This window comes from Rousettus aegyptiacus, unplaced genomic scaffold (assembly GCF_014176215.1).
Source record: "Rousettus aegyptiacus isolate mRouAeg1 unplaced genomic scaffold, mRouAeg1.p scaffold_m13_p_8, whole genome shotgun sequence".
Taxonomy (NCBI): Eukaryota; Metazoa; Chordata; class Mammalia; order Chiroptera; family Pteropodidae; genus Rousettus; species Rousettus aegyptiacus.
This window is the reverse complement of record NW_023416311.1, coordinates 43,762,983-44,019,807: the sequence shown is the minus strand read 5'-3', so window position 1 is coordinate 44,019,807 and position 256,825 is coordinate 43,762,983. Positions and strand designations below refer to the sequence as shown.

At 36.1% G+C, this 256,825-nt stretch overlaps 1 protein-coding gene and 1 pseudogene across 2 annotated transcripts; one reads left to right on the top strand and one right to left on the bottom strand.

Moving 5' to 3' along the window:
- The first annotated feature begins 64,269 nt into the window (after positions 1–64,269).
- CAMK4 (calcium/calmodulin dependent protein kinase IV) lies at positions 64,270–256,587 on the top strand. Of its 2 annotated transcripts, XM_016137251.2 has the most exons (11): positions 64,270–64,586; positions 162,222–162,300; positions 182,699–182,761; positions 184,706–184,788; positions 199,518–199,590; positions 220,916–221,006; positions 223,126–223,200; positions 237,426–237,501; positions 241,580–241,706; positions 244,930–245,082; positions 246,148–256,587. In XM_016137251.2, exons 1-11 carry the CDS (start codon positions 64,426–64,428, stop codon positions 246,577–246,579), a joined length of 1,413 nt encoding a protein of 470 aa, XP_015992737.1. In that variant the 5' UTR covers positions 64,270–64,425; the 3' UTR covers positions 246,580–256,587. The 2 variants fall into 2 exon arrangements, with proteins under 2 accessions (XP_015992737.1, XP_036082076.1); XM_036226183.1 differs by lacking the exon at positions 162,222–162,300 and having other exon boundaries at positions 64,499–64,586.
- LOC118607626 lies at positions 73,260–73,376 on the bottom strand (annotated as a pseudogene).
- Positions 256,588–256,825: the final 238 nt, after the last annotated feature.

Sequence of the window (256,825 nt, the reverse complement as noted above, 5' to 3'; positions counted from 1 at the left end):
TAGAAAGAGATTGTCTTGAAAAAAAATTGTTTTTTAATCCTGAAATAGAATAGTGAGCCTATTTAAACTTTGAACAATAGTGAAGGGTGATTATATGGTGACATTTTTAGGCCGAGGGAGAGGCCTGTGACAGTTCACAAAGTTTTCCATGACTGGATATTTGGAGAACTCTGAAACTTTCCGCCAGCTTCCTGTAGTGAGCTAGGGAGAGAGCTGAGAGAATAATGCTAACAGGCTGGCTATAGAGCCTCTGTGGTGGAGGCAAGGGCAGGATCTGGCAACACAGAAGGCTTCCTCTACTCACATCATATCTTGGAAAGGAAAAGGGAATGGATTGAACCACTGAGAGGAAACACCCTTAGTAGAAATTTGAACATAAATTTCACTAAGTGTTTATTCAAAAGAGCCTACACCAATGTGAAAGAGACAGAGGAACTTTTTATTTGGTCATTTTGCGCTCCCCCCACCTTCTAACCAGTGGTATGAGGACTTGTGATCAGATTTGATCAGTTTTATTAAGAATTCTTTTGAGATTTTTTGTATACTGCTATATGTTGAGTTTCCAACTCCAATTATGCTAATTTCCAATTCAAGCTGAATTCTAGTAAATGTCTCCAGAGAAGTATAAAATATTCACTACTTAGCTTCATCTCCCTTCTTTTAAAAAGGGATCTACATCACAGACACGTAGATAATGATTTCATGTTCACTAAAAATGTAAGAATGGCCTAGACATGATTTTTAGCATTATCATTTATTATTATGGCCAGGAATGGATATTTAAAATCAGCATTATTTGCTACCATTTTAATATTTCCACTATTCTTGACTAAATTTCAGTCTTTACAACTTAGTTTTTTTGGCCCTTTCCTCTCATCTGAACTTCCCAAGTCTGGCTTCTGTGCATTAACTCTACCCCCGTTTCCTCACTCCTGGTCACACTCCCCGCTTTCTAGAGTAAATATTATGCAAGCCCAGTGGGCAAAAGAGTGGTGGGTGAGTGAGTTGCCCAACCCGGACTCATTTGTCCATGTGAGTGGAACAGTATAAAATGCCAAAAAGAGACAGCCTCCCCATTTGGCACAGTGTTGTGCTTCTTTGTCATTCATTCACTCACTTACTCATTCTGTCTCATCAAACACTAGGCGCCTCCTCTGTCTCAGATGCTGTTTCATGCTCTCGAAATACTTCAGGGAACAAAATATTCAAGGACTCTAGTCCTTGCGGAGTTTAATTTTAGCAATCATTGGCCTTTTTGCCTTTGCTCTTCCTTAGAGCAACGATGAAAGAGAAATTGTTTCTAAGCCTTCATGCTTTGAAGAAAGTGATTGCCAGGAGTGTCCTTGTTTCTAGAGAGTGGTGCACACGTGCACGCATGTGTCCTTGCGTGTGGACAGAAGGTCTTGGGTGCCTTCTAAGTGTACATATGTACCCGCATGGAAGAAAATACAATATGACGAAATGCCTGCATGCTATTTTGCTGGCATTTTTGTTTTAACAAAAATAGAAAGCATAGAAAAGCAATGCATAAAAAAAGATAAAATAATAGAAAACAAAACTTCCTGTTTTTTTCCAAAGACACTACTTCTCCCATCCTCTGGTCGAAATGAGTTGGTTCTGGGTGGCCAGATTTGGGGAAGCCAAGGCAAGGGATCAGCCTTGTCCAGCTGGTTAGACATGGCGTGGAGCTGAGGTCCACTCCCCACAGGGCTAGATTCCAATGTTCGCTGTTGACACACTGGACACAGTCTAACCCCATGGGAAGGTGAGGCAAGGGACAGAGTGAGTTGTCCATGTCTGTTGCTGTGGTGAAAAGGTATTAAGAGCACCTCACAAGTCGGGACTGTACTGGGCGAGGAAATATTGGGTGCATGTGGGAACCTGGGTGCTTCTCACAATCCACCCCATTTCCTTTCCTCAGTGCTTCATTCAGTAACGCTGTGTGGGGTTCAGCAAGTTGTTGGAGACACCTATGCAAATGAGACAAGGCGCCTGACCCCACCGCAAGGAGATGAACAGCATCTGCTCTGCGGAGCCAGGGAAGGCTGCATGGAGAAGAGGACAACTGACATGGATCTTAGAGGAGGGTGGCAGGGGAGCTAGTGGTATAGAGAAACAGAATTCAGGAACCAAGGGGAAGCGAAAGGGGCAATGAAAAGTCAGGAGTGGTTAAATGCGTGCTAGTTGTTACCTCTGGGGGTGTGTGGAGGCCAATGGTCCATGAACTAAGTATAAAGGAAACTTAATTTTTCTACATTATTTCATGGTAAATTTTTATTTAAAATGAGACAATAAGATAAAATGTTAACTGATGATTTGGGGCATTATATATATATACATTACAGTGCTTTTTACAGTTGTTTTTACTATATTTTATTTTTTACTCTTCATTTAATTTTTTAAATAAAATTTATATATATATTTCACCATCCACATGTATGTACATCTTATTCTGCACATATAGTCTCTGGCCAGAATTTCACTTTCTCTGGAAAGGTGACTCCTGGAAGCTACAGCTGTGTTTCTTCCTGAATCACTGAACCTTCTCAGAAATTTCCAGGTAACACTGATAACATACGGTTGGATATGAGTCACTAGCACTTGCTCTTTGAGAGAAGCGGATGGTCTCCGGGTCTTTTTGCCTCTCTGCACTAGCTAAACTAACCTGGGAAGTAGGAGACCCACAGAAGTGGCTGTGAGTCACCTGGCACTTGACAGAGCCTGGAGCTCCTCCAGGAAGTAATGGGAAGGGCAGCTCTTGGCAGAAGAGACCCTCGCTTAAACGGTGAGGTATTCACCTGAGGTTTCCCAGAAAGCATGAGGAACACTGGGGCGGAGAGTTTCACTCTCCTTTAACAATAAACAAATATTCCACTTGATTCCACATGAACTAAATGGCAAAGAGAGACATAGTCTCACATTATCTTATCTCTTTGCCCTTTACTAGAGCCTGTGAAGGAAATTACCTTTCATCTTACTACTGGGAAATGACAGTCACTTAACAAATATACCCACATAGTATCACTTTAAACCAATTTCATGTATAAAAGAAAAAAAAATTAATCCTTACAAAATTATTATTTTTTTAAACAAAAGTCTTTCTCTTATAGTTCTTCATAGCAAAACCTCTGAACAAGTAACATTGCCCAGAGACATTTAGGGTAAATTTAGATCTTACAAGTAGATGTCATTGTTTTTTCGAAACTTCAAAGGGCTCAGCCTGGTTGGTTTCCTCCTCTTCTGCCAACGTAGTAGTTTCATTCCCATGGCTCTGCCTCTCCTTCTGTTGTTGGCCTCAGCTGAACTTCCAAATTTACCATAGAGCCCATTTCAGTGTTGTGCACACAGCAAGTATTCAGTAAATACCTAATTCCATGGTTTTCGTAGAGCGAGCCAGTGTTCCCTGGGGCTCCCTGAAATCTCTTTAGAGAGTCTGCAAGGTGTTATGGAAACCATTTTCAGAATAAGACTAAACTTATTTGACCCTTTGACTGCAGTACTTCAAATGCAGGAAATATCAGTAGGTATCATCTAGCTTGGCAGGGTCCTTAGTCAATTGTAAGAGTGAAGGAGACCTGAGACAAAAAATGCTGAGAATTACTGCCCTAATTGATTGGTTAAAGAAACATAGAACCTCACCAAGAAGTGCCAGCATATACTATGCAATTCCAGTGCTCATCTCCAAAAATGCCTTAAAACTTGATGTTCCCAGATATGGAATATGAACCAATACAAATCTCAGATCCTCCATGGGCCAGTGGATCCAGGAAGGCTCTCAGATTTTGAGATCCCATCAGCCTCAGATTTAGTTGGGATCAGTGGTCTATTGAGTTCAGTTAGGACCTGATGGCAAACTTTAGGCTAAGACAATAAAGTAATAAATCAAGAATGTTTAAATTGTTGATATAATATAATATATTATATTATATCTGGGTGTTTGGAATTAGTTTCAGCTATTTTCAGCAGAAAATAAATTTATTAAAGAATATTAGGGATCTTTCCAAATCTTTCGTGACCTCTGTGGCTAAGAACCATGCCTAGATTATCCCAAGTCACTTGCAGGGCTGATACTAATCTTGGTGCCAGGTGTCCCTGATGCTTCTGAAGGCTGGGGGTCTTGACCATCACCTCACTGGAACAGACTCCGCCCAGCACCTCCTCCACAGTGAAGCCTCACAATCATACTGTCATGTGGGTGCATTCATTTGGAACACCTAAGACTCATGCTTGAACCGTGTCACAAGCAAGACCAAGAGATTAAAGTTCTGGGTTCTAAGATACTGAGACTTTGGGAAATTCTCCAAACATAGAGTGTTCACAAGGCATTTGGACTAAAAAAGTCAGACTGACATTCCCATAATCCTCCTCTTGGCTGTACAACACATACCCTTCTTTTATACTCAAAAGTTCCCAGTAGCAATAGCAGCAGCAACAATAATAAAATACTATCTTTTATACAAATAAAAACACACTCACCTTCTTCTTTCTTCCCTGATAGAGACAATTTTCTATCAGTTAAAAATTATTTCAGGATTAAGTAACAGAAAATCCCAACTAATTGTGATTTCAACAAATAGTCAGGACTTATTTTTCTTATACATCAAAGAGTCTAGAGGTAGGCACTTGTTCACATTGGTTCATTATTCGATAATGCTGTAAAAGTCACAGGGTTTTTTTTTTTTTAATCCCCTACTTTCCCTGCTTAGTTTTTATGATAGGGACAAAGTTTCTCATGTCTGTCATTTTGTGATCTTAAGATGGCTGACAATAACTGTAGACATCAGACCTCATCAAACCTTCTCAAGCGGGAAAGAAGGGAGAGAGGCAAAATTGTTTCTTCATTTGAGGCTCTGTTTTAATTGGAAAGAATGCCAACTACTCCCTCTCTCCGCAGCACCCCCACCCCAAACTTCTCCCTAAGTATCACTGGGCCGAACTTGCTCCCATGACTACCATTTGGCCAGTCACTGATAAAGAAAAATGATTAACTTAGACCGAACATTATTTATCCCCCCTGGCCGGGGAAAGAGAGTAATGAACATTATCTAAACATGAAATTAGGATTCTGTTAGAAGAGAAGAAATGGCATACATTGCTGTTACATTGACAATGGACACTGTCTTTTGGTTTAAAATAAATGAACAAAAACTCCTACATTGGTCATTGTCTCCTAGAGATCGCTTTTAATGAGTTATGGGTTGAATATGATTTAAATGAGAGAAATTTAGTGTATAATTTAACAATAGTAAAACATTTTAGTGTGAAATAAAAGTGTATGGATTTAAAGGAATGAAAAGTGGTCCAAATAGTGCAACTTTTCATGTCTTATGAGCCTGGTTCACCGCCTCTGAGTAGCTATGCATGATACACAACACTTCTATGAGTGATGAACATAACACTTTTAGAATTGATACCAATAAGACTCTTAGAAAAGGATCTAGAAGGTAAGATTTAAAGACTAAAGGGACATCTGTGACAAGGTCCGACCTTGCTCTTCTGCATAAATTTGCTTTTTAATAGCAGTATAAATTCCAGGCATCCTCCAAATTAAGGGCTGATACCAGGTGGTCTCATTGTTCTCACCTGCCCCAAGCCCCTCAGTACCTCACTCTGTTCATTAAGTCAGTATGAGCATAGTTGCTACTCAAATAAATTTTTTTAAAGAAAGCTTTATTGAAGTGATAATTGATTCGCCCAAAATTGCACACACTGTAATGTAAGTCTCTTGATGAGTTTGGACACGTGCACATCCTGTGACAGCGCTGCCGTGCCACGGCTGGCTCACAGTGCCCTCTGCTGATTCCTGGAGTCCAGTGCTCATTTAGCAGGAAGGAAAGGCAACCTCAGGTCTTGTCCAAGATGTGTAGGCAAAGCGCCGATGAGTCAGTCTTTTTAGCACCTCATCTGTCAGTAGCAACACCCTGTGAAAATTAAGGATTGAAAGGACATTTCCACCAAGTGAAAGCACACAGAAATGGGTCCGTGTCTTTCTTTCTCTCATCTAAAATGTTTAATGACAATATCAGAAGATTCTAGGGAAGTTTTCAGCATATTTTCTAGAGGTTTACGTTGATATAAAAGCCATCTCAATGTTGTCTGCATTCAAATATGTTACATTCAGAAAAAAAGAATGTTTACTTTTTAAAATAAAAACATATCTGTAAATTTTGCTTTTCATTAAAGAAGAAGTAACAGAAAGGGAAATGATATATTTTAAGGAGAGAAAGCATGTTACATCACTTTCCAGGAACAAGTAATGCTACGTTTTTAAATGAATTCTGAAGAAAACAAGTGTAAATAACATAGAACGTAGAGTACTCTGTGTTTTTCTCATTAAACTTATTATAGCAACTTAAAAATATATCTCTTCCTTCTCCTTCCTTTAAATATAGTAACCGCCAGACTGCCTCTTTAAAAATCCATACCACTCAGCACCTTTTTAGTGACCAGAAAGTTGTGGAAAACTAAACTGTGAATTTTAGTTAGTATCCGGTAAAGAATAGTTTGTGCTCCAAAATTTCTTCAAGTTTAAGGCTATAATCTGTTCCCAGGCCTAGGTCTTGCACTACACAGGAATGAGTGCAGGTGGCTTTAAATCATTTCATAGTTGATCTCCTTAACTATAACCTCCTTGACCATTTATTCAACAAGATACACTTAAAGTGACGAAGTGAAGGGATGGCAGGGAAGTAAGAGGAAAGATAGCTTTTTGAGAGGGTCCTCTTCCTCCATGCTTGGGCTTGAGTGTGTCTGTAACTCCTTGCCTCCTTCCGGTCCCCATTCCTGTCTCTGTGCTGCCAACGGATTAAGTATAAGCACCTCAGAATACCCAAGCCCAAAATACAGCACAGTACCTTGGCCTGTTCCTTTGTATTCCCCAATAGAATCATTCCTAGCCTATTCCTTGCTTGAATACACACTAATCTTTAGCTATTTATGCTGCTTACTTGAGATTCTCCAAATGTGCCCATAGCTTTCTTACTTCTATGCTTTTGCTTATCCTCTTTGCTCTACCTAGGATGCCCTCCCTGCCAATCTCCAAGTATAAAAGGAGACAGCATTGCTTCTGGAATGTGACTCACAGTCTGGCAGGTTTGATGGAAGTTCCGGAGTCCTTTCAGCTTTGAAATGACGGTTAAAAAAAAATGCACAGCTCTCCAGGGCTCATGGAGAATGCCACACCCACAAGAAAGTCTGTTCTCATCGTCTACATGTGATTGCATGTCTCTTAGACACTCCCTTGTGCTGTATGTCTGTATGGTGCACTGCTGAAATACCTTCAGGGATGAAGAGAGTAAATCTATGCCCTGGGGGTTATAGACGATAGTCTGAAATAATCTGGCCTACCTTTTTTTAGAAACTGCATTTTTTTTTTAACGTTTCATAATATGTTTTTGTTTTCTTGTAAACTAATGCCTAAAATTTCAATCAGTGTGTGCCAAGGCCGCTGGTGACTCAGCAAATGGCCTCCAGGTATGCATTGACACCTGGAACACTTCCAGGCTGGTTTCCTCCGGCTTTAAGCAGATCTGTGCAGTCTGTACAACATAGCAGTCATGGGGAATGTGTTTAAGACCCCCAGCGAATGCCTGGAATCACAGATAGTACAGAACCCTATCTAGAATATGTTCTTTCCTATATGTACATACTTATCATAAAGTTCAATTTATAAATTAGGCACAGTAGGAGATTAACAATAGCTAATAATAAAAAAGAATAATTTTAACAATATACTATAATAAAATGTATGTGAATGTGGTCTCTGTCTCTAAACATCGTAGAGTGTGCTCATCCTCCTTGTGATGATGTGGGATGACACAAGGCCTGCAGGATGAAACAAAGTGAGGCATTCCGAACAGCACACAATTTAAAACTTACGATTTTCTTCTTTCTGGAATTTTTTGTTTAATATTTTCAGACTGTGGTTGACCGCAGGTAACTGAAACCGTAGAAAGCAAAACTGCAGATGAGGGTGCTGCATGCACGTCGGCAATTTCTGTTTGCCAACATTTGACAACCACTGCATAATAAGCCCCCTGTACATGTCCTATTTCCTTCAGTCTTGCATGTGAGAAGCATGTCTCTGCCATGTCACTTGGAGACAAACAGATCTAGACTGTTACTTATCAATGAATCCCAGTAATGAATGGTAAGGTGTCTTGAGTACCTGCTCAATGAGTATCTGCTTCAGGTAATTGAGATAAATGAAGGAGTGAGTAAAGTAGATCAACTGAATCAGACCCCTCATTTCAAAGCTGAGAGAACCCTGGAGCTTCCACCAGGTCTGCCAGAGGACTAGGCTCCCTCCAGAAGCAATGCCTTCTCCTTCACCTCTCCGTCCTTCTTCCTCCCTATGGGCCTTTGTACTAAACCTTGGCATTAGTATCTATTTAAATGAATGTAAGCTAAGAAATTATGGAGGGAGAAAGGGAAAAAATACTATCCTGAGGAGCAGGGATTAGTAGATCTCTGAGGCAAGCATCGTGTCCAAATGCTTCTGTGCCTCATGGGTCTGGAATTCAGAACTCTGAGGACCTGAGGACAGTGGTGCTGCATGGCTGGTACTTGTGCCTTGGGAACTTGAAGGAGGTGCCACAGAGAGACAGGACCAGATTTCTAATTGGCCAACTGATGCTAGTGTCTCTGAGTGCATGTTATGAGACTGTGAGATTCTAGCAGTCTGGAAAAACTGCAAACTGGAATCAGCTGTTGCTTCTGGAATAAACTGCTTTTGTTCAGAGTTGTTGCTGGGGAGCTGCTGACTTAAAACAGAAGCAAACAAGAAAGTGAATGTATCTTTTTCTTCCTCGAGCCTTTCAGGCTCCCTTCAGCAACCTCTTATCAGTCAGTGGTGCCTAACAGGGAGCTGGAAAGAACCCCAGTCTTTCCTACTCCCAGGGAAGTAGCAGCAACACGTTTTCCCCCATGGTAATCAGGAGGAATCACCCAGTCAAAAGAGAGCATCTCCTTTCTAAACTTTTGCCTTTTTTTGTTCAGGGGCACAATGAGCCTAAAAGGTAAGTCAAATTTCAACTTCCAATTCAATAGAATCTTTGATTTGTTCCCTAGTGGAAGTATTCCTCCCTTAGGAGCTAAGACTTCCACACCAGAAGAGCTCAAAGTTGAGGGGAAGGGAAGCAAGAACTCAGAGAGAGGCTTATTAAATGTAATAGATCAGTTTCAAAATCAAACATTCTGGTTATGGGAGAAGCAGCACCATATATTGTCTGTTGAATCAAAACATTATACTACTTTCTGTATGGTAATATCCATCCTTTTAGGCTATTGTTTCTCAACTAGCATCATAATTGAGCTGTCAGAAATTCTACCAGTCCATCAGGCCACTTTCTTCTATAGTCTCAGCGTCATACTAAGACCAGTGAACTCCATAAGCAAGAGCCCACTGATGTATTTCTTTTGCCACAACACGAGCTTCTTGATCCAAAATCGTATTACGGGAATACCATGGTGATAAATAAGGTATTTCATAAGTTCATACATGGTGGTGCTGGCAGAAGTATTAAAGGCACGGAACACAAACGCATATCCAGAATACAAATCTAATTCTAGTGAGTACAAATTGTCCCCTCCATGATGGAGGAGACCCAGTGTAATTAACCTGCCACCTGGTGGCTGGCTGGTTCTCCCAGGAAGTACTGGTATATTGGAGGCTCGGCATTAGTCTCTGCTGTTCACAAGCAAAGCACTCAGCAGGAACAGCAGCCAGATCAGTCAATGTGTTTTCCTTAAGCCTATGCATTGCCTACATGCATGCCATCTTATACATGGAGACTTTAAACAAGTACCAGGATGGCTGGGAAAGAGGCCCACTGACATCCACATTTACTTGATTATTGAAAGCATCCTCTGCAGTGGATGCTCTTTGGTGATATTCACGTGGGACACAAATACCTTCACCTTCATTCTGAGGGTCATTGCTCTCAGTGTGCAACTAATCAAAATTCACATATGTTGTCTGGATAAAATGCCCAGCGTACTAATTAGTTGAATGGATTCAGCCCAAGGGAGTTATCTGGGTGTAGATGCAGCAGCCCTTGAGCATTACTTTAGCTATTTAACTTATCCAGGGTGATGCATACAAAATGTTCATGGCACTTATCGACTGACATCAGAGTGAAGGAAGCTGGAATCATCATATTCTGTCAGAAACCTCAAGCCCTCACATGTATAAAAGCCCTGAGAGGAGCTAGTAGATAATGCAGTCTAGGAATCTGTCATTTTAGACGTTATCTCAAATCTGCTAACATGTCCCACTTTCTCCTCTGACAGTCACTTAATGTGATGACGTATTTCTCTGCCCATGCTGTGGCACCAAGGACCCACTAGGTGAGCAATCCCTCCTTACTCTGACCCTGTCCTTTTTCCTCCCATGCTTCAGAAGGATCACATCCCAACACTGCCATTCAATCAAGAGTTAAAAACTTCTAAGTTAAAGAGGAGAAGAACCAAGTAGTAATTAAGAGTCATTCAGATGACTGGCTACCTTCTTCATCCCTAATGTTTACAAAGGCTTTGATATTTTCTATAGTAATTATGGTACAGAAGCAAGGAGCCTGATAGAACTGAGCCTCAGTTATGTTTCTGAGGAAGTGTTTTCCACAAAAGGAAATCAAAGTCATCTTCCATATATGTGTCGGGCATGAAGATGTCTCAGAAAAGTTGAGACAGGATCTCATCTCAGGATTTACATTTATAGATCTCGCTTGATCATTCAAAGTAAATCATCTTATTTAGTCTTCCCACCACCTCCAGGAAGAAAGTCGTCTGAAGTAGTTTGGCCAGGATCTCTCTCTGGTTACTAATAGACAGTCTTTCTGTCTCCAAAGCCTGTTTACTTAAGGAAACTGGTGTAATGTCATTCATATTGAACAAGAGTATTTTTGTATATTCATAAATTCTGGGGTGTCCTGGCTGGGATTAATTAGTACTGGTAAACCCCTCTGTAGAGATCTTAGGGCAAAGAGCTGTACTTGTGCAGATAAAAAAAAAAATGACCTAATAATTTTCTCTTCAAGAACCCTTTCACTGATCTGGTGCATTGCTCAGACTAGCTAAAACCATGCATACACAATTGCCTTCTAGATTTGTTTGTTTGAGAAGTACATCCTAAAAACAACCTGGCTAACAGAGGGCAGGTCTGATTACTTCCCAGCCTTAACCCCTTTCAAATCCCAGCACCATCAGGACTAAGGAATTATTTGGAAACTAACTTCCTGACTCACATATTCTTCTGGCAAACTTCACTAGTTCCAGAGGGAAAACATTGCAGTCAGCCAGAAACTGATTGTTTATCTACAATCTTCTCAGCTTTCAAAAAGGCAATTGAAACTTAAGGTTCTTTGATTTATGGAAAGTGCTGGCAAGGCTGTTGGCAATGTCTGTGACAGTCCTTTCTTTTCTAAGATATCTTCTTGGAACTGAATTTACATATACTTAAATGTATAGATACTTAGTGCTCACATCAATAAAACTTGACAATTGTGTACGTTAATGAAACTGTTAAACAAAATAAGATATAGAACATTTCCATCACCCCAGAACGTTGCCTCTTGCTTGACCCTTTCCAGTCAATGTTCTTCTTAACAAACATATCCCAGAAACAACTGCTCTTGATTTCTATAATCATAGATTAATGTTGCCTGTTCTTGGACTTCATATACATGGAATAATACAGAGTATATATTTTGTGGTTTTGTGTCCAGATTCTTTCGCTACACATAATGCCTTGGGATTTACCCATGTTTTTGTGTATATCGGTAGTTTTTTCCTTTTTGTTGCTACTTAGTATTCCTTTGTATGAATCTACTACAATGAATCTACTACAATTTATTTTTGCCATTTATAGATATTTTGGTTGTTTCTAGTTTAGGTTTGTTAAGTTTCCTTTTGAAAAGGCTTTAGATTAACTGGAGTAGACTTCATGTAAAATCGTGATAGGAGAGCATATGTTTTACAAAGAGGAGTTTTCTCTAACAAAGGTTCATTCCTTTTCTGAAGAAAAAATAGGATTGAGTTTGTTGTGGAGCAGAGAGAATTTCAAATGGACTTCCCCAAATTCTCAACTATAAGATTTGAGGAACATGGAATTTTTTTCCAAGGAAACACATGGCATCTTCTTTATTGAAGGACTTTTATGCTATTTATTCTGATTGATTTGGGATGATTTGGATGAAATTCAAAGGCAGAGGGAAAGACTAAATCAGCATATATTATTTTTGGTCTTAATCTAATGTAGCCACCATTCTTTCAAGAAACCACTTCATTAGTTGCCTTGGTACAGAGATATGCTGTACTGTCTGACTTGATCCTCCACTTTGCTAGTAGAAAAACTTCAGTTTTCCCTAATATGCTGAAATCGCATTCTATACCATCTAGTCATTGGTTTAACACATGCTTGGGTACCAACTCTGTGTTAGACGTTCAAGTTGAACAAAAATTACTTCTTTTGACATTATATGACTAGACTGAGGTCTCTTGTAAGGTCCCAATATAAAAGTATTCTGCGTTATTGCTAGATAAGTACTTAAAATGCTAAGCATATAGGTAGCAGTCATTACATTTATTATGGCAAAACCTGGCTTGTGCTTTTCTCCAGACTGTAAAGTCATACCATTTCCACGGGGGTTGGATAATCAGATCATGGTGGCAGCATGTACTAACATTTAATCTTCATTCCTGGTCTCTTTCTTCTTATTCATTAACTCCTCCCTAGGGAAGGAGCAATGACTTATCCAATTGATGGATTTGGGAGAGGGACTTGGGTGGCACAGTTCAATTCCTTTTCCCTTTCTCTGTCTTTTGCGAGTGTTATTGTCTACAGTCTGCCACCTGGTAAAAGCGGCCTGCCTCTGGAGAGTGGAGACAGTGAAAGGGCTGAAATCGTCCAGTTCTGCCAGGAACTGGGTGAGCAAATGAGTTAAATTCAAGAGTGAAATATTGGCAAGACCATTTGGGTCCAGCTCTAATGCCATGTGCTCCAGTCAAAATTTCCAGTAAAGAAAGTAGATATTTTGAGTATGTTATCTTTAAGTATATCATTTTCCTTAAGTTTTTATCTATTTCCTAATACAATTTTCACTAGGCTGGGGGAGGAGTATGATCAAATCTAATGTAAAAAAAAAAATGAAAATATAACTCATTCAAATGTATGATGAGCACACACAAAAGATGTATTTCAGAAATATCAAGAAAATCAAACTGGTTCAAAGAGGATACAACAGATTAAAAGGAAAGTAAAAAGATAGGCTGCTAAAATCAATTCTTCAGTTGCATATAAAGCTAGTTAAGTTTCTATGGAGCAATAAACTTCAAACTCTGAAATATCTTTTCTTCTCAACAGAAATCACTTACATCTATACTGGACAAAACAAATTTGCAACTTATCGATCTTCTCCAAGCATGCAAATAACTTTACAGAAATGGGGACTTCATCAAAAGGGAATAACAAGTCAATGTCATTTTCTGTTACATCATCGGATGACCCTTGTTAGACAATGGTGCTTCTTAGATGATGCTCTAGAATGGCTTTCGAAAGGTATGAAGCAATATCTTTGCTCTATGTGCAAGTCAGTATACTTTTTCTTAACAGTTCTTTATCAGAACACCACAAATTCTGAAAGACAAACACTTGTTCAATAAAGAATACAAGAAAACACCCTGGCCTGGAATATAGTCAGCTTAAGGCAGTTATCACTAACTAGGCACCTTATCCACTGCAAGCAGCATTTTTAAAACTAATCATTATTTATAGCATCTGTTAGGGACTGAATGTTTGTGTTCCCCCAAGACTCTTATGTTGAAATCCTATCTCCCCCCACCACACACACACAATGGGATAGTCCTTGGAAGTAGAGCCTTTGGGAGAAAACTGGGACATGAGAGTAGAACCCTCATGATGGGATCAGTACCATTATGAGAAGAAGCACAAAAAGCTTGCCTCCTCTCTCTCTCTCTCTCTCTCTCTCTCTCTCTCTCTCTCTCTCTCTGCTTTCTGCCATGTGAGGATACAAGGAAAAGATAGCACCCTTTCAAACAGGAAGAAGTCCTTTACCAGATACTGGATCTTCTGGCACCTTGATCTTGGACTTCCCAGCCTCCAGAACAGTAAGATAAACGTCTGTGGTTAAGCCATCAAGTCGACGGTATTCTTCTTGTACAGCAGCCAGAATTGATGAAAACAACATCTCTATAATGATTGATTTTGGACAGAAATCTTTACCTTTCAGGTAAGTAAGTTGCAAAACATGCCTTCAGATTGCAAAATTAATTGACCCGTTTAATGGAGTTATTTACTGCATTTTTTTATATGGGCGTTAACTTCTACTTTTATTGCCCATTGGATACTAAGAATATCTTATATAAACCATGATTTATTGTTAATCATTCATATTTAGCTCTTCCAACAACAATTGACCAGAAATTTTCCATTTCTTCTTGTAACCACACCTAGTTTCTACGCAATAAACATAGAACAGAACATTTGTCTACCTCTTAGTCATGGCTGGAAAACATGGAGCCAGTTCATCTAAAAATGTATCTAGTCATTTTTACTAAAGATAAGTGGAACTAGGACACAAAACTGCTTTATGCCATTTTGTAATGGAATTTGTTCTGTCAACTGCCTATTCCTAGTAACTCTGAGATTCACATTATTTTTAGGAAAAAGATTCTGAGGGAGCAATAATAGCCTGGTATCTATTTAAAGAGGAACTATCTTGGCTTTTTTATGGCATCAGGAATTGACATGACAGCAGGAATATAATCCGAAGTTGTATTATAATTCAAAACAGTGAAGGAAGTCTTTAAGTAATTCTTAATAATCTACCAAGTTGTAAAAGTTTGATAACATTATATTTTGTCCAATGTCTTATACTGTTGAGAGAATATTCAATGGAGAAAGTTGGACTATAGCCTATTGTATGTAAAATTGGTATAAAATTACAAAATACCTAAAGAAATTTAGTGTTGCCCTTTTGAAAATGGAATTATTGCATAGTGAAAGATGTTTGAGAAGCCAAATTAAGGTATTGATAGACACTGATATATATTCTATGTGCTAAGCTTTTGTTAAAATTGTTTTATATACATATTTTAGTGAAGTGCATTAAGCTTAATGCACAGAGAGGCATTTCCCTCTTCTTATGTGACACTGTGGAAAGGTACATTGCTAAACTGAAATGCCACATGTAATACAAGAGTTTTCTTCTTTGTTCAAGATATTAAATTTTGCCATAAAGAGTGAGATCAAATACGAATGAATGGAACAAAATTATCTTTGTTAAGCAGAGATAAGAAAGTTGGTAATCCAAGAGATATTTTAGACAAATAAAGGAGGTAGAGAAAATGTGTGTGAATATACAAAGTGATGGAAAGAACAAGTAGACACAGTAAAATAACTATAGATGACAATATTTGTGAGATCTTGTCAGCCACCCATCGGTGACACACATTCTGGCCCCACCTGTTCTTTGCCACATCAGAAACCATAGCAGCGCATCAGGCTAATGGCTAATGGCCACAGACACTCACCCCTAAAACAACTGGCCTGACAGCAACTCAAAGGCACCCAGGGGGTGAAGGTAATTTATTACACAACACCAGGAATTGAGAGAAAGTCGATTGCAAAAACTTGGAACTATAATCATATACCTCAGGCGACTACTATTATGTATATCCCTTTAGAGTTTTTCCCATCTTTTATCAGTCTTTCTCTGTAAGCCACATTGCTTAATTCTTTTTTTTCCCCCTTTTAATTCCACCCCTGATCCCACCCCTTGCTTCTGCCTCTGACTTGTTGCTGTTTCCCCTTAAGAACTGGCCCTCTGAAGGTGGGGCATCCCTTCCTACACGCTTGCTGGGTGCACCTGGAGCCTGGCGCACGGTGCGGGGTGGGGAGTGAGGGGTGGAGCTTGCCCATCCGGGCTATGGTCCTTGACTCCACCTGGGGCGCGAACCCAGGACCTTCTGTGTGTAAAGCGGACGTGCTAACCACTACATTATGGAGCCACCCCTGCTTAATTTTTATTTTTTATAATTAATCATTGATATTAAAAGCATTCATTGTCCCTTCATAGTTTTGGACCTGCAAGTTTTTCTTTCAGCTGGTTGTATGTTTTATGTCCCTTTCTCTTCCTTCCTTAGTCCCTTTATTCCTTTGTTCCTTCTTTCTTCTTTTCTTTCCTTCTTTCCTTTCTTCCTCTATACCCCATCTCTTCCTCCCTCCCTCTCTTCCTTCCATTTTCCACTCCTCCTGTCTTTGACTATTTCTTTTGGCTTTCGTGGCTGCTTCTTTTATATGGTTTATTTTAGGAATGTTTTAAGGTGGTTTAATGGGATAAATAAGTGCAGGAAATAGATTTATGAAAATTCGGTGAAAAAGAAAAATTAAAATATTCGATGGAGATAGAAAGTGATGCTAGAAATGAGGCTATTGGACCACCGCCCACCACAGAGCCTCCTTGTTAAAGATGAGCCTCACATCTGGCTCTAAGCCTCCTAGAAGTTAATGTGAAAAGGGGAAATGGATCAGTCACCGCATTCCAAATTCTTGGACACATTGCTGTTTTGAACAAAATTGAAGTTCTGTTAGTAAGAAAAATAAAGGCTGTTGGGTAGAAAAATTCCAGTTGCTACCCCCTCTACCTCCTTGGCTTTGTAACCTTCATGCACACACTTCCTTCTATGAATAGAATTCCTTCCCAGCCGCTTTCCAAGAACACCACAGTAGTTTCTTATCAGTTATTTCATTCAATTCAAAGACCAGGATTTCTGTGTGATGTGCTGTCCATTTCATCAGGTCTTGGAGCGTCCCCTCATAGTCTGGCGATGAGTCATCTTAAACAGAAGTTATAAGCCTTTTTGGAAAAAGGGAGAATGCAAAACCCAAGCACTAGTCCACATAGCACATATCGATTCTTGCTGAGCAGGAACAATGAGGACTCCGTACCCTAGCAGTGAACTAAATTCCTTGCTTAGCCAAATTCGGAGGATCCTCTTGTTTATTATTCTCCATGGCAACATCCAAGGAAGGCTTAGAGAGGACTTTCTTTTTGCACAGTTCCCACAACTCATTCTCTATGGATATAATTTTAGGGACACTTGGATTCCGCTGTAAGTCAATCAATCGTACAATATTTAATATTTCATTAGAAATATATTTTCCTCTAAAATTCAGGAGGCTCTCAGTCTCTTCCAGTCAATTCTACATGTGAACCACCACATCCACAGATCTTATGAAGTTATAATTTTAAAGCTGAGAAATATTGGTTCCTAGTGACAGATTTTCATATTCCATATATCCTCCTATCATTTTAACTTAGTTTCACATTGGCAATGTGAAATAGTAAATTTGAAGGGAAAGAAACACCTTTTATCTTTCTTTACCAGCAAAGAACATGAAGAAAGAACTGGGAACCCAATACCGGCCCCTGGTAAGGCTTCTGCTTCAGCTCTAGAAGGAAAGGCTTCCTTTTGGGATAGGAAAGCAGTATGCTTTTCTCTCAAAGACCTCCTCCCTTAGTTCCAGGCTGACCAGAATTGTCTGAGTTCATCTGTCTCAGGTAGGACTTTGAAAACATCAGCAATAAGTAACCCACACATTTTGAATTTTCTTTTCATTTCCTCCTAATACTATATAGTTGCACTAAGCTCAAACTCTGTGCATAAAATCAAATGTCTAATTACCACATAAAAAAAATCATCAAATTTCCAGCTTGAAATGGTGGGACCTAATTGCCTATCTCTCGACCTTTTTTACCTGGAAAATGCACATTTTTGGTTCTTTAACATGCAGTGTAACACTAGGTGCTGCATTTTACATCAGTGAAGAATGTATATGCAAGTGGCAAAAATCTTATTGCACTGGCTTAATCAGACAAGGGTTTGTGTTAGGCGGTTCAGGCTTCCATAACAAAAATATCACAGACTGGGTGGCTTTAACAACAGAAATTTATTTTTCATAGTTCTGGAGGCTAGAAGTCTAAGATCCAGGTGCTGATTGGTTCACTTTCTAGCCAGAGCTCTCCTAATGGCTTGCAGATGGCTGCCTTCTTCCTGTGTGCTCTCACAGAGAGGGAGGGAAAAACAGAGACAGAGACAGAAGAGGATAATATTTGATTTCATGCACAAGAGGGAAAGGTCTCTTCCTCTTCTTATAAAGTCACCAATCTTATCTGACTGGGGTCCCGCCCTCATTACTTCATTTAGTCTTAATTACTTCCTAAAGGCACCATCTCCAAATACAGTCACATTGGGGGTTAGGACATAAACACATGAATTTGGGAGGCACGATTCAGTCCATAGCTAGGTTTTTAAATTTTCATATAAAATTCGGGAAGAAGGGAGTCCAAGACTGGCGTAGCAGCTCCGTGGTATCACCACTGTCTCAGGCTCGGTTTCCCTTGCCTTGCTTTCTTTAGCATGTGGCTTCTGTGTCAGCGGTCACAGATGCCTCCTTTATATCTGCTCAACTTGTTGGCATGAAGGATGAAGAAGAAGGGTTATATGTAGTCAATTTTTCCCCTGGAGGTTCCTAGCAGATTGTTTCTTACATCCCACTGGTGGGAACTGTGTTATATGGTGACCCCTAACTGAGGAAGCAGAGTGGTAGGCATTGAGTTTCATAGCTTAGGATAATTTTACTTGGAGCAAAATCGGAATTCTGTTAGCGAAGAAGAAGGAGTGAATGGCTATGGAGAAGGCAGCTCTCTGTGTTTGTTATAGAGTCCCACGAATTAGGCTGATCATAATACCAAAGCATGACTCAATTTAAAAAACCAGGAGGAGCTCCTAATATAATATATTATGGATCTATAATTCTTTGATGTTTTGGTTTAATCCACGGAAAAATTTTAAAGTTTTCTCCATAACTGTTTTTTCTGTATTATTCTCCATAATCCCCCCCCCCCCCCCCCCCCCCCCCCCCCCCCCCCCAGTATTAAAGCACAGTTTGATCCACCACCAACTTTCATATTCAGGTCCAGCATCAGATTTTACTTGCTAGTACTAGGCTCTACTTAAAAGAAATCGGAAGGTGGATGAATCTGTGTATTAGGGCCAGGAAAGACACGTTTTCCCTCAAGTAAATCACAAGTCCCTTCTGGGAGGATGCATCCTTACTCTGCACTTCTTCTCTGTGTGAAGAGTGAGTGTCCTCCAGATGCAAGGCCGAGCCGTGTATGTGCAATATCACTTTTTGCCAGTAGGTGACAACAGCTTCTAATATGTGAAGATTCCTGAGGAGAAGTCTCTCAAGTTTGAGGCATTGAATAAGGAATCTGCCACCAATTTTGTTAGCTGTTCTCAAAGAATATTCTTTGTGTGAAAAGGACACAATTTAAGGGGAAGTCATGTCACTCCTCTGTTTGAAATCTTTCCATACCCTCTCAGTTAATTATGGGATTATAAAAGATACGCAGATAGAAGAAATAAATGTTGTCTACGCAGCAAGAGCTGCTCTTGCACCTAACCTGATTCCTCTCTTGCATCCAAACTTGGTTCTCCAGCTTCTTGTTCATTCCATAAGCTACTTGTCATCCCTTTAATATATCCCCTTTTTGCTTAAGTGAACAGAATTGTCTTCTGTTGTTTGTGAACCAGAAATTCTACCTGAGAAGCATTCCCTCATAAACATCCAGAGTCTTATTACGGTTTACCTTTTTTTGTTATTTGAATATTTGCATGGCCTATTGCTATTTTGTAAACTTCTGTTCACATACTTTTTCCCATGAAGTCTTCCTTGATATCTCCAGTTATACTTAATTCCTCCATTATTTGAACTCTATGACTGGTGGCACTAATCACTTATAGTCATTATAGATCATTATATATAGATCTATATAGAGAGTATATAGACCTCTCATTTTCCCTTCAAGATTCCAGGAGAATTGGATCAACTTTCTGAGTGAGATGATCACTGGCTGCCCAATAAACTAAACTAAATAAAGGGTCAAATGCAACATCCTCCTAGGAAAGGATGTTTTAACAAGTAAGAGATCTTGGGCCTCCCAGGATGGGGAGGTAGAGGATGTGGGGCAGAGGGTGTTAATGATATATTTTGGGGATATCTTCTTGGAATGCCAAAGAATAATCTAAAGCAGCCCACCCCACTACACACAGGCTCTGCATGAATAGCCATAGCTGTGTCAGAAGAGTGACCATAGAGTTGCTTCAGAAGTTTTTCCAGGAGAGAGGATATGTATTGTGTGTGTGTGTGTGTGTGTGTGTGTGTATTCATTTGGGGAGAAAGGGTATAGAAAGGACAGGTTAGAATTTTCAAAGCTTTTTACCCATTGCTCTGAAAACATTTGATTAAAATTGGTTATTTCATTGTTGGTAAAATAGGAAACATAGCTTTTTGGTTTTTGTAAACATAATTCATGTTCATTTGGCACCTACTGTAAGCCAGATGCTTACATACAGTCTCCTTATGAGTCTGGATTTATTATTACCATGCTATAGGTAAAGAATCACTGGCTCACTGAGCTTGATAACCTGGAACACTGTATTCTGAACTTATGCAGAGCTCTAAATTTTCTGCTCTCTCCACCTAACCTCATTAAAATGTTGGTGAGTGGTAAGATGCAGCAGAGTTTAAAGGGAATCGCCTTAGACATTGGCAAGTGAAGACTAGATTCTATTAACAGCCGTGCCACTGTCCAACTAAATTGGGTGACTTTGGGGAAGTCTGTCTTTTTATTTATATGAGCTTGGAGCCTATGAAGTTACTATTTTTGTATATATAAAAAGATTAGAGGAACAATGTATTAAAAAGAACAATTTAGGTAAAATGAGACTGTTGGATCATTTAGACCACATGGCACATTGCAATCTATTGTTTTTCATAATTATGCTTTGATAACCACTATGATTGCCTAGAAAAAGTTCCACTATGATGAATGGTGATAACTCTTCAAGATCAGAGAAGTCATTTGATCCCCTGGGAGCTGTGTTGCTTAGTATTTACACAGGGTGATTTCACCCAATCAGAAGCATGGTATGAGAATTTTCTATTGTTTCTGCGTGCTATATCAAGGCGTTTAAACTTATATACTAAAACGAAGGAAGCAATGACTCAGAATAGCACACTAAAATCTTACCTTATGTGGACATGTGACAAATTTGAAATAAGGGCAAACACTGCGAACCCAAGGGAATGGACCTGAATTTCATTTTCCTCTTGCCTTTTACCCCAACTACAGGACTATTTCCAGGAGTAGCTGTCTCATGGTAAGCCCACAAATCTCTATGTTGTAACCAGGACAGGGAACTTAATGCTTTAGAATTCTGTAATTATCTTTTCCATCAGTGTTTTCTCAGGGGATGGGCTGCAGTACTGAGAAAACTCTCTCAAGGAAATGAGGTTGACCTGATTTAAAATCATGGTTTCTAGTGAAACTCGTGTGGCCTTTGGCTGCAGAGGTTTAGGCAAATAACTGATGGGAAAGAGCGAGTAGGACTTCTAGCCTCCAGAATAGTGAGAAAATAAATGTTTGTTATTTAAGCCACCCAGTCTATGGTGCTTTGTTATGGCAGCCCAAGTGGACTAATATAGCAATGAACTCACAACAGGAAAGAGGAGTCGAGAACCCAGACCGAGGTGGTAGCTTTGAGTTTAAAGAAAGAGATATTAGTGGTGTACAAATAACAGAACTTAATGATCTGTTGAATCTGGGAAATAAGAGACGTCTAGGCCAACCCCAAGATTTCTAACATTGTTACTTGAGTATATGTTGATTTCATTAAAAGAGCTGGTGAACTTGTGAGTGTGTGTGTGCACATGCACTGTGTGTGTGTTTGTGTAAGTTAGCTTAAGGCTAAGAAGCTATAAAAAAAAAAGACACCCAATAATAATTCCATTACAAAATGACTTACAAAAGATAAACCTGTTTCTCTCTCATGTATCAGTCCAAGATCAACATTTTAAATTGGTGGGTAGCTCTTCCTAATGACCCAAGTTCCTAGAATGCTTCTCAATTTCTGTAAGCCTTCATCATCTGCATGGTTGAGGTGAGATAGCCACAAGTTCCAGCTGTTGCAGAGGGGAAAGAAAGTGAAATATGGAGGAAACAAATCTGGATGTCCTAAGTCTCAGACCTGAAAGTGGCACACATCACATTTGTCCATATTCCTTTCAAGAAAAGTTAGCAATGTAGTCACAACTAACTTCAAGCAAGAAATTTTGTATGTCTGGGAAGCTCCATGCCAAGCTAAAATCCTATAAGGAAGAAAGAGTAATAGATTTTTTTTGGACAGTGAATAACCTCTGTCACAGTAAACATGTGCATGTGGCTAAAAATGTATATTTAGGAGCCATTAAACTATGAGAATGAAAGAGATCTAAAGATAATGTGTGCAAACTAGAAAGACACACAGAAGGACACACCAACTTTTAGAAGAGGGCCTCTGAAGGAGATCGAGAAGAACTGGACACAAATATAGAAATAGACTTGTATATTTTTGAGTAGACATTTATCATTCTTGTAGCCTGCTCATCATTCTAAGTCCTCTTAGTATGTTTGAGGAATTTCTCACCTTGCGAATTTGGGTAGGAGGAGGACCATCTCTAAATATAGAGGTTGAAGATGCCAGGTGCTTCTTTCTCAGCCCTCCTTGTATCAAGAGTGTGAACAAGTGACCTACCTTAGCCAATCAGATGCGTCCAACCAACATGTAAATTGTAAGTTATGGAGGAGCCTCTGGCAGCAGTGGTGGTTCAGTAGGATGGAGAATCCAGGGCAGCCATGCAGCAGGGCTATCAGTGTCCAGTATCCAATGTTGGTGATGTTGACAGTACAAGCTGTAGTACATGGTGCTTGCGGCAATAATAATGGCATTGGTGTCCCAAGCAGGTTACTTCTGCTGGATCATTTGAAATATTCTTTCTATCTGCATAGCCTATGAGGTACCTTCAACACCTCCTTCTGAGATTCTTAGATCAATACAACATCATTACAATAATTCACCCTTTTTTATTAAAAAAAAAAAAAAGAATTTCTTTTGCTTACGATTAAGAGCTGTAGCCGTACATCTTTCTTAAAATGCAAATTTATGGTTTGTTCTTTCCTTTCTAAAATTCTGGTGAATATGTTTTAGAATATTATCTAAGAAGGAAAGTTTTTTTTTTTTTTTTTAGGAAATTTGGGGAACCTAAATTTCTCTAGAAAAATATGCATGTGCATAATGTAGGTCATGAGATGTAGGTTGTGGTTGGTTAGAAAAACCTTACCATATTCATGCAGACAAACCCAGAAATCATTATGATTTAGAAAAAGCCTAGCTTTTGTTTTCAGTAGTACAAGGCTGGCGTTTTTGTAAAATTGCATGAATAATGAGTCAGCTCACAAGAGAATCTGGGCATGTACTTTCAGCAGACTAAGTAATGGGAAGTAAAGAAGAAACACTAAGCTGCTAATAATGCAAATTACCTAATGACGTAAATTTTGAACATGATTTAAAATTTATTTTCTGGGTTACTTGATGGTTCTGCACATTAACCTAGTCCCATGGAAATAATAGATTTTATAACTTCAGATTTAGTATTTCTTGATCTATCTCTGAGCTTAGCTGCTAAGATAAACTCTTCCTCTGATAAGGACACAGATTTAAAGGGATAAAAGAGAGCTGATTATTCCCTCAAAACCATAAATCTATTGTGGCATTATGATTCTTTTTGTGTGTGTGTGTGCTCTCTACTCCTTATTTTTTTTTTCCATTAAATTTATTGGGGTATCATTGGTCGATAAAAGTACATAGGTTTCAAGTGTGCAATTCGATAATATGTCATATATATATTGCATTGTGTGTTCACCACCCAAGGTTAAATCTCCTTCTGTCACCATACATTTGATCCCCCCCCCTTTACCTTGATTTACCTTCTCTCTCCTCCCTTTTCCTCTGGTAACAACTAAACTGTTGTCTGTGTTTATGAGTTTTTGTTTGTTTGTCTTATTCATTTGTTGCTTTTAGTTTTATATTCCACATATAAGTGAAGTCATCTAGTTCTCAACTTTTTCTGTCTGACCTATTTCACTTAGCATGATAATCTCAAGATCCATCAATGTCACAAATGGCAGTGTTTCGTCTTTTATGGTGGAATAATATTCCACTGTATATATGTACCACAGCTTATTTATTCCTTCATCTATCGGAGGGCACTTTGGTTGTTTCCATGTCTGGCCACTGTGATAATGTTGTAATGAACATTGAGGTACATATATCCTTACAGATAAATGTTTTCAAATTTTGGGGGTAGATACCTAGAAGAAAGATTTCTGGATCAAATGTTAATTCTATCTTTAATTTTTTGAGGAACCTCCATACTGTTTTCTATAGTGGCTGTACCAATTTACATTCCTAACAGTGGTATATGAGGGTTCCTTTTTCCCTCAACCTCTCCAACACTTATTATTACTTGTTTTGTTGATAACAGCTATTCTAACAGGTATAAAGTGGAATTTCATTGTGGTTTTGATTTGCATTTCCCTAATAGCTAGTGAAGTTGAACATCTTTTCATATGTCTGTTGGTCGTCTGTGTGTTGCTTTGGGAGAGGTATTTGTTCAGGTCCTCTGCCCATTTTTTAATTGGATCATTTGTTTTTTGGTAGTTGAGTTGTATGAGGTTTTTATGTATATTTTAGATTAGCCCCTTATCAGAGGCATTGTTTGCAAACATCTTTCATTCAGTTGGTTGCCTCTTTGTTTTGCCAATGGTTTCTTTTGCTGTGCAGAAGATTTTGAGTTTGATGTAGTCCCTTTCACTTATTTTTGCTTTTATTTCCCTTGCCCTTTGAGGTCAAATTCATAAAATCTTCTCTAAATCAAAGGTCCATGAGTTTAGTACCTATATTTTCTTCGAAGCACTTAATTGTTTCAGGTCTTATATTTAGGTCTTTGCTCCATTTTGATCTATCAATGAGATATATCAAATAAACAAAATAAATGATAAAATCATAACACCAATAGATGTGGGAAAAGCATTTGACAACATACAGCACCTGTTTATGATTTAAAAAATTAATAAAATGGGTATAGAAGGAAAGTACCTCAACATGATAAAGGCCATATATGACAAACACTCACATATGGTGAAAAATATACTCAGTGGTGAAAAGCTTTTTCGAGGGAAAAAGCTTTCCCTCGAAGATCAGAACCAAGACATGGTTGCTCTCCCTCACCACTCCTATTCAACATGATACTGGAAATCCTAGCTAGAGCAATCAGTCAAGAGAAAGAAATAAAAGGCATCCAAATTGGGAATGAAGAAGTCAAATCATCATTTTTTGTAATGACATGATTCTCTATACAAAAAACTCTAAAGACTCCATCAAAAACTATTAGAAGCAACAAGCGAATACAGTAAAGTTGCAAGATACAAAATCAATGTACAAAATCCATTGCATTCTTATATACTAACAACAAAATTTCAGAAAAAAAAATGAAAAAACTTTTGCAATTGCAACAAAAAGAATAAAATACATAGGAATAATTTAACAACGCCTGTGAAAGACCTATGTACTGAAAACTATAAAACATTATTAAAAGAAATTGAAGAAGACACAAAGAAATGGAAAGATAATCAGTGTTCATGGATTCGAAGAATCAGCATAGTTAAAATGGCCATATTACTCAAAGCAATATATGGATTTAATGCGATCCCCATCAAAATCCCAATGTCATTTTTTAAAAGAAATAAAACAAAAAAATCATCAAATTTGTTTGGAATCACAAAAGACCCCAAATAACCAAAGCAATCCTGAGGGGGGGGGGGGGAAGAAGAACAAGGCCAGAAGTATCATACTGCCTGACTTCAAATTATACTACAAAACAACAATAATCAAAATAGTGTGATATTGGCAGAACAGACACACAGACCATTGGAAAAGAATTGAGAGCCCAGAAATAAATCCATCTGTATATGGGCAAATAATTTTTGACAAAGGAGCCAGGAATATAAAGTGGAGAAAAGAAATTCTCTTTAATAAATGGTGCTAGGAAAATTGGAAAGCTACATGCAAAAGAATGAAACTAGACTGCCATCTGTCACCATACATTCAAATTAACTCAAAATGGACAGACCTAAATATAAGTTATTTGCAACATGGATGGGCCTCGAGATAATCATGCTAAGTGAAATAAGCCAAACAGAAAAAGTTGAAAATCACATGGTATCACTTATATGTGGGATATAAACCTAAAAGCAACAAATAAACAGAACAAATAAACAGAGACTCATGATTATGGATAATAGACTAGTAGTTACCAGCGGGCGAGGGGCGGGAGGTAGATGGGGTAAAGGGGATCAAATATGTGGTGAAAGAAAGAAATCTAACTATGGGAAGTAAACACACAGTGTAAACATATATATGCCTTACCGTTAAAGTGTACAGCTGAAACTTATTGGATTTCGTCAAACAATGCTACCAAAATCAAATAAATAAATAAATAAATAAATAAATAAATAAATAAATAAATAACAAATAAATAAATAAATGAATAAAAGAAATAAAAATAAATCTCAGCACTGTCACTTAACCTTAGGCAACCTTAAGCCTTATTCCAATCTTAATCTTTGAATATTAAGAGAAAAATGATTGTACAACTAATTGTAGTTCAAAATCAATTGTCAAAGGAGTTAGAATGACCTACTCACCCCTGACCTACATTCAGTCAAATGAAGAGTGCTCTCACTGTTTCCACTTCCTCCTCCAATTCACTGTAACGCAGACATTCCACCACAACAGCTGCAAGGTAGCTGTGGTGTTCGCCAGCCATCCTTTATTCTGTTATTGTGAAAGAAAAAAGAAAAAACTCTTTTTCCTTTTCTTCTCTTTCATACCATCTGCCACAATCTGCTACTTCCCTTTTCTTGAAATATTCTATGGATTCCCGAAACACTGCTCTTTCTAGGTTTTTCTCTGACCTCTCTGGTCATTTCTTCTCTATTCATTGTAGTCTCTTCTATAAATTCTCCCCGCTTAATTTTCTGCTAGGAATTCTTATTATTCTATGTACTCTCCTTAGAAGATCTTGCTTGGGCTCAGGGCTCCAATAACTATGTCTCAGTCCAAGCCCTTCTCTTGAACCCTTTGTCCATTGAGCAACTGAACTTAGATACTTAACATCCTACAAACACAAATACGAAACAGCGCTCATCACTCCCTGTCTTAGTTAAGGCTGCTATAACTAATTACCATAGACCAGGAGGCTTAAACAACAAATATTTATTTTTCATAGCTTTGGAAAGTCAGAAGACCAAGATCAAGGTGCCAACAGATCCAGTGTCTGCTGAGAGCCCACTTTCTGGCTTGTAGATGGCTGTTTTGTTGTGTCCTTACATGGCAAGGAGCAGAGAGAAGCAAGTTGTCTTCGGATTCTTATAGGAGCACTAATCACATTGTGAGAGCTCTGCCCTTGTGACCTCATCTAATCCTAGTTACGTCCCAAGGCCCTACCTCCTAATAACACTACATCGGGGGTCTAGGGTTTCAACATATAAACTTTGGGGGGCCACAAACATTCACTCCATAACACTACCTATGAAAATGTGCTCCTCTCTTTTATTTTCTTTTCCAGTAAATTTTCACAGCCGCCAAACCAGAAACCTAAAATTCATCTGTGACTTCTTCATCTTCCTCATCTCCTCAGGTCTTATCAATTCTGCCCCTTTAAAATATGTTATGTGTTTACTCTCCCTTTTTATTGCTTTCACTTCTTGCCAAATTTATTTTATCAGCTTCCTAAATGACCCATTTGTCCCTAGCACTTTCATTTTCCTATACACCTCCCATTTGAAAGATTATTCTTACCTCAGAATGCTAATCTGTTCTGTTAATCCCTTTCTGAGCATACAGGGTCCTTCATGATGTGAGCACCTTGAGACCCAGCCAACCCCATTTCTCAGCAGCCTCCTCTCCTCCCACATTCCAAGCTCCAACCCTACTGATCCCAACCCTACTTGGGATCCCCCAATGAAGCATATTCATGAATGCCACTTAGCTTTAGTTTTCAGGTCATGTCCTCTGCCCATGACTTCCTGCCTCCTAACCTCGTGATTAACTCTGATTTATCTTTATAACAATGTAAAGAATAATTTTCTCTGAGACTTCCTGGAGCTCTACTCCAACTCTTTACTGAGCAATTGTGCTCCCAAAGAATACTGTGTCTGTCTCTTTTTCATGGACCTTTTCACAAACTATTTCTTATTGGAAAATTTTTAAATTTCATCAAGATTATACATGCATATGACTTAAACAGTTTTCCAAGTTTTATTATGAAAAATAATGTCCTACTGTCCAAATTCAACTACTTTCAACTCTGTTGGCAACTTCTTTTAGCTCTAACTCCCTATCTCCAAATGACGAGCTTTTATTGCTTATACTGTGGTTGCTTAATTTTTAGTCTTCTCTCTGTAGAAAATAAGAATCAAATGTTTTTTTTTACTCTCTCCACAACCCACCAAATAAATACACACACACACTCACACACACATGCACGCACACGCACGCACCTTCCACAATCCTTCTAATATAGATATAACACAATGCTACTATATGGTTCACAGCTGAGCAATATAAATATGTTGGGATTACATTTCTTTTCTTGGATGGCTTTTTGTGTTCCTTGAAGAGAATAAATGTCTTATTTTCTTATCTCCTTAGTTTTCTATGTAGCTATCACTAAATAATCTGCACACAATTTACCTTAAATAAAAATTTCTGTCAATAATTCAAAATAATAGATATTTCTATGAACTTAATTTCTTTTTATTCTCCTCTCCTGGAGCCCACTATGCTCTTGTCAAAATCTGAAACGATTTCTCTGTAAGCCAGTAGCTCAGCTGTCATTCTGGTTTCACTATCATTCTGTGGATTCCCTTTGTGTCTCATTGTATTAGATTCTCTGTGTTAGGTATCCTATGTTTTCTGCTTTTTAGTTTATTGTCTTTTAATAAAACATCTCCTTTGGAAGCTTCCTGAGGAAAGGTGAGTATGGAGATCTACATGTGAGACTTTGGAAGTCTGAAATACCTTTATTCCACTCTTGATGTTAGATGTTGTATTGTTTCTATTAGTTGATGTTGCTTGATAATTTTTCTCAAATAATGTATAACCTTATCGAAGTTTTCTTCTTGTTTTGTAAGTTAGTGAGAGGAGAGTGTTAACATCTCTAATACTATTGTGAATTTGTCTAGTTCCTTTTTCAGTTGTTTTTTGCTTCTTGTATTTAGAATTTCAGTTATTAGATACATACACTTTTAGGACAATTATGGCCTTTCGATAAATTGATGCATTTTAACTATTCTTTATTTCTTCAGTGTCTAATCTTTTATTAATTCTATCCAATGCAATTTTCATTTCAGGTATTTCATTTTTCACCTCTAGTTGTTCAGTTTGGGACTTTTAAAAACTATCTTCTACTTCTCATCATGTTTCTGTTTTAATATATCTTCTAAATATACATTATATGTAATAGCCATTTTAATGTACTTTTCTCCTAATTTTATACTTTTAACATTTCTGTGCCTATTTCTCTTTATAAAGCTCATTCCTTATTATGGGCCATATTTTCCTCTCCCTTTTCATGCCTGATGATTTTAAATTGATGGACAGACATTTTCAATTTTACATTGTTGGTTGATGGAATTTTTAAAAAGTTATTTCTTTAAATATTTTTTGAGTTTTGATCTAGAACACAGTTAAGTTGCTTAGAAAGAATTGGCTTATTTTGAGTCTCCCTTTAAAACTTTGTTAGCTTAGGCCCAGAGCAGGATTAGTCTAGAACTAATTTAATCCCACTACTAAAGCAATAAAATTCTGATGGCTCTACTTAATGACCCATGTATTAAGAAGTCTTTCCATTCTGCCTAGTGGGAACAAGCACTAAATCCAGTCCTTTTTTAGCTATGAAAATTGTTTTGCCTACTCTCTTGCAATGATTCTTTCCCCAGACATGGGTATTTTCCTCAAAAGCATGCATAGATCATATTCAGCCAAAGACTCAAGTGAACCCCTCTGTAGATCTGAGACATCTCTTTTTTATGAAGCTCCTTTCTCTATACTCCTCCCTCCATTTTAGCTGCATTTGAATTTCCAACCCTATCTCCACAACTCAGCAAAACTGCAGAGGTGTCGTTGGATTCTCCCTCTCTGCCTGGTACCCTGGAAATGGTCTCTAGCACGAGATTCCTAATTTCTTCATATTTCATTTCTCAGAATTCTCCAAAATACCACACAAAGTATGCACTGCTTGCTTATAATTCATGTGAAAAGGCTCCTGGCATACTTCCTTAAGGTTATTATAACTTATAAAACATTTTATATTTATTTTCACCCTAAATAAATAAATCATTAGTCTCCAAATTAGTAAAATATACTTTGTATTCCTTAATTCCCTGAATGTCTACTAGTCCATGTAAATAGGTATCAGCTCTCACAGTGGCTTAAGTGGTTGTTTTGTATGTAGCTCAATAAATGAGGGATAAATTCTGATTTTTCAGGTATACAGGTGCAGCAATCTTAGCTATCAAGAGTATACACTCTTCTCAGAAATGCCCATGTAACTTTTTTAGAAACTTAGTTCTATGGAGCATTTCATCCCCCATATTAATATGTTTCAGTGACAAATATGGCAGATCTCTCATTTAGGGAAGGTAACACTTAGCAGGAGCAAGATCATTTATGTAGCATACGTCCAATCAGTCTTGTGGAAATTAAGGGTAAGCATAGGTTCTGAAAATAAAATAGGTTCCTTTGAGAGTGTCATATCTTCATTCCTAAAACTAAAAGTTTTCTCAAAATCAAAGTGGCATTAGAATCTACAAAGGTCACAATGTTAGCATAGGCCAAGGTATAGAGAGCTACAAGTACTTATCTAGGAACACAGTGTCATTGTTGATGCAGAGCATCGGTCCAAGTATGTCAGTTGCTAAAAGAAGACAGATACATCCACATTGTCTTACTGATGCGAAAAGGAAAACTATCAATTACGTGAGGCTTATGTAGCAAGAGCCTTCAAGTTTTTTGAGAATTTTTTCAAATGTGAGGCTCTGGTATTGTAGAAGCTCTTAGGTCAGTGTTCTGAGATGTATGTCATTAGATCCAACTTTTGAAATGTAAGCATTTTGCATATTTTTGGCAGCCCAAAGAATGTATTGTTACATTATTATAGTCTGGAGCACCAATAGAAAGAGGTATAGTAGTAGCTCTAGGTAAGAGCTCGTAGCTTTCTATATTTTTTAAATATTAAATATTTTTTGAATATTCACCTGGCCCCCAAATAGAGCTATGATTGATTGATTGATTGATTGATTGAAGCTCCTTTAAACCCGTGTCGTGGTTATTTATTTATTTAGCTACAGACAACAGACAAGGAACAGTCAAACCTGAAATGTAGGAACTGTTTCTTCTCTGTTCCATTTTCTGTCCATTTATTCATGTCATGTGCAAATTCCAACCGGGCCCATCATTTTACCTAGCCAAAAGTCTCATGGGCATATTCATGAATATTTCATGAGGGAGACAATTTTATACTCACATGAGCCATGGATAGTATGTCTGGTTTCTACACAAATCATGTTGGGTTCATTTTTCACAATTCTATTTTGACCTTCTATTACCTATTGTTTCTGAGTGCTATTGGCAGATGAGGTGTTGTTGTATCTCTAGGGTTCATCTTTATGAACTGTTGAATCTTTTTAAACTGTATTCAATTAAAATATAATTTATAAACTATATGGCTTGATTCTGTTAATAGGCAAAGATATTACAAACCTAGGTATTAAGTCATGTAAATGACTCTTGCTGCCAATTAATATGCTAATCTTTGCACATAAATATGTACCTACCCATCCTGAAAAGGTATATACAATCATGAAAATATTTTAATGGAATCAATATTTCTCACTTGAAAAAAAGTTAAGCTAAATGTCAAAAAAAAAAGGTCTCTAATGGGGAATATAAATTGCCTATGTCTCGTCAGCTTTTCAACATTGCAGTCCTGACAGATTGAACAGAATGTTCTGACACTGTTGAACAACATGAGAACTTTGGAGTTGTTTTAAGTTTATGATATTTTGGGTTTACGAAGTTATTCATTACTCATCCATCTGTATTTCATCTTTACAAATTTTATAGCTATCATTTATTCTTCTGTTCTGTTTTTCCATGTAGGTTTGTACCTTTAAATTTTTAAATTAAATTTAATTTAAATTTTTATTGTCATTTTAGCAGTTTCAATTGAGAGTGAAGATAAATGCACATATTCTCACATCTTCTTCAACTAGATCTTTCCCATAATATTGTAATTATTATTTTACTCAACTTTTTGACTAATTTGAATATCCTCTAAGAGAATACCCATGACTTATTCATTTTTGTATAGTCAGAGCTCTAACCCATGGTAAATAATCACAAGTTCTCACAAGATCATTATTTTAATTAATATGTACATTGCAAAAAAATACAGGCGTAACTGAGAGAAGGAACCCTTTTAAGGCTGCATTGGTAGAGAATGTTCTGTCAGACTGTGTTGTGCTCTAATAGAATTGTTTGGATCTGACAAGAGGTGCGAGTTTTTCTATTCAGTTCTCATTTTCTATTTTAAACCATTTATTCTCAATATAAGCAACTTGCTGAGGTTTGAAATAAGGTTAAATCTTACATAGAAGAAAAACAGAACATGACAACAGAAAAAATTGCTGTCATTTTATGTCAAGGAAAAGAAATCTTATTTCATGATGATTGTGGCAAACTGTTTTATATACACACACATACACACACACATGATTTTATTTAATTTATTTTTTATTTTTCAATTATAGTTGATATTCAATATTATTTTGTATTAGTTTCAGGTGTACAGCATAGCGGTTAGACATTTATATAATTTATAAAGTGATCCCCTTGATAAGTCTATTACCCACCTGCCACTATACATCGTTATTACAATATTATTAACTATATTCCCTTGCTATACTTTACATCCCCTTGACTATTTTCTAACTATCAATTTGTACTTTTTAATTGCTTTACCTTTTTCATCCAGATCCCCAGACCCCCTTCCATCCGTTTGTTCTCTGTATCTATGAATCTGTTTCTGTTTTATTTTTGCACTTACTTTGTTCTTTAGATTCCACATATAAGTGAGATCATATAGTATTTGTCCCTCTGTGTCTGACTTATTTCACTTAGCATAATATTCTCTAGGTCCATTCATGTTGTTGCAAGTGGTAAGATTTTTTTTTTTTGATTGAGTAATATTCCATATACACACTACCTCTTCCTTGTCTAGTCATCTATTGATGGGCAGGTAGATTACTTCCATATCTTGGTTATTGTAAATAGCACTGCAGTGAAAATATGGATGCATGTATCTTTTTGAATTAGGGTTTTGGATTTCTTCAGATAAATACCCAGAAATGGAATTAATTCTGTTTTTAATTTTTCGAGGAACCTCCAAACTGTTTTCCATAGTGGCTGCACTGATTTGGAATCCCACCAACAGTGCATAAGCAGTCCCTTTTCTCCACATCTTTGCCAGCAGTTATTTTTTATTTATCTATGATAGCCATTCTGACAGATGTGATGTGATACTTCATTGTGGTTTTAATTTACATTTCTCTGATGGTTAGTGATATTGAGCATCTTTTCATGTATCTATTAGCAATCTGTATGTCCTATTTGTAGAAATATCTATTCAGGCCCCCCGCCCATTTTTTAATTGGATTCTTTGCTTTTTCTCATTGAGTCGTATCAGTTTTTTACGAATTTTGGATATTAACCCTTTATCAGATCTATCATTGGCGAGTATCTTCTCCCATTCAGTTGGCTGTCTTTCATTTTGTTCATAGTTTCCTTTGCTGTGCAATACCTTCTTAGTTTGATGTAATCCCATTTAGTTACTTTTTCTTTTGTTTCTTTTGCCCAAGAAGATATATCAGAAAAAAGTATTACTAAAAGCAGTGTCAAAAAGTTTAATGTTTATGTTTTCTTCTAGGAGTTATATAGTTTTGGGTCTTACATTTCAATCTTTATTCCATTTTCAGTTTATTCTTATATATGGTATAAGAAAATGGTCCAGTTTCTTTCTTTCTTTTTTTTTTTTTTGCATATATCTGTCCAGTTTTTTTTAATTTTATTTTATTAGTTTCAATGCTCAGTTTTCTTGATACCACTTATTGAATAGACTGTCTTTACCACATTGTATAGTCTTGCCTCCTTTGTAATAGATTATGTGACCACATAGGTGTTAGTTTATTTCTGGGCTCTCTATTCTGTTCCATTGATCTATGTGTCAGTTTTTATGCCAGTACTTTACTGTTTTGATTACTATAGCCTTGTAGTATAGTTGGTATCAGGTAGTATGATACCTCCAGCTTTGTTCTTCTTTCTCGAGATTGCCATGGCTATTTGGGGTCTTAGATTGCATTATATCTGTAGATTGAGTTAGGTAATATGAACATTTTAATAATGTTAATTGTTTCTATCCATGAGATAAAAAATTTTTTCATTTATTTGTATCTTCTTTAATATTTTTCTTCAATGACTTCTAATTTTCCAAGTATAAGTTAGGAATGGTTAAACCTATTCCTAGTTTTTTTAAATACAGTTGTAAATGGGATTTAAAAATTTTTTTCTGCCTAATTATTATTGGTGTATAAGAATGCAACTTATTTCTGAATATTAATTTTGTAGCCTGCTACTTTACTGAATTCATTTATCAGTTCTAAAAGCTTTTTGCTGGAATCCTTAGGGTTCTCTCTATGTGTCGTCTGCACATAATGACATTTCTACAACTTTCTTTTGAATTTGGATGTCTTTTTTTCTTTTTCTTGTCTGATAGCTGTAGCTAGGATGTCAAATACTATGTTAAATAAAAGTGGTGAAAGTGGACATCCTTGTTTTCTTCCTGATCTTAAAGAAAACAGTTTCAGCTTTTCTCTGTTCATTGTGATATTAGCTGTGGATTTATAATATATAACCTTTATTATGTTGAGATATGTTCCCTCTATTTCCACTTTGCTGAGAGTTTTTATTGTTAATTGGTGCTGAATTTTCTAAAATGCTTTTTCTGCATCTCTTGATATGATCAAATAATTTTTATCCTCATTTTGTTTATGTGGTGTATCATGTTAGTTGATTTGAATATATTAGACCAACCTAGTATTCCAGGAATAAATCTCACTCAATTATGGTGTATAATCACTTTACTATATTGCAGAATTTTGCTTGCTAAAATGTTATTGAAAATTTTTGCATCTATGTTTATCAGAATCTTCAGCCTATAGTTTTTTTGTTGTTGCTGTTTGTTTGTTTGTTTTGTAATATTTTTGTCTGGTTTTGGAATCAGGGTAATGGTGGGCTTATAAAATGAGATTGGGAGCCTTCCATCCTCAGGAATGTTTTGGAATAGTTTGAGAAGACTAGGTGTTAATTCTTTGAATGTCTGGTAAAATTTATGCGTGAACTATCTGGTCCAGGACTTTTGATTGTTGGAAGATTTTTGATTACTGATTCTATTTTGTTAGTAATAATTAGCCTTTTCAGAGTTTCTGTTTGTTCTTGACACAGTCTTGGAAGATTATGTGTTTCTAGGAATGTACCCATTTCTTCCAGAATGTCCAATTTGTTGGCATATAATTGCTTATAGTACTTTCTTATCATTTTTTTGTATTTCTGTGAAGTCAGTTGTGACTTCTCTTTTATTTCTGATTTTATTTATTTGAGTCCCTCTCTCTTTCTTTTCTCGGTGAATCTGGGTAAAGTTTTATCATTTTTGTTTATTTTTTCAAAGAACCAGCTCAGTTTCACTGGTCTTTTGTATTGTTTTTTAGACACTATTTTATTTATTTCTTCTCTGATTTTTATTGTTTCCTTTTTCTTTTTCTTTTAACTCACTTTGGACTTTGTTGCTTCTTTCCTAGTTCCTTCAAGTGTAAAGTTAGGTTTGAGATTTTTTCTTGTTTCTTGAGGTAGGCCTGTATTGCTGTGAATTTCCCTCTGAGGCTGCTTTCGCTGTGTCCCATAGGTTTTAAGTCATTGTTTTTTCATTTTCATTTGTCTCAAGGTATCTTGTGATTTCTTTCTTGATCTCATCATTAACCCATTCATTGTTTAGTAGCATGTTGTTTAGCCTCCATGTGTTTGTATATTTTTTCAGTTTTTTTCTTGTAATTGATTTCTAGTTTCATATCACTGTGGTGGAGAAGATGCCTGATATAATTTCAATCTTCTTTAGTTTATTGAGACTTGTTTCATGGCCTAACATGTAGTCTACCTTGGAAAATGTTTCCTGTGCACTAGAGAAGAATGTAAACTCTGCTGCTTTGGGGTGAAACATTCTAAAAATTAAATCCATCTGGTATAGTGTATCATTTAAGGCCACTGTTTTCTTGTTCATTATCTGTCTGGAAGATCTGTCCATTGGTGTCAAAAGAGTGTTGAGTTTCCCTGCTATGACTGTATCACTATCAATCATTCCCTTTATGTCGGTCAATATATATTTTGGTGCTTATACGTTGTTTACTAGGGTTGTATTCTTTTGTTGGATTGATCCCTCATCACTATGTAATGCTTTCCTTTGTCTCTTATTACGGCCTTTGTTTTAAAGTCTATTTTGTCTGATATAAGTATTGCTACCTTAGTTTTTTCTAAATTTCCATTTGCAAGAAGTATCTTTTTCCATCTCATTACTTTCAGTCTGTGTGTGTCTTTCAACCTGAAATGTGTCTCTTGTAGACATCATATGTATGGTCCTTGTTATTTTTTTATCCATTCAGCTTCCCTATGTCTTTTGATTAGAACATTTAATTTATTTACATTTAAAGTGATATTTGAAAAGTACATAGTTATTGTCATTTTATTATTTATATTGATGTTCTCTTTTTCTTCTTCTCCTTAAAGAAGTCTCTTCAACACTTCTTGAAATACTGTGTTGATGATGATGAATTCCTTTAGCCTTTTCCTGTTTCATAAGCTCTTTATCTCACCTATTACATTTAGCTTTCATATGGATATCCAATAGGCTGTTATTTATTGAAAAGACTACAGTGTAATCTTTTCCATAAGTTAATTATGCTCTTTAACTAGTACATTTCACTAGTCAATTTGCTTATCTTTGCGCCAATACTGTATTGTTTTAAATAATATACTCTTTAATACATATTGATGTCTCTTTTTATAATTTCTCTAGCTCCATTTTTCCTTAAAAGTACTTTAACTATTTCTAGCTCTTCATATTTCTACATGGATATTAAAATCAGCTTGCTATTTTTTTGCAAAAACAAACAAAAAATAAAGAAGACAACCAATTGAATTTTTGATTAAGATTAAAATGATTCTATATATTAATTTGAAGAGAATCAGTAACGACATTTTTTTACTATGGAGTTTCCCAATTCATATTCAAAGTTTATCACTCTTTTTAATGTATCTCTTCTTTAATTACTTTCAATAAGGTTTTGTAATTTTGAATGTAGAAATCTTACACACTATCTGTTAAATTTAGAAGTATTTAATGAGTTTTAATAATTTGTAAATTATGCTGTTTTATTTTTTATTTTTTTTATTGCTGATATGTAGGAATAAGAATTAATTTTGTACAGGGATCTTATATTCAGCAACCTTTCTATATTCACTTATTAGTTCTGTTGTGGCGAGGATTAAACGAGATAGTGCCTATAAACTATATAGCATGTGTCCAGGAAGAGCAGCTCTCAATAAATTTTAGTGTGTTATGAGAACAGATTTGTTAATTAGATAATAGTTATTAAGGTCTTTTCCTACTCTGAGATTCTTGTATTCTATCATTTATGGATTAGGCTATACTTGTGATACATAATCTACTTTTCCAGCAGTACACATCACAAACCACAACTAAGGACATAGTTATTATGTATGGAGAGAAAATGTGAGGATAGAAGATAACACTCTTCCTCAAAACAAGCATTTTGACTTTCTAGAGAAAAAAAATCAAGTTTGACTCTTACCAATGGGCTGTATAGGTAGCTAAATCAATTACAATATTACTGATGTTAATGGCACTATAACAAAGCTTATCGTTGACCATTAATTAACCTGTGTCTTAATGAAATTACAAATGTTTTTAGCCTCAGTTCCTTTAATTAAAAAATGATAACTTTTGTAATGAGGATTATTTATGTATTGAGCATGGCAGCATTTGGTGTAAAGTAAGTATTCCACAAATACTATTATTTTTTTTTATTGCAAAGTGTAAAAGCTTGACAAAAAACATATATATATATATTTTAGACCTGAAATTTGAAATAAAAAACAAATATTTCCATTTATAAAGACTGTTTCTTAACTGGTCCGAAATTATGTTATTGTGTGTTATGATTGTTGTAAGATTTTTTATAAATAATAATAATATTATTTATAATATTAGAAAAATCTTGGAGATTGATTGATATGTAGACAAGGCTGTAATTTAATCCAAGAATTCTAACAATATTATTCACTAAAAGTTTGAAATAGTTTAGGGTGTCATTGGCAACTTGAATAAAATTATGGCATAAATAATTTATTATTTATTACAAAGCAAGGAAAAAGACATCACTTTTTGAAATTTATTAATATGATATGAATGAAAAAGTTAATTGCAATTCTAACCTTTTGAAGGGGATTCCATTTGGTACAATATAAAAATAATGAAGAATTAAAACATTAAATGATTAAATTTTTGAAATATGCAAGTCCATTAAAATGTGAAAGTATAATTACTGATTCTTTCTGTTTATTAGCTTTTATCTCTTGGCTTCAAACCCATTCTTTTCTAGTCTTCTTTGTGATCCTGGAGCTGGAATTTTGCAAACCACATTTCTTCTTTGCCATCTGGCTCCCTACCAAAACGGTGCACAAGAGACAGAAGGCAAAACAAGAGGCAGGAAAAAGGACTTGCTCCTTCTCATTTTGCATCCTGCTCATGTCAGTGCCACTACAGCAATAGTTTCTCTCATCTTGACAGCAGCGGCAGTTTATTTCCTACATTTGCAGAACCCATCTCATTTGCCTCCTCAGAGATAACCAGGTTGCAGCTGCCCCCTCAGTGGCCCTTCTTGAGACTTCCGAGTCCCAACTTTTAATCTCCTAGGATACTGTCATGAGCGAATCAGTTTTAATAACCTCAACGTTTTCCCTTTGTTTCTCCAGCTCTAGAGGTAGGAGCTGCTTTCTGTAACTCCTATATCTGCATTTCATTTTACCTTTCAATTGTCTAATAACTCTTCGACCAATTTCCTAAATTAAATTTACTATGTTAAAATTACTGAATTACTGTGTGGTTTCTGTGTTCACAACTGGAACCCTGACTGATACTGTTATTATTTTTATAAGGCAGGGAAAAAGTGTGTAGATTTTATAAGTTTATTAGTAGAGATAGCAGTAAAATATCTAAATGGAAAAAAAAAAGGTATTGAATTGCAATCCTATTTTTCTGGGATTCAAATAGAAATTTACATTTTAAATAATGTATATATAACAAAAAATTAAAACATGAAATGACTTTTTGTAATGTAAGTTTTCATTAAGACAGAAAAACCTAGTTACTGAAACTTTCTGTTTTTCATTCTTTTTGGTGACCTATGCATGTTCTGTATTAAAAGTTTTGGGAAAATTCTCTTGATTGTTAGAACTGATTATGCTTTATTTTACAGAATCTGTGTTTGTCTACCTCGGAGTGGGTTTTGCAAGGCCCATGCTTTCACTGAAGTGGCTGTCCCTGAAGGATCCCTATTCACTGGCTCTCTGGTTTTACTCTCCCAAGCTGGTCCACTATAAACTTGTAAAATGTAACCTAAGGGTCTGATTTTAATTGCTTTGTCTCCTAATAAGTAATTTTAATTTTATGAGGCTCAGAAGTTCAAGACAAAGAAGAATTAAAAGTACACAAAATTATTGACATTCTGCAAAAAAAAATTGCTCTAATAAATGCCTCTGCCTTTGAGTACAATTTGTTAAAGCATTCTGCTAAAGAAAGAACTAAACTAGAAGTTTCCACCTACCCATTTATCCAAATAACGCCTTTCTTTATGAAGTATCCATTTTCTCTGTTAAACCATGTGATCGTTCCACAGTAATATTAATAAGACAATTCCTTTTTTTGTTATTGGAAACATTCCTCAGAAATTTGAGCTATAGTTAAGTCTCAGTAAAAATGTTATCAGAAGATCTAAATGTTTGTACATGAAACACTAACATTTTCCCTTCTCAATTTTATTTAAAATTTTTTACATTGAAGATTTTATATACATTGTGTTTGTCAAGTTCAGGCTCAATTAAATTTAAGACTAGATAGCTAATTGTAATATTGAAAATAAGAATTATTTAATGTTCCAGGAATTTATGTTCTTGGTGGATTACAGATTAATTATTCATTTGGTCAAGCAAAGCATGTAGTGGAAGAATAATAAAGCAAACATTCTGCCCTCAAGGAGCTTATGAGCTCCTATGACAAATTAAGTCATCTAAATAAATAGCCCTAATACAAAAGAGAAAGGTAACAAAGAGAAATATATGTGCTTTAAAATAGTTCTATGAAGTTTCAGAGTCTAAATATATTTCTTCTCAATGAAGATGATGAGGGAAGACCATCCGTTAGTATGGTGTTTGACTTAATCTTGGAAAACTATAGGGGAAGCACATTCTAGGCATGATGATAACACTTGAGAAAAGGCTGGGGATGAGATTGGAAATGAGGAACATTTTAGAAGGTACAAGGAAGAAAACATGTTGGCAAGGATGGTTATAAAAAGAAGATGGAGAAACTGAAATAAAAAGTAAATTCACAAACTTTTTTGCTCAAGTGATGTGGAGTATTATTTAGCTGCTCTTCTGGTTCAACTTAAATAACTCCAAGGTGGTCCATAACCATGGCCATAGCCATTAACTACAATCGTAATCACACCCACACCCATATCCACTAAATCTTTAGGACATCACATAGATTTCTGGCCCTCAGTTTTATCAATGTGGATACCCCATTTACAGTTCTTGAATTGAATTTAGAGATATTAAGACCTAAAAATATATACTTTTGAAAAATCAAAATAATGTCCTAACTATATTAAAAATGGAAAATAGTTAATAAAACAACATATATTTTTATTATGTAAATATTGAATAAGACTACAATAGAAAACATAATGAAAAAGCCAAATATTTGCACTTTATTATCATGAATACATTTGGACTTGTTTATTTGACATTTTCAGGACAAGATCACTGGAAAATCACAGAGGTAATGGGAACATAAAACTTAGAATTAGGATAAATAATAGTAGATGTGACTTATTTGTACACCGTGAAAGTGAACTGACCTCAGTTGATGTGGAGATCACACATCAGACATTAGCAGGCAATAATGTATAGTCTCTACACTGGGAAACCAGGGATAGAGGATGGGCTGGAACAGGCAGAAACACTAGGGACCTTAGAGAGGCTGTGTGGTAGACTCTGTACTAGAATTATAAATTACATAAGAAGTCATTAATTTGAAAATTTAAAAAATCTTATATATATTAATAAATTGAATAAGATTCCTACATGTCATATGTCTTTGCTAATTTAAAATATTTGGCTCTAAGTCTGTTAAAAGGAGTCTCTGTCTCTGTTACATATTTGCATGCGAGCTAAAAATAAGAATGCAGACCAATGGTGATGTATTATTGCATTGTCAGTTCAAACAGTATTCTCCATAAAGTGATTTCCTGAAATGGTCAACATTCTAAATGCCTTCTTGAAAAATATTAAAACCATGAAAAGACGCTTTGTGATCGTATTTTAAGGTTTTAAATGTGTTTATATGTCAAATACTTTAAACCCAACTAATTATAAATTGGTCTTTCAATTACATAAACATCTGGCGGGATATTGGAAAGTCGTGCTCACATGAAGCGGCCCTTCAATGAGTGTGACTGTTCCTTGCATTGCAGAACCTTGAAACATCTCTCACCCGGCTCACTAAATGCAGTTAGCACTCCCCAATTACTGTGATAAGCCAAAATGGCCCCACAGATTTACAGAATTCTCCCTAGATGTAGTTCAACCTGCATTGAAAATCACTGTTGTAATCTTAATTATCAGCTTGCCAGGGGCACTCAAAGAATGAAAACTTTTAAGCAATGATTTGAAAGATGACTAAATGATTTTTAATGCTCAACATTTACTGAGCTGCAAGAAATGAGGCAGCAAGGAGGGAATGAATACAAAATCTAAAATTCAGATATGAAATTATAGTCTTATGTAACAGAACATCATATTTTTAAAAGTTTGTACCTAATCACTGTACTCACAGGGTTTTTGTAAGCAATTTTATGTATGTATTTCATAAGCATTTTTTTATGTTGCCATTTTACCAAGTCACTATTTAAAAAAAAAAAGTCGATTATGTAATGCACAGGTGCGTTTTTGTAAAATTCAAGGTCTCAATATGCTCCAGTAATAGCTATATATTCGAGTCACAACTGAATATACTTTGGAATGGTAACAGCAAACATATCAAGAGTAAGTTCAGAAAAAAACTAAAGCGGTTAAAATTGGATGAGGAAAGGAGCATTAGGAGTATGTAGTACAAAAGTTGTCAACTTTTTTGAGAGGATAAAGGAGCAGTTTGTGACCTAAATGATGAAGTCACGATCTTGGAAGCCCCTCGGAACCTCTGTTAGTCAAACAGATCGTTACAGCAGTGAATGTAAGTTATTGATACTCTCATCCTAGAACAGTGATTGTTTGCAAGGACCCGTGAGCACCTGCTCTTGTACAATCATATATAAATGAGAAAATGATGACTAATTAAATGAGTGTTTTCTGAAATATATACTTCATTAAAAATATTTAATGAATGTTATCAATGATCTAAAAAGAAATCACATTTTCTTTTTTGAAAAAAAATTCTATTAACTAAAGTGCCCTATGTTAATCCAGGTGATTTTGATGATGTACTTGTTAAATTTTCACTTTTAAACCAGAAAAATTTTAGAAACAAAAAGAATTTACCTTAAAATTCCAAGAATACAATTACCTGCTCTAATCATAAACTCTTAAAAGGCAGAAACCATCATTGTTTAACCTACTTTGTGTGTGTGTAGCATCTACTAGAAAAGAAATTAGGTTAGGGACACCCTGCATTCACTTCTATCATAGCAATTATTTCCCTATGTTATAAATGTCTGTCTGCAATTATAGTTATCCCCAATAACTCTGCAAGAAAATAAGCTTCTTTACTACTAGATTGGCCTAATTCTTAGTGTTATATTAAAATCTTCCTTTATAATTTTTTCAACTTTATAGTTAAAACAGTTATATCACTATGTGTTTTTAGTCACTGTGTTGTTTGATGCATACAAGAATATGCCTATTACATCATATTAAAAAATTGTGTCTTTTCTTATTATATAATGGCCCTTTTGACTGAGTAATGATTGTATTTTAAAACTGTGTCTTGTTCAGTAAATGTATTTTACTCTGATCCTTTCTATTTACATTTGCCTAATAATAATTTCTCATCTTTTTACTGTCATTCTTTAAATCAATCACTTTGGATATATTTCTTGCAAATGACATATTGTTTTGTTTTCTTTGTTGTTTGTTGTTATGTTTTTAATGGAGATAGATTTGACATATAACATATTGGTTTCAGGTGTACAACACAATGGCTCAATATTTGTATATATTGCGAAATGATTACCAAATAAATCTAGTTAACACTCATCACCACATAGAGTTACATTTTTTTTCTTGTGATGAGAACTTTTAAGATCTACTCTCTTAGCAACCTTCAAATATGCAATACTGTGTTAGTAACTATAGTCAACATGGTGTTACATCATTAGGACTTATTTTTTTTATAACTGGAAATTGATACCTTTCTACCCCCTTCGCCCTTTTTTGCCCATCTCCCACACCCACCTCTGGCAGCCATCAATGTGTTCACTGTATCTGTGGGTTCCGTTGGGCACCGGGGAGAGAATCGTCGTTTGATTTCACACATAAGATCATATGGTATTTGCCTTTCTCTAACTTATTCCACTTAGCATAATGCCCTCAAGGTTGGAGTTTTGTTTTTTAAACAAAATTGGAACAATTTGACCTTTTCATATTTGAAATAAGAACCCTATGCATCCTGTTATATTGTTTACTATTTTATCATTGTTTCTTTCTTTACTTTTTTTTCCCCTCGATATGCTTAAACTACACTTTATTCTCTTACTTTTCTCATGTTAATTTGAAAGTTCAACTTTACGTTTCAATTGCTCTAGGGGTTTCCTTCCTGTTTCAAACACAAATTCTCACTTGCGATATAAAAGTAAAATATTAAATTCCATTGTGGACACTGTTAGTTACCTATGGGGTAACATCCGCCCCTTCTGTACTAACAAGTATGCAGATTTCTTTGAAGGAGAGAGGTGTTACAAACTTATTTCCCATGCTTCCTTTTGACTAGGAATGACCAGGAGAGACCACTCTCTAAGTAAGGATATATAAACAGAAATGTATTGGGTGGGTTTTAAGGAGAACAATAATATATATACTCTATGCCATATATTTCTGCCTTTCCTCTTCTTCCTGCCTAAAATGCAGATATCATGTCCAGGAGTGGAGCAGCCATCCTGTGGTCATGACAAAAACCACAAGAAAGAGGACCGAGTGGAAATGCAGGCACTTAGCTCTTGCCTCCAGTGTGTTGTGCTGGACTGTCTGCTCCTGACTTCTGTTATATGAGAAGCACAAGCCCCTGTTTAGTCAGATTTCTTGTTTCGTGCGGCTGAACGCAGTCCAAATGGAGACAGTCGCCCTGACCACACATTTAATCCGCAGTTTCTCCCCTAACCTTAGATAGATTATATGAATGCTCTAATTCCCTCTTCTCTCTAAAGTTATAGTTCTTGTACTTCTCCCCCTTTCTCCTCATTCTCAGAACAAATTTTTGGTGAAATTATTTTGTGTTTTAATTCTAAATGATTATTCTGTAATATTTTAGAGAATGCCATTTTATTTCAAAGCACTTAATTATTTTGAGTCACTTTCCTATATCCTGAAAAATTCATTTCTTGTCAGCCATTTTCTTCTCCACTTTTGTGTATTTTAAAATTTCTGTTCTGAATCACTCATTTGGCTAAAGTTCTTTTTTGAGTATTCTCCTCAGATAAAATGTGTGCTAATACCTTCTGTGATTTCTTGTTTATTTGTTCACACTTTTTTCTCTCACTAGCCTTTGAATGTTATTTAAATGTCATCTAGTTTCTAGGATCACAGACAAAAAAACATGATGTTAGTCTGTTCTTGTTTCCTTTATAACTTATTCTTTCTGTCTAGAATTGTATAATTTTGTTTTGTTTTGTTTTTTAATCTTTGATATTCAAGCAAAAATGCATAGATGCTGTCTTTTACAAGTCAATCTTTCTTAAATTCAGTAAGCACTTTTAACCTACAGAATCAAATCTTTTTTGAAGCCAAGGAATTTTTTCCTAGTATTTAGTTATTGCCTTCTTTCCCTTTTTCTTTCTCTCTTAGAGCATCTAGCATTTGTTTATTAGGACTCAGTGTTCTCCAAATCACTTCTCTCTTCTCTCAGTATTTCTCTCTCTTTTAATTATTGCTTCACTTTTAAAACAGTTCTCACTTTGATTTTTCTGTCACAATAATTCAATTCTCAGTACTGTTCATTCTGTTCATTTCATCTAATACATTGCATTTTTTAAAAATTAAAAACCATGACTTTATTTCCAGAAAGTATATTTCAATGCTGTGACTAAACATCCTTAAGTGCTCTTCTTATTTTTTGTTGTTGTTTATGATTTTAAATTTGTGGCCTGTCTCCATTAGGCAATCTTATTCCCAGGAGCTGCCTTTTTACTGGGAGCCACGGGCTTGCTTCCTTTTCCTCCATCTGGCAATGGGACCCTTTAGGAAATCACTTTTACTGTCTTTAGGGCTCAGGTACCTAGCTGGGTACTACAAACAGCAGTCTAACCAACAAAATGGTGGGAAACATGGCATTATATACTCCCGTTAGTTGATAGACAAGCTTGGCTCCTGCCTAAGGAAGCCTCCTTTCTCTCCATTCTCACCTACAGAGTTGGTATCAGGCCGAAGAAAGAGAAAGTCAACATTTTTTTGACCACATTATGTTTCAGGTTCTGTTCTAAGCAATTTATCAAAATTGAAGACTCCTATTATAATGACTCTTTGGCCTACATACTATTATTTCCATTTTATGAAAGAGGAGTTAAACTTGTCATGCTTTACTGCTAGGAAGCCAGGACGCAAACCCAGGTAGTCCTTTTCCATAGCAAGGGGATATGCTGTTCTGCTCACATCAACATTCCTCATGTGTGTATCCTTAATAGCTATTTCTGGACTAAGGACACCAGTAGCTGCTCCAGAGGGACGAGGCTCCCCCAGAGGCCAAAATCTCAACAAGAATCCCAGGCTCAGATCTCTGCTCGAGGCCTTTCCATAGCTAGTTTTCAGGCCTTAAGAGAAAAATATCCTGTACCCTATCACCCCTTCAGAACCCAGGTGGGGCAGGAGGCTTTGTGCGCGCGCGCGCGCACACACACACACACTCACTCACCTCTATAGGTTCTTCCTCCTCAACAGTCATCGTCCAGCTTAGGGAAAGATGTTGGAAGCTGTAGCAGAGTTTGAATAAGCTAGAGGCAGGAACATGTAACCATCCTCGAATGTAACCTGCTTGGGGGTGACAACTGTTTCCATCGACCAATGCATTCTCAATATCTAGTACATGATAGGGACCCTAATAGTAGCTCAATAAATATGTAGTGAGTGAAATTATAATAGGCTTTAGCTATCTGAAAGCCATCATGCTAAAGTGTAAGACCTAAGACTCCATTTGTAAATTCTAACTCCCAGACCAATGCTCTTCTCAGTTTTAGGAAAGCCATTTCTGAGGTGGCTGTCCCCTTAGAAGAAGCAAGAGGAATCCTCTCTTCATTCTTTTGGTTATGAGTGTGCAATAATTTAAAAAGATAAGACTTTAAGTTTTTATAGAGAAAATGAATGAATAAATACCATATACATGGAAGAGCTCTAGAAAACTGTGTGTGTGTATGCATGTTTGTGAGAGAGAGAGATTGGGTGGAAAGAGAAAGATCAAGCTGATGAAAAGTTAATATGGCAACGAAGCTTCATAGAGAAGAAGGAAATGTTGCTTAGCGACTAGAATTTTTAGGAAGGAAAATTCTAAATTCCAGTGGAGGAAAATGTGGAAGGTAGGTAAATAAGTGAAGGCTTTTGAGATGATTGTTTTGATGAATAGTTATTTTAAGAAATATACTGCTCCTTTTCTTCTATATTCACTGAAAATTTGGCCTTGTTCTAAAGTGTTACTAACAAGTGGTCAAAATGAATGGAGGGGCCAAAATGGGGGCCAGTTTGTCCATTACAAATAGGTGTGGCCAGGAACCAAAAAACATTCTTTGTTACTTCACTATTCTAATTGTTTTGTCTTTCCGATTACCCCACTAATGTGTGAATATTTTCTGATTGTAAAAGGTTTTTAAAGTATTAAGAAATGATCCCCACAGTATCCTCCTCTTACCATCCTTCCCAGTTGGTACCACTGTTGAGCTGGATAAACATCCTTCTGTTCCTTCCCGTTCACTTATATATGTCTCCCCTGCTCTCTTCTCTCTCTCTCTCTCCGTCTTTCTCTCTTTCTTTCTACACACACACATACACGTACACACATGCATGCATATATATTTGCTTTCCAATTTTTAACACAAACAGTATCATATTCTACTACTTGAACTGTAAAAATAATATGTTTGGAAACTTTTTCGTGATGTAAACATATTTGTTTCTTTTTACATGTCGTACATTGTATTCCATTCACCACTTCCCTCTTGAAAGGCATTTCAGTGTTTCCCATTTTACACTAAAACAGACAATAAAGTTATGAATAGGCTGAAATATATCATTGGACACTTGAGCAACTATTTCTTGAAAATGTATTGCTAGAAGCAGAATTGCTAGCTGAAAGGAATTTAAGATTTAAAATATATACTTCCTAATTGTCTTCCCAAAAGACTTCTGTCTACTGCATATGAATGTTACAGTTTCCCCTTATCTTTCTCAAATTTGACAATTTATGCCATCTGATAAGTAAGAAAACACACACACACACAATTGCCTGCGAGAATGACTATCTTTTATATTTACTGGCCATTTTGCTTCTCTTTTTGAGAACTACCATCTGGCATCCTTTATTCATTTTAGTGTGAGTTGTTTGCCTTTTCCTAAATTATTTATAGTAGTCTTTATATATTCTGGTTATTAATACCTTAACTGCTAAATGTTTTGCAGTAATTTTTCTCTGCCACGTGTATTTTATCCTTTTTATGATCCTCCCCCGCCCCCCTCATTATACAAAAGTTTTAAAGTTTGGTAGGAGAAATCTGTCATGTGTACTTGATGGTTTCTGGATTGAGGGCCCCAGTTGGTTGTGCCTTTGCTACCCCAAGGCTTTAAAAGCATTCTATATTTTCATCTAACACATTTATATTTTTGCTTAATGCTTGGTGCTTTAAACCATCTGGAATTTGTTTTAGTAAATAATATGAGGCATAGATAGTATCTTGCTTTACTTTTTTCATTTGACAGCTGCTTTCCTACAATTAAATAAATACACAATCTTTTCCCACTGATTAACAGGCCAAGTTAATCATAAAGTCCAACATACACACAAGTCTGCTTATGTACCCTATCCAGTTTTATTGACTTATTTCTCTATTCCTAAGCTCTTCGGATTTAATTAGTAGATGCCTCATAACATGGATTCATATATATTTAGAAGTCTTGCTCATGGAGAGTCTTTTCCAAATGTGTTTGGCTTTTCGGGGGCATCATTTCTTTCGAATGAAAGAGTAAATTAGATAGATAATAGATAGATAGATAGATAGATAGATAGATAGATAGATAGATAGATAGACAGACAGAAATAGGGAGAAATAGTCTTTTGGATTTATTTTCTAGATATTTTATATTTTTAATGAGATATATTGTAACACTTGATATTGTTTATAAAAAGAAACGTGCTAGCTTTGTTTGTTTCTCATAATGATGTCTCATTTCTTTCTCTTATACCTTTATTACACCAAGTATTGCTATCGTTTTCTTGTATCTTTAGTCAGAATGCTTCTCATATTTTGCTATGAACTATATGGTATTTTCCTTAGAGTTCATATAAGCACCCTTTTTTAGATTGAGAATATTTTCCTGTAGTTTCTGCTTGCTAATTTTTTGAATCAATGAAGAACATTGAATATAATCAAATAGTTATTTCCGCTTAGTCTGCTAATAATGATATATACATTTATTTTCTAATATTTAAATAGGTGTTCTGGGAAACCTTTGGGTAAACTCTTCTTTATAAGTGTACATTTCGAGATGTTTTCTCTTTCCTACCAAAGAACAGAGAGGAACTTGACCATTCAACCAGTGTGAATAAAGCAATGGAGTAATGATAGGTTAGGATCACTGCCAACCACAGCTGCATTGTGAGAGGTCAGACAGAGATCTGTCTAAGCCACATAAAGTGATGAGGAAAGTTGTCAATATTAGTTTAGAGTCATGAAAAAAAGAAACAATCTCATAAATGACAGGTTGAAACCAGCGCAACAATATCTGAGTTGTGTGTAACATAGTACTGGCTATAGAATAAGTGGCCAATGGAATAATATTCCATTTTCTAAATCTCTAACAGTACTGAAATTTCTGCCTCTTTATTTATCATTTACATATATCTAGAAATGCAAATTTTCTTTGATTTCTACAAATATTAAGACAGAGATAACTTTTACTTGATTATGATGCATTTTTTAATTTTCTACTGGGTTTAAAATGTTAATGTTTACTTTAAGATTATGATATTCATGCTCATGAAAAGAGATTGAATTATATTTCTCTTTTTTTGTACACTTTTTGTCCTTTATTGATAGTAGAATTTTGATATCCTCATAGAATCATTTATCAAACTTTCTATATCATTTTTGTGTTCTGGAACAGTTTATATATAATGTGGAAAATATCTGCTATTTGAAGTTGATTGAATTCTTTTATGAAATTCCATGGACCTAAAGTCTTTTAAAAAATAAGTTTTAGTTGCCTTGTTAATTTCTTTACAAATAATACATACTTTTTTTATAAAGTGATATACCATCTAGTTTTCTAAATTTATGACATAAACATAACCATTATATTTTTTATAATTCTTTTCCTGTTTAATACAATTTTATATTCTGTTCCCACTTATAATGTTGTTTACCTATGTCTTTTCAAATTTTTATTTTCATATAATTGTCAGATGTTCAATTTAATGGGATTTTTCAAGAACAAACTTTTGATTTTACTAATTGTGCTTCATGTTTTTTATTTTACTTAATCATTTCCTGCTTTTATATTTATTAATTCTTTTCTTTAACTCATTTCGGTATATTTTGTCAATCTTTCCAGGTTTCTTAAGTTACGTGAGTGACAGGATAAGTAAATCAGATAGTGTGGTCTCAGTTTGGTCTGAAACCCAAAGGCCAAAAGCAAAATAATAGGTGACAAGGACCCACACATTTCAAAATGAAGGGCTAGTTTACCTATGCACAAATGGCAAGAGAGGAAGCTGAACAGCAGTTTTGTGGCCCTCGGCCTCACATTCAAGTTGAGGGCATAAAAGGATTGAAGCTGGAAAGCCAGGAAAGAGAAGGTACTTTGAGGAATTGTTGTCACTAGGTGAAAATTTTCATCCACAGTTTCCCTCCACACTAAATGTATGGGGTGGATAGGTTCATGGAGAGATTTATTACCCCCGACCTCTTGGCAAATTAGAGGGACTTGAAGAGGCCCTCTTGTAGAATTTCACATCCCAGCCTTCTGCCTTTGTTCCCAATGTTTGATGGGGCAAAGGGACAGTTTTTGGTCTTTATTTTAGAAAACAAAAGGCAGAAAGTAAATGGCTAGAGCCATCTGCCTGTGGAAGAGCAAAGAGAGGTACCTACTTGCACTGACGGCTGAGCAAAGCCATGTGTTTCCTCAGACCATGTGAATGTCATAAAAAGAGGAGCCATCTGGCTTGAATAGACCAAAAAGATGCTGGAGGTAACCATTAAATCCTGAATATGAGGGCAAAACTTGAAGTGGTCAGGTCAGAGACAGAACTCTGCCCATACAAGGGACCTACATTTGGATGTTCCTAGTGAAGAAATCTCTACAAAACCCACAACAAATATCTCATGAGTTCAGCAACGAAAATTAAACAAGCCCAGAAGCACTATCACCACATCATGACCTTCCACTCCATCTAGTTAGAGCTTTTTTACCCCACATCCCCTTATCCCAGCTCTGACTCTGCACAACTGAGACCCTGGAGGACCCTAATGTCACAGCTAAATGTGTGGGTGTGGGTGAGGAGAAACTGATTAAGCAAGGGCAAAAGTCTTCACAAACACCCTCCCCGATCCCTGCTGAATCCCAGCCTGAGATGTACTTGAGCAGTGGAGGGGAGAAGTGAACCATTCGACAAAATCCCGATGTAGGCTGTTTCACTAAAATGGACATTTTCATTATCTAAAAAGACCCTAATTGTTATTAGAAGTGACTGGAGGATTACTTACTTACTCACTCACTCACTCACTCATTTATTTGGTTGTTTGTTTGTTTGTTTGTTTTACTGTTTAGGAGTGACTAAAAAAGCTATGACTTTTTCTCAATGATTTAAACAAGAAGATGGGAAGAATGGGACTGTAGAATGGATTTTAAAAGTTAACGAAAGATAAATAAATTTGCTTTATGTTTGCATCCTACCAACTTTTGCTAGTTCAGCATACTAGTTACATAATCTTAACTCATTTATTTGCAATCTTTGTTGTTTACTAATGCATGCATTAAAATTATGAATATTTCTCTGAGTACTATTTTGATTACATTTTACAAATTATTGTAATTAGTGCTTTCATTTTCATCCATTATAAAAGATATAAATTATAATTTGTAATTTTAATTTTAATTTCATCTGAAGAGTGTTTAAAATTTTCCAAGTCATGACTTCTTTTGCTATTTTTTGTTAGTTTCTAATTTTAGAGCAATTTGGTAAGAAAACTTGTCCCGTATGATTTCTACTTTCGGTTAATGGAGATTTTTTTTTGTGGCTCAACACACAGAGTTATATCCAAGGGCTTAAATCCAGTATTAAGGAGCAGTTCCCATGCCCATAAAATCTCTCTTATGCAATTTTATGTCCTGACTTCCTTGATTCAGAAACCTCAGGATCCAAATTCATCTTAGTACATGTTGGGTAGAAGAGCCTGCAGCAGCTTTGGAGCATAGTCCCTTTCCTCAGCCAGCAGGCCCAGCCCTTCCTGATGTGTTATGCTGTGTTGAAACTTGAGTCTAGTTATGGGCCTGGGGACCAGGAGGCATGGGGTAGGGAAGTAGATGCTCAGTGGGATATGACAGAGGCCTTTATATCACCTGCAAGCGAGGGATGTAACCATCTTTAAAAGAGAGAGGTGGGACACTTCAGGGAAGCCTGGTGTTTCAGGATTCTCCAGTGCATCAACCAAGATGGTTTCACCCCAGGACTCAGGGTCCCACTCCCTTCAATAAAGACCCCAACCTTAGTATAGCAGACTTGCCAGAAATGAGGATTCGGCTTTTTCTGCAACTAGCTAGCTGTCTTTATAATTAAGTCTTGTACCTGATTCACAACTCTTTTTGCTGTCCTGCAGCAGGAGGTGAGTCTCTTCAAAAGCTGCCAAGGAGGTCTTCTAGCTTCCTCACTTTGCCTTAAATTGGCAATTAATTATCCTTGGCCTTTTATTTTCTCTTTCCAATGCCCTGTTGCACTCAACACAACCTATCTGATTTCACTGGCTTATAATTATGACTTTCAAACATTTGAGACATGGCATCCATCAATGTTTTTCTTTATACTATAATCCCATCTCAGTTTACCACTAGTGAAATTTTAATAATTATACTGTTTGGTTACTAATCTCCTAAGATGGCTCCAATTTCCCAATTTCCTACATGTATATGTCACACATACTATTTCCTCTCCCCTTTTATCTGGCCTATACTTGTGATTGCTTTGATCAATATAATACTATGGTGCAAGTGATGCTCTTTGCCTACCCCTTAATTGACTTGGCACTTTCTACATCCTCTCCTTTGGAACACTTGTTTTTGGGATGTCTTCTCTTGGAACCCAGCTGCCATGCTGTAAAAAGGCCACTTATAGGCACTTGGTTGCCAGTCCCAGGTGATTTCACAGTTGAAGCCAGCATCAGCATCCAACCATGTCAATGAGCCCAATTAAGCTCCTAGATGACTGTAACCTCGGCCTAACTGAAGCTGGAGAACTGCCCAACTTAGCCTCCAGAATCATGAGAAATAATGAAATAGTTATTTTAAGCCACTGGGCTTTGAAACTATTTGTTAGGCAACAATATGTAATCAGAGTATGTTGCCACAGTATGCCATGAGCTACCATATCCCGTTCACAAACAATAATGGAATCTCCCTTGTTAAGCAGCTGGCAAGTGATTCATTTCCAAAAATTCCATCTTTAAAACCTGCTTCTTTGGACCCTTTGGCACCAATGGTCTGAAATCAGGTCCTCTTAGAAATAGTTGTTGAGATAGAGAAGACAGAGGTATGCTTGCACAAAGTTTATTGGGGAGCAATTGGGAACAATGCCTGTAAGGGAGTAAGGGAAGGATTGGCAGGAGAGATTCATCTGTGATACATTTGTCCCAGAGATCTCAGCCAGTCCCACAGGGAGCTCTGGAGATGGGACAGACCTTTAAAATCGTCCTGAACTGAGGCAAGGAGTCTGGGATGAGTGAGTGGGTTCAAGTTGTCCCCAGGGAGGGGGCTAGCGTTGAATGAGGTATCCTTGACAGCATACCACAGCATCCACTCTACTACCTTTTTATATATTTCATAATGCTATTTTCTCTTTTAGTCCTCTGCCTTTTGTCTGTCAAACTTTCTTTGTCCTATTTCTTCCCCCAACCTTGTTTGAAAGTGATAAACACTTTCTATTCCTCTCATTTTTACCCTTACATTTTTTAACGTATATTTAATCTTATAACTTTTATCAATGTTCATATTTAATCAGAATATCTCTTCTTTTCTGGAAGGGATGGGATTCGTAGTGTACTTTATGTGTTTTCTGCTCCTAACCTCTCTCTTCTGCGGCCTCTCACACTTTTAGACTGGTATGTTATATAACTTCACATTATTATATTGGGCACTAGCAATTTTTGAACTTTAGTTTTTTCTTCATTTGGCATTCTTTCTTGTGTTCTATGTCACATAGTTTCTTGCACATATTAAAGATTTTGTGGCAGTTAGTCCTATAGTGATTATTTTTGAGAAGATGAATTGCTGGTAATTTTTCTGAGTCACTGAATATTTGAAAAGGTTTGTTATTTTGCTTCACTTAAAATGCTAGTTAGCTTGAGCATAGGTTCAAAATCAGTTTTTACTTTGAACTTTGAAGTGGTTGTTTCATTGTCTTCCAGAATCCAGTGTTACTGATGAGAAGTGTGATGAAATTCTGACTATCGTTTCTTTGTAAATAACCCGGTTATTATTTTCAGAAACTTGAGTGTTCTTAAGTAGCACCAAAATATAGCTCCATGTAAGTCATTTTACCTTCATTTTTCCCCCCAAATTTCAAATAAATGAACTCATATAACACATACTCTTTTTAGCTCTGACTTCTTTTATTCAGCTACTGCTTTTGAGATTCACTTGTGTTTCTGTGTGTATTAGTTTATTTTTTTAATGCTGAGTAGTAAAGTTTAAAAAATGTTTTCTAGTTGTTTGTTGCTAATTATAGAAATGTAATTTTACATTGAATTTTTTATACTGACTTTGTATTCAATGACTATATACTCATTAATCGTAAAAATTCATTTATAGGTTCTTTTGGATTTCAGCATAAGCAATTCTATCATTCCTAGAGTAAACTACCTGGGTTACGATATAGTATAATTTTTATATATTGCTTAATTTTTTGAAATTTGGTTTATGAGTAATACTAACCTGAAAAATTTTTTTCTCTTAATGTTTTTGTTAAAAACCAAGTTAAAAATTGTCTCTTTTTTTTTACTTTCTAGATTAATTTGTGTAAGATTGATGTTCTTTATTTCCTGAAATGTAGAATTTACCAGTGAAGCCATCTGGGTCTAGAGAGTAAGAGAGAGAGAGAGAGAGAGCGAGAGAGAGTGTGTGTGTGTTTGTGTGTGTCTGTGTGTGTGTGTGTGTCTGTGTTAGAGATTCAGTTTCTTTAATAATATAGTATTATCCAGGTTTTCTGTTTATTTTTGTATCTATTTGGTAAGTGGTGTTTTTCTAGGATATTATCCATTTTATTCAAATTCTCATATCCTGTCATGACTTTTTAAACATGTGTCAAATTTGTGGTAATTTCCCCAGCTTTAATCCTAATACTGGTTACTTATGCCTCTTTCCGGGACTTCATCAATTTCATTGCTCCTTTTAAAGAACTAACTTTGGCCTTTCTGAATATTTCTATGGCATATTTGTTTTCTATTTTATTAATTTTCCTTGATATTTTATTTCCTTTTTGCATATAATTTTTTTCTATTTTCTTGAGATGGATGCTAATATTACTGCATTTCAAAGCCAGAAATGTTATAACAAAATGAACAAAGCAAGAGAAGCCAGATTATCTAGCCAAAAAAAAGGCTCTGCAATTATTTGGAAATCTAGAAATTTATATAATAATTTAGCAAATGCAGGGCCCAGGCTGTCCTCAATGAATTAGAAATTAAAAATAGAAATAAGGCAGGGTACTAAGCTTTGCAACACTATATAATTTTTAAAAACACATGTATATTAGTTTCTTTTTAAAAATTAAGCTGAATAAAAAGGAGTACATATTGTAATTTCATTTATATAGGACTCTAGAAAATGCAAACTTATTTGCAGTGTCAGAAAGCAGATCAATGGTCGCTTGAGATGGGATGTCAGAAGAGGCAAAAGGGAGAAACTATAATGGGGAACAAGGATTGGAGGTAATGGACATGTTCACCATTTTGATTGTGGCAATGGTTTAGCAGGCATATACATATGCTACAGCTTATAGAAGTATACATTTTAAACATTTGCAGTTTGTCAATTATACTTCAATAAAATGATTTAGAAAATATACCATTATAAAAATAACAAAATAAAAATGTCTGCATATTCGTCTTTCTTGTCTGACAAGAAGTTTACTGTAGTTCTTATGATTTGTTCCTCTGTCATATGTCTTTTTCTCAGATGACCTTCAAATTTTTTATCTTTCATTTTAAGCAGATTGAATATGATATGCATAAGTGATATATTAGTATCTATATACACGCATATTCATAATACATATACATATATGTATGTATTGTATGATATTTATCCTTGCTATTATCTGAGTCTTGGATCAGTGGTTAGATGACTGTCACTAATTTTGGAAAATGTATAGTTATTATTTCTTCAAAATCTATTAATATGTGTGTTGAAGACATTATTTATGTTATTGTGGGGTTTTTTTGTTTGTTTCTTGCTTTCTTGAAATTCCATCTGGTGCTTTTTCCTAGTTCTCTACTGAAATTTCCTACTGATCCTATATATTTTAACCTTTTCCATTTGGGTTTTTAACATAGTAGTCATAGTTTAACATAGTAATCATATCTCTGTCAGATAATTCTAACATCCCCATAATACCTGAGTTTGGTTCAGATTATAGCTTTTTTTTTGTTTGTTTGTTTTTAGCAATAAGTTATTTCTAGCCACTTTGCCCATAATTTTGTGTTGAAAGGTGTACATCTTATGTTAGACAGTGGAAACTGAGGTAAATATATTTTATGCCTATAAGTAGGCATGTCTTCCACTCTGCTAGGCATTTTGTGTGGGAGTATGAGTTAATCTAGTGAAGAGTTCGGTTGGATTTGTTGTTTATTGATGTTGTGCTAATCCTCATTGCACAAAGTCCTCTATATTTCTCCACCAATATCTTTTGTTTAGGGTAGAGACTGGTTTTTCTGAACATTTTGCTTTGTCTCTCTACCCTCAGCTTTAAGTGTTCCATTTGCTCCATGCCACAAAAAAGGTCTGTCTCTATGATCTTGCAACTCTCCTATAATATTCCACTGTTATTGATGCTTGTCAGTTTGGTGATGGGAGGCAGAGGGGACATTCATTCTCTTTTGCTCTGATTCAACTTTAGTCTTAGGTAGGCCCTGGGTCTTGGGGATATGACCTTCTTGGAGTTTTGCCTTTCTATCATTTGTAGTTCTGTATTCAGGACATATTCCTGCCTCTCCTTTTAGGGCAGAGGGATTTTTTCTGTTTCCTTCCCCCAGCTGTTGTGGGTTTGTGCCATTGCCTAAAGGTGACAGTGTTTGTTGCCTCCCATATGAGAGATAAGGGAGAAGGTCTTGCTGGTTTTCTGTCTCCCTCACAAAAGCTGCAGCTCTCTTCCTCCAGGTCCGTGCTATGAAGCATGCTTTTTCACGATTCTCGCCCATCTTTTTTTCTACGCCCATAGAGTTTGTGGAGAAAAGCCTGCCAGAAGATGTAAACTCCCTCTATATATGTGGCTTCCAGGGGTTTCACATTCTCTTGTGAGCACACATTCAACATCCCCCAATTTGTTAACTCTTCATATCAAATTCTTACTGATGTGTGGCTGTGTTTGCAACAGATAAGCAACTGCCATCTTTCCTGTGGACACCTGTCTCTCCTTTATTTTAGGCTATTTAGTTGTCCTTTGCCCTCACTTCTCTGAAGGGTTCAAGAAAATCCTGACCTTAAATTTTGGCTATTTTTTGTTGTTGTGTTATTAGCAAGCGTTGGAGCCATGCACTTTGCAAATCTACATCTTAAGCAGAAACCAAACAGCTTTTCATTTTCTTCTCTTATTATTATTGATTTCTAAGAATTCTTTATATATTCTAGATACATATTTTTGGTCAGATATTTGCATTAAGAATGTTTATTTCCAGTTTGTGGCTTATATTAATACTTGTTTGTGTCTCTTGCTGTACAGAAGCTTTAATATTTGATAAATTCCAATGACAATTTTTATTCTTATGTTTAGAGTTGTGTCCTAAGATTTTTATTTGTAAGTTCCTGAAGATATTCTTCAATATCTTCTTTTAGAAGTGCTACTATAAGTTTTAGGTTTTAGCTTTTATGCATAGTTTATGACCCATCTTAAATTAATTTTTCCGTAGGGTACAAGGAAATGATTGAGGTTCATTTCCCCTATATATTTATTCAGTTGTTCAAGTACCACTTATTAAAAAGACTTTCCTTTGCACATTAAATTGATTTGATACCTTTTTCAAAAATTAATTGACCGCATTATGGTTCTATTTCTGAACTCTATTCTGTTCCATTGACCTATTCTTTCTGTCCTCAGACCAATACCATGCTGTCTTTGTTTCTGTAAGTTTATTAGAAATTTTGAAAACAGAGTAAGACCTTCAACTTTGTTCTTTTTCAGGATTGTTTTTGTATTCCAGGCATTTTGAATTTCTTTACAAATTTTAGAATTAACTTTTCACTTTCTACAAACAAAGCCTTACTAGAATTAGCCTGCATATTAATTAGGGGAGAAATAACGTGTTAACAATATTGAGTCTTCCTATCAATGGACATAATATATCTTTTCACTTCTTTGGATTTTATTTAATTTCTCTTAGAAATATTTGGTAGTCTCCCCTGTAGAAAGTATGAACATCTTCTGTTGAATTGATTCTCAAGTATTTTATCTTTTTAAATTTCTATTGTAAATAGAATATATTTATTACATTTTAATTTTCCATTTGTCAGAATATAGAAATACAATTGATTATTTTATTTTGACCTTATACCTCGTGACTTTTCCAAATTCACTTATTCATTTTGGGAATTTAAGTCAAACCCTAGGATTTTCTATGTAAAAATCAAGTCTTATAAATGACAACAATTTAACTCCTTCTTTCTCAATATTTATGGACTTTTAATTTTATGTAGGTTGTTGAATTACTATGTTGCTATTATAATTTTTAATTGGATTTATTGAGATAAAACCTGCATATAATAAATTCATCAGTTTTAAAAGTATAATTAAAGAGTTTTGACAGATGTACGAAATCATGTAATCATCGTAATTATGATATAAAACTTTCCATAACCATCCCCCCAAATCCTCTCAAACTCATTTTCAATAAATTTTTTACCCTACCTTGGCCTCTGAGAACTGCTAATCTGCATTCTGTCACTTCATTTTGCCTTTTCCTGAATATTGTATAGAAGGAATTATACATAGTTTTTTGCATCATATTTTATGTCTACAAAGAGTATAAACCATAAAATTCAATTTTCTAATTGTTGCTTGAAACCTTGAGTTGTCTTTTAAATAAAGAAGAATAAGAAATATAGCCTGTTCTATTTACACATATATCCTATTTCTACTATCTTTATTTCTTTTTGTATATCTGAGTTTCCATCTTGTTTATTTACCTTCAGTCTAAAAAAAATTCCCTTCTGGAATTCTGGATATACAGGTTTTATTCTTTCACTAGTTAAATATTTTTCAAGTTAAATAGCATTAGAGATATTATTCCATTGTTTTTGGCCTACATTATTTTCATGAGGAGTTATCTGTCATTTGTATAGTTACTTCCTTATAATATATCATAGGCTCTACCACTACCCCTTTCTCAATTTATTGTTTTCAAGCATATGATGGAGCTAGGTATAGTTTCATATCTATTTTTTCTATTTAGGTTTCTGAAATTCTTGAATCTATAAATTGATATTTAACTAGATTTGGGAAAATTTCAGCCATTTTTTAAAAAATAATTTTCTGCCCCAGTCTTTTCTCCTTGCCTCCTGGGACTCCAGTTCCATGTTAGATATCTAGAGACTGTCTGACAATTCACTGAGATGTGTTCATTTTTTTTTTCAATAGTCTTGTAGTCCAGATTAGATAATTTTTATAGCTATGTTTTTATTAGTTCTCTATTGCTACATAACAAATTACTTCGAAATTTAGTTATAAGAATGGTAATTATATCTCCCTCACAGTTTCTGTGAATTCAGAATTCTGAATCATCTGAAATTCTGAATTGTTGGGTGATTTCAGTTCAGATCTCTCAGGAGGTTGTAGTCAGATGTAGGCTGGGTTGTAGTCATTTGAAAGTTTGATTGGGGCTGGGGGATCTACTTCCATGGTGGCTCATTCACATGGCTAACAAGTTGGTTCCTCTTCACATCAGCATCTTTACGAGTCTGTTTGATTATCCTCATGTCATGGAAATTGGCTTCCCTCAGAGTTAGCAATCCAAAAGGTCTTGGAGGCTGGATACCATATCATATCTTTAGGTTCACCCAACCTTTTTTCTTCAGTCTGCACTCTTTCATAAGCTCCTTGAGTGATTATTTTTTCAAATTTCAAATAATTAGTTTGTTCAATTCTTAAATTTCCAATTGTTTCATTTAAATAGTTTTCATTTTTCTGAAAAGATTACCTATCTATACACCCATTATGATTTTTTAAAAATTATTTGGACATATTTATAATAGCTGTTTTAAATCTTTTGTCTGTGAATACCAACCTGTGAATCATCTTGGGATTAGTTTTTATTGACTAATTTTTATTTGATTTTTTTACTATAGTTAACATTTGTTTTACCACTTCACATACCAAGTGTTTTTCTATTATTGTTGTCACTGCCTCTTGTTTGTTTATTTATTTATTTATATGCTGGATTATAAATGATTCCTTGTTGAGATTCTGAAATCTGTTATCTTTATCTTGAAGAGTTTCCCCCCTGCCCCTTACACACAATTAAATTGGCAGGGCTTATATACCAAACCATGTCTACTTATATGAGGAACAGCTAAAATTTCTTCTCAGCTTTTCAACCTTCTAGTTATTGTTCTGTACTTTCAGTTCAGAAGTTATCCTAGAATTTGAGCTCAGTTTATATGTAGACTTTTTGGATTTTTACACTGCGGTACCTTATTTCTGGAATGTCCTTCTCAGTTTTTTAGCCTGCCAGCTTCAGATTCTGGTTTCTGACACCTCAAGCTACTAAGATGATGCTGCCTGCAGAGCCCTCAGAGGAAAAGCCAAATACATGTGCATCTTTTTCAGAAGAGCACCTTTCTTTCATGAGTTATATCATTTCCAATATTCTGATTTTGGTGGTTCTTCTGCACATTTAAATAACTGTTTTTATACGTAGAGATTATAATTGTTATATGCAGGAGGGTTAGTCATACCAGCTATTCTGCCATACCGGAATGGAACCTTGTCATTCATTTTTGAGTGAGACACAAAATAGCCCATTAAAAGCATTGGGTCTCTGAGTCTACTCAATGATAGGCTTCATTGTAAGGTGTTGACATAAATCAGAATGTTTTGTTGAGGGAATGGTATTCTAATGCTCAGTATTCCTAGGTCCACTTCCTTTTGGGTTGTTTGGTTTTCTCAACAATTTCCCCTCCAACTTCCTGTATGGTCAGAGATGTGATAGATATAAGCCTACTTTTCAGCATTTGGGGGGTCCTAATGGACCTGGAAGTCTCATTGTTTATTACATGGAGTTTCATGAATCCTTCTGTTTTCAATATGGTCTTAGCTGTGCCTTGTAATCTAAGACATACTTCATTTTTTGTTTGGTATTTCCAAAGATTAAATTTACTGTCTTTTCGAAGAGTTTGGGAAGTGTATTTTTGCTGTGATGATGGTAGAAGAAATGTAAGGGCCTTAAAGAGCTTCTTACAAAAATATTCAACCAATGTCTGATTCTCTGTTCCACATTTAGAAGGATCTGGTGTTCTAATTCCTGAGCATTTCTGGAATTCTGTAGTAAGAATTAGATTTCTTATTGTCTTCTCCCATTGCAAACCTGGGTTTCAGGTCAACTACCCAATCTTCTAAGTCATTTACCATTTGTCCATCCATCCCTAGATTCTAAGATTGAGTTGATATTATCTCTCCCTTTCTTTTTGTGGATATATGCCTTTGTTTCTTTTCTGGTCACTTTAGATGATATTTTGTAAAGAGTGAAGATAAATTCTATAAACTTAATTCCTGTTCCGCCTGTTTTAAAATAAAATTTATTTTGGTCTTATATTTTTAAGTAAAAACAAACTGCATTTATTAAGCCAAATACCCTCTTTTCAAACTTCAGTTAATAGCTCTTCTGCAAAAGTCAGTTATGAAAGCATGGGTGTCAAATGACTAAACTAATGTTGAAAGTAAATATCAACTCTACAGTCACCCTCGTACCATGAAATGGTGTTTTTCTAGCTATTATTGTTCCTTAAAATAGCAGGAGGAAATAGGCTTACCATATCTTTCAGTGTAATATGCCTGCTTGGGTTTATGTTGTAAAAGATTTGCTCACAACAGACAAGTATCTACATGCAGTGCTGCTACTTCAACACTAGCCTTAAAGAGGTGTGAATAAAAATGGCCCAGCAACACTTTATGCCCATCCCTCCACTGGTCAGTGTGAGCCAAGGGAAACTTGTTAAGTGAGAACTGAGTTTATGTAGGGTGCTTTATTAGCTTGCTTTGCTTATGAATTTGATTTTCTAATGTAAAGTGAAGATAAGTGAATTCATTCTCTGAAGAGTAACAAGTCATGTAAGCATTTTTAGTCTTTTGGCAAATAATTCAGTATTCAACTTAATTTGTATGAATTTATATATACTTGTGTTTTGGGGGGGGGAAGCTAGGGGGCATTTGTAAATTGAGCATGTGCTCATCTTCATAAAATTACCTGTAAGGAATCATTTTTGTATTTATTGTTCATATCTAATCAACTAAGGATCACATATCTAGATTATTTTTGTTGGTAGTTTACCAACATAGAACAAAAGCTCTTAAGTGTAAGAAATAAATCAATAAATGGGAGAAAAGTATTGGACCTTGTTGATTGGTGTTATCAGAAATGGGGATACACTGAAACGAATTTAGTGCATGTTGGAGCAAAGGCAGAAACAAAAGACTAAAAGTGAAACCTGTGAATTAAGATTAAATAAAGGGCCTAGAGTTATTTTAGCCAGAAATGAGATGTGATGTAATAGCTGTCTTTATATATAAAGATTTATTGCAGAATGTAATGACTAATTGCTGTTCATCTCCACTGATATCTGAAATGAAAAAGTTCAAGGGTAGAAATATAAACGACATACATTTAACCAATACTTATAAGAATAGCCTGATGTTGATGGACAGACATTAGAATGCCTGTGATGGGACAAAGGAATAAGACAGCTTTAAATGTAGCAACCTTCTCTGACATGAGTGATGACAGGTCCTGCCTTAAGATAGATAGCTGGACCCGTTGGCTTCCACAGGGCCTTTCCAGGCCTGTAATTCTGTGGGTCCCTTCTGTTGCTAGCCTTCAGAAGCTGGAAGTGAATGAGACACAGCAAGTTTCTGCCTTTTCAGGAGCTCCAATAGTGTCAAAAGAGGCAGTGACTGCAGCAGCACAACAGCATCTTTTCCAACAGAAGACTTCACTCAAAGGTGAGTCAGGTCGACGTGGACACGGGTGCTGTCTTTTCCTCCAGATTTCACGGGGTCTGAGCACAGGAACCTTGGGGGATAAGCGACCACAGGACACCCTCCCCAGCCACCAATATAAGCTTTGTTAGAGGGACGAACAAGGGATGGCTGGTTAGCCGGTGGGAGGGACTCGCCACCAGGGCGCTCAAGAAGGGACGAGTTGTGCCAACAGCCAAGTCCCTTTCTCACCTGCCGGGTTGTCAGGATCCATGTGCTCCTAGAGCGCGCAGGGCGCACGCCACTCCCGGAGCTAGCATCCCGCTGCGCTGGGTCTCTTCCAGGCTCCCGGCTCCCGCGGGAGGGCGCGTGGGATGATGCTCTGGTCCTAGTGCCTTCCCCAAGCTCCTGCATCCGGAGCCGCCCTAAGCCGGCACCGCCGCAGCCACTGCCAGAGAGGGAGAGAGGGAAAAACGGAGGGGGGCTGGAAAGGCTCGGCGAAGGGAGGAGGGGAAGTGGGGAGAGAGGGAGCGGAGGGGGAGGGAACCTCTCTCCTTCGCAGTGCCTCCGCCTCTTCTCTCTCCCGCTGGCGGCGACTCGGGTCTCCCTCCACACCCTCTCCGAGTTCCTCGCCCCTTCTCCGCCCACCCTCCCTCGCGAGCGTGCGGAAAGGGAGCCGCAGCTGGAGCGCGGCCGAGGGCGCCGTGGGAGGCGGTGGCGGTGGGCGTGTGCGTGTATGTGAAGGACGCCACCTCCCGCTCCGGCGTTCGCAGGCGGCGGCGGGCGGCGGAGCTTCTTGCTCCGGCAGCGGCAGCGACAGCGACAGCGGCGGCGGCTTCCGGAGTCCCGCCGCGAAGATGCTCAAAGTCACGGTGCCCTCGTGCTCGGCCTCGTCCTGTTCTTCGGTCACCGCCAGTGTGGCCCCAGGGGCCGGGACCCTCGTCCCGGATTACTGGATCGACGGCTCCAACAGGGATGCTTTGAGCGATTTCTTCGAGGTGGAGTCGGAACTGGGACGGTAAGGCGCGGGGCGGCGGGTTGGGTGCGGGGGGGGCGGCGGGCTGTGTGCGCCGGGGACGTCCTGGACCTGGTGGAGCCCGGCGCCCTGTACGCGGGCTGAGGCTTCTGGGGAAGTCCGCGACGCACCCAGGGCTGTCCCTTTCTCAGGGATGTCCCTTTCCCGAGGATGTGGGAGCCGGCCTCCCTGCCCTTTGATTTCTCCCCGCCTAGTGTCAGGGAGAGAACTAAGCACCATTCAAACGCGAGTCGGGTGTTCCCCGGAGCGCCCAGGCCCGTGCAGCTGTGACTTTCTGGCAGCAACCTGACTCTCCTCCAATCTCCCTCCTCCTCGCCGGCTGCCACTTCCCTTGGGTGACAGCTCCCACCGCACGTGGGCCCAGCTTTTCCAACTGGTGTCTTTGCTAGGAATTACAGCTTGCCAGAGGGTCCTGTTTGTCTAGTTATTTTTTGGGGTGGGGGCGGAAGGTGCCCCTCCAAATCTTGACAAAATTATCAAATTAGATCCTTCCTCTTTCCTCTCTGTAATCTCCCTAAAGTAAGCGGCACTAGAAATTAAACTCAAACACTAGCTTCCCTGCAGAGTCTGCTAGGAGTGAAGGGGGAATGAATCATTTAAGAGAGTTGATGGCAGAATAATGAACTGTGTGGCTCTAAAGAAAAAGAAGCACATGGGTCCAAGCAGTGGTAATTAGAAGAGTTCTGCTGCTTCTCTTTCATGTGCTGGAGTGACTTATTTCAATTATGTATGCAAAAAGCCATCTCCCTGGGGCTTGCAGAAATGTCCCCCATCCCTCCTCTAAAGATTGAAATCGGTAGGAGTTTTATCATGTGAATGGTGCCATATGTTCTCATACTTCTATCCATTGAAAATTATTATTTTTTCTTTTCCTTCTTTCCTTTTCCCTTCTTTCCTTTCTGTTATTCGTAGGTAAGGAGAGTTCTTCTCAACACTCATTTTATGATAGGGAATCTGAAGATGTAATTTCAACTGCTGACAAGTTGAAGCTTAATACTACTTTGCAATTTTATTTTCTATTTTCTTTTTGCTGGAGTTTAGCTAACTGCCAATTTCCCTTCCTTCCTTCCTTCCTTCCTTCCTTCCTTCCTTCCTTCCTTCCTTCCTTCCTTCCTTCCTTCCTTTCTTCCATGTCATTAGAGACCACAGTGCAGGATTCTGGATGTTGGTACTTAGTGAAAAGGTGTATGTATCACCTCCCTCCAATTTGTCACTACTATTAATGGCTCATGGAGTACACAAAGTGTGTAAGAAAGGCATAAATTCTGAATGAAAATTTAGTAGTTTGTCACTGTTTAAAAAATGTTCCAACATATTTGAGCATTGGATAATGTATACATAATTATGCTGATTTGATCAAGTTTTTCAATGTTCATATGAAGATCTGATGTTCTAGGCATCTACTAGTAAGTTGAAAATGAAATGTCTCCTTTTTTAAGGCTTGAGACCTACTGTAATTTATGGAGAGCTACATTGGAGCAGTATAAGCTTCTGATTAAAGAGTTAATCTACTTAAAATTGTTTACTTGGTGTTTTAGAAACTATCACCTAGTAGAGGAAGTAGTACCTAATGGTGTTACAGGGACTGTCCCACCACCAAGTCTAACTGCTTTCTGAATAACATTTACCCCAGATGCCTCAATTTGGCTCTGACTTATTAGCACATGTTATCTTTATGAATAAGCTTCATCATCAGGAAACTCAAGAAATTTACTTAATATAAAGAATGGGAAAGTGGTTAGAAAAAAATAAACTGCCAGTTATACACATATATGGGATGGTAGACTCCATAGAGAAAACCTAAGGAATTTGAAGATTTTTTTTTTAAGTGTGGTATTATATTTTGCAGTACATTTTGGAGAACAAACTAAATCGATTACATTTTGCTAAGACTCTCACTCTGATACCTAGTTGTTTGATTAGCTTGAAAATCACAGAATTAAAATATTTTGAGAAAACTTGAAATTCTTTTGCTGTTTTTCAGTAGTTATGTGTGTTAAATTTTCTGTAGATGGCAGTGTTGGTGAGGTGCATGCTTACTCCATTTGGTTGAGAATTTGAGAAATATTATCACTTCAAGATCAAAGGTTTTTTTAAAACCTAAAACATAAAACAACTGGCGTTACAGATATAATTACTATGAATCCGTAAAGCTAGAGAATGCAACAGAATTATAGGTACTGCCTGAGTGCCACAAGTTCTCTTCTTTCCTTCACTAGTGATAAAGTTGAAACAAGAGGTTTCAAGTCTTTACTCTGTCTTGGGCTAACTCTGCCGGAGTCTAAAGCTGAAACATTTAACTTATTAAATAACAAGTTGCTATTAGAATGCTAAGAGAACAATGAATGACCCAGATGTTTTGTGGTATGGCTGTTGTTAGTTCCAGGATGTAGACAATCCCTACTAGATTAAGAAAATGTTTGAGTAGTCATTCCTTTATTCTAATTATCTTTTTTAAGCTGGTGACTCCTAAATTTAAGAACATTGGACATGTAACTGTTAGGGCAACACACCCTGTGGCTGTGTTTGGGAATTTCAAGGAGCTAAAGTCCCAAGGCTATACCACTAGAACCCCTGGATGATGCTGGCAGCAATGATCTACATGTAACCATTTAAACCAGGGCAGAGGTGATAGCTTTTTTTTTTTTTTTTTTTTTGGTGATGTGGGTGAGGGGTGGGAATGGGAGTGAGGAGGGTTATTTAAGAGTATCAGGCAAACTAATTTTAATATGTTCTAAATTTACATTTGAAAATAGTGCTTCCTTTATAGAGTTTGTCAAAAAGTTTATAAAAATCATGATACACCAACAAATTCAACTTTTCTTAAAAATATGAATTGGGCATGATTCTATTCAGGGCTCCATATCCTAGAGAGTGATTGATCCTTTGGTCCAGACTCTGTCCAGTGGTTTGGCACAAGGACAGGATTTGGCCTGGTCTGCTTTGTGATGGAGATTTAGCCTCCTGCATCCAAACCCATGTCCTATTTTCAGTTACTTCTCACTTTTTGTTTCTGTCTGCTGCATGAGATTAAAAGAATGTTTGCAATAGAACTAGATGTAGTCCTATATACAAAAATTCAGGAAAACCTAGTGAAAGATAATTAGGACAAAAGAAGAAGAGTATGTTAAATTATTTTGCAATCAATTTTTTAAACTTTCCATTCCACTTAACTGTAGCTTCTTTCAATCTGACAACCTGATCCACAATTTAAAAAAAAAATGCATTTATATGACAATCTTATTGAAGCATATTATATAGGATCCCTTGCTATATGCATTATTCCTCAGGAACCAAACAGATTTAGATAGTGAGATGTATGTGTGCGTAAAATGGAGAGAAAGAGAGAGAGAGAGAGAGAGAGAGAGAGAGTGTTTAAATTAGAAACATGTTTCATAATAGAATGTTTATTCTTATTACCACAATGTACTTTACTATTTCCTATTTTATGCTGTTTGATTTTATTCTATTTAATTAAAAAATATTGGCTGAATCACGTGATTTCACATCCCATTAATGACGTGACTCAGTTCGAAAAGTGATGTTTTAGGTCATAAGTCAGAGTATGCCAGATAAAAGTATGAGGCAGAGTCCTTTTGAAAAAATGCCCTGCAAACCAATTGGTAACACTGAATGGTCTCCATTGGAGCAGCTCTGTAGAGAAAAGTACGCCTCGTTTGCCTTCAAGTCATTATTGGGTTTCCCCTTTTAAACATTTTAGTAAAGCTCTCGTGTCTCCCCAAGATCTACTGGGTGCTCTGGAATGGCTAAAGAGGGTAGGAGGGTAGACCAGGACATGTTCACTGTAGAGTGGAGGAATTCGGAGGCCTGAGCAGTGGTGTATTCCTCTTGGTAGCACATAACTCTGGCCGCAGGAAATAACCACCAAATGCTTCCTGTAAGAAAACATAAAAAGTGTGAGTTTTCTAACAGAAGGGATCCAACCAGCACTTCTGGCTGGTGAGGAATCAGATGCTCTCTTTTCCCTTTCCCTTTCCCCTTTGCCAGTACTTCTCATGCCCTTAGTCCCCCGCGCCTCGCCGCTCCCCCCCCCCCCGCCCCGCCCCTCCGACACTGTCTTTTAGGGCCTCACAGGCTCTCCAAAGTACATGCTGCTGGCTACAGATTGCCTGCCACCCACACTACACTTAGTATCTTAAGCTCTTTTGGGTATGGTATGTTTTTTGTCTGACTAGGAATTAAAAATACAACTGTTTGGTCCCGCTTTTGTTCTCTGCGTACCTGATTCTTTTCTCAGGCTGTTGACTCAGGAGCAACGTGGGATTGCAAGTAGGAGAATAGAAGCTGGGGCTGCACAGGCTCTTTCCGGGAACACAGGACTGCAAGCTTCTAGAAGGCAGTCTATGGATCTGACTGGTTTACTATCGTGTGCTCATCACCTCGCACAGTGCTCAGTACTCAGCAGATGCTCGACAAATGGTTTTAGAGAGAATGAATGAATGATAACGAAATGGGCCAGGCACGGTGGGCATGCTCCCTTCCTCTTCTTTGAGATGTGGTCTCCATTGGTCCTGACGTGATGCTCTCAGTCCTAGTGCCCCTGGGGAAAGAGAAATCCTGTGACCTGTTTATTCTCTCTTTAAAAGTTGTGTGACCATGACCCTAATTTCACTCAGCAGTCGGTTTCCTTTCTTCACAGCAGGAGTATTGATAACTGCCACCTCTGTTGCTTGTAGATGTTGAAAATAATGATGCCTTTCTGTCAGTAGAATGCTTTGTGCCTCTGAAATGAAAGGGATGCAGTTTCACCTTCACTATCATTTTAACCACAGGCATGTCAGAATTAGGAGTTAAATCAACTTGAACTTAAAGGCATGAAGGCATGAAATGCCTCCCAGCTATACCAACCACTGACGTTAATACATATTAATTGCTAAATTTGGAAATAGACTCATTATAAAGAGACTTTAAGTCAAGTAAAGACTATGATACAATCATTACTTTAAAAATATGCTATTTTTCCATATTTAAATACTGTTGCAATGGTAAAAAATAACTCCTAATTTGGAGAAAAAAGACACAGGTGCCATCTGCTTCTAAACTGTTCTGGAGAACTTTACTTGGAAAAAAAAAAAAAGAGAGAGAGAAAGAAAAAAAGCACTAACCACAAAATAGCTTCAAAGAACTTTCTTGTAAACACTTTACCCTCAGACATACATGTGTGAATTATGTGTTTGCACTAATACAATTGAGAACAAAGTACTGAGTTATAGCCAAGTAAACTGTTTCAACTACTAGTTTTTTTATATTAATGATTTTTTGGAGGGGGGACTAGCTTAAAAAGTAGTTTTCTTTAGACTCCCTTTTGGTGAAGCTAACATATCTAATAAAAATATTGAATTTTTAAAATTTCAAGGTCAAGTTTATTCTGCAAAATTTATTTGAGTCAAATGAATCATATAATTCAAGTCAAAGAGTAACTTTACATGAAATTAATAGCAACTAGAATCAAGGTTTTACTCAAATTATATTAATCTTTATCTTAATTATTTTTCCCTATTTGATAATGCAGGATCATTTGAAAATTTTATAACTCCAATGGTTTAATTAGGAAGTTAAATTTAAATACCGATAGCATAGTATTAGCACATAAAGGACATGCACTGTACTATACAGTCCATTTTTTAAAATTCCAATTGCTAATGGAGGGCCATGGTTGTGTGGAAATGTAAATAGTGTAGGATGTGGTTGGGGGATTTTCCTCAGTAATCTTATCAGAGGCAAAGATCAAATAGGGACAGGAGCAGTGCTGGACAGAGGGTGATTTATAATGATGGGCAAAGAGTAGTTTGTGTAGAGCCTTCTCTTTTCTCTTAGAGAAAGGGTTTCGTAACCTTGGCACTCTAGACATTTGGGGCCAGATAATTCTTTGTTGTGGGGTCTCTGTGCATTGTAGGATGTTTAGCAGTGCCCCTGGCCTCTACCCACTAGATGCCAGTAGCAGCCCTCCCCCAAGTTGTGACAACCAAAAATGTCTCTAGACGTTGTCAAAGGTCTCCTACTCATCTCCCTTTTCCTGTTGAGAACCACAGTCTCAGAAGCGCGAAGCTAGGCTTTTACATGAGTTTCTTTTAGTTGTGTAGATAGTTAACAACAGGAGCTTGATGGATTAAAGTTATTTGGCTTTATTGAGTATCCGCCATATCCAATGTTCCTCCCATGTCTAGGTAATACCATTAAGATTGGTGTCGTATGTGCATACCACCTTACTATAATTTACTTAAAATTTTTGATTGTCACCTCACTTTTGTTAACCTAAATTTATTTAGCAAGAATACTCATTTTTATTAAATTGAAAACCAGTATCCATACCATAATAGAAACAAATTCTAAAAATAAATTGCAATAAAAACAAAGCATTTTTATTAAACCGTAGTTGGAAATGTTTGACTGCAGAAGGCTCCAAGCCTGAAGATTGTTCTCTCTTTGTTATAAAGGAGATTATCAAAGATTAGCAGGCTTAAAATCAGAGAAGCACAAATTGAGATTTTCTTCCTGATGTAATCAAGACCATTGAAATGATGTTCTTATTTGATTCCTTGTTATTTAATTCCATGGTTTTGTGCCACCTGTAAAGTCCTGTTACAAGTCTGACCTTTTGAATAAGGATGAGTTAGTCAATTTACGTTGGTAGTATATGTGTGCGTGTGTCTGTGTGTGTGTGTTGTGGGGTGAGGGTGCTAGAGTATGAATGAATGTGGCGAATATAAAACTATTTGGCCTCCATATGTATAGTTTACTAATAATAAGGCATCAACAATAATTTTAATGTGAGACAAATAGATAAATTAAACTAATACAAGATAGAGATAAAAGAACCACTGCAGTCTTTATGACTCAGTCAGTGATTACTCCAGCTGAGAGGATCGAGGTGTCTTCCTAGGAAGGGTGGACCTTGAAAGTTGGCAGGATTTTAAAAGGTAGAGTTTAGGTGAAGGACATACCAAGTGGAAAGTGCATTCTACAAAAAGACAAAAACTGACAGAAAAAGGCAAGATATACATTTTATTTTGCAAGCATTACAAAACACGAACATTGTCATGGAGATAAAGTTGGGAGGACGAGTTGATGTCAGATCAAAGAGAGCATGTTAAAAAAAATGACTATGTCATTATCAATTGAAAACAAAGAAAATAACCATTACGGGAGTGGAAAGTGGCTATAGGAGCAACTGTGGGACTCAGAACTTGCCATTAACCCATAAATCTGGGGAGGAGGGTAAGAGAGAATTTGCTATGTTTGTTAAAAAAAAAATAAAGGAAAAAGAAAGAAAGAGAGAGAGAGAAAGAAAGAGAGAGGGAGAGAGGGAGAGAGGGAGAAAGAGACAAACCACCTCCCACAGCCTATGATGAGATGAGAAATGGCAAATGCGGGACTGAGGGAACTCAGATCAGTTACCTAAACTTGGTAAAGAGCCCTTCATGGGACGGACAGTTAATATTTTAGGCTTGTGGGCCATATGCTCTGTGTGCCAACTATCAACTCTGGGATGGTTGAGTGAAAACAGCAATAGACACACATAAGCAAATGCACGTGGCTGTGTTCCAGCGAAACTTTATTTATAACAGTAAATTTGATCTTCATAAAATTTTTACATTGCATAGTATTTTTCTTTTTTCTTTTTCTACTTATTCTTTTTATTTAAAAAAACATTTAAAAACATAAAAACTATTCTTATGTTGCAGACTGTACAAAAACAAGCAACCCTTAGCCCATGGCTTGCAGAATTCTCACCTAGATCTGTGAGGCTAAAATTCTGGCTTCTCCTCAGTTAGATGAATTTCAGCTTATAAGACTTCTTTATTCGAGGAACTACCTTGAATCTCCCATAAACTTTGAAATTGTCAACCTGACATTACTTTTTAAGGTGGCACAACTTTCAAATGCCTATTCATATTTTGTGTACATCTAATGCAATTGTAACAGTTACAGTTTTCTATGTAACATGTTGACTAACTCCATTTTTCATTCATATTTTTGAAAATAGAGAAGCTTTACATAAAGTGTATTTAAATTAATTTCCATACCATGATCAACATTCACAACCAAAGACTATTTATTAGAGAGTAATTTATTTTGTATATAATAATTAAATAGGTTTCAAGTTGATCATATTTCTATTATATTTGAAATGATATTTAATTATGAAATAATATACTAAAAACTACTGATAAAAGATTTGTCTCTAGTAAAGTTTAAATAATTATTTCTTTCCATTTAATAACATTATCTGCATGTTACGTAAGCCTTCTATATGCCAAGTATATCTCTCAGAAGAACTAATTGTGGTTCTTAAATTGGGACTCTATTTACATAAACAATCTCTTGAAAATAGAATTATTCTTTTTTTTTTTTTTTTGAATAGACGTTAGGACTCAACTAAAGCAGTAGAGTTCTCCAAAATGGATGTCCACAACCAGGGTGTGTGTAATATACTGGGATGCTAGAGGAATGTATTAGAGAATTTTTTTTTCTTAATTTTTGCTTTTATTTTTTGTTTTTGGATGTTTTTATTTTTATTTTTTTTATTTAATTTAATTTATTTTTATTTTTTTAGGCAAAGCAACCCTTGGTTGACCTCACAGATTGCAAGGACCGTGTCAGTTTACAATCCCTTATTTTTTTGTTTTTTTATGCCTGTAGTACTTGGTCTTCCTAGGTGGTCTCCCATCCAAGTACACCAGGCCCGACTCTGCTTAGCTTCCAAGATCAGACGGGATCAGGCTCGTTCAGGGTAGCATGGCCATAGACTTGTTTTGAGATGTTTTTAAAAAGCATACTACATATTGGCTCAGTAGCACATGTATAGCATTTATAAGTACATAGTATACATAATGGGAGAAGCATGTGGTCAAAACATCTTGTTGGATGATTATTGCATCAAAGAATGGTGGTAGTTTTAAGTGGATACTGAATAAAAATTTTTACTTATATTTAAATAACGGTCTACTTTATGAAAATGATTTAAAAGCAGATATATAGATCAAAATGCAAACAAAAAAGAAATCATATTGCAAAATGTGTCTTTGTGCAGAAAAGGGAAGTGGGTATATAGGTGTGCTTGTTATGTGTTTTAAGATAACCTGATAAAAAGTTTTGATAAGAACTTACCACCATTGTAACCAAAAAAGTCACAGAACAGAAAACAAAAAGAGGAAAGGAATTCAGCTTGCTCATCAAGCAGAGGGTTAAATGAATTTTGTTTTTCTTTGTTGTTGAACCCCAAGTTCGTATTATTTTATAAGAACCTCAATTTTAACATGCCTAACTTACTTTTCGGTTAATTCTGACAATTGCCGCCTTAGGCAGATGTCTGCTTTGATCTGGAGTTTTGGTGGGCAGCACTTAAAGAGTTGTGGGCATTAGTGCCAGAATGCCGGTTTAACCCTGTTAACAAATGCATCGTCATCACTCAGTTACTTCTTAAGGTGTGCTTCAGGGTGATATGGTTGAAAACTTAACCAGGTACAAAAATATTCCTTAAAAAATAAAAAAGGCTTGAACAACCCTCTGATTGGAATAGTCTGCTGAAAATGTCATGAATATGACATGTTCTTAACTGTTTTCTCTGCCAGTTTATAGTAGCATTCTTTGTTAGAAGTATACTTTCTTTTGATTTATGATTATGACTATGATTATAGTCAGAATTTGACTAATATTATAAACCAGAACAAAGAAGAGTAGGGAATAGCAAATCTGCAATTACATTCACACATTTATTGCTACCTACAATGCAGTATTTAAATGATTTCTCCCTACTTTAAGTCTCTGTGTACTGTTTAATAGGGACCTTTGCTTGCATTTCACCCTTCATTGCATTTTTTATCTTGGTCTGCCTTACTTGTACTATCTTGAAAGGGACAGGTAGTTTGTGACTGTTTTAACTTAGTAAGTGACAACCTTCCATTTGGGACTTTAACAGATATACAACGTGGTTCTTCAGTGATGACAACTAATCAGTTCAAGTTTAATCTTTGACAGAATGTAAATATACTGCTATCTGTTCATTCAATTGAATCATGTATTTTCCAAAGCTCCCTGTTGGGACAATCACTAAGAAAATAGCACTATGTTATTAAATGTGACTTAATTCAAAATATATAATTCAATAAATCAGCCTGGCCTAGAGCATTCAGTCATAGTAGGCCTCTGAAGAGTTATCGTTTGAGTGGAAACATTTTTAGTGGCTCCTATGGGACTCTTTCCCCCCCTCCCCCCCGCCCCCAGCGTGAACATGTAAGCTAATAAAAATGTTCAATGAGATAAACTCTTGAGAAGTTCTCCTGAGAGTAACCTGTAACTGAAAGTGAACTTAAAACAATAAACAGAACTTGTCATGTGTGTGTATGATACATTAGTGGAATGGAAACCTGAGGAAATTATCAGGGTAAGCCATCGCAAACCAAGACAGTTTTTTGTATCTTGAGCTACTGAGGAAATGGAATGTTAGGACTGAGCTGAGGCCCTGGGGGCAGCTGAGGTTCTGGCCCTGGCTGGGATGAGGCAGCAGAGCGCTGGTCCTGGCTTGAGCTGGCAGTTAGTTGGTGGAGGGGAATGATCCTCAGGAAGTCGCAACTCAAGGGGAGAGTTGGGCAAAAACTGCTCAGAACTGCTTCAAGGTTGAGGCAGCAAGCAGGCTATTCTGGACAGCTGAGTCGGTGGGGGTGAGTAAGGCAGGAACTAAGACAAGAACTGAGGGAGATGATACAGGGTGCAGACAGGAAAACAGGTAGGATAAAATTGCTACTTGATGGCTCTGTACCTTTGGTTATAACACTGAACTTCACTGAGCTGCATTTGTAAAATGATCATGGTTGTATGTCCTTCCCAAGTTTGCTATGACAATGAAATGAGATCACTTATGTATGTAAAAACATTTAGCTCCGTAGCTGCCACAGAAGCTTACTATGCCCAAGACAGGGCACAGGTGGGAGAGAGGGGATATTGATTCTGAATTAGGTCTGTATAGAGGGAATACTAAGTCCGGTTTACATGTCCCGTTTAGCCATCTGACCCCAACTTGCTTGCCCAACCAATTGTCCACCAGTTCTGATTACCAGCCTGGAGTGTTTACCAGGAGCTTGATATGTGGTTTTACTGTCGTACGTGTACTGTTAATTATTTCAATAATATAACAAGGCGATCATCACCAGCACCATTTTTCAGATGAGGGTGAAACTCAGAATGGTCAAGCAGCTTGACTACGCTCACACAGCTGGGGATGAGAGCGGAGCTGAGATTCAAGCCCAGTATTGTCAGATTCCAGTGCTTGTTCTCTTTCCACAAAATCTGCCTAGGCCTCGAGGATCCCTCATGGGTCTTTAAATTTCTATGGTGAGCATACAACTTTCTTGAAATGCCTTTGGCCTTTTAATTCTTCCAGAATAGTCATCATACCTCCCAGGCAGTAGGTTTTTCCCACTTCCTGGCTCTCCAGTTGTTCCATGTTTATTGTGTTACAGGTAAATAAACGCTTTGTGGTCTTCACCAGGGCATCTGCTCCTCGGGTAGAGGAATGCTGTATCTTATCCATCTTTAATCCCCATTACTGAGCCTATTCTTCAGCCTACTGCCTGTCCCCCATAAGTGCTTAATAAATATTTGTGAAATATTGAGTAAATGAATAAATGTTAGGTGAACAGCTGCAGAAAAATGAGCAGGACTTAAATCTATCTTTCTTTAGGATATTTTCCCTACACAGCCTTCTCCTAAACCAACGCTCTGTGAAATTACTTATTGAATGCCTGTGGCCCTCTCTTTGAAATGTAAGCAGTTAGGGGCCACGCCTCTGCTCTCTGCTGTGACCCCAGCACCTAGAGCAATGCCTGGATGCAGTGAGCAGCACTCAGTAAATATTTGTTATGTGAGTCAGTTGTACCTGCAGAGCTTCTCTAATTGAAAGCCTTTTTGAAACCCAAGGGGCTCTTTCATCAGTCTGTACTCTCTTAAAAGGCCCCCATCTCTGAGTGATTGGGAATAGTATTACCATCTGTGATTAGATCATTTACCTCTAAGGCCCCATCTAGCCACAAACATCTGCACATCTGCGTTTTCTTCCAGCTGAATTCCCTGGATGACTACCTTAGCTCTTTACTGTGTATTCAGGAGACAGAGCAACTTTTGGAGTAAGTGGGGAATCTAAGCTGCAAAGAATTTATAAATGTACAAATAGATCCCTGAATAATTTTTATTTTTATTTTGTGCTTTTAATTTTTCATTTATTTATTTTTAATTTTTATTTTTCAATTGGAGCTGACATTCAGTATTATTTTGATTAGTTTCAGGTATACAGCATAGTGGTTAGACATTTATATAATTTACTAAGTGATTCCCCAAATTAGTCTAGTGTCTGCTTGGGACTGTATATAGTTATTAAAATAGTATTGACTGTATTCCCTATGCTGTACTTGACATTTCCATGACTATTTTGTAACTACCAATTTATGCTTAATCCCTTTACTTTTTGACCCAACCCTCCAACCCCCCTCCTATCTGGCAAACACCAGTTTGTTATCTGTATTTGTCAATCTCTTCAGCTTTGCTTGTTTACTTTGTTTTTAGATTCCACATATAAGTGAAATCATATGGTATTTGTCTCTCTCTGTCTGACTTATTTCACTTAGTGTAATACCCTCTATGCCCATCCTTGTTGTCTCAAATGGTAAGATTTCATTTTTTTTTTATGGCTGAGTAATATTCCATTGTACATATGTACCATCCCTTCTTTATCCAGTTGTCTATTGATGGGCACTTAGGTTGCTTCCATATCTTGGCTATTCTAAATAGCACTGCAGTGAACATAGAGGTGCATATATCTTTTCGAATTAGTGGTTTTGTTTGTTTGTTTGTTTGTTTGTTTGATAAATACCCAGATTTGGAATTGCTGGGTCATATTTTTAATTTTTTGAGGAACCTCTAAACTTTTTTTCATAGTGGCTATACCAATTTGAAATCCCACCAACAGTATACAAGGGTTCCCTTTTTTCCACATCTTTGCCAACACTTGTTTTTTGATTTATTGATGATAGCCATTCTGATGGATGTGAGATGATATTGTGGTTAGTGACACTGAGCATCTTCTCATATGTCCATTGACCATCTGTATGTCCTCTTTGGAAAAATGCCTATTTGGGTCCTCGGCCCATTTTTTTTAATTGTAGGATTCAACTCCTTATCATCTGATGTATCATTGATGAATATGTCTTCTCCCATTTAGCAGGGTTTTTTTTTTTTTTTTCATTTTGCTGATAGTTTCCTTTGCTGTGGAAAAAAAAAAAAACTTTTTAGTTTGTTGTAGTTCCATTTTTTTTTCTTTTGTTTCCCTTGCCCAAGAAGATGTATCAGAAAAAAATATTACCAAGAGCAATGTCAGAGAGTTTGCTGCCTATGTTTTTTTTTTTAAGAGTTTTATGGTTTTGATTTTTACATTAAATCTTTATTCCATTTTGAGTTTATTCTTTCTTGTATATGGTATAAGAAGGTGTCCAGTTTCATGTTTTTATCTGTCCATTTTTCCTAACACCATTTATTTTCTTTTTCTCCATTGTATATTCTTAGCTCCTTGGTCATATGTTAAATGACTATGTAGGTGTAGATTTATATCTGGGCTCTCTACTCTGTTCCATGGTCCGTGTGCCATGCTGTTATGATTACTATAGCCTTGTAGTAATCATATGTAAAATATAGTTTGATATCAGGTAGCATGATACCTCCAACTTTGTTCTTCCTTCTCAAGATTGCCATGGCTATTTGAGGTCTTTAATAATTCCATATGAATTTAGGATTATGTGTTTTAGTTCTGTAAAAATGCCATTGGTATTTTGATAAGGATTACACTGAATCTATAGATTGCTTTGAGAAGTATGGCTATTTTAATGATGTTGATTCTTCCTATCCATGAGCACGATGTATGCTTCCATTTGTTTGTATCATCTTCAATTTCTTTCTTCAATGACTTTAAATTTTCAAGTACAGATCTTTCACCTCCTTGGTTAAATTTATTCCTAGGTATTTCATTTTTTGATGCAATTATAAGTGGGATTGTTATCTGAATTTCTCTTTCTGATAGTTCATTATTAGTGCATAAAATGCAATAGATTTCTGAATAATAATTTTTGTATCCTGCTACTTTACTGAATTCATTTATCAGTTTTAACAGTTTTTTGGTGGACTCTTTAAGGATTTCTATATATAGTGTCATGTAATCTGCAAATAAATAGTTTTACTTCTTCCTTTCCATTTGGGTGCTTTTGTGTTAAATTTCTGATAGCTATAGCTAGAACTTCCAATATTCTGTTAAATAAAAGTGGTAAAAGTGGATACTCTTATGTTGTTCCTCATCTTAAGAAAAATGATTTTAGCTTTTCCCCATTGATTATGAGGTTAACCATGGGTTTTTCTTATATGGCCTTTATTACATTGAGGTATGTTCCCTCTGTTCCAGCTTTGCTGAGAGTTTTTATCATAAATGAATGCTGGATTCTGTCACACACTTTTTTTTGCATCTGTCGATATGATCATATCATTTTTATCTTTCAATTTGGTAATATGGTGTATCACATTAATTGATTTGCAGATTTTATACCAAACTTGCATTTCAGGAAAAAATTCAGCTTGATCATGGTGTATGGTCTTTGTAATGTATTGCTAAATTCATTTTGCTAACATTTTGTTGAGAATTTTTGCACCTATGATCATTTGGGATATCAGGCTATAATTTTCTTTTTTTGTAATTTCTTTGTCTGGTTTTGGAATCAGGGTAATGGTGGACTTATAAAATGATGTTGGGTGTCTTCCATCCTCTGGAATTTTTTGGAATAGTTTGAGAAGAATAGACGTTAACTTTTCTTTGAATAAATTCTTTGGTAAAATTTATGTGTGAGGCCATGCAGTCCAAGACTTTGTTTGTTGAGAGGTTTTTGGTTACTAATTCAATTTTGATAGTAGTAATCAATTGTTTCTTCTTGACTCAGTCTTGGAAGATTGTATGTTTCTAGGAAGGTATCCATTTCCTCCAGATTGTCCAGTTTGTTGGCATATAATTGCTCATAGTGTTTTCTTATAATACTTTGAATTTCTGTGAAGTCAATTGTGAATTCTCTTTCATTTCTGATTTTATTTATTTGGGTCTTCTCTTTTCTTGATGAGTCTGGTTAAAGTTTTATCAATTTTGTTTATCTTTTCAAAGAACTAGCTCTTGTTTTCATTAATTATTTATATTTTTCAGACTTATTTTGTTTATTTCCACTCTGATTTTATTATCTCCTTCCTTCTACTCACTTTGGGCTTTGTTCGCTGTTCTTTTTCTAGTGCCTTTAGGTATAAGGTTAGCTTGTTTATTTGAGATTTTTCTTGTTTTTTTGAGGTAGGCTTATACTGTTCTGAATTTCCCTCTTAGGACTGCATTCACTGTGTTCCATAGATTTTAGGTCATTGTGTTTTCTTTTTCATTTGTCTCAGGGGATCTTCCGATTTGTTCCTTGATCTCATTGTTAACCCATTCATTATTTAGTAGCCTGTTATTTAGCCCCCATATGTTGTATGTTTTTCAGTTTTGTTTTGTTTTTGTTTTCGTTTTGTAATTGATTTCTAATTTCATATCTTTGTGGTCATAGAAGACGCTTGATATGATTTCAGTGTTCTTGAATTTACTGAGACTTGTTTTGTGGCCTAACATATAGTCTATCTTGGAAAATGTTCCACATGAACTTGACATAATATAAATTCTGCTGCTTTGGGGTGAAACACTCTAAAAATATCAATTAATCCATCTGGTCTAGGATGTCATTTAAGGCCACTCTTTCCTTGTTGATTATCTGTCTGGAAGATATGTCCAATGGTGTCAATGGGGTGTTATAGTTTTCTATTATGACTGTACTACTGTCAATCATTATTTTTATGTCGGTCAATATTTGCTTTATATATTTAGATGCCCTTATGTTGAATGCATAAATATTTACTAGAGTTATATCCTATTGTTGGATTGATCCCTTTATCATGATGTAACATCCTTCTTTGTCTCTTATAACCTTTGTTTTAAAGTCTGTTTTGTCTGATATAAGTGTTGCTACTTCAGCTTTTTTTCATTTCCATTTACATGAAATATCTTTTTCCATCCCTTTACTTTCAACCTGTGTGTGTCTTTCCATCTGAAGCGGATCTCTTGTAGACAGCAGATGCATGGTTCTTGTTTTCTTATCCATTTAGCTACCCTATGTCTTTAGATTGGAGCATTTAATCCATTTGCATTTAAAGTGATTATTGATAGGTATGTAGGTAATGCCATTTTATTATTCATATTTATGTTCTCCCACTTTTTCTTTTTAAAAAAGTCCCTTTAACATTTCTTGTAATACAGGGTTGGTGGTGATGGATTCCTTTAGCTTTTTCTTGTCTGGGAAGCTCTTTATTTCTCCTTCAATTTTGAATGATAGGCTTGTTGGATAGAGTATTCTTGGTTTAGGATAGAGTATTCCTTACTTTTCATCACTTTGAATATTTTGTGTCACTTCTTTCTTCTGGACTACAAAGTACTGTTGAGAAATTAACTGACAGTCTTACGGGAGTACCCTCGTAGGTAAGTAGTTATCTTATTCTTGCTGGTTTTAGAATTCCCTTTTTGTCTTTAAACTTTGCCATTTTGATTGTGATGTGTCTTGGTGTGGTCTGTTTGTGACTCTCTGTACTTCCTGAACTTGTATGTCTATTTCCTTCACCACATTAAGTAAGTTTTCAGTCATTATTTCCTCACATAGGTTCTCAATCCCTTGCTATCCCTCTTTTCCTCTAGTACCTCTATGATGCAAATGTTGTTATGCTTGATGTTATCCCAGAAGTCACAAACGATCTTCATTTTTTTTACTCTCTTTTTTTTGTTGTTCTGATTGGGTGTTTTTTGCTACCTTGTCTTCTCAATCGCTGATTCAATACTCTGCTTCATCCAATCTACTGCTGATTCCTTCTAGCGTATTCTTCATTTCTGACTCGTTCTTTTTTACTGTTTCTGTGTCCTTTTTTATGCCTGCTATGGCTTTGTGGAAGTTCTCACTAGGGCCATCTATTCTTCTCCTAAGTTCATTGAGTGTTTTGAACTTTGTATCTGGTAGGCTATTTGCCTCCATTTCATTTATTCTTTTCCTGGAGTTTTCTCCTGTTCTTTCATCTGGGAAGTGTTTCTATATTTTCTCATTTCGCTGCCTTTCCGTGTTCATTTCTACGTATCAGGTAGATCTGCTCCCTGTTCTTTCATCTGGGAAATGTTTCTATATTTTCTCATATTGCTGCCTTTCTGTGTTAATTTCTATGTATCAGGTAGATCTGCTACATCTCCCAGTCATAGCTACGTGGTTTTATGTAGTAGGTGTTCCATGTGGCCCAGTGGAGCAGTCTACTTGATCATTTGCGCTGGGTGTTCCAGGAGTGGACCTTGTGTCTATTGTGTTTGCCCTCATGTTATAATTGAGACTTGATTGCTGTTGATATGTGAGTGGGTGGGATTGGCCAGACCCACAGCATCTGAGCTGCTATGTGGAGGCTGACCCCATGGAGTGGGCTGTGTGCCTGTTGAAACTACCTATTGGGCATGCTGCTTGTGGAGCTAATCAGATGATGTTCTGTTGGAGTCTGACGTCAGCTCTCAGGTATATTGGTTCTGGAGCTCCCTGTAGGGCCTCTTGTGCAGGCCAAGGGCAATTGCTGCCTGTGACTGGCCTGGGGCTACCTGGTAGGAGCTACAAAGCTATTTGTGGTTGCTGCACCTGGATGCATGTGGGAGAGGCCACGTGGTGAATCAAGGCTGGCCGCTACAAGCATCAGTCCTGGAGAAGCTCAGCAAAAGGCCCAGAGCACCCCAAGACCTCAGACTGCTTGCTAGATGCCTTTAAGGCTCAGCGACTGAAAGATCCTCAAATGGTATGCAAGTTGGGTAAGGCAGGATCCCAGGGAGTCACTAGGTTAGGGCAAGTTGTATTCCCCAGGTGAGTGCAGATTCAGATTTTGTGCCAGTACTTAGCCTATGGCCACTGGCAAAAGTCTCAGATCACACCGAGGCCAGCTGCTGTCTTTCTCTTGCCCTTAGACCCCCGAGATTTGTTCAAAAAATACTGCAGCTAGGGTTGGAGTTGATTGCCTACAACCTAAAGTGTGTTTCCAAGGTGCGAGAGCCAAGGCCTGTTGATTCCTGCCGAAGGAGCCTCTTGCCAAGGGCACAGGTGGAGCCGATTGCTCAGCCATAAAATTGCCACCATCAATTTGGAAGGTGTGTGGGGCAGGTTCTCAAGGAGTCAGGAGGTGAAGCAAATGGAGCAATCCAGACCAATGCAGTTTCAGATTTGGCCGTGTGTGGGGAAGGCTCAACACAGGCAAGATGGTGCCCACCTGTAGGCTCAACACAGACATAGTGGTGGTTCCCCCTCTAGCCCTCGCCCTCAAGCCACACAACTCAGTCTTTCCCTGTATGTCTGTGGCACTTCCTGAGCTGCTGTTCTTTCACCAGAGCCCAGGGTAAGTGCCTGTGAGTGAGTGAGTCTGTGCATGAGCCTTATCAGGACGTCTGGGTTTCCAGCTGCCCTCTGTCTCACCTTAAAGGTCAGAATCCCCACTGGTTTTTATAGTCAAATTTTGTGGGGGTTCCTCTCACCTGCACCGGAACCGTGGTCTAGGGAGCCCTGTTGGGGGGCCGGGTCCCCTAGTTCCTTAGGGGCGTCTCTACAGCTAAGATGTCTCTTCTGATGCTTAACTGCCACATATGGTGTGGGGCCAGGCTATTTCACGTCTCCGCCCCACCTGCCAGTCTCAATATCATCTCTTCTTTATATCCTTAATTTATCTTGTGTTTTTTTTTTTTATATGCATCACCTCTTTTCAGAAACCTATATTCATTGTTTTATTTGTTCATTTTTCTTCCTTTAGTTGGCCATACCAATGCTGGCAATAGTCGTGAATATCTAGGACAGAATTTAGCAAGAAAGGATGTTTCCTAGCTTTCCCCAGTCTTTTAGTTTTGTTTTTGAAAGGGATCATTCTTTTCTAAAAGCTTGACTTAACCAGTTTGTGACTGTGTAATCTATTAGTAATGTCCTCTAATTCAGTGCTGTAACAGATGCCCTGCCTGACCACAGCTTGGGGAAGGAAAAGCTAAGAGGAGGATTATGGGGAGATAACACAGATGGTCTGCTCTGTGTCTACCTTTATTGGAGGATGTTATTTAAAAACCATCTATTGTTTTTCTTTGACAAAAAATATAAATCATTCTTTGACTTAACTTCCAAGTATGGTCATTAACTTTATGTTCATGATTTTTATGCACTGTCAAAATATTATTCTGGAGAATTTGTATTTCCCCATCTCTGTTTTGACAACAGAAGCCAGAAGAGTATGGTGAAAGAAGAGCCGTGTGTGGGAGAAGAGGGGCAGAGACAGGGTCGAAGAGCCAAAGCAAGGCCAGTCTCCACCCAGATCTACTTCTTGGCTTTTGAGTCCTGTTATACCTCAACCCAGAGGCACTTTTCTATCCCTGCCTGATTTCTCTCTGTCCCTTTTGTATCCCCAGAGCCCAGGTTCCCCATTTTCCTTCTATCTCCCCTTGTTATGGCCTGAATGTTTGTGTCTCCACCTTCAAGTTTTTATGTTGCAGCTCTAACCCCCAGCGTGATAGTATTTGGAGATGGGCCATTGGGAGTGAATTAGGGTTAGACGAAGTCATGCAGGAGGGCCCTTGTGATGGGGTTCATGTCCTGAGAAGAACTAACAACAGAAAGCTAGTTGTTTTCTCGGGAGGGAGGGAGAGGAGAGGGCGAGGAAGGAGAGGCAGAGGAAGAGGAGAGGAGGGAGGCGGAGAGGAGAGGAGAGAGGAGAGCAAGAGGAGGAGCAAAGAAGAGAGAAAGAATAAGAAAAAGAAAAAAATGAAAAGAGAAAATCGAACAAGAAACTAAACAAAGTCAAACTCCTAAAGAACTCCCCCTCCTAAGACTCATCCTCTCCTCCTCTCATCCTCTTCTTCTTCTTCTTCTTCTCTCTCTCTTTCTCTCTCTCTCTCTCTCTCTCTCTCTCTCTCTCTCTCTCTCTCTCTCTCTCTGTCTCTCATCATGTGAAGAAACAGCAATAAGATAGACGGCTGCAAGCCAGGAAGGGAGCTCTCACCAGAATGAATGAAACCATGCTGACCCCTGATTTTGAACTTCCATCTTTCAGAACTGTAAGAAAATAAATTTCTGTTGTTTAAGCCACACAGTCTGTGATATTTTGTTATGACAGTCTGAGCCGAGACATCCTTATGCCCTCTACCCCACTTCTGCATCTGTCTGACTTCAGTCATAACCTCCGAATCAGTTTGCTGTGTCCCAAAAGCTATGTTAATGTGGCAAGCAGAGTTTCAGGAAAGTGTTCTTTGCATTTTCCAGATGCCCACCATTGTTCTTGTGCCAGATGATGGGAAATGTAGTCCAACACATACTTCATGGGGAGTACAGCCCCTACATTCACTTTATCCAGGATGGCCGGAACTGACTCTGAGTTGCTCTTCTTTTCTTCTAATTAATTATGAGAAGGCTGCCTAGCACAGTGCTGCCCTGCTGGACCATAGGCTGGGACAGTTCTTCTGCTCCCCTCCCCCTCTTCTGCCTTCTAGGCACCGGAACCTTAGTATCCATTGTGCATCCATACCTGTTGGCTTTCCAAGTGCCAGTGGCTGCCAGCTCCCGGCACATTATTTCCTCAGCAGCTGGCACAGAGTTTTTTTGTTGCCAACTGGAAGCTGAGATATTAAAAAATAAAACTTGGCCCATCTTGAGTATCATATGTTTCCATCAGGGTTTGGATCAGCATTCTGGCACAACTCACCATCACTAGGGCACCTCTCTCAAGACCAAGAACCCAGTGTTCTTTTGAGTCTCTGGCCACATTTTCACCTGCTTCTTCCAAATGCAATTTCCAGCTTTGAAAAACCTGTGATGCTTATTATTAGTTGAGGGCCAGTTTACCAACATTTTACTTGGTCTTATTGAATTCAGTGACCCATTCAATGTTTCTTTAGCACTAAGTTACCTTCTCTGATAGTTGGTGTCAGTTTCATATCTTAAATGGTAAATTCTCAAGGATAAGGCTCGTATTTCTCAGGTTAATGAGTATCTAACACACAACACTGAGACATGACTTCGCATGAGCATGAGGCAATTCAATAAAAGAGATCTTAATATTTGTAAATACTTGACTGCTGTTCTTCATAGTTCACATTCCAAAAAGAATGTGGTATTATAATATTGAAAGGTTTTTTTGTATATTATATACAGCCAAAAGGACTGTTAGAGTACTTTAAAATAATGTCTGTAAGTGGGTCTTTCTATATAACTTTTATAGTTTGCTTGCTTAAAAGAAGGGTGTTAAAATTAGAAAAGATTAATAATTCTGTAGTTTTGAGATCTTATTTGTGCTAACTTTAACTCTTTGTCATAGATTTATTAATTTTTTATTCGGGATAATGCACTCTTCACTGAAAAGTTAAATAACCAGACCTAGAATTACTGCAACTTGACAGCGATTCAGAAATAGAAAATAGAGTCCTGGAAATTATTTAAAGACATGGGGGAAAATAAACATAAGTAGGAAGGAGAATTTAAAAGCAATCTGTAGTCTGTATACATTTATTAAGAAAAACATGTGACCTAGAAGAGATTTCTTATATTTAAGTGATGTCACTATTAGCCATACTTAAAAAATGTATTTCTGTAACTTGGTACCTAAATCATAAAAAATAAAGTTTGCTTCTAGTTTCATCATATATTTCATTAGTAGCTGCTATTAATTGTCTCAGTCTCTTTTCTAATGAAGGGATTTCTTTCTAGCACTTAAGAAAACGAATAAACTTTGAAAAAGGTGTTAATGAGATATGTATGGCAAGGAAAAAAGGAATATATAGAGACCAGATGAGTTAGGGCATGTCTTACCCGAGTGTCATTCAGGTAAGAGATATTAATTCCGGAATGGCTTTCTGTCAAGGAGGAGGCATTGTAAGTGGTTGGGTATCACAGTCTTACAAGCTGTCTTCTGATCTCAAGGTTCTGGAAATGCATTGGCTGTAGGCTGACTCAGAATAAAAAGTGGGGCTGCAGGCCACATCGAATGAATCCATGACTCTAGTAGACATTAATAGAACTTCCAGTGGCAAATATGGTTGTGTAAAAATACATTCTAACTCTGGTACCTATTAGCTGTCTATTGTTAATGACTCTTTTAAACTGTAATTAGCTTTACTTTCCTCATCCGTAGAATGAAAATACTAGTGCCTTTCTCACGGGATTATTGCAAAGATTTAAGAAAGGTAAATTATGTGGCTGTATTAAGCAAAAAAAAAAAAAAAAAAAAAAAAAAAAAAGCTGTGTGTATACTGCATGAGATTTTTTATTTGGATAATAATTACTTATTTATTTTAACTGTTAACTCCAGAGTTTGTTTGGATTTCATTAGCCTTTTCAATTAATATCCTATTTCTCTTCCAGGATCCAATCCAGGCAACTGTGCTGCTTTTATTTGTTATGTTTTCTCTTCCTTCTCCGATTATGTTTCGGCTCTTCAATCTTTCCTCGTTTTTCATAACCTTGACAGTTTTGAGGAATAATGGCCGGGTATCCTGTATAATGAGTTAATCTGTCATTTTTCACATAATTAACTGAAATTATATGTTTTTGGAAAGAATGCCACAGAGGTGAAGTGCCCTTTTTGTTCCATCGAGGCACATGATTCCACATGATATCACTGGTGATGCTAACCTTCGTCTTAGGTCGCAGTGGTGTCTGCCAGGTTTCCTCTCTAAACAGTTACTACTTATTCCTTTCTCTACTCTGTCTAGTCTTTGAACTGGGTCACAAAGCCTAACTCGCTCTTGGAATGGAGGGTCATTAAGCTCCACCTCCTACATATATTATTTATAATTCTTCTGTAAGGAAGATTTGTGAGATATTTTATCACTAATAAATTCTTATATGTATAGAAAATGATTGGACATCATTTTCCAAAATTCTTGCAAGAATATACTGCCACCAAAAATCATGCAAAGGGGAATGTACTAGACAATGAGAAATTTGAATCTAGTAGGAGAAACTGTCTCTGGAATCTTGTGCTTAGATAATGGAGAGTATTGGAAATGAGGAGAGGAGAGATGCAGAGAGAGGCACAGATAATAGTTCTCTCCTGTGTTCAAAAAGGGACAGTGCTGGTAGTATGTATGCCAAGCCTCGAATTGTAAAAACAAAACAAAACAAAACAAAACAAAAAACATTGAAGTCGTGATTCTATCTCATACCTGTATCTGCATGTCTAAAATGTGTGTACATCTGCATCTTTCTTAAGATTCTGACTCTGATTTTGGGATAGCACCTTAGAAATCAAACAGTTCAGTGTTTCTTTGTACAGGTGAAGAAACCTAACAGCAGAGAGGGCACATCTTTCCCAGCACTCTAGAGCTCACTAGTAAAAATAAGACTAGAACCTTGTTCTGCACTTTGACTCTGTGGCACGATTCCTTTCCTCACAAGTGCCATTTACAGAAACCTGGGATTAAAGCAATCCTGTCTTTTCCTCTTAAAGCTTTCCTAGATTATTTCAGAATACAAAATGTCTTATATCTAAGAAGCTGCAAAAGATTATGAGTTTTAAATTTGTACTATTTTCTACCTTGTATAGTGTGTTTATATATATATATATATTTTTTCTTTTGCAAAGGATGCAGTCTTAAAAATTAAAATGTAACAAAAACTATTAAATATTGGGCACTCTTTTATACTTAATTTATTTCACATTTTGGATATTGTTTGTTCACCTTGTTTAAAAAAACCTTTGTCCTTAAATGTATTAAAATCACGTTCAGGAATCCTAGCATTTATGTCAGAGTGCATTCTGGTTTTTGTTTGTTTGTTTGTTTTATTTTTGTTGTTGTTTATTTTTTTGTGAGCAGTTTGGGAGCTGAGATTCTTATTTTTATAAAATTCATTGAAGAAACAATGTCAAATAGCAAGTGCCCCACCTACTTTTAAAAATATACCTAAATTAAAATATAACATAAAATAAATCTTTTATTTGTTCTTTCTGACTCTAGGAAAATTCAATGTTTGAGCAGATGGGTTGATAAGTATATTACTCCAATATTTAGCAGAACTTAGGAACTGGAAAAATCACATGGGGGTATTTTTTTTTCTAATTGTTTTATTAGTTTCAAGTATACAGTACATTGGTTAGGCATTTATATAGTTTTTAAAATGATCCTCCTAAATGCTCTTACTCTCCTCTGGCTCTACATCTAGCCATTATAATAATGTTACCTGCATTCCCTATGCCATGCTCCCTATCCCTGTGACCATCTATCAACTACTAATTTGTACTTCCTTAACCCTTCACCCCATTCTCCCAGTCCCCCAATGATAGCCATTTTGACAAGTGCGAAGTGATATCTCATTGCTGTTTTAATTTGCATTTCTGTGATGATTAGTAACCTTGAGCATCTTTTCATATGTCTGTTGGTCATTTGTATTTCCTCTTTGGAGAAATACCTGTTCAGCTCTTCTGCCATTTTTAAATTGGATTGTTTGTTTTGTTTGTTGTTGGGTTGTATGAATTCGTTATATATTTTGGATATTAACCTCTTATCAGATGTACAATAAGTGAATATCTTATCTCATTCAATTGGTCGTTTTTTGTTTTGTTGATGGTTTCCTTTGCTGTACAAAAACTTTTCAGTTTGATGTAATTCCATTTGTTTACTTTTTTCTTTTGTTTTCCTTGCCCAAGGAGATGTATCTGAAAAGAAATCACTGTTAGCAGTATCAGAGAGTTTACTGGCTATGTTTCATTCTAGAAGTTTTGTGGTTTGAGGTCTTACATTTAAGTCTTTAATCCATTTTGCAGCTGCTTTAGTACACGATGTAAGAAGGTGGTCCAGTTTCATTTTCCTTTCTTTCTTTTTCTTTTTTTGCTGTATCTGTCCAATTTTCCATTTATTGAAGAGACCGTCTTTACTCCATTGTATATTCTTGCCTCCTTTGTCATATATTAGGTGAGCATATAGGCATGGATTTATTTCTGGGCTCTCTATTCTGTTCTATTAATCAATGTATCTGTTTTTATGCCAGTACCATGCTGTTTTGATTACTGTATCCTTGTAGTGTAGTCTGATATCAGGTAGTGTGATATGTCCAACTTTGTTCTTCTTTCTCAAGATTGTAATGGCAATTCAGGATCTTTTATGGTTCCATATACATTTTAAGATTATTTGTTCTAGCTCTCTGAAAAATGCCATTGGTATTTTGATAGGGATTGCATTAAATCTGTAGATCCATTTTAATGATATTACTTCTTCCTACCCATGAGCACGATATATGCTTCCATTTATTTGTATCTTCTTCCATTTCTTTTTTCAATGACTTAAAATTTTCAGGTATTTTTATAGTGCCTGCACATGTCATGAGACTAGGCCAATTTTCTTAAGAGTTGGGGAAACTATTGATTCCAAAAGTCAAAAGACCTCTCGAGAAATATACTGGATGTTTATTCTTAATTTCAGTGAATGATACCAGTGCCTGATTTGCATTAAATAAAGATTCTTGTCTTTTCTTTCTTACACCAACAATTTTGCTTACTACAGTGATGGGCTGACAATTTAGATTTTGAATTCCTTTAGCTAATAAGAAACAATATTTTTATTTATTGTTGATAGAAATGGCAGAAGTTTTCTTATCAATAATGGGGAAATTGCACCAATGTCTTATTTCTTTGCCTAATTTCTTTATGTGCACATACCTATATCTAAGCCTGTGCTGAAGAATGCATCTACTAATAATGGTTAATGCCAGATCTTTTCTTTCTTTCTTGGTCTGCCTTGTCTGACATGAATCAGCACTGCCATTTTCTTATTTCTCTCAAACAACTTCTACTTGGCCCCTTCAACCTGGTTTTTATCTTCATAATTTCATTAAAAAGTGACAGTTGAGTTCCATTTGACCTCCACCTTTGTACTGATTCTCCGATCTCACTTTTTAAACCTCTAAACTGTCTGTGAAATTATTAATAAAAAAAATTTCCCTTACCTTTTTTAAAGTGATAAGATGACAATGCTCTGTGTTCCATGAAATGCTGAGCATTTGTGGACAAAATTTACTGATGTAAATAAAACTTACGACAAAACTCTATTGGTTGTGTACATCATAATCATGGAGCATTGTTATCAGCCCCAGAAGTAAATGGTTCTCACAAATAGCCATAATTTTATAACCTGTGTTCAGTCAAACTATGTTTTTTTCTTCTGTATCTATTTATAAGAAGTATCAGCATTGACCGTTTTTTCCCACCAACATGCAGAGCAGGGATTCCTGGCTTCAATCCACAGACTTCTGTGCCTGTGTTTTAGGACTACATGATGCTCTTGAAGTGAAAAGCTAAATTTTCTGTGTGTAAACATTTTTTTTTTTTGAGAAAAGTGATCATAGATTTTATAAAAAAAAAAAAATGTTTAAGGAACCATGATGTTTGAAGTTCATCCACACTTACATATTCTTACATATGCTCCAAACAGCTGGATAGCAGAAAGCTTGTACTGGCCTAATCACTTAGCACACTTCCTTGTTCCCTCTTCTGCTGCCCTGCTCAGTCCATCTATCCACAAGCAGGTCTTTCTATATCCTTATAGTCTCAATTTTTACCTTTTCTATGTTTTATTTTCTTAGGATGCCGTTACATGCAAGTGCAATTTAACAAATATATATTGAAGCACAAAAAGAAACCCGACTCAGATTTTCTTAAACAATGGAATGGGTTTATTGGCTTAAGTAACTCAAGTCCAGAGGTTGCTCAGATTTCATATGTGGTTTGACTTGGATTATGTATGTATTTCTCTGCATTTCTTTCAACTTCGCCCTCCTATGTATGTTGGCTTTGTCCTCCTGCCAGCTTCCCTCGTGGTCCCAATGTGCAGCTGTTTGAGTCTTGATGTTAGGGATTTTTACCTCTTTCTATCATTTAATAAAGCAGAACCAAACAGGGTGGCCAGAGTGGGGATGTCTGTGCGCTAACCGACTTAGATCTCTGTTATCACCACACCTGAACAAGTCATAAAGACAAAGGCAAAGAGATTACAATGTTTGCTTTATGCCAGCCAGTGTCTACTTTTAGGACTTTGGCAATTGCAACGTGTGTGTGTGTGTGTGTGTGTGTGTGTGTGTGTGTGTGTGTTAGGAAAGATGCTCAGCAGCAACTACAATATTTATTGTATCTCTAAATTAAGTGGTGTTCCAGCATACAGCTCCTGGTATCTGATTATGCTGTGGAAGATCAGATTCTATTGCTGTAGAAGATAGAAATGTATTATATTCTGGAAGGAAAGTTATGTGAAATATTGGTTTCTTGGGATGTTTTATCAGTCAGAGTTCTACCGAAATAACAGAACTAGTAAAACACACACACACACACACACACACACACACACACACCCCACACACACACCCATATGTAATTCATTTATGTATGGTTTATGGAATTGGCTTATGTGATGTGGAGGCTGGCAAGCTTGAAATCTGTAGTGCAGGCAGGTAGACTGAAAAGTCTTAGCAGGAGCTGATGCTATCTATAGTCTTGAGGGCGAATTTCTTCGGGGAAAACCTCAGTTTTCTTCTTAAAGCCTTTCAGCTGATTGGATGAAATGCGTACACATTATTGAGGATAATCTCCTATACTTAATGTTATCAAGCTGTAGATGTTAGTAAGAGCTACAAAATATCTTCGCAGCAACATTGAGGTGAGTGTTTAACTGGACAACAGGCTACTACTACAACCTAGCCAAGTGGATACATAAAACTAACCATTACAGATGTTAAGTTAAAGGCCAAAGAAGGGTTCTGTGGTTAAATAAAGTTGAGAAATGTTATGTTAATCTTTGCTCTAAGATTTTCCATTCTTTAATATGCTCAAGTATATTGCGATTTTTAACTATTTCTCAAATTTATTTATTGAGGACTTTTTTTTTGTTTCTCTTTGGGATCATACTTTGTAGCTTTACAAAGTGGAAATTCAATAATATTGACTGAGAAATATTCTTAGATAAATGAAAGGTTATTAAGTCTCGGATTAATGAATTTTGTATTTGCTTAGAGCCATCACTTGCCCTTGGCAGACATTAAGTTTTAATAGCTTTAAAATGTTTGCTGCCCTTTGGAGATTTTATCACCAGCCAATAAGATCAAGTAGGTCTATGTCCTGTGCATTATAAACCTCATCTTATTACTTTTACTTTTTAATGTGATAGGCTATAACTTTCTTCCATTTAAGATATTATTTAAAATTATAGGAAACAAGATTAGAAAAGAACAGGAAATGTTAAAGTCCTGAAAGTAAATCTGTTTTTGTTTTGTTTTACTATCCTCTTGCAATACCCAGCACGTTGCTTTACTCTCTGTGGTGCTTGGTATATGTTGTGCCTTGCTCTTAGAAGAGAAAAAATATTTCCTCTTAACTCTGTTTAAATCCCTTCTTATTGTGATGGCATATTATTAAATCAAACAGAGATAATATTTGCTCTCCTGTAACCTATTGGTGATGTCACATGGGCTAGAACTTGATGTGTCTTAAAGCCCCGGTCAAAGACTATGACCAGTAATCAAAGTATGGTGTGTGTAGATCCATTTACCTGGAAGGCAGTTGAATATGAAACACATGTTACCTGAGCATAGGAGCTGTATTTTGGATCCCTGCCAAATCTTCTGAGCTGCTGCCTGTATAGAGGCCAACCCTGATCTGTTTGCACGGACGTTGTGAGGAAGTAAAAATATTTTTGGAAAACAAATCAAAATTTAAAGTCAGATTTAATTAGAAAGGTACTAGTCGAATCTGAAGAGATTATTGTTTTAAAGTAACTAGTTTGATTGACTTCAACCAGATTACTTAAAAGACAGTTTACGTGTGTAGGAGTGAAAAAGTGGTCATATTAGTTTTCTGTTCCTTTCTTCAGTGTACAAAACAAAAAGAGGCTTTAAAGCTGCCCTCGGTCAAGGAGTTGGGATAAAACTTAAAAGACGTTGTAAGACTTAAAAGACTCCTTCCTCCCAAGCATAGAGATGATCCTGAAATTAAGGTTTCATAAATTTAAAAATATATTTATTGTTGATTGATTTTAATATGCTTTTATATAATTTATGTAAAATACAAAAATATTTAATATGTTCTTTCATTGAGTATACAAAATCATATACAATAATAGAGGCTGAACTTTAACAGATGTGTACCCATGAGTCTGACACATTATCTTTAACATCCTCAACTCTCATAATAACCTCCTAGGTAGGTTATTATACCAAGAAAAAAGCAGTGGCATGGGGACAGCAAAAATCTACCCATGTCACACAGGTGGTTAGAGCTATGGCCCCGGATTGTCTGGTTATCTGTCTGACTCCAGAGACTATACTCTTAAAACTATCATATTGCCTGCCTTTTCTGAAGTGAATTCCATGTCAAATTTGACAGGTGCCAGACAAAATATCTAAGATACAATGAGATGAAATTATGAGCAAATTGGCCGTGCACACAGATTTGACATTCAGGACTTGACAGAGCTGATTCAGAGTGCTTTTGCATTTCAGAGGGACAATGTGACTATGCCATTCGCAAGCCACAGAGAGCCAGGGGTGAGAGTCCTTTTGCCTAGTCCCACCTGGTTGAAGGCACAATGTACTTCTTTAAAGAAGGAAGATTTTTCTCCATAAACTTTTCTTTTAAAAATCAGGTTTCTAATAATGGCCTTATAATAGTATCAGGGGACCCATTTTAGTGACTTTGAGGCTATATTTTGTCATCCAGTATCGATCGATGCCTATGGGTTCATTATGTACCAACTTTATATTTCTAGAACGCTTACATACTGAAGGTTCAGTCAGTGGATGGCATTTCTATATCTTTAAGAAATATAATGTGGGTAGCTGCATTTTGTATTGTCCACTCTTGTTAGCTGCACTTTCATAAAGTAAAAAGGCTCTTGTGTTATGAATAACTTGAGTTTATTTTACTCTATTGTCCTGTACACAAAGGCTTCTAACCAAAAGAGTGACATCCAGTCCATTCTGCACTGACCAAGCCACTTCATTCCAGAAGAGCAGGAGTATTTTTAAAATTCGTTTTCTCCAGGGTTATTTAGTCTAGTCTAGCAGATGTCTTGTCTGCATGGTTGTCCAAGTTGATCTTGGAAATATGCAAGTACACTGGTAGTAATAAAAAAAAAAAAAAACCTCCAAAACTATGTCTGAACTACCTAATAAGACACATCCAATGTGTTTGCCATGCCCACTACATTACAAGGCTGAAAAAAAGGGAGAGATGTAGTAATTACAGCTTTCTCTTCATTTAGCCATATTTTTAAATTAAAAAAAAAAACAATTATGTGAATTCAATTTGAGAGGACTTTCTGTGATTTTCTGTTGTCTGTGCTTTTCTTTAAATCTCTCCCTTCAGTTTTTATTTTTCTCTTTTCTGCCTAGTTTTTCCTTCCCTTTAAATGTTTCTAAATATCAAATGTAAATAAGTAAGAATGTGATGTATAACATTAACTGAAGTAACATTTCAATATATTCACTAATGAAGGTTCCTGGTATATAAGTACATTGAGGAAGCTAGTACTTTTCCAGTTCCTGTTGTATGGTGTTAGTATGTGATTGTGTAGTGCTGGGTTTGGGCTTTATTGACTTGTTCCTTAGCACGTCTTCCTCTTTAGTGTTCACGTCCCCTTGCCACTAATAAGCTCAGATAGATTTGATGGGAGAAGGCCGGGAATAATTATGAGTCCAAACTCACGCATCTTTGTGCATTTTTTCATGCTTGTATTACTTCTTGAGTTGTGTTAGCATAACAGAAGGCATCTGGGCTAGGGCAGAGTTATGGGATGCCAAGGCACAGTTATAATTATAGGATGCCAAGGCACCATCATCATATGCATGGAAACTCTGGGAATTACTTCCCAAGTCAGTAGTCAGACACTTTCCAAGAATGAATCTATTTAATATATTTTAAAGCTTGTCAAAATCATTTGTCTGGCTTCTTCAGTTGATTTATGTGGAGACTCTGATCGTTGGCTGCTGAAGTACAATCTGTACATAGAGATGTAAATAGTATAACATATAAATAGTATATAGCCATGATAGAGTGAGTGCCTTCTTACATATTTTTGTTTAGTATGGAGAAGTGTGGAAGAACACAAAAAAGACTGTTTCTTTATTTGGGCCTTCATGATACATTCAAAACCAGAGTTTTCATATATTTATGTCCCTGGATCGCTCTATTTAACCAACTTTAAATTGAAAAACACTTTTGGGGAACTGGTGGTTAACTAATGGAGTTAGTAAAACAAAGTCCATGAGCCTTACCTGGAGGTCTCAATTAGGACTTATACATAACAATTTTAAAAAAATGTATAATGGCATTCTTAGTGATTAGTAACTAATGCAGTAACAATAACGTTGCAAAAGTAAGTTAGTTATAATGTAATGTTAACCGAAAAAACTTATCAGAAACACTTTGACTAAATTTTTGTGACTCGCTACATATTTTTTTTCCTGGAGAAATCCTTTTATCTCTGATTTTACTGATTTTCAAAATAAGGATGGATAAGGATTCGTCCCTAATGTAATGATAGTTACTGATGTAGCATTACCAGTCTGACAATTACTTAGCAATAGCAAATGACACTGCTTGTATTGGTGACAGCTGTGCGTGGACAATGCATGAAGAGATATGGGGCTCACACTGTGAATTTTATTTGCGTTTGTATTAGCTTTCTTATTTTTGTGAAGCCTGATTTCTTGTCTACAGAGACTTGCTTCTTTTAGGTCATTGGCCTCTAACTAGTTTATTTAACTAGAGCAACACAGACACATAAACACACATTCACATTCACTCTGTTAATGTCTTAGCCCAGGATGTGGAGGCAGATACTAATTTCTGCATGGGTGATCCTTCAATGTGCCTCTCCTGCCACACCATTCCTGCCTTTCATCTTTCTCCAAAAGCACCTTTGGGTTCTGGCAGTTGCAAATGGAGAAGCCTCGGAGCCATGTGCTGAGGCTACTCTTCTCAGCAGACATCTCAAACCAACAGCAGGTGCTGGCTGCCTGCTTGCCCTGGAGCCTGGAAGGAGAGACAGTTCCAATTCCGGATGGGGTCAGGCTGCTGCTCTGCCTCAACAGATGGTCAGCATTTGGTTTTCTCAGTCCTGTCACTGGCGAACTCCAATTCTGGTTTATGCTGTTACTTACTTTTCATTAAACAGAAGGAAAGATGGGAAACATAATGCCATATCAAAATAGCCAACAGCTTCAGTGTTGATAAGGTGAAATGCAATATATATATATATATATGCACACATACATACACACACACGTACATAAATATACATATACACATACATATATTTATGTATACATATATATACATAAATCAAGATCATAGAACTGTAGTTAAACAATTTAGGAAATATGTCATGTGCAGGTCTGTTTATATATATACACATATATATGTATATGTACGTACACATATACGTATGTATATGTATGTATATGTAAACGACCTGGACATGGCACATTTCCTAAATTGTTTAACTTCAGTTCTATGAAATTGATTTTTTTATTCCATTTTATGGTAAATTAAAAAGACTTAGCTTCTGAGAAGATGTTGAGTAGATTTTATACATGCATTTTTTTCATTTTTCAAAAATAAGTGTCAGAAATTTCCATTTAAACTTTCTAATTTGATACTCATATGCACACTGATATTTCTTCATCTCAGACAAGACTTTTGTCATTATCAGCTCCATTTAGCTACATAATGACAGGTTGATTCATTATTTAAATAATGTCTAAATACACTTATTTACATTAAAAATTTCTTGTTATACTATATATGAATCTTTTCTTTTCACATAGAAAGTATTTCATAAGTCTTATGGTGCTCAGATATAGAACTTGGGTTAAACTATTATAGTTTAAGATCTGAACATTGGATCTGGCTTATGAAAAATAAAAGCCCAGAATAAATGATCCTCCTCTAGATTATTGCTGCAATGAGGGTGGCAGTGACTCAAATTTTGTTTTCAGATGTAGTTAAGACTTATTTTAGAAGCTGAGGGCAAGGGCCTTGGTTCTGCCTCCTGGGGTGTAACTAGTTGTGTTGCCATTTCCTATTAACTCATACTATGAGTTTGATACAAAGAGAGAAGCCGACAGGAAGTGGGGTCAGGATGGGGCACATGTGAGGCCAAAAGGGATGTCACTGTGGGCAGACCCTCCAGGTGAATGACCCGAGGTGCTGCAATGAAACCATTGCAGTGTGGGGTGTGACATGATCCCAGGTCTCTTCTCAGAATTGTTTCCTAGATTGCGAGCAGGGTTGACGCCATTGATAAAACACAGGGAACAGACCTATTAACCTCATTTAACTCCTTCCCACTCTGTGGTGACTTGAACTGATACTAATACCAAAATATATTTTCGAAATCTGGCAGAGATGATGTTCATGTAAGGTGTGAAGAAATTAGCGTGTTAAGAAAGAAACTGAAGCACCAGGAGGTCAGTTTTTCTCAAGATTCACAGAAATCCATTCACATAAATATATCTGCTCATCTCATCCATCCTTGAGTGCATCGATTTTTCACCTAGGATTGCGAGTACCTACAGGGCAAAAGACTGTCTTTACTAATCCTTTGGCACTGCATCCAGTATTGACACTGTGGCTCTCAGTCCCCTTGGTTTTCCCTGAGGGTCGTTGTGGTTCTTGGGAGCTGTTTCCATATCCCATGCAATTACTTGGGTTGACCTAGATGGGACCCATGTTAGGTGCTGGGGGGGTAACATGAAGCACCTCTTGGCAATGACATTGCAGTGAGCTCAGTGACTGCAAAACAATCCAACAAAATCCCAGTGTTCCTAAAGATGAACTCTGTTCAACCTTTACTCAGAACCTTTTAAAAATAAATAGAGTAGTTTCATGTGTCTTTTAAACTGGGCTGATTACTGGAATTCCCTGGTTCGATGGAAGTATGTTTTTAATTGGCTTTACTGAAGGTCTGATATCATAGTCGAATATTATCTGCATCGCTATGATGGCCATGGAGCCCAGGTTCTTGTGCCTTTAGCAATAACTTTGGTCTGCCCATCCCCATGGGATCTGCTCACTTTGGTGAGCTATGTGAGGAAAATTTCTTTCCCATATCAAGCAATTATATTTCTTCTTACAAACAGAAAATGTTTGCAGCAGTCTTTATTATAATCTGAGTGGGGTTTTTTTGGACACATGCCCAGCAAGTTTATTTTTGTATGGAGTAGGCCAATTTTCTAATTTTCTGTATATTTCTTAGTAGAGTTTACCAAATTGTTTATCTTTTCTATCAACTTCAGCAAGGTCAGGGTTCAAGTAAATGCAATGGGGCCTTTAAAAAGCCATTACCTAAAGTTCCCTAAGATCTTCATTGCCCACTTTTAGGGTAAAGATTCCTGCAGCACATTAGCTCAGACTGTCTTGGTAATGGAACCAAGTTGTGTGTTTAATCCCCAAAGACCCAAATTATATGTGTAAAGTCTCTATTATTTATTTTTGTAATCCCAGAAGCTTTGCATTTATGGGTTCATAACATCATCTTGTGATCATTTGGAGTCTCTAATGGTGTTCTAATTAAATGCTCATTTTCTAGTTACCACAACACTATTTTACACTGCTTAAAATACCAACCTCCCCTACTGTATTTTTGGATATGTGGGTAATGGATTGGACTCAACATTATTGCAGAAAATAAGTGATTTTAAGGCTAATGGTGTAAAGGTTAAAAACATTTCCCCAAGGTACGTTTCCTCATCTTTAGGACACATACGAGCACACACACCCCTTATATAGCTATATATATTTTGATACTGACGGATCACAAAATTTAACAGCATGTCTTACAGATATGAGCTAGTCTTATATCCCTGTAGTGGCTACTACTCAGCAATAAAAATAACAAACTATTGATACATGAAAGTACTTGGATGGACCTCAAGGGCCATACGCTAAGTGAAAAAAAGCCAGTCTCAAAAGGTTATATAGTGTTTTACTCCTTTTATATAGCAGTCTTGAAATGACAAAATTAATGGTTGCCAGGGGTTTAGGATGGAGCTGGGAGGGATGGGGTGGGCACAACTACAAAGGGGAATATGAGCGAGATCTTTGTGGTGATGGAATAGTTTTGTATCTCGATTGTGATGGTTAGAGGAATCAACACGTGATGAAATGGCATAGAACTATACACACACATTGTACTTCCTGGTTTTACTTTGTGCTATAATTAGTAAAATGTAACCATTGGGGGAAACTGGGGGAACCGAATGCAAGATCTCTCTCTAATATTTTTGCAACTTCCTGTGAACCTATAATTCTTTAAAAATATTTTTTTTTCAAATGAGCCAGTAGTTCTAAGGAGCCCTAAGGAAAAAAGCCTTTTCTTACTGGTGTTGGTAATAAGTGCGGGAATTGACTCAGAACTGGAAAAGACTTTATATAATATTTATATTCAAATGCCAGAATAATGTGCCAATCCTAGCCTTTTTGTAGTGAAATTTTATTAATGTTGCAGAACTTGTTTACTTTCTGTTTAACGCTTTAAAAAATATCCCCAAATCCAAATATTCAGGCTTTCAAACTGTCTAAGAAAAGCAAATGTTTCAAACTATGGTGAAGGGAACCCAGGAAACTCATATGAAAGGAAGCCTCGACATATGGTATGAAATTTATGTGAAACTGTCAGCCCCAAATCTAAGGTAGAAAAAGAAGGGATTTATACTGTAGTGCTTTCCCTAATTTTTCAAGGGGCAAGTCATTTCAGGTATATGCTGTTTGTACCTTTTCCAATTTTTCTACTCCTTCCCCTAACGAAGTAAGAGGAAAACACAATCATAGAACAAGAACCCACAGAAAGAGGCTGTCTTCCTCAACTCCCTTAGATATGCTTCTCGGAGAGTAATACATTTTATATTAATTACTATTTCTCACCGCCATTTCTCAGCATTTGCCGTAGAGTTGAATATTTAATTATTGACACTTAGTAGTCCCTAAATGAGAACTGAATTGTCCTTTTTAAAACTGAGTGCAGTTCAGGGAAAAGTTACAGCAATGATACAAAACTAATGGATTCTCTTAGTATAATCCGATTTGATCTATAGAAAAGAAACAAAAATGATTTTAAGCCAAGTGTCCTAGAGGGCTTTCTTATTGAACTAATGACATCCATGGGAAGAATACAGAAGGGAGTAAAGGCCAGTTTTCAGTAATTTATTGGAAGTGACAGGGATCTGCTGTGTCCGAAGGATGGGATGTGGGTTAAGATGCACTGCCCTAAACTCACTTTACCAGGTCGTAACAGTGACCCACATGCATTGCTCTAAATGATGAGGTGTTGTAGTATTTATTAAAATACCATAGCCATATGTGTGATCTCCTAATTGTTCTGTTTTGCATGAAGAAACTACGATTTACAAAATTTCCACTGCATGAAACTAATTGAAAGTATTTCAAAAGGACTTCACATTAACAAAGCAGTTCCTGTGACATTCATTTAAGAGCAAACTTCTTTAGGGTGTGAAAGTGGATTTTTATAGATCATTAACAGCCTGACAGGTTCTTGGAGTAGAAAAATATAAATAGGAAGCAATGCCAATTGAAGATCAATCAAAAGTGACATTAAGTATTCCTCAAACCTTTAGATGAATTAAGTGGAAAATAATTTAAACGCTAGTTTGGAAGAACATATAAATTATATACATTTGTCTATAAATTCTTTTAATATCATTATAAATAATAGCTTCAAAGATTTTTCAAAGAAAAATAGGTGCACCTCTTTTTCCCTTCGTGGCTAACATTCTTGAAGGAGAAATCAATCCATATACTTTCTCCTCATCTCGGTCTCCCATTCTCATCTCTGTCTAGATCCATCATCTGGATTCTCTGTCTTACCAGGTCACTCAAAACTTAAACACTAAGTTCTCTTTTTGTTAGTCAAAGTCAACAGAAATATTTTCTAGTCCTTATATCAGTTAAATTCTTTTAGGCATTTGATAGCCTTAATCATATAAAACTTTTGGAAACATTTTCCTTTGGTTCCACTTACTTATACCTTGTTATCTGGTAAAATCTCCTTTGTACCTCCCCAGCCCTTCTCTGTTCGATTCACTAGCTCTTCTTCTTGGTCTACTTTGAAGTGTGGGCTTCCCCCAAGACTTCACTTTCAGTCTTCTTGTCTTCCTCTGCAGCTCTTGATGGGTGATCTTTTTAAGTGCCAACATTTTTAGTTATAACTCAGCATTCTTGTTTCTCATATGTATCGACAACACTTAACTCTCATCTGAACTATAGGCCTGATTTTACAATTTGGATATTTTATCTTCCTCAAAAAACCAAAACCAAACCAAAAACAAAAACAAAAGCAAAAACAATAAAACCCCGTTTCTCTTTCTATATACCTGCTTTTATACTACCAAGCTCCCAAATGGGTAGTTTCAGTCTTCTTCAGCTCCATATTTCCATGTAGACGCTCTCATTTCCCAGTCCTGAAGATCCCTCAAATCCAGAAAGTTCTATGTATCCCTACTGTCATTATTTTGTGAAAGCCCTCAACCTTTCCCACGAGGATTATTTTATTGGTAACCTAACATGTATCCTGATCCCTAATTTCTTCCCATTAACATCCTCCCTCCTCATAAAGTCAGAGACATCTTTCTAATTAAATCATGATTCTTAAGACATTTTACTATCTGTTCACTCCCTACATTTCTAGATACATACATTTGGCTGCCATTCCAATCCTCAATTTAATTTTGACACCTACATCCTAAAATGCATTGTCACTTTTCCTAGAACCCCTTTTCTCAGACCTTCTCCATCCTGTGGACTTTTGTTCATTCTCTATGATAGAGTTTGGTTGTCAGACATGGTGAAGTTTTCTCTGATTTTTCCAAAACCTATTTTTCACAAACATTCACAACAATAATTGTGTTCATCTTTACCTCATTATCTTTGGGATTTCAGCCTCTGCCTCTGACAGTTGCCTTTCATGTCACTAGAATGAGATCTTTTTTATATGCTTCCAATACTGGAAAATAGTCATTCTTTTTATTTGGTATCCACATTTACTATGTAAAAGTTGGGAGTATGCCTTCCATTCGCACTTATGTTGCATTTTTGCCAATTTATATATTGATCACAAGCAGAATTTATCTCTTATCCTTTCAGGAATAAGGCTCTATCCCTTATTTACTGTTCCTTACAGACCCTCTCTTCTTGTGAACCAGCTTAAGCTCCTCGAAACTAGAAGATGCATCAATTTGAGTGACTGGCACTGTGTACTTCTTGAAAGTATTTCTTCTCTTCACATGCTTAACCATTGTCCAGAGGCAAAACTTGTACAATGTACTTTCTTTTTTTTCCAGGTATACAGCCTGGGGCATTAAGGAGAGGCCCTTATCCTTAATAGTTTAACGGATTAGGAGTCTTAGATCTGCAGACTCATCCTTGTGTCTATTCTATAGCACCATTGATGGATTCCCAGGCCCCTCACTCTACCAACATATCTTCATGGGCTATGAAGACCTAACTGAGGTCTTCCTTCTGAAACTTTGATGTGTAAAAGAAAAATTTTACCAAACCAGTTAAACAGGCAAGAAAGACTTTATTCAAGATAATAACAATAGAGGAGCAAGACTATTGTAATTACAGAGGGAGCTTGAACTCAATTCCACTGTAACAAAAGACAGGAGAGTCTAAGTGCTGAGATGAGCTAGTGGAAAAGTACTAGAGTACATTAATGTGGATGTTGGTCAGTGTGATTAAGCCATCTGTGTTTGCTAATCAGTGCTTATGGAAGTTAAGACTCCTACCTTCCCATAGAGACTGGGAGATAGGAATGCTATCTTTCTTGATGATTACATTTCAAAGGGATAGCTCTCATAGCCTGTAGAAAGACATTCCTGAGTTATAGAAAGTTTATATCTCAAAGGGGCAGAGAAAAAAATTATAATGACAAGTTTTCTAAGGTAAATGCTCTAAGAGAAGGGAGGTCAGGTGTCTATAGTCAGGAAAAGACCTGTTTAAAGTTTAGCCAAGCAGCTTTAAGTCCATGTTGGTCAGACACATAAGCATAAACTAAAAGGTAAATAATGACCCACTTAAGTTGCTTTTCTGTGGCTTTTCTTATTTCATCAGTAACAAAGAAATGAGTCATACAGTAGGGCAGGTGCCATTATTAATGAAATTTACATATACTTCATTCTAATGATATGCTACAATTGTGAATAATTTTTTCTCTTAGGTTAGGTTTTCACTTTAGAGGAGAAATGAAAAACACTTCAAAATAAATGCTTTGTAATTATCACTATTTTCTTCCTCTGACTCACTCTTTATTAAAGGTGAATGCATTTATCACACAGGCAAATACTTGTGGTTTGATTGATTTGTAGTATTGCTTTCTCTTTACTGTAGAAGTACCCATTACGGTAAGTCTTTCTGCAACATAGAAAATAGCAATTTAGTGCCATAGCTGGGCAGTTTCTAATATAAGTGAATCCTACTAAACCAAAAGGCAGATAAGTTAAAGAGAAAGGGGAGTAGTCATCAAGATAGCAAAGCAAGATCATAGTTCAGTGCCGCCATCTTTCTAAAGGGTACACTTTCAAGAGTGCATCTCAATGACATCAGATGATTTTTCTTTTTTCACTTGGTGGAAATGGTGTTTGCCTTAGTTTCCCATGCCTATTACCTAAGATAGATTTCGTAAACACAGCTAGGAATCCCAAGGCTGTGCTGAGATTTTAAAATTATATCACATCATTATAATTGCCATTGTGCCTTTACCTTTTAGATAAAGTTTCATGAATTGGGGAAAATAAAGGAAAGATAGGAATTGGGTTAGAGAACTGAATGAGTGACCAGTAAAGGCTCTTTGGGGACCATCACTAACTTTCACTTTTTAGGAAATACCATTATTTATTCCTCCACAGTGTGGAGGAATATCATTATTGTTCACTACTCTTATTTCTTTTCTGCTGTATAGCTCCCACCCTACTGTACTTCTCCAAACCCTATCACCATTGCCATTTTTATTTACATCTCCCCTCTAATCCAAGTCAGCCTGCCATATTTCAGCTTTACTACTGCAGTTAACATCTTTGTTGGTACTCTAATTTTATTGCCTCTTTACAACTATTTTTTACACATAGTAGGCTTTAAAAAATGTAAACGAGACCAAATTGTCCTGCTTAATACCTGTAAAACTCTCCCATTGCTTTCCAGTGTACTCAAAATAAATTCTGAACTCCTAACTGTGGCCCTTAAAACCCAACGGACTCTGGACTCTGCCTACCTTATCCACCTAACCTCTTACCACGCTACTCCTGGCTCATGATCCCCAGGCACACTGTCCTTTCTGTTCCTTGAACCTATCGAGCTTATTTCTGCCATGGGGTCTTGGCTCTTGCCGTTCCATCTTAGTGGACATTTTTGCTTCTAGATCTTTGTGTGACAAGTTTTCTTGTCATTTATATCTCAGCACAAATGTCCCCTCAGTGAGAATTCCCTGACCACCCAATCTATATCAGTCTCCCCGTACCACCCCCCCCTCACCCTTTATCACCACTTTCTGGTTTAATTTTTACTTTAATACTACCTGAGATTTTCTTGTTTTGTTTTGCTTGTCCACAGCTTTGAGAATGTAAGTTGCGTGAAGGCAGGATCTTGCCTGTCATATATACTGCTGTAAACCAAACACCAAAAAACACTCCTGGAACATTAATATGCTCAGTAAATATTTGAGTAAATTAATTAATCAATTTACTAAGTGAATATAATTTATTGATGTCCTACAGTCTTCTAGGTCCAATGTAATATTCCCTTTGGAATCGAAGATGAATATTGCATTGTTTCATATGTCATATAACTTACTGAGAGTTATCTTTATCTGAGTATCTGGTTGCCAAATCACCTTTTGGGGTTTATATTTAAGTTTTGTTTAGAGAATCAAGATGAACTAATAATATTCATGGATAGTCAGATACTTTTTTCTAAGTATACTTTATGCCTGCTGTCTAAGGAAACTCTAAAAATTCAGCATCTCTCATTATATACATATTATTTATTTACTTTAACAAAGCTTTATGCAGCAGGTACCAGATTCAAGGCTTTTTACTACTTATTATGAAGTGTATACATGAAGATAAGATGTTTACCCTGTCTTCAAGGAATATGAAATTTGGTAGCGATATATAAACTCTATTCCAATAAACATGAAATAAAGCTACATCTTATAAATTTCTCTTAAAAAGCAGAACAAATAATAGAAGAATCTAGAAAAGAGGATGATAATGCAGGGAGGAGATGAATAGGAAATGCTTCACTAATAGATTGGCTTCATCTTGGATTTTAATAATCACTAAGATTTCAACAGATGGAGGAAATGGCACTAACAGAGGAAATGGCAAGGGAAGAACAAGGAGTTTTTCAGTTGAGCATCAGCATCAGCATGATGTTTTGGAATGGACCTCTATCCCAAAGGGCTTTGAAATGTCATTGGTAGGTGATGGGAGCCTTTGGAAGTTTCTTAGCAGGGTTGACACTGGCACAGCAGTGCTTAGCAAGAGTAAATTAGACATCTTTTGGCACAGTAGATTGGGGTGAAGATAAATGGAAGCAGGAAGACCAATCGATTAGCAATTTTTTATGATCGATAGTCCGAAGATGACAGAATAAGGGTTTAATAGAAGGATAGCAGTTTTCCTAAAGAAATACAGTCAACACACACACACACACACACACACACACACAACACACGCATGCATGCACATGGAGACACAATCATGTACCCACAAGGAACTTTTCCATTACTACATTTAACCTAAATTGGAGTTACTCCATTCTTCAAACCCAGGCCCTTTCACCCTCACACTCATGAACTATCTCTTTCTGTGGTTTACTTTTTTTTTTTTTTGGAACAGATTTTTTGGATCTATTTTACTTTCTCAGGTATTTAAAAGCATATTTAAGCTCTCTATGAATCCTCAAAATATTCCACATTTTTGACACAGTTGAAATATTAAGACTTAAGTTTGGCTGCCAATGGTGTTTATTTCTATGAATTACTCTCCTGCCGTATATTAGGTTTTCTCAACTGATTAACATAGTTGGCCTAATTTTTTCTCTAAGTCTTTCACACCTACCTACCCTTGTCCACATGTGTGTGTGTGTATGTGTGCGTGCACACGCATACACACGTACACACACCAGATTGAATCATACTCATTTCAGAGATGTCTTGCCATACAAATCACCTGTGTAGCCCTATGACATTTTGTTTATATATCTCATTTTCACATTTTGGTTGGGCCTTAGCTCCAGCTACGGGTGACAAAGTGCTTAATCCACTGAATGTGTTTTAACCCTCGCCTTATTCGAATTCATCGAATATTACATGCTGATAACCACTCTGTCCTTAAAACATTGTTTTCTGTTAGTTTTCATGATATAACATCCCTTCTCTTTTCTTTTCTCCTTGCCTCTTGTAGTCTATTTCTTTTCTACTGGAATATTCTCTACTTGGCCATTGACTGTTGACCTTTCCTAAAGGCTAGGTCCTCTTCTCTCCTGATTCTACATGCTCGGCCAGGTGTCACCTTCATACTCATGTTATTGGCCAGTAGGATCCTCTTCAAGTTGTCTCCCAAATCCTTGTGACATGATTCTGCTAGTCTCTGGTAACATCCTTTTTATCTATTTGTTAAAATATTCTAGGATCTCTTTATACATTTTCTGCCCTATGATCAGCAATGTCTTCTTAGTCCTGGTATTTTAAGAGTATAATATGAACCCTAGAGGTACTTATTGTGATGGATTTTCCATGATAGATTCAAGGCTTTTTCATTATATGTACATACATTAACACCAATACTTAAAATTCATATTCAGAACTATTTGGCTCTTATTTCATCTTTTGTATATTAATTTGTGTTTCATTTCTTCCAAATTCAGAATCTTGCTTCCGAAGGACACAGGGGATGATAGAATTAGAAAATCCCACATTATAAACATGACAGCCTCAGAATAATGATTCTAATTCTGTCACCACCAGTGTGATGTATATACTGCTTTTGATTTAGGAAATATTAGTGAGAATACCGATGAATATGTTATATGTATATTTTAATCAATTTAGAAAGTTACAGACCTCTATATTATTTATTTTTCTGTGTAACAGATGGTACTGATTAGTAGAAATGATGTTTCCTCAGTATTCCCTTCTCTATACTTGCAGTTGTCAGTGGTTTCCAAGAGAAGCCTGCTGGGAATTCCATACTCAGATTGGTATAATTAGGCTCAGTGTATATCTCTGTAAAGAAGTGCCTGGTGGAGGCTAGAGGTAGGCTCTCTACCCCTCATTATTTTTACTCCTCTCACAGTAAGGAGAGCTTCCAGACTCATAAAAATATTAGATTCATTGGGATCAGCAAGTCTGTTTTTACATGTTTTACTTACAATTAATATAGTACTGATTTTCATTTTCCTGCCAAGGTATATTTTAATGGTTAATCTCTTGAAAGCCACTCTGAGAGGATCTTAATTACTTTTCAAATAAGAATGGAAGTGTGCTTGTGATCTAGGATGGAAAAGAGGTTAAATGGATTCATTTTGGAATAACATATTTAAATGTTCATCATTTTGGAGAAGAAGTAAAGCTGAAACATTTCAGTGGAAATAGTAGAAGACTAGAGTTTTCACTCTGACAGTTTCCCTTGAATTTCTAGACCAAGAATGATGCACACTGAGTTTTTTTTTTTTTTTTTTGAGGCTTTTTTTTTTTTAGAGCAGCTTTAGGTTCAAAGCAAGATTGAGAGGAAGCTACAGACACTTCCTATAGATGCCCCACTCAAATTACTGTGTAAACTGTTACTATGTACAAAGAAATGTTAACATTCGCAAAAAAATTAGTGGGGAAAAAAGTAAGGTTCTTTTGAGCTTTTGTGCAACAGAGTTTTAGGGCAGCTAAACTCAAATCTAACTCTGCAAGCACTAAAGAGGAAAGGAAGAGATTTGATAGTGGAAATCATAGTACATATCTTTACAATGTGATTTAATAGCTGAGAAGGCTAATGCGTGATATGTGGCCTGTCAGGGCTAATTTTTGTTTCTATTTTAATGAGACGTCATATACCAGGCATTTCTTTCTAGCTACTTCTAAACCCGAAAGGTATTAAAAATAAAGAAATGGCACATAGAGCAGGAAAAAAAAAAATGAAATTAAGGAACACGAGGATTCATATAAAAGGAAAAATTTTAGATGCTAAATACAAACAACCTGAGTTACATCAATTTAAGAAGGATTAACCTACAAATAATGAAAAGCAGCAAAGGAAAAAATCTAAAAGCAGGGAAAATTTATTTGATGACATAAAGGTATATAGCTAGGAGTAATAAAATGAAATTGAATTATGGGAAATTTAGTTTAGAAGTATTTTAATACTTCCGATAATGAAAACTTGAAAAATACTTTTTTATGTTTCTATACATTGAAACTGTAAATATGCACGCTGTGTGCATCTTTACCAAGAAAATGGAGGTACCTAATGCCTCGTATGTGAACCAGTCTGCACTGAGTAGTGGGGTGCATGCAGGGTTTGACGGGAGAATTGAAAAGGAAGACCTTAAACTTGACGTTATCTTCTAATTTAAGTCACTTATTTTTTGGCTAGCTCATTTTTTTTTTTTCAAGTTAATATTCAATGTCAGTCTTTTATATTTCTTCCTCTCTTCCTTTTTCTGTCCAAAGTAGCATCTGGTTGGGAGGGGGATGGGGTTTACATGATCTCTTAGTGGGACAAAAGGGAGTCACTTAACCAATGCACATTCTCTGAACCTACTTGAGTCCTACATGTGCTGTGGCAGTTTGGTTTACTTTCAAGACTGGTGGCTGCTAAAGTCTGTATGACCAGAACTTGTGATATGGTACCATGCAAGCACTTAACGGCTGATGCCCCTGGTCCCTGCCATTTGCCTTTGCTCAGCACATCTCTGCACATAATGCTTATTTTGTCCCACTTCCAGTCTTATTAGCACCTCCTCAACTTCTCCCTGGGGCATGTGGAAGTCTCTGGATTCTCTGCATGGAGAGCTGGAGTTCTAACTCGGCTGACCCATTGAGCCACTTTCTTCTCCTTGTGCCTCCACTGCATGCGGCTCAGTGCTGAGTGTGGGCATGTGAAGTGCTTCCTCAGACAACATGCATGGAAGTGCGCCACAAACCAAACATTAGAGCTCTCCATACCTACCTGGATGTTTGCACAATGCCCTGCCCTTCCCCAGAATGGGAAAGTAAAGGTCCTATGCATCTGACCTTTCAATCCTGCCTGCTTTCTCCTCTACTTCCACAGTCCACCAGGCCACATCTGGCAGCCTTTCATGCCCTCCTCTAATCTTAGGGCGGTGTCCCGTGCCATGTCCTTCTCCATCCAGGGGAGAAGTTTCCCTCGCCCTTTGGGATGTCATAATGTCAGGATACCCTCTGGAAAATATGATTTGCTGGGAAGAGAAGTGAAAACACATATAGACAATGTTTTTTCAATGTTAGCCCTGTTACAATAATTAAGAAAAAGAAAATAGATGTAGGTTCTGTTGTAAAAGGTTGTGTAAAGCTCCTTTATTTAAGGCTCGCATTATCCCACTCAGTACCCTTCCTCTTTCCTGTTTATCTCTTACTTCACTGTCACTCCCCCTCATACAGGGAACAACTAAGCATTTAGTTGCTTTCTCCCTCTACTGGCTGCCATCGCCCTGGCCTCTGGATTCCTCAGTGACTTTCACCCAATCACAGAATGTCTCCACCCCCCACGCTATTACCTCCTGTATCCCAATGTTGGAGCACATTTCAGCTTTCTCACATGATTACCATTAAAATACTTTTTTTCTTCTCCAGCCTTGGTTTCTTCTTCCCTTCTTGCCTATTAGCTTCCCCTGGTCCCCTCCCTTTCTAATTCCTCTTGAATTCCATGAACCACACCTTCCATATTCTTTTGAAAGTATCTTAGATTCCCTATCAGTCTTCATTTCACCAGCCTGGAAAAACCTAAATTTAGATCAATCTAGTCGTCCAATTTCTTCACCCTGCAACCTGGATTTCTGAGTGTCAAGCACAGCACCTAGCATATAGTAATTGCCTAATATTTGATGAATGAGTAAAAGTCTGTGGAACATATATAGTGTTTATGATCGTGGAAATTTGCACATAAACACCGCATTTGAAACTAAAGGGCCTTTGGCATAATAAACCTATCTGCATTTTGATTTCTTCACTATTACAATAAAGATCTTAATAGTGCCTCCCAAATGTGAGGACTCAAAGGCATAATGAAGACAAATTACATGGTGAGGATCTGGCACAAGGCGCATTCAAGGCATGTCAGCCATTGAAATGAGATGCACTAGTCACCTGCATCTGCACCATGGTTTGTTTTGAGTCCCTCTATGGCATTGCTTCAATAGTCCAAATAGCTATGATTAGACTGGCTAGTGGAAGGAGAGGGGAGCAAGGAGCAGGAAGTTAGATGGATGTGAGATCACAGCAAGTGATAAGTGGGAGTATCTCTCAAGGATTAATAAAATGATCATAGTGTCTCAATGACAGTGTTTCTAGTTGGGTGCCTTTTTTTTTTTGCATATGAATTCTTATTGTTACTATACAAGTAAATTCATAGAAAAGCAGAATCATCCTAATTTTTGACAAGATAACATTTTAGATTTTGATTGGACTTACAATTCACCTTTGCTTCATTTTTTATTCTTTCTTAACCACCATTCTCCTCTCTGGTTTAGTTCCCGAGTTTTCTTAGAACGCTCGTCCTCTAAATGTGCTCTAAAAGTTAATATATGCTTTGTTTTTGAACCTGTGGAAAAGATACTGAACAAAATGGGTGCCGTCATCCATGTGTCATTGGGGTTTCCTTACTGCTTATTTAATGGGACATCATCTCTTTCCCCCCATTCTTCAGTAGACTTTCGAATATCTTGGGAAGTCTTCTATGAATATCTCTCAACCTGCAGATCCTTAAGAGGGCATGGGATATGTCTTTTTTGCCCTGTGGTACTAGGTACTAGTCCCAATCATCTTGTCTGGTCCATAGACAGCCCTAGGTGAGTGAGTGAGTGAGTGTGTGTGTGTGTGTGTGTGTGTGTGTTGTTGTTGAATGAACTTAAAAAATGAGTAGTTATCATAAAGGCCAGATATCCAGAGAAGTGTGATAAGAATTTTTATTCTAACTTATGATTTCTGGATTTTTCTTTTTTTTTCTTTTTCTTTTCTTTTTTTTTTTTCCCTTTAATTCTGCCAAAGAGTTCACTAGCTAAATTCTTCACTAAGTCTTTTAAAAGTATTTTATGGACCACTGTTGCTCTTTTTCTTTAATTCTCATTCTTTTTCTTCCCTTTAGTTTCATCTGTGTTGTAATATAAGGAAGGGAATAAACATAACAATGCCAATAATGATAAGCATTTTCATATATATTAGATAATCACTTAATATATTGTGATTCCCACAAAAAAATATGATTCCCAAAATAATCATCCAAGAGGTAGATTTATCTCCCCAATTTGTGGTGAGAAAACTAAAGTACAAAGAGGTTAAATAAATGTCCCAAGGATATAACAGCTGTTAACTGGCAGGAACCTAGACTTGAATCTAGATTTGAACAATATGTTTTGAGACTGTAATTTTGAGAGGACTACAGCTTGCATAAATTCAAATAAAACGTACACTTGACTTAACATATTTGTGTCATGCTCCATGCTAGTGATTGCAAATTAGAAATTAAGTAATGATACATATTTGACTTTTTGTAATTAAGATAATTAATTACTTGGAAGTGTTGTAAATAAAATTATTCAAGTATTTCAACAAAGTTGCAAAATGTCTGAGTGCCAGGTTGAAGGAATTAAAATAAATTCCTCTTGGAAAAGTTGGCTTAGTTAGAAAGAAGTCAGGGGTTATTTCCTACAGTCTATAGAAAACTGTTAAAGAAACCATGATTTTAAAAAGGTTTTATGTCATTTATCTATACAATTCTTATCTCTATCACACTTCTTCACTCTGATATATTCAGGTATGATTTAGGGGAACACTTAATAATCAACTTAATCATCAATATCTATTTAAAAGATTGTCTTTCCAGAAAGGTACATAAGTGCCATGTCTATTTCTTATTGAGTTGTCCAGGAAAAGGCAGTCTGTATGAGTAATTATCATACTCATATGCCAATTATATAGAAATTTATTTGTAAGATTTCAAAGAGTTCACCTGGAGGAGAGTGTATCAACAGTACCCAGTCTTTAGGAATACAGAAGTTTGCTGGATGGTTAAAAATGATTGTTATTTTTTCGCCTAATTTTTAACTCAATAAATAATACATGTATTCATTCTTACATAAAGAAATTAAAAATATATAGATTTACCAAACTCTGACCACTTTCCCCATCCAGAGTTCTCTCCAGGTAAATCAGCGTTTCCACTTTGGAATGCATCCTTTCAGCTTTTTTTTGTTTGTTTGTTTCTATACATACATGTACAGAGGACATTTTAGTTTTGTCTTATGTGTATGTGTGTTTTTAGTATAAAAGATGATACAGGCATGTATTATTCTGCTACTTTTTTGTTAGTCTGTGTGTCCTGCAGACTATCTGTACCAGGGCATATATATATATATATATATATATATATATATATATATATATATATATATATATAATTAATTTAATAGCTGCATGGTATAGAACAGTTTCATTCTAGCCAAACTGGCTGTTCCTTGATTCTTCTAGAACACATTGAACATAGTTCAACCTAAGTCTCCTTCTTGAAAAGCTCCTCTCCTAGGTATTTTCTTGCCATGTACCTTTACTTCTTTCGAGTCTTCATCCAAACATTCCTCACCTAAAATTCTGCTGTTCTTTTCTATCTCCTGCATCCTCTCGGTCTCTCTCCCTCTCTCTCTCTCTCTCCCCACATCTCCCCTTAACCTGCTTTATTTTTCTTTCTAACACCACTACGTGGCATATAGTAAATTTATTTCTTCATTGTTCATCTCCTTCCACTAGAATTTAGAACTTAATTTAAAACGTTGTTCACTGATATATCCCCAGGACCTAGAACAGTGGCTGGTGTATAATTTGTGAATGAATGACTGGTATAGAAATTTATTCAGTTTATTTAACTTTTCTCTTTCTGATGGTCATTTAGGTTATTTCCAAGGTTAGGCTATGACAATGTCACAATGAATATTTCTTATCTGTCTCCAAAAAGGTTATACCAATTTACACCCTCCAATATGAGATTGCTTCCTCACATCCTTGCCAATGCTATATGTGAAGTAACTTTTGATGTTTGTCTATCTGTTGGGCAAAACTGAAATTTTTTACTAAGGAAGAAAGGGAAAGTATGATTAAGTAGGCAACTATCAGTTTCTGTCTTAAAATTTATTCATTTACTTTTAAATGCGATATTGATCCTTTTCTTTACCCTTGATTTATAAGCCAACTTGATGAAAAAGTTCAATACACTGTTGAATAATAGAAGAGGTAGAAGTGTCCTTTTCTTATGCCTGGTTTTAGTTTTCACGACAAATATGATTGGTCTTGTTTTCTTGTAGCTCCCATGTTGTAAAAAGTATTTATTAATTTGCTATGAGTTTTTTTTTTTAATTAGACGTTGTTGTTGAGATTTCATTTCTTGAGGTTCTCCTGTGGGATTTATTCCCTCCTTTTGTTCATATTATAGTGAATTGCATTGATATATTTTTCAGTATTGAAACACCATTGCATTCCTGGAATAAATAACCTACATGGTTATGATAGAATCGATTTGCTGCTATTTTTATCTAGCATTTTTACTACATGTTTATAAATAAGATTGACTTTTGCTTTCATATTACTTTGTCTGGCTTTGGTGTAGGAGTTAATTTTAGCATTATAAAATAGCCTTTTTATTTCCCATACCACAGAATAGTTGCTATAAACTGAGAATTATCTCCTCTTGAAAGGGTATAGAAATTCACTCATTAAACTATTCTAACAGCTAATTTTTAGGAGGTAGATAATTTCCACCTCTTCTATTATTTTTGAACTCTTTAATGTTTCTGATTTATTTATGCCAATTTTGATATAATATTTTCCTAAAGAGATTATGGGCCTAGATTTTAAAATTTTACTTCAGTAAATTTATTTATTTCAGTGTTCTATAACTTTTTATAAATCTCTTTTTAATGCCTCCTTTTTCTCCCTTATTTGTTACTCTTCTCCACTCTTTTTTTAAATGAACTTGCCAAACCATCTTGGTTTTATGTAAATAGTCCTATTTTTAAGAGTTGGCAACTAATTTGATTTTTAAAAAATACTGTATTGGCCAGACGAAACACCGTCACTGGTCAAATTTACTTTCGATGATGAGAATTATTCAATAGCAATATTCTCTGCAGAACAAGACCAGAATCTGACAGCACTTTAATATTCTTCTCCCTTCCTTTTCTAGATGCTTCTGATGTTGAGAAAATGTGGGATTTAAATTCCAAGTTGTTACTGGGCTTTTTGCCCAGTGACTCAATTTTTTAAATTTACAATTCACACTTATTTTCACTTAACCATACATATTATTGTTTTCTTTGTTCACCACTACTTCTGTGTTTATTTTTCTTCTTATATTTATTTTTCATTTTACTTTTATACCTCCTGTAGTAATTCTTTCAGATAGTGCCTGAGAGTAATAAACCTGAGTTTTACATACCTGAAAATGTCTTTATTTTGCTTTCACATGTGAATTCTAGCTTAGGCGATAGAATTTTAAGTTTAAAGTAGTATACCTCATAACTTTAAAGATATAAATCCACTGTTTTCTTGTACCAAGTATTATCGAGAACTATATTTAAACCCACCATTAATCTCATTTCCTTTAATGTTTGTACTGGAAGCTTAGTACGTTTTTTTTTTCTTTTTTTTTTTTTTACTCTTAGTGTTCTCAGACTGTGATCTGTATCTCCTATCCTCCTCCGAACTCTCTCATCCCTTTGATTGTGATGGCTAATGTCTTTATTTAGGTTTGAGAAATGTTCTGCTATAATTTATTGAAGGATTTCCTCCAGTTGGCTCTATCTATTCTGTTTCAGGAGCTACTAGCACATAAATGTTTAAAGATTTTTATCTATCCTCTAGGTCTCTGTGTTTTTCTTTCAAGCTTTAATTTTCTTTTCTTTCTTTTTTTAATCCATTCTAGTATACTTTCTTTGCTCTATTTTCCAACTCACTTCCTCACCTTGTTTTGTTTTGTTTTGTTTTGTTTTTTTGAGGCATAATTTACATACTTTAAAATGCATAGAACCGAAGCGCTTAAAACCCTCTAATCAAAATACAGAGCAGTTCCATGATTCCAGAAAGTCCTCTTGGTACCCTTTTCAGGCAGTTCCCACCCTCCACCAGAAATGGTCATTATTTTGGTAGCTTTATCACCCTAAGATAGTTTTGCCCATTTTGAACTTAATATAAATGAAATTATATAGCATATACTCTTTGTGTCTGGTTTTTTTACTCTATGTCTGTGAGGTTTTTTTTCTTTCATCATGTTTGTTTCAATAGTTTGTTTCTTTATGAGGAATATGTCATTAAATGATTATATTATGATTTGTTTATCCAGACTCTTATTATGAACATATAAATTATTATGAAAGAAGCTACTATGAACATCCTTGTATAATATTTTATGGATATACACACTTTCTCTTGGCAATAACTCACCCCTCAGTTACATCTCATATTTCTTAGCCTATCCATATTTTTTTAATTTTTAAGATCTCTTATTGACGTTGTATATGTATTGTATAGTATACTTCTAAATCACATGGAAAGTGATTTGATCTATTAAATGTGTTATGTCTTTCTGTTCTGTTTTCTGTATATTGAGTTACTTCTATATATTCTATTTGGGACTCCTTCAAGTGTTAACTTCATGCTTTATTTCTCACCTTTGTCTGTGAATGTGGGACCTGCTTACAGCAGTTCTCCTTTCCTTTTCATGATTAAGAGTAAGTAAGTGGCAGGAGATATTTGGGGATGAGGTATCCTCATTTGTGGGCTGCAAGAGACCGGCTCTGGGGATTCTGCCTACTCACATCACCCAGGAGTCAGACACCACTGGTTCTCCTTCCTGGGCACGAGTGAGGCTTGAGGGTAATGGAGAGGCAGGTGCAGTTTTGAGGAGGCACGTGATTGGTGCTGCAGCCACCCACCCGTAGCTCCTGGGCCACATCTACCCCTCTGTTTGGCAGTGAGCCTTCCACCCCCTCTAAGCTATTTTTGAGCTACTTTTTTTTTAAAAAAAAAAAACAATCTGAATTCTGTCATTTAAATATCTCTTGTTTATTCAGGTCACACCTTGTTTTCCACCAGCTTTGAGGATGAGGATTTTTTGTTTTTCAAATATGTTTCTGTCATTTGTAAGGATTTGGAGTGAGATGGGAGACTTTAATGAGGTGTTCTGCTATCTTGATCCCACCCCTTCCTCAACGCATTAGATAATAGTAATAAGTTTTCTATCACAAACATAGTTAAACATTAGAGATGTTATGATGGAAGATTCCCTACTGATATTTTTTTAAAATGTGATTCTTAGCCATCTTGCTGTTATCATTTACTTGCAGTCCTTCCCAATCACAAGAGTTTGGCCCCTTTTAATCTTTAAAGGCTATAAACAATTTGATCTTAAAATTAAGCATGTATATTTCTGTTTCTTTGCCATAGACAATATTTTGCTCGATTGAAATTAGCTGTTTTAAATGAAAATCTCCACTTGACTGAATTTCCATTTCCCAAGAGATGTGTTCGCATAGCTCAAAATGTGCTATGGGAAAGTTATCTCTAATCTACTTAATTTTCATTAAGATTTTAACACATGAATGATAAACTTTGAGAAACTAGATTTATAGATACAACACATGGAGCTCCATGAATAATGAGATATTTGAATCCCAGAGATATTGGTTTTGGAGGCCACAGGCTTTCAACCACTTGAACTGGAATCTAATAGAGGGTGGAATAAGTCCTTGGCTTGTTCTTGTAGCAACTGGCTGAAAAATATCCATTGAATTAAACAGTGGCATGTGGGTATGCTATGTCATAAAACATTAGGAGCATAATACATCACAGAGGCTCCTTGCAATTGATTTTCTGGGATTAAAGGTAATGAATGTTTCACTCAGCCAATTGTTTGTTGCAATTTCAACAAACTTGAAGCCATTTTATTTTCATTTTCCTTTTTCACCTCCCTTTCAAAGTTACTCATAACAAGATTTACAGTGACTTCAATTTTAGTAAGGAAACATAAATTTGAGCAGATCCAAATGGTGAAGAGTCAGCATTGACTTGAAATCAATATAGATTCTAGAAAATTAAAAAAAAAAAATTAGCCACAAATGAATTTTTAAATACTCGTCATGAAATTCAGTCACATTTTTCTTCTCTAAGTTTATTTACACAACTTTTTGTGTCTCTCAACTCTAGCTTCTACACTGCATATACCATTTCATACATTTTATGTCACTACTACTTTTATTGATGCTTAGAGGACCAAATGATTATTAACTGCTTCTTAGTGGCAAGGATTTAGAATGTGTTACAGTGATGTTTGTACATACACATACAACTGCAAACCTGGAAAATAATTTTCATCCAGTATTGCCAGAGGTAACGTTTGATCATTACGAGTAATAATTACTTAATAATTTTAGAATGTCGTATCACTTGGAGAAAGAAGAAAAGCTAGTATGTGGTGAAACCGCCATCTTAGAACTTAAAGAATCAACATATTCTGTTACTTTTCAGTAGTTGTAATAATGTGTTTATGTCATTCTTCTGTATGCTTTATTTCTCCCAAGTAAAATGATAATGTTCATGAAGAGTTTTGCTTTTATTCCATCCTATATGACTAATTTCAGTGCTTTACACTGTTCAATAAAGAGGCTACTTGAGAACTTTGAAGTCCCCTCCACAGCCCTGGACACTAGGAGTGCCGCCCTGTGTGGGGGAAAGGATATTGACTGAAACCCATTAATCATTGCATTTTGCAGTTTTAGGAAATAGCGAGTTTCAATATGAAATTTGGAGAAATGAGCTTATTTGTTTGTTCACAGTGAAGCTTAAATAGTTCAAAAAAAATTAGGACAAGGCCATTCACAGTTACTAAAATCTTTAATAAAAAGTTTAAAAGAGAAATGCTTTTGTAACATTCACAATTTATATATCAAATTATATTCTAATATTATAAAAAGAGATCTTGTTATGTCTATGTAAAAGAATAGTTAAGAAAACTAATATACAAATATTTATTGTGTAAGTGCTATGAACTTAAATTGTTAATTTCTTGGCAAGGCTTACCATTCATCTTAAACTGTATCTCTGCCTCCTGCAAAAAAAAAGCCACTCAAGTTCTTTTCTTTCCAAAATATGAGAGAAAAAAAAAAGGAGGGTTTCTAAGTGATTACAGAAAATTTTTAAATTATGTATACACATATTATATACACTGCACATCAATCAGATCTTTTTTATAAGAAGTGACCTTAAAAGTCCTAGAAAAGATTATAAAGTACCTTAAGACACTAACTCAGTGGCAGTAGAGTACTTCGGTACAGCCTCTAGAGATAACCCTCAGAAAATATTTTAGTGAATGGTGCCCCCTGGATCACAGCCCTTGGAGTTTTGCAGTGTAGGGGCTTGTTCAGAGAGATAAACCTGTGTCATTTACTTGAAATAAATTTAGTTTGCTCTCTAAATTCCCTTTGAAGCAAATTTAGTTGTAGGCTTGAAATTATTATATATATTGACCTGAGAAGTCAAAGTAAAATAATGGATACTACTGGGAAAAAAGAGAAAGGCTGGGCTAGGGTTCAGGAGGACACCGGTTCCCTGCTCATTGACCACGGTTCTGTATGACACACCCTGACTGAGCTACTTGAAAGCATGAGCTCTGTCACCATAGCAACACTGGGGACCACTTCTGCAGATCTTAGCTGTCTCTGCCAATCAGCTCTGGACCTGAGCCATCAAATCAATTTACAATAAAGCCAGATGCTATATACTGAAGGACGTACAAACAAAGCACAGACGAGCCAGAGTGAGAGAGGGAGCAAAATTTTCTCTGACGGTGATTTTTTCCTTCATATGATAGAAATAATCCATGGTTATAGAATACAACTACGCTACTTTCTGTGAAAGTACAGTTAGTTTTGCAAATCCTAACTCCCATTGCTGATTAACCACTTATCTTTAAGAGTTCCTAAAGAACTTTAGTTTTTATACTGCAATGATGGCACTCATTACTTTATTTTTTGTTCACAGTGCATATGTGTTTATGTGTTTTCTAATAGATTTTAAGTGCTCCGAGGATGAGAATTATGTGGTATTATCCTTGTGTCTTTTTTACCTACCACTATGTCTGGCACTTAGTTAGACACTCCATAAATACAATTTAAATTGCTGACTGTAATTAGGAATGGTTAAGTTTAATGAACAACAGAGCCACTCTTAAATTTAATTGGCAAGTGGATTGGAGGTGGTCATACTTCTAGAGAAAGGAGTGTTACAGAGCAAGTATTCAGAGAAGTATTATAGTCAGACAGTATGGAAAGAGAATTGTCAATTTTATGTATGCAGCTAGTAAACAAGAACATTAGAAGGCAATTTTCATAAAGAACACAAGAACATCTCTCAAAATGTGTTTTCATATATCTGATTGTGGTTTACTAATGGAATAAGAACATTCTGCAGACATCACACTAAGGGGGCTCATTTTAAAACAGAACAAGCTTTTAAATGATTATCCTGATACTTTATCAGGTAATAGTGATAACCTCTTAGTTTTAAAGATCGACTCCAGCAAATTATAGGCTTGATATGAAGAAACATTTTGAAGTCACTGGACAAGCATTATTGTACCATAAAAGGCAAAAAAAAAAAAAAAAAAAGATTTCAGTACTTCAAATTCTTTTACTGTTTTTTTTTTTTTTTTTTTGAGACCCAAAATAAGTCTGCAAGTTAAATAACCTAGTTTTTAACCAGATTTTAAGACACCTACCGCAGGTCTTTGATACTGGTGCTTCTTTACCTCTTTCATGTTGTTTTATTCTAATTAAAATGTATGCAGATGATCAAGAATTTGACAAAGAAAAGAAGCCCTCGAAAATTCTAAACACGATTATTTCTATAGGAAAGCCAACTGTTATGTTAAAAATCTAGGCTGATTGACCTAGATCTCCAAACTGCAAGGTTTGCTGAGACACGTGCCATCATGTAAATCTCTGAGATGTGGGTTATTTAAACAGATGGTAACTGTGACACAGTGAGCTCTACATGCAAATTGGCAGAGACCAAAACCAGAAAGGAAGCAAGCTAGAGAGGAAACATTATCTCATTGTGGACCTCTGAGAATTTTAATTAAAGCACAGAACAAAATTCAGAGTGCTCCAATATTCTTCTTCAAAATATTAATAGAATATATCAGTGTTGGTTGTATCTTTGCTGTGACACCAATAGTTGAGAGGATTGGGGAGGTTTTGGAATCTTCTTTAGACTTTACTAAGTTTCTAGACGTGATTTGGCCCTGCATCTATATGCACTCAAATAAGATCTGGAAGGAGAAAGTAAAGTAGGAGCAGTGTTTCTGCTATGTTGTTGATGTTGGCAAGTAAAGCTGTAGAGGGTGTTGTTGTTGTTGTTGTTTTCCTCTAACAGCATTCTACAGCCAAGGCGCTAGTTTGGCAGGTGTCAAGAAACAATTAAAGCAGAGGCATTAGTAGTTTCTAGATCCGTGGATATAGAAATCCAAAAATTTCTGAGGGTGACAATGGAGATGGTTCCGTGGTCTTGTCTGAGATTTTGCTCCTGGTGTCCTAGCCTAAAGCCCGCAACTCTAGTCTTGTCAATGATTTTGCAGACTCCTAGTTTTCTATATTAGCTTTTCAACCTAAAAGAACTAGAATAATTTTCTTTTTCCTGCAACCCAAACCTAACTGATACAGTACATATAATAAAACATGGTTCTTTCTAGCTGCATTCCCCCTCCCCCAAATCTGTGTTGAAGTCTTTCATACACACTGTTTCCATTCTAAATTGTAAAGCACGCACCTTTATCTCATTCATCTTTCTCTAGAAGGAAGAGGAGCATAGCATTTCAGGAGGAAAGGGTTAAGTTTATTCACTAAATAACTCAGAGAGACCATTTTGGAAGATGAGATTATCAAAAAACATAGGATAAAACATTTCTTCTGAGAAGTCAGGTAAAGGTTTACAGTCATTTACAACTTACACGCATCAAGATAAAAGATGAAATCATGGCTTCTGCTCACAAAGAGCTGTTATCTAAAATTGACAAGAAATTTTCTGGAATTAGGATAATGAAGTCTCAATTTATTTCACATTTTCTTCTTTGCATTTTTTTTTTCAAAGAGAGTCAAGGGACAAGGCAAATAAAAGATTGTCTCGCTCATACTAAGATGGCTCTTAGGATAGAAAGATGCATAATCAAGTTCATGCTAGATTATTTAATCTGTATTTAAAATACAAGTGTGTGCTTAATACTCTTATGTTATTTTACTTTGGAAAATTTTGGGGCTAATGTGGAAATTGAAAAAGTTTCAACTAGAAAATAAAGAAGATTGATAGTCTCATTAACCACTGGTAATAACCACTGGTCAATATTTATATACATTAGCTTTTAGTCAATTTTTCTAAGTATACAATGCTTGAAAAATTATCAGTAATGTAAGAGAATATTTCCCATTTAGAAATAGAACTTTATGAATGATTAAGTTAAATCATACTTTTCTATGACCCCTAATTCTAATTCTCTTACCTCCACCTGGCCCAAATTAACTTCTATAATTAGCTTTGTGTGTTTCCTTTCAGTTCATTTTAAAAATTTTGACCTGCATGTATAGTAGTGACAAAAATGTAGGTTATAATTTTATTTGAGTTCTTTTTTTTTATGAATTGAATCATACTGTATGTGTATTTTTGCAAAATGCTTTTTTTCCCTTTAATGATATCCTTTATTTAAAAACTTGAATTATAGTTAACACACAATATTATGTTAGCTTCAGGTGTATGACATAGCGATTCAAGATTTTATACATGATGAAAAGATCACAATAACTCTAGTTACCAATTGTCACCATATAAAGTTATTATAATGTTATTGACTATATTACCTAGATTGTACATTATGTCCCTGTTACTTATTTATTTTATAACTGGAAGTTTGTCCCTCTTAATCTCCTTAACTATTTCGCCCATCTACTGTCCCCCTACTCTCTAACAACCACCAGTTTGTTCTCTGTATGTATGAGTCTGTTTCTGTTGTTTTATTTGTTCATTTATTTTGTTTTTTAGATTCTACATATAAGTGAAATCATGTGATATTTGTCTTTCTATGTTTAATTTATTTTACTAGCATAATATGCTCTAGGTGCATTCATGTTGTCACAAATGGCAAGATTTCATTCTTGTTAATGGCTGGGTAATATTCCATTGTGTGTGTATGTGAATGTGTGTCTATATATGTATGTGTGTGTATGTGTGTGTAAACATATACATATACATACATATATATATCATATCTTTTATGCATTCATCAATTGATAGACAGTTAGGTTGCTTCCATATCATGGCTATTGTAAGTAATACTGTAATGGATATATGGGTGTATATATCTTTTCAAATTAGTGTTTTGTTTTTTTCCAATAAGTACCCAGAAGATGCTTTGGAGATCTATTCTTATATTTTCATGTAAGTCTACCATATTTGACTATCGGTATTTTTGTATCACTAAGATAGAAAAGAAACATTGTCAATTAAATTCTCTTCCTGAAGAGAGCTTATTTAATGGTAAATTTTTATGATTTTTTACTCTATGTATATAGAAAGGGAAATACAAGAAAAATTAACTAGTTAAGACATTTCTAAAGTCTCTTCACATTCAAAGTTAAAATTCTTGAATTACTGCTTGACTCAGTCACTAATGCCTGTATTTTTCTAAACAGTATTGTTCTCTGTACCATCAAAAATATTGATGAAAGAGCACTTCTTTAAATCATAGTGTACTATTATCTCCAGTATTTTCTTTCAAGCTGCCAGTATCCATTGTATTACTTTTGATCCTAGCACTTAATTGATCTGTCCAGAAGGTGAATGGAAGGTTTTCAAACAGCAATTATAAGTCAATTATATCCATTCTTCAAATCTTAAGTGGTTTGTTGAGTGCCATGTTACAGGATTGTGGTCGTTCAGGTGTGCCATCAGGAATAATAGTATAATTTTTACATGCCTAATCAATAGCACAGAGCATGCCTGCTGCCTAAACAACAGAAATTTTATGTTGCAATCAGTTGTGAGAAACAATCCCATTTTATATAGTAAAATGTGGGGGAAAAAATTCATCTTGGAATTGGTGAAATACAGTAGTTCATTCTTTTTAACTGCTAAATAGTATTTCATTTAAAAAATATAACATACTTTACTCCCAAATATTTAGGTTGTCTCCTTTTTTTGTTATTCTATTTCACTTGAAAAATATTTTTATTTCTGTGATTTATGTCATGCTGTTTAAAATAGGTAATTTGTGATGCTTTTATAAAATAAGTATAACATTTCATATATGGTTAAACTTTAGTATGTTATTAAATTAATAACAAGGTAACTATTAAGTGAAAATCATAGCCTCCTCTCTTTAAACCTATTATCACAATCAACTATTTAAATGGTGTACCTTAGATCTCATTTATAACTGTAAACCGTAAGATTTTCAGTATTTACATTGATAGAAGATGATTGTGGGCAACAAATATTTTATATATGGTTTTGATGTATTTTTTACCTTATATATGAATGTGGGTTTGTGAAATAAACATTATTCAATATATTTATTCAGAAGACCTTTACTGATCTTCTAAAGAAATTTAAAGGTGAATTTAAAGGAGAAACTAAAAAGTTGTCTAGTCTACCCCATCATGGCCCTTGCTCAGAATCTTTCTCCGTTTCTCACTTATCACTTCAGATTTGGGTTTTCCCAGCCTTGAGCACCTACATGTACAGTCTCTGTACCGGTCAAGCACAGGAACCTTCTCTAGATCTGAGCACAGCCCTAGTCACAAATAACCCCTTCTGCTTCACCTCCCACCCTCATTCCATGAGGACGCTTAGTTTAGACCGGCAAGTGCTTTTCCGGAGCACTGGGGAAGGAGAACTTCAGGTTTAAAGGCTCCTAATAGGCAAAAGTGTCCTAAGGAAGGAAGAGACGTTGGTGGCATAATTGCCTCTACCCCCCGATGTTAATTTGGAAGTTAAATATACTGGTGATCTCCATGGGAAATAAACAAGAGTATAAGATTTTTTATGCCCTCCTAAATTACATTTTTCTTTAGTTCCTGATTTCTTTACCTTTTCTTAAGCCATGAAAAAGGAATTTTTATTGTATTCTCCTTCCTTCAAAAACAACTAGGACAAAAAGTCACTTTCTCACAAACTACATGTGGAACCTAATGTATATCAGTAGAATCTATATCCATGTCATATGTGACACAGCCTGGAAATATTGAATACTTTCTAATCTTTTAACATTGCATGTATGGTACATATGGAATGTCACTAAAGTACGAGTTAAATCACATGCTGTTATTTTGGCTAAAGCACATAAATAAAATCCTACTCCAAGGAACTGAAACAAATGAAAATTATCTTTAAATGATAATGGTACATCAGAATATGCAGAAGGAAATATACTAACAAACAGCTTATATTCAATTTGGAAAATGAAAAACATACACAGACATCTGAGATATTTGTGTATCTATGTGCATTATAATGAATCCTACTAAATTTGTACTTTTCACAGTCTCTGATATGCTTACAATTCACAGGTTGCCAATATGATTTTCATGAAAATCAGAATGCCCTGGTACTTTATTAACTTAATTGTTCAATAACTGCGCCATGTGCTATTAGCAAGATGATACCTATTAGCTTTTCTAAAACATCTATAAACATACTTAAAAGTGCTGCCAAAATTGAAGTCCCTGTACATACTGATGTTGCCTACTGTGCTGTAAACCTGGCTCCAATGGATACAGTTTCTTAATGCATTCAAAATTCATGCTTTTTCATGTAGATAATTCCTCATATCTTTCTTCTTTTTTTCATTACTGTAATTCTAACTCTCTGCTCTTAGAATAAAGTGGTATATTCATCTATTTTTATGGTAATCCTTTTAATGGTGGGTTGTTTATCTATCTCGTCAAGGCTATTATGGTCAAATGACAAAATTAGTGTTTTCGCCAGCAGGTAGATCTCTGCTTTATCATTGTGTAGGTGCCTCTGTGATGCCAGGACAGTCTTTGGGAGAATTACCATTGGCATTTACATGTGCTCATCCATTTTTCTGATAAAATAAACCCATAATAAGAGTTTCAACAGTCTGTTGAGGAGGACTCTTCATCATTCTCAGACTCACTGTTAGCAATAGCGTTGCTATGGTGCCTAGCTTGGGATAAAGGGAACATTAGCCAGAATCTTTCACAGCCTGTGTTAATATGTGACCAAAATACAAAGTGTGTGTTATCAAGCTGGAAACGAGCTCCTGTAAGAAAAACTGGAGGTATGCAAAATGCCATGAAATTCATATTTCAATAATGATGCTGACATCTAAGAGAGGATTCTAGGTTCAGAGCATAGTAGCATATGTCATCTCATTTGATCATCATAAACCTCTTTTGAGGTAATTCTTAGCATTTTTTCTTCATAAAGATGAAGAAATGGAGCTCCAGAGAAAGTAAAGCTTTTTCTGGTATCACATAGCTGTGCCGTTTGGCGTCTCATCATACCATACCCAGAATTTTCATTTGACTAATTTTTGCTTGTGTGTTCATATTATAGGAATAATAATTATAAAAATTAAATTAGCATAATAATTATAAATACTGATGTAGTACTTTTATAAGTTATATAGCAGATTTTATATACCTTATTCTGTTCAACAATCCTTTGTGGCCCCCATTACAGGTGATGCTTAGAATGTTTAAGGAATTTGCCCCACTTCAAACCTGTTAAGTTTCAAAGTCAGGAACCTAAATTGTATGTTATTTGTTATATATCTAATAGTGATCTAAAAGTTCATTTTATGAAAATTTTGCTGCTGTAAAGACTTCATTTCATCACTAATAATTATAAATTTCTTTTTAGTAGTACTTCTAATAGTCAGGTCTCCAAACACAGAGCACTAAAATTCAGTCTAATCCTATTAAAAGCTAGTGAATTTATGCACATTTGAAAGAAAAACCAGAGAACAAAACCTCATTTTTTTTCATTCCTTAGTAAGTGTACCTCTTTGACATTAACATTTCTGGTGTTTTTAGACACGTTTATCCATTCCTGATGCATGTGGTCCTCCCCCCCGCCACCCCCTTCTCTCTTTTTCTCTCTCTCTCTCATTCTCTTCCTTCAGCAAAAACATTTAGGCCTTATGAGTGTTTTTGAGACTTTTTGGAAGTCACAGGTAATCAAAATCTATGACTTCTTTGTTAAAAGATTGCTAACTGTTAGGGATACTATCTTTTTTTTTTTTTTTTCAAGAATGGCCTCACTGAACCTTCTTTAACTTTTAAAATTTTTTTATGTTGAGGTCCTAGAGCTCCCTATAGACAGAAGACTATTACACTTTCTCTCTCTCCTTCCAAAAATATAAACAGGCCACTAGGAAAAAAACCGAATTCTGCTCAGAGTAGACACATAGTATACTAAAGGGGGTAGGAAGGATGAATCAAGTCAGATGAGACAGGGTAGGAACAAAGGCAGAGAAAGTTAGTGTGGAATTGAGTGATTGTACTAGTGAATATATTTAGAGTTTAGAAGAGATCAACAAAAAAGCTTTGATTAATATTTAAATCAAAAGCAACTTTCATATTATAGTTAATATGAAATCTTGAATAACTTAGATTTCATTTATTTTATTTTGAATTTTAATATTGTCGATGATAATAGAAAGAATTATTAAATATTAAGTAAAGTTATTTTTCAAATATATATATTTACTGTGACATTCATATTGTTTTGACTATTTCATCAAAATATCAATATATTTGCATCTATTTTATATTTTAATATTTTAAAAGGTGATGGAAGAAACGATTAGGTGCTTATAAATTGTTTGTCTTTCAAATAAAGCATTTACTGTTCTGTTAGAGATGATGTTATACTCAAAAAGTGGCCATCTCAAATAAGAAGCAAATTAAAAAATTACATTTTGACCTTTTTAATGCAACCCCCACACACACAAAAATGGAAAATTGCCGGCACTCTGGGAGCCTCCTGCATGCTTTTTCCTAATCATATCTCCTTCCTTTCTATGGTAATCAGTTTCTTTGCTCTCCGTTATAATTTTAGCAATATGTGTGCATTCCTAAATAATGTAGTTTAGCTTTGCTTGTTTTAAATTTTATTTAAAGGAAATTATTCAGCGAATACTGTTTTGGTCTGTTTCTTTTGCGCAAATTCAGTTTTGGGGATTTATTCATGTTTCAAAAGGAACATCATTGAGTTTCCTGGTGGAAGCAGCATCTCCCTAGGAGCCCAATATTCTACCCTGGCTGAGTCTCAGGTTGTGGGGACAGGAAGCACAAATCCCACAAATGGATCATTGAGTGTACTGGTTAGAAGGGCCAATTCTATCTACCTCTAGCCCAAGATTCTTAGACTGTGCCATTCAGGCCTGTAGTGTACTATACATATGCCATCAGTTCAATAAATAAACCTTGTTTTGGAGAATAGATACACATACCCTCCCTAAACCCATAGAATTTTCCCTGGTGCCTAAGATAATCCTATAACTGGCCATCTCATAGTGCTATTAGGCTACCTGCTTCTAATCTTAGTAGATAAGACCAATGATTCACATAATCAGGTAAACATTTTTGTATCTTCTTGCCATGAAATGGTCCCTAGCCAGAAATCAGAGCCTAGACAATGTTTTATGAGCTATCATTTAATTACAGAATCAAATCCCAGGCATTAGGAGTAAAGGACAAGAGAAATAAACTAGAAAATGGAGAGTCAGTATGAAGATGTGTTATTTTCTGGCAAGCACTAAATGTAACTGATGGCTCAATTTCATGGGACTATGCCCTGTGAAACCTTATAAACAGCCTCTCAGGACTAACCATCAGGCAGGAGGGATAGGGGCAAAGCGAAGGAGAAGAATTTGTTGGCTCTTGAATTGGTCACAGACAAGCATTCAGGACTGTTAACTTTCCCGCACTTGGGGTTTCACACATGTGGATGCCAGGTGGGATCCAGTGGTGGTGGCTGCAGAGATGCTCCGCAGTAAGAGTGGAAGCCTGCTGTGAGGTGCCGAAAGTCCTCCACTATCGTCTTAGGGTCTAAAGCACACTTCTCTCAGAGATTTATGTAAAAGTGTATATCTAAAACTTGAGGTACCACATATGCAGATTTGGATTCTGTCATGAAACTTGGGCTTACAGTCCAAATGTCATTTAAATTAAGAAAATGCCATGTCGCTCCTTATGTTATCATGAAGAATTCTAAAGAACGAACCTCAGAAGTAATGTTTCTGTGGTTTCTATATACATCAGATTGAAAATTACTAGTGAAATAAGCACAGAGCTTTTTAAAAATCACTCATTTGTATTACAAAGTATCTAATATAAATATGTATCGGATTTATTGATTGAATATAGGAGCTCTGTTCATTATATTGACAGAAAGGAGTGACATTTTGAAAAATCTCTATTAACAGTGGTATCTTCAGTGATTAAATTACTTTCTTCTTTATGCTTTTCTGTATTTGAATATTCAGTAAGAAACATGATACATTTGTGATCAGAAAAAAATAGAAGAAATATTTCTTAAGTGAAATAATGGCAAAAGGCAGAGAAATGACTGGTTTTTTTTTTCATATAAAATCACAGTTTCTTGATACCCGTAGACATACTACATCACTTTTCTTTAAAGTTAAGTAAAGCAAGTAAAAATTTTCACTCATTCCTATGTCTTCACAGTACCTACCTCCTTGGTGACTTATAGTATCAGAAACCTGTATTAAGACTTTAATCTAGGTAGAACTAGAGAAGCTAAGAAACTGTTCTTGGAGGCAGTGGGGGAGATGATAAACATAATTGTTAATGTTTAAGGTGACACACGTTATTCACGGGGCATCGTTTTCTGGGACGCCCAAAACTATAGCTCAGATAAGAGATTAGACCTTCAGAAATATATTTTAAAGTCATCCAAAAAATGTTAAAACTTTAATAAAGATGAATTTTTGAAGGAAAGAGAATAAAACCATAACTTATTTTTCCATCTAAACTGTAAAGCTAAAGTAACAATTTTCTCCTACATTGTTTTAAAATAATCCTCCACACCATCTAATTGGGGACCCATTATGGGTTTAATTTCTTTGACTAAAGAATTTCATAGAGACATGTGTCTGGTATAAGCCTTACATATAGAAGTGGGGTAGGGATAATGAGAGACAATACAAGCATATTTGAGAGACATTCAAGAAGCCAGGGAAAAAAAGATTTTAATCTATATTTTAAACCTGTATATAACTTTTGCTTTTCTTCATTGTATTTTCGTTACCTTTGAAGTGATACTTTTCAGTTGTTTGAGATCTTGTGTTCATCTCGAAAATATGCTTTTTTTTTTATATGGAATAATGTGTAAACATTACACAAAACATGTTTTCAAATAACTTACAGGTTCTTAAGAAAAGAAAAGAAAAAGCCACAGTGGGTATATTTTATATTCCTAATATCCTGTATCAAAATCTGTGCTTGGGAGGGGAATAACGAAACAAGCACATTAGCAGTGAATTTTATTTTCATTGAACCATAAACAAATAGCCTAGGTCGCACCAACACGGCCTGGGCACCATCAATCAGTCTTAAAACACCTGGGACGGTCAGTCTCTCATCTGGATGATGCTATAGTGTGTCTGGAACAGGTTGATTTTCAGTCATCGATACCTGTATCATGTTTGAATTTATCTAGGATTCTTCCGATTTTATGTTTTCAAACTATGCAATGTCAGCCTCAGATTATTAAGAAAATAAAATATTACTGTATTAGTCATGTCTATATGGTATGGATAAATGAGGACATGTGTAGCAAGAGCTTACCTGATTATTTTAATGGTACAAATAAGACTGTAACTTCAGAAAAATTAATTTTTTTCTCTCAATTCTATGTCTTTTCTTAGCCTTTTGATAATCATGAATTTGGACCACTAAAATATATTCGAAGTATCTCTCTTAATTTAATGCAGCAATGTGCCTGCCTTTAAACCTGGGCTTTAATTGTCTATAGGCTTCCTGTATTTGAAAAAATTGTAGATTGGAAGAGCTGAGAAAGCAAAAGTTCGATTTTATTAAAGTCAATATAACTGATATTCAGAGGAATATAACCAGTGATTTCTCTTCATTTGAAAGGCAGTAAAAGAGACATCGCTGCCACCCACATTTAGTTTTTCTTGCCACAATATGTATGGTGAGGTGGTGTGTGCCGCGCGCTGTTCTGGACCCTGGCGTGCTCAGAGGACTAAGATGCCAATCCTCAATGAGTGACTCAGCACCTTCGGTTCATTGCTGAGTGGGCTTCACTGCGAAATTAGTTGTTTCAAGGCTTTTAGACTTTTAAATTTAAACTTATATGTAAATTTAAGTTCCTGAAGGGAACTACTATGTTTATGGAAAATTAGGTTATATTTGATGTCCTTGTGTTGTTGCAATTTTTTAAAGAAGTTATTTGCTCTCTTGAAAAGGTGGAAAGTTTGTTCATTTGTTTGTATTTATCCAGTTATTCACTCACCTATTCACTCATCTATTCAAAACAAATATATAGAGAGCATTCAGAGTTATCTTGATGCCATGAATAAAATAGAAACGGTAGCTCCTTACACTCTAGTAGGAAAGTTAAGAACTACAAAGGTGACTCATGAGCTTTTAAAACTACAAATCTCATGATGTTTAACATGTTATTTATACTCAGTAAATTTAGGGGAAGAAGTCACCTCTAATACTATCATATTTCATTTTGTGCAAAACTTCCTAGTTATTTTAGATAAACATACATGCATGCAATAATTTTAAATAGCTGCATTAGGGCATATGCATTTTTCATATCCTTTTTTAACTTAACATTAATATGAGATATTAAATTAGAAGGAACAGACTAAATAATTCAGGATGCCATATTCTTTTATTTTCACCTTAGGATCAGGTTCAAAAGCAAGATGGTGTTATCTACGGCTACCAGCACTACCTTAACTATGGAAACACAAAAAGTGATATATATTACTCTATATTCTGTTGCAAATGTTTCTGATTCCTGGTGTTTTGGAGAGAATTCAATAGGAGCTCAGAAGAACATGCATCTGAGTGATACTGTATATACCCTGTGGCAGAGTCTCTTGGTGCTTAAGTTTCATGTACACAAACTAGAGAATTTTCCCTTTTATTGGTTAAAAAAAAAGCAGATTGCATTCTTCATGAGAATTGTTTTAAAAATCAAGCTATTACGACTATAATTATGAAATTGCTGTAGATGCTGCTAAGTTATGTTCAGTGCATGAAACATTTTCACATTAAATACAAAGTAATGAAAAGTTGATTGTCAGACAGCTCTGATATCTATACAGGGAAGTAATTCTTCATGTAAAACATTAAGGGGAAAATTTCATTTTAGAAATTTGTGACTTTCAAAGCTCATGCAGATTTAAATTTTAAAATAAAAACATTGCCAGCTACTGTAGGGCTTATTTGTAGTTGTTCCAGCTTTCAAATTTAACTCTTCATGATAATTTTCCCAAATTGGCTTTTCCCTATAGTATTCTTTTAAGACTTTGAAATGGAAAAGAGAGCCAGAACATCCACAGATGAGTGAAACTGTGTGATAGGGAGACGGTTACAGTAGAGAGGTCCAACGATAAATGACTTTAAAAGTCTGACTATTTTCCGGGTCCCTTCATATCCAATAGATTTCTCATTTAGATGCACCACCGTGTTCATTTTTCAATTTGGAATTAATTGTTGGTATTCTATTACTATAAAACCTAAAGTGAAGCATGTGGAATTTTGGTTCAAGTTTAAGAACTCTAGACCCACAATGATTGCTAAGCATTATAACAGTTTATCCTTTTGCCTCCAGTGTGGTGTTGTAGGGGCTAAAAAAAAATTAATACTTTTCCTTCCATCTTCTAAATTCTTCCAGCTGGGCTAATAACCAAATTAACAGAGACAGGTTAACAAGATGAAATCAATTTTTTAATAAATGTGCATAGGAAAGTCACATAAGTATGAAAATTCCAAAATTTCAATGTGAGGCATCATAGGGTATTTAAGACATTTTGGACAAAGGAGAAAGTAGAGGGTGGAGTATTAGATTTCAGAAGTGGGAATGGGTATTTACAGGTGGTTGAGAAAGAGCAGAACGTACTTGACAGGCAAATTCTTGCTGGGCAACTCAGAAACAATGGGACATGGGTATCCAGCTAAAAGGCTTGCGGTCTTCCTAACCAATGCTAGGGTGAAGGTTCTTCAGGTGATTAAGCCAGGGATCCCTTCCTAAAGCAGGTTTTTCTGTCTGACTCTCCGGACAGGAAAGAGGGGGAGGGTCGAAGATTCCTTCTGAGTCTTATTTCTTAATACACATCTTAAAATCAATATCCCAAAAAACAGCTTTGGGGTGGCAAAATTTTGGTTCCCTGTACCACACATCATACTGCAGGTGTTAATTCCTCTTGGTTTGAAATGGTCATCTCTGTTGACATTCATACATTGCTGATTAAATTTGGTGCCTCTTATCTCTATTCCTGTTAGTTCCATCAAGAAATATTATATTTCATCAATTAGATGCACAGGGTTTACATGTTTTAACAGCTACAGAATTAGGATATATTTTACAATAAATGGCATCTTACAATTGTCAGCTTTACTTTTTCTTGTGCATTACAATTAGTAGTACCTAAATTGATGAAGTGCAGTGATTTCCATAGCACCAAAGAAGGTTAAAATATTAATTTTATTTAAAGCTTCTCTATACTGAGAAGTAGGAATGTTACTTAACATTATTCTAAGCTTTTCCAAACTGAGAAAATTTTACAACTGGAAAATAGTATATACTTCAATGAGCTTTTATTTATTTAAAAAGTTTTTTAACTTTTCAATTATACTTGACTTTCAAAATTATATTAGTTTCAGGTATACAGCATAGTAGGTAGACATTTATATAACTTACAAAGAGATTCCCCTAAGTCTAGTACCTACCTGGCGCCACACACAGTTATTACAGTATCAACGACATCTCCGTGATTATTTTTGTAGCTGCCAATTTGTACTTATTAATCCCTTAATTTTTTTTCATCCAGCCCTCCAAACCGCCTCCCATCTGGCACTATCAGTTTGTTCTCTGTACCTATGAGTTTGTTTCTGTTTTAATTGTTCATTTATTTTGTTCTTTATATTTCAGGTATTAGTGCAATCATATGACATTTGTTTTTCTATGTCTGACTTATTTTACTTAGTATAATACCCTCTCAATCCATTCGTTGTCTCAAATGGTAAGATTTTATTTTTTTATGGCCAAGTAATATTCCATTGTATACATATACCACATCTCTATCTAATTGTCTACTAATGGGCACTTAGGTTGCTTTCATATTTTGGCTATTAAAAATAATAATGCAATGAACATAGGTATGCATATATCTTTTCAAGTTAGTGTTTGGGATTTCTTCAGATAAATACCCAGAAGTGGAATTTCTGGGTCATAAAGTAGTTCTCTTTTTAATTTTTTGAGGAACCTCCATTCTGTTTTCCATAGTGGCTGCACCAACTTGCAATCCCACCAACAGTGCACGAAGGTTCCCTTTTCTCCACATCGTCACCAACACTTGTTTGTTGATCTATTGATGATAGCTATTCTGACAGTTGTCAGGTGGCATCTCATTGTGGTTTTAATTTGCATTTCTCTGACTATTAGTGACAATGAGCAACTTTTTATATATCCTTTGGCCATCTGTATATCAATAGGCTTTTGTTTTTTAAATTTTTATTGGCCATTGAAAAATCTTATGTGTAAGTTTTAAATAAATAAATAGAAATTAAAAAAGCATTATCATAAGGTATGCAGTCAGCAGTCATGTAATGGGTAGGTGCAGAGCCAGAGAAGAGAAAGAGCAATCAGAAGGATTGTTTCATAAACTACATAAATATCTAACCAATGTACTGTATACTTGAAACTAATAGTAAAATAAAATTTTTTAAAAAACATGCATTATCAAATTGGAGTCCAAGAACAGTAAAAAGAAATAAGTTGCAAGAAGACCAGACATTTCATTGAAATACATTTAATGTACAATACACTTGATTTAGATTAATCTGAATAATCTCTTTTGCAGAGTTCTAAGAATAGCTAGGGAACTCAGCTATGATCATACTCTGTCCAGTGAGAGAATTACATTGCCTCTCTTTCTCCTTCCATCTGTCTTGTTACACTCGCAGGTCCTACTTACGTTGGTGGGGCATTGCTCATGGAAGCAGAATGGGGCAGCGGGCGGACAGGAGTTCCAAGCCAGACTGGATGAAAACAGAGTTTACCTGAGGCACCTGAGTTAATGTAAACAGGTTATAAAACATGATAAAACCAAGACTTTAGCTAGGAAAATGCTACCAAGAGGGAAAGCTAAAAGATGAGGCAAGGACAAAAATGGGAGAATGAAACTCAAAACCAATAGATAGAAAAAGCTGAAGCCAAGCAGAATCAGTGGGGAAGGGAGTGCAGAATGCAGTCTAGAGTGAAGTGGAGAGCGAGATTGTGCTAGAGCCCCACCTTTGACCCTGTACCATCCCTTAATGTTTTTGAAGGATGCTAGCTGAAGGGAGCCTTAACAACTAACTTTTTAAAAGAAACCATAGTTGGCACTTTGTCTCTACTTTTTCAACTTTCATTTAATCTTCATAGAAATGATAGAACAATTGTATGCTAATGTCTGAATCATGAGACTACTTTGCTCATAGGATTTGTGAAACAAGATAAAATTGCTACCATTAATAAAAGTAAAAAATACAACAAAAAAGTACATTTGGATTGGCCAGGTTAAGATGCTTTCATTTTTCCTTCTTGCTAATCTGAAACTTTGCCTTGTCTGGGAGTGTGACTCACTCTTTAGTAAAAATGATGTCACCGATGAAAAGTGCAGATAATACTTGCAGTGATAGTCTTTCTGTCCAAACTTTCTTCTCAAAAACAAATTAAATAAATGCCTTTTCCTCTTTGTTAAAATATTTAGTTTAATGTCTGCTTTGTGGTTATTGATACTATAGTGGTAGATGTCATAGATAAATCGCTGAAGAAAATAATATAATTGACTTTTTCATTGAGGAAATTAGGATTTTTTTTTCTTCTGAGTATTTTACAGAAACTGCCAAACTTCAACATATTGCTTTAAAAAGATGACCCATTTAAACTTTTGCAATCTATTTTAAATTAGCTTAAGAGAGACATTATGAAAAAGTATAGGATTGTAAATGTTGGAATCAAAAGCAAATAAGGTTATTTTAACATCACTTTTTAACATGTCTTAAGAATTCTCTTGATAAAAATTTGAACTGCATATGTAAATTAAATTTGCTTGAATGCATATGCATCAAAATTACCAGTTAAATTTCAGGGGGAAAAAAAAAACCCTTGAGAGCCAGAGTGGATTAAAGTCCTTGTGTTTATAAACTCCGTGATCATAATTTTAGATAAGAAATTTTATTTACCATTGGGAAAATTTTTAATCTGCAATTTAAACTTGCCTATAATCAAAATCCTGGAAAAGGATTTAACAGCTTTGTGGCTAATTATTTTTTTAACCAGCCCTGTTCAGGGGCCATTGGTAAGAGGTATGTCTTGACTCCTTAACCCACTAGGTCACCTTGACCACAGATATGATTTGCTAGAATTCTATGTATCTCAGGCAGGATCTCTTCCTAGTAATAATGATTGTTTATTGGAGAATGTCAACAAAAGACTTTTTTTCAGAATAGCTCATCTCATTTTATAGAATGACTTACATGCATGTTTACATATGTTACCAGGCCCCAATTTTTGAGTTCCTCTGCCTGCACGCACTAGCCAAAAGAAAAGCATGAGAAGGAATTTGCAGTGTAGAAAGGACAATAGTTTAATATTGAATTAGCCAATCGGGAGTGCAGGGAGCTAATGCTCTAAAGACCCAACCTCCCAGCGGATTGTATAAAACAAAATCACAAGATACCAGGGGTTAGGGGTTCAGGGTTGTGTTCATTACTGATTAGTTGGAGGTAAAGGTAATAAATCATTTCTTAAGGTCTTGAGGACAGCTGTGAGGCCTGCTCTGGCATCCCTCCATCTGGCCTCATGGAAAAGTAGCCAGGGGGTTATTCCACCCTAAGGCTCAGGAGCTGAAACATAACTTAGGTCAAGACATTATCTGTAGCCTGACAGAGGTCCAGACCTTGTGACCATTAGTTAGGTCTGGGCTGTTGTCTTCTGCTGCCTGGGAAGTTGCTTATTATCCAGGGAGAGGCTAGGTGTATGAGGCGTGTATATATATAGAGAGAAGATTTTTAGAGCTGGGATTCAAAGATAAATTTAATTAAAGTCATAAGGACCTTTGATTTCAATTACTAAGTAGTCGCAGTGAATATAAATGTATACATTTAACTTATTTCAAATGCTAGGAATTAACAGTGATTCTGGTGATAACTGCTTATCTGTTCTCACTTGGGTATTGTTGAAACTCTTACTTGAGGGGCTAAAAGAACTATGAGTTTTGATTTTATTCTATGTCTGTGACTAGAATGTCCATGAGGAAAAGCCTTTATTTTCTTTTGAAGGTATGAGAAAGAACCTAAGTAGGAAAATGAATTTTTTTTTTTTGGTAAAGGTAGCTTTCACAGTGGTACATGGGTCTGGAGAGCATAAAATAAGCAAATGAATTGGATTCTCCCAATTCAGAGAGATTTAGTTTCATTCTGTCCAGCTTCCTTATGCCGTCCCCCATTACATTTTGAGGACCCTGTTTTAACTAGATTCTGCACAGCTCACCTTTATATAAAACATGATTCCATTTACAAACTTAGATTCACCTTTAGGACTGGACTGATGTATAAGCCATTGTTGTTTTTTTGCATACTCATTATTCTGTCACCTCTTTTTTTTTTTTTCTTTCTGCAATTCACTTCCAAAAAGATTAAATTTAATTGGTTTTCATATGAGAAAGAAAGAAGTTCTTTGTTTAGTTAAGGATCATTTATTCTAAAGAGCTTATGAAATAATTATTTAACTGGCATTTGAACTAGGTGAAGATACTTTCTAAAGAATGAATATTCTTAAATTATAAAGCCTTGGAATCTTTATACTTTTAAACTTTGGACTAAAAGAAAATTTTAAAGAATTTTATATTTATAGTTCCCATTCTCTCAGTGTCCAAGCTTGCTCGTTGGCTGTGAATTTAAACATTTTTGAAAACTACTTAAAGTTCTCAGGATCCCAGAGTTACCTTATAAATGTATCAAAATTAGTTATTGTTTTTAAATACAACTTATTTACTAATAAAATATAGGTATACCTTAATTATTTTAAAAATCCAAATATATAAACTTATACGATAGGAGGTGGTAAGGATTACAGAAGAATATTTTGCTTTATGAGATAATTAATTTCATAAAATGTTACCTTTAAAAATAATACTTAATTTTATTATAATTATATATCTACAGGTCACAGAGTTTGCTGATAAAATTTAAAACAATTTTGGGAGCCATCCTCTTTGAAGATCAAAAGAATAGCAGAGCATTTCTGGAATTGAAATTTAGTGCTGTGGAAAAAACATGATGTGATTTAGTGATGTTCAGTTTGGTTGACTCGGGTTTTAGAAAAAGTCAATTATGTAAAATACTCCTGGAATCATATATGCAATGGGAAATAATAGCTAATTATCAGGGATTTGGACCTCGATATTGAACTCATTAAAAGTGCCTTCTATAATCTCATAATAAAATCCAGTTCATTATGTGAAAAAAGAAGGAAAATTAAATATCCAGTAATTTGAAAGTAACATTTGTTTAATTACAGATAAAAAATATAAATAACTGAGATGTAGTTAACGTTCCACTTGCCATGTGGGGTTTATCTGTGTTGTGGTGATATTTGTTTAAATTCAGTGACTAATCGACTTCTTTACACAGCAAACGTGTACTAAGTTCTTTTTGGGTGCCATTGACTGTGATCATGCTAGAGACATGAATGAATGAGACTTGATCCCTGGACTTGGAAATCTTAAGAATCCTGTGGGTTTAAATAAATCAGCACACACAGAAGGCTGTAACAACTGTTCATTCAGAGCATTGTGAGGGCACGAAGGTTAATGATTCTAGAGCTTTGCAATTTAAGAGTATTCTATTGCCAAAGGATCCACACCAAATCAATTGCCACCTGAATGGTCTTATCGGTTCTCCTTTTTGAAAGGCAGAGACATTTATGCGGAACTCTTTGGGGTCTGGGACCCAGGCTCTACTCCTACCTCTGTGGGCCCTGGCCGTTCTTGAAGGGGATGTGTGTCCTTTTTTTTTTTTTTTTTTGCTGCACTTAACCATCCTCATAAAGACTTATTAAAGCTTAAGCTCCTTAAGCTAAAGCCAAATCAAAGTGTGAACTTAGAGCTTGGGCCCCTCCTGTGTTGACCCTGGAGATGCACTGTTAACTGCCTGCTTGGTTGTGGTAGTTCTTCTCCTGCGGGGCAATTGAGGTTTCCATGCTTCTCCCTTTATGTAGATTGTTTCTCTTCTCCGACTTGCTCTCCCTGCATTGCTGGTCTGTCAGTCACCATCCTTTTACCTTCCTTGTCTCATCAAAATGTTCCATTTAACTTTGCTCACTTTTAAAAAGTGAGTTTGAAATGAACATGAGTTATGTATAAGACTCAAGTCTTGCAATTTATTCCATCTCTAGGAACAGCAGTGGTCTGTGTCATTTGGAGATGAGGGCAGCAGTTGATTAAAGAATGTTTACTGGGCTGGTACTTTGACTTGTAGGAAAATAAATGTGCTGTCTTGCCAATGCTTAGGGATAAGCAGACAAGTAGTTTTTAGATTAAGGATATGAGTATAGGTCAGGGTTCAGTTATGTGTGTCCTCCTGTCTACATCCTGAAGAGTGTTTACTGACACCTTTTTGGCACCAGGGACTGGTGCTCCTATGAGAATCTGATAATGCCTGATGATCTGAGGTGGAGATGAGGCGGTGATGCTAGCACTGGGGAGGGGCTGCAAGTACAGAAGAAGCATCATTCTCTGACCCGCTACTCACCTCCTACTGTGCTGCCCGGTTCCTAACAGTCCACAGACCAGTACCAGTCCATGGCCTGGAGGTTGGGGACCCCTGTTCTTGAGTATCCTTCCCTAGTATATACATGTAACTTAGTCTAACATGGCATATTCAACTTCCTTGTTTTTGGGTGCAGAATTGAGTTAACCGTGCCCCTCAGCCATGACATCCTAGATTCCAAGCTGTGCAGGGTGTCTCTGGTTTTAGTGTTTTATTCCCTCTTCACCAGCCGTCCCACCTCCCTATCTCCACCCGAGCAAGCATTCCATTCTAATGTGTTTGTGTATGTCTTTGGCAATGAATGTGTCATTATAAAATGCAGTATTTTTGTATAAATATGCTTTCAATATTCATAAATGGTATTGTGCTGTATAATGAATGAGATGCCAGAGGGTTGCTTGAAGTTCAGTATGGCTTGAAATTGTTATAGGCACTAATAGCAAAAGAAGTGTGTGGGAACCAATTCATCAATGGCCTTATATGTCATGCTATGGAATCTGGATTTTGTCTATTAATATTGGGGGTTATTGAAAGGTTTTAAAAGGGGATGACATAAAATTAGCTTTGAGGCCCAAGGCTACTCTGACAGCAGTGTGGGAGGTGGCTCGGAGGACGTGTATGAAATGCCAAGCCTGGCGCTTAGTACATGGGGAACTTCTTGGCAATGATAGCTGTGTTAGTTTCCATGCTTCGGTAATCCCTGTCCTTCTAAATACAAAATTGCTATAAGATTAAGAATATATACTGACACATTCACTTAAAGAAAGTTCCAGTGAATGACAGAAAGCTTAGTGTTCTTTTTTCATATTAGTCAAACTATAAACTAAATTATTGCAAATGTATTTCCTTTTCTAGCATATAAAACAGTTGTGTTCATTTGGGAAGCATCGTCTCATGTCCTGGGCTGTGGGTATCATGAGTCCCCTTATCTGCATCCATCTGACAGCAGCGATGGACATTATTCTCACAGGCATATGACAAATCTCACATGTACCTATTCTAAGAATGCCATTAAAATGCAGTTGAATTTAAATCATGGATTTGACGTGCAGAGAGAATGTTATTAAAGAGTCTGACAGTTATCAATCTTTCTATAATCAGAGCATTGCCTGGGCAAAGGGGAAAAACTTCAATCCTCCCCTTCCACACTTTCCCCCAACCCCCTCTTTGCATTGAGAGGAGATGTGGCATCAATTTAGCTGGCATAAGGTTATAATTGTGTCCAAGGCAAAAAGAAAAAAAAATTACTCTAGTTTTTCTTTCTCAGATTTTCTAAAATTGGCTATGGAGGGGGCTGCCTTCTGCCATGCAGCAGCCACCACCTGCATAGTTTCTGGCTTTGAAGAAGACCTGCTGAGAGAGGGTGCTGGTATTAGCATACTATACACCTTCCTCAGACGCCTGTGATTTCTGTTTGAAGAATAATCGTTTGTATGAAAAAACTCTTAACAAGTGATATGTTAACCCAATTCTCTCTTTGGAAGAGAAAAAAGGTACAGGAGAGGGTAGAGAAGCCACACAGTAGGCGAGGGCCAGTTTGTTCTGGACGGTCTGTAACCTCCAGAATGGGCAGGGGAATATCCAGGTTTTACAGAGCTAGTGCCTCTCCCTCTGTTCGTGTGGCAGAACTGTCATTCAAAGGAAAGTTGAGGAATTTCCTGCTTTTCTTGGGAAGTTTCTCATAGCCTGACTATTGTAAATATTATATAAAAACAGCTGTGTTTGCCATCACCTTTGTCTCATTCCAGTAGAGAATCAATGTGATGGTTTGTCAGTCTTCTCAGTCTTCAGTAGCAGTGATGTCAGGTTGTGTTGTTGTTAGTGTTTTGTTTAGGTTTTTGTTTTTTTTGGTATTTTTTTTTTTTTTACTGCTGATCCTCTTGGTATATGTAGAAAGCCAGGTTAAAAAGTTATACTGGTTTTTAGAAAAGTCAAAGAATTAAAAATTTTACTTGGATTTCTGTAGTAGAATCATTAGTCTTTTTCTCCTTGAAGCAAAACAGATTCTTTGGTTTTCTAATCATGAGTTTTGGTACAAAGAACTTGTTCATTCCAGGAACAAAGGCTGCTCATGCAGTTGGATGCCAGGACTTTAAGACCAGAGAGGAGGGTTCCTGACAGACACCAAGGTGGGTTTGAGGGAGTGCTGAATAAGCCAGACACAGTGCTATTTATAGGTATTGGTTGTAACATTAGAGTGAATTGGGTTCAAGTTTCAGGTTTACCTCTTCCTAATCATATGACCTTAAGCAAGTAAGTGACCTTTCTGAGCTTCATTTCCTTTCATCCAAAAAGTGGGCATAAAATTGCTAGCTCCTAGAGTTCCGAGAATTAGATGAGATAATGTATGTAAAGAGCATAACAAAATGTCTGACCTAGAGTACCTGTTTATAAGTGTTAAGTTATTGTGTTCCAAGAGACCTGGATTTCTTCATATTTTTCATGATCCCAGCAGACTCAAACAGAATATCTAAAAGCTTCCTTGACTTCTCCTATGAGATATTCTAGAGTTTCTTATGGTAGCCAGACATGTTAGGACCAAAATATATGTTACTTTAATCACAGATTAAATAGAATTCTTCAGGTCATGCCTTCTGAATTTCCTAGAACAGTCTAAGAAATTCTGTGTTGTCTCTGAGTTCAAAGCACAGTGTAGGAGTGCGCTGAGGACCAGCAACCCAGTGGTTCATGTGATTAGTTGCTGGAGGACCCCTGCAACTCATATTAGTAACTGAAAAGGGGAAATCTTTGGAACATTAGCTACAATCTATTTTTGAAGAACTTCAGTTTGTAATGGGACTCCTTTTTTTCATCATTGGGCAAATATAATCAAAACTAATTTCTTTGCAGACTTAAAAGCTAGCATTAATTTAAGCAAAGTATGAAGGATTTGGGAACTTTTACTATACCAGATGTTCCTTCTATTCTGGGTACCCTGTCTTCCCAAACAGTTTACAACTCTAAATCAAATAATTCTTATCCTAAGCTAGGGTTTTACAACTTCAGCACTATCGACATTTGGGGCCAATAATTCTTTGTTTTCAGTTGGCAGGAGATGGGGTCACCTGTGCATCGTAGAATGTTTAGCAACATCCTTGTCCTCTACTTGCTAGATGCAAGTAGCAACCCCCAGTTCATCCATTTGTAAGAACAAAAATGTCTGCAGAGATTAGAAAATACTACTGGAGAAGAGAAGCAGATTCACCCCTAGTTAAGAAACATTGCTTTAAATACAGCTACTTAGAAGAGATAATTTTATTACAGGTTCAATTATGCAACTTTAACACTACTGCTATGAGAATTGTTGCTTTATCTCCTCAATCGATCCCCGTGCCCTGTTTGAAGATATTCAAGAAAGCTCTTCTTTCTTTATACTTATTCTGTGGCATCAGACATCACCTCTAGCCACACGATCTCCAAATCTGTCCAATCTGAACTTCTATTGGATTTTTTTTAGTCTTAAATTCCATAAATTAGAACCTGACTCAAGACCCTTTTCTCTCTCCAAATTCTTTCTTTTCTATTCACCATTCTTCCAATAACTCAGGCTCAGATCTCACCACTGTGGACTTCCCTGTCCATCTGTCTTTGTCTTCTTCCACCTCTAACCATTCACCAAGATGACTTTTAAAATCTTACAACTTCCTCTTCTCTCCCACCACTACTGCTGTCTTGCATGTCACCTCTATGCCTCTGATTCTGTGATGGCTTCTCCAAAAGTCTCCTGAGTTTTTATCCCTTTCCCTCTAATATGTCTCTCCTCCCTTATTTCTCTTAAAAGAAAACTGATCATGCTGCTCCTATGCTCAGAAACCTCAATAATTTCTCCTTGCCTAAGAGATCGATAGCAGATTCCCAAACTTGGCATTTAAAACTGTTCATATTCTGACCCTGTCTTATCTCACATTGGACCACCCACTCATCCACCCCATAGAATAACCAGCCTAAGAGTGCTCACTATTCTGTGTGTGTGTTTCTTGAATCTCAGCTTCTGCCCCATTGCTCACTTCTTCCCAGAATGTTCTTTACTCTCATCTCTTCCTGGTAAATTTATTCTATCCTTGATGGTTAGTCAAATGATACTTCCTCTAAAAAGATTTCCCTGATTCCACCAGTCTTTTTTAAGTTACTATTGCCCTTTATCTGAGCATCTTCCTTATGTCACTTGGTCTTCTAGCTGTGTGCATAGTTAGAGACTCAAGAAGGATTTTTTGAATAAGTACGTAAAGAGAGATGGAATCTCTTCATTAACAGAATTAAAACTTGAAATGTTTTTCCCTTCTACTGAAAGATCTATTAGGAACTCATTGTTACCAGTTAATCTGTCATTATACTTAAGAAATATGAAAAGCCACACAGCTTTTCTTTAAAATATCAGTGATGAAGTCATCGAATCCTCCCTTCCTACTCCATGCTACTTTGTGACCTCGGTCATGTTATTTTACCTCTCTGAACCTTGCTGGTCTCATCTCTTAGACTAGATTATTGTTATGAAAGGGTGGAGGCAGAGCAGTCAGGGCAGTGCCTGGAATGTAGGTAGAGCTCAGTAAATATTGGCTATTTGTGCTTTATCTTTTGAACTATCCAAAACATCCTCTTTAAGTGAACTTTTTCTGTAAGGATTTCTGTAGAATATCCAAAATATAGTCATAGCCATGTGCTATTTGAATATTTTACTACTGTGGAGTCAGAGAGGAGGGCAGTGAAATGCGACCTAAAAATGTATGCTCTTTGATGTGTGAGATATTGTGAATTGATCAACCTTTTAAGAAAATACTTGCAGGAATTGTATGGACAAATAAAATGATATAGGTAGAATCCTTCTTGTAGTAAATATTAGAATTCTTAAGTGTGTGTTTTTCCCCCATTAGGACAAATTTTCTCCTATAGAAGCCATTCCTCAAAGATGTAATAGAAATTAATAGAAAAAGTAATCCAATATTAAACAAACAGTTGTGGTATTTGGGAGAATGTATCTAATTAATATATAAAATATGGTTAGTACTTGGTGTGGAATTTCTTTTAAATGTAGCATTTAGTTAGCTTTAGGTTATGTAATTTTGAGGAAGAATTAGTGACGCTTTTTCGTACTCTTAAAACTACTCTTAAAACTTTGTCCAAATATAGATAAGATTTAACTAAAAGCACATCAAAATTCATATAATGGAAAGTCATGTTTTAATATGGCTCTCACACTTTTGCAATTATGAATCTTCAAATCTATTTATTAGTAAATAATATATCATAATCTAATTTTATAACAGTGACATCTGTTAGTGACTATGAAGTATTGCTCTTCAGTGTAATTATAAGGATGTAAATTGTTTTGTATTCTTCTGACTATAAAGTATTGCTCATTTGTCCAGTAATACACATTTTACATCCCAAAATTTACTTTATTATTAACTCATAAATTTAATACTGCCTTTAATTCAGAAAAGGAGCAAACATGTCCCATCATCTTTTCAGAATATTTTTGAATTTTAAGAACTTTAAAAAGTTAGTTAATTAATTAATTTACAGAAGTTAATTAATTACTTCTTATCAATGCTGTAATGATATACTCTAATAATTTTGTTTTTATTTCTGTTCTTGAATATGGTTGTAAACCATTAAAATCATTAAATAAGTGTCTTGAAAACATCTTTAAATTACTATTTCCATATTCATAATGAACAATATAAAAATGAGTAAAGCTAACATTTACTAATATATGATATTTTATTGTGTTTAAAATAAACAAGAGACAACTACAAACAACTGAGAAGGCTTCCTCAATCTTGACATTTTATGAGGTGATAATATTAATTTAGAAGACAAAATGTCATTTCCGAAATGTTGATATAACAAAAGTATTTTTATTAAAGATAAGAGAATGCAATAGTGGAATGATATTACAAACAGATAACATATAAGGCTCTACTTTGCAACATCTGTTTGAGACACTTTGTTTCTTGATGAATGTTTTATCTTGTTTATTACTAAATCAGCTGAGAAATTCTTCTATATTTTATTTGAGATGAATATGTACTTGGGTGGCCTTTCAGCCAGAGCTCTTTAAGGAGAAAACTGTTAATTGAAAGGTTTTATTTCTGCCTTAAAATTAGTAATCAAAGAGAAATCTAATTACACTCTTGGCACATGTAATTAGAAGTTTGCTAGCCTTAGCTTTTCAATTGATTAGGGAGAGAAATAGTGAGCTACTTTATTTTATGCACTATTTGCCTGGTGCAATTTAATGACTATCGATTTGTTCAGATTAATTTGAAATATTAACATTGTACATAGTGAACAGAACAGAGACATTCATGTATTAAGAAGTTTGTGTCTATCTGAGTTAGTCTTCAGTTGAGATTCTGAAATCAGATACAATAAGAAAAACCAAAGGAAATTAAAATCAATTTAGTCCATTTAAATGTCTGGCATTGTGCATGGGCCTTTCACATAAACTATCTAATTAAATCCTCATGACAACCCTTAGTTGTCGAGGGCTGCGATCTCCTTTTTTTATACATAATGAAACTTTAAACCTCATTTTTATCATTTTTTCTATAATTCTCAAACTCATGAATCTTTTCACGCAAAGTACATAAGAAGAGCTAAGTAAATATTAGCTTGGGGAAAAAATGGCTTTCTATTTGGCAATGTTAAGACAAATTCTACTATATTGTGTTGAAAGGTCTCATTCTCAATTTTTTCCAGTCTGTGGACAATGGCAGCTGCTTCTGCTGAATAATTTGGATTGCCACCTGAATGATTACAAAGGACTACAATGCCGTAGCCATAATCTTTTTTATTTTTGTCAACTATACATGCTTTACTGCTTTTATCAGGATGCAGATCGGTGGTCTAGGATGAAATTTAAAGAGAGCACAAAGAAGCTTATCATTTTGTGTGGCTCATTAGGCAATAATTAGATGCCATTTCTAATTAATGCAGAAAGCCGAATAGACCACTGCATTTTAGCCATTAAAGATTGAATTTTAGGCCAACACAAATTATTTCGTGACTCTAAGCAAACATTACCAATAATAAAGAGGAAATTATTATTCTCCCAAGGGATTGCCAGTCATTTCTAATCACATCAACATCCTGGCATGTGGCCTAATACTCCAATCTTTTTTCCCAACTGGCCTTTCTCACTCTGTCCGCATGGGCAAGAGATATCACCAGTCCCCTAGGGACGATGAAGTATCGACTCCGTTCTTTTTCCATGGCCAGCCTCTTTGGTTTCAGGCCGGGGTTCTTTGTGGTCACTACTGTCCCATTTAACTAGTCTCAACCATCAGTCCCGCCCCACAGACATTTACTCAGGAGGCCCAATCTGACATTTGGAAACACACATTGAGTTGTAACCTCCTTTTCCTTCACTTTTCCTTTGAAGATTAGGACATCGATCTGGCCTTTTCTTTTTCACTCTGAGCCTCTGATAGAATTTGAGTGATTGAGCTGCCTTCGGTTCTGAGGACTAGACACTTAAACGTACGTGAGGTGAAGATAAGAGCATGAAGATGCACAGAGAAGGCTCTTCTACTGTTATTGATAGTCTCGTGTTTAACCAGAGGACTTCGTTATTTGTTTTAAATTACTTGCTTCAAAAAATAGTTTTCTTAGATTACGTTACAGTTATATCATCACAAGAAAAAAGGGTTCAGAGCCAGTAGAGTGTCTCAATGCTTTACTGGCATTGATAAGTCATGGGAACAAGGAATCTATAATTTTAATTAATATTACATTTTCAGGGATAAGAATAACAATGTTCTAATCTGTTTCATAGTTATTTAAATGTTCCCTGGAATGCTGAGTGAGAACAAAGACCAGAAAAAAGACTGGAGACATTTTCCCTCCACACTGAAAATTGAATCGTTTTTGTGATTGCATCCTGAAGAGTTTTGTGGTTTGAGAACCAAGAAATTTATTTTGAAATTTAACTGATTTAAGTTTGTTTCCTTTGCTTTTGACCCAAAAGCAAAATGCTGGAAAATTGCTGACATTTAAAAAATGAAACAAAAAAAGACCTCTTTTCACAGGATAGGAAATCTTGCCAAAAAGACTCAAGAGCTCAGAAATGAGGAGACCTCAAGCTTCCCTCTTCATAAACTTTGGTATCAGCAAGAAGGAATAAGTAGTGCCTGTTAATGCATTTCATAAGAAAATATGCTAGGAGAATTTCTACCCGAAAACTGGAGGAGGTAGGGGGGCTTATGAAACTGGGGCAGGCTGACCCAGGAACTAGACATGGCCAAAAATGAATGTAAAATTTCAGTTACACTACACAATGATTTGAAGTAGTTTAGGTTAGTTTCAAGGGATCCATTTGTGCCTACATAGATTGAGTGGACTCTTGTTTCAGGGGATATTTTATTGTTAACTCCTTGAAGTCCACAATTGGTATAAAATCATGATAAAGCCTATGGTTTTAAGAAAGAACTTGTGTTTTCATAGGGATGTAAGCAATACTCATTTGTTTCAAGCTCAGGCTATAGGAAGTATTTTATATTTGTTAAATAAATAGAAATATATCATGTGCATCAACCAGTAAGTTTATAACACAAAATTATATATTTTTAAGTGTTTTGGAGTCTACGAAGGATTTGAACTTATGTGATTTTTGTAATGACCATGAGAGAGATAAGGTGCATAAGGCAGGTGCCATTAGGCCACTTTTGTAGATGAACAATTTGAAGGTCAAGAGGGTCAAATAATTTGCCTCTGGAAGGGGCTGGCTTCTTGGGCTAGTGACCTGTATAGTCACACGGGTTCCTGTGCACTGAAGAGCTCTGCACTTGATATGATGCTTTGTCATTGCCATTTTGAATTTTTAAATAATTTTCGAACAAGGTGCTATGTACTATCTGAATGCAAGGTTACATTTTTTTTTTTCAAATAAATTCAGAATCCTAAGACCAGTGGTATAATATGGTAAAAAAAAAAAAAAAAAAAAAAAAAAAAAAAAAGCCTAACAAGTATTGAAAGGATATCTTATAGTAGAGTGTATGAGGATGGGTTACTAAGAAAGAAGGGCAAATCTGTATCGTATGCGGAGAGAGCCGAAGCACTTGATTCAGGTTACACAGGTTACTTAATCCCCTCCAACTCCAGCATTCATGATGGCAAGAGGAGAATTATAAATAGTAATGGTTAGTTTATGTAAATTATTAATCTAGCAATTGCATTAGGAGGAAGTATGAAATTTATCTATGACATGAAATGGCTTAGTAAGTGATAGCCCCCCAAAAGCAATCAAGCTTTCCATATTTGGATTTAAAGTTAGCGAAGTGTATAGCTAACTGAATTCACAATTCCTATCACCCATGTGGCTGGGCGGCATCCCTGTGTCAGGCCCAGAAGCTGTCAATAGCAAATCCCCAAATATGGTTTCCGTTTTCTGGGATGAGTAGGTTAAGCTCATTGAATACTGTTTATAGAGCATAAGATTCTTTTAGGGTTGATCGTCTTAACATAACCATGAATAACAGTGATTTTATTTCTATCTGAACCTGATTACCTAAGAGGAACGGGGAAGAAGACATTATGTTTTCATTTTTGTTTTTGTTTTGGCGGGAGGAGGGCAACAAACTAGAAATATCAAGCTCTGCTATCAATCAGTAACAATTCAATTTAGACATCACTGTCCATAGAGCAGTGTCACTTCTAATGATAAGACTGACTCTTAAATTGTGATGAAATATCACTACTGAAATAAATAATCTGGCATTAAGAAAAGAAACACATGATACCGTCATAGAGAGAGGTGGCTGTGACCCAGTGGAAACAAATACAAATGTCTGGAAGTAAATATGCCAATAATATAGGTAACACTTAAAATCCTAAATGTATTAGAAACAATACGAATTTATTCATTTTATCATGACAGATATTATTGTTAAAAATGGGAAGCAGTAACTGGATGTAAGTAGACTCTTGAATACATTTTTATTTTTAACTGTGGTCACAAAGGGTGGACTTCAAGAAGTGGCAAGGAAGGAAGGGAAGGACGGAAGGAAGAGGAGGAAGTGAAGGAAGGAAGGAAGGAAGGAGGGAAAGAAGGAAGGATGGAAGGAGGGAAGGGGAATGAGGGTCGGCAGGGGGATAGCGGGAGAGAGCGAGGGAGAGAGCGTGAGAGGACGCGGGAGACAGTGGAAAGAGCGTTAGGGCGTAAAGATCTTCTTTCGTTTTTTTCTGGTTTCTTCGTTATTACTTGTTTTTTTGCTTTCTGTTCTTTCTTCTTTCTTCTTTAGTTTTGCCTTTTTTCACTTTCTCCGTTATCCTCTCGTAGCTCCTCTCTATCCTCCTTTACTTCCTTCCCTCCTTCCTTCCTTCCTTCCGCTCTTTCTTTTATTTCTTTTCTTTTCTTTTTTCTTTTCCTTCCTTTCTTTCCAACCTGTCATATAAGATTTAAGGCATTATTATGATAGAAATAATAAAGAATAGAGAGTATTAATTTAATTCCTTTAAATTCTTCAAGTCAATATTACAGGTCTATTATATGAAAGACACTGTCTAGTCACAGGTTTTCATAATCAAGTCACACCAGGGAGACATATACATACAATTAACTATAACACAGAGCAGTGTGTGGTAAGTTCTGTAATGGTGGGGATACAGAGGACATAGTGATTAATTTATCAATTACAAAAGTACTGAGGTTTCATGAAGTCTCCAGATAGACAGCCACAAAAGATTGTTTGTCTTAGTGAGAAATCCTGAAAAATGAAGCAGATATTTGAGTTTGGTCACAGCTCTGCTTCTTATGGACTATGTCTTATTGAGCAACACACTGACTTCCCAAACTATAGATTCTTTGTCAATGGTGAATCATAATACCTACCTTGCCTCTTTGCTGGACTATTATAATTATCATATCAGATTATTCAATTCAATATATAAAATATGTCTTGAACTCCAACTACATATGCCAGGCTCTGTGCTAGGCACCAGAGAACATGGGTCAATAAGATCTTAATTCAAGGAGTTCATAGTCTATGCCAAAATTTACAGAGTCTGATGCTTATGGAGCCGAGGTCTGTACTGTAAATGAGTGAAAAGACATGTTAAAAACCAGGAGGGACTGATGAGTTTCCTAACACACTATAGAAATCATAGCTAATCTTGGTGGGGCAACCTCTGTCATAGGTTTGGCTGGTTGTGGTTATCCAGATATTCCAGTCCCATGTTTCTAGATTTAGTTTTCTTAAAATGTGAAATGTCTCTGTTTTTAATATTGACGTCTAACCAAAAAAATTGCCTAAACATTTCGTACGCAAAATTTATCCATGAAGGGTGGAATACACTTATGAGGTACCATCATCTTAATGGCATTAGCTCCAGTCTAGACAGGCACGCACGCGAATAAGTCACAAGGTAGATGTTAGGTGCAGAAGTGGACCAAACTAGCTTCAGATGACTCCAGAATGGAATGAAAAGTATATGGTATGTGTGCCATGGGAGGTGTCTTGTAAGAGGTGGTGATCACATTGAATTAAAGAATGCCTAGAATCTTGTCAACAATCTTGCTAATCAGAGGAGGCAATTAAACACAAAGGGCAGCATGCTCAAAGACTCAGTGAATTTGGTATTGCTAGATGCCAATCTGGCAACACTAATTTTAAGAGGGAGGACAAGAGGAGGTAAGATCAGAAAAGAGAAGGGCGAGATGATAAAAGGTCTCACATGACATGCTAAGGAAACCAGATCCTTCTCACTGCCATGAAGATAGTAACTACAGGGGAGACACATGGTTAGATTTCTACCTAGAAATATCTTTCTACTAGAATAGAATAGAGGAGAATTGAAGGGAGTGAGACTAAACCTGGAGCCTATTCCGTTTCCCACTATTGCAGTGGGAGTGAGAATTATGAAGACATTAAAATTGATTTGGAACTGAGAAAGCATTCCATTATTGCATGGTACTGTTTATATAAGATATTGCCATTTTTAATTGATATTAAAATGCACAATCTTCCACAGTTTAATATCTCTGCAATCAGGATGCATCATTCAGACCACAAAATGTCATTGTCAAATGGTAGCTGCTTTTCAGTGATCATAGCATAATGATTCCTCTTCAAGTTGATGGTGTCTTTGATACAGTGAAATAGAATAATCATCATGGACTTTTAACCACTAACTGAATTTTAAAGCAGAGATGTGGAATAAGTTCTGCAAATTAATAATCTCATCTACATCTCTGTGAAGTGAGCCTTTAGACATTTCCCTGCTTTGGTTACCAGCTATTCCCACTTCCTGAATATTCATTAGATCAGGGAAGGTAAATGTGTATGCCACAGGAACTGGGAGGTGATATAAAAACGTAAAGCTGGTAAGGAGACCCCAGACCTCTCAAAGACAGTTGCTATTCAGGTCGTACCAAATGCTGCTGGGCACAGGTTAAAAATTAGTGTTGCCAGATTTAAGAGAAACTGTAAATCTGAATTTTTTGATGAAATGTCATAATATTTAAATTATGACATTGAACATTTTAAATGACCCAGCACAGGCCAAAAACATATCTGTGTGCTTAATAAGCTACTTGCTTTGCTTCTGCTAAGTCTCTTGTTGAAGGAGTGATCGTACTGATTTCTAATCCTTTTGATTTCATAATATTAGATGCTAGATGTCGCTGAATGCCAATAACAAGACTAAGTCACAGCTGGGAGAGATGAAATCTCTTCCTCGTCTGTATCAGCCATCTGGTACAACTCTCTGCCTCATGAATCCTTTAGAAGCAGCAGTGGGGGTAGTTTCAAGGCATCTAATCTAAAATGGGTTAGTTATTTTGTCCTAAAATATGAATGTTTGATCATCTATTCAATAGGAAAAATTCTTGGGCACAGTGTTTTGACATAATAAAATTATATCTCATGCTTCAAAATTCCTTTCTTCTCCAAAAACAATAACAAAAGCTGTTGATGTTTTAAAAGCCGCCTAGAATACCAAAGGAGAATTTCTTAATTCTGCTCTTGTAGATTTATCATTTGCTAATCTCCTTCAATCATAAGCTTTGTCAACATTTGTAATATATTTTTAATAAATGCATAAAGAGTAAACATAATGTTTTTCTCTTTTGCTACATTAATTTCTGATTCAAAGTCAACAAGGTGATAAAAATTAAGGCTGTAAGGGAGGAGTTCTGCTCTGGAAATAATGGAGTAACAGGCATTGCATTTGCCCTTCTCCCATAAACTACCTGGATATACTGCATGAAACAATTGTTTTCAGGCACTGAACAATGGACCATATAGAGCTGTGATCCCTGAGAGAAGGGAAACACCTTGGCTTTCTAACTAGGAATAAGGTATAGTAAGACTTTATGAGGCTAAGCAGGAGCAGCTGTGAAGAGGCTGCAGGCTTACCAATGTATCAGAGGAAAGATAGGCATGTACTGTTGGAAGACACTGGATCTCTAGCCAAGGGTGGAGAGACTTTACTAAGCATCTCAAATATTTAATTGAGACCTCAAAAAGGTCACACTTTAGGAATAAGACTCCCCCCTAGAAAAGACCATGACATAGGAGCAAGAACAAAACTCAAATATAGCTGCTCTGCCAACAATTAAAAACAAACTGGACAGGATCAAACATATTTGTAACTATTTAACTGCCTGCCATTAAAAAAGTCAACTCTCTTTAAAAGAAAATAATATAAACCAGAATCCCTAGTGTGAATCATTTACAAATATCTTTCACACAATCAAAAAAAAAAAAAGTACTAGACAATCGAGAAGTAGGACATTGAACCTGTAATCAAGGAAAAAAAATAATAAATAGACTTGGGGATGACCCAGATGTTGGAATAAGCAGATGAAGAGTATAAAACAACCATGGTAAATACATTTAAGAATGTGAAGCAAAACATGGGCATAATGGGTAAACATATTTGGGGTATCTCTACACAGGAATGAGAACTATAAAAAAGGAACCGAATGAAAATTTTAAAATTGAAAATTACATTATATGAAATTAAAAATTCATAAGCTTAAGAGTAGATTGGAGGCTACAGAAGAAAAGGTCAGTGAACTTGAAGACAAATCAATAGAAATTATTTAATTTGAAGAATAGAGAGAAATACAACTGGTAAAAGAGAATAAAGCCTTAAAAACTCATAGGGGAAAGAGAAAAAAATGGCATAGGTGATAGAGGCTCTGTTCATCCCTCTGGCGACCAAAACAAAGTTGTGACGGAAACAAGAGGCAGCAGCAAGGAAAAATCACCTGGGATGAACAAGCCATACAACTGGGGAGAAATTCAAAAAATCACCCTGCAATGGCAGAAGGCAGGAAGGGGCATGGATGTGGGGCCGCCCAGTCCTAAGGAGCTGAGACAGAGGCTACAGCAGCAGCAGAAGAAGAAGCTTCTTAAAAGGGCAGCGTCCGGGAGCAGTGATGGACCTGCTCGCTCTGGGCACCAGTGCCAGTTTGGCTGCGCACAAGGGGCACCAGAGACTTACAGGGAGATGTTGTCGGAGTGAGGGCTGAAGCGAGACTCTCTTGGTACAGAAGTGCCAATGGTATCCATTGTTCCCTGTTGTCCCCTACCAGTGCTCAGACTAAGTGCCGCCATAGCCATGACGCCATCAATCTGGATAAAAGAGGTCTCTCTACCCAGAGGATTCCTTGCAACCTTCCCCAACTTGCAGCCCCACCCAAGCCATATGCAGGTATATTCTCAACAAGTCAGGTGATTGAGAATCACACTGGTGGAGGCAACTGACCTCAGTTTCTGGTGTGGCCTTTTGAGCCAACTATAAGCACAGCATCTGTGGATTGCTTGCTGAATCTTAACGGGTAGCACTGGAGGGCCACAAGCTTGGGCTAAAGTTGGCCTACAACTTAACTCCTCTCAGGACTGTGCCACTGAACACCTACTTCACAAATCCACATTAGTAAGATAGGGAGACTTAGGAGCTTTGCTTAGTACATAGAAACAGGCAAGGAAAGGCAGCCAAAATGGGAAGACAAGCAGAAACCATATGAGAGAACAGAACAGAGATCCAGATTTAATGGAATCAAGTAATCTTACAGATGGAGAGTTCAAAACAATAAAGAAATAAAAAACATAAAATAAAAATGGAAATTACAAAAACAAACCAGTCTGAAGTGGAGGACACATTGTCTGAGATGAATAGTGTATTGAGTGGAATAAACAAAAGAATAAACAAAGTGAATAAAGAAGAGGATCAAATGCCTTATCTAGAGGATGGGAAAGCCAAGTACACTCAATCAGAATGGCAAGAAAAAAGATGCCAAGACTATAAAAATAATCTAAGGAACATATGGGACACTATTAAGGCTCCAAATATTTGTCTGATCAGTGTAATAGAAGAAAATCAAGATGTTGAATAGCGTTCGAAGAAATAATGATGGAAAACTTCCCTAACTTGGTGGAGGAAATGAACATAAAACCCCAGAGAGCTCAGAGAACTCCAAAAATCAGGGATCCAAAGAGGCCCACACCAAGACACATCATAATTAAAATGCTAAAGGTTAAATACAAATAAAGAATATTAAAAGCAGCAAGAGAAAAACAAATAATTTCTTAGAAGGGAACACCCATAAGACTGGCAGCTGATTTCTCAAAAGAAACTATGCAGGACAGAGGGCTTGGCAAAAAAATACTCGACAGGATGAAGACCCAGGATCTACAACCAAGAATAATTTATCCAACAAAGCTAGCATTTAGAATTGAAGGACAGATAAAGAGCTTCCCAGACAAAAATAAGCTAAAGGAATTTACCACCACCAAGCCAGTATCACAGAAAATGTTGAGAGACTTCTTTAAGAAGAAAAAACATATTAAAAACAGGAATAAAGAATGGTAACTGCTACATTCCTATCAATAAGTACCTTAAAAGGAAAAGAATTAAGTGCTTCAACCAAAAGATGGAGTGGCTGAAAGGATAAGAAAACAAGACCCCTACATACGAAAAGGGAAGGGATGGGAAAAGATATTGCTTTGCTGGACCTAGAAGGTATTTAAGTCAGGCAGAGAAAGATAAACACATATTATTTCACTTATATGTGGAATCTAAGGGATAAAAAGAACAAACTAATCAAAAACAGACTCACGAATATAGTGGACAATTTGGTGGTGGACAGAGGGGAGGGGGTTTGGGGAGCTTGGAGAATGGAGTGAAGTGTTAAAGAAGTATAAATTAGTAGCTGATGGATTGTCATGGGGATGGGGAGAACGGCATAGGGAATGCAGTTAGCATCAATATGTTGCTAGGTGGAGGGTCAGGGGAGAAAAGGAATAATTGGAGGGATCATTTTATGAACTATATAGATGTCTAACCAATATGCTGTATGCTTGAAACTCATTAAGATTTAGAAAAAAAGAAGAAGAAGAAGAAAAATTTGTGGAAAAATACTTTACATGAAATATGTATCTGAGAGGGAGAGGAGAAGATGAAGGGGGCAGGAAAAAATGTTTGAAGAAATAATAGTCGAACATTTTCCAAATTTGGTAAAGAATATTGCAGATCTAAGAAGCTCATTGAGCAGCAAGCATAATAAATGGGGGAGGGGGGGACATAGGTAAGTAGTCAAAAACGGGAAGGGAAAGATGATGAAAAATTTTTTAAAGCAACCAAAGAAGATATAATATATACAAGACACAATGATATGAATGATGCTAATACCTCATCAGGAAAAAATGGAGTCCAGAAGACAGTGGATCAGTACCTTTAAAGTCGTGGGAGGGAAACTGTGAGCCCAGAATTCTATATCTAATTAAAATATGTCTCAAAAATGAGAGTAAAATAAAGACATTTTAAAATACATGAGACAACCCCAAGTAGGAGGCCATGATATATCCCCAAAACTGAAATGGGGTGCCTGCCCTTGCCCCCTGCAGGATTTAACAAGAAAATGAACCAGAAAAGGGAGAGGATAGTTACAGACAGATTCTAAACCCGAGCTTACTAAAACCTTGAGCTTCAGCACTACTTAAGATCTGTAATTCAATATCATTCCTCGACGTGATATTTTTGAGATTTACTTTAAGACTGTCATATTTAACTGACTCGGAAAACCTCCAGGTCTAAGAACAACCTTCTGAATTCTAAAGGTTAGCCATTCTTCAAGTTGTAGATTGAAAATGCCAAACAGTAGTTAAATTATTTCAGCAGTTTTCCTCCTGTTCTTCATTAGTTTAAGGTTCAGATTTCTTTTATCTTGAGTGACCAAAGAACATTTGGAAACACTGAAGTATTGAAGAGTATTGATGGGTTACAGGCTGACAGAGCTGGAGAATGAAACTGAAAAACTGTTACTGGAATGGGGCAAAATGTATGCTTTAAACGCTTAGAGACTTTTTCAGGCTCTTTTTCCTGACTATGACTCTGCTTTCACCCTCAAGAAGAATCAATTTTAAGGTTATAACCAGTCTTATTTAATAATTCATCTAATTATTAAAAAATCAATGAAAGGAGTAGGCTCATTAAATAATAGCAAGTCAATCATGTAGAAGAAATATAATGATATGTAGAACTGCACGCATTATGTTTTCAACATATGATTGACAGTTCTTATAAATAACAGCACTACTTTTAACCCTTTTCATAATGAGCATTAGAAGGCTCTTTCCTGCAAGCACAAAAAATTAAAAATCAAATGCTAAACAGATCAAGAAATAAATAGACTAAAATATTTTAAAATGGTTAATATTTTGATAGAACTATATTCTTTCATCAAGCCACTTCAACATTAGATTTTTTAAAAATATAAGATTCTTTGGTTCCATTTCAAGACCCTTCCTATTTAAAAAAATGAAATTCTTCAATAACTTCTAATACCCTTAGCAAAGACAATTTTATATGGCTATGCAGTGTACCATTGCAGAGACACAGATGGAGCCAAGAAACAGTCAACTGTATCTCCAGACTTTTATCTTTTAAGGGATTTTGTATCTGAAGTTCTCTTGCATTTCCAAAGAACAAATTGTAGGTTTGCTGGCAGGGGAATCCAAGCTCTTTTGCTTCAAATCAAGCAATCACAAATGTCCCACTAAGTTCTCCCCCTGCAGAAAATCAGTCTGATTTATAATCTCCTTTGATGGGCGAATACCCATGATGCTAACTTATCTTAACATTGTGCAGTCTCATCCTGATTCCCACAGACATTGATGTGAATCCAGACTTCTGACTTCCTGCTTCCATTTCAAATCAGATTGGATCTCTACCTGGCCTTTTGAATGCATTCAGATATCTATCTCCCAGCTGGTGGGTAGACAGTAATGTCAATGCACTTGAATTTCTTTTGGAGAAAAAAAAAGTAAAATTAAACTAATCTCTTTAAAACAAGAAAGGAGAGAAAAGGAGCAGAATAAAGAGGTGAGAATATGAAAAAGAAAAAAAATAAAGGGGGGGAAAGAAAAGAAAAGAAAAAAAGAGAAGATCTGTGTTATAAGAGAGGTGGAAAAAATTACAATAGTTGTTCCTTAAGTGATGGGCATGAGGAACATGTAAAGATGAACTGTAGGATAAAAAGCCCCTGTTTTGTACTAAGCAACCCTAAATGTGGGAGCAAAGAACTCTGAACTCGAAACATCTCCAGGCAAATACATAATCTCGAGCTTCTCTCCGACAGTCATAAGTCTGGCACACAGTCCCAGGTACCAATATCAAGTGCTTCTTAACAGCTTTACAGGAGCTGTAATATGTATGCATATAATATATACATATAAAATAGCATATTCATAGTATTACGATTATCTTGTACACAATAATTTTCAAACACATTGCAGGTTTGACTACTTTCTCTTCTTTCTCCAAAATGAGACCTAGTAGCCTACAGTTTCAGCTTTTCATTTTTAACTTTTTAAAAAATAACTGGCCATATTAGATAAGGCTTGAGCTAAAAAATGATTTTTACAAAATTTCTGTTCAAGAAAACCAATGTGAAAGTAGAAGTCAGGTTCAGACTCCCAAGGAGTATTGATTTTCTTTCTCGTCAAATCATAACAGAAAAAAATTCTAACTGGAATAATTTATATATTTTATTGGCCTTTTGTTAAAGATTGTATGTTACAAATGAATAGACATGAGTAGTGAAGCTTTTTTCCTTGGTTGAATAACTCTATGAATATAATATTCTCTAATCTATAATCTGTTTGCTTCCTTTGGATCTCAGAAAATTTTCTCTTTTATAGGGTGAACACTTCTTTATATAATCTATTTTTGAAATGAGGATACAACACTATAACAGAATGTTCTTTCTATATTAAAAATTAGCTGTTGATACGCACATTAATTTTTATTTTTATATAATATACTGAAAACATGGCTCCTTTCTAAAATTATATATACACACTAAGTGCCAATCATTTAATTTTGGCAAAAATATAGATTATATTTTTGAAAAATTACTGAAATATTATTTTTATATAAATTTATTTGAGCCGTTCTGTTCTTTTAACTTAATTTTTCCATCCTTTAAAAAGTTATTTCTAAATTTGTAACTATGTGAGGTGATGGATACATTAACTAACATTATTATTGTGGTAATCACTTTGCAATACATGTATATCAAATCATTACGTTGTACACGTTAAACTTACACTGTTATATGTCAATTATATCTCAATAAAGCTGGAAATTTAAAAATGATCTGTTAATATTAATAATCCATTACTTAGCAAAATAAAATTGGACTTTCTTAATAGATTCCTCATATAAAAAAAGAAAAAGAAAAAAATAAAACATTAATTCTAGCATACTTGTGTCCTGAGGTTGATCAGTCTAGAATAAATTTTATTAAAAAAAAAAAATTAAAGGTTTTCTTAAGGCAGTGATTTATATATTGCAATTATTGGTAAGTTAATGTGATGAAGAAATTAAGGAATGGATGCTATTAACTATATTCCTTTACATGAATTCTTGAATAATACCAATGAGATTTTTAGGGTTTTTTTGATGCTTGCAAATCACTTTCCCTTATATTTATTTTTTCTTTTATTTTTTAAAAATTTCACCAGTTACCATGAACTAAAAATAGAATAAGTTGAGTTTTATAGGCTACATTTTTATAATGTGGTTTTTAATTTTACCTTTGAACAATGTAGTTTTCTTGGAAAGTTTTTTTACAGTATTTTTTAAGTTATAATAAATATATATGCATTAAATTTCATAGATTTTATTTACACTCCTACCTATTTTTGACAGCTACCTACTTATAGTTGTGTAACCACCACCACGATCAAGATATTGAGCAATTTTACCATGCTAAAAATTTCCCCACACCTCTGAGCCTCCAGCAACCCTTGATGTATTTTCTATGCCTATATTTTTGTCCTTGCAAGAATATTATATAAATGGAATTATATTGTATATAGTCTTATGAACTTAGCTTCTTTCACTTAGGATATTATATTAGAAAATAATTTAAATTATTATGTGTACCCTAGTTTATTCCTTTTTATTTCTGGGTAGTCTTCCACTGTATGGATGTGTCATAGGTTGTTAATTCATTTCTCAGTTGAGGAATATTGAAGTTGCTTGCAGTTGTTTCAAAAATAATTCTTCATTTTTCAATTACAGTTGATGTACAATATTATATTAGTTTTAGTATACAGCATAGTGATTAAACATTCACATACCTTATGAAGTGTTCACCCCAATAAGTCTCATACTCACCTGGCACCACATATAGTTATTTCAATATTATTGATTATTCCTTGTGCTGTACTTCACATCCTCGTGGCTGTTTTGTAACTACCAATGTATACTTCTTAATCCCTTCCTCTTTTTTACCCCCAGACCCCCTTCCATCTGTCAACCATCAAAATGTTCTCTATGTGTTTGTTTCTGTTTTATTTGTTCATTTATTTTGTTTTTAGATTCCACATATAAGTAAAATCATATGGTATTTCTCTTTGTCTGATTTATTTCACTTAGAATAATATCCTCTAGGTGCAGCCATGTTGTTATCTTACCAAAGTTTTTTAAAATGTGTTTAAATTTTTTAACTCTATTAACATTTACAACTCCAGTTTCTGATTCCTGGTTCTGTTAAAAATTTGTTATGCTTAGGCAGCTGGGAATATGCTTAATTTTATATCATTTTTTTGTGCTTACTTAAAATTTTAGAACCGTAGGACTGAGTATAACATAAGAGTTCCTTTGGCTTCATATTCAAAGTCTGACAGATTTACTTCTACTGATCTTATTTTAAGATTTGTCTAAAGTTCTCCTTCTGAAGTTGAAACTAAAGCCTGCTCGGTCTGTGAGCCTTTTTGTTTGTCTTGTTCTCTTGCTCTCATGCGTGGAGAGGGAGCATCACGACCACGCTGTCCTGCTTTTTAATATTCTCCTTTTGTACCTTGCACAGATAGGAAGTTAGTCACTGACTCCCTTCTTACCATTCTCTTATATGGATAAAAAACATTCTGTACTTCAAGTTTTTTTTATAGAGGGGTACATCTACTTTTCCTCTCTCTATATATCTTTAACCATGTTTTAGTATTTCCCCCCTGAACATTTCCCATAATTCTTTTTGTTGGGGCATGTGTAAATTAAGTAGTAGCAGTATTCACCGAGATGATGGAGCCAGAATCTCTATGGGGCTAACATTGACTTTGGAAGAATGCCAAGGCACCAAATAAAGTGCTGTAAATTCTCCAGGGTTCCAGCTCCCTTGTCAAGTAGTGGAGACTGTCCTGATCCTTATAGGACATGATCCCAAACTTAAACCCTCTCCCTTAAGCCATGTGCCTTATTTTACTCCAGACACATATTTTTAGGAAAACTCAGGAATTCTGAAGTCAGGTGGATGTTTTTCACATGCTTTGTTCACCTGAGGGCCTGGTTTACTCTAGAGCCACTGACTGCAATAGCCCAAGATAGACAGTCACTTGTATTGGGATGGGACAAAGGAAAACAGCAGGCTGGAAAACCTAGAATTTTTCTGAGCAAACTATATTTAGTTGCAAGAGGAAAAGTACTCTCGACAGGTGAGCTGGTCCTATAGTAGAACTTATAAACACTTGTCAATCATTGGAGTAACTGCAAAAGATACTTATTTTCAAGTTTTTTCCTTTATTTCATGTCCAGGGCATAACGACTTCTTTTTGTCTTTTTCCCCTCAAGGGGAGCTACATCCATTGTGTACAGATGCAAACAGAAGGGGACCCAGAAGCCTTATGCTCTCAAAGTGTTAAAGAAAACAGTAAGTTTATTTCATTTTATAATAGGGATCTGTGACTTGAAGAAGCCAGGAGCTCTGACTCAAAGGACAAAAGGCCAGAGAGTCGCTATGTGCAACTCAATTGAGTGTCCAACCAAATGGGTTGTTGTCTGATGGAAACTGTGTGACATTGAAAGTGACTGGATCTCAGATTAGCTGTGGTTGTGGGGAGAAGAGTGGAAAGGAAAATGTGTAGAGCTGGCAGATGAACCTTGCTTTGTATATCAGTCATGCTATTGGATATACATATATGCCTAGATTTTCAAATGTTGGGTTTACTTCAGTAAAATATAACTGCACAAATGCAAATGTTTCTGGAACTGAACCTGCTCATCTAAGAAGTTCGTATTTGAACAACAAGCAAAATTTTTGTTTGGAGGTTGCTTCTTTTTGTTCTATACTTGTAAGAGAGCTGAGGAGGCAAACGTTACTTAGACTTATCTCCAATGAGTAAGAAATGCAGCAGTTGAAAGTTCGAAATACAAATGCCAGCACGATGTAATACTCCCTGTACCCCAGAGAGTATTTGTCATTATAATGCCTTCCATGTATTTTCTGTCCTTAGATGGTTTCCCCTTATAAAACCACAAAAAGACAACATACTCTTTTATAGCACATTCTTCCATTATCAAATTTTATGTGAACATATATGTGAAATATATGTCTTTATGGAAGCTCAATTGTAAAGTATGCTGAGAAGAGAAGTATCATAAATTCTGAAGTCAAATAATAACTCCTTTAGGCCAAGGGATTTTTTTTTTCTAAAGACAGTTAATATCACCATCTGTTTATGTATTGTCTGGCCCAAGAAAATTTTAGAATCTCATATAATGAAGAAGAGAATAATAACACAGGGTTTTCAGTGGAATGGAAGTGGAATGATATTTTGAAACAATCTGTTAGAATTTAAAGCCATAGCAAACTAATGAAGACAGTTTAATTGAAACACATAATAATTTAAATGGTGGTTGCTACTAATAAATTCTATATTCTGGATTTCCTATTTGGTATAGGCAATGATTTAAGTTATCCCAGGATGTAGATGGATCTTTTGATTGTAAGATTTGGAATTTTCTCTTAAATTAGTTTCCACTAGTCATAAAATTTATTTGAACTGAGGATTATTAAACATTTCATGAAATAGAATTTCCTGTTAAATATATAATAACTAATAATATATACTTTTTATGAAAATAAATTGATATACTTTAGAAGGAGTAACTACAAGATAGTTTTGGGCTTGGCTGTATTCTTTTTACTGGTTAAAAAAATTGCCAGTCAAATTTGTGAATTTTTTTCAATTCAAGGAAAGTCTAAAGGGGGTTAGATATATAAAAATATAGAAAAATAAACATTCAGAAGTCACTTGTAAATGCTCAGAGTCCCAAAGGACAAAGAACTGTGTTAGCAAGAGATGGTTTATATTAAAAGTCTTTGGATGAATTGGAATAAGAGATAGGTTAAGACATTTGGTGGGTTTATGATTCATAGTCATTGGAAAGTAAAGCTCTAGTTTGCCCTCACTGTCTTCTCTTCTCCACCTCTGTTGGAAAACATCTTTCTCAGAAGACAGGCAGGAATAAAATGTGGATGGGAACCAAGTGTCAGATGGAGCTGCAGAGCGTGCTATAAGGCAGATGTTGTCAAACACAGTTACTGCTGTGCCAAATGGAATGAGAGAAAATCCCCTGGAGAAACCTTAGCTTTGAACATGAATTAGACAGAATCCCCAGCATTGTCTCCTAGAATAAACCATGCGTAGAGATGTGTAAATGAGCGAAATAGCCAGGGAAACCTCAAAGAGCAATTGCCTCCAGTGCTTAATTCCGCTAGGTTGTGGAAAAGGAAACTCCTTATCTAAGTGAGATGAATAAAGCTGAAGAATCTATTTAAAGAGGGAAAGTGAGGCAGGGAAAATGAAGTACTGTCCTAGCAAATTCAGCCCAGGATCTGGTCTTGAGGGGAAAAGGAGATTTGAGAAAACTTGAGTTATTTATTTAATCTATCTATTAGTTGAGCCATGTAAAATTGCCTCTGTTAAACCATTTTTTCCCTACAAAAATGATAATTTTATATGGTTCAACTAACAATTTGGGGGCACTCTACTGTTTTAATGGATGGTTCCTTAAGTCCTCATTTTATGACTAGGCCTAAACTGAAGAGGTCTGAAAGATAGTCTATTATCTATCTATCTATATCTATCTATCTATCATCTATCAATCATCTGTCTACTGTCTCTCATATATCTGTGAGTTTCCTAGGGCTGCTGTAATAAACTACCACAAACTGGCTTAAAACAACAAAAATTTATTTTCTTACAGTTCATACATATGTGTACATACCGGGGGAAAGAGAAATAGAAAGAAAATATGGCAAAACCCAATAATTATTGAATTTAGGATAAATTATTAATGATATATGAAAATTCTCCTAAAAAGTTGGGGGAAAGCAATACTTCAATATTGAAATACTGTTCAAAATAACTTAACATTTCTTTTGGTCATTCAGGAAGCATTTCAGAATCTTGCAGTTTCTAAATGCTATGATAAACATTGGTGATTCTCTGGTATAGATGTCTTTTATTGCCAGAAAATAGAAAATTATTGTCAAACCAACTTTCTGCAGTCCTGAGAAAACCTGGACATTTCCAGAAATAGTATCCATTTGTCTCATTGCATCAATAATGAGAATAAAGCTTTAAGGTAGTAAGAGTAAACAAGAGAGAAAAATGAAGAGCTTTTTTAGTTGTGTATTTCAATTTTTTTCCACTTTATATTAGTGATTCTTGAACTAAAGAAGTCATCAAATCTCTAGGAGTGACATCATATACCTCTCTTGGGAAAAAGTGGACTGTTTTATAACTTTTTATTTTCAAACAGTTACAGACTCACAGGCAGTGCAGTTTTACCCCTAAATACTTCATTACCTTGCACATAAGAACTAATTGGCTTGCAGGCATCAGCGGAACTTTTACTGTGAACTTTGTAAAACATGAATCAAGTGTGATGGAAAGAAGGCTATTTTTTTCCTTCATGCATGAACCCTTCATCATCTCCACTTGATTTGATATTTAGAAGATTGAATTAGAGCAGAAAGATTTACTAAGCTACTTCCTCAGATTAATGACTTTGGGGCATCAAAAAGGATTCTGACCAAAAAAAAAAAAAAAAAAAATGCTTCCGACAGACACAGCTAGTAGAACAACCAGAACCTTTTTACTGATGTTACATGACTTTTGAATACACTGAACTTAAAACTTCACAAAAGGAAAAAAAAAAAAATAGTTTCAAGAAAGTGTCAAAATTTGAACAGATTAAGCAGATGGAAACTTCAGCGTAAACTGAATTTTGCTGAGTTAAATGGAATCACAACTTTTGAAGACTGACATGGTGATAATGGGGTCACAATTTCAGGAACGAGTCACATGCTTTCTCTTCCTTAGGAGTACATACCTCAGGGTGTGTCTACGTAATCACACTACAGCCTATCAGTATGGCTCATTTTCAAGAAAAATTGATTGAGATTTAAGAAAATTATGCTCACCAGTCATTTATAGTGTCCCTGAATTTTGGAGACAAGTATTTACATTCTAGAATTCAGATGAAATTTCTAAATGTGTGACTCAACTCTTAGAAAAGATTGCATTCAGCTTACTGTAAAATTCCTGCCCTTTCATAAAGTACCCAGTATTGAGTCTAAGAATTAATCTTAGTGTGTAAATTCAGAATTTATGAGTCTGAGAGCCAGTCTGAGTACATAAATTCGTAATGTATAGATATTCTGATTCTCCTTATGAATGACTGTGCAGTCGTGGGGTGAGATCATGGACTCTGGAACGAGACACACTCCAACTTACTACCTGTGTGACTTTACAACAAATTATGCAAATCTCTCATCTCAGTCTTTTCATCTGTAAAATGGATTTAAGAACATCTAGTTCATGGTGTTCAAGTGAGGATTAAAATGAGATAATCTATATAAAATATTTCTCAGCACCCAGGAATTATGGATTAAATGGTGAACATTATTCTTATTATTAATTGTAATGGGTCCACACAGATATATTATAACAATACCAGTTCACTCTGGCCAGTTTAATGTTCTCATTAACTTGATTTAAAACTGAGCAATCAGCAGCACCAGACATATTGTGCACTTCTGTATGAATAAAATTAATTATTTCATTTTTGGTATGTTCTTAAAATTTCCGCTAAAGATAGGTATATATTTTACTACTGTTATCAATAAAATTTAATATATGAATTAAATTTTTTTTACACTAAGTAAAGATTTCTGATCATATGACCTCCTACTTAAACAAATCTTGCACGCCTATGATTCCTAGATTTGGAATGTTTTCAACCCTGTGGCTCTTGTCTGATTCTTACCATTGGAGCAGTGTGACTAGGTCATAGTATAGAAGCTATGGCAGGTCTAATATTTGTCATATTTTAGTTATTATAATATTAAGTTACCTATAACTTTCTGGAAAGGCTTTTCTTTAATATTTTAATTAACATTTACCTAGTAAATGTCCCTGACTTTCATAAAAATCTCCGTAAGTACTTGTTTGGCCTTTTATGGCCTTTTATGCTTATATAGTTGAAGAATTATATATAGTGGTTTGCTAATCATTTTATGAGTTATTTTTTAAGTTCTAGTCATTTTTCCTTACATTTTTATGAGTTAGCATTTGAGTATATAACTATGTTATTGCAGGAGAATTTGAAAAGATGCTCTAGATTAAATTACAGCATGTACACAGGCTCCTCACAAATTCTTGGTAGGTGAATCTCCAAGATATATCTATTAGAGGGTATTTTCAGGTTTCTCAGTTTGAAAGTAGAGTTAATACCATTTCTATCACTAGGTAAACTGAGGATTATCTGCTCTTGTCTCTTTCTGTCTAACCTTTGGGAACATAGAAAACTAACCACTGGCCAGTCATTTTCCAGCTGCTGTACATAAGAGAAATGCCTGAGTAGATTTGTGTTAAAGATACGCATGTATTAAACACTGCTATAGACACTTTTAACCACTCCTGAGTATATTCCAGAATTGCAGGCAAGGTCACCTTTGGTCAGTGATGGAAAGGAGACTAATAAATCACTAGCTCAAATAGACTTTTTGGGCCCAATTGAGGTCTCAGAACACATTAAGGAAAGTAGTTTGCAGATAACAAGCCGTGTCAAGTGAAGCGAAACTTCTCCAAGCATTCTGTCAGTTGGAACCTATTGATTTTCATAGGGACTATTAAACCAGGTTTCCTGAAATAGGAACAGGGATATTTCTATTCAGTTTGTGACAAGTATATGTCCACAAGAGAAGAAAGGTAACGGGTTGGAATGTTAAAATCTTGGCCTGATTGGTATGCTTTATCATTCAAAGAGCCACTTGGAAGTCTTAACATTCCTGTAGAGAATTAGTTGCTGCAGATTTGTTTTCTTTTACTATAGATATACTGCTGTAATCTGTCACAATTCAGCTTGCTTATCCACCCTCTCGTTATATCGATCTCTCATAGGTATTTTGTTAGGTTTTCTAAACAAACTCTATAATTCAGAGGTAAGCTGAAGCAAAGGGTGGAGGTGGGGAGAGGAAGAGAGAGAGAGAGAGAGAGAGAGAGAGAGAGAGAGAGAGAGAGAGAGAGAGAGGGAGAATGAATGAGAATATGGGCATGTGCCTGTGCTCTGTGGCCCAAACGAAATACACTTTTAGCTGCACCATCCAGTCAGGTTATCGCATTTAACCCTCTAGTACTTTTGTAAGTAGTGAGTGGTTGGATCTAAAGTGATATTCATCTTTTATAGAGAGTCTGTGGAACAGAAAAAGGAGATGTATAACCAGGCAAAAACAAAGGAAATCTTAGAGGGAGAGCTTATGATACTGTACCCTAGTAGAAGAAAAAGACTAGAAATTTCTCAGAGAGCTGAGTGGGAAAGGTCATGTAACCAAAGGAGAGGCGCTGGGCAGCAGGAAAGTTGAGAGGAACTCAAGGTCAAGAGATCAGTGCTGAGGTGATGCCCAGTGCAGTGGGCCACGCCCATGAGAGCTGAGAGAGCCAGGGGGACACAGCCTATCAGCCTCAAAGCGAACTTAGGACTCATATCGTAATGAGAAGGGGGAAAGCTGTAATCTTAGCATTAACAGGAAAAAATATTTTAATGGATTTTTATTTTTATATTTCTTTATGGTACAAAGTTGAATGCTGGTCAAAGCTGCATCCATCCATTCAAAGTACGGAGAGGAGAGAGAAAAGGCTAAAAAAAGATCAAGTCATGGAACTCTGAAACCATTATTTTGCTAAAAGAGAAAATGAATGACTGTGTGCAGAGGATATTAATTAGAAGAGATCCAAATAATTTTCAGTATTGAATTATCTTTCAACTACTCTTTTTTTTTAAAAGTAAACACTCAAATTGCCATATGCTACTTCAATTGTTTTAAGAGTGAAAGAGCATAACGCTAATAAGAATGGAGCCCATATTTAATTATTAATCACTATATGGTAGCCCCTGTTTCATGTTAATGAAAAGTGCCCCATGGGAGTGTATTACTTATAGGAATTTTAGAGAAGTGACATGCCCAGAGTACACAATAGCATGGAGAATTTGAACCCAGGGCTGGCTCTTGAGTCTCAAATCTAGGCCCTTTCTGTTTATAGCAGCTAGGTCCTGATAGAGAAAAAGACAAAAAAGAAGTCGGGAATGATCATGGCCCCAATTTGGGACTGAAACTAAATGTTGCTGATCTCTAAGCTGATACAAGAAGAAGAAGCTTTTCTTGCCACATAGACACGGAGAAGCTGAGGAGAACCTGAGTGCAGTTCTAAGTCACACTGTGAAACAAGGATACATAGTATTCCCTGTGTGCAGAGCATGCAAGCAGAGATTTCTTTTCCAATACTGTTAAAACCTTAGTTTAATGAATCTCAACATATAATATTTACTAAGAAATGAAAGAATATAACCGCAGAGTGTGTGATACACAAACTACATGCATTGCTTGGTGTGAATCTCTGCTCTTTGTCTTAATGGAAGATAGGCTGCCCCGCCCCCCGCTGCCAGGTGTGGCTGAATATAGTGAGTTCTAATTTCCTTTCTGCTGCAACTGTCAATATCACAGAATAAATTCAGTTAAAGCTGTTCGTACTTATCTCTACCCCAGAAGTCTGAAAAATATATCAAATGTATGGTTATATCTACAAAGCTTCCCCGCCCCCCGTGCCCCTGCCCCAAACACACACACACCATGCCAAGCTGTCACTGAGAAAATTTTTCTTTGAGGTTTTGAGATCAGAGTAGTCTAGAACTGTTTTTCCATCATGGCATCAGGACACACTTGACTATTGTGATTAGTTTCAAGGTGTGACGTACATAATAAAACACTATTAAACTATGAATGATTTTTTTTATTGATAAACCAAAGCAGATCCAAGATCACCATCCTCATCTTTTAAATTCTGATATATTTTTATGAAAAGGAACCATGCCTATATGTGCAAATTCATTTAAAAATATTCCATTTTCTTTGACAATTAAAATTTCTCTAATACATTTAGCACTGAATATCTGGGGGTAAAAATACTTTTAGTCAAAGATATTTTATTTTTTTCCAGCTTGAGTCTCTTTTAGTTTAAACTAATCCTGGAAAGTATCATAGAGAGAGCAATGCTAGGACATTAGCATGGAATGTGTGAGTATCTACCCGATTCTGCATACGTGGAACTTATAAACTGAGCCCTTTCACCTCGAAGAGACTTAAGAACATGCTGATGGGAGTGCATTGAGAATGCTCACATGACTGTATAGAAAAAGATGTTGAGAAGGACTGAGCTGACACTTTAGCTACTGATTCTGGAAACATCTGGTATCTTCAGAAAAGTGAAGCTCTGGGGTTCACTCATGTTAAGATGCTTCTTCAGCAAGGAAGTCAAATTCACACTGCCACTTAGAGGAAGAACACTGCCTTGGGGCAAAATCAGTGACGGAATTTTTTTCGAACCTTAAATCATTGAGATCTCTTTTTTTTTTCCAGTTCCTGGCCTGCAGCATGATTATATTACTTAGGGGGTCATTTAAAAGATATATATATAGATAGATATAGATATCTATAGATAGAGATATAGATATAGATATAGATATAGATATAGATATAGATATAGATATAGATATAGATATAGATAGATGATATAGATAGATGATATAGATGAGATATAGATAGATATAGATGAGATATAGATATAGATATAGATGATATCGATATAGATATCTATATCGATATCTATCTATCTATCTATCTATATATATATATATAGAGAGAGAGAGAGAGAGAGAGAGAGTCCATTCCTTTTTTTAAAGAAGTTTATACATCATTGAGCAATATTAATCAGGGTATTTGAAGGTCTTAACTATCTCAGAAAAAAAAAAAAAAACAAGAAAGGAGCTAAAACTTCTTAGGGTATCCAGATTTTCTCTTATCCAAAGCTACCCTCAGTAAGAGATTCAACCCAAAGATGTAATTGATGAAGCTTAAAATGCTAATATTCCTGGGGGTATATTTTATTTTCGTTAATTGGCAATTTTATAACATAGATAATCACTTAGTTTTCAGATAAAAGTGCTGTCTCCAGGCCTCTGAGAGTGTGCGTTGTCCTGCTCCTCACTTTCATACAGTTTGGGAATTGTACACCTGAGTAATTGCTGTCCAACTGAAAGGAATATAAAATGAAAACTAAATTTTGTTGTTTTCATGCCTTCTTTGTAATTGAAAACATTTTGAAAAGTATTACCTTAACCATGTAAAAATTTAAAAGGGCGCTAAAAAGAAATCATGCGGTTTGTCACATTTCTGTTAGAACCTGAATGTCTGCAGGACGTGGCTGATACTCAGGTCTGCAGTAACTCAGGTGTGACCTTGGTGGTCACCAGTGATTTATAAACATAAGAAATGATCTTAAAACCTCCCTCAAGCTTAACCAAAGTCATATAAAGTAGTACAGCTCTCATCCCAGTCTTCAAAAAAGGTGAAAGAAGGTGTTTAAATTTAAATGCCAACAGGCATCAATTTCCTCTTTGATAACCTAAACACCAAGCAAGATCATTATATTGGATAAATATAAATTTTTGATGAAGTTATCTTCCACTTTTAGAAAATAAAATAAAATCATATTTCATGTTTATTAGATTTTTTTTAGTAGAGGTGGAAGGCTTTCATAAATCCCAATATTTCTAAGTTTAGTTTATTGCAATTGCAGTAGATTTTATGAGAAGGTAGAAAACTAGGAAATGTTTGCCTTACTTCGACAAATTATTTCCAGAAAGGCACTGATGTTACTGAACATCTACCATGGGCTGGGAGATTTCACATATATTCTCATTTAAGCCTTATACAATAATACTGTGGAGCAGTAACGATTATCTTCATTTTTTGCATGAATTAATTGAAATAATCTTTAGTCAAGATAAGTGATTTAATAAAGAACTCTAAATGCCAGAGCCAGGATTCAAATTGTATTTTTTTTTTAAATGTACAACCAAAGATGTTCATTATAGAATATTTTATATTAGGAACAAATTGTAGGAAAGCATAAGTGTCTGACCATGAGGATAGCCATTGATGACACCAGGCCATTGGGAAGCTGTTTGACATTCTGCTTATGAATATTAGGTATCCTTAAAATTTTAGGATATTTTTAGTGAAAATTGTACGAAAAAAAATTATATTTTCATATTTGAAATGTGTAAAGAAATACCCAGTTTAAAAAACTGAAAGGAAATAAACCAAAATGCTAATTATAATTGTGTTATATTGGTAGATATGTTCCTCCCTCTTATTTATATTTTGCATTTTTAAAACATGTGGCTATGATAATTAATAAAAAATTATAATACAAGTTTATCTTTTTTGATCCCCAGTAACATGAACCTGAAAAGGGAAAGTAAGAGGTTTACATTATATTCACTTTTTATCACAGGATATCAATTTTTATTTTGCGAAGATGTGACTACACTGGTGTTATAGTCATCACATTGGGGAATATGGGAATAGGGACCTGGCAAGGCTTTTCTTTCAAACTGTCCCCTGGTGGGCTCAGAGACAAAGCAAAGAATTCACAGTTACATCCCTGAAATTATCTGCTTACCAAGGGTCTCACAGCTCCTTCTCTGGGAATGCATAGTACACTCCAGGTCTCACTGTTATCATTTTCTAATTTCATCATTTCATTCTCTTCTTTGGTTGTGTTTTATACAAAAATGTGAATCATACAAATTAAAGGTAAGGTATGCTTTTTGAAGAACAAGATTCATCCTGGCTGCGGCCAAAGCTCTACAGCCTATGATGGGGAAAGACACAGACGTGAAATTAGTACCTGCTGCGCAGTACTGGACTTAGAAAGCCTGTAAGTCCACCTGAGCTTTTTATTCATTACATTTCTCGGAACATTTGCAATTTTAAATAAGTGATATAGTAACCCCTTGTGGCTCACAGTGTGGAAATCACAAGCTATGATCTGTACAGCCTCCGAAAGGTCTGGGTACTTAGCTCTGCCTGTGAAACAGGCATTCTCTACTCCACTGCTGTTGATAATATGACAAAAACGTCATGTAGGCTTGAATGGCAGGAGGAAAACTAACGAATTTTTACCTAATCTAACTAAAGCTGTTACACCTGGGATTTTTTTTTCCTTCGAGCCACCAACCTTTTGTATTCAAACACTAGCTCCATCTCTCATTCATTCATTAGTTCATTCAACGAATTACTATATCCCAAGGAGTTGGTAAATAATTCACCAACCTTTTGTATATAAATACTGGCTATATCTCTCATTCATTCATTCATTCATTCATTCATTCATTCAACAAATTACCATATACCAAGCACTGGTAAATAACTCTGCAGATACTGCTATGTAGAAAATGAATAAAGTCCTTGCTGTCATAAAGTTTATGTACCGGTGGAAGAATCAAATAATGAACTAGTAATTAAATGATAACCTAGGTGCTTCTAAATGATTCATGCTGTGTGTATGTATATGTGTGTAACTACTTTTGATAGAGTGACTGGAGAAGCCTTCTCAATTATTCTCTGAGTGAAGTGAGGCCTAGTGGAAGAGGGCTTAGCAAGTGCTTTGGAGGCTGGTCTGGGCATTGAATGGCCTGCAGACAAAGAAAATGGCATCACATCAAAAGGGTGAAGCCAAGCCTTCCTGAGTTTTATGGCCCATAGTAAAGAGTTTGTGTTTATTCTAAGCACAATGGGATAACGACAATGGCATTTAAGTTGTAGAGCGACATGTCTGATTTTTGTTTTAAAAACATCACCCTGGCTGCTATATTCAGAGGAAATGATTACAAAGGGTAACAATCAAAGCAAGGAGACCAGTTAGGCAATATTACAAATACTTCTGCAGCCTTCAAAGTAGAAGAAAAGTGAGACCAGGATGGTAACATGGAATAATCGATTTAATTTGACTAAGGGAGTGATCGAATATCATATTAAATGCTGCTGACAGGATAAAATTCAATCCAAAAAGCAGCTACTAGTTTGGCTCCAAGTGTCTCCCCCAATGAGGCCACTGATTTCTTCTACAAGAGCCATTTTGGAGGAGTGCTTGGAGGACGCAGTGGAGGAAGAATGCAGAAATAACTCTGGAAAAGTTTTCTGCTAAGGGGAGCAGAAGAGGAGTAAGGGACTGAGGAATGAGATCTTTTTAAATGTAAAGTATATTAAATCAGCGGTTCCCCCATATATTCTTTTTTAAAAATATATATTTATTTTAGTTTCAAGTATACAGTACATTGGTTAGACATCTATGTAGTTCATAAAATGATCCCTTCCTCCCCAGACCCTCTACCTAGACAACATATTGATGCTAACTGCATTCCTTGTGCTGTGCTCCCCATCCCCATGACCATCCATCGGCTACTAATTTATACTTCTTTACCACTTCACTCCATTCTCCTAGCACCCCAAAACCCCCTACTCTCTGTCCACCACCAAATTGTCCACTGTATTTGTGAGTCTGTTTTTGATTAGTTTGTTCTTTTTATTCCTTAGATTCCACATATAAGTGAAATCATATCATGTTTATCTTTCTCTGTCTGACTTAAATACCTTCTAGGTCCATCAAAGCAATATCTTTTGCCATCCCCTTCCCTTTTATATGTAGGGGATCTTGTTTTCTTATCCTTTCAGCCACTCCATCTTTTGGTTGGAGCACGTAATTCTTTTCCTTTTAAGGTACTTATTGACAGGAATGTAGCAGTTACCATTCTTTATTCCTGTTTTTAATATGTTTTTTCTTCTTAAAGAAGTCCCTCAACATTTCCTGTGATACTGGCTTGGTGGTGATAAATTCCCTTAGCTTATTTTTGTCTGGGAAGCTCTTTATCTGTCCTTCAACTCTAAATAATAGCTTTGCTGGATAAATTTATTCTTGGTTGTAGATCCTGGGTCTTCATCCTGTCAAATATTTTTTGTCAAGTCCTTCTGTCCTGCATACTTTTGAGAAATCAGCTGCCAGTCTTATGGGTGTTCCCTTGTAGGTAACTATCTGTTTTTCTCTTTTAGTTTTTAAGATTCTTTCTTCGTATTTAATCTTTGGGATTTTAATTATGATGTGTCTTAGTATGGGTCTTTTTGGATCCCTGTGTTTGGGGGTTCTCTGAGCTTCCTGGAGTTTTATGTCTATTTTCTTCACCCGGTTAGGGAAGGTTTCCATCAGTATTTCTTCAGACAGCTCTTCAACATCTTGTTTTCCTTCAGGTACCCCCATGACATGGATATTTTGACCTTTAATAGTGTCCCATATGCTCCTCAAATTATTTTTATAGTCTTGGCATCTTTTTTCTTGCCATTCTGATTGAGTGTCCTTGGCTTTCCTGTCCTCTAGATAGGCCATTTGATCCTCTTCTTTATTCACTTTGTTTATTCCTTTGTTTATTCCATTTAATATACTTCTCATCTCAGATGTGTTCTCCATTTCAGACTGGTTCCCTTTTATAATTTCCATTTCTATTTTTATCCTTTTTATCTCTTTGTGAAGTTCTCACTGAATTTATCTCCACTTCTCAAAAGTTCATTGAGCATCTGTATAACTAGTGTTTTGAACTCTGCATCTGTAAGATTACTTGATTCCATTAAATCTGGATCTCTGTTCTGTTCTCTCATATGGTTTCTGCTTGTTTATCTTCCCATTTTGACTGCCTTTCTGTGCCTGTTTCTGTGTACTAAGCAAAGCTCCTAAGTCTCCCAGTTTTATTAGTGTAGATTTGTGAAGTAGGTGTCCAGTGGCACAGTCCTGAGAGGGGTTCAGCTACAGGCCAAATTTAGCTCAAGCCTCTGCCCCTCCAGGGCTACCTGTCAAGATTCAGCAAGCAATCCACAGATGCTGTGCTTATAGTTGGCTCAAAAGGCCACACCAGAAACCGAGGCCAGCTGCCTCCAGTGTGAGTCTAGGGACTGCTCAGCAAGGAGCACCTGACTCGGTGAGGATACACCTGGATGTGGCTTGAATGGGGACCAAGTTGCGGGAGGCGGTGTTTCATGGAATTTTCTGGGTGGAGAGACCTCTGTTATCCAGTTTGATGATGTCATGACTATGGTGGCGCTGAGTCCGAGCACTTGGGAGTGGGGAGGACTCAACAGTGCACAATGGATACTGCCTGCACTTCTGTACAGAGCAATTCTCACCTTGGCCCTCACTCCAACAATGTCTCCCTGTAAGTCCCTGGTGCCCCCTGTGTGCAGCCAAATCAGCACTGGTGCTCAGAGTGAGCAGGTCCATCACTGTGAAAATCTGCTCACCAACAGGGCACCTTTAAGAGGCTTTTGCTGCTTCCACTGCTCTAGAAACTGGGTCGCCCTGCATCCTCGCCCTGTCCTACCTTCTGCCGTTGCAGGGTAATTTTTTGAATTTTGCCCTCGTTGTATGGCTTGTTCATCAATATCCCAGGTGATTTTTCCTTGCTGCTGCTCCTTGTTTCCATCACAACTTTGATTTGGTCGCCATAGGGATGAACAGAGCTCCCATCATCTACGCCATTTCCTGCTACCACCACCACCACCCATATATTCTTAATTTTAGGGCGACATACAGAGATGAAAGAAAAAGGAGAAAGAGATGTGTTAAGATATAAAGTCCTTCCTGTGTTATAGACCACGTTCTTTTCTCTCTTTTCTCTCCCTCTGTTAAATGAAACCTCTATCTAGTGAGAGTCTGGCATCAGCCAAATCTTTTGTATAAACTTTGTTCAGCGTATTATCTCACCCAGGAATATTTAAAGGCTGTTTCATTCACTGTAAAATAAAAGACTGTTCCCTGTAAAAGAATTTCTGGCATCTGCCGGCAGGAAGGCTTATATTTTAGAATCTAAGAATGAAGGAGCAGAGGTAACCTCCCTTGGAGGAATTGCCCTGTTCTGACGCTGCCTAAATTATAGAGGAATCAGGCTCTGAAATACAAGTGTCTTTCTGTCCAAATTGAGACTCTCAGAGCCATTCTTGTCTTTCCTAAACTCTATTCCAACGTTTGAGCTCCTCTTCTATTGGAAATCTCTATTTTTCTCCTTTCTGTCCTCCCCAACGTCTTGCAGGGAGTAGAAGGTGGTTATTAACAGAAGTATCAAAAATATGGTTGGCAGTTTTCAAAACCAAGCTTATTTGATTGAAATGCTTTATTAGAGTTTGTCTTTCCATCCTCAACAGAACAAGATTGGTATTATGTTAGTCAGTGTTGAATATAAAGTAGCATATTGCTTTCCCTACAGTTTACATCTCCTTCCTGTCCCACCTCGCCATGTCTATTGCTCATCCCTGCATCAACCTGTGAAACTTCTGTGTAGCCTCCCCATCTATGCTCCTCTCCATTGAGTCCAACCTCACACTGAAAGATCTGTGAGAACATTCAAGACAAAAGACTGTCAAGTACAAAGTGGAAAGGCCCAGAGGTGAAAATGATCTTGGCTTCTTCAAAAATCATCTCGATGATCGGTGAGCTGGTATAGAAAAGGACAAAATAGTAGATGAGTTAAGTGGATGTGTTAGTATCTTTCTATACTTGCTTCTCTTCAGTTTTCCCCATTTCAGTAAGTGACAATTTTATTCTTCCCATTTCTCAGGCCAAAAAACTAGCAGTCAACCTTTATACTTCTCTTTCTCTTACACTCCATAGCCAGTCCATTTTCAAACACTCTTGGCTTCTCCTTAAAATTATTCATCCACTCCTTCCTTCTTCATCACTACCACTTGGGTCCAAATACAAGTGTCATAAAATAAACTTCCATTATCTCTCACCCAGATTGCCGCCTTAATCCCTGCTGAGCATCCCCTACTATTACTCTTCCCATTATCCTCATCCCTACAAGATTCAGAGTATCCTTTTCAAACTTAACTAAGGTCATGCCATTTCTGTCTCAAAACCTTCCAGTTGTGTCTGAACGCTCTCATACTAAAATGTGAATTTTTTTTTACCACATTCAGCATGACTCTTCATGACCTGACTTCTGGTTGTGAAAAACCTCGGTCATCATCTACTACTTTCCTCCTCTGTCACTTTGCTCTGGCTAAACTGGCCTCCTAGCTGTCATTCCATTGCTCCAAGCCCCACCCATAGTTGAGGGGCTTTGTATTCATTATTTCCCTCCCTGGAACACTCCTCCCTCAGATCCAAGTGGCTGTGTCCCATGTGACCTTATCAATGAGACCTTTCTCTACTCCCCATCTCAAATAGCATCCTCATCACCCTATATCCCTTACTTTAGTTTTTTTTTTTTTCTTTAGTACTTATCAACACTGGACCTTTATTTATTTGCTCATTTTCTGTCTTCACTAGAACATAAGCTTCTTAGGGCATGAATTTCTTAGGAAGTTTATCTGTTTTGTTCATTGTTGTATCCTCATGCCCAGAATAGTATCTTTATATAGCAGATGCTTAAAAATTTTTGCCAAATAAATGGATGAAGTTAACTTAATACAGGTTGTATATAGATTGATAGATTGGGTAGTAAGAAAATTGTGTTCTCTTCCAATTGTTTATACCTTCTCAGGAATTAGAAGCAAGTCTGTGATAGGAGACAGGAGGAGGCGATACTGGAAGTGTGAGGGAGAAAGTGTAAGATGATTTATTGTAGAGTGAGGGAGCTGGGGGCTTCTTGAGATCTGTGATCATAAATTTAAAATGGGACCAGTCAATATAATTGTGTATTTTCTTTAACCACTTCAGTTCAGGCGCAGACATGGAGTAAAAGACAAGTAGAGTTAACTAAATGAAGGGTTGCCTGGCAAGTGTAACGGAAGAAGATAAGAGCAAGGAAGTTGGGGGATGTGCAGGTCATTGCTTATACTAATAGATCATGCATGGACCATGGAATCTAAGCTCAGTAAGAGCTAAAAAGATAAGGCCAGTTTAGCCAGAGCAAAGTGACAGAGAGTGTGATGTTTGAAATCAATATTTTTTAAATGGTACAATTGATTAATGATAAGGCCTAGGATGTGACCATGGGCATAGGTTACTAAGGAGGACTGGGGAAGAGATTGTTAGAATTGAGGAAATAGTGAAGAAACTGAGAGACAAAGATGTGGAAAGGATAGTCCATGTGAAAACCAAAGTTGTTAAGAGTGATGATAAGATCAGTGGTTGAGATAAACTTGCTAAAAGATGCTAAAATGTTTAGTATAGGAAGAGTGATAAGGAGATAGGAGGATGGCTACAAGGAGAGGTTGCAGGTTGTGTTGGCTGATGGCAGACCTTTCAAAGCAGCCGGAATTTTGGAAGGATGAGAGAGGAGAAATTGGACACAGCAATGAAGAGCTTGAAGGACACCCCCTTCCAGGCCCTGTGGTATGTTTTCTACTGAGACAAAACAAGTCACCACTTGAGAAGACTATGAAAGAAGTAAAGTAGTCATGAGATGCCCAGGTTTCTGTTAGATCAAGAAGATAAAGGAAATAATCAGACTTGACTAATATTCTATAGTTATTGGAGATACCAGCCTCATGTAGGAAAAACTTCAATGTTTTTTATGTACCCCACATTTGATTTTTGCAAGTTCAAACAACAGTTCTTAACTTTCAAATCTTGTATACTAAAACGATCATTCTTAAATTTAACAAAGCTCCAGCTGTCAAGTTTTTTCACCAAGCATGTTAGCGACAACACATATTTGTTGATATGTCAGAAAAGAAAATGCTAAATTAAGCAGAGGTTATACTCATGAAAATTTAGACATGTGTCTGTCTATTTATCCATGAATACTTTATATTTTGCTTTTTCCACAAAGCATTTGAGTAGTGCAGTTCTATATTTTGTATTATGCTCTCTTGTCATTGTTAAAACTAAAAATGAGCCTAAAAAGCTAGAGAAAGAATATAGAGAAAGAACAGGACTTCAATTCCAAACCCTGCAAAGAAAACGAGATGAGGCTGAGCATTTTATGTGGAATACTATTGAACTTGACTGAATCAGAGAAGTAGAGCAGAAGTCTCTACTCATATAGGTCACCCCAACCTGCCAAGAGTATTAGAAGCAGCAGAGTCTGGATCTAGGTCTCATTGAAAATAGTTAAGTGGCTCAAGTCTACAGACGTCTGCAGTTTTCACCTTTCTTCTTTTTTCCGGTTCATTCGCCACCTCTGTCTCCATCCATCGTTTCCACAGTGCAGAAACTGGCTTTCCTTTTCTTAAGTTTACCTCATTACTTACTTTCTCACACATTTTAAATTGTTCCTCACTTCCTGTCCTCAACTTTCTCAGCCCCAGCACAGGAGTATGTGTATTTTTTAATTTTGGAAAATATACTTCTTTTTTACAGACAACATTATTTATGTTTAAGTATAACGAGTTTATTAGTGCTATGTTTTAAATTAATAAGTACTTTTAAAAATTCTGTTTTAATCTCAAATACAGTAAATGTGTATAGCTATTTGGGATTCTCAATAATTCGAAGGGTACAAAGGGTTCCTAAAGTCCAAAAGTTTGAGAACTACTGCTCCAGAAAATTAATAGCACATACTCCCCTTTACAAGCACAAGAAACAAGCAAGGCTATAGAGGCTACTACCTTGAGGTTAGATAGGTATATGTGAGGAGAGAGTATCTCTTTTCTTCTTCCGCTTTGAAATTGAAAAATATAAAATTCCGGTGACCATGTTTCCTGCCATTTGGAAAGGAAAGAGAGAGAAAGGGACACACTACATCATTTGAATCAGTACCCCTGGATTTAGCTATGTCTAAAGATACATTTCCTCAGACTTCCCACTTACATTTGCTAATAAATACCTTTTTGGCTTAAGTGAGTTTGAGCTCAGTGCTAACTTGTGACTGAAAACGTTTTAATCAATAAATAGCTTGGTTTGTGCTATGGCTTAGTGTCTGGTACATGCTAGCGAAGCAGCTTCCAAAGTTCTTGAGTCATAAAGCCCTGGGTGTATCGAGACGTATGCCTTCCTTTATTCCTTCACCGTTCAAGCCCCAGAGTCTATCCATTTGGTATACCGTCACTTGGTTACTTCTTATCAACTTGTTTTTCTTCGTACATAGTGAATCCTCTGTCTCGTGTAACTGCCTCATAACAGTTTTCAGGTATTAAAATGCATAGATCATATCTTCACCCCTGTTTTTACTCAAAATTTATAACCGATGCTGCATTTTTATATGGGTTATTTATTAATATTTTCAGGAGTATGCTGAATTGCACAGACTGGCATTCATTCAATATAAGTAGAATACACTTTTGTTTTGCAGTACTGTGAATCGATTTTAATACTTTCATTTTCTTTGGCAAAATATGTTAAAACACCTTGAGCCTCCTAATTGACCATTTGAATGGCCAAAACTTTTATTATAGTTTTAAGAGCCCTTAGCATGACTGTATGACTATTTAATGTTTTATTATGTACAGTGGTGAAATATGAAACTCTCGAAAAATATCTTATTGGAATGGGAACTCTTTAACAATTTCCTGTAAACATGTTTTCTTAGAAACTAAAGACATTTATAAATGTCGACTATTCCCTTTAAGTAAGGTACTCCAGGCTCTGGCAAAATATATTTGCCAGAAAAAAATACGAAATATATGTTGCAAAAGAGCATATAAAATTTGTAAAATTCCCTTGAATATTTCTTTTTTACTTGCAAAGAATATATCCTTGTTCTTTAATGTTTTCGTTAGAGAATAAAAATTGAAGGAATGCTGTTTGTTGTCATCTTGAAAGTTGTGTTTGGTTATAAGCATTGAAATGTGATTGAATTTTTCCTCAGGCTCACTTTTATTCCTCGGGGCATGTAACTTAAATGGTAGAATTCATTCTCTATTTGAAGCCGCCTCTCAGTTATGCCCACAGTAAGGGTGCAGATATTATCTATATATCGCTTTGGTGAGTTCTCCTTGGAGAGGAAGACATTAAAACCTTTCTATTTAGTATATGACTCTTAGAGATCTGAAACTCCAGCTCACTGTGCTTAAAAGAGTCAGTCATTGGCCCAGAGAGGCAAAAGCACTCCTAATTTTGGAGTATCCTAAAGTAAATGGTTATTATTTCAAACATAAGTGATGAAGCAACTAGGATTCCTTAATGACAAGCAACAGAAACTAATTCTGGGTGACGGAAATAGAAAAAAAAAAACTTAGCGGCTCACATAATAAGAAAGTTTTAAGGGCAAACTAGCTTATGCATAACTGAACCCAATGCATTACATTATGTCAACAGGACTTATTCTTCATCTCAGAAATGTTATTTCCTGTGTTGGCTCTGTTTTCAGTAAAGTGGTCTCCACGTGGTATAAAAAATGGTCACTGGTAGTGGCATACAATTTTCATCTCGCAATTTCAGAACAAAAGAAAATACCTCTTTCTCGATTTGTTGTGGACCAAAATTTCTAGGGAGGACCCTGACTGGGATGACTCGAGTCTGGTGGGTATCCCTGACCCAATCACCATGGCCAGGGAACAGACTGCTCTGGTTAGACTGGGTTATGTTCTCACTGCTGTGTGAGAAAGGTGAAGTGATTGACAGCTCCAGTGGGTTTGGGACGGAGATCTATAAAATAAAGGAAGAGAAGGAGGAAGAATAGGTTGAGATGACTTGTGCCTCAGTGTTAACAACAAGGACTTTTGTAGAAAAAGTGCCATGCAAGGGACCTGACAAGTTGTGACCCATATTTGTAACTAGTTCTACTCTGTGTATGAAGCAAAGAGGAAAGACATGCAACTGAAAAAAGGGGGTAGGGGGATGAAGGAAACGCAAGAAAAAAGCTTAGAAATCAGCATCTACCAATTACCCGATTTGCCCAGCTGGTTATTGCTGTTTCTGATTCTCTACTGTAATTAAGACATTTCTAAGTTGGGAGTGTCTTTCAGTTTCTTTCATTTTGCCTTGTAGGTGGACAAAAAAATCGTAAGAACTGAAATAGGAGTTCTTCTTCGCCTCTCACATCCAAACATTGTAAGTGGTTTTTTTTTACATAATAGTTCAAATAAGATCCAAAGTTACAGAATGAAATATTGGTTTTTTACTGTCTATGCTGATAATGAGAAGATGATTCTTCCACCACCAGTAAGTAGCCACCATGGCGAGGCTCCTGTTTTCATCTGATCACACTTTTCAATTCTTTAGCTGAATAAATTTTAAATGTAATATCGCTTGAAAGAGTTTCAAAATAGACAGATCGGCAATACATACCATCTTTATTTTCATGCATAAAAGGGTAGCTAAATTTTGGATAGTTTTGTTTCACTCTAATAAAACACTGGCTTTTTCCTTCTATGTGCCTATAATATTAATATGCCATTTCTTAAAAAAGCCTGTAGAAAAAAAAAAATACATTGCTTTCCAAAGTCATTTCAGTCTCCTTTGAGAGAGTATCTGCTTCAGAAACAATGTGAAGATTCAAGTAAATGCTGTACTTGAATGGAGAAAATAAAATGTCCTCAGAAGCTCTGCTCCAGGCTGTGTCCAGACAAAGGCACTGAGGGAAAGGTCTGTCGAAAAGCTTTCTTGAGCCAGTGAAGAGAAAAGAACAAAATCATTTTCCAGGCCATAACTCGTTTTTATGAATTGAGCTACTTAAAGAAAATATTTTACTCATTTCTCTGAGAAAGTTGTGGTGTCCAGGAGGATGACCTGCAATGCTTAGGCTCAAGGCAAAGTGCTTAAAACTTAATATATGAGTTAATAATGCATTCGGCTATAAATAGCAGAAAACTTGAATATAGTGGTCTAAACAAATATTTTCTTTAGGTTATAAAAATCAGAAGACAGGGCTCTTTGCTAATACTTGTTCAGCTCCTTGGTGCTGTCATCCGGGACCCAGATACCTTCCATCCACTGGTTCTAGCATCCTTAATGCTTTCACCTTTGTGTTTTCCCTTCCTGGTCCTAAAGTGGTCCCTCCACAGCCTTCACAAGCCTTCAGGTCTATATTCAAGGCAGAGGTGGAAAGGCTTCACTAGCAGTCTGATGAAAAGAATTTCCAGCTGCATGGAATTCTCTTCAGATTTTATTGGTCAAAGGTGGTCACAAGATCACCCTTAACTTTAAATCAGGGAACAGAGTTATCATAAGTGGTTCACACCAGTTCTGATCCATAATTTGAAGCGAGGCACCATGCTTCTCTAAACAAAATCAGAGTTCTATTTGCAGTAAGGTAGAGGGGAGAAGGATATGGGGTAAGCAATTAACAAAATTTGTCACATACAATCACTACTTTTACATTATCCATCTTTTTTTTTTTTCAAAGAGAAATTAATGTAGAATTTTTCTCAAATGTAGATTAGTCTTAGTTACTAGCTTCTTAGATATATTGAGGAAAATATCCAAAATTGTATGAATTATCTGCATGTGCTAAACACCCTGGATGGTCAATTAAATCTCTACCACCACTATTTTTCTGAGAATGTCTTCATCCACTAGCAACTTTTTAGCTGTTGAGGAATCTCCTTTCCATAAAGACAGACTTTAACCTGGTAACCTGGTAACCTGGTTCTGTCTCACACCCTAATTCCAAGTTTCATCCCAGGTGAAAAAGGCACTTGCATCTCCAGCAACCATGATGTTTTCAAATGGTTAGGGAAGTTTGATTTGCCTGCTTTCGTTTTTAAATTCAGGAGCAATTCAGAAATTGGGATATATTGACAAAAAGTATCTTTCAACCGTCAAAGGGAAAAATATAAAAACTCAAAAGGACCCTTGAAGAAATGAGGTAACTGATAAAACAACCAGAGAGTGACAAATGTCTGGCTTCTTGATACAAGAATGCAGAATCTTTATCAACAATGATCCAATATATTACTGTTACTAAGATTTGTTTTAGCCATAGTTTTAGCTATTTCTGTGAAAGATGAAAATAAGGAATCTGTGATTTTTTTTTTTTTTAATGTCTTTCCCCAGATAAAACTTAAAGAGATATTTGAAACCCCTACGGAAATCAGTCTGGTCCTAGAACTTGTCACAGGAGGAGAACTGTTTGACAGGTGAGTTGGTCCTGGAAATCTAACCACAGAAAGGTTTTGCTTCCAATCACCAAAAAAACAAAGAGAAATTTATCCTGAAATTTTTCATGATAACACATAATACCAGTTGATAAATTCAACTGAGTGATATTTGATAAGACATGAGTAGATGAAAATTTGGTATGCGTAGTGATTAAAAAGATACATATTATATCTATTTACTTTTGCATTTACTTTCCCAATAAAAGAAATTTCTGATGTCATGCTAAAATTAAGTTAAATAGTAAGATTTATGAGAATTTTTTGTGAGGAAAATATTTGATGAAAATCATAGAAAGTTAAACATGTATTATAATAGTATTCTCTATTATGATCCAAAAGCCCACAAAAATCAATACTCTTCAAATGATTATTTTTAGGCCTATTTTGTCTATTAGCCTGTGTAAAGAGTCCCAAGTTACAGAGTAAAATATGGTCTGTTATATCAAATTATACCCAATTTTAGTCGTCTGTTTATATTTCATCACTCAAGGTAGAAGTTTAAGTAAGGCAGGGAGTGTGCCTAGAAATCTGGTGGAGCATAAAAGGAAAACGTTTGTACACAAGACACAAGTTTGAAATTTTCATAGCTTTCCCACCTTCCTCCTCATCTCAGAAGAATCTCCTGTTTACCCTGATGAGCTCTTTGGAGCCTATTGCTGTGCTCATTGGAGTTATCAAAAAAAAGAGTGGAATTGGAAAAAGTGAAAGAGACTAAGTGGGTATATGTGAGACATGGTAAGAAGCTGTGCACTGATGTAAAGGTCTTGTTGGTTAAAGAATGAACTAAGTGAGAAGTGGGCTGCATACAAGAGATTGAGGGAACTGCTGATATACTCTGAGTGCCTAGAGCACAATAAATTCTCAAAAAAATATTTGCCGAACAAATGAACAACCACTATAATGAATGGACTCTGAGAAGAAAGATATTTAAAGGGGATAGGTTTAGAATGTTGAGAGAGGGCTACTTCTCTCCTGACTTCCCATCCCAACTCCACTCAGTTAAATTTGCTGCCTCTTCAAGAGCTTCCCAAAGTACTCATATTGGTTTTCAAAGGTTCTCTTTTTAATGCTACCTACAGCAGATGTGGATCTTCATGTAGAAAGGAGCAAATTGGCACAACTTATTTGGAGCTATGTATGTATCTTCGACAGATATATTATTTTGTTCTTATATATGTTGAAAAATGTTACACGAATTACAAGACTTTTTAAAAATTGTTAACATCTTAACTATATTTATTCTGTGCAAATAAATGAATCAACTGAGGGAAATGAGCATCAGTAGCCTAAAATCATACTTCTTGAGTCATTTGGCTGATAGTCTGACTCACGGTTCTAAATACTGACTTAAGGGACAAATAACTAACCTACAGTGATTTGTTTAACTTCTCTGAACCTCAGAACAAATTTGAGCAGTTCTGTGATATTAAGGAAGCTGAGACACTCTGATCCACATAGTCTCTAATCTGAGACAGTCTGATCACTCTGACTATGTAAAGATAGTCTTGTTCTAACATCATCATGTTTTCATGTGTTTAATTAGGACTCTTCTGGACTTATTTGAATGCTGCTCAAATTTGCTAATAGTAGTTCTTTTTCAACGCCTCTTTAGCTGACTCTTCCTTAAGCATATTCCTTCTTTTGGTACATTTGGAGTCAATTTACAGTTACATCTTCTGGCTTTGTAGTCATGATGTCTCTCAAAGGAGAACTTATACATTTCTCTGCTAATTATGGTCTATCAGAAAGAAATCCCATGCTCTTTACTTGTAAATAATTGCAGGACAGGAATGTCATACCGAAGCTATTATCTATCAATAATACTTAACTATGTACCTGTATATCTTTATTTGTTCATATTATATTGAAATCAAGAGTCTTTTTCCTTCCCTTTTTTCTAACCTTTCTTTCACAAAAGAATTGTGGTTTTCTCATCTTGGAGTCTCATTGATGTGGTGGGATAGAGTTAATTCATCTCTAGATAAAAACAAAAAACTAAATGCTGTTGGTAAATTTCATTTATAGAGAAAATGGATGAAATATTCAAATTTAACAGAAGACATCTAAAAAATGGCAGACAGCCAGTAAAGCACTTAACCACTTTATAAACTCTTAGTGACTTTAGACAATAGACTTGTCCCCTTGAATGTTATTGTTTACCTATCTGTTGCCATATAAGAGATAAACTTGGTTTCTCCATTATGTTACTTGATTTTATAGTTATCTTTAAAATTATATCAAACTGAAACTATATCCTGCATTATTATCCATGTATTGCTTTCTTGCTGAATTAAAAATCATAATATACTTTCTTTTATCTTACTTAGGTCAAAAACCAAATTTATTTAATTGTGATGATAAAAATTCATTCATGATCTAATGATGACCTTAACAGTATCTAATGAATGAACTAATGGAGCAATTGATGAAAAGATAATCATGTTAGTACCCTATAGTCAAAATGGTTGTATTTCATTAGCAAAAGATCTATGGTGCTTCTAACAAAACTAAACATAGTAAAAATCCAAGCGGAATCTGCCATTTAATGTAGAATATAAATAGTAAATTGCACAAAACAATTTATTAAAAATTAAAGTCAATGATTTTTGATGTGTGTCTAAGAAAAAAAACACAACTACGAAATTATGATATGTGAAAAAGAAATCTCCAGAGGTTTTCTGTTCAATCTGCTCAATCTAGCCACAACTCTTAGATAGTCATTGAACATTTTAAGTAGACAAGGCATGAGGTTGTTTGCTTTAAGAGTAAATTTCTGATTTTGTTTTGTTTTGTTTTAGAAAATGGTTGTATTTTAAGGCAACTAATTTAGCAATGTCCTTATGCTCTTCTAATTAAATTTTTCAAATAGATACTTTGTCCTGATTTTTGTCTAACTTCAGTATCAGAATACCTTGTGGATTTTCAAATTGTCTTGTTTTTTCCATTTTCTTCCTGTGTTTTTGCTTGCCTAATTATGCTGTTCGAATGCCATACATTATGTATAAAAGTCTTACAATTTGTGGGTTTAAATGTTGTTACCTTCCAAAACAGCATATTTTTTGTTGTTGTTGTTGTTCCAGAAGGCAGTTAAGGTAAGGAACAGATCACTTTAATACAATCAGGTGTTGGGCTGATTCAGAGCTGGGCTTCCTGAAGGCGGATCTATTTCTTGTCAGCCATTACTCATAAGATTTTGCTCTTTAAGGGTCCCGATTTAAGCCAGGGGGTTTTGCTAAGGCCCCCCTTCCTTGACAGACCCTAAATGTCAACTTCTGTTCCCTCCACCCTCTGAGACAGCCAGAAGATTTGTTCAGCTTCTCAGCCTGTCAGCTGCTGATTTAGAATCAGCAAATGCCTTTAAAGGGAAAGCAGAGGCATCAGATGTTAAGTTTGCTTTCCTGAGTTTTTCTTCTCTACTGAATCTTGGCTCCTAAAGCCTTCGCTTCCTTGGTAATTCTCTGATATCTTCGAATATATTTTTTAAAATTATTTTATTTAGCTTGTTTTTATTGTTCTTTCCTGGAGCCTGTCTACCACGCCATTGCTGAAAGCAAAACTTTGATATGTCAATGTAAGACTGTTCAAACCTGTAGAATATTTTTATAAGAGTTTAGTATAGTTTATTTGAGGCAAACAGGGCACACACCTGGAAGTAAGATCTCAACAAACTGAGATCTTGCTTCCCAGATTGACAATTTGAACTTAAGGTGGGAGTGTAAGGGAGACTGCATGAACACAGGAGAAAGCTAGGAAAGGAAGTCTCTATGATTGGATTACATTTTAGTTAACAAGATTACGTGCTCTCTTTAGGGTTTGAAAAAGAGATATTTCAAAGGTGTGTTAACCTAGATACACAAAAACATTAAGGTAAGGATAAAGCTTTAATAGGCCCGAGGCTTGACTACTCACATGATCTTCCCAGTTAGAAATTTATGATAAGATCAATCTTTGAAGTTACTTTTGTTAAGATTTATTACAGAGCCCCTTTTTTATTCAAAAATACATATGATTTTAAAAGTCCTTTTACAGACATTAGTGGATTTTCCTCTTTAACATCAGCCCTTTGGGGCAAGCAGGATAAAAAGCACTGTCCCCATTGTACAGATGTGGAAACCAAGAATGAGTAAAGGTAAAAGATCTTCTCAAATTAAGCATCCAAACTGTCTTCCAGTCCAGCTCTTTCTCCTCATGTGACCTTACTATCTTTCTTATTAAATTCAGTTTGTCCCTTTTAAATCATTTCCAAGAAAATAAACTGTCATTTGTTTGTTTGTTTGTTTTTATGGAGAATTCGTGATGTGTCAATTGGTCCTATGCAAAACTATATATGTATTTAACCCACTCAGTAACCTTTAAATTTGCCAAGTATTATTATCTCCATTTTTTAAAGAACATAAATTGAAGGAATTGACAAGTCATAAAGTCTGGCTTGAAACTCTCGTCTGTCTGACTACAAAGTTTTTTCATTTTCCAAAATTTGAAATATTCTCTTTTAAAACTATGAGTCATCAGTACACAAGAGAAATAGTTGTTATTGTTAAGGACTATGTATTTAGCCTATTAATTACCTGACAAGTCCTAGTATATCAGTCTTAATAGTTACCTCTACTTCAACATTTCCTGGTCTCTTAATCTTGATGGAAATAAATGGAATTTTCAGGACATTGTGATTATAAAAAGATTCCAGAAACAGAATTTGGGAGTTTTCTTGTCCCAATCTCCATAGATCAGTGTCAAAGTTGATATTCTGGTTAACCAAAGTCAGAACATGTCTGAATTTGTGGAGACCATTGTGTCAAAAATTAGTCATTACCGCAATTGTCTAAAGTAAAGATATATAAAATCTGTCTAAAAAGGATAATTAGTTACTATAATGAGAGTCATTTTTGCATGCCTATTGGGGTACTGGCAATGCCAGGGCATTTTACTAAGCATGATCTCATTTAATCCTCACAACAACACTTATACAAGACCGACCCTAACATATATACATTTTATAGACCAGATAACTGTGAATTGGAGTGGTCCAGTACCATTAGATCACTTGTTTTTTTTCTGAATCCAACAACAACAACAACAACAGTTAAATGAGATTGGGCTCAAGTATGTCAGATTCCAAAACATATGGTCTTTCTACCATGACATGCTGTCGCTATGTAAGCAAATGACAGTACTCTTAATGTAACATTTTGTCCTGCTTGAGCAGTGTTGGATTAACTTAAACATTAATGTATATATAGTTGTCTTTCAACCATAGATATTTTCAATACATCTTGTCTTTATGCAGTTTTTTATGGCTATCTGTAAAGAAAACATTGATTTGGACTAGATTTATAGTCTACTTTTTCTAGAAGCTCGACTACAATGAGAAAGGTAAAGGAGAGGTAGTAGAAGGGACACAGGGTGAATGCAGGCTTATTTCCTATTTTAAGCTGGCACACTGGGAACACATTAATTTGCTGATGGGAAGGAGCCTACAAGATGGAGAGACAGGAGAGAACTGTGTGAGAGAGACTCATATTTGGAACAAAATCCCAGACAAGACACAGAAAAATAAATCTACGGTCATAAAAAAAAAGGATTTGTGTAAGAAAAAAATGTATTCCTCAGGTGCAAAAGGAGTCAAGATGCAGAAAGGTCGAAGGACTCAGAGTAGTCAAAACTATTGAAAAAAAAAAAAGAGAACTTACTATCAGGGCTGGGATATAATTGTGCCCTACTTACAAACTAATAAGTTATCCTATGATACTTTCCTGGATGTTGGAGAACAAATATGAGACTCCTGGGTCAGAGACACAGGCCTTCACTACTTGTAGCACAGCAAGCATCATGAGCATAAACAAGGTTGTGTCATTTCCCCTTTCCCTTCAGGTTTCACAGGGGCATCATGGTAGGCTCAGGTGGATGCCTATACATGGAGTAGGATGTGTTCCAGGAGGAGAAATAACCTAAATGTGTATAAACTGGCAAATGAACAAAATGAACAATGAAATATCATTCACCAGTGAAAAAGAATGTTCCTTTGATATACACTACAATATGGATGAACCTCAAAATCATTATGGTATGTGAAACACACACACACACACGCGCGCGCGCACACACACACACACACACAGAGGAAAGACTGCATATTATATGACTCCATTTATATAAAATTTCAAGAAGGTGTAAATCTGTAGAGACAGAAAGCAAAGCAGTAATTAATTACCTAGGGCTGGGAATGGGTGTGTTGGAGCAGGGGAGAGTGTAGGAGGTATAAGGAATTCAGACTTGAACTAAGTAGTTCAGGCCCCATTTTTCCAATATTGTTGTAGAAGAGGAATTTTTCTCCTAACAATGGCTTGAATAGAATGGAATAGGGCATTTGAGGAAAGAAGTGGTGAAGTTTGAAACTAGGAATGTGATAACAGACAAAGGCAAAAATAAGGACTTTTGAGGAGCCCAGAGGGTTTGCTGAGGTCAGAGACTATGTGTTTTTGGAGAGTCTGGTCTGATATTTTATACTGTTGGCTAAACCTCTCCATATCTTTTGTGCGATTCTTGACAGCATATCTTTTTCTCTTGATTTTTATCCTACTTTTCAGTTTTCTCCTTGATCTCTTTCCTGAGATCACCTTCATCTTTCCATCCCTTAAATGGCTCCCTTTCCTGAAGTTCTTTCTACATTCTCCATAGCTAAATTAGACACTCTCTTTTGACTTCAGCCACATAGGTTAGTGCTTTCTCAGCACAGGTAGAAACAGTATTTTCAACAATCTGTTAGACATTTTCACATACCAGTACCATAGGCACTCTAAATCGATCCATCCTCAAATGAACTCAGCATCCTTTCAACTCTTAATCTTGCTTCCCTTCCCTACCTCTACAAGCTGATTTACCAGCTAAGCTAGTCAGCATTGATTTCTCCATCTTTCCCTCACTTTTCCCTGTCCCCTGACCATAACTCTTTCTCTGAGCAGCTCTCTCCCCCTTCCCATTACTTCTGCCCTTTGGAGCCTTCACGTTCTCTTTCCCATTTCAGTGGAATTCTAACTGTCATTAGTTTCACTCTCTTCTGCTCATCTATGTTTAAAGCTTAGATTTGATTGGGTCAGCCCCGAAAGCCACTCACTACTTTATGTTCAAGTTAGTTCTTGTAAACATGACAACCAAAACCACTTACAGTCTGGCCTCGCTGTACAATTGTAGCTTCACCACCCATTTTATTTCCTTCTCACCAATATCTTAACCTGAGTACATTGACTTCATTCTCAGGAAGCGCATGGTCTAGAAGAGGGAAAGTAAAAATGCGATATGGACCCTTATGTTTTAATACTACCACCACCTGCCCCCCAAAATTGTGTATTAGGGCATATAGAGACAACCACAATATCACAAGATAAAAAATAAAATAAATGAGAAGGGACTAAAAAGAAAATGTAGATAAGGATTGGTACACAGAAAAACATAGTATAAGATATTTTGCATTTGCTAGAGATTGGCTACAAATTTGGCTGTAAGTATTCATGTGGGGTGATAAATGCTATAATTGGGGCATAAATACAGTACACATAAAATAGGAGTCTTCTAGGTCATAAATGGCTTTAGGGAGAAATAGAATCTTCTGAGTTGAATCTGAAGTGAGAAATCAGAAATTACCAGATAAGGGAGAGAGGGAGGGGAAGGTGATGTCCTGAGTGGGACATGCTGGCAGGGGGTAGATATGCATACCTTAGTCTCCATTTTAGAAGCTGTTCTAGGCAGAAAGCAAGCATTTGCTAGACATTTGTCAAGTGAGTGATCGAATAAACACTGTGCTACTGGGCAATTTATATAACATCTTTGGGTCAGGCATTTCATTTACAGTATGAGAGATTTGGACTAGGAATCCCCAGCCTTCGTTCCCCAGTCTACAATTAGATCTGGCCTCCCCTTTCTCCTGCACTGTCAGCTCTCTGGCAAGCACCCGCATTGATCCACGATTCCATCACCCTTTCCTTAGCTTTCCAATTTAACAGGTGGTAGTAGTATTTTTGAAACTATTTAAGTGTATGAATTTAACACTCTTTGGGAGAGTTCTTAGAAAAAGCAGCAATAAAGACCAAGATGCCATCAATGAAATGAGAAAAAGCAGCAAATGGAGCTTAAAAAGGAGTGGCGCATTTACACAGGGTACGGCAGAATTCATTTTAATATAATTTTGTATGGAGCAGCATGATGATGTACTGGCAGCCCTTAAGACTTGGTTTCTGAAACTCACATTATTTGGGGCTTTTACCCAAGGTCATTCTGTCTTTAAAAATACACCTTTTTATCAGGCCATTGTCTTTCTTGAATAAACCTGCAGTCATCTAATAACATCTTGATTTGAGAAAAAGCTACAGTTGGTGGAAAGAGCAGTAGGGCCCCTAATGTACGTGCCAGGAAGTCCGAAGGCCTCGGGCTCTGATCAGATTAGCGCTGCATTGCCTGTGCTAACTGCCAGGCTGGATATGTGCTCAATTCAATTTGCAGCAATTAAGATGACAGCAGCAAATACATGAAAGTCATATTTTAAAGCAGGTTCGTCGAGAGAAATAGGCGTTGCCTCTGTTTTCTCATTCGAAAATTTTTAAATGATGAGAGGAAAACAGCTGCAACTGTGGGGAAGAGGAACGTGTGAGCCAACACGGCAGATGGGGGAAGGAAAAGACATGGTCTGGGTCAGGAAGGCCCACTGAAGCCAGAGACTCACAGCCTGGGACCTAGGAAAACACACCGCACTGTGCCTCCTTCCGATATCTCCGGATGTTGGCTAGACCTGTTAGCAACTGAGAGACCTATAGGAACCGGAATCCCCCTGGGCAGCCTTTTGGGGTTAGTGTTGTGATTAAAATTTTGGGAAAGATGTTGTTTTCAGCTCCGAGTCTTCTATCCCAGCCCACAATGAAACTATGCAACACAGCCATGAACTGGGCCTTTGAAAATGATCATAAGATGCTGGTAGCATCTTAACTGCCTTCTTATTATTTTATAAATCATGAAAAGGAAATTAGTTTACTAAATATGAAGAGAAATATACTGACAAATGTTTAAATATAAAACACAAAAATATCAACCAGAATTATTCTCCTATTTTTACAGCTCTAAAACCACTACAATGATTGAATATTTCATTGCTTCTAAAAATTGAAGTCACTCATATATTCTGTATAAAGCTATAAATTCTTGGTCATATATGCATGGTCCAATTTCATTGGGAATTTTTTTGAAATTCCAGCTAAATTTTAGATATGAATTTATGTTGCTTCATGAAGGAAATACTACTCTATTTTGATGAATTAAAATTACTTTGATTTTGTTCAAAATAAGTTTCTAAAAAAGATTCATATTATTACAATAGTGTTCGTAACTATGTAACTCAGACTTTATTCCTAAGGCCGGCAGTAACCTTTCCACCTGTTGCATTTTGCTATGGGAAGAATCTATATGGCTGTTCTTTCGCTGGATCCACGGCCAATGTACCTGTGATGATAATCACCATCCAGTCCAGTGCTTTTGTTCCCTGTGATAGGAAAATAGGCAAAAGAGTTATCCAAATATCCAGCCTGAAATTTTTCTGGCATCCATTTACTTAGCAACTAGTACTGATTTCACAAATATTTATTGATTGCCTACAATGAGCAAGGCTTGGAGCTCGGCTTCATGGATGATCAAAGCAACAATTAAGTAAGAAGGCTAAGAATTTTGTCACCATATCCTGCAGAAGGCATTGGATCAATACATCTACTGTAGTCCTGCTACCTAAATGGACTTCAAATGGACTGCAAAGACTTCATTTTCCTTGGCTTGGTCACTAATGTCTTCAGTTATAATCTTAGCTCTAAGTTATCACTGCTATATTGATCTTTCTAGTCAACCATGGATGGCCTGGGTGGTAGCTCCACTTATAAAATATTTAAAATTGAGTGTCTGAGTTCCAGAAGTCCAACTCTGTGATGCTCTGATGAACAAATCAACTGGGAACAAAGTTCCTTTTAGCAGAAGGAGCCTGGAAGAGGAGTCAAATTCCGATGGTGGGTCCAAACTATCGCGTGCAGAGTTCATATTGAGCTGAGGTAGGAAAGGCACCTGCATTTCGTGCTCCTGCCACACATGTCTACTCTAGAGATGTTTGTGACAACAGAATTAATAAACTCTTTGGCTGTACAAACCTTAGGATAGCAGGTATTGCATTTATGATAATGTGTTTTTGTTAATAATTTCTCCATTATCTGTGGCCTTGTCTGGGTCAAGACTCATATCTTATCCTTTATATATTCAGCAACTACTGGCTCACACTAGACAGAAATATTGATTGAATTTCACTACCCCATCCTCACACTCTCACCATAGTCTTGGTCCTTTTTTTAGAACAGCCTTCCTCCTCTCCAGTCCCAGGTTCCTCTTCACACCTATCTGAGCCCCAGCTCCTACCCTCCCACAGCTAGAAAACATCTCTACACTCTTCAGGTCTGAGATGAGATATAGCTACCTCTGGAACCTCTTCCCACCCATTATGGCCTCCAAAATAGATTACCTGCCCTTTCTAGGAGCTCTCAGGCCATTCTCTAATACCTCTGTCATAGCATATAGCACATTGTGTAGATTATTCTCTTAAACCAACAGAAACCCCATGAGTGCAAAGGCCATATCTGGTTCACTACTGAGTGCCCAGCATGTAATAGTCATTCCATAATATTTATTGAATGAATGAATAGAAAAATCAGTTAGGCTGCACCCTCTCCATTAATTAGATGAAATATTTTGCTAATTTAACATATATTATGGGAAATTAATAAAATTTTCATTATCTGTTCTTCTTAAAGCTACTGCTCTTCCCTCCATCCTACCTGAAAACAATTTCAAAGAAAATTTACTCTTCCAGCCGGCCAGTCCCTAGACATTCACACAGGACATGTGCTGAACACAGGCTCTTAACCTTAATTTAAACCCTAATGAAAATGCATAAACACCATATTTAGGCCAAAGCTTGAGACTTCGTAATAAAACAAATTGTAGAGAATAAAGTCTAGTGGGTGAAACACTGCCTCTTCAAGGAGTGGGGATGCCCGTGAGAGCTCATGAATATTTATTTAGCGGACAAGGAGCATTTCCCATCAGCGAGGCCACACGTGGTTGTGCATGTTCGCTCTGTACAACCCAGGGAGCACTACTTGACTAGACTAAGCCACAAGGAGTACCCCCTGTAGGGCACCATAAAGCAGCTGTGACAAAGCTCTAGACCTGGTGACTGAGTGTCGGAAAAATCCACACTATTTTTTGTAGGCCAGGAGGTAACTGATTTTATTCTTTTCTTGGGAGAATGGGAGTAGGGGAGAAAGTTAACTATTGGCCATTCTTTTCTATCATCTTTGTTACAACTTGTCTCCTTTAAGGGGACTGAAGAAAGCAGGTGCAGTGCACAGAGACACTAATTACATTCGTGCTGGTGGTGGGTGTACCACGAAAGGGCACGTTTAGAGCAAAAAGCCAAGGATAATATAAGAGTAGCCAAAGTTCTCCATATACTCTGACACAGTAGTCACTCTTTTCCTCCTCTCTCATACTAATTTAAAAGTGTTCAGAAAGTGTAGTTCAAGAGATGATTTTAACACAATGCAGTGCATATATACATATGCCTTGCTGGTAAATTGTACACCTGGAACTTACTTGATTTTGTTAACCGATGTCACCATAATAAAAATTAATTAATAAAAAAAAAATGGGAAAAAAGATCATTTAAAATTTTTAGTAAGTAGACTATATGTAATGCATTCATGAATTGGAAAATGTGTGTTCTTATAAGGAAATACCATATGAAAATTGACTTTTAAGAACCAATGAACAATAATCTCTTAAATACTGCAATCTATTTTCACATTTTGTGCTTAACGCCTTGGTACTTAACTGATAACCAAGAAATAAAAAAGAAGAGAAAGATATCCCATCTTTAATGCTTTGAAAAAATTATGAGTTTGTGTTTCTTGACAGTGTTCTAAGTCAGCGGTCCCCAACCTCTTTGGCACCAGGGACCACTGCTCCTATGAGAATCTAATGCCTGATGATCTGAGGTGGAGCTGAGGGGGTGGTGCTAGCGCTGGGGAGCAACTGTAAATACAGATGAAGTTTTGCTAGCCTGCCTGCTGCTCACCTCCTGCTGTGACTGGTTCCTAACAAGCCATAGACCAGTGCCAGTCTGTGGCCTAGGAATTGGGGACTCCTGTTCTAAGTAATTGAATGAAGAAAATAAAATAATTGAAATTTTTGCATCAATATAGTTTTTCTGAGTCTGGATAATTATGATTATTGAGATATATTCTTATGATACATCTTTTTATTTTTGTCGTATCTGTTCTGTTCTGCTTTCCTCACCCTCCATCCCCTATTTTGAAAATATTTTATAGATTTTAAATTCAATTTTTAACCCCAGCTACTTTGATAACTTACTTCTTGCTAAAACATTTTTTTTTAAAAAAAGATACTTTCTGAAAAGTAACTATGCTATTTGAGGAATTAACAATCAAAGAAAAATATCAATGCAAAATTACAGAAATGTTCAAGTTTTGTCACTTATGTTTTGAGTTGACCTTTTCCAAAAATGTCTTTACCACAAACTTTTTGTCAGCCGAAAACATCTTATGCAAGTTGGTAATCTACGGTTGCTGTCTAAAATGTGTTTTCTCTTGAAATTCTAGAAGCATCAAAAAAGTGGTTTTTCAGTGTTCTCAAATATCCCCATAAGAATAGACAGAGGAACTAGGACAGGAAAAACAAAAACTCACAGACAATACCTTTAACAAAATTGGATAACAAGGTATCCCCATGAAGCCTAAAATACTAGTGAATAAAGACAAATAATGACAGTTCCAAGAGTCACATGGACTTAGCATCTATGTAAGAAGAAGCAGAGAGAAGCAAGAGGACACATGATGGACCTAAGAATAGGAGAAATCTAAAATGTCCCAAATTTCCAAATCATTGGAAAGCAGATTGGGCCAAAGCAAGAGGAACTGCTGAAATTGTGGGTGCTTTTTTGGCATCCAAATTTCTGAGAAGTGCAAAGCCTGCGCCCACAGTTAGATCTGAAGCATCGAAAGCAGTTAAGGTCCTGTGAACTTCTGAAATTAATATAGGAAACCCCTTAGGGGAAAAGCCCCATATTTAGGAGAAACTGTTAGCAAGAGACTCCAGTAATCAGAATAGAGATTCTAGAGACAAGGGAATAAAGTTCCAGATAGAGGAGAAAAGATCTCAGAAAGTATGAGGTCATTATTTTGAATGTTTTGTGTAAATAAACAGAAAGTCAAGAGCCATGAAACTAGAAAAGATAACCTGACACATTACTCTGTAAAAAGGGTGAAGGGGAATAAGAGGTATGACCTAAACTTATAAAAAAATAAAATAAAATTAGTCATGGTGATGTACTATATAGCACACTTACAATAGTTGATATTATTCTAATAACTTTATATGGTGACAGATGGTTACTAGAGTTAATGTGGATCGCACCGTAAGGAATATAAGTGTCAAATCACTATGTTGTACACTTGAGACTAATATAAGAATATATGTCAACTATATTTTAATTTTAAAAAGAGAACAACACCAATTTGGTTTAAAAATAACCAACAACAGAGAAGTGTCTCAGTTAATTCCAATACAAAATGATTACAAGAGCAGAGAAAAGAAGGAGCAGAATAAGATTTCTTTAGGCAGTGAAAGTATATCAGGAGAATATGCCCACAGAATACATAAAACTATAACTTAATATTACAAAATAAACTAAAATAAGAAAATCACAGAAGAAAGAACAATATAAGTCAAAAGGAGAAAAACTTTATAGATGTATAATTGCACAACCCAAAGAAGAAAACCAAAGCAATGGAGGAAAAAAATACAAAGCATTCTAATTCAGGAAAACATTCCTGAAATTCAAAAGGAAAATACTATAACTTAAAAGAAAAATCGCTTGCCCACATCCGTGCAAAAAGAGCAGGCCATTTATTTGGAAAAGAGAACCAGATAGAGGGGAAGGGGAAGAGGGGAGACAGAGAGAAGCCCGTATGGGGACTTTAGTTAGATATTGATTCAAACAAACAAACAACAAATTGTAACACATCCAAGACAACTGGAAATTTAAAACACCACATATTTGATAATATTAAAGAAATGTTTTAATTTATAGGTGTAATAAAGGCATTGTAGTTATGATTTTTAAAAAGACCCTTTATCTTATAGAGATATCTCTTTAAATATTTATGAATGAAATGATATGATATTTGCTTCCAAATAATAAAGGAGAGGAAGTAATTGGATAGATAAAACAACATTGGTCATGATTTAATAACTTTTGAATCTGTGCGACAATTACATGGGTTGGTTTATAGTATAAAACGTCTACTTGGTATATAATTTAAATGATTTGCAATACAAAGTTTAAAAAGAAAAATTTTTGTCAGTTAGAATGGACAGTTCAAGCCTAAGCAGAATAAATGTTTTTCATTTTCCTAAATTATCTCAAAGATTTCTAGAGTGCCAGTTTATGGAAATCTTTTTCTTGATGTTATGGCAGCCTGTTGTAATTGTTTGGATGCATCTTTCTTAACATTAATTTAATTAACTTCTTTTAACATCCACTCAACTGAATGCATGTGTCTGAGAAGAATCTAATTTAGTTTTTTGTTTGTGTGTTTGTTTGTTTTTAGGATTGTAGAAAAAGGATATTATAGTGAACGAGATGCTGCAGATGCTGTTAAACAAATCCTGGAGGCAGTCGCTGTAAGTATGAAGTGACAATGATAGTGTAATTCCTGGTACTCTCTCTTCCTTTTACAGAATCATCATTTAAGAAGTGTGTCTGTGACGAGTCATAAAATTTGCAGCAGAACAACATGAAATGTTTACTAGAGAATATGTTCAATAAATTTATATTTTCTATTGATTACTCAAACTCTGAAAGTTACAGTCCTTCTATAAATTTGTTAAACTTATGGCATAGTCCTACTATGCCATAAGTTTATTAAAATAATTTCCATTCTATTATTATGAAATCAAATCAGATTTTAGTACCTAGAATTGTTCTTGTGTCTTTTTTTTCATTTCTTGGGTTTGTTTCTTTTTGTTTTTGTTGTTGATAGGTAAATGGTAGAAGGTTGACTGTGATAAATATAGACAGACCTTAGAGCATAGAGTTTACTGATTTTTCTTTCAAGACAAGAAATAAGTGAATTAGAAGGAAAATTCTAACAACTTTCTTTTAAAGAAAAAATATAAGTTAATATTTTAAAGTTGAATAAAGTTTTATAAGTTGATAGAAACATGCACATACATTTACAAAAATATATAATTTTGAGAAGATTGGATTGAATTAATAAGGAAATATTTGCCTAGATAAAACAGACTCAACTGGTGAAAACTTTCCCACATATTTAATGATATCGAGTATTTGCTTAGACACTTTGATGGCTCATTTATTGAATATAAAGCTAGAGCAAATTATTCTCTGAATAAATAGGGTGGACTCAAGGGGAGCTATTTGTTAGGATGTGTTAAAGAGACACATCTGTATAAAATATACCCTGAATTAGATCAATTCTATCTTTCAATCAGTTAACTAACTAAAGTCATTATTCAGTATCTTGAGAAATCAACCAATCAGCCACCGTGACACAAGCACATGTCCTGTGAATTTTACCCACAACCAAAATAGGAAAGGAGGGAGGACAGACCTTGCTATCTAGCTAGCTTATGTACCAGTGATGAAAAGGAAAAAACAGCCTTCACAACCTTTGCATAGGGCTGCTAGAAATAACAGATTTGTGATCTAACTGAATCCATTATTGAGCTATCAACACCAAGTTCAATTGGCTTTATAGACCAGACTTTCCAAAGTATCCCTTCCTATAAAAGTATTTTGGCCTTTTGGCTATGATAGGGGATAAAAAGTTTGAATTCAGAGTTGATAAAAGCTAGCAAAGATGCCATAGAATTATAGTCTAAATACACAGTGCAGCTCCTAATTATATGATACCAAATGTATTTTCTCACCATACCCAAAAGAACTACTCCATTCCAGAGTTTTTATCAAACCTAGTCTATTTACCATCTCTGGTTTCCTGAGCTTGCCAGTTTGAGAATGGTTTTTACCTCTTCCATTATTCTCTCCTCACATCCACCTTCCCCACTTTGGTTGAATCTTCTTTCAAATGTCCAAGAACCTAATCCTGTCTCCTATCATGTTATCACCTTTTCTGGCTCACCTTTTTTTGTTTGTTTGTTTGTTTGTTTGTTTTTTGCTTTAATATTTTCACGTGATTCCAGTTCCTATCTTTAACTAAAGAAGTCTATAATCCTCTTTTGCAATTACTGTTTTCATTTTGTCACTTCTGAGTTTAAGAATGGCAGTTTTATGCCTTTATTAAATATCTATTTTAAAACTTCATTTCTTAGTACTATATGCCATAAATTATCTATTCCAGTTAACTTCCTGGCAGCTGCCCACTGTCACATTACCAAAATCAGACAGGCAGCTGGTGTAGCAGTTAAGAGTAGTTTGGGAGTCAAACAGAGCTGGATTCAGTTGCTGGATAAGCAAGCTTAGGTCCATCACTAACACCTCTGAGCCTCAGTTTCCTTATGGAAAATAAGCATAACCTTCAACCTAACATTGTTGTGGAAAAGGCTAATTAAATGAGATATAGAAGTCATAGCAATGTTCAAAAGAAAGGGAAAAGAAGATAAGCAACTCTAGAGTCAGTTTAATTATCTAAAGATGTTTTAGACGTTATAAATCTACATGTACACACCTATTCCCAGCTAACTACTAAAATCAAAAACAACTAACAGTAATAGGTGCTCAATAAATATTTACTAAATAAAGAAAAATTTATTAAAATAATCAGAAATAAGCATTACTCTATATTTTGTCTCTCTAGATCATGACACATTTACTGAAACATCCTTACTATAATTTGTCTACTCATCTAATACCAAACAAAACTGGATAATTTGCTTCCATTCATGAAATTCTTTTCTGCTCCCTTACTATCCTTTAATTCTTCTCCTATCATTCAAAACTCACCTTCTTCAATATGTTCTTTCTGGTTGCCACCATCCATTTAGGTCAGCTCTTGGTTCTTTGGGTTTATCACAGTGGGCATGTTTCAATTTAGTGATACCTTGAGTAGCTGATTGGGAGAACTCGATTATCATTCAATGGATGATAAATGGGTGCTATTAGTATCAGAATTTTCCACCTATTGAAGTTATACCAATTAAGGAATAAAAAGTTCCCCTAGCTGGGATGCTCCAGATAGAAGTACCTTAGAGGAACTAGAGTTTCAAGAGTTCTATTTCAGGCCTTCTAGAATAGATTGAGCAGTCTACTATTTTTTTCTAAATTTAAAAGAGAAAATTGTTATTTTACATATTTACAAAGCTCCGCAAAGCTCCAGTTTAAGAAGTAGATTGCCACATTCAAGCCAAACATTCTTCGAAAGAAGTCTTATTAAAAAATCAAATTTTCTCTGATTGCGCAGCTAAGGGTTAACTTTGAGAAAAAATTAAAGTCATTTCTCTAAGTGTTTCACAGGTAGAATGCAACCAATTTAAAACGTGAGAAGTGGCTGACATTTATGAAATAGTTTATTGTCAACTACATGGCTATAGATAGCTATAAAAAAATAGGACAGTTGGGAACTGAAAGTAATCAGTGATACATCTCACATTTCGTTTGGATCACACGCTTATAAGATTATATCTAGGCTGGTTTTTAAAAGCACAGAAGCAGAAAATGTAAAGATTGAAAAGTTCTTGGGAAATATGTTGCAGGTATAATTTATACCCTTTAGGTAACAAATCTTGCAGTCCTTCCCTTCTTCCCCACTTCATCTCAATTCTTGCCCCAAATATTTCACAGTATTTGTCCAACTGTAATCTTTCTCCTTCTATTTTTTAGTTTTAAATAGCATTTTTGAAAGTTTTTGAAGTGTATTTGAAAGATGTTTCCCCCTTTGAGTTTGAATTCATTCAGTTAGTCTTGGAGAAAAGTCCTTAAGCTTTCATGAGTTCTGTCTTCTCAAAATGGATTCCAGGTAGTTCCAAGTTAAAAGGTCTAGATCAATCCAGACATTCTGGAAGGGTCATCATGCCCTCACCTATCATAAAGTACAATGCCAAACCTAAAAACCCTTCTTTTTTCATTTACTTTTAAAGATAACCAGGGAATATTTCATTTCCCCTGACATCTCTCACTGTTACCACCACGTTCAGTTCTTTCTTCATTACCACTGATATCCTACTGTTCCTCTATTTCAACAAAATCACTGTTCCCCTCTTTTCCCACCCCTGATGCCACCATCCATCTTTTTCTAGCTACAGTTCTCTTGTGTATGTTTTAATTTCAAAGCCATGACTTCAGAGCCTGGAGAAACCTGTACATATAGAGTATATATTGAATTTAATAAAATACAAGGAAATGGCTGAAAAACTATTAAATATATCTGCTATCCCAGCACATCAATTTTTGGTTAGAATTTTTTTTTTAAGATTGTAATAATAGGGATGAAGAGTTACAAACAAAAGCATCTAACCCTTTAAAGTTATGACAATCAATATGGTATCCGAATGTCAAAAAAAAAAAAAACACAGTACGTGGACATGATTATAGGGATGCAGAAAAAGATGAAATATTACAGGCTCCTTTTGGTAAAATTTTTAAAAACCTGTAACCTCCCCTTTAAAAGAGCGAGTTTAGCTTATTAGAGAATCAATTGATAAATAATTGATGACTAAACATTGAAGAACTGGAAAAGCAAAACGAGAACACTAAACTAAGGTATCGTAAAGATAGCAGCTTTGGGAAGCAGTCCTCATGGACTGGGGAAACAAAATGAAAAGATTAAGATGATTAAAACTTAGAAGTTTAATGGAAGTGCCCTATATAGAACTGTGATAAAGGCTCACTGATTGGCTGGTCCTGGTGCGTTGCCTCTGAGCTCACAGGAATGGCCTGTGAAGCTGGTGCTCAGACCTTTGAGAGTGGTGTTCTCGCCAGCTAGTGCTGGTGTTGCCGAAGAAGAACACTGGGATTGGTTCTGTGAGCCCTGGAAAATCTGCAAATTGGAATCAGCGTCTACTGTTGAAATCATCTGCTACTTCTATGTAAAAAAAAAAAAAAAAAAAAAAAAAAAATGTTTCTATGGTGCGTGAGAAAAATAAACAGAAAGACAGACTCAGAAAGCAAATAGAATGGAGCAAGTCCCTTCATCCTCTTTCCGTCCCCCTCTCTCTCCGAAGTGCTCTTTAATGGCAGATCTCTCTCCAAAGTGCTCTCTAATGGCAGAGCCAGACGGAGAAGCCAGCAGAAAGTGTGAAAGTGTGGCTTGTAGTTCAACTTTCAGTTTCACATAGTAGACTACATAGGAGTGGGTTTGAAGTCGAGAGACAACTGCTTAATAAATGGTTCAGGAAGTTATTCGAAGACAAAAATAGATCCTCAAAGTTTCCGTTTGTATTTTACAGTCTTCTAAAATGTTCATAGTCTCTATTGATGTGCATACAGTGGTTCTAAAGGTCGATGAAATCAAAGCAAGTGCAGCAGCATTAAAATAAATTACTATCCATATTTAGTACTAACTACTATGCTTGATAACATGTATAGGTTTAATGGGTAATACGTACATTATTCAGCTTTACATTATTTGACATGTTTAAGCCATCTTCTACCTGATCTCTTATTCCTTGTTGGCAGAACCAATCTACCTTTATAAAGATGGAAAATACCAACACTTCTTAACTTTTTAACTTTAAGTTTTTAAGTTAACTTTTAATTTAACTTCTTAACTTTTCCTAACCTCCCTTTCAGCTAGGCAAGGGCATATGTCCTGATCCTCACCGATGAGTTCTGATAGGCAACCTGCTTGGGAGTTCTGGGAAAAGCTTCCTCTCAATAAAAGCTTCTCACTGAAAAAGAGAAATGCCTTTCCTTTTTCAGTGGCATAGTTGAGTCTGCATATGATACTAGGAACTGCTTTTGCTGTCTTATAATTATCAAGAGAAACATAACTGTTGAAGGCAGAGAAAAAGTAGACAAAATTGAAATTCCCCTCCTGCTTGATATCTCATAGGGGATAATAGTCTCAATATTTCTGCCACTTTGAATTGTAAATCCTATTACTTAAAGCAATAAAGTACTGAATTTCTTCTTGAATAAACTTGTGAGTATATGCTAGTAATGATTCTGTGATGAGAGCAAGTTATGTAATTTTCTATCCTAAATGTAATGCAAAAGGCATAGTCCTAAATTAAAAAATTCTGGTCCCACAAACTTCTAAAAACTAAATTTCACTGAATATCAAACACATGCCCACACACTGATAAATCAGGAATAATTATGATTGGAAGGGATAAAGAAGTTAAGGTTATTAATAAGAAGCTTGTACCTGACACTAGTTCTGTTTTTGTGAATAATGTTGCTGCTTGGGCCCACTTATTGTCAATAAAAAGATTAGGAAAATTAAATTAAGTAGTAAGAGCCCAGAACAGAAAATGTGGGTTTTTGTTGTTTGCTTTAAATTTGTCAGTTCCTAACGTATTTGCATTTATTTCTGTGGAAATTTTGTTTCTTATTACTCACATTTGGATATTGATCTCTGAAGGATAGATTTTAATGCAAAGCTCAAATCATTGAAACACTATAATAATAATTTACCAGTAAAAAGTAAAAGTAGGTATATATTCTTACTATATATTGAGAGATCAGTTTCCAGAGACAAAATAAACAGTTCCATTAAATATTAGAACTAATATTTTGATTTATAACTATAGAATAAAATAGACTAGTGGCTTAATCAAAGCATAAACATTTTATCAGAAAAAAAAAAACTTTGGAACAAAAAGTGATCTACATTCTGAAAATTATAGCTCAGCATTAGGGAACTCAAGATCTAAAACTAATTCTTGATGGGGAGTATCTTTCCCAGTAAATATTTCTATAAGTCATCATTGGCAATGAGTGGTAACTAAGTAGCCTTTTTTTTTTTTTTTTTTTTTTTTTTTTTTGGTTACCAAGAGAATCACAGTAAATTCTGGACTATATAACCAGGAATTTTTCAATTACTATTATAAAATATCGTATGTTAATAATCACATTCTAAATGACTTTTGTTGTTTCAGAGTTTTATAAATGTTGAACAATGTCAACATTTCAATTCAACCATAATTGATTCTCTGGGTTGTGCCAGAATCTTGGATACGGAGATCAAGGAAGTCAGCTGTTTATAGGGCAGATAGACATATAAGCCCATGGCTATAAAATGACATATGTGTACCAATGATTGATTTGCAGATTTAAAGGCAGCAGAGAGAGTGAAAGCTATTCAGTATATCTAGAGAGAAACTGAGTCAGAAAAATCACAGTTCCTCTCAAGACTTCTTTTTCTTCTATTCCTGCTTCCTTCTCCTACGTTTTTTTTTCTTTTTATGCTCTTCTTTTCCCTTTTCTCTATCTGAGAACTAAAGATGAATAAAACAAGAGCAAAAATGACAAAAGACCAACCAAAGCCTCTAGTCAGGATGGCTGTGATCACCACGTACAGCATAGCATACATTCATTATAGTACCTGAGGAGAACTATAGAAAATAAACATGGGGCACAATCCTGCCTGGTAGGATTTAACAAGAGAAAAGAGGAGAAAAAATGGCATCTCAGTTATCTTTTTTGGGAGGAAACACCTTGAGATTGTCTTTGCTTTAACAACGACTCATCGAAGTGTCACGGACATGAGGTTATGAGTAGATGTGACCTGATTCTGGTTCGATGTCCTTGGATTATGATCTTTATTTTTTTTATTAATTATTTTTTTGTGGTGACATTGGTTAATGAAATCCAATTATGGTCTTTAGAAGTTCATTCACAACTATTTTGTCAGGTTTCGGTTGATTAGGGAATGAGATTCACAGAGTCGTTGACATGGAGCAGGAGAATTGGAAAACCTCAAGTAAGGGTAGGAAATATTGTCTAGTTGATGGTTAGCAGCATAAAAGAAAGCACAAAAAAAGAAACAAAATATAATAATAGAGAAGTACTCACAGTATCCTTATGAGATCAGGAAAGGCATGCATTGTTCCTATTTCTATAGATGACCTACAAAGATTAATGTGAATAAAGAGAAAGAAAAAAGATGCAGACTTAAGCTATAAGGAATACAGTTTCAAGTAATATAACAAGTTTTAATTACATTTAGAAAATGCTTATTCCAAGCCAGTATATATAGACCATGAAAGGAAGACTATAATAATCATATTATCATGATACCTTTTTTACTTTAAACAAACCTTCCTCTGGTTGGTAATTTGGCCTATTTTCTGTTTCTCTGACACTGTATCACACAAATTTAGAAAAAGCCGAGCAAAGAATTCTACAACCCAAAATGGGCTCTCTAGGAGGACAATTTCTTCTTTACATTGATGTGGTTTATGTATGACACCCTTTACATATGGGCCATAAGGGAAGGACTCTCAGCTGGAAAAATTCTTTTGATTGTGATCTTCTTTTAAGAAAGAATGATGTGGGAATTATTAAAGTATTACAATTTGAAGGTGAACAGTGACCTTTTCTTTGTACGTGTGCTTCTCCCCAAGAATGGTAGAGTGACTAAAATTAGACTATAGTTAACTATTCATGAGTTGTTCTTTCATTGATTATTTATTGGAAAATGGGGGCAGGACCATGAAATTTATTTCCTTGCTCTCTGGTAATAGAAAAATTTCAGTAACCACCGGAGATTTCAAAATGTTTTCTTGACCTAAGACAAGACTACCCTTCCTCATCTTAGTGTCCTAGTGTTACCTTTTATGATTCTGCTTTTTCTAAATGTCATTTAAAGCCCTTTATTAGCTCATGAAAGAAATGCGGTATAATTCTAATGCATTCGTTATACCATATATTTAATATTAATCTTCCATGATTCGTGACCTCAGTGTTTTCTCCTGATTATTTATTTTCTTTAAAATTTACAAAGGCTGCTCTAGTCATTTTTTTAAGAAAGTACTTTTCCACATATTATCCATCTATAAAATTTTGCTGGAATATCAGGGCTCTGCCTTCTATGTTATAAGTAGTTGGTGGATTAAATAGAGAACTACTTATCTGTGCTCTGGACACTTAAAAATAGTCAAAACTCGGATTTTATTAATAGAACACTTCGATTGTTTTAAAAGATATATGTAAGTTATGTAATTATATTGGAAAATGTAAGAATATGAATGGTTTATATACATAACTTGGAATGTAGATAAGGGCGAGGCACATTTAACTGTACTTTGTTTTCTTCATATGTTGAACCCAAGTGTGACTTTCAGCTCTAAACTCGACACAGTACACCTACGAGTTGGAGATTATTGTGTTGGCATCTCTGTAGTCATCAGTTTTCCCCACATTTGTTTTGTGATATTTAAAAGACTTTGTTTAGACATTTGAGATTTGTAAGATAAAAACGGCGTCTCCCCATCACACCCACCCTGTACGTGTGACCCTCAAAGTCCCATCTAAAAAGTCCCCTTGCTGACCTTGTGATCTCTGTCTCCATGGGCCTTTATTCATAGCCCTCCACTTCATCCATGGTCCTCCAATGACTTTCTGTTCCTCCAACATGAGAAACTCTAGTTCATGGACTTTTGAACCCTCGTTTGAAATTAGAATATAAATTCCCTGAGGTCTTGGTATTGTGTTCAAAATCCAAAATGATTCCTGATATACATTGGGCATTTCATAAATATTTATTGGATGATTTAACTGACCAACTTATTGTTCATTGCTTCACCCATCTGTTCTTTAATGCTTTCATTCACCACCTAATCGAATAAATGACAAATATTTCTTGAGCATATATTTAGTCCCTACCACTGTGGAGTCACTAAGAAACACATGGCACTTGTGTGCCAAGAGTTTTTATTTATGTTCATCACTTTCTAACTGCAAAATACCCAGCTTAAAATAACTCATTATATCACAGGTCTGTATGTCTAAAGTCCAGTGGGCTTTAGTCTTAGAGTCTCACTAAGCAGAAACCAAAATGTTGGTCAGCTGGGCTCTTAACTGGAGTTTCTGGGGAGCAATCTGGTTCCAAGTTCATTCACGTGATTAGTCAAATTCACTTCCATGTGGTTGTATGACCAATGTCCCTGTTTCCTCACTACCTGTCTACCAGGGGCTGCTCTCAGCAGCCAAAGGCTGCCTGCATACCTTGGCACATACCTTTCTCCATGTCAAAGCCAGCTAAAGTGCCTCAAAGTCCTGACTTCTTTTTCTACAGCCAACCAGAGAAAACTCTCTGCCTTTCAAAGGCATTTGTGATTTGGTTAAGCTTACCCGAGTAATCTCCCTTTTGTCACTTAAGTTAAAATATAGTCATACAAATGCTACTTCACTATATGAATAGATTTCACCCACACTCAAAAAGGAGGGCATTTCATATAAGAGCTAATTTCATAGAGGGATCATTCTTAGAATTCTGCCTGTTACACCCAGACCAACCATCTCTTAATAATAAATATATATATATATATATATATATATATATATATATATATATAAATCTAATCAACCCAAAAAACATGGTTTCTATGGGAAATTAAATTAGGAGTCCAAAGGTTGACCCAGACACAAGGCTAAATTTGAATGTCCTTAGTTCTCAGGCCTTCCAGAGACTCTCTGACGAGTGTTTTGGTTTGCTTGTTTTTTAACATGTAGCAGTTATTCTGTGTTCTCATGCTCTTCCTTCTATTTTTTTCTGCTGGCTTTTTTTCCCCCTCTCTTTTTAAAAAGATATATTAGGAAATCAGTTTTGTTATTTTAGAGCAGGGTTCGCTGTTGGGACCCGGGTCACACAGCAGGCGGTGGGTGAGTGGCAGACCAGTGAGCAAAGCTTCATCTGTATTTGTAGCCACTCCCCAGCACTAACTAGTATTACCACCTCAGCTCCACCTCAGATATCAGGCATTAGATTCTCATGGGAGAACCAGTCCCTGGAGCCAAAAGGTTGGAGACCCACTGCTTTAGAGCATTAACCAGAACAAATATTTTCAAAGGTTTTCAAAACAGTTTGCTGTATCTCAGAAACCAAATTCAAACACAGATCAGTGATCAAATAGAGGAAATGATGACTGTGACTGAGGTTATGTGTACCATTTTGGCAAATAAAAATATAAATATGCAATATACTTACATATATTTGTTTTCTCATATTGCTCTCTGACTTATTTTTTTCCCTTAACAATATGCCTTGGTAATCTTTCCATTTATGTATTAGTTTTCTATTGCTGTATAACAAATCACCTCAAACTTAGAAGCTTAAAACAACACTCATTTACTATATCTCACAGTTCTGTAGGTCAGAAGTTAGGCATGACATGGCTAGATGCTCACGATTTTAAAATCAAGGCATCAACAGGGCTGCATTTCTTTCTAGAGGCTCTGGGGAAGGATCCTCTCCAAGCTCATTCAGTTTTGTTGGCGGAATTAAGTTCCTTAAGCAGCTTCAACAGTTGGCCTCCTCTATCTTCCAGCCCACAATGACTCATCAAATCTTTCTTATGCTTTGAATCTCTTTGACTGACTCTGCCTTCCTCTTCTACTTTTCAAGGCTCATACATTTACACTGGGCCCATCCAGATAATCCAGGATAATCTGTACATTTTAAGGCCAAAGCGATTAGTACCCCTAACTACATCTGCAAAGTCCCTTTTGCCATGTTATATAGCATTTTCACAGTCTCGGGAATTGTACAAACAGTGGAACCAAAGTTGTTAAAACTCCCAGTCTAGGCATGACAACATTGCCAAACCTCTGCATAAGTCTTTTTCAACAGCCTTTGGGACTCTGGGTCTTTTAAGTTTCAACCTGTACAGAAGTTCATTAAGCAATCTTGTAGAATTTCGATAACTTTTGTCACTATCTCTTTAAATAAGGTAGATGAAACATTTGTCTATTTCGTTTCTATGGCTCCCTGGCACATTTCTTAGAGAAATTCTGAACCCTAATCTAAGGTTCTACCCACTTCTTCATTCACCTGTAATAAATTCTGAAGCTAACTATAGATATTTGTTTTCATCTTTATCTTTTTTCTGTTCCTGAGAGATATAAGTTCAGAATTTCAACAAATCTACTTTCTGCCCTATACTCCATGGCGCTTTCCACCACTGGTGTGTAGCGCTACCCACACTGTGTCATGTTTAGTTGTACATGGGCCTGTCTCTTGAAGTAGGCAGGTTATCTCTTGACTAGGAATAATGATTGCTTCATCTAGATCTGTCACCCTTTTCCTCTGCTTTCTGCCCCTCCACCACACACACACTATTTACTTTTCTGTATTCTTAGCACATAATAGACACAATATATATTCGTTAACTTGAATCTAATTATTTACAAATCTTGTTTAGGATCCCAGCATTTTAAGTTCTAGGAATATTTTAGAACTGGCTTTGTATCTGTGGTTTCTAAAAGACAATAGGACTTCGAATATGTTTAATAATTCAAGAAACTGTTAAATCACATTACTTTCAAAATATCACATTACTTTTAAAAATGATAATGTTAATCTAACTCCAGAAGAGCACTTTTCAAGGAACATAATGATTTTAAAGTTTAAATGAAAATACATGGCAAATTTCTCTATGTTTGAGAAAACATATTAAATTTTATAGAACTTGACATATGATAAATACAGGGGAAAATCCACATTGAAAACATAATTTCTCACACATACACTTTGCATTCTAATCTTGGTTTCTGCTTCTCAAAATTTAACCTCGAATCACTTACACTTCTATGAATAATGTGTTGAATATTCCATAGGTTCTGACCATCTGTGTGATTTATCCTTTGAAATGTTCCCTTGAATGTTAGAACTGATCCAAAACCAGAGTCTCTTAACTTTTAAGTTATCTTCTCAACTTTGGCTTTGGAATTACTATTACAGAAACTCGGCCATACTCAAAGCTTATTGGCTCTGGATCCTTCAGAATTCCAGAAATAACATCTTATTATAAGTTCATATCACTGAGGAAGAGCCTCATTACACACTGATTCACAATGTTCATACCTTCTGTTTATTAATATAATGGGCCATTTAGTAAAAGCACTAAATGCTTACACTCTATTCTGATAGAAACCTGAAAGAAGATAGTCTTAAATATATATATATATAATATATATATATATATATATATCATTGGACTAAATATGACTAAAACCTAATAACAACTATCTCAGTAATAATAATAATAATAATAATAATAATAATACCAGACATCACTACCATGTGTTATTAAGCACTTACTGTGAACCAAGCTTTAGCTAAAAGCTTTATGTACATCATTTCACTTATTCTTCACACCTATGAAGCTATGGGTCTCATATATTCACTTCGCAGTTAAGGAAACTGAGACTCAGAAAGGTTATATAACTTTTTCAAGATCGTAAAGCTGGTTCATGGCAGAATCAGGATTAGAATGCAAAATAAAAGACGACTACAGAGTTCATGCTCTTAATCCCTCTGCTGTCTGCCTTCCTCTACCATATTCAAGGGCTAACACTGAAACAAGATAAGTGAGATGCACCCATTTTAAAGATCACATGGAAAGAAAAAGGTCACACATATTTGTAGAGACACAGGTGCATTCCAGCAAGTGTACCTGTTTGTGTTTTCCTCTGCTTTTTTACTCTTGGATTCAGTTCTTGAAAGCTACTTATATTATATAATGAGAGACTCACTTTACATGCTATAATTAAAAAATCTGTCTCAACTAAATTAAGAATATGTGCAAATGCACATCCCATTCATTTTAGGACAAGAGTAGGTGGGAACAATAATAGCTCCACAGATGTAACTCTTCCAGGTGCAATCAGCTCTGTAGCTTTGTCAGCATCCAGAATGATGGTGGCATCAAAAGTCAAACATGCCTAATGTGAGATAATAGTAGGAAATTGGGTAGAAGACATTCAATTCTTTGTAGCCAAATTTAACTTACATTTTTCAATTATTGTATTTCTTTAGAAGTAGTTGCTCTTTTATGGCAGTTTTGTGGGGTCAAAAATATAGTGTAGTATTCATGGGTTGATTATTCAGACTGCTCTTACCTAGCAGACTTGGCTCCAGAGTTTGCTGATGACCACATTGACACTCCAAATGCAAGCACCTATTGGCTTCTCCTTCCCCTCAAAGTCAAGTCTGGCAACATATGAAGAGACTAAGAGAGCTCAGGTTGGAAGAATTCCGGACTTTCTTCATTCATTCATCCAATATATATCATATATGAATATATAATATATATATATTTATACTTATATATTTGATATATAATTGGAGTCATGGAATAGTGGTAGCAAATTGTATTTTTTTTTAATTATTAGAAATGATGAGAAAGATAGGCTAAAAGGAATTAGCATGGTTTCTAATGACAGTATGACCATGAAAGAAATAATTGATAAACTTGAACTTCATAAAACTTAAAGCTTCTGCCCTTTGAAAGACAATGTTAAGAGAATTATAATACCAGCCACAAACTGGGAGAAAATATTTGCAAAAGACACATCTGATAAAGGATAGTTAGCCAAAATATGCAAAGACTCTTAACAATAAGAAAACATACAACTTGATTTAAAAATAGACCAAAGATTTCACCAGATAAGATATACAAATGGCAAATAAGCATAGGAGAAGACACTCAACATCATATGTCATCAGAGAAATGAAATTAAAACAATGAGATACCACTACGAGCCTATTAGAATGACCAAAATCCAGAGCAATGACAAATGACTATGGGGATGTGGAACAACAAAAATTCTCATTTATTGCTGGTAAGAATGCAAAATAGTACAATCACTTTAGAAAACAGTTTAAAATTTTTTTACAGACTGAATATACTCTTAACCATACGATCCAGTAGTCACACTCCTTAACATGTACCCAAAGGAGCTGAAAAGTTATATCCACACAAAAACCTGCACATGTATATTTATAGCAGCTTTTTTTATGATTGCCAGAACATGAGAGCACCCAAGATGACTTTCAATTGGTGAATGAATAAACTGTGGTATATGAAGTATTAGTAAGCACTGAAAAAGAAATGAGCTATCAAGGCATGAAAAGACATGGAGAAACCTTAAGTGCATGTTACTAAGTGAAAGAAATCAATCTGAAAAGATTGCATACTGTATCATTCCAACTATCTGACATTCTAGAAAAGGTAAAAATATGGAGACAAAAATAAAAAGATCAGTGGTCTCCAGGTATTGGAGGGGGGCAAGAGGGGTGAATAGGAGGAGCACCGTGAATTTTTAGAGCATTGAAAATACTCCGTTTGATACCACAATGAACACAAGAAAAGATTCAAAATGAACAAAATATCACATATATGGATATGTAATATATATTTATACTTGTATATTTTATATATGTATAATTGGAGTCATGGAATAATGATGGCAGATAATATTATATTTGAAGAAATAATATGCACAATTTTCCAAGTTTGATGAAACTTATAAGGCCATACATTCAAGAATGTTAACATATCTCAAGCATAAGGAATATGAAAAAAATATCAAGGTATACTACATTCAATTTTCTTAATTAAAGTTAAGTAAAATAACATAGAGAGAAAAAGAGGCACATTATATCAGAAGAAAAAGGTAAGGATGACATTAAACTTTTTATCAGAAATAATGCAAGTAAAAACAGTGGGATAATTTATCAAAGTATTGCAAGAAAAACAATGGAGCAACCTGATATTCTACGCTCAGTGAAAATAACTTTCAAAAATGAAGGCAATATAAAGACTTTATTAGACATAGAATTCATCACTAGCAAACCTACAATACCAAAGTGAACTTGGTTGTGCACTGCAGAATGGAACTGAGCAATTTATGTCGTATTTCACTTCACAGGCTGCTGTCCAAAGGCAGCTACTGATATTGCCTCAAACAAAGAGCAACATAAGTTGAGTTCACTAAGTTTCTTGAACACAGAGCCACATAAGGTTATGAACTGGGATGGATGTAGGACATCTAATATAAAGTATATTGAGAGCTGGTTTCTGTCCTTGCTCAGATAGTTCTACTTTATTTGTTTGTTTGGTCATCTCAGCTCCAAAATGTCTGGAGTCTTAGCTAGGAAGACAAAGGTTTGGGAGCATGGTGACTGGAGGCAGGTGTCATTTAGAGGTGTCTTCACTCATATGTCTGGCAGTTGATGATGCCTGTCACATGGGACTTCAGCTGGCACTGTCAATGGAACAAATATACTTGGCTTTTCTGTGTTGCCCAATTCCCTTATTGTGTCACAGCCTTAGGATAATCAGACTTTTTATGTGGCAGTTCAGGGATCTAAAAATGAATATCTAGCAAACAAGATAGAAGCTGCATTGACTTATGATGTAACCTGAGAAGTCACACACTTCCACTACACTGTATTTCTTATCAGCAAGTCACAGACGGATCCAGTGAGAAGAATTAGACTCCACCTCTAGATGGGGAGTGGCAAGATTCTGGAAGAGCATTTGGGATGAGTAATATTGTTGCAAGAATCTTTAGGAAATACACTTTGGCACATGAAAGATTGTTGTTATCCAAGAACCAAGTGGGAATGTATCCGGGATGACTGAGGGATAATAAATAAGGCTATGTGGCTAGTACATGGTAAGAATTGTCCCAGGATGATGCATAGCCAGAAATTGGGGACAAATTTTGAAGGGCTTTTAATTTTCATACTGGGGAGTTAGACTTTAATTAGGCAATGAGACATCCTTAAAGGTGAATTGTTTTTGTTTTTAAGCTAGAGAATTGACAAGTTAATCTGTTTTTTGGAAAGATGACCTAGGTATAGGAATGTATGGGGGTAGTTAGGAAACAAATGGTAATACTGCCAATAGAAAATATGAAGGACTGTACTAAGTAGTGACAATGTAAATGAAAAGAGTAGCTACGAGATGTATTTTGGAGGTGGAATTATGACTATTGGCCAAACCTAGCGAAAGAAAAGACAGCTCTGAATTAAACGAGAATGCCCAAGAGGCCCCAGAACTTGGCTACTCTGCCTAATGCGGGTTCCTCCAGCCCTAGGATGCTCTACAGATCAAAGCTTACCACAGATTTCACAGCCAGTCAGTCCTAACCACGCCTGTTGATCTGGTCACGGGAAGTAGTCACCTACTGCTTTTCTCATATATTCTGTTGACCATTCTGAAGGCATCATAGAATAGATTTCCAGAGTAAAAACAAAGGTAGTGGCAGGCATCCAAAGCAGATATGACATAAAAGTAGAGTGTTCACTAAGAAATTCTTATTTAAATTGATATATGTTGGTTCTAAATTTTCTGAGGAGTAAAGAAGAACAAATTCATGCAGTTTAATTTTTCTTCCCAGTAGGAGAACTATAGTCAGAACACTGTTTTCTTTTTTTTTTAATGACTAGTTGTTCTTTGTCCTGTTAGACTTTTAAAAAGACTCAAACTTCCTCCTACCAACTCTTGAGACATTATCAATTAACCACACACAGCCCATCGAACACAGCATAGCTGTAATTAAACTAAATTACTATGCAGTCGCTTTCATTACGCAATGACACAGGTTTTGTTAGGACCATAGAGAGAGTTTAATTATATGTCTAGACATCCCCTGAATTCAGAGCAGTGGTATTACATTGTCTGCTTAAAAGAGAGTTTGTGCATTTGGTGATTGCATTTTTTTGAAAGACCAAATGGTAAGATATGTTTGGGTTATTTTCTTTCTTTTTTTTTAATTCCACATTCTATTTTAATACATATTTTATTTAAGAACGGTTTATACATTTGTGGGTATGTTTTCTCAGGAAAATGTACAGATGTTTACTCTTTGTCATATTTGATATACATTTCACTTGCATCCAAAAACTTTTCCTTTAATACATCCCAAATATCCACTCTTAACTTATTAGTGTATAAAGCATGTGCTATGGTCTATCCTAAAATCGCATCTTTTCTGAAATCTTACCACATGCATTGGATATAAGAGAATGAAATTATCGCATGCTTATCCCCTCTAAACATTCTCAACAGCCTCTTGGAAAGTTGCCTCACATCATGTACTTGCTCTGATCTTATATACAAATACATTTTGTATACTGATTCATTTTTTGATTAAATGTGTATCACTTTTTTCTGTCAATTTTTTGCATAATGCCTAATTTAAAACAATAACCATTCACTTAATAATAATTGCTATTGAAAGCAATAGTGTTTCACTGAAGTCTTGGTTGAGTAAATGTTTTAGGTTTTGAGTTGAATCTAATGGAAATAGTACGGCTAAATGACATTTTACACCAGCACCATATAGATTACTCTTGGGAACACGTACATAATAGTTTTCTAACATGTACATATATAGACAGAGAAATGAATTTCCAACCTGTTGAGAGTGTCCATGCTCCTCCATTCTGACTGTGTACACCGGGAGACTGGCACCAAAATCAAAAACGAGAACTGGAGTCTGACTGCTCTTGATGATCTCTCCTCTTGTCAACTATTCTAACCTGACACCCCAGTTTTCCCTCCTCAGGGGCACTCATAACCATCCTCCCTATCAGCATCCTGCACCCTTTCCCCATGACATGGCTACTCCAGTAAGCATTTCTGAGCAAAGCTTTGTTTTATCCAGACACTTCTAGGCCACACCCAAAACCCGAAGCAAAGACGCACACATGGGAACCTTACTGCAGGGACAGCAGCAGGCCCAGTCGTCTGCAAGCTCACCGCTGGAGTCAGCAGGGAGCCTTTATTTACAAACAGAGGCCTTTTGGCTTACCCGCTGTTCACTAATGTGTCATTAGAGCTGGCCAAATCACTGCTCAGTTCCATTTTCTTACACTGGCAAATACAATTTATGAATGCTTCAGACATGAAGAAAACGGAAGAGAAAACAGATGAATTTTCAACTGTCATTCATCAAACTCCCCTGAGGCATATGCTGTATTAGATATTCACAGCAGTTTCAAAGGATGTGAAGAAATTAAGTCAGCCATAACTATCAACTTAATGCTACTACACAGGACCAAAAACTAATTATGTAATTATTCAAAAGGTGATTTCCAAGATAAAACCCTTTTGCCTTATCTTGCAGTTAAAATGTTGTTATTGGGTTTTGGCTTTTTTCAGAGTGATGCTGTAAATTTCATTCATCTAACTGATACTCAGTGAGCATCTCTGAGGTGACTGAGTATTACTAAATAATATGTGTGATATGTTTCATAAGCACATAGATGCTGAGCCTTATTACAGCTAAATGTATCAAAATGATGTTGCTATGGAAATACATTGCTACCATGTAAGCACAAAAATTTTAATTTCTATCACAAATTAATGATGGCAAATGAATAAAAGATGTAGATTACACCATTAATAGGAATTTCAATTTCTCAGGAGGAAAATCGAGTTCTTTATTAATCATTCAAAAGTATTTATTGAGTGTGTTCTTAGTGCCAGACACTATATAGGAAACTAGAAATCTGGGAAACCAGACAAAAAATTTCCTTGTCTCATGAAGTTTTCAGTCTAGTGAGGGAGACATCCTGAACATAAAGCTTGCAAAGAAACAGACATTCTGTAAAGAAAATTAGGAGGAATCAATGAGAGTATATAAGAGTGGGCGGACACAATTGTTAGTTTGGAAGGACAGGTACAACCTTCTTGAGATTGATATTACAGTTTCATCCTGAGCATGAGAAGGGCTGGCCAGGTGAAGAAAGAAAAAAAAAAAAAAGGATAGAAAAGCATTCCAGGAAGAGAGGGCAGCTGAATCGGGATGCCGAGGTTAGGTAGGGCCTTTGAGGAACTGAAAGAAAGTCTATGTGGTAAAAGAGCAAGAGAAAGGGAAGTGGCAGAATATGAGGCTGGAGGGGGAAGCAGGAGCCAGATGATCAGGGCCTTAAAAGCCAGAATAAAGTAATGGGAAATGATTGAAGAGTTTCCCAAGGAAAGGAAATGACCTGATTCCCTGTTCTGCTGTGTGAATAGACTGAAAGAGGAACACTAGAAATCAAAGGGCGTAGTTAAGCAACTACTTTGGTGATCTAGCTACGATCATGGCAATGGCATAAATGCAGGGTGTTTCAAGAGACATTTTGGAATTAGAATCAACAGCACTTTGTTAGGAATCGATGGAGGCAGAGAGGGAGAGGAGACAGTCAGTTTCTTACTTGAACACCTGAGTTGATGAGATACCATGTTTCAAGAGGAGAAAAACTAGAAGTGGGCTGGGAGGTCAAGAATTCAGTTTTGGACACGTTAAACTTAAGGTACCTGTGAGACAGCCAACTGGAAATGAGGCATAAATGGTTTTTACAGTCTTGAACTACTAGCAATGTAATTACATAGTTTGTTTAGTTACTGTGAGACCAGACATAGTTACCAGCTAAATGTATTTATTCATATTCAGAGCACATCATTCGTAACAGATGGTTTTCAGAATAAGAGAGTATGAAATGCCTGCCGCTAATATAAAATGTATTTTTTAAAAATTTATCACCCAAGTAATGTATAATTTTTATAATTAAACTTTATATATTAAAATATAATTCATCTTAATATATTATATATCGATGTATATCTATTAAATATTTTAATATATTAATATGTTTAATATAATATTTACTATGCTAATATATTTAACATAATATTTACTATATTATATCTAAAATATAATATGATTTTATATATTAAAATGTAATTAAAATTAATTCTATTCTCACCATACAATTTTTTATACACACATGTGTACTTGGGCAGAGAGGGGCGCTATAAAAAATAGCTGAAGGGAAAGGAGTAGACAATCAAGAAGAGTTTACAGCAAAAGAAAAGGCTCAATGAAGATCTAATTTAAGAAGCAGAGTCAGAAAAATATTTATTTACTCATGTACTTAACAGCTCATTGAGCATCTACTGAGTGCCAGGGACTGTTTTAAATTCCAAAGCAAGAATCATAGACTGCAGAGTGTTTTGTCTGGCCTCTACAGGGTTTAAAAATTTTCAACTTTATTGTCAACATTTAAAATGGATATTTTACATCAAAAAATCTGAATTTCTATCTCGCCTTAAAAAATCGGAAGAGCTAGCTACATAGGGCCTCCCCGACAACAGCTGGCTGAACCCAAGTTTCTTTTCTTCTTAAGGGGTCGCGCTCTCTCCAGAGACAGGTACAGTCCCTGAGACTCCGCAGTGTCTCCGTTTTACTTTACACTGTGCCAACTTCCTTCATTCTTTCAGGGTACCTTCATGCCCTTGGAGAGTTTGTGACCCCTGCTTAAGCGATATAAAATCATATGCAACATTGCTGCTACCAAAAAGCAAGGGAAAGATGCTAAAGATTGTAAGCAAGGAGTGACGTGACAAGATCTGCACTTTAAAAAATGACTCTTGTGGCTGTGTGGAGCATGGGCTGGATAAGAGCTGGCTGGCAATTAAGCTAGTCATCGAGTAATTAAGAGGAATGTGGCCTGGCTGAAGGCAAGAGCGGTAGGCAGGGACAGAGAATAGATACCTGAGGCACTGAGGAGGGAAAACTACACAGGGTCATGGATTGGATGTGTTCTCTATAATAATTACTCACATCTAAATGATTGTTCAAACAATAAATATGAAGTCTTTGCCACGGTTGTTAATTTCTAAGATGACACATACAATTATGCTTTTCAGATAATAAATCAGACAAATTTCAATATACAGCACCTTCACTTTTTATAATAATAATTAGCCAGTTTGAACTGATATGGATATATGAGTAAAGGGAACTGTAGCTAATATCTTCTGAGAGGTAAATGTTTTATTTTTGGCAGTTGGTTCTATATAATTTAAATTTCATTTCACTTTTAGATAATTATATATAAACTACTCTAGAATGATGTATAGTTTGAAATAAATTCTCTTTCATGGTGTTTATTTTTAAATCATAATGTGTATGTGTGCTCATGAATCACTTAACTTAAAGACTTATAATTCTGAAAATAGTAAATATAAATATTAGAACCATAAATATAATTACATGATTACTACTTTATTATATTCTGTTTAGTACCTACATGAAAATGGGATTGTCCATCGTGATCTCAAACCAGAGAACCTTCTCTATGCAACTCCAGCCCCAGATGCACCGCTCAAAATTGGTGAGGCCATTTCCTGGTGTATTAAGACCCCTCTTCCCAGAACAGAAGAGATTTACTCTATGGAATTTTTGATTATGGCTCCATCCAGTTTAACCTCCCTTTAATTTTCTCAAATATTTGGTGCCTGTAAAGGAATAATGCATTGTTTTGGAAGTCTGTGCTCTTTCCTGGAATATTAATCTGGAATTAGTGCCTAAAGTCAGTATTCCATTGCTGGAAATATAAAGGAATCAACTCTTGGAAATGACAGAGACTTCAGAAAGTGACCTTGTATTTTATAGATAAGTTTATATAGAAGAAAATCACAGATTACTTCACACTTCTTTTTTGGTTATTAACTTTTATTCCACAAATTAGAGGGAGCTTAATTTTAGATAATCAAGAATTTTGACATGAATATTTTGTACCTATCAGTGAATTTAGAATCTGAGTCACTTGTTATATGAACAGAGATAAATTAAGATACATATTTCCCAAAGTGCAATCAGCAGAACCTTGGTTCCTCAGCTGAAAGCACAGGGTAAAGAATTCCCTTTTGGGGGAAGTGGGAACGGTTTGTAGGGGTGCTAAGTTTGGTCAAATAGGTTAGAAAATGCCAGCTTAAAGTTAAACAAGATTTTTCTTTCTGCAGGAATTCTCAGAATCTTAAAAAGCTAATATATATAGACTGACATCTAATGTAGTGTACTGTGAGGCTTTTCTCAAAGTTTATTTAATTTTGAAAACCTTGTTTTTTTCCCCCACTGAACATTTTGATGAACTATGGAGATGAACTTTGGGAAATTCTAATCTAACCAAAGAGGTCTTTAAATCAGCATTTTAGAAAAAAAAAAGTATATTAACTATTACTTTCCATGTGCCTTCCAAAGCAAATCCTCATTTGCAGAAAAAGAAAAAAAAAAGAAAGAAAAGAAAAGTAAGATTTATTGTAGGTGGATTCTCCTTAGTAGAATCTGTCTTAAATTCTCTGAAGGGCTTTGCTCTCTTGGTGTGGTCCTTTATAATGCTAATCTGATGAGTGCACTGCATTTATAAGTATTAACACCTTTGAAAATTAAGTTGTACACATCATGGAGGAGCTCAAAAAGCATAATGTGTTTTATAAATGCAAAAGGCTGAAGAAGAAAACACTGAAATCCTGCTGGGCAGCCAGCTTGTTCTCATTATCACTCCTGAAAGGCAGTGGGCAGCAGGGAGGCTCCTATTTCTTTTGACAGCACTTTCAAAGATTTTATCCTTAAAGAAATTTCTTTAAATGGATGGATAGACACTAATTTAGGCAGAGGAGCCTTTCTTTCTGAAGGACTCCCTGCTGCTTCCCCTGATAAGGATCAGCACCTCCGTAGAAATGTGGGCTTGTCTTTGAAGTCTAAAATGGCATCAATTCTGCACCTGCCTCCCTTGAAGAATGACCTTGAATGGTTTCCTGATGTTTCCAGAGTGGGGCATATGTAGCCCAGCAAATAGACCATAATAGTAACAACTTTTGATGATGTTTTATCTAGGTAATATTCTGAAGAATAAATAAAAAGGATTTTTGAGAAAAAAAAAGTATTCCTCACATGAGAGTAAATTCTTATCCACCAAATACTCTAGGGAATGACATGATTTATTTTGAAATAGAATAAACATTTTGATGTTTCTGTTCATTTCCTTGACATTTATGAAAGTCTAATTTTTTATATTGACTAATTCTAACAGATTAAAAGTTCCGAATTATGTCACTAATTCTATATTGTCCTTTAGAGTTACTGTTTTATAAATCTCAGAATTAATATTATACAAAATATATCTTTTGCAACTATTACTTCAAGAAGAAATAGCTTATTTGCTTGCTAAAAGCTGAAAATCGTAGAGAAAGTATTAAAATATATTAGGGAGTCATATTTTTCTCCAATTAAAGCAGGGCTTGAATTATTATTATTACTTTCTTTTTAGTTTTCTCTTCATCTACATTCACTTCATCATTAATACAAAAACAAGTCAATAAATAAGTGTTAGTTTTATTTTGAATAACAGAAGTATTCTCTCATTTTATAAAAGCTGAGAAAAAAACGTGCTTCATTAATTTTTTTTCTTTAGAATCCATTTTAAATAAATTTTACTTTTTTTTCCTTAGCTGATTTTGGACTCTCTAAAATTGTGGAACATCAAGTGCTCATGAAGACAGTATGTGGAACCCCAGGGTACTGCGGTATGCGCTTTAGTACTAATATTTTACTTTTGTTGTTATTTGAAATCTATTTTTATTTCATGATGTGATTTTTTAACTCCTAACATCTCTATTTAAAATGCTTACACAATTAAAATAATTAACTGATTAATTTTTTAAAAAATGATGTAAGTAAAAATAAATACGTCAAAATTTTAAAAAATAAAATAAAATGCTTACAATTTGATGCACGTCTCCACATAGAAGGCATATGTAAATGATACTCAGACCACCTATCGTTCTGCCTGAGAGAACGAGGGGGCACCAAGGAGACAAATTTTCAAATCATTTTCAATCGTGTCGGTTTTAGAGCACCCCTGTTAGAACAGCAGGGGGAGAGGAGGCCCCAGGGAGGAAGGACTGGATTCTCTGCACCTGGTTTTGAGGCGGTAGCTACCTTGGACCCATCCAGAAGTAGAAAGACAATCATCAGAAAGAGGGCAGGGAAACAGCTTTGTTTGTGGTTGGAGTAAAAGCCATGAGTCTTTTGTTACTTTTTTTATTTGCTTTTCTTTGGAAGGTAGGTGAGGGTAGCGTGTGTCATTAATTCAGATGGCATGTAGGACAGCAGTGAGAATGGGATAGTCAGTCCCTAGTCCTCATTGATGGCACTGGCCTAGCCTTGCTAAGACCAGGGCTTCAGGTGAAATTCTCCCACTAGTCTCTGGAGATGGACTGTGTGACAGTCCTCACATCTTCTTGCCCAGTCTCCCAGGGTCAGCCGAAGGCTCTCTGTGCAGTCTACTGTTGAGAGACAAAACAATAGTTTTTTATTCTTGTCAGCATGAAACATGCCTTGTTTTTCCTGATGGCTGAATTAACCTGGCAACAACCTAAAAGTCAATAAACCTTGCAAAACTTATCAAGAATTCCTAAAGCTTCTTGTGGTTAATAAATACATCACAAATCAATTAAAATCCTAATCTGGACTACAAAGAAAAAAGACAGGATTTCAAGTTATCGGTCTCAAGATTAGCCATCATTTTCTCTTAGGACCATCATCTTTTTACACAAATCTTCCTTCACTCACTCATCTCTTCAGCAAAGCCTCCTGTTGTATACTCAAACCAGTGCTTGACACCAGGGAGACAAATTTTCTGCCCCTATTCCCACCCCCACCCTATGGGCTCACGGTCTATAGGGAAATAGACATAGAAACCCCAAAATTACAGCACCTTAAGAAATACCATGTTATATGTATGGAAACATAGGAGAAGGGCGGTATTTGGAATTACCAATCTTATTCTTCCATGGCATTTATATTTGTTAGTCATCCCTATCTCAGAAATAGATCCTTAAGAACTACATAACGAACCATAACTAACTCATTTTAACAACTTCCAAATTCATAGAAATCTGACTGGAGAGTACAGTATGATATCCACTGAAGCAAATGTATGATTAAATTCACAGAATTTTAGTGCTTCAAGAAACTTTAATTTCTTAACATTCTCATTTTACTAAGATCCAAAGAGTATGACTTCCCCAAGATTTCACATCTAGTTGTTAGTGGATCAGGGATGAGAATCTAGGTATCTAAGGGCCTAAAAATAGAATTATAGAATTCTCTCTTTAAAAAGGCAATATTAATAAGTCAATATAGTTTTCCTTTATAGAAATATATATATATCGGTTACTGCTTTTAGTTTAAAATGGTTCCTATTTTAATTTTTAAACCTGAAAAGTATTACTTGATTATTGTTAGAAGTAAAAATCCAAACATCTGTAATCAATATTAGTAGCTTTGTACATTCTGCCTCACCTTTCTCCATGTTCACATAAACATTTTATAGTTTCGTTTTTAACTAGTTAGTTTCACTAGTAGGTCTAAAATATCACTTCCTTGCAGCTTCACTATTCGTGAATCCAATAATTACACAGAATTAAGTGTATCTGTCTTGCTAGGTACTTTTCTTTGTGCCAAATATTGTTGTTCTGGATCTTAAGCTTCTTGAGGACAAGGACAGTTCAACAATTAGGAGTAAATTCAGAAAAGTCAAAAATAAGTGTGGCTTAAACAAGATAGAAGTTAATTTCTCCCACATTAGGGGTTTAGGCAACCCTGATGGGATTCGCAGCTGTGGCTCAGCAGGTGTGATGGATCTCAGTGCCTGGGATCTAGGCTTTTCCCATCTTGCTCTACCATTTCTGAGAATGCTTCCTTGCAATCTGAATGGCTGCTTGAAAATAGTCATTGCATCTGCAGTCTGCATAACAGGAAGGAAAAAGGTTAAAAAAGAGTGTACCCTTTCACTGTTAAATGGACTTGCTAAAGCCCCACGGGTCACTTCCACTTATATCTTATCAGCCGATACTTAGTTACAGCCTCCACACTGCCGCAGAAGCTGGCAGTGTGTCCTTTGACTGGACATGTTACTGCCTCAAATGAATTCAGGAATCTGTTACCAAGAACGAATATTGCATTGGACAACTTGCTACGACAGACTTGTGAAAATCATTGCACTACACCATGTTCACTATAGGCATTCTCTCATTTGGTTTTGTTTCTATATTTTTTATTTTCCTTAGCACTCTTAGCTGACAACCTGTCTGTGACTCTTCCCTTCTAATGATGCCATATGCACTTTCCCTTTCTCTAATTCAAATGTCCTCATTTGTCCTCTTCCTCTATTTCTTTCATACTTCCAGATCTCGAAGACTATGGGAGGAACATGAAACCCTAAATTTAATACCATATGCCAAATAAGGTTGCCTATTCGTGGTCATTAGTCGCTGACCAATTAGTAGGAGCATGGAAAGAGAATTAAGAAAAGAATGATAAAACTAAATAAGGATTTCCCATAAGAAAGCTGATGGGCAATTTAGTAATTGTTGTCTAATACCAAATACTAAATATACCAAGGAGGTAGGAAAGTTGGAGTAATTCTCTTGAGAATTGAGCATCCCTGAAATGAGATAGTCCGTGATTCACCAGTGATCTCTCAGAGTCCCTTTGTGACTAAGATATAGCAGCATCTTTTCAAGGGCTTTAGTAATAATGATAAGAGCAGTTTTTTCTTACAGCATTGTAGAATGGTCATTCCATGGATAAATGATTCATTCACAGATAAAATGAACATTGAACATTTGATAGATTCCATGTTAGGCACTGAGATTACAAGAGTAAACACAGTATGGTCTTGCCCTTCAGGGATTTCATGGACTAACGAGAAGAAAGACTTGTACAGGAAAAATCAAAGCTTGTTGTGATAAGTTCTATATTTATCTGAGCCAAAGGGTCAAGGTTACAGAGAGGAAGGAGCAATTAATCTTGCCTAACGAGGTCTTTACAGAGGAGGGACAATTGAGCTGGACACTGAAGGATGAGTAGGAGTTCAACAAGTGAATAGGTGGCCACAAGGCATTTTTTTTGTCAGCAGGCACAGGAAGGGAAAAGTCATAGAGGAGTGGTAGCATCTAGCAAGTTCATGGACTATTTGGCTGGGACACAGAGTCCTTTGTACAGAGATTATAGATGGACAAGGAAAGGTAGGATGGACCATATTTTAAAAGAATTCTGACTTGCTTTGGTGGATAATAGTGCTCTAGCAAAGATTCTTAATCCGAGCAATCACATTTTTAAATCAAATCTGTATTTTATAAATATCTTGATAATGACATTATGACAGATGGATTTGACAGAGAAAAGAGATCAAATGAAGATGAATTAAAAAGCTATTGTAAATGCTCTTTTCTGTTCATCTTACATCAGAAATCTACACACAGGTTTTTGTCACTCCATTAACAGCTTTTCAGCAGATATTTGATCTATTCCTATATCCAATCATTTATTTTTTTAAACATAGAATGATTGTAAAAATACTATTTCAGACTGTAGTCTTTGCCATAAATAAGCCTGTCTTTCTGATAACAGACGCTTATTTTCCCTTTACTATTGTTTTCCGTGCAGATATTCATATCACCCTAGAGGCTATGTAATGAGCAAAGAGGGAATTGAGTGGTTGAACGTAATCAGGATAATCCTTCCACTCTGCTATCGTTAGAAGCTCACCAGGAAGGAGTCATTTACTATATTATAAGAAAAGGAGGAAGAAGCAGCAGAGAGGCTAGGGTAGAGCAGAGTGGGAGGACGGAGAGGGAAAATAAAAATGCTTTGTAGACTCTGAGGTACTAAACATATGTTGGAATCACTATTATATTGGCTGAGGCCAGCTTAGAAGTCAAAAACAAGTAAGTTCAATGTATTTAATTATAAGCATGGTCCAAATTATATATAAACAAACATTTATTTATACATTCTCTTGACCCAAAGGAAATACACTAAAATATGACCTCAAAGTGGGAATAGAGGAGGAGGCAGGATTTTAAGGATGCACCTGTGTATAGTAACACAGAGAACACCAGAAAAGCTGAGTTAAGGAAAAACAGAAGTCATAGTAACTCCAGGGCACAGGAAGTAGGTGATCTAGAACAGAGGAAAGATGAAGAGTTTCAAATTTTAAATATTTTATTATAAAAAAATTTTAATGTAACGATGAATATTTTTATTCATCTGTCTTATAAAGGATTATGAACCAGGTTAAAGCCTGTGAGGTTTACTCTCAGTTCTAGCCCTTTCTTCCCTCACCACATATAATACTGTCATCAGTTTGGCAGGTGTTCTTCTGAGGATATGTAGGTGGGGAGGAAACTGTCCATTTATAGAATGAGTTGGAAATGAGACCCAAGTACAAGACCGATGAGAACCACTGTCGTGCAACAGGAAGCATGACTTTACACAGAGACTTTACATTTAGCTTGAAGTGTCTGAGGCGCACATAATTAACTGAAGAGGGGAGGCGTGAGCTTGTTTCCTTGCTTGTAAGGGCGATTACATCCCAGGTCAATTATCCTTATGTGCACTGGGTCTAGTTTCTACATTTAATGGAAGGCTTTTTTTAATTACATCTTTTGACGAAATGGGTGTACGTGTTATACCAACTGTTATTTGTCAGGAAATAAAAGAAAGAAAAACCACCCATTTGGTCTCATTTACAGACCCTTTGCCCGCAGGCCATTAATATCAGAGGGTTCTCCTATAAGTGAATCGGCAAAAGAAAAATCACAGATGCTGCATGTTTAAGCAAATACTTATTATTTCCTGGGAAATGTGCCCAGTTGAAACTAAACTCCAGTCCAGAAAATTAAAATTTGTGACCCAGATAAATGAAATCAATAACTAGTTCTCTGAAATAGTCCATAGAGTTCAACACTGAAGAAATTCTCAACACTGTGTTGATGAGAAAAGAAATTGATTTTCAAAAAAAAAAAAAAAAAAATCCATTGGGCCATGACTCCTAAATGTGCCACAATGTAACTATGCAGTATTACTATCAAAATGTCTTACCTGGATTAGATATTAATACTAATCACAGAAAAGAAGTACAGTTGACCTTAAACTCTTCAGGGGTTAGGGAGCATCAAATCCCCCATATAGTCCAAAATCTGTACATAACTTTTGATTCACCAAAAACATAACAATTAATAGCCTATTGTAATGGGAAGGCTTACTGATCGATTAAATAGTCAATTCGATTAAATGGTCAATTAATACATATGTTTTATATGTATTATATACTGTATTTTTATAATAAAGCAAGCTAAAGAAAAGAAAATGTTATTAAGAAAATCATAAGGAAGAGGAAATACATTTACAATGGTATATGTATTTATTGAAAAAAATTCGTATATAAGTGGTTCTGCACAGCTCACACCTGTTTTCCAAGGGCCAACTGTACAAGCTATTAGAGTAAAAATGAAACTAATATGGTAATGAGTTAGATAAAAAAAATTTTATACCATTATCTAATTTATTCATAAGCTTAATTCATTAAACATATGTATGTTCACATGTCATATTTCTCCTTGTCTATTTATTCAAATCCTATTTTCAGGGTCTAGAGCTATTAAGAATTTATTTTCTCTTGGCATTTGCCAGGGTCTCATTATTACAGTGATAATCCTATCTTGTTGCCGCATTGTTGTGTTTTAAAGAACTTATTACATTCACTATACCAAAATTCAAGATAATCTTTCAACAGCTTACAGTCAGACAAAAGAGATTTCCGCCACATGAACACACACTAATATGGAAAATTGAAATGAAATCAAAGAGGTAAATCTAAAATACAAGCTTTCAGAATAGTTTCATAAAAGATGTGTTTTTGTTCATTTCTAGAGGACTAAATAGCTAAGGTTAAATAATAAGAGTATCAAATTATATTGGTAATAGAATCACATAAGCAATGATTTCACCTGAGAATTAATTAAATACCCATAGTGATGACTTTCTTTTTTTCTATAACCTTTTTAAAAACTAGAAGAAGTAAATACTAATATAACATCCACTACAATTCCTGTAACTCTCTGCTTGACAGGCTGGCGTGTGTACACTAGGGGTCCTTGGGGCCTGTTGACAGTAGGAAGGGAGCGGAAAGGTGAGAGGAAGAAAACAGAGGATGCCAAGCAGTGGGCAAAGGGTGCCCAGGGCCCTCTCCTCTTCTCGGCCACAGCCCTCCTTTCTCCTTGATTTAGGCTGTGTCCCCAAGCCATCATGACTGTCCTAGAGGCATGCTTGCAGTGCCTGATCCAAGTGAACAAATGCCAGTTAAAGGAAAAAGTGTGGCTGGGGACAGATACAGGAGTCATGAAGAAAGGTCGCAGGTCACTTATTATTGACCTTGCAGAGGACAGGGACTCTGCAGGTTGACTGCGGGTTTATTTTAAGTGGTCTTGTAAGTTTTAAATCTAGAGGAAAATGAGTCTCTCGGGGTCTTTACATTGGTCTGGTACTGACCTAAACAACATATATACTGCAGAACTTTAATTGTATCAATTTTTTATTTAATAAGTATTTGTCGAACTCCCATTATGTACAAGGTAGGGTTCTAGTTGTTACAGAGATATAGCAGTAGAGAGAGCCGGGTGGGGGAAGGGGGACTTTTTTTGAGATGGTACATTTTAGTGGAAGAAGACAAATAAACAAAATATGTAAATTATATAAAAAGAGGTGATGATTTCTATGAAAGAGTAGAGAATTGGGGAAGAGAATAGGAGTGGTAGGAGCTTGGGTTGCAGTATAAACTGGGTGATCAGGGAAGGCTTCACACGAGAAAGGAACATAAAAGCAAAGACTTGAAAGAGGTAAGGGAGAAAGCAAGCCAAGCGGCTATCTAGGGAAAGAGCATTCATTCTAAATAGAGGAGACAGAGAACACCGGCTCTGAGGCAGGAACAGGCCTGGGTGTCTTTAAGGCTCAGCAAGGCAAGCCAGTTGGTTGGAATGCAGTTGGCAGGAGGTAAAGAGTAGGTAGGGAGAGGATCAGAGAGCTCCACCTAGAGGGATAAAGTTAACATTTACTGAGATGGGGAGGACTTTTGGAGCAACAAGCTTGGGGCTTGTAGATTTTTAGATGCCTGTTAGACATTCAAGTAGAGATGACATGCAGGCAAAAGGGTGTATGTGTTTGAAGTTTAGGAGCAGGGACATGGCTGTTAATATAAATGTGGCATTATCAGCATATGGATGCTATTTAAAGTCATGAGACTATCCAGGCAGAAAAAGAAACAACCCAGATTGATCCCTGGGCAATATCACCTTTAGGAGGCCCAAGAGAAGAGAAGGAACCACATTTATCATTCATAGATGTCAAATGGCAGAGGAAGCTCCACAGGACAGAATTAGGAATATGATCAGATGCTGTAAAGCAGAGGTTCCCAACCTTTTTGACACCAGGGACTGGTGCTCCTATGAGAATCGAATGCCTGATGATCTGAGGTGGAGCTGAGGCTGCGATGCTAGTGCTGGGGAGCAGCTGCAAATACAGATGAAGATTTGCCTACTGCCCGCCACTCACCTCCTGCTGCATGGCCTGGTTCCTAACGGGCCACAGACCAGTGGTCCGCAGCCGGGGGTTGAGGACCCCTACTATAAAGCACAAATTTAGGGCTCAATATACAAAATAATATTCTGATATCTAAAGTCAGAAGTAGAAAAAACTACTTCCTTGGGTTGCAAAATGGCCACAAAAGCTGACTGACTCATCTCTCAGGATTCAGGGCTATCCACAAGGGAAGAGGAGGAAGAGTCCTACTAATTTTTGTATCACCCAGCAGATGTATGGCATATGGTATTTAAATATTACCACAAAAGCTGTCTATATATTCTATATATGTAAACTAAGTTGAGGATTATAATAACCACTTAGTTAAATCACCGTGACCCAAATATATTTTGGCCCGAGATGGCTGATAAATGAATCTAAAGATGTTATTACCAACATCACCCTCTCACTTCTCCTGTTCTCTTTGCTTTAGAGAGTTTTTTAACTTCTTGGTCTCCATACTATAAATCGTTTTCTGTGCCCACTTCTTTGCAACTGTAAGCAACTGCTTCAAGAACAGAACCAACTGTGCCAGAGAATCTGCAGTGCTGTGAGGCTCAGCTCTATTCTTGCATATGTGAGGGTGGAAAGATGGGAGGGGAAGAGGTCAAAAGAAAGAAGTGATTGATGGCAAGTGGGTAGAAGACTTGCTCAAAATATATTATTTGGGCCATGAACACCCTCAAAATGTTCCACTTTAGAATGTTGTAACAGAAAGGATATTCATAAAATAAAAATAAAAAGTTTCAAAAGAATTATTCTTGATAATTATCAGTAAGATTTATAGCACCTTTAGAGAAAAACACAGTATTTGCCATACTTAACACAGGAGACAGAGTTTGAATTCTAAGTCCATCACTTTGCATTTGCATCTCCATATACAAGAGAGATTCTTACATAATGTTAACATTAGGATGAGTTGGGTTTATTTATTTATCTGGTTTATTTATTTATACACCACCTCATCCCACAAAAATGGAAAGGCAGTTTTTCAATAGTTAATGTTCTTGGCCCAGCTTCTATCAAAGTTTAAAGTGACCAGGAAACTCTGTGATTAAGATTTGGAACAAATAGTGATTACTCCAAGATGGGAGATGTCAGTGGAATTATAGAAAAGTGAATTTCATAGAAATGGAACTTTCAAGAGTAATAACAACAAGTTGTGTTTATTTTTTCCTCTTCTGAAAAGCATTAGATGTTCTCAAATATTTGATTTTTCTCTGTAGAGTATTATTTTCAAAAAAGAGGAAGGTGAGGAATGTAAACAGGTATCTTTCTTCACCCATTTAAGACATTTATAAAAAAAAGAAATATCACACAATTTGTGTGGCAAGAAAGACCTTTTTAACAGCTTAAATGAAAAATATTAAGTGAGAGTTAGATTGACTGGTATTTGTCGTGTAAAAGATCAAGAGAGCCCCGGAAAATGGGAAGGAAGGATGAGAGCATGAAGCGTATCATTTCTTTGTCGAAACATCTTGCAAACTTTTTTCTTATTCAACACTAAAATCTCATAGATAACCAAAATGACAGAGTCCTCAAATGGCTTCTCAGCCTTTCTCACAACCTTTCACAGTGTGGCATGCATAGAACTGACAGAATTCTGAGAGGCGCTGTGGTAAGCTGACAGGGCTGCTCCTCGCCGGAGGCGGCCCCTCTGGAAGCATCTTAACTGATCCACACCTGTGTTGTAACACTTCGCATACTGCACTGGGACTTTGCCTCTCTTCTCTGTTGTCAAAGCAAACATTGCACTTGACGAAGTTAAAAAGGTTATGCTCCATTCTTGCCAAATATATGTGACACCTTAACAAAGGACGGACACATGGTGCATATGGTGAGAACAGCGCCGGTGTGGAGTCTGCCCAGCTGTGAGCACTGCTGCCGCCTACAGGAGGCTGCCCTGAGTGCATTCTTCTCCTCTGGGTTCCTAGGCCAAGTTAAGAGCAGGGAAGGGCAGAGACTTTCCAAATTCTGATCTGCTTTTGGCAGATAAAGCCCTCTTCCTCCTCTTTCCACACTGCTTGCTCCCCTAAGGTGAAGTTTAGAGAGACTTCTAGATGCTGCGCTAAAGACGCCATGGGCTTTTGTGGCCCAAGAAAACTCTGACTTCAAGACAAGGCTTTACAGTAAAAAAGAAGTCCCACAGTGTTTTTTTCCTCTGAGGTAGGTACATTCCCCCATATCTTTGGGTCGCTTAAATGCAAGAGAATTTGAAAACAAACAAACAACTCTGACCTACTAGAATCTGCGGCCTGGCCCTGACCCGCCTGCCGGGTGCTCATCACACCTGGGCCGCGTTGCACACACCAGGCTGTGCTCCAGCCACTCCAGCTTCTTTCAGTTCCTTGAGTGCCCCTTGTTCCTTCCTGCCACAAGGCCTCTTCATGTGTTCTTTCACCACCTGGAACCCTCTTCTTTCTCTTTCCTCAACCACCACCCTTTCCCCCTTTGCCTAGTTAACTTGTCAGGATCCTTTGCTCCCTCCAGTCACCTTCCCTGATCATTCTCTCTCAGTCAGCCCTCTATTAGAGACACTCTCCCTCCAAGCACTTCCAGTTACCAGTATGGATTTCTTCATGTGGTTTTCTTGATCATCTACCTTCCTCACCAAACTGCAAGCTCCCCGGTGGCAGACCTTTGCTCCCTTTGACTGCCCATTATTCTTCCCCCAGCACCACCTAACACAGTGCCTGTCCTACAGCAGGAGATTAGTAAATAGTTCATGGTACATGTAATAAGTGAATGAATGAATCTGTTGATTTCATTCACTTTAATCTCCCTTGGAGTTGTCTTTCTCAAAACAGTTAACGATAGTTTGAAAAAGTCTTCTAATGAGGAATGCCACCTGTAGTTTTAACTCAATAGGTAAGAAGGGATCATAAAGTTCATCTAGGGCATTGACAAAATGAAGGTACAGTCAATGACCAAAATCATCCCTCTGTTTTCCTCCTGGGGCTTTAGGAAAGGAAGAAAAAACCAGCACTGATGGTCCCTATCAGTGTGCCAATAGCTGTACCTGATGCTTTTTATTTGAGGATCGTTTCCAGAACTGGTTACGGTGATTTTATTTGATAAACTGGAATTCATTCTCATCTTTAGATGGACCTCAGTCTCTAGATGTTTTAATGGTACCATGACCTTATTTAAAAAAAAAAAAAAAAAATCGGCACTCTAAGGTCTAAGTGGTATGTGGGTGAAAAAAATATTATAATTAAAGTTTGAGTTTTTTAATTTAATATTTATATTCAGTTAAAATTGCTTTTTAAAAAGATATATGTGATATCTTAGCAATTCCAACACCATTAACCATATTGTTCTGCATTGGAGATTGGAGTATGACTTGTCCTGGGAGCTCTGTAGCATTTACTGTTTAATGAACAATAATCTGAATAATAAGGTAATTTTAAGAAGTAGCAGAAAACAGACATACTTAAAAGATAGCCAGGAAAATCAGTAAATGATTATTGACTATTTCAGAAGAGATCATTCTAAATTATTTTAAATTCATTCTAAAAAATTGTATTATACCTTGAAATGATTTTCTTCCCCCCTCCTCCATTTTGTTTGTTTATTTGTTTGTTCATTTGTTTGTTTTGGCAATGAGGTGAGAAAATATATGAAACACAGACAGAAGTGCTCACAGTATCAAAAGGTGGGCTGGTTGATCAGTCTTTTCTTGAACTAAATTGGAAGTAGTCAGCTATTTCTCCCTCTTAAGAAAATCACAAATTTGCAAAATTACCTGCAAGGACATTTGATACTTAGAAGACTAGAAGCACTCATATGCCAGAGCCTGAAATTTATCCTCCAAAAGCTTTTGCCTCTTGGAAAAAGTTCAGATGGATCACAGGAGTATGTTCTGCTGGTTCTGAAGTCAAGATCTCATTAATTAGTAATTGAAAAGATGTAAAGGTTAGTGTGAATGGTATCTAATTATGTCCAGGTGTTTAGTTTGTTTCACCCAAATTTTATATTATGATCAGTAAATATAAACTTATACAAATTCTTTTTAAGGGAAGTTTATGATGAAAGACAAAAGCCTTCTATATTCGTCTTGTCTTGGTTCATCTCACAGTGGAAAGTTTAGCTTTTCACATCACAAGTTTACTCACCTTGCAGCATATTGCCTTCCAATGAAACAAATTGCCTCTGGAGAGTAAGTTTACACCCAGTTATATAAAGGGAGATCATGTACTTCCATGTCAAGTAAGAAACCTAGATGCCCTATGAAGTGGATTTAGAAAGAAATTGGTTCTGTGGAATTCACTTTTGGGGGACCTTTGCCCTGGGAGCTATGACCAGAGAAAGCTCCTGACCCTTGCAACAGCATGCTGACCTCTGGACAGCACAGGTGCCTCCTATCTAGTGGATTTCAGTAGAGCCAACAGACTGGTGCCCACAGGGCAGCACAGACAGTAGGTCCACTAGTAGGAGAAATAAGAATGTCGCAGATTCTGTAGGTAGAGTACTCGTCCTCTCTTCTTGTTCAAGCTGTCAGTAATTATCCCTCTACCAATATTACAGTGGCTGGCAGGTTAAAATTCAAAGTAACCTTGGAAATTAGCCAGTAGAATTCACTTAGATTTTAGAGATAAAAACCAAGACCCAGAAAATGTAAAAGATGCTCCCCAATATACTTCTGTATTTATGTTTAAATGGCAGTGTGTAACTTGATAGCACTTTACTGATGTGAAGACTGGAGTGGGGAAGGGCTGATGGTACTAACTATGCATGTTTGATGCATGCAGCTCCCAGACTGGAGCAGCTCTCAGAGACTAAGACGGACAGTAGCAGCCCTCCCGAAAGTGGCAGCCTTACCTGAGATTCCTTTGCACTATGATAAGCAAAGCATTTTTGAATGAGAGTTCAGTGTTGGGGCCAAAGGAACCATATGTGGGCTACAGACTGCTCTGGGAAATGAAAGCCTATCCAACAGAGTGAATGGTGTTGGCATCGAGCACGCATTTTTCTTAATTATGTTAATTAAATCATAAAAAGAAAATTTTCTAGGAATAATTTGCCTATAGATGAGAAGAATTTCTTGGCCCCAGATACAATTTCTTAAAAAGTATATGTCGCTGAATTGCTGCTTAGGGTGCTGTTATGCACACTCTAATTTCACCATACAGTGTCTTTGTCTCCTATATCTTATGTAACACAGGTTCTACAGAGAAGACAATATCTTCATTGGAAAAGGATGGGGAGAGGGGGATGAGAAGATGTCAGGGAAAAATCTACTGTGTTCCTTCCTCTAAATCCCAGAGTCCCATGAGGGCAGCTTCCTTCTAGAGCTCACTTTGACAGTCTACACCGAATATGACACTTCCAGCCTGAGTGGACAGGGATCCAGTTCACCTGCTCTTCTGTCCCCTACTCTGAGGGAAAAGTGTGGTTTCCCCACCCCCAAGGCCTCCCTCAGTGTGCCCTGGCATGCATCTGTCAGCTCCTTCTTAGGAGACCCTACAGCACTTTTGTTCAAAATAGGAAACGGCCATTCTGGGCTATAGGCCTGAACTATCACATCTCCTTTTCTTCCTTTGTTAAGTGTTAGGTAGGCAAACAAACAACATCTCCAGTCCTCAGGGTGAATGACTGGACTCACTTAACTAGCCATTTTCACAGCTCCAAGGTAATAAAAATATGAAAGAACTCACAATTCTATACTACAGGGCTGTTTTGTTGTGGTTAAGAGCAACTTCCTCTGGGCAGGGCTAACAGGAGACCTCCTTTTTTCAGTTCATAGTCCCAAAATGACTGAAACAGCTGTCCCTGGGGATCTACATGCAGTTCTCAATACCAGGGACTGTGCCAGGGCCCTCCTAGCTCCTGCTCCAATCTTCTAACACTAGTGACTTCCCAATCCCTCCCACTGTCTGCCCTGGTCTCTGCCCTGCACACTGTCAAACGCACACACTCACGGAGGCCCCATTCTCCAAGCTTATCTAGATCTCAAGGTAGCATAATTGTTTGTGCCTCTTTTCCCTTACTATGCTAAACTTTATTTCTTTCTTTTCTATGTACAAAGCTCTCTTTGAAGTAAGGGATCTTTTGTAGCAGAGGCATAGCTCTATCGTGATGCTGTGATGTAGAATATTAAAGTTAATAACTTTATTTTTATGCACTCCAAGCACAGAGACTATAATCTCTCTCACTAAGAGAGACAAGAATTTGTAGTCTCATTTGTTGTTTAGGAGGGAGAAGACTGGTTATAAAACTCTTCTGAAGTTTATGTTCATCAATTCATTTCTTCCCCATCGCTTGTTATTAAATATAAATGTTGAACTTAAACTCCAGTTTAACACAATTTTTCCTCTTTCTACAGCACCTGAAATTCTTAGAGGCTGTGCCTATGGACCCGAGGTGGATATGTGGTCTGTAGGAGTCATCACCTACATCTTGTAAGTGAAGAAAAACAATCTTTATGCTAACTATTTGCCTTTGCCGTAATATTTTCTAGGTACCTATAGTCCTCACAAAAAAACCTTTTTTACTTTTTGTGATGTTCTTTGACTCATTCTACTACACAATGCATAGCAGATTTGGGGAACAATTCATTATTTGATGATAGTAATAAATGTTAAACTTATATTCACCTATTAAATGTGCTCTTATTTTACTTATTTGCATTTCATCAAAATAATTAGTGTGTTAGTCCTTTTTAAAGGGCAAATGACCGTTTAATCTCTTAAGCAATCCCAAACTGGTACATTTCTTATCAGAAGTGTTTTAAATGCATTTTTGGCTCTCAATTTTGTTTCCTATTTCTTTTAGTTTCTCGAGGACCTTGGTTTTAATAGCTTAAACTCAGAGAAACATTTTCTCTGGCAGGAAAAAATATGGGCTAAATCTCTCATTCCCTAGTATCTCCAATTTCATTCCTAAGCTCCTATCTACTGATACACAAGGGATTTCAGGAAATTTGCAAAAGAGATGATGGAACTGTAGGCAAATACGAGGGAAATAAGCAAGAAAGATAAAAGAATGTCTGAGAGGGAAGATGGCTGTTGAACAGTTACAAAAGTAAGATATCAATGAGTTTCAGGATTTCATTCCAAACAAGTAGATCTGATTGCCCTTTGGAGGATCCTACAAGGTTAATTGTTGGAAGCTGTAACAGTTAAATCTGTAAAGAGATTTTAGAGGGTGTGAAAGAAAGTTTATTGGTTAGCCCAAGCTGCCATGACAAAATACTATAGACACAGCGGGGGGCGGGGTGCTTAAACAACAAAAATTTTTTTCTCTCAGTTCTAGAGGCTGGAAGTCTGAGGTCAAGGTGCTAGTAGGCTGGGTTCTGGTGAGAGCTTTCTTCCCAGCTTGGAGGCAGCCACCTTCTTGCTGTGTCCTCACAGGACAGAGAGAGGAAGCAAGCTCTTTGTTGTCTCTTCTTAACAGGGCACTACTTCCATCATGAGGTCCCACCCTCATGAACTCCTCTAACTCTAATTCTCAAAGGCCTCATCCCAGAATGCCATCATATTAGCGGGTTAGGGATTTAACATATGAATTTGGAGAGGACACAATTCGGTCCATAAAAGAAAGAGGGCTTTTTAAAAAATTTAATAGCGAGCTTAGAAATTTAAGTGTTTTGGTAATATGGCATGGTGTAACTGGTGTAGGACCCCCCCTGCCAGCAACTTAGTAAACTCAAAGTGTATATACATTGGTCAGTAGCCAAGACAAAAAAGTTGAAACGACTCAAAAATTGGCCATCTTCTATTCTATAATGTCGAAAAATATTTTCAGTGTTCAATTCCCTGTGTTTTCAGAATATAGCAAGCTTCAGAAGAATTTGGAGAGGTAGAGAACCATCTTTTTTCTTATGAAAGTGCAAACTGTTGGGTGATTTCTATTTGCCACATTAGATGCTTAATTTATAAAAACAAATTCCTAAGGCCACATCACAGAATTCTTTCAGCTTATATTCAATATCATATTTATACTCGGGAAAGAATGTTGTCTCCCGAAGTATGTAGTTGACATATAATACTCAGTGACGTTAAGTGAAAAACTGAACTATACAAATAATGACTCAGATTTGTCCCTAAAACATAAATGTGCCCATCCAATTACAATTTCATATTGAAATGGAATGGGAAGAGTTAAAGTACTAAGGATGTACAAAAACTCAGAGAGATGGAGATAGGAATCTAAGTTACTTTACATTTACTATGTAAAACAGAAAAATAGGAATGAGTAAAACTTCGTGGTATGGTCACTGATTTGAGAAAATAAAGAGGAAAAAAATGTGATCATTTAAGAAACATCTTATTATAGCCCTGGAAATAATTTTTAAAGTCTGTCAAGGTCCTTTCCCCCAGTTTACTTAAGGTCATTAATTAATAGATGTTGGTTGAAAGTAAGCAGTAGTAGCACAGAATAAAAATAAAAGTACTGCTTCCTACTAATACCGTTAGTTCTGATCTAACTTCTGTCAGTCTGGAAACTTTCTATTTAATCTGTAGTTCACTAATAATTGATGAATTCTATCAGGCAAGATTCACTGAAACACTTTCTCCAGTGGCATGTGCCCTTGGGGCTATGTACCTCCTTCATTATTATTAAAAGTTACACCAGGACATTTTATATTATGACCTTGCTATTTCTAAGGATGACAGTAGACAGGAAATGAAGGCCATTTTGTTGTTTCTCACAAGAATTCTGGTCTCTCTACTTTTTATGCCTAAACCCTTTGTCCCCACAGACAAAAGCAGCTAGTACTGATGCTCAGGCCAGAATCAGAATCAGATGATGTCAGAGATTCAAACTCTCTCCTTCAGCTTTCAACACTGCAGTTCTGCCCAATGGCTTGGAGCTACACTTCAAGCCTGTATAATCCTAATATTCTCCTAAACGTCCTTGTCAGCATTCAAATATTTCCATTTCTGAAGGATTTTTGCACTGCGTGTGTGTGTGTGTGTGTGTGTGTGTGTGTGTGTGTGTGTGTGTACACGCTCTGTCCTGTGTCATCTTTCTTCGATTTTTGGCATTTCAGTATGACATGACATAAACTTTTTACCTCTGTCACCAATTCACCAATTTGCTGACATGACTGAGATAAAAGAAAGGCATTTGAGTACTATACCTTTTGAACTGTCATTTTTCTCTCTAGATTTCCAGAAGGGGAAACATAGAGTTCCCTAAAATAAGCCTATAAAGTTTGCTAATTTCTCTGATTAACCAACAACAGACTGTATTTTTCTAGTGTCATGGAGTGTGCAGGTAAGGCTGAGCAGCTTCCTTGGCAATCAGGGTGTGGACTCTGTGCTCCCTTCACTCCTCAGCTGGAGCAGGATCCTCTAGGGACCTGCAGTGGGAGTGGGTGGAGGCGTTGGCCCAGACCTCAGCACACCTGAGTCTTGCCTTTTCCTGGCTGGCTGCAGAATATTTGAAAGAGACAAAGACTTTCCCAAGGGGACATTCCCTGAGCAAAAGGATGTGAGAAATTACTTTTCCTAGAAACCCACTACATCGGGACACACTTGAATGTTTCATGCTCTGCGCCAACGTGGCCAGCCTGAAGGACGAATTTGGGGAAATGTTGTTTAACTTACTCATTTGTTTTCCCCCATCTTCTGTCAAATACAACACATTTCCTGGCAGGGACATTTTTTCTTATAGCACCTTTTTGGTTCCCCGTGATTTCAGAACCTTCACCCTTCTAAAAACAACAGAGGCTTGATGGTCCTAAAAAGGAAACTCATTTTTCCAGAGATGTTCTCCATTTCTTTTCTCCAACTCTTCTCCTTTATTTTTATGCTGACCCTGTTGAGGAAAATGAAGGTGAACATAGTAAAATGTCTATTATAAGTATAAAAGTGAGGGCTGCATACAAGGTTGAGGAAACTTTAGGCTGCTCATCTCTTTGGCTACAACTATATTTTCACTGTATGAAGTTTAAAAGGCCATTCTGTGATAGTAGCTTGAGCTCCTGATTTTTTCACTCTGAAATCCAAACTGGAATGGAATGGAAAGCTAATACTTTGCTCATTTCTGTGGAGGAATTCCGTGAATAAGGCTGAGTAAAAATGACTGAAAAAATCATTTCTTTCCACCTTTTAATCTCTTTATTCTTAAAATCCTACTTCTACTTTTTGATAAATTGGAACTCTAATCAATCTCTGTCTTTTCAATTCCTGGTGAAAATAATCATGGAAAGTTGTCAACATAGTGCCAATAATAATGTTTATTATTATGATTGTTGTTGTTTTGTGTCATAATTATTAATATTTTTATAATTTTTTAAGAAATCCTAAACTGGTTTTGTATCGATTCTTGCTTCCTAAAGACATGATTGTGTGTTTACTATCTCAAAAGTGAATTGTCACAAGGCAGTTACATACTCGTGCTGAATAGACTTGCATTCATAATGGGAAGCTGTGAGAAAGGGTAGTCTTGAATTTCTGCAAAAAAAAATAAATTGATGAAATATACTTAGGCTCTTAAAAACATTTTATTCCCTATCCTTTGGCCCTCCAGACTTTGTGGATTCGAACCATTCTATGATGAAAGAGGCGATCAGTTCATGTTCAGGAGAATTCTGAATTGTGAATATTACTTTATCTCCCCCTGGTGGGATGAAGTATCTCTAAATGCCAAGGACTTGGTAAGTGTAACTGAAATGAAATGAAATGAAATGAAATGAAATGAAATGAAATGAAATGAAATGAAATGAAATAATGAAATGAAATGAAGTGAAATCTCTCATATTCATTTTTAGCTAGTTAATGGGCAGTATCATTTTTAAATTCACCCTGCTTAATAGCTTACTTCTTTATAACTGTATTTTTGCTAAAACAGTATTACTAATACATTTTGTTTGTAGACAATGAAAATAGGTATGTTTGACTCACTACTAGCTGAATTAACACAAACTACAGATTACTGCAATATTAATTAATAAGTTTTTACCACCTAGTCAATGTAGAGCCTTGCTTATGAAGACTGCTGTGTTGGGTGAATCCAAACATTAACTTACACAGAACTTTGCTTTAACATGGTGGATTCGAACCATTCTATTACCTAGATTTGGTTAAATTTCAAAAAGATTTTTCTTGAAATTTTTAAACTTATTAAAATATCCTGATAGTAACACAAGTACCATCATGTATCTTTGTCATTATAAACAAGTTACACTGTACTAACAATGCATTTTGTTTGGTGAGTTTTGTTTGTTTGTTTGTTTGTTTTACTTGGGTTCTAACTTAAACAAATAATGAAGTTTGTTTGCAGTCAGGAAACACATACCCTCTGAGGAGATGGCTCACCTGTTCTAAAATAAAGAGGATACTAGCATAGAATTAAAACATTTACCATCTATTCTCTAGAGAAAAACCATGCAGTAATTCCTAAAAGCTGACTTTTGGATCAGAGATGTTAGCTCTCCAAGGGATCTTAGAAGTCATCTAATCTTCCCCTCATTTTAAAGATGAGTGTGCTTTAGCCCAGAGAAGTGAAATGACTGTCCTAGGTCATGTAGGTTCCCAGCAAAAAGTCATTGTCAGGAAATAATGATTTAGGATTCCAGATCCCTTATCCAAAGCTCTTTTCCCTCCAAAGATTTCCATCTTACCTCCTATGTCTTCCATGAAACAGATATGCTACAACCCATGACTTCTCCAGTGTGACTGAAAAGAGAAGGAGTATGCATGATATGTGTATATAGCAAGCATCCCAACTCCAGCCTCAAGTCAGACCCCACACTCCTAAACATCTCTTGAATTCACCCACTTCTCTGCACCCCCACCACCATGTCCAATCCAAGCCCCCATCTTCTCCCACTGGATCACTGCCATGACCTCCTGTCTGGTCCCCCTGCTTCTTCTCATGCCCTTTTCAATACACTCTCCATACAGGATCCAGAGGAATGGTCTTAAAAATAAATCACATCATTGTCACTTTCCTGCTTTGGGGCTCTTGGGACAAAGTCCAAGATCTATAACAAGATCTACACAACACCTGGTGCCTGGTCTGGGGCCTGTCACCCTCTCCCCTGCCACTCATTTCGCATCACTCTTCTTTGATCTCTCTTCACTCAGTCACCAGACTTCCAATCCCTCATCAGTGTAGCTCTGGATATGAGCCATTGCTCTTTCTTCTGCTTTGTAATGTTCTTTCCTCCATCCTTCCTTCCTATTCCTCGCCACCATTACATACATTCACTTACACAGCTCTTTGCGGGGGCAACTTTTATCTTCAAGCCCTAGCTGCCATTTGATATCCTCTGGGAGGCTTGGTCTGCCCCCCATTTGCAGTCCTCCTCCTACAATTGATTTGTTCCTTCGTCCCCTAGACTTCCTTTTTTATGATAGTTGTCATTTATATTTTTACTTGGGCAAAAGTCTTCTTGGGAGAGGACAAAGCATGTGTTCCCAGATCTTAGCGCCATATGGGCATATAGTACAGACTCAATAAATGTTTATTGACTGAAACAATAAATTAGGAAATAGCCTACAGATTTTTAAAGTCCGACATATTTGGATTCAAGTTCTTTCTTTCTCATAACCTAGAGATGTGACCTTGGGCTTGTTATCTAACCTCTCTATGCTTTAGTTTTCTTTTAAAGGATAATACTTATACCTGTCTCTAGATTGTTGGGAGACTTAATGGATATGGTACATGTTAAGTAACAACCACCAACTAACTCAATAAGAGTTCCTTTATTTATCCCTCCTTTCTTTTCTTCTCATCCCTAATAAAAATTAAACAGATAAGAGAATTAGCAGTGATGTTCCTTCATTTAGCTAAATCTCATTGGTTAATAAATTTATCAAACTTCAGAACTAAAGAAAGCCTTGAGCCCATAAATATGTACTTATCAAGAGAGCCTGCATCTGTTGTCATCAGCAGAGGCAACTGTATACTTGAAAATGATTTAAATAAATAATTAAAAAAAAAAAAAGATAGCTCCCTCCCCCCCAAAAAGGAATGGATTTACAAAGGAATTAAGGTGAAAATGAGATTATATAAGAAAAGGGCCTAGGAGAGTGTCCATAGGCACTCAGATTATATGCGGGTCTTTGTCTAGGGTCACAAAAGTATTTAGACATAAGTAGGGCTCGAACATGCCTCCTGACTACAAATAGTGTCTGACTCATTCCAGGTCACCCCTTCCGAGCCCATGGCCAGGGATTATTTTGGTTGTTGATTTTCCTGGCAATGTATTGTTGGCTCATCCTCACAAGCAGGGATAAATATACCAGAATGGGCTGCCATTGGTTGGATTCGGTCCTTCAAATGAATCATGCCTCCAAGCCACTGACACCTTACTTTGATCCTAAATAGGCTTTTATCCAGCACTCAGATTGTTTCTTCAAGTACCGTTAAGGGACTAGAGAAAACCATAAACTTCATGATAGAATCACAGCATAATCATAGAGGCTATGACACTATCCCTTCCTTTGACTTTTAATCCCAACAGAAAGAATGATGAATGAGCAAATGATTTTGTCTTCACTGAGATATATTTTAAGTTCTAAATTCTAAGTGATACGAAGTGCAGCCCAGAATTATCCAGATGCTAGTTCTCCTTCAAAGAGCTTTCGGTTCACAGGCCAGCAAAGGACCTGTTTCTTTGACCTCTGTTGGAAAGTCAGCCACCATTTTGGGCTCTCCAGTGGCACAAACCACTCTCTTCTCAGACTCCCTCAGCTACTGCTACTTGAAGCAGTTTTTAACCCCAGTGATTTCCAAGGGCTTAAAAAAAGATTTTAAAAAATATATTCGGTGGTATTGCTATAGAAAAAGACCTAGAAGTTCACAAGCTAAGGGACAAGCCCAAGCCATCATTAAAATCTCCCTAAGAAGTCTGTGGCTCTTTATCACTTCAGGTCAAAAAATTAATTGTTTTGGATCCTAAGAAACGGCTGACTACCTTCCAAGCTCTGCAGCACCCGTGGGTCACAGGTAAAGCAGCCAATTTTGTACACATGGATACCGCTCAGAAGAAGCTCCAAGAATTCAATGCCCGACGCAAGCTTAAGGTAAGTGACGTATGTTTCATTTTGTGTTGTTTTAAAAAAGTATTTCTCTCTTATCTTGAATTATCAAAGATAATTTCACAATTCTTCATCTAATACTATTATTCATCTCCTGTGGTACCAGGCAAAATTCTGCTTTGAAATCCCAATAATGCTGGTATAAAGCCATCTATAGTCTTATGTTATTCTTTCATAAGAATTTATTGTTAATAAAGCGAAATGTGTTACATATTGAGATTTACTCACCAAACAAATACATTAGCACTGCTTTTCCTTTACTTAAGGCTGAACTACTTGAACAACATTGTTCAGGAAACTGATATTTTTTCAGAAAGTTGCCTTCTTTCTGAATATGTGAGAATTGGGGGGGGATTTTAACTATATTTTGTAATATAGATAAATGATTACCATACTTGATAAAATTAAAATACTTGAATAACCCAAATGCAGAAAATTATCTTCGAAAATATATCTTTTATAGAATATTTGTGGAATGGAGAATAGGTGCTTTTCTCTTACATAACGGTATTTGGCATTAGCTGTATATACAGGGATCTCAAAGAACAATTGGAGATCAAAAACAGTGTTCTACTCAGCCATCACTTATGGGCTGACACGGACTAAATAAACCTGAAGGATTCCATGGTTAAATTCCCTTGAAATACCCTGGATTAAATACCCTTGACTTAACGCAGGCTATCTCAAATAAATCTGGCCATGGATCTCTTTTATCCCCAAGCTACCTATTAATGTGCATAGAACTAGTGTTCCATGAAACAAATACTTTGGAAAACTCAGACTGAAATTGTTGAAAACTGGTAATTCATGAACAAACTCATTTACTCAACCTTTCAATTGTTCAGATGATTAAATACAGAGACTAGTTTGAGAGGAATGACATTTTTGTTTACTCTCCAAACAAATTTTCATATGACAATCTTGGAATAATATACTTTGAAAGATTGAATATTAACATATAAATCAAACTCTAAATGTGAAGTTGAGATTGAGCTCTAATTTGGGATTTTAAGTGGAGGTAACACCTGACACTTTTCTGTTTCCAACCAGGCAGCAGTGAAGGCTGTGGTGGCCTCATCACGGTTGGGAAGTGCCAGCAGTAGCCACGGCAGCATCCAGGAGAGCCAAAAGGCCAGCCAAGAGCCATCTCCAATCCAAGACGGCAATGAAGGTGTTAAAGCTTTCCCAGAAGGAGAGAAAGTTCAAGTCGATGTGGCCCAAGTGGCAGTTGAGAGTGCAAAGGCTGAGCTGATGAAGGGGCAGGAGGCAGAGGAAGTTAAAGATGCTGCTATAAGTGCTGCCAATCCCGTCAAGATGGTACCCGAGGCATTAGAGGATGGGATAAAGGTGGCCGACCCGGAAATAGAAGAGGGCTCGGTGGAGGAGAAGCTGAAGACTGAGGAAGCCTCCAAAGAAGGGCAAGAAAATCCGGCTCTGGGTGTTGTTGCTCAGCAGAATGATGCGATCCTGCCAGAGTACTAAATTGGCTAGCTTCCAATCTGGAAGCCAAATCCTGGCACTTTATGCATTTTGTCCTTCAGCGAGGAAGATGTGGAAGCATGATATGCACTATAGTGATTCTGTTTTTGAGGTGCAAAAAAATACATATGTATCAGTTGGTAATCCTAACTTCAATGCATGTGACTGCTTTATGAAAAAATAGTGTATTCTGTGGTATGTAATGGATACCTAATACTGATGAGTTAAATTTGAAATTGCAAGTAAACAAAACACGACTTTTAAAAACATGCATTTTCAGGGACCAGTAGCACACATTTGAAGTAAATAGTAACAAATCATTTTTGCTTTGAAAACCTAGCCATCCCGTCCGTACCCTTTGGATTTCTTCGCAAGTGCAGTCATCCCTTTGGATTATTGCTCGGCTAGTACTAAGTAGTGCTCTAAGATGTGTTCCTCTGACATTCACATTTTACTTTTTAATCAATGTGTTCAAATTGTTTACAAGGAGACAGTTATAGGTTACAGTTGTATGGTATGTGCAAAAAAAAAAAAAAAATTCCACAATGATAGGAATTGAAGCATACTTGAAGGACCCTAAGACCGTATGCCCCCAAGCATGTGTGGAGAATGAATTTTTATTTTGTCTTTGCTTGTACACAATATATTACTAATAACCAAAAATGTTCTATCATAAAATTCTGCCATTTTCCAATTCTGGAGAAAGTATTTTACGCACTCATGCTGAGGAATGCATTCTTTCTTTCACTTGTTCTCTAATACAATGTTTTTCTGATGGACAATACTTAGGAAGGAATTAAGAAATTCAGGAAAGAAAAGAGGATAAGATTGGGCTTAGAATAACAAATATTGACTCCTTGTCATTTTTTAGATAAAATTTGACTTATTCATGAGTTTGTACAATTTTACAGAACATTTTTCTGCGTAAACTCCACAATTACCAAGTTTTGAATATTTATAAAACTCTACCACAGAGGATGGTGCCAAAGTATCTAAATAGAGTGGAAACAGTATTCCATTATAATGTCATTCATTGTTGACTTTACTAGAGTAAAGAAATAGTTTTGTTTATAAAAGTCTTTTTTTCCCTTCAATTAATGGTTATCTAGGTACACTGCTTATGAACTAAAGAGACTTCTGAAAAGCTAGTATATCTTTTAGCACACTTGGAATGAAAGTGCCCACATTTTACAGTGTAGTTCCAAAAGTTTCCATGTGAAGAAATTTAGGACAGTGAAACTTTTTATTTACCTTAAAAAACAAAAAGAAAAAAATAACACTGATTTCAAATCAAACTCTTGAGAAGCTGTAACATTACACCTACTGCTTTACTATGATTTTTTCAAAATATATTTCTTTGATTTTTGTATTAACACTTTTCCCTTATAGAAATCACATTTAAATTCCAATTACATCAGCTTTTTTTCAATTTGAATAGAAATGAAGACTTTTATGAAATTATGTATCACATTTAGTACCTTTTAACTTCAAAAAGATTTTTTTCAAAGAACGAAATGATAGATGATAAAAATAGCTATCATATAAAAATCCTCATAAAAAAATAGAGATCTTGAATTCTTTTGGCTCTTCCTCAAAACTGTTAAATTAGAAAATAAAATTAAACCTCTGTTTCTGGGGGCTGTTGGACCTAGGTAGACATTCTGCTTTCCAAGTGCAAATTTTCCTTTCCTGCTATTCTTCTGAGAAGATAACAAGGTAGGGCTTCTCATCTTTCAGAGTTTAGGGGCCTGACAGGTCACTGACATGGAGGAAATAGCCCTTAAGGGCACATCATCTGAACTCAGAGGAAGACTATTTTTTGTTTTATTTTTATTTATTAGTAGAAAGTACTTATCCTCTTCTTCCTTGTTTCTTCCTTTCTTTTTTCTCTCAAAATTCCCATTTTAGCTATAATTAAGGGCTCACTACTTTTAACCTTTAAGAATACCTTTTTTACTAAGCATTAAGATTTTCATTTTAAATGATCAATTGCCTGGCGTACTTTTACCAATGAAACTCAGCAGGTATATTCAGTAAGTGTCCCATATATTACAAATGGAAAAAAGAGAAGGAAAGCAATCTTATTAGGAAGTGGCAATTAGTTGGAAGATCAAAACATATCGTCCCTTCCGGCCTACTCCCATGTTGTTCCGAGGGCAGTTGTTACACCATTCCAACACTTCAGTGCTTGGCCCTGTGGACTACAAATGCCAGGGCCAATGTGTGTATAAGAATTTTACCAATTTAAACGCCTTTTCTTTGGTGAGCACTCGAGGGTGTGAAGGTAATGTCCTTTTTTTTAAAACTTGTAAATTGCACTCTTAAAAAATCAATGGGAGTTTTAAATATTGACTTGTATATTAAAGATTAAGTCCTGATAATGCCTAAATAGTGACTAATTTAGTCATTCCAGTGGAAAACAAGTCAAACTTTCACAAAAATTGGTCTTTTCAGCCAAGAGATTCAATCTAAGATTTCATAGAAATACAACCTAAGTTAGGATAATTGGTTAACATTTTGAAAGAACAGCAAATATTTATATTCCTTGTTAAAATAGGATATATTATCTTTCTCAAAGATTACTTAGCTAAATAATGGTAGCCGGAGCTTTAATTTGACAAACTGCTTTATAATGCTACCTTTCTTTAATTGACAATATAGTCAAGTTCTATTTGAAGCAAAAAAAATTAAGGGAGTTTCAGCAAAAAACAGTAAATTACCTTTTGCATCTTAGGGCTGACAGTTATCATATTTCATTATTAATTTTTGTTTTCAGATAAGTTCGGATGCACACCATAACCTAGACAATTTTACTATGAAGAAGGACAATCTTGATATCCCCTATTTAAGTCTAATTGGAATCTCAGTGATTTTTCTCAAACCTTAAGAACTCATTTTTCCCATGAATACACCAAGTAGAAGTTAGAATAACATGGTTGTAGAAGTTATCATCTAGAGCAAGTGCTGTCTAATATAAATAGGAAGCAAGCTACATATGTAATTTTAAATTTTCTCTAGACACTTTAAAAAGTAAACAAAAACAAAACAAAAATGAGTGAAATTAACTGTATTTTAATCCAATATTTCCAAACTGTTATTCCAACATATAATCGATATAAGAAATTCGTGAGATTTTTTAAATTTTTTTTAAAATTTTTATACTAAGTTTTTAAAATCAGGAGTCTATTACACTTTTAGTAAATCAAGTGCCCAGAGCCATGTGTAAATAGTGGCTACTGTATGAGAATAACACTGTTCTAGAGTATTTTTTAAGCAAAATGACACATGAATTTACGCTGCGATTAGAGCTTCCTCAGTTTTCCACACTAATGAGTTGGTAGGAGGTCAAAAAGAAAACGTTTCAGAAATGTCATAGATTGAAATAAATAAAACCTCTATTGGCCATTTCTGCTTATAATGTGCTTCACAGAGGGAGTGTTCCTAGACATGACTTTTAAAGAACAATACCTTCCTGGGCATTGCTAGATTGCCTGTTAGCCGCAATCCTGTTAATCCCTTTTGGGCCCTGGAATCTTGAATACAGGCTAGAGTCTCTGTGAAGCCAATAGTATTCTCGTGTAGCTAGATTTACTGTGGGTGAATCGTGTGTCTCCATTCAGGAAGGACTGCATAGCGAATCTTAATAGGAGTTTGTAGGCCTGGACTAGGCTAGACACCATCCTCGTGTTTCAGACAATATTTCTTTCTAGAAACCTAAAAAATACCAACTTTGCATGATGAAGATTATACAATTAGGATGATAAACCTCCAGATGTGACTATGACCATCAGCTGGCATTTTTTAGATTTCCTTAGAAGGGTTTAATCAACACTGCCATTACACATGGATTCAAAAGACTTTTGAAATTTTTTTACATAGTACTATTTTAGAATAATCCTCAAGGTTCTATAGCCATTTTTAGTGGCAGACTTAAAAAGCAAGAATGGTTTGCCTTTTACTGTGACCTCAATTACATAGCATTTTAAACATATTTTGTAATTTAGAATGTCTAGCAATCCCTATTTCCAGTTTCACATGCAAGGTAATTGTTGGTTGGTTGCCTACACTGAAGATTTAAAGAGAGCCATTTTGTTTCATAATTTAGCTTTTATTTCACAGAAGCATCTGGTTCCATTTCAAATTGGAAAGAAGAAGAAAAAAAGAAATGCCAGAAGAGGAAAAAAATAAAATTAGTAAACCATTTATTCTGTTTTAAGATTGTTCTTGCAAAGCAGATGCAAAAAAAAAAAAAAAAAGTCAAAGTGAATCAGCACTGAGTTTTTCTTGATGAAGGTTGACTCCACATATAATTGACATAAATATAGTGAGCAGAGTCAATTATATAATTACAATGCCATTATGTCATTTACTTGTCATTGCAGAGTATTCAGTAGACTGTTTTAGATAGTGCAAAGTTTCCAGACATTTACCTACATATGGGATTTCTAATGTCCTTGTAATTACTACCTATTAGGTCATATTTCCATTTCCTTAATATTTATCACTGATACATTCCTGATCAGGGTCATCACTAACATTTGCACACTTTCTGGTTAAATACTGCTTAATAGTTAGACTCTGTGTGTGTCTCGGTGTTTTTTAAAAACATTTATGCACATATAATCTCAATATTGGTATTACAATATTTATAACCATATTATGAGCATAAATGTACCAAATAATTTTCTATAATTTATTTTTTCAAAGTCCTTTTCTTCTCCTGGCACAATTCAGTGAGTTTTTGGTTCCTGACAAATGTAAAAATGAAACAAAACAAAAAAAGCACCAGAGAAATAGATATCAGCTACCATCCATGGGTACCAAGTTCAGCATTTCCTCTTTTTAAATTCTGATCTATTAAGGACCAGTTTTTGTCATTGTTACTCTTTTCAGATATTGCCTGTAATTAAATAATACAATTTCAGCTCACAAAGCCCAGTCATTTATATACTTACTTTGGAGAGCACAACAAACTTGACTAATTGACCTGAGAGGATTTAATAGTGTGATTTTAACTTCCTTCAACACTCAGCTTTTTCTGTTATCTGTTCCTGAGGTCCACTGACAGCAAGCTGCAAGTTTTGCCATGAGTGCGGACTATCCGACTCCTTCATAGGAATCAGACATTGCCCTAGAGAAGATCAGGCATCTGACCTGGTTGAGCTCAAATGAGCCAATAGAACACCTCTTCCCATGTTCTGACTGAATATTGTTTGAATATTGGCATGTTCTTATTTGTCAGTAATGGAAAATGGGATTTCACTAATCATTTGCTCTTCTCAGTCTTTGCTACCACTCATTCCAGATCAATGTTTTGCTCCACCTTTCTGGCCATCAGGCTGCCCTCTAGGACTGTGAGATGCTCTCTGAAATCCTAAACACAGGTATCCCAGACTTGCTGCAGAAATGTGGGGCCCTTGGTGGCCTAGAAGTCTATTCAAAACTCTAAGTAACAATGCTAAGACAACAAAATTACACTGTTCTTCTTAATAATTGTTTTCATCATATTTTGAGAAAATTTTGATGTGAGCATTTTGACCTGGAAAACCCATGGAGATGAAATATTTATATCCATGTAATCTTTGCCGTGATTCATTGTGTTAAAAATGACATTTTTTCAGTCAAAAAATAATTTTTATTTTCCCTTTAAAAGATTGTCAAGCTTCTCAAATACAATAGGATTCACATTAGAATTTTTGAAAGCTGTTGTTTTCTATAAGCATTTTCACTCTGACAATCAGTTATAGATGATAAAAATTTATTAGGTTTGCCCTTTGTCTTTTCCTTGATACATGTATAGTAGTTAAACTGGTTTGTAAGATACATGTATGACTATAAATTGAAACTGTCATCTCATAACTGCCTTTTAACCGGACCTATTTTATAGCCTATCATGCAGCTAATATACAGTAGCATAGAGTGCAGACAGCAGATTCATGAGTTACAAATTTGTTTACATTTTTATTGTCAAGGTTATTACTTATATCAGAAGTTTCCAAGATGTTTCTATTTACACACCCTATCTCAGTAATATTTTCATGGTCCCCATTAAAGTAGTAAGGTCCAAACCATGTAATAGTAGTACTGCATTCCATGTCGAACAAATGTTGCTATTTCCTTTGAAACTTTAAAATTTCCTGTGAGTTTACTGAGTGGGAACAGTAAATGAGGGTTTAAGTAATTCTTTATACCCAAAGAACTAAGGGTGTCAGGGAAAAGGGATTATTAGTAAGAGAGTTAGGGGCTAATGCTTATACTTTTTATTAATCGAATGCCAATCACTCTTTTATCTATGGTCTTTGTGATACACATACAAAACGTTCATTTTTAAAAGTAATTTCCACATAAAAAATTGTCCAAGGAAAGAAAATTAAATTCTCAAGAACAGTTTTCAGGAATTAGGCAAATTATGGTTCACAGACACCAAATCCACCAGATCCTATTTTTATAAATAAAGTTTTAATAGAACATGACCATGCTCATTTATTCATATACTGCCTGTGTCACAAAATGTGGGCAGAGTTGATTAGTTTCAACGGGGAACATATAGCCCAGCAAAGTCTAAAATGTTTTTCTGGCCCTTTACAAAAAAAAAAAAAAAAAAAATTTTTTTGAAAAAAAACTCCTGTTTTTTCATGGCACCCCGTGCCTTTTGGTGACATATAGATATACAAGTTCCCGTACTCAAGATTTCTTCCCTTTAGCTTGAGTTCCTTATTCCCATTTGCTACTTAGAAAGTTAGGAGAGCTTTATTTCTGTTGCAGATGGTCACACAACAATAATTGTGCTGGAAGTACCAATTAACAATAAAATTTCCCTACCGAAAAAAATTAAAATTGCATCATTCCTGAAAAAAAAAATGTAGAGAATTAATTGATTTGATTTAGTGGAATTAAAAAGATTTCTAGCACTTTGAATATGTTTTAGAAATTTGATCTTTATATTTAAAATCATGTAAATAATATCTTACACTGATATTTGCTCATATTTAAGTCAGTCTGTAGCTGTTACTTTGTAAGCTAAGAAATAAGAGAACACCTTGGTTCTGAATTCTTCGGACTATTTATATCAACTAGATTTTCATTGAATCATTTTGAGGGAATAATGTGTTAAATTATGTGGCGCTTTTTCACAATGTCTTGCTCATCAGTAGCTCAGGGAACAGGCGAACAGTCAATTCTTTTATATAAGAAAGTTTTTCAATCCCCAAGTTTTCCTGTTATATATTTCATTTCTTTGAAAAGTGAGGAACTTGAGTAAATGTTTTCCTTTACTTTTCTTACATATTTAGAAATCCAAGAGGAGCACTCACGTTGTCTATTTCTATCATGGAGAAATTATTCATTCCACAATATCTGCCTTAAGGGAAGCAGGTGACCCAGATATTAGGAAGTGTAGAGTATATGCCCTCTGTTTGACTTTGAACATCTGTAGCCAAAATGTTACACATGAGATATTGAGTAGAAAACCTATTATCAGGTTATTAGGAATGCCTAAAATTATATCATGACTCTAATTAAATCATATACTGTTTTCTCAAAACTGTTGTAGCAATTAATATGATGTAGCCCCTGGAATTCACTATAGTACTCGGGAAAAAAAAGTGATGAATCATCCACCAGCTCCTCAAAGTTGATGTGTATAGGACACTTAACTGGAATGGGAGAGGGAAAAGATGAAACAGGTCAGGATTCCACACTCCTACGACCCATTTCTCTTGGTTGCTCAGAGTCTGAAGGAAGTTGTTAATGGACTTAACGTTTCTACATTTCTCTTAATATCTGGGTCAGTAGCTTCCCTTAGAAAAGAATAGACCAAAGTCAAAAACTAATTTTCCTCTCAGAACCATAAATAATGGAATGTAGGGGATATTAGGCCTACGTCGCAAGTATACTTTAAGGAAATGATTTGCTAATTTCAAGGCTTCCAGGAGAAGGCCATCCCAGGAACCTATTTTCTCAGAAAACTTTCACCGAGAAACAATAATGTACAATGAAGGAGTCAGAGATGAATTAAACTCCTCTAGGAGTGAGCTTTGTAGTTGAAGATAGAACAAGTGTACATTATGCAGCCTGTGCTAAATTTAGGCAGGCAGTTAAGCCCCTAGGGATGGAAAGAAACATTGTCTGCTCCTTGAAAGGGTCAAAGAAAACTTCATGGGAACACAGGCTGGATTTGAAGGGTGGGGAGAATCTTGCAGGGTAGAGAAGAGGAAGGGGACATATCTGGCTGAGAAATCTACAGAGTAGAGAAATGCAAGGCAAAGTGGTGAAGAAACAGCCTGAGACTGAAAGGCCGAACTCTACAGTTGTAGAAGTCCACACTTCCTACAACTCTTGCTAAGTTTCAGATCTTGTGCGAAGTTGAATCAGACCTCTTCGCTCCTTTCTTATTCTGGATAGACATATAAGCAGCACTTCCTCAGAGCATCAGCCCTCTGTGATATACATACTTGGCTAATTTGGCGCATCTCTAAACAGAATAAAAATCACTCAACACATCAAAGACATTTTTGCAAGTCACCAGTTGAAGCAAAGCCTCAGTAACTAGAAGTAAAGACTACATTGGCTAGATCTCTGCTGACAAAGCAGAGCGAATAATGATGGTGATGATCTGAGTAAGGTTTGCAAAACTCTGATGTCTGAATAACTCCCTGTGACTCTGGAAATCACCTAACTGCTTGCCAAAGCTTTGCTAATGGAGGCCTACACCAAGGTTACTTCTGCCTTAGTTATTTTTAACACTTTAAATTATCTGACCTGAAAGGGCAATCCCCACAGGATTTGAGATAGAATTATAGCTGAAAGTTTAGACTTCAAAAGATAACCTGTACAAAAAAGCTAAGTCTCAGACAATGAAATTTAAAATGTTCAGAACTGCTTTCCTCAAATATCAAGCTGGTTTTGGCATGTCCCTTCTTCATACTTCCCTTTTGTCCCTTTACACACCCTTCTAAAAATCCCTTTTTATATCACTTATTGCAAGCAGTATTTTACATCCATCTTCAAGCAACTTAACCTTTACCAATTAGGATCAGGTTACGGCATATATACTTTTAGTTGTCTTACCACTTTGCTAGTTTCAGAATATGTCTGTGATTATTGAATGGCTGCATTATTCCTCACGGCAAATGAAAGAAGGGACAAAGGCTGACTAAAATCTGAGTGATGGAAGAAGCTTAGATAGAGATACCATGAGGATACAGAAAACAAGTTAGCAGACATTGAGAAAGGAACACTTCCTATTAGGGTTTTTCAGGCTTATGTTACATTATCTGGAATATCTTTTCTAGTTTTTCCTAGAAATTTATATTCCTGAATTGTCAAAAGTTTTCTGGACCAATAACAGCATGGAGGACTAAATGAATGGAATACCATTATATACAGGAAACCTACATCTTCAGTAGTTTAGACTCTAAGTCATTAGCCAAAAACAAGTTCATGTAGGATTTTGAGGACAAAGAAAAAGTATAAATATATCAGTTTACCAACCCAAGATTATTGGCTACATTCCCAACTTCTGGTTCAAAGCACTGAAAAAGGAGCTGTGGACATTTCATTTTTAAAACCTGTTAAAATGGTGCTATTGACTCCTTTATATAAAGACATACTATGGTTTGGGTTTTTTTTTTTAGGTAAACATGTAAGTCTGACTTGACCATAAATGTAAATATAGAAAATGTAGAGAATTCATCAAAATTATGCTCTTTTGCTTTTGATCAAGCGATCGTATTCTTCAATGACAATGATTAACAGCGAGTCCCCACTTCTTACAACAGATTCATTGGCTCTCTCAGCGGCCTAGAGCCTGTGGCAGACAATATGAGAGCCACAGTGAACTTTGGCCCTTCTTGGACTCCAGTTGGATAACCCGATTAAATGACTAAACATGCTCATTTCTTGGTGTTTTCCAGGAACATAAAGAATATGCGACATGAGGCAAAACGGATACTGGCAAACTAGTAAAACTGACCCCAGATGTCAGAAAGTACCAAAAAAAAAAAAAAAAAAGCATATAACCTTGCTGTCAGGAAATCTATAAAGCAGTTTGCATGTATACTATGATAATAAATCATCTAAGATTCCCATCAAAACTTTGCATTCTGTGATTTGAAATGTTACAATTCAAGAGTGACACAATGGACATTTTCCTTACATCTGAAATGTAAAGGTGAATCATTCCAAAGAGAATTGACACCCAGAAAGGTAATGACTTATCTAAGGTCAGTTATTGGTTAAGAAGAGAATA

What these genes read in the sequence shown, in the direction of transcription:
- CAMK4 (XM_016137251.2), top strand. Translation starts at nt 64,426, where the DNA reads ATGCTCAAAGTCACGGTGCCCTCGTGCTCGGCCTCGTCCTGTTCTTCG. An exon ending in GGAGGAGAACTGTTTGACAG is followed by an intron (nt 184,789 to 199,517) that starts GTGAGTTGGTCC and finishes GTTTGTTTTTAG; the next exon opens with GATTGTAGAAAAAGGATATT. An exon ending in ATGCCCGACGCAAGCTTAAG is followed by an intron (nt 245,083 to 246,147) that starts GTAAGTGACGTA and finishes GTTTCCAACCAG; the next exon opens with GCAGCAGTGAAGGCTGTGGT.